General features: G+C 38.4%; 1 protein-coding gene, 1 long non-coding RNA gene and 1 pseudogene across 2 annotated transcripts; all 3 read left to right on the plus strand.

The window, feature by feature from the left end:
- Positions 1–3,714: 3,714 nt before the first annotated feature.
- Positions 3,715–133,986, plus strand: LOC134808104 (uncharacterized). The gene is made up of 4 exons (XR_010150337.1): positions 3,715–3,815; positions 9,026–9,143; positions 132,546–132,583; positions 133,653–133,986. It is a non-coding gene; the product is annotated as an uncharacterized LOC134808104 (long non-coding RNA).
- A 101,069-nt stretch (positions 133,987–235,055) lies between these two features.
- Positions 235,056–235,956, plus strand: LOC134808241 (ankyrin repeat domain-containing protein SOWAHC-like; the record flags this gene model as incomplete). Its single annotated transcript, XM_063792651.1, has 1 exon — positions 235,056–235,956. A coding segment is annotated over one exon (798 nt), but the record flags the coding sequence as incomplete, so codon positions are not given.
- Positions 235,957–245,277: 9,321 nt separating this feature from the next.
- LOC134808103 (tektin-4-like) lies at positions 245,278–249,241 on the plus strand (annotated as a pseudogene).
- Positions 249,242–288,358: the final 39,117 nt, after the last annotated feature.

The raw sequence follows: 288,358 nt of genomic DNA on the forward strand, positions 1-288,358 counted from the left end.
TCTGTATAAATATATAAATTTTATTTATATAGATATCTGTACAAATATATAAATATTTATATAGTTATCTGTATAAATATATAAAACTTATTTATATATATATCTGCATAAATATATAAATATTTATATAGTTATCTGTATACATATATAAATATTTATGTATATGTGTATAAATATATAAACATTATTTTTATTGATATCTGTATGAATATATAAATATTTATATAGATATCTGTATGAACATATAAATATTTTATAGATATCTGTATAAATATATAAATATTTACATAGATATCTGTAGAAATATATAACTATTTATATAGATATCTGTATAATATAAAAATAGTATTTATATATATATCTGTACAAATATATAAATATTTACATAGATATCTGTAGAAGTATATAACTATTTTTATAGATATCTGTATAATATAAAAATAGTATTTATATAGATATCTGTATAAATATAAAAATATTATTTATATAGACACCTGTATGAATATATAAATATTTTTATAGATATCTGTATAAATATATAAATATTTATGCAGATATCTGTATAAATATGTAAATATTATTTATATAGATATCTGTATAAATATATAAATATTTCTATAGATATCTCTATAAATATATAAATATTTACATAGATGTATTTCTAAATATATAAATATTTATATAGATATCTGTATAAATATTTAAATGCTTATATAGATATCTGTCTAAATATATAAATATTTTATAGATATCTTTATAAATATATAAATATTCATGTAGATATCTGTCTAAATATAAAAAGATTATTCATATAGATATCTAAATATACAAATATTATTTATATAGATATCTGAATAAATATATAAATATTATTTACAGAGATATCTGTATAAATATACAAATATTCATAGAGATATCTGTATTAATATATAGATATTATTTATATTGTTATCTGTATTGTATATAAATATTTATATACATATCTGTCTAAATATATAAATATTATTTATATAGATATCTGTGTAAATATATAAATATTTATTTAGATATCTTTATAAATATATAAATATTTATATATGTGTATAAATATATAAATAATATTTATATAGATATCTGTATAATTATATAAATCTTTATATACATATCTGCATAAATATATAAATATTTATATAAATATCTGTATAAATATAGAAATATTTATATAGATATCTGTATATATACAAATATTTATATAGATATCTACATAAATATATAAATATTTTTATCGTTATCTGTAGAAATATATATATTTATATATGTATCTATATAAACATATAAACATTTATATAGATATCTGTATAAATATATATATATTTATTTGTGTATCTGTCTAAATATATAAATAATTATATAGATATCTGTATAAACATATAAATATGTACGTATCTTTATAAATATATAAATATTTATATAGTTATCTGTATAAATATGTAAATATTTATATAGATATATGTACAAATATAAAATTATTTATATAGATACCTGTATAAATATATAAATATTCATATATATTATATATATAATCATATAATAATATTTCTCATGTTGAATGTGTGTTGCTGCATTCAAGGTATGTTCATACTGGCCTTTCAATTGCAAACTCTTCAAATTATTAGTTAGTGCTTTCCAAATTTGTTATTTAAAACATTATCCTCTGTATATTTCATATGCAGTTATCAATATTTTTCATGGTTATGTTTTATTCCTCAATTTATATATTTGATTATTGGACCAAGCAGAGTACCTTTGAAATTTTTCTTCATTTAAAAAATATGTATCTTGACTCAGGCTTCTTATCCCAGCACTTTGGGAGACCAAGGCAAGAAGATCACAACGTGAAGAATTCAAGACCATCCTGGCCAATACAGTATAATCCTGTCTCTACTAAAACTAAAGAAAATAAGCCAGGCATGGTGGCAGATGGAGGAGTCCCAGTATGGTGTATTCCCAGCTACCTGGGAGTCTGAGGCAAGACAATCGCTTGAACCCATGAGGCAGAAGTTGCAGTGAGCCAAGATGGTGCCATTGCACCACAGTCTGTGCAACAGAACAAGACTCTATCTAAAAACAATTACACATATAATATATATTATATATATGCATTATATATCATATAATATATTATATCTGTATTATATAATATATAATATATAATATCTCATAATATACATAAAAAACATTATGTCATATTATATATTATGTATATTATAGGTATTATATATTACAAATAACATATAATATATAATATGTATTATATGACATTATATATTACATATATTATATAATATTTAAATAATATATTATATGATATGTAAATAATATATTATAGGTAATATATACCGTCTATAATAAATAAAATATATGACATATATTACATAACATATCATATAATGTGTGATGTATATTATATTATATATGGTATATAATATGTTATATGATATATATTAAGTAATATATGTTATATATTATAAAATATTTTATACATATTTTACAACATATGCTACATATTATATAATGTGTGATATATATTATATTGAAAATATGACAAATATTATTGCTAATATTTGATATATAACATATAAAAAATTATATATAACATATAATATATGATATATATTCCATGTAATGCATGATATATGTAATATATGATACATATTATATATGATATACAATACATAATATATGATATGTATTATATATGATATATGAAATATATTATATACGTTATATATTATATATAATATATAATCTTATATTATATATGATTATATTATATATCATTTATAAAATATCTTAATATATAATATAAATTATATCATAATATATGATATATAATATATCATAATATATTATATATTATATTATATCATTATGCATAAAGTAATATATCATATGTATAGTATTATAATATGTATTATATTATGATTTTATATAGTATGTTATATAATATATAATATCTAATATATGATATATTATATATTTGATAATATCTAATATATATTATGTATAGTATATTACATATTATATGTAGCATAATACATTTTATATTATATTATATAGTAAATATTTTATATTATATAATATGTTATACATATGATATTCAATATTATATAATATATCTTATATATTATATATTATATTATATATAATTATATATATAATTGCATAAATATATATATTATTATATATTTGTTATATGTAATAATTATATATTATTACATGTATTATATTGTATATAGTATTATCTTATCATTATATATTAAATTATACATAATATATTATATATAATATAAGGATGCAGGGTGTAAAAGAAAATTATATATATGTTATACATATTAATTAAGTTTTATGTATTCCATTATATAAATTATATATATATACACATTTATATATATATGCACACATATATATATATATATTTGTAGGTGCCCTGTTTCCCATTTCATATCTTATTTTAACATGTACAGCATAGTAATGTGTGGGCTTGGGCTTCAGTTTTTGAAAGAAAACACCGAGCCTTCAATCACATTCCTGTACTTGTAAAAGCACTCCTGACTGCCTGGCAGCACTTGGACCTCACAGTGTGGATTGTGCCTTCACCTTGGAATGTGTATGCCCTATCGCCATGGTGATGGGATTAGGGATCTCCTGCCCTTGGTCCTAAGTGCCACTTCCTGTGCTGAGTTTTTCAAAGCTCAGAGCAGGTTGAACATTTGTGGTTTCATTTTCCCTGATTTTGATTTTTCTCATGTGGAACCTGTGTTGCTGCATTCAAGGTATGTTCATACTGGCCTGTCAAATGCAAACTCTTCAAATTCTTAGTTAGTGCTTTCCAAATATGTTATTTAAAACTTTTTCCTCTATATTTTCCCTATGCAGTTATAAATATGTTTCATGGTTACGTTTTATTCCTCAATTTATATATTTGATTACTCTACCAAGTAGAGTACCTTTAAAATTTTTCTTCATTTGAAAAATATGTATCTTGGTTCAGGCCTCCAATCCCAGCACTTTGGGAGGCAAATGCAAGAGGATCACAACGTGAGGAGATCAAGACCATCCTGGCCAATACAGTGAAACCCTGTATCTACTAAAACTAAAAGAAATTAGCCAGGCATGGTGGCAGCTGGAATAGTCCCAGTATGGTGTAGTCCCAGCTACCAGGGAGGGTGAGGCAGGTCAATCTCTTGAACCCGTGAGGCAGAGGTTGCACTGAGCCAAGATGGTGCCATTGCACCGCAGTCTGTGCAAAAGAACAAGACTCTGTCTAAAAACAATTTTATATATAATATATAAAATATATATGCATTATATATTATAGAATATATCTGTAATATAAATATATATAATATAATATCTGATAATATACATAAAAATATTATGTATTATTATATATAAAATGTATTACATGTTTTACATATTATATACAATATATAATACATGATATATGACATTATATATTACATATAATTTATATTATTTATATTATATATAATATATATGATATGTATTATGTATTTTAATTAATATTTAATATGTGTATTATATACTGATCCATAATATATATTATATTTTATGACATGTATATAATATATGTTATATAATATATAAAATATTATATATTATATATCATATATTAAATATATCTTATGTAAAATATATAATATATACCTTATATATTATACTTTAAACAAAACTTATAATATATTATATAATATTTAAGTTATAAATTATATGATATGTAAATAATACATTATAGGTAATATATACCATCTATAATAAATATAATATACGACATATATTATGTAACTTATGATATATATAACATAATATATGATGTATATTATACGATATATGGTATATAATATGATATATGCTATATATTATATAATATATTATATATATTTTATAAACTATGTTACATATTATATAATGTATGATATATATTACATTGAACATATGACATATATTATTGATAATATATGATATATGACTATAATATATGATATATAACATATAATATACGATATTTATTACATAAAATGTATGATATATGTAATATATGATACATATTATATATAATATATGATATACAAATCATGATATATATTATATATGATATATGATATACATTATATATGTTATATATGATATATAATATATAATATTATATAATATATGATAATATTATATATTGTGAAAAATATCTTAATACCTAGTATATATTACATCATAATTTATTATATATAATATATCATAATATATTATATAACTTATAATATATTTTATAATATATAATATTATTTACATAATTTAATATATTACATAATCTAATACATATCATATATAATATTATAATATATATTATATTATGATATTATTTATAATATGTCTTATAATATATAATATTGAATACATAATATAGTATACATTTTATGATATCTAATACATTATATATTATGTATAATATATTACATATTATATGTAATATATAGTGCATTATATATTATATTATGTAGTAAATATTATATATTATATAATATGTTATATATATGATATTCTATATTATATCATATATTCTATATTATATATATTCTATATTATTACATTATATATTATTATATATAATTGTATAATTATATATATAATTATATAAGATGTTATATGTAAAAATTATATATTATTACTTGTATTATATTGTATATAATAATAACATAACATTATATATTGTATTATACATAATATATTATATATAATATAAGGATGCAGGATGTAAAAGAAAATTATATGTCTGCTATATATATTATAAATTTTATATATATTACATTTTATAAATTATATATTTATATATATACACACATATATATATATTTGTGGGTGCCCTATTTCCCATCTCAAAACTTATTTTAAGAAGTACAGAGTAGTAATATGTGGGCTTGGGATTAGTCTTTTAAACAAAACACAGACTTCAGTGACATTCCTGTACATGTAAAAGCACTGCTGACTGCCTGGCAGCAGTTGGACCTGACAATGTGGATTGTGCCTTCACCCTGGAATGTGTATGCACTATCACCGTGGTGATTTGATTAGGGATCTCCTGCCCTCGGTCCTAAGTGCCACTGTCTTTGATGAGTTTTACAAAGCTTAGAGCAAATTGAACATTTGTGGTTTCATTTTCCATGATTTTGATTTTTCTCTTGTTGAACCTGTGTTGCTGCATTCAAGTTATTTTCATATTGACCTGTCAAATGCAAACTCTTCAGATTATTAGTTAGTGCTTTGCAAATATGTTATTTAAAATATTATCCTCTGTATTTTACATATAATGTTATCAATAGGTTTCATGGTTATGTTTTATTCCTCAACTTATATATTTGATTATTGGACCAAGCAGAGTAACTTTGAAATTTTTCTTCATTTAAAATATATGTATCTTGGCTCAGGCCTCTAATCCCAGCAATTTGGGAGGCCAAGGCAAGAGGATCACATCGTGAGGAGATCAAGACCATCCTGGCCAATACAGTGGAATCCTGTCTCTACTAAAACTAAAAAAAATTAGCCAGGCATGGTGGCAGCTGGAGTAGTCCCAGAATGGTATAGTCCCAGCTACCTGGGAGGCTGAGGCAGGACAATCGCTTGAACCCATGAGGCAGAGTTACCAGTGAGCCAAGATGGTGCCATAACACCCTAGTCTGTGCAAAAGAAGAAGACTCTGTCTAAAAACAATTATATATATAATATAAATTAAATATGTAATATATATTATATAATATATTATATATGTTATATATAATATATTATATTTGTTATATATATTATACTATATATGTTATATATGATATATATAATATATAATATGTCATAATTCATAATGTATATATTATATATTATGTCATATTGTATACAGTACAAATTATATGTAATATATATCACATATAATATATAATATATAATGTGACATAATATATTACATATAACACATAAAATATATTTTATATATAATATATATAACATATATTGTATGTTATATAATATATATAACATATATTGTATGTTATATAATATATGTAACATATATATTATATAATATATAATATGATGTACATTACATAATGAAATATAATATGTATTACATTTTATGACATTTAAAAAATATATATTACATATTATATATATTATATATTATATATTATATATTATATATATTATAAATTAATTATATAATATAGAAAATATATGATAAATATATTTTATATAATATGTATTAAATAAAATTTGTAATATATTGTATAATATGGATATTTGTATACTATATGATATGTAAAGAATATATTTTAGGTAACATATACCATATATAATAAATATAAAATATGAAATATATTATGTAATATACGATATATATAATATTATGTATGAAGTATATGATATGATATATGGTATATAATATGATATATGCTATATGTCATATGATATATGCTATATATTATATAATATAAGTTATAGATTATATATTATATTGTATATATTATACAATATGTGATTTATTATATATAACATATGATATGTACTATTGACAATAAATGATATATAATTTATAATATATGGTACATATTATTTATAACATATAATATATATAATTTCTGATACATATTATATATAATATATGATATATAATATATGACATATATTATATGAAATATATGTCATATATTATATATAATAGATGATATATATTATATATTTTATCAATTATATATAATTATATAATATTCTATTATATATGATTATATTGTATTTTATATATGCTATATCTTAATATATAATATGTATGGTAACATGATATATCATATATTATATTATATTATTACTATTGATAATATATGTTTTATAGAATCTAATATATTTCATATATAATATTCTAATATATATTATATTAAGCTATAATATAAAATATGATCTAAAATATCTAGTATATAATATATTATATAATATATAACATCAAATATAATGTATAATATGTATAATATATTACATATTATATGTAATATGTAATACATTATATATTACATTGTATATTAGATATATATTATATAATATACTTATAACATCATATATTATATAATATACTATATATTATACATCATATATTATATATTATTATGTTATATATAAGTATATAATTATATGTATAATTACATATTATGTTCTATATAATTATATAATGTTATATGTATTATATTTTATATCATAATTTTATATTATTTTACATTATATTATACATAATATATTATATATAATGTGAGGATGAAGTATGTAAAAGAAATTATATATATGTTATAGTTATTACATATGTTATATATATTACATTATAGATAATTGTATATGCATATACACATATGTATGTATATGTATATTTGGGGTCCCCTATTTCCCATCTCATAACTTATTTTAAGAAATACAGCAAGGTAATGTGTGGGCTCGGGATTCAGTTTTTGAAACAAACAATGAGCCTTCAATGATCTTCCTGTACATGTAAAACACTCCTCTCTGCCTGGCGGTAGTTTGACCTCACAATGTGGATTGTGCCTTCACCCTGGAATATTTATGCCCTATCGCCATTGTGGTGGGATTAGGGAGCTCCTGTCCTTGGTCCTAAGAGCCACTGTCTGTGCTGAGTTTTTCAAAGGTAAGAGCAGACTGAACTTTTGTGTTTTCATTTTCCCTTATTTTGATTTTTCTTATGGGGAACCTGTGTTTCTTCATTCCAGCTATGTTCATACTGGCCTGTCTAATGCAAACTCTCCAAATTACTAGTTAGTGCTTTCTAAATATGTTATTTAAAAAATTATCCTCTGTATTTTCCATATTCAGTTATCGATATGTTTCATGGTCATTTTTTATTCCTCAATTTATACATTTGATTATTGTACCAAGCAGAGTACCTTTGAAATTTTTCTTCATTTAAAAAATATGTATCTTTCTTCAGGCCTCTAATACCACCATTTTGGGAGACCAAGGCAAGAGGATCACAAGGTGAGCAGATCAAGACCTACCTGGCCAACAGAATGAAAACCTGTCTCTACTAAACAAAAAAACTTAGCCAGGTATGCTGGCAGCTGCTGTACTCCCAGTGTGGTGTAGTCCTAGCTACCCGGGAGACTGAGGCAGGGCAATCGCTTGAACCCGTGAGGCAGAGTTTGCACTGAGCCATGCTGGCGTCATTGCACTCCAGCCAGTGCAACAGAACAAAACTCCGTCTAAAAACTGTCATTATTACTAATAATTATTACATAAAATATATAATATGTAATATATCTAATATGACATAATATATATTACAGATTATATATTATTTATAAAATATATATAATATGTTATATATATTACATATATTATATAAAATATATTATATGTATTATATAGAATATAGTATAAAATATATGTATTATATATTATAGAGAATATATTATACACATTATACATATTATATAAAATATAGTATATATATTATATATATTATATAATATATATGATCTATTATATATATCATATAATATATATGATATATTATATATATCATATAATATATATTTTATATATTATATGATATATATAATATATCATATATATTATATAATATATAATATATAATATTATGTATATTATATAATGAACAATAATATATATTATATTTTGTGACATGTATATAATATACATTATATACTATCTAGTATATATAACATCTTATATATGTTACTAAATAAATACATAATTTATGAAATATATGATAAATATATTATATATAATATATTTTAAATAAAATATATAATACAGAATACAGTCAATAAATCATATATTATATGATATGTAAATAATATCTTATAGGTAATATATACCAAATATAATAAATATACCATATGACATATATTATATAATATATGATAAATATAATATAATGTATGATGTATGATATATGACATACGGTATATAATAGGATATATGATATATATTATGTAAGATATGTTATATATTATGTAATATATGCCATTTAGTATATAACATATGCTATACATTTTATAATGTATGATATATATTATATATAACTTATGATATATATTATTGATAATATATTACATATAACATATAATAAATGAAATGTAACATAAAATATATGATGTATATTACATACAATATATGATATATATAATATATGTTACATATTTAATATATGATATATTATATACTGTACATGAAATATCAAAATATACCAAATATGTAATATATACTGCACATAAAGTATGAAAGAATGCAAAATATGTATTATATGCTTTACATAAAATATCAAAATATATGCAAAATGTGTATCACATACAGTACATAAAATATCAAAGTACATAACATATGTATTATATACTGTACATAAAATATGAAAAACTATGGAAAACATGTATTATATACTGTATATGAAATACCAAAAACTATGAAAATATGTATTATATACAGTATATAAAATATCAAAGTACCCAAAATATGTATTATAGACTGTACATAAAACATCAAAGTATGCAAAATATGTATTACACACTGTAGATGAAATATCAAAGTACGCAAAATATGTATTTTACACTGTACATAAAATATGAAAGTACGCAAAATATGTATTATAGACTGTAGATATAATACCAAAGTAAGCAAAATATGTATTTTACTCTGTAGATAAAATATCAAACTATGCAAAATATGTATTATACACTCTAGATAAAATATCATATTTCACAAAATATGTATTATATACTGTAGATAACATATCAAACTACACAAAATATGTATTATAGTCTGTAGATAAAATATCAAAGCACCTAAAATATGTACTATACACAGTACATAAAATATCAAACTAAGCAAAAAATGTATTTTACACTGCACATAAAATATCAAACTATGAAAACATGTACTATACACAGTACATAAAATATCAAATTATGCAAAATATGTATTATACACTGTACATAAAATATCAAAGTATGCAAAACATGTATTATACACTGTACATAAAATATCAAAGTGCCCCCAATATGGATTATGTACTCTACATATAATATTAAAATATCCCAAATATATATTATATACTGTACATAAAATATCAAAGAATACTAAAGATATATTATATCCTGTACATGAAATAGCAAAGTACCCCAAACATGTATTATATACTGTACATAAAATATCAAAGTACCCCAAATATGGATTATATACTGTAGATAAAATATCAAAATAGTCCAAATACTTATTATATACAGTACAGGAAATATCAAAGAACCACTAATATGTCTTATATAATGAACAGAATATATCAAAGTATCCCAAATATCTCTTACATACTGTACAAAAGTATAAAAGTGAACCAAATATGTATTATATACTGTACATAAAATATCAAAGTGAAAGAAATATGTATTATAAACCATACATAAAATATCAAAAAACACCAAATATGTTTTAAATACTGTTCATAAAATATCAAACTACACCAAATAAGTATTATATACTGTTAACAAAATATCACAGTACACGAAATATGTATTATAGACTGTACATAAAATATCAAAGTACACCAAATATATATTTTATTCTGTACATAAAATATCAAAGTACCCAAAATATATATTAAATAATGTACATGAATTATAAAAGTACCCCAAATATGTATTATATACCATACATACAATATCAAAGTACCAAAAATATATATTATAAACTGTATAAAATATATTAAACTACACGAAATATATATTATATAATTTACATAAAAAAAGTACCAGAATTATGTGTTATATAACGTTCATAAAATATCAAAGCACCCCAAATATGTATTATACACTGTACATAAATCCTCAATGGGAAAAAAATATGTATTTTATACTGCACATACAATATCAAAGTACACCAAGTATGTATTATATACTGTACATAAAACATCAAACTACACCAAATATGAATTATATACTGTACATAAAATATAAAAGTACACCAAATATGTATAATATACTGTTCATAAAATATCAAAGTACACCAAATATGTATTATATACTGTACATAAAATATTAAAATACCCCTAAAATGTATTATATACTGTTCATAAAATACTAAGTACAGAAAAGATGTATTCTATACTGTACACAAAATATCAAAGTACACCAAATATCTATTATATACTGTGCATAAAATAAAAAGGACACCAAATATGTATTACATATTGTAAATAAAATTTGAAAGTACACTGAATATGTATTATATACTAAACATAAAATATCAAAGTACACAGAATATGTGTTATTTACAGTACATAAAATATCAAATCACACCAAATATATATTATATACCGTACATAAATTATCAAATTACACTAAATATATATTATATACTGTACATAAAATGTCAAAGTACACCTAATATATATTACATACTTACATAAAATATCAAATACACCAAATATATATTATATAGTGTACATAAAATATCAAATGACACCAAATGTATATTATATACTGTACACAATATATAAAAGTACACCAAATATAAAATATACTTTACATAAAATATCAAAGTACAGCACTATATAATATATACTGTACATAAAATACCGAAATACATCAAATATATATAATATACAGTACATAAGCTATCAAACTGCACCAAATATAGATTATATCCTGTATATAAAATATCAAAGTCCACTAAATATATATTATATACTGTGCATAAAATGTCAAATTGCACCAAATATATAATATACTGTACATAAAATATCAAAATACAGCATATATATTATATACTTTACATAAAATATAAAAGTACACCAAATGTACATTATATACTGTACATAATAAATCAAACTACAACAAATATAAATTATAAACTGTACATAAAATATCAAAGTACAAAAAATATATACTATATTCTGTTCTTAAAACATCAAAATACATCAAATATATATTATAAACGGTTCAGAAAATATAAACTAACACCAAATATTGATTATATACTGTACATAAAATATGAAAGTACAATAAATATAGATTATATACTGTATATTATATATCAAAGTACACCAAATACGTATTATATACTGTACATAAACTATCAAACTACATGAAATATATATTATATATGGTACATAAAATATCACAGTACACCAAATATATATTTTATACTTTATGTAAAATATCAAAGTACACCAAATATATATTATATACTGTACATGAAATATCAAAGTACAAAAAATATATATTACATACTGTACATAAAATTTCAGTGTACACTAAATATATACAATATACTGTACATAAAATTTCAAAATACACGAAATATATATAATATACTGTGGAAAAATATCAAACTTCACCAAATATATATTATATACTGTACATAAAACGTCAAATTACACCAAATATATATAATATACAGTATATAAAATATCAAAGTACACCAAATATATATTACATACTTACATAAAATATCAAAGCACACCAAATATATGTTATATACTGTATATAAAATATCAAAATATACCAAATGTATATTATATACTGTACATAGTATATCAAAGTACAAGAAATATAAATTATATACTGTACACAAAATATCAAATTACATCAAATATATACTATGTAATGTACAAAAAATATCAAAGTACATCAAATATTTATTATATACAGTACTTAAATTATCAAAGTACACCAACTATAGATTATATACTGTATATAAAATATCAAAGTACACCTTATATAATATATACTGTACATAAAATATCAAAGTACAACAAATATATAATATACAGTATATAAAATATCAAAATACAACATATATATTATAGAATGTACATAAAATATCAAAGTACACCAAATATATATGATATACTGCACATCAAATATCAAAATACACCAAATATATTTTATATACTGTACATCAAATATCAATGTACACCAAATATATAATATACTGAACATAAAATATCAAAGTAAAGAAAGTATATATTACATACTGTATGTAAAATATCAAACTACACCATATACAGACTACATAATACACATAAAATATAAAAGTACACCAAATATATGTTATATACTGTACATATAATATCAAATACACCAAATATATATTGTATACTGTTCATAAAATACCAAACTTCACCAAATATATATTATATACCGCACATAAAATATCAAAGCATAGCAAATGAATATTATATACTGTACATAAAATATGAAAGTATACCAAACATAAAATATACTGTACATAAAATATCAAAGTATGCCTAATATATTATATACTGTAAATAAAATATCTAACCCACATATGTACTATATACTGTACAGAAAATATCAAAGTATCCCAAGTATGTATAATATACTGTACATAAAATATAAAATACCCCAAAAATGTATTATATACAGCAGATACAATATCAAAGTACCCAAATGTGTATTACACACTGTACATAAAATATCAATGTACCCCAAATATGTATTATATACTGTACGTAAAATATCAAAGTACCCCAAATATGGTTTATATAGTGTACATAAAATTTCAAAGTACCCCACATATTTATTATATCCTGCAGAAAAATTATTAAGGAGAAACAAACATGTATTTTATACTGTACTTAAAATATCAAATTGAAAAATATATGCATTTTATATTGTAGATAAAATACCAACGTACACCAAATATGTATTATATACTGTACACTAAATATTAAACTAAATCTAATATGTATTATATGCTGTACAAAAAATATCAAAGTACTCCAAATATATATTAAATACTGTATGTGAAATATCAAAGTACACCAAATATGTATTATATACTGTTCATACAATATCAAAGTAATGCAAATACATATTATATACTGTACAAAAAATATCAAATTACCCCAAATATGTATAATATACAGTATATAAAATAACGAAGTAACAAAAGGAAATATTACATACTGTACATAAGAAATCAAAGTACCCCAAATATGTATTATATACTGTACATAAAATATCAAAGTACCTCAAGTATGTTTTATATACTGTACATAAAACATCAAAGTACACCAAAATTTATTATATGCAGTAGATACAATATCAGAGTACCCAAATGTGTATTATATTCTGTATATAAAATATCAAAATACCCCAAATATGTATTACAAACTGTACATAAAATATCAAAGTACCACAAATATATATTATATTCAGTAGATACAATATCAAAGTACCCAAATGTGTATTATATACTGTACATAAAATATCAAAGTAACTGAAATATATATTATATACTGTTCATAAAGTATCAAAGTACCCCAAGTATGTATTATAAACTGTACATAAAATATCATAGTACCCCAAATATGTATTATATACAGTAGATACAATATCAAAGTACACAAATGTGTATTATATGCTGTACATAAAATATCAAAGTACCTCAAATATATATTATATACAGTAGTTACAATATCAAAGTACCCAAATGTGTATTATATACTGTACATAAAATATAAAAGTAACCCAAATATGTATTATATACTGTACATAAAATATAAAAGTACCCCAAGTATGTATGATATACTGTACATAACATATCAAAGAACCCCAAATTTGTATTATATACAGTAGATACAATATCAAAGTACCCAAGTGGGTATTGTATACTGTACATAAAATATCAAAGTATGCCAAATATATATTATGTACTGTACATAAAATATCAAACTAATGGAAATATTTATTATATACTGTACATAAAATATCCAAGTACCCCAAATATGCATTAATGTACATAAAATATCAAAGTACCCAAAATATGTATTATATGCTGTAGATAAATTATCAAGGAGAAACAGATATGTATTTTATACTATACGAAAAATACCAAAGTGAAACCACTATGCATTTTATACGGTAGATAAAATATCAAAGTACACAAAATTTGTATTATATACTGTACATAATATATTAAAGTAAACCTAATATGTATTATATGCTGTATATAAAATATCAAGGTACACCAAATATTATATATTCTACTTAAAATATCATAATACCACAAATATGTATTATATACTATACATAAAATATCAAGGAACCCAAATATGCATTATATAGTGTATACAAAATATCAAACTACCTCATACATGCTTTATATACTGTAGATAAATTATCAAAGAGAAACAGATATGTATTTTATACTGTACATAAAATATCAAATTGAAACAAATATGCATCTTATACTGTAGATAAAATATCAAAGTACACCAAATATGCATTATATACAGTACATAAAATATTAAAATAAACCTAATATGTATTATATGCTGTACATAAAATATCAAAGTACAACAAATATGCATTATATACTGTACATGAATTATCAAGGTACACCAAATATGTATTATATATTGTACATAAACTATCAAAGTACCCTAACCATATATACTGTACATAAATTATCAAAGTAACCCAAATATATGTTAAATACTGTATATGAAATATCAAACCACCCCAAATATATATTATATGCTGTTCATAACATATCAAAGTAACCCAAATATATATTATATACTGTACATAAAATATCAAAGTACAACAAATATATATGAAATACAGTACATGAAATTTCAAATTACCCAAAATATATATTATGTACTGTACATAACATATCAAAGTACCCCTAATATATATTATATACTGTACAAAAAATGTCAAAGTATCCCAAATATGTATTATATACTGTATATGAAATATCAAAGTAACCCAAATATATATTAAATAATGTACATAAAGTATCAAAGTACATCTATTATATATGAAACACTGTATATGAAATATCAAAGTACACCAAATATGTATTATACACTGTACATAAAATATCAAAGTACCCCAAACATATATTACATACTGTTCATAAAATATCAAAGTACCCCAAACATATATTAAATACTGTATATGAAATATCAAAGTACATGAAATATATATTATATACTGTTCATAAAATATCAAAGTAACCCAAATATATATTATACACTGTACATAAAATATCAAAGTGCACCAAATATATATGAAATACTGTTTATGAAATATAAAAGAACCCCAATTATGTATTATATACTGTGCATAATATATCAAAGTACCCCAAATATGTATTATATACTGTACATAAAATACCAACGTATCCCAAATATGTATTTTATACAGTACATAAAATATCAAATTAACCCAAATATATAGTATATACTGTACAAAAAATATGAAAATACATCAAATATATATGAAATACTGTATATGAAATATCAAAGTACATGAAATATGTATTATATACTGTACATAAAATATCAAAGTACCCCAAACATATATTATGTACTGTACATAAGATATCAAAGTACCCCAAATATATATTAAATACTGTATATGAAATATCAAAGTACCCCAAATATATATTATATACTGTTCATAAAATTTCAAAGTAACCCAAATATATATTATATACTGTACATAAAATTTCAAAGTACACGAAATGTATATGAAATACTGTTTATGAAATATAAAAGAACCCCAAATATGTATTATATACTGTACATAATATATCAAAGTACCCCAAATATGTATTATATAATGTACATAAAATATGAAAGTACCCCAAATATGTATTATATACTGTACATAAAATAACAAAATAACCAAAATAAATGTTACATACTGTAAATAAGAAATCAAAGTACCCCAAATATGTATTATATACAGTACATAAAATATCAAAGCAACCAAAATATATATTATATACTGTATGTAAAATATCAAAGTACACCAAATATATATAAAATGCTTATATGAAATATCAAAGCACCCCAAATATGTATCATATACTACATAATATATCAAACTACCCCAAATATGTATTATACACTCTACATAAAATATCAAAGTACCCCAAATATATATTAACTACTGTATATGAAATATCAAACTACCCCAAATATGTATTATATACTGTTCATAAAATATCAAAGTAACCCAACTATATATTATATACTGTACGTAAAATATCTAAGTACACCAAATATATATGAAATTCTGCATATGAAATATCAAAGTACCCCAAATATGCAATATATACTGTATATAAAATATCAATGTACCCCAGAAATCTATTATATACTGTACATAAAATATCAAAGTACACAAAATATGTATTATATACAGTAGATATAATATCAAAGTTGCCAAATGTGTATTATATACTGTACATAAAATATAAATTACCCCAAATATGTATTATTTACATTAGATACAATATCAAAGTAACAAAATATGTATTATATACCGTACATAAAATATCAAAGTAACCCAAATATGTATTATATACTGAACATAAAATATCAAAGTACAACAAGTACGTATTATATACTGTACATAAAATATCAAAGTACCCCAAATATGTATTATATACAGTAGATACAATATCAAAGTTCCCAAATGTGTATTATATACTGTACATAAAATATAAAAGTACCCAAAATATGTATTATGTACTGTACATACAATATCAAAGTACCCAAAATATGTATTATATACTTTACATAAAATATCAAAGTACCCCAAGAAAGGATTATATAGTGTACATATAATATCAAAGTACCCCAAATGTGTATTATATACTGTAGATAAATTTTCAAAGAGAAACAGAGATGTATTTTGGACTGTACATAAAATATCAAGTGAAACAAATATGCATTTTATACTGTAGATAAAATATCAAAAACATCAAATATGTTTTATATACTGTACAGAAAATATTAAAGTAAACCTAATATGTATTATATGCTGTACATAATGTATCAAAGTACACCAAATATGTATTATATACTGTACGTAAAACATCAAAATACCCCAAACCTATATAACATACAGTACATAAAATATCAAAGTATCCCAAATATATATTAAACACTGTATATGAAATTTCAAAGTACCCCAAATATGTATTATATACAGTTCATAAAATATCAAAGTGACCCAAATACATATTATATACTATACATAAAATATAAAAGTACGCCAAATATATATGAAATTCTGTATATGAAATATCAAAGTACCCCAAATATGTATTATATACTGTATATAATATATCAAAGTACCCCAAATATATATTATATAATGTACATAAAATATCAATGTACCCCAAATATGTATTATATACTGTACATAAAATATCAAACTACCACAAATATGTATTATATACTGTACATAAAATACCAAAGTACCCCAAATATGCATTATTTAGTGTATATATAATAACAAAGTACAACAAATATGTATTATATACTGTAGATAAATTATCAAAGAGAAACACATATATATTTCTTACTGTACATAAAATATCAAAGTAAAACAAATATGCATTCTATACTGTAGATAAAACATCAAAGAACACCACATTTGTATAATATACTGTACATAAAATATTAAAGTAAAAATAATATGTATCATATGCTGTACATAAAATATCAAAGTACACCAATTATATATTACATACTGTGTATGAAATATCCAGGTAGCCCAAATATGTATTATATACTGCTCATAAAATATCAAAGTAACCCAAATATATATTATATACTGTACATAAAATATCAAAGTACACCAAATATATATGAAATACTGCATACAAATCATCAAAGGACCCCAAACATGTATTATATACTGTACATAGTATATCAAAGTACCCCAAATATGTATTATATACTGTACATAAAATATCAAAGTACCACAAAATATGAATTATATACTGTACATAAAATATCAAAGTAACCCAATTATATATTATATACTGTATTTCAAATATCAAAGTACACAAAATATATATGAAATACTGTATATGACATATCAAAGTAACCAAAATATGTAATATATAGCGTACATAATATACAAAATTAATCGAAATATGTATTATAACATATAAATGTAACCCAAATATGCATTATATAATGTACATAAAATATAAAAGTACCCCAAGTATGTATTATATACTGTACATAAAATATCACAGTACCTCAAATATCTATTATATACAGAAGATACAATACAAAGTACCCAAATGTGTATTATATACTGTACATAAAATATCAAATTACCCCAAATATGTATTATATACTGTACATAAAATATCAAAGTATCCCAAATATGCATTACATAGTGTACATAAAATATCATATTACCCCAAATATATTTTATATACTGTACATAAAATATCAAAGTACACCAAATATACATGTAATACTGTATATGAAATATCAAAGTACCCCAAATATGTATTATATACTGTACTTAATATATCAAAGTACCCCAAATATGTATTACATACTGTTCATAAAATATCAAAGTACCCCAAATATGAATTATGTACTCTATATAAAATAACAATTAACCCAAAGTTATATTACATACTCTACATAAGAAATCAAAGTACCCCAAATATGTATTATATACTGTACATAAAATTACAAAGTACCCCCTATATATTATATACAGGAGATACAATATCAATGTACCCAAATGTGTCTTAAATACACTACATAACATATCAAAGTAACCCAAATATGCATTATATACTGTACATAAAATATCAAAGTATCCCAAACACATATTAAATACTGTACACAAAATATCAAAGAACACCAAATATATATGAAATACTGTATATGAAATATAAAATCCTCCAAAATATGTATTATATACTGTACATAAAATATCAAAGTACCCCAAACATATATTGTATACTGTACATAAAATATAATAGTACCCCAAATATATATTAAATACTGTATATGAAATATCAAAGTACCCCAAATCTGTATTATATACTGTACATAAGATATCAAAGTACCCCAAATATGTGTTGTATACTGTATATGAAATAACAAAGCAACCAAAATAAATATTACATACTGTACATAAGAAATCAAAGTACCCCAAATATGTATTATATACCATATATAAAATATCAAAGTACCACAAAAATATATTATATACAGTAGATACAATATCAAAGTACCCAAATGTGTACTATATACAGTACATAACATATGAAAGTACCCCAAATATGTATTATAGACTGTACATAAAATATCAAGGTACCCCAAGTATGTATTATATACTGCACATAACATATCAAAGTACCACAAATATGTATTATATACTGTACATAAAATATCAAAGTACACCAAATATGCATTATATAGTGTACATAAAATATCAAAGTATCCAAAATATATATGATATACTATAGATAAATTATCAAAATAAACACATATGTATTTTATACTGTACATAAAATATCAAAGTGAAACAAATATGCATTTTATACTATAGATAAAATATCAAAGTACACCAAATATGTTTTATATACTGTACATAAAATATTAAAGTAAACCTAATATGTACTATATGCTCTATATAAGATATCAAAGTACACCAAATATGTATTATGTACTGTACATGAATTATCAAATTACACCAAATATGTACTATATAGTGTACATAAAATATCAAAATACCCCAAACAGGTAATACATACTGTACATAAAATATCAAAGTACCCCAAATATATACTAAATACTGTATATGAAACCTCAAAGTCCCCAAATATGTATTATATACTGTACATAAAATATCAAAGTAACCCAAATATATATTATATACTGTACCTAAAATATCAAAGTACACCAAATATATCTGACATACTCTATATGAAATATCAAAGGAGCTGAAATATGTATTATATACTGTACATAATATATCAAAGTACCCCAAATATCTATTATATACTGTACATAAAATATCAAAGTAACCCGAATACATATTATATATTGTACATAAAATATCAAATTAACCCAAATATATATTATATAATGTACATAAAATATCAAAGTACACCAAATATATATGAAATACTGTATATGAAATATCAAAGTACCACAAATATGAATTATATACTGTACATAATATATCAAAATTCCCCAAATATGTATTATATACTGGTCATAAAATATTAAAGTAATGTAAATACATATTATATACTGTACATAAAATAGCTAACTACACCAAATATGTTTTATACACTTTATAAAAAATAACAAATTAACCCAAATAAATATTACATACTGTACATAAGAAACAAAAATACCCCAAATATGTATTATATAATGTACATAAAATATTACAGTACCCAAAGCATATATTATATACAGTAGATACAATATCAGAGTACCCAAATGTGTATTATATACAGTACATAACATATAAAAGTAACCCAAATATATATTATGTACTGTAGATAAAATATCGAACTACCACTAGTATGTATTATATACTGTACATAAAATATCAATGTACCCCAAATATGTATTATATACAGTAGATACAATATCAAAGTACCCAAATATGCATTATACACTGTACATAAAACATCAAAGTACCCCAAATATGAATTATATACTGTACATAAAGTAACAAAGTACTCCAAAAATGTATTATATACTGTACATAAACTATCAAAGTACCCCAAATATGCGTTATATAGTGTACATAAAATATCAAAGTACCGCAAATATGTATTATATTCTGTGGATAAACTATCAAAGAGGAACACATATATATTTTATACTGTACATAAAATATCAAAGTGAAACAAATATGCATTTTATACTGTAGATAAAATATCAAAGTACACCAAATATGTATTATATACAGTACGTGAATAATCAAAGTGCACAAAATATGTATTATATACTGTACATAAAATATCAAAGTACCCCAAGCATCTATTATATACTGTACATAAAATATGAAAGTACCCCAAATATTTATTATATACTGTACTTAATATATCAAAGTACCCCAAATATGTATTATATACTGTACATAAGATACCAAAGTACCCTAAATATGTGTTATATACTGTATATGAAATAACAAAGTTACGCAAATAAATATTACATACTGTACATAAGAAATCAAGGTACCCCAAATATGTATTATATACCATACATAAAATATCAAAGTACCACAAATATATATTATTTACAGTAGATACAATATCAAAGTACCCAAATGTGTATTATATACAGTACATAAAATATCAAATACCCCAAATATGTATTATATACCCTACGTAAAATAACAAAGTACCCCAAATATATATTATAAACAGGAGATACAATACCAAAGTACCCAAATGTGTATTATATACTGTACATAAAATATCAAAGTAACCCAAATATATATTATATATTGTACATAAAATATCAAAGTACCCCATGTATGTATTATATACTGTACACAAAATATCAAAGTACCCCAAATATGTATTATATACAGTAGATACAATATCAAAGTACACAAATGTGTACTATATACTGTACATAAAATATCAAACTACTCCAAAGATGTATTATATACTGTACATAAAATATCAAAGTACCCCAAATATATATTATATAGAGTCGATACAATATCAAAGTACCCAAATGTGAATTATATAGTGTACATAACATATCAAAGTAACCCAAATATGTATTACATACTGTACATAAAATATCAAACTACTCCAAATATGTATTATATACTCTATATGAAATATCAAACTACCCAAATATGTATTATATACTGTACTTAATAGATCACAGTAACCAAAATATGTATTATGTACTCTACATAAAATATCAAATTACCCCATATATGTGTTATATACTGTATATAAAATAACAAAGTAACCCAAATAAATATTTCATACTGTATATAAGAAATCAAAGAAACCGAAATATGTATCATATAATGTACATATAATATCAAAGTACCCCAAATATATATTTTATACATTGGATACAATATCAAAGTACCCAAACGAGTGCTGTAAACAGTACATAACATATCAAATTAACCCAAAACTGCATTATATACTGTACATAAAATATCAAAGTACCCCAAGTATGTATTATATACTGTGCATAAAATATCAAATTACCCCAAATATGTATTATATATAGTAGATACAATATCAAAGTTCCCAAATGTTTATTATATACTCTACATAAAATATCAAAGTACCCCAAATATGTATTATATAGTGTACAGAAAATAACAAAGTACACCAAATATGTATTATGTACTGGTCATAAAATACCAAAGTACCCCAAATATTTAGTATATATTGTAGATAAGTTATCAAAGACTAACAGATATGTATTTTATACTGTACATAAAATATCAAAGTGAAACAAATATGCATTTTATACTGTAGATAAAATATAAAACTACACCAAATACGTATTTTATACAGTACATAAAATATTACAGAAAACCTAATATATATTATATACTGTACATAAAATACCAAAGTACACAAAATATGTATTACATACTGTAAATGAATTATCAAAGTACACCAAATATGTATTATATACTATACATAAAATATCAAAGTACCCCAAACATATATACTGTACATAAAATATCAAAGTACCCCAAGTATATATTAAATACTGTATATGAAATATAAAGGACCCCAAATATGTATTATATACTGCCCATAAAATATCAAAGTAACCCAAATATATATGAAATACTGTATCTGAAACATCAAAGTACCCCAAATATGTATTATATACTGTACATAATATATCAAAGTACCCCAAATATGTATTATATACTGTATATAAAATATCATAGTACCCCAAATATGTATTATATGCTGTACATAAAATATCAAAGTAACCAAAATATATATTATATACTGCACATAAAATATCAAAGTACACCAAATATATATGAAACACTGCATATGAAATATCAAAGTATCCCAAATATGTATTATATACTGTACATAAAATATCAAAGTACCCCAAGTATGTATTACATACTGTACCTAAAGTATCAAAGTACCACAATCATGTATTATGTACAGTAGATACAATATCAAAATACACAAATGTGTACTATATACAGTACATAACATATCAAAGTAACACAAATATGTATTACATACTGTACATAAGACATCAAAGTACCCCAAACATGCATTAAATAGTGTACTTAAAACATCAAAGTACCCCAAATATGTATTATATACTGTAGATAAATTATCAAAGAGAAACAGATATGTATTTTATACTGTACATAAAATATCAAAGTGAAATAAATATGCATTTTATACTGTAGATAAAATATCAAAGTACTCCAAATATGTATTATATACTGTACATAAAATATTAAAGTAAACCTAATATTTATTATATGCTGTACATAAAATATCAAAATAGAGCAAATATGTATTATATAGTGTACATGAATCATCAAAGTACACCAAAGATGTATTATATAATGTACTTAAAATATCAAAGTACCCAAAACATATATTATACACGGTACATAAAATATCAAAGTACCCCAAATATATATTAAATACTCTATATGACATATCAAAGTACCTCAAATATGTATTATATACTGTTCATAAAATATCAATGTAACCCATTATATATTATATACTGTACATAAAATATCAAAGTACACCAAATATATATCAAATACTGTACATGAAATATCAAAGTACCACAAATATGAATTGTATACTGTTCATAAAATATCAAAGTAACCCAAATATATATTACATACTGTACATAAAATATCAAAGTACACCAAATATATATGAAATAGTGTATATGAAATATCAAAGTACCCGAAATATGTATTATATACTGCACATAATATATAAAGTACCCCAATATGTATAATATACTGTGCATAAAATATCAAAGTACCCCAAATATGTATTATATACTGTACTTAATATATCAAACGATCCCAAATATGTATTATATACTGAACATAAAATATCAACCTACTCCAAATATGTATTATATACTGAATATAAAATATCAAAGTACCCCAAGTATGTATTATGTACTGTACATAAAATATCAAAGTACCCCAAATATGGATTATATACAGTAGATACAATGCAAAGTACCGAAATGTGTATTATGTACTGTACATAAAATATCAAATTACCCCAAATATGTATTATATACTGTACATAAAATATCAAAGTACCACAAATATGCTTTATATAGTGTACATTAGATATCAAAGTATCCCAAATATGTATTATGTACTGTAGATAAATTATCAAAGAGAAACAGATATGTACTTTATACTGTACATAAAATATGAAAGTGAAATAAATATGCATTTTATAGTGTAGATAAAATATCAAAGTACACCAAATACGTATTATATACTGTACATAAAATATTAAAATAAGCCTAATATATTATATACTGTAAATAAAATATCAAAGTACCCCAATTATGTATTATATACTGTACATAAAATATCATTATACCCCAAATATGTATTATATACTGTACATAAAATATCAAAGTACTCCAAATATATATTAAATACTGTATATGAAATATAAAAGTACCCCAAATATGTATTATATACTGTACTTAATGTATCAAAGTACCCCAAATATGTATTATATACATTACGTAAAATATCAAATTACCCCAAATATGTAGTATATACTCTATATAAAATAAAAAAGTAACCCAAATAAATATTACATACTGTACATAAGAAATCAAATTACCCAAAATATATATTATATACTGTACATAAAATATCAAAGTACCCCAAATATATATTATATACAGGAAATACAATATCAAAGTATGCAAATGTGTATTATATACAGTACATAACATATCAAAGTAACCCAAATATGTATTATACACTGTACCTAAAATATCAAGGTACCCCAAATATGTATTATATAGTGCTCATAAAAATATCAAAGAAACCCGAATACATATTATATACTGTACATGAAATATCAAAGTACACCAAATATATATGAAATACTGTATATGAAATATCAAAGCACCCCAAGTATGTATAATATACTGTACTTAATATATCAAAGAACCCCAAACATGTATTACATACTGTAAATAAAATATCAATGCACCCCAAATATGAATTATATAGTGTAGAGAAATTATTAAAGAGAAAAACATATGTATTTTATACTGTACATAAAATATCAAAGTGAAAGAAATATGCATTCTATACTATGGATAAAATATCAAAGTACACCAAATATGTATTCTGTACTGTACATAAAATATTAAAGTAAACCTAGTATGTATTATATGCTGTACATAAAATATCAAAGTACACCAAATATGTATAAGAAACGGTACATGAATTATCAAAGTGCACCAAATATGTATTACATACTGTACATAAAATATCAAAGAACCCCAAACATATATGATATACTGTACGTAAAATATCAAAGTACCCCAAATATATATTAAATACTGTATATGAAATATCAAAGTACCCCAAATATGTACTATATACTATTCATAAAATAACAAAGTAAACCAAATATATATTATATGCTGTATATAAAATATCAAAGTACAACAAATATATATGAAATACTGTATATGAAATACCGAAGTACCCGAAATATGTATTATATACTGTACATTATATGTAAAAGTACCTCAAATATGTATTATATACTGTACATAAAATATCAAAGTACCCCAAATATGTATTATTTACTGAACATAAAAAATCAAAGTAACCCAAATATGTATTATATACTGTTCTGAAATATCAAAGTACACCAAATATATATGAAATACTGTATATGAAATATCTAAATACCCCTAATATGTAGTCTATACTGTACATAATATATCAAAGTACCCCAAATATGTATTATATACTCTACATAAAATGTCAAAGTACCCCAAATATATATTAAATACTGTATATGAAATCTCAAACTACCCCAAATATGTATTATATACTGTTCATAGAATATCAAAGTAACCCAAACACATATTAAATACTGTACATAAAATATCAAAGAACACCAAATATATATGAAATAGTTTATATGAAATATCAAAGCACCCCAAATATGTATTCTATACTGTACATAAAATATCAAAGTACCCCAAGTATATATTATATACTTTACATAAAATATCAGAGTACACCAAATATATATGAAATACTGTATATGAAATATCAAAGAACAGAAATATGTATTATATAATGCACGTAATATATCAAAGTACCCAAAATATGTAGTATATACTGTGCATAAAATATCAAAGTACACCCAATATGTATTATATACTGTATATAAAATAACAAAGTAACCCAAATAAATATTACATACTGTACATAAGAAATAAAAGTAACCAAAATATGTATTATATAGAGTACATAAAATATCAAAGTACCACAAATATATATTATATTCTGTACGGAAAACATCAAAGTACCCCAAATATATATTATATACAGTAGATACAATATCAAAGTACCAAATTGTGTATTATATACTTTACATAAAATAGCAAAGTAACCCAAATATGTACTATATACTGTACATAATATATCAAAGTACCCGAAGTATGTATTATAAACTGTACATAAAATATCAAAGTACCCCAAATATGTATTATATACAGTAGATACAATATCAAATTACCCTAATGTGTATTATATACTGTACATAATATATCAAACTACCACAAAGATATATTATATACTGTACATAAAATATCAAAGTACCCCACATATATATTATATACAGTAGATACAATGTCAATGTACCGAAATGTGTATTATATATTGTACATAACATATCAAAGTAACCCAAATACGTATTATATACAGAAGATACAATATCAAAGTAGCCAAATGTGTGTTATATACTGTACATAAAATATCAAATTACACCAAATATATATGAAATACTGTATATGAAATATCAAAGAACCCCAAGTATGTATTCTATAATGTACATAAAATATCAAAGTACACCAAATATGTATTATATACCACATATAAAATAACAAAGTAACCCAAATAAATATTGCAAACTGTACATAAGAAATCAAAGTACCCAAAATATGTATTACATAGTGTACACAAAATATCAAAGTAAAACAAGTATGTATTATATACCATACATAAAATAGCAAAGTACCCCAAATATGTATTATATACAGTATATACAATATCAAAGTACACAAATGTGTATTATATACTGTGCATAAAAAATCAACGTACCCCAAATTTCTATTATATACTGTATGTAAAATATCAAAGTACCCCAAATATATATTATATACAGTAGATACAATATCAAAGTACCCAAATGTGTATTATATAGAGTACATAAAATATAAAAGTACCCCAAATATATATTATATACAGTAGATACAATATCAAAGTACCCAAATGTGTATTATATAGTGTACATAAAATATCAAAGTCCCCAAATATATATTATATACTGTACTTAATATATCAAAGTACCCCAAATGTGTATTATATACTGTACATAAAATATCAAAGTACCCCAAATATGTATTATATACAGTAGATACAATATCAAAGTACCCAAATGTGTATTATATACTGTACATAAAATACCAAAATACCCCAAATATGTATTGTATAATGTACATAAAATATCAAAGTACCCCAATTATGTATTTTATAATGTACATAAAATATCAAAGTACCACAAATATTCATGATATAGTGTACATAAAATAGCAAAGTACCCCAAATATTTATTATATACTGTGGAGAAATTATCAAACAGAAAGAGATATGTATTTTATACTGTACATAAAATATCAAAGTGAAACAAATATGCGTTTTATACTGTAGATCAAATATCAAAATACACCAAATATATATTATATACTGTACATAAAATATTAAAGTAAACTTAATATGTATTATATGCTGTACATAAAATACCAAAGTACACCAAATATGTATTGTATACTGTACATGAATTATCAAAGTACACCAAATATATAATACATAGTGTACATAAAATATCAAAGTACCCCAAAGTTATATTATATACTGTACATAAAATATCATAGTACTGCAAATATGTATTAGATACTGTATATGAAATATCAAAGTACCTCAAATATGTATTATATACTGTTCATAAAACATCTAAGTACCCCAAATATATATTATATACAATAGATACAATATCAAAGTAAACAAATGTGTATTATATACTGTACAGAACATAACAAAGTAACCCAAATATGTATTATATACTGTACATAAAATATCAAAGTACCCAAGTATGTATTACATACTGCACATAAAGTAGCAAAGTACCCCAAATATGTATTATATTCAGTAGATACAATATGAAAGTACCCAAATGTGTACTATATACTGTACATAAAATATCAAAGAACCCCAAATATATATTACATACTGTACATAAAATATCAAAGTACCCCAAATACATATTATATACAGTAGATACAATATCAAAGTACACAACTGTGTATTATATACTGTACATAACATATCAAAGTAACACAAATATGTATTATATACTGTACATAAAATATCAAATTTCCCAAAGTATGTATTATATACTGTTCACATAATAACGAAGCAACCCAAATATATATTATATACTGTACATAAAATATTAAAGTACACCAAATATATATGAAATACAGTATATGAAATATCAAAGTACCCCAAATATGTATTATATACTGTGCTTAATATATCAAAGTACCCCAAATGTGTATTACATACTGTACAGAAAATGTCAAAGTACCCCAAATATGTGTTATATACTCTATATAAAATAACAAAGTAACCCAAATAAATATTACATACTGTACATAAGAAATCAAATTACCCCAAATATGTAGCATATACTGTATATATAATATCAAAGTTCCACAAATATATATTATATGCAGTAGATACAATATAAAAGTACCCAAATGTGTATTATATACAGTACATAATATATAAAGTAACACAAATATGCATTATATACTGTACATAAAATATCAAAGTACCCCAAGTATGTATTATATACTGTACATAAAATATCAAATTACCCCAAATATGTATTATATACAGTAGATACAATATCAAAGTTCACAAATGTGTATTATATACTGTACATGACATATCAAAGTACCACAAAAATGGATTATATACTGTACATAAATTATCAAATTACCCCAAATATGCATCATATACTATACATAAAATATGAAAGTACACCAAATATTTATTATATACTGTAGATAAATTATCAAAGAGAATCAGATATGTATTTTATACTGTACATAAATTATGAAAGTGAAACAAATATGCATTTTATACTGTAGATCAAATATCAAAGTACAACAAATATGTATTTTATACTGTACATAAAATATCAAAGTACCCCAAACATACATTATATACTGTACATAAAATATCAAAGTACCCCAAATATATATTAAATACTGTATATGAACTATAAAGGACCCTAAATATGTCTTATATTCTGTTAAAAAATATACAAGTAACCCAAATATATATTATATACTGTACATAAAATATCTAAGTACACCAAATATATATGAAATACTCCATATGAAATATCAAAGTACCCCAAATATGTATTATATACTGTACATAATATATCAAGGTACCCAAAATATGTGTTATATACTGTACATAAAATATCAAAGTACTCCCAATATTTATTATATACTGTACATTAAATATCAAAGTATCACAAATATGTATTATATACTGTTCATAAAATATCAAAGTAACCCAAATACATATTATATACTGTATATATAATATCAAAGTAAAATAATTATATATGAAATAATTTATATGAAATATCAAAGTACCCCAAAGATGTATTATATACCGAACTTAATATATCAAAGTACCCCAAATATGTATTATATACTGAACATAAAATATCAAAATACCCCAAATATGTTTTATATACTGTATGTAAAATAACAAAGTAACCCAAATAAATATTACATACTGCACATAAGAAATCAAAGTACCCCCAATATGTATTATATACTGTACATAAAATATCAAAGTACCCCAAATATATATTATATACAGTAGATACAATATGAAAGTACCCAAATGTGTATTATATACTGTACATAACATATCAAAGTAACGCAAATATGTATTATATACTGTACATAAAATATCAAAGTACCCCAAATATGTATTATATACAGTAGATACAATATCAAAGTACCCTCATGTGTATTATATACTGTACATAATATATCAAAGTACCCCAAACATGTACTATATACTGTACATAAAATATCAAATTTACACAAACCTAGATTTTATACTGTACATAAAATATCAAAGTACCCCAAATATATCTGAAATACTGTATATGAAATAGCAAAGTACCGTAAATATGTGTTATATACTGTATATAATATGTCAATGTACCCAAAATATGTATTATATACTGTGCATAAAATATGAAAATATCCCAAATATATATTATATACAGTATATAGGATATCAAAGTACCCAAATGTATATTATGTACTGTACATAAAATATCAAAGTAACCCAAATATGTTTTATATACTGTACATAAAATATCAAAGTACTCCAAGTATGCATTATATACTGAACATAAAATATCAAAGTACCCAAAATATGTGTTACATACTGTATATGAAATAACAAAGTAACCCAAATATATATATATATATATTTTTATTATACTTTAAGTTTTAGGGTACATGTGCACATTGTGCAGGTTAGTTACATATGTATACATGTGCCATGCTGGTGCGCTGCACCCACCAACTCGTCATCTAGCATTAGGTATATCTCCCAATGCTATCCCTCCCCCCTCCCCCCTCCCCACCACAGTCCCCAGAGTATGATATTCCCCTTCCTGTGTCCATGGGATCTCATTGTTCAATTCCCACCTATGAGTGAGAATATGCGGTGTTTGGTTTTTTGTTCTTCTGATAGTTTACTGAGAATGATGGTTTCCAATTTCATCCATGTCCCTACAAAGGATATGAACTCATCATTTTTTATGGCTGCATAGTATTCCATGGTGTATATGTGCCACATTTTCTTAATCCAGTCTATCATTGTTGGACATTTGGGTTGGTTCCAAGTCTTTGCTATTGTGAATAATGCCGCAATAAACATACGTGTGCATGTGTCTTTATAGCAGCATGATTTATAGTCCTTTGGGTATATACCCAGTAATGGGATGGCTGGGTCAAATGGTATTTCTAGTTCTAGATCCCTGAGGAATCGCCACACTGACTTCCACAATGGTTGAACTAGTTTACAGTCCCACCAACAGTGTAAAAGTGTTCCTATTTCTCCACATCCTCTCCAGCACCTGTTGTTTCCTGACTTTTTAATGATTGCCATTCTAACTGGTGTGAGATGATATCTCATAGTGGTTTTGATTTGCATTTCTCTGATGGCCAGTGATGATGAGCATTTTTTCATGTGTTTTTTGGCCTCATAAATGTCTTCTTTTGAGAAGTATCTGTTCATGTCCTTCGCCCACTTTTTGATGGGGTTGTTTGTTTTTTTCTTGTAAATTTGTTTGAGTTCACTGTAGATTCTGGATATTAGCCCTTTGTCAGATGAGTAGGTTGCAAAAATTTTCTCCCATGTTGTAGGTTGCCTATTCACTCTGATGGTAGTTTCTTTTGCTGTGCAGAAGCTCTTTAGTTTAATTAGATCCCATTTGTCAATTTTGGCTTTTGTTGCCATTGCTTTTGGTGTTTTGGACATGAAGTCCTTGCCCACGCCTATGTCCTGAATGGTAATGCCTAGGTTTTCTTCTAGGGTTTTTATGGTTTTAGGTCTAACGTTTAAATCTTTAATCCATCTTGAATTGATTTTTGTATAAGGTGTAAGGAAGGGATCCAGTTTCAGCTTTCTACATATGGCTAGCCAGTTTTCCCAGCACCATTTATTAAATAGGGAATCCTTTCCCCATTGCTTGTTTTTCTCAGGTTTGTCAAAGATCAGATAGTTGTAGGTAAGCGGCGTTATTTCTGAGGGCTCTGTTCTGTTCCATTGATCTATATTTCTGTTTTGGTACCAGTACCATGCTGTTTTGGTTACTGTAGCCTTGTAGTATAGTTTGAAGTCAGGTAGTGTGATGCCTCCAGCTTTGTTCTTTTGGCTTAGGATTGACTTGGCGATGCGGGCTCTCTTTTGGTTCCATATGAACTTTGAAGTAGTTTTTTCCAATTCTGTGAAGAAAATAAATATTACATACTGCACATAAGAAATCAAAGTACCCCAAATATGTATTATATACTGCACAAAAAATATCAAAGTACTCCAAATATATATTATATACAGTAGATACAATATCAAAGTACCCAAATGTGTATTATATACCGTACATAACATATCAAAGTAACCCAAATATGTATTATATACTTTACATAAAATATCAAAGTACCCCAAGTATGTATTACATACTGTACATAAAATATCAAAGTACCCCAAATATGTATTATATACAGTAGATACAATACCAAGTACCCTCATGTGTATTATATACTGTACATAATATATCAAAGTACCCCAAATATGTATTATATACTGTACATAAAATATCAAATTTACCCAAACATATATTATATACTGTACATAAAATATCAAATTACCCCAAATATATATGAAACACTGTATATGAAATATCAAAGTACCACAAATATGTGTTATATACTGTATATAATATGTCAAAGTACCCAAAATATGTATTATATACCGAGAATAAAATATCAAAATATCCCAAATATATATTATATACAGTATAAAGGATACCAAAGTACCCAAATGTGTAGTATGTACTGTACATAAAATATCAAAGTAACCCAAATATGTATTATATACTGTACATAAAATATCAAAGTACCCCAGGTATGTATTATATACTGTAGATAAAACATCAGAGTACCCCAATTATGTATTATATACAGTAGATACAATATCAAAGTACCCAAATGTGTATTATATACTGTACATAAAATATCAAAGTAACCCACATATGTATTGTATACTGTTCATTAAATATCAAAATACACCACGTATGAATTATATACTGTATATAAACTATCAAAGTACCCGAAATATGCATTATATATAGTAGATACAACCTCAAAGTGCACAAATGTGTATTATATACAGTAAATACAATGTGAATATACCCAAAGGTGTTTTATATATTGTACATAAAATATCAAAGTACCCCAAATATGTATTATATACTGTACATAAAATATCAAAGTTCCCCAAATATATGTTGAATACTTTATATGAAATATCAAAGTACCCCAAATATGTATTATATACTGTTAATAAAAATATCAAAGTAACCCAAATACATATTATATACTGTACATAAAATATCAAAGTACACCAAATATATATGAAATACTGTATATGAAATATCAAAGCACCCCAAATATGTATTATATACTGTACATAAAATATCAAAGTACACCAAACATATATTATATACTGTACATAAAATATCAAAATACCCCAAATATATGTTAAATCCTTTTTTTGAAATATCAAAGTACCCCAAATATGTATTATATACTGTTCATAAAATATCAAAGCAACCTAAATATATATTAAATACTGTACATAAAATATCAAAGTACACCAAATATATATGAAATACTGTATATGAAATATCAAAGGTCCCCAAATATGTATTATATAATGTACATAATATATTAAAGTATCCCAAATATGAATTATATTCTGTATGTAAAATATCAAAGAACACCAAATATGTATTATATACTGTATATAAAATAGCAAAGTAACCCAAGTAAATATTACATACTGCACATAAGAAATCAAAGTACCCCATATATGTATTATATAGTGTACATAAAATATGAAAGTACCCCAAGTATGTATTATATACTCTACAGAAAATGTCAAAGTACTCCAAATAAGTATTATATGTAGTAGATACAATATCAAAGTGCCCAAATGTGTATTATACACTGTACATAAAATATAAATGTACCACAAATATGTATTATATACTGTATGTAAAATATTAAAGTACCCCAAACATATATTATATAAAGTAGATACAATATCAAAGTACCCAAATATGTATTATATACTGTACATAAAATATCAAAGTAACCCAAATATGTATTATATACTGTACATAAAATATCAAAGTACTCCAAGTATGCATTATGTACTGTACATAAAATATCAAAGTACCCAAAATATGTATTATGTACAGTAGATATATTATCAAAGTACCCAAATGTGTATTATATACTGTACATAAAATATCAAAGAACCCCAAATATATATTATATACAGTAGATACAATATCAAGTACCCAAATGTTTATTGTATACTGTACATAACATATCAAAGTAACCCAAGTATGTATTATATACTGTACATAAAATATCAAAGTACCCCAAGTACGTATTACACACTGTACATAAAATATCAATGTACCCCAAATATATATTATATACAGTAGATACAATATCAAAGTAACCACATGTGTATTATATACTGTTCATAACATATCAACATAACCCAAATATGTATTATAGAATGTACATAAAATATCAAATTACCCCAAATATATATTATGTACTGTACATAAAATATCAAAGTACCCAAAATATATTTGAAGTACTGTATATGAAATATCAAAGTATCCCAAATATATGTTATATACTGTGTATAATATATGAAAGTACCCAAAATATGTATAATATACTGTACATAAAATATCAAAGTACCCCGAATACATATTATATAAAGTATATACAATATCAAAGTACGCAAATGTGTATTATGTACTGTACATAAAATATCAAAGTAACCCAAATATGTATTATATATTATACATAAAATATCAAAGTACCCAAATGTGTATTATATACAGTAGATACAGTATCAAAGTAACCAAATGTGTATTATATACTGTAAATAAAATATCAATGTACACCAAATATATATGAAATACTGTATATGAAATATCAAAGTACCGCAAATATGTATTATATACTATAGATAATATATCAAAATACTCCAAATATGTATTATATACTGTACAAAAAATATCAAAGTAACCCAAATATGTATTATATACTGTATATAAAATAACAAACTATCCTAAATAAATATTACATTCTGTATATAAGAAATCAAAGTACCCCAAATATGTATTGTATACTGTACATAGAATATCAAAATACACCAAATATATATTATATACTGTACATAAAATATCAAAGTACACCAAATATATATTAAATACTGTATAGGAAATGTCAAAGTACCCAAAATAAGTATTATATATTGTACTTAATATATCAAAGTACCCCAAATATGAATTATATAGTGTAGATAAATTATCAAAGGGAAAGCGATATGTATTTTATACTGTACATAAAATATCAAAGTGAAATAAATATGGATTTTATACTATAGATAAAATATCAAAGTACACCAAATATGTATTATAAACTGCACATAAAATATTAAAGCAAACTTAATATGTATTATATGCTGTACATAAAATATGAAAGTACATGAAATAAGTATTATATACTGTACGTGAATTATCAAAGTACCCCAAATATGTATTATATATGTACATGAAATATCAAAGTACCCCAAACATATATTATATACTGTACATAATATATCACAATACCCCAAATAAATATTAAATACTGTATATGGAATATCAAAGTACCAAAAATATGTACAATATACTGTTCATAAAATACCAAAATAACCCAAATATATATTATATACTGTACATAAAATATCAAAGTACACCAAATATATATGAAATACCGTATTTGAAATATAAAAGTACACCAAATATGTATTATATACTGTACATAAAATATCAACATACCCCAAATAAGTATTATATACTGTACATAAAATATCAAAGAACCCCAAATATGTATTATATGCTGTATATAAAATAACAAGCTAACCCATTTAAAAAGCACATACTGTACATAAGAAATCAAAGTACCCCAAATATGTATTGTATACTGTACATAAAATATCAAATTACCCCAAGTATGTATTACATACCGTACATAAAATGTCAAAGTACCACAAATGTGTATTATATAGAGTACATACAATATCAAAGTACCCATATGTGTATTATATACTCTATATAAAATATGAAAGTATGCCAAATATGTATTATATACTGTACATTATATATTAAAGTAAACCTAATATATATTATATGCTATACATAAAATATGAAAGTACACCAAATATGTATTATATACTGTACATAATTTATCAAAGTACCACAAACATATATTATATACTGTACATAAAATAACAAAGTACCCAAATATCTATGAAATACTGTATATGAAATATCAAAGTACCCTAAATATGTATTTTATACTGTACATAATATATCAAAGTACACCAAATATGTAGTATATACTGTACATAAAATAGCAAAGTACCCCAAGCATGTACTGTATACGGTGTATAATATCACAAAGTAACCAAAATAAATATTACCTTCTGTACATAAGAAATCAAAGTACCCCAAATTTGTATTACATACTGTACATAAAATATCAAAGTAACCCAAATATATATTATATACTGTACATAAAATATCAAAGTACACCAAATATATATGAAATACTGGATATGAAATATCAAAGTACCCTAAATATGTATAATATACTATACGTAAAATAACAAAGTACCCCAAATTGATATTAAATACTGTATATGAAATATCAAAGTACCCCAAATATGTATTATATACCGTTCATAAAATATAAAAGTAAAACAAATATATACACTATACTGTACATAAAATATCAAAATACACCGAATATATATGAAATACTGTATATGAAATACAAAGTACCCCAAATATGTATTATATACTGTACATAATATAACAAATTACCCCAAATATGTATTATATACTGTACCTAAAATACCAAAGTAACCCAAATGTGTATATATACTGTATAGAAAATAAAAAAGTAACCCAAATAAATATTACATACTGTACATAAGAAATCAAAGTACCCCAAATATGAATCATATACTGTACAAAAAATTTCAAAGTACCCCAAGTATGTATTATATACTGTACATAAAATATCAAAGCACTCCAAATATGTGTTATATACAGTAGATAAAATATCAAAGTACCCAAATGTGTATTATATACTGTACAGAAAAAATCAAAGTACACCAAATATGTATTACATATTGTACATAAAATATCAAAGTACCTCAAATATGTATTACATACTGTATATTAAATATCAAAGTAACAAAAATATATATTATATACAGTAGATACAATATCAAACTACCAAAATGTGTATTATATACTGTACATAAAATATCAAAGTAACCCAAATATGTATTATATAAAGCAGATACAATGTAAAAGTACCCAAATGTCTATTATAAACAGTAGATAAAATATCAAACTACCCATATGTGTATTATATACTGTACATAAAATGTCAAAATACCCCGAATATGTATTATATACTGTACACAAAATATCAAGGTACACCACATATGTATTATATACTGTACATGAATTATCAAAGTACACCAAATATGTATTTATACTGTACATAAAATATCAAAGTACCCCAAATATATATTATATACTGTATATAAAATATCAAAGTGCCCCAAATATATATTAAGTACTGTATATGAAATATCAAAGTACCCCAAATATGTATTATATACTGTTCATAAAATATCAAAATAACCCAAATATATATTATATACTGTACATAAAATATCAAAGTACACCAAATATATATGAAATACTGTATATGAAATATCAAAGTACCCCAAATATGTATTATATACTGTCCATAAAATATCAAAGTACCCCAAACATATATTAAATACTGTATATAAAATAACTAATCCAAATAAATATTACATACTGTACATAAGAAATCAAAGTACCCCAAATATGTATTATATACTGTACATAACATATCAAAGTACCCCAAGTATGTATTACATACTGTTCATAAAATATCAAAGTACCCCAAATATGTATTATATAGATTACATACAATATGAAAGTACCCAAATGTGTATTGTATACTGTACATAAAATATCAAAGTATCCCGAATATATATTATATGCTGTACATAAAATATCAAAGTAGCTCAAACACATATAATATACTGTACGTAAAATATCAAATTACCCCAAATATGTAGTATATACTCTATATAAAATAAAAAAGTAACCCAAATAAATATTACATACTGTACATAAGAAATCAAATTACCCAAAATATATATTATATACTGTACATAAAATATCAAAGTACCCCAAATATATATTATATACAGGAAATACAATATCAAAGTACGCAAATGTGTATTATATACAGTGCATAACATATCAAAGTAACCCAAATATGTATTATACACTGTACCTAAAATATCAAAGTACCCCAAATATGTATTATATAGATTACATACAATATGAAAGTACCCAAATGTGTATTGTATACTGTACATAAAATATCAAAGTATACCGAATATATATTATATGCTGTACATAAAATATCAAAGTAGCTCAAACACATATAATATACTGTACATAAAATAAAAAAGTACCCAAATATATATGAAATACTGTATATGAAATATCAAAGTACCCCAAATATATATTATATACTGTATATAATATATCAAATCACCCCAAATATGTATTATATACAGTACATAAAATATCAAAGTACACCAAATATATATTATATACTGTATATAAAATAACAAAGTAACCCAAATAAACATTACTGTACATAAGAAATCAAAGTACCCCAAATATGTATTATATACTGTACATAAATTATCAAAGTACCCCAAGTATGTATTACATACTGTACATAAAATATCAAAGTACCCCAAATGTGTATTATATTCAGTAGATAAAATATCGAAGTACCCAAATGTGTATTATATACTGTACATAAAATATCAAAGTACCTCAAATATGTATTATATGCTGTACATAAAATATCAAATGTCCCCAAATATGTATTATATACATTAGATACAATATCAAAGTACCCAAATATTTATTATATACTGTACACAAAATATAAAAGTAACCAAAATATGTTTTATATACTGTACATACAATATCAAAGTATCGCAAGTATGTATTACTTACAGTACATAAAATATCAAGGTACCCCAAATAAGCAGTTTATACTGTAGATAAAATATCAAAGTACCCCAAATATGTATTATATACTGTAGATAAATTATCAAAGAGAAACAGATATGTATTTTATACTGTAAATAAAATATCAAAATGAAACAAATATGCAGTATATACAGAAGATAAAATATCAAAGTACACTAAATAAGAATTATATACTGTACATAAAATTTTAAATAAACCTAATATGTATTATATGCTGTACATAAAACATCAAAGTACACCAAATATGTATTATACACTGTATATGAATTATCAAAGTATACCAAATATGTATTATATACTGTACATAAAATATCAAAGTACCCCAAACATATATTATATACTGTATATAAAATGACAAAGTAACTCAAATAAACACTACATACTGTACATAAGAAATCAAAATACCCCAAATATATATTATATACTGTACATAAAATTTCAAAGTACCCCAAGTATGTATTATATACTGTTCATAAAATATCAAAAAACCACAAATATGTATTATGTTCAGTAGATACAATGTCAAAGTACCCAAATGTGTATCCTATACTGTACATATAATATCAAAATACCCCAAATATGTATTATATACAGTACATAAAATATCAAAGTACCCCAAATATATATTAAATACTGTATATGAAATATCAAATACACCAAATATATTTTATATACTGTATATAAAATATAGAAGTACACCAAATATATGGATTATACTGTTCAAAGAATATCAAAGTACACCAAAAATATATTATACACTGCAGATAAAATATCAAAGTACACCAAACATTTATTTAATACTGTACATAAAATATCAAAGTACAGCACCTATATATTATATATTATACATAAAATGTCACAGTACACCAAATATATATTACATACTGTACATAAAATGTCAAATGACACCAAATATATACCATAGGGTATATATAAAATATCTATGTATACCAAAAATATTATATATTGAAGATAAAATATCAAAGTACTGCATATATAATATACTATACATAAAATATCATAGAACACCAAATATATTATATGCTGTACATCAAATATCAAAGCACACGAAAAATATATTATATACTGTACATAAAATATCAAAGAACACCAAATGAATATTTTATTCTGTAAAGAAAACAACAAAGTACACCAAATATATATTATATACAGTGCATAAAATATCACAGTACACCAAATACATTTTATATACTGCACATAAAATATAAAAGTATACAAAATATATATTATACACTGCACATAAAATGTCAAATTACACCAAATATACATTACCTACTGTACGTAAAATATCAACGTACACCAGATATATATTATATACTGTATATAAAATATAAAATTACAGCAAATATATATTATATACTGTATATAAACTCTCAAATTACACCATATATATTATATACTGTACATAAAATATGAAACTACACCAAATATATTGTACACTGTACATAATATTTCAAAGTTCACCAAATATATATTATGTACTGTACATAAAATATCAAAGTACATCAAATAAATATTATATACTATACCTAAAATATCAAAGTACACCAACTATATTTATATACTCTACATAAAATATCAAAGTGCACCAAATATATATTATATACTTTACATAAAATATCACACTACACCAAATATATGTTATATATTGCACATAAAATATCAAAATACACCAAATGTATATTATACATTGCACATAAAATATCAAAGTACAACAATTATATATTTCACACTCTACATAAAATATCAAAGTACACGGAATATATATTACATACTGTACATAAAATATCAAATAACATCAAACATATACTATTTTCTGTGTACAAAATATCAAAGTACATCAAATATATAGTATATAGTATACATAAAATGTCAAAGAATAACAAATATATACTATATACTGCACATAAAATATCAAAATACACAATATATATATTATATACTGCACATAAAATATTCAAATACACTAAATATTACACACTGTAGATAAAATATCAATGTGCACCAAATATATATTATGAACTATACATAAGATATCAAAGTACCACAAATATATATTATATTATCTACATAAAATATCAAAGTATGCCAAATGTACATTATATACTGTACATTATATATCAAAGTACAGCAAATATATATTATATACTCTACATAAAATAATGAAGAACACCATATATTTTATAGTGTAAATAAAATATGAAAGTACACCAAATATATTATACACTGTACATAAAATTTCAAAGTACACTAAAAATATGTTTTATACTGTACATAAAATATCAAAGTACACCCAATATATATTATATACTCTACCTAAAATATCAATGTACACCAACTATGTATTATATGCTTTTCTTAAAATATCAAAATACACCAATGATATATACTGTAGATAAAATATCACAGTACACCAAATATATTTTATATACTGCAAATAAAGTATCAAAATACACCAAATATATATTATACACTGCACATAATATATCAAAGTACACCTAATGAGCATTTTATACTGTACATAAAATATTAAAGTACACCAAATATATATTATATAGTGTACACAAAGTATAAAAGTACACCAATTATATATTATACACTGTAAATAAAATATGAAAGCACAGCAAATTTATATTATACACTGTACATAAAATATGAAAGTACACCATATTTTATATACTGTACATAAAAGATCAAAATGCACAAAATATATTATATACTGTACATAATATTTCAAAGTACACCAAACATATATATACTGTACATAAAGTATCAAAGGAAACCAAATATATTGTATACTGTATGTAAAATCTCAATGTACTCCAAATATGTGTTATATAATGTACATAAAATACCACAGTACACGAAATATATTTTATATACTTCACATAAAATATCTAAGTACACCAAATATATATTATATACTGTACATAAGATATCAAAGTACTCCAAATATATGTTATATACTCTAAATAAAATATCAAAGTACACCAAATATATATTACATACTGTACATAAAATATCAAAGTATATTAAATATATATTATATACTGTACATAAAATATCAAATTTTGCCAGATATATATTATATACTCTAAATAAAATATCAAACTACACAAAACATATATTATGTACTGTACATAAAATATCAATGTACTCAAAATATATTATATACTGTACATAAAATATAAAAGTACACCAAATGTATTATATACAGTACATAAAATTTCAATGTATACCAAATATATGTTATATACTGCACATAAAATATAAAAGTACACAAAATATATATTATATACTGTACATAAAACATCAAAGTACACCAAATATATATTATGCACTGTACATCAAATATGAAAGTACACCAAATATATATTACATGCTGTACATAAAATATCACAGTATACCATATATATATTATACAAAGTACATAAAATATCACAGTACTCCAAATATATGTTATATACTGTACATAAAATATCAAAGTACCCCAAATATATATTGTATGCTGTACATAAATTATCAAAGGAAACCAATTATATATTATATACTGTACATAAAATATCAAAGTACACCATATATAATATATACTGTACATAAAATATCATAGTACCCCCAATATATTATGTGCTATAAATAAAATACCAAAGTACACGAAATATGTACTATATACTGTACATAAAATATCAAGTTACACCAAATGAATATTATATACTGTACATAAAATATCAAAGTACAACAAATATATATTATATACCCTACTTAAAACATCACAGTACACCAAATATGTTTTATATAATGTACATAAAATATCAAAGTACACCAAAAATATATTATACACTGCACATAAAATATCAAAGTACACCAAATGTACATTATATACTGTACAGAAAATATCAATGTACACCAAATATATGTTATATACTGCAGTTAAAATATCAATGAACACCAAATACATATTGTATACTGTACATAAAATATCAAAGTACCCCAAATATATACTATATTCTATACATATAATATCAAACTTCAACAAATCTACATTATATACTGTGCATAAAACATCAAAGTACAACAAATATATTTTATATACTGTACATAATATATCACAGTATACCAAAGACATATTATATACTTTACATAAAATATCTCTGTACACCATATATATCTTATATGCGGTACATAATATATCAAAGTACACCAAATATATATTATATACTGTACATAAAATATCAAATTATAGCTAATATATATTTCATACTGTAAATAAAATATCAAAGTTAACCAAATATGTATCATATATGGTACATAAAATATCAAAGTAAACCAAATATATATTATATACTGTACATAAAATATCAAAGAACACCAAATATATATTATATACTGCACATAAAATATGAAAGTACACCATATATATTATATACTGAACATAAAATATCAAAGTTCACCAAATATATATTATGTATTGTCCATAAAATATCAAAGTACACCAAATATATATTATGTACTGTGCAAACAATATCAAAGTACACCAAATACATATTTTGCAGTGTACATAAAATATAAGAGTACACCAAATATGTATTATATGCTGTACATAAAATATCAAAGTACACAAAATATATGTTATATATTGCACATAAAATATGAAAGTACACAAAATATATATTATAGAATACATAAAAAACAGAGTACACAAAATATATATTATATATTGTACATAAAATTTCAAAGTAAAGTACACAAAATATGTATTATATATTGTACATAAAATATCAAAGTACACAAAATATATATTATATATTGTAATTAAAATATCAAAAATAACAGGAAATATATGTTATATGTTGTACATAAAATATCAAAGTATATAAAATATATATTATATATTGAACATAAAATGTCAAAGAACACATAATATATATCATAATTTTTACATAAAATATCAAATTTCACAAAATATATATCTTATTTTGCACATAAAATATCAAAGTACACAAAATATATATTATATATTTTCCATAAAATGCCAAAATACACAAAATATGTACGATATATTGCACATAAAATATCAAAGTACACAAAATATATATTATATATTTTACATAAAATGCCAAAGTACACAAAATATGTATGATATATTGCACATAAAATATCAACCTACACAATATATATATTATATATTGTACATAACATATCAAAGTACACAAAATACATATATACTGTACATAAAATATCAATGTACAAAAAATATATATTACATATTGTACATAAAATATCAAAGTTCTCAAAATATATATCATATATTGTACATTTAATATCAAAGTACACAAAATATATATTATATATTGTCCATAAAATATCAAAGTACACTAAGTATATGTTATATATTGTACATAAAATATGAAAGAACACAAAATATATATCATATATTGTACATAAAATATCAAATTACACAAATATATATTATTTAATGTTCATAAAATATCAATTACACAAAATATATACTATATATTGCACATAAAATATCAAAGTACACAAAATGTGTATAATATATTGCACATAAAATATCAAAAAAAATTACACAAAATATATATTATATATTGTACATAAAACATGAAATTACACAAAATATATATTATATATTGTACATAATATATCAAATTAACTTTCACAAAATATATATAATATATTGTACAGAAAATATCAAACTTCACAAAATACATGATATATAATGTACATAAAATATTAAAAAGTACACAAAATATATGTCATATATTGTACATAAAATACCAAAATACACAAAATATATGTTATATATTGTACGTAAAATATCAAAGCACATAAAATATATATTACGTATTGTACATAAAATTTCAAAGTATACCAAATATGTATTATGTATTGTACATAAAATATCAGAGTGCACAAAATATATATTATATACGGTACATAAAATATGAAAGTACACAAAATATGCATATGTGTTGTCCATAAAATATCAAAATACACAAAATATATGTCACATATTGTACATAAAATATCAAAGTGCACAAAATATATATCATATATTGTACATAAAGTATCAATGTACACAAAATATATATGATATATTGCACATAAGGTATCAAATTTCACAAAATATAATTCATATATTCTACAAATAATATCAAACTACACAAAATATATATGATACATTGTACATAATATATCAAAGTATACAAAATATATGGCATATATTGTATATAAAATATCAAAGTACACAAAATATATGTCACTTATTGTACATAAAATACCAAATTACACAAAATATATACCATATATTGTCCATAAAATATCAAAGTACACAAAATATATATTATATATTGTATATAAAATATCAAAGTACACTAAGTATATGTCATATATTCTACATAAAATATGAGAGTACATAAAATATATATCATAAAATGTATATAAAATATCAAACTACACAAAATATATTTTATATATTGTACATAAATTGTGAAAGTACACAAAATATATATTATATATTGTACATAAAATATCAAGGTACACAAATTATGTATTATATATTGTACAAAAAATATCAAAGTTCACAAAATATATATTATATATTGTACATAAAATATCAAAATATGCAAAATATATATTACATATTGGACGTAAAGTATCAAAGGAATCAAAATATATATTATATATTCTACATTAAATAGCAAATTACACATAATATATATTATATATTGCACATAAAATATCCAAGTACACAAAATATTACATGTTGTAAATAAAAAATCAAACTACACAAAATATATATCATATATTGTACACAAAAAGTCAAACTAAACAAAATATGTGTCACATATTGTATATAAAATATCAAAGTACACAAAATATATGTTATATATTGTACATATAATATCAAAGCAAAGTACAAAAAATACATATTATATATTGTGCATAACAAACTAAAGAAAATGTATATTATATATTGCACATAAAATATCAACCTACACAATATACATATTATATATTGTACATAAAATATCAAAGAATAGAAAATATATATCGTATATTGTACATAAAACATCAAATTACACAAAATATATGTTATATATTGTATATAAAATATGAAAGTACACAAAGTATATATCATATATGGTACATTAAATATCAAAGTGCACAAAATATATATTATATATTGTACATAAAATATCAAAGAACACAAATTATATATATATTTTACATAAAATATGAAACTACAGAAAATATATATCATATATTGTACACAAAATATCAAAATACACAAAATATGTATCATATATTGTAGATAAAATATCAAAGTACACAAAATATATATTAAATATTCCACATAAAATATCAAATTACACAAAATATATATTATATATTGCACATACAATATCAAAGTACACAAAATATATATTATGTATTGTACAAAAAAATCAAAGAACACAAAATATATTATATTGTACATAAAATATGAAAGTACACAAAACATGCAGTATATATTCTACATAAAATATCTATGTACACAAAATATATCTAATATATTGCACATAAAATTTCAAAGTACACTATATATATTATATGTTTTACATAAAAAATCAAAGTACAAATAATCTATAATAAATAGCACTTAAAATATCAAAAAGTACAGAAAATATATGTTATATATTGTACATAAAATATCTAATTTCACAAAATGTATATCATATATTGTCCATAAAATACCAAAATACACAAAATATATATTATGTATTGTACATAAAATTTCAAAGTATAGAAATAATATATTATGTATTGTGCATAAAATAACAAAGAACACAAAATATATACCATATATTGTACATAGAATATCGAATTACAGAAAGTATATGTAATTTAATCTACATAAAATATCAAAGTACACAAAATATATGTTATATATTGCACATAAAATATCAAAATACAGAAGATATATGTTATATATTGTACATAAAATACAAAAGTAAACAAAATATTTATGTATTGGACATAAAATATCAAAGTAAACAAAATATATATTATGTATTGTACATAAAATATCAAAGTACACAAAAGATATATTATATATTGCACATAATAAATGGACAAAAAATATATATTCTGTATTGTACATAATATTTCAAAGTACACAAAATATATATTATGTATTGTACATAAAATATCAAAGTACACAAAATATATATCATATATTGTAGAAAAAATACCAAAGTACACAGTATATATTTCATATATTGCACATAAGATATCAAAGTTCACAAAATATATTTCATATATTCTAGAAAAAATATCATAGTACACAAAATATACATCATACATTGTACATAAAATATCAATGTACAGAAAATATATGGCATATATTGTATATAAAATATCAAAGTACAGAAAATATATATCATATATTGTACATAAAATATCAAAGTACAAAAATATATATCATATATTGTACATAAAATATCAAAGTACACAAAATATATATTATATATGGTACATAAAATATCAAAATACACAAAATATATATCATATATTGTACATAAAATATCAAAGCATACAAAATATATATCATATAATGTACATAAAATATCAAACTACACAAAATATATATTATATTTTGTACATAAATTGTCAAACACAAAATATATAGTATATATTGTATGTAAAATATCAAAGTACACATAACATGTATTATATATTGTACATAAAATATCAAAGTACACAAAATATATATTATATATTGTACATAAAATATCAAATTACACAAAATATATATTATATGTTGGACATAAAATATCAAAGCACACAAACTATATATTATATATTTGACATAAAATATCAAAGGACACAAAATATATACGATATATTGTACATAAAAGAGGATATTACACAAAGTATATATTATATATTGCACATAAAATAGCAAAGTACACAGAATATATATTATATATGGTACATAAAATATGAAACTACACAAAATATATATGATATATTGACACAAAATATCAAAGTACACAAAATATGTATCATATATTGTACAAAAAATATCAAAGTACACAAAATATATATAATATAGTACATAAAATATCAAAGTACAAAAAATATATATTATATATTAAACATAAAATACCAAATTACATAGAATATGTATCATATATTACACATGAAATATCAACCTACAAAACATATATATATTATATATTGTACATAAAATATCAAAGAACACAAAATATATATCATATATTGTACATAAAATATCAAAGTACACAAAATACATATTATATATTGTAAATAAAATATCAAAGTACACAAAGTATACATTATATATTATACATAAAATATCAAAGAAAACAAAATATATATCATGTATTGTACATAAAATATCAAATTACACAAAATATATATCATATATTGTACATAAAATATCAAAGTAAGCAAAATATATATTATATATTGCACATAAAATATCAAATTACACAAAATATATATTGCATATTGCAAATAAAATATCAAAGTACACAAAATATATATTATGTATTGTACATAAAATATCAAAGAACACAAATATATGTTATGTATTGTACATAAAATATGAACGTTCAGAAAATATGTATTATATATTGTACCCAAAATAACGTACACATAATTTATGTTATATATTGCACATAAAATATCAAAGTACACAAAAGAAATATTATATATTGTACATAAAATATCAAAGTACACAAAATATATATTATATAGTACATAAAATATCAAAGTACACAAAATATATATTAAATATTGTACAAAAAATATCAAAATATACAAAATATATATTATATGTTGTACATAAAATATCAAAAATTACACGAAATATTTGTTATATATTCCACATAAAATATCAAATTACACAAAACATATGTTATATATTGTACATAAAATAACAAATTACACAAAATATGTTATATATTGCACATAAAATATCAAAGTACAGAAAATATATGTTATATATTGTACATAAAATATCAAACTACACAAAATACATACCATGTATTGTACATAAAATATCAAAGTACAAAAATATATATTATGTATTGTACATAAAATATCAATGTACACAAAATATATAGTAAATAAAAAATCTAAGTACAAAAAATATCCATTATGTATTGTACATAAAATATCAAAGTACACAATATATATCATATATTGTACATAAAATATCAAACTCCACAAAATATATTTCATATATTGTACATAAAATATCAAAGTACACAAAATATATATCATATGTTGTAAATAAGATATCATGGTACATAAAATATATTTCATATGTTCTACATAAAATATCAAAGTACACAAAATATACATCATATATTGAACATAAATTGTCAAAGTACACAAAATATATGGCATATACAGTATATAAATTATCAAAGTGCACAAAATATATATCATCTATTGTACATAAAACATCAAAGTACACAAAATATATGTCACATATTGTACATAAAATATCATAGTACACAAAATATATATCATATATTTTACATAAACTATTCAAAAAGTATGGAGAATTTATGTTGTATATTGTTCATAAAATGTCTAAGTACACAAAATGCATATCATTCATTCTCCAAAAAATATCAAAGCACACAAAATATACGGTTTATAAGTTACATAAAATATCAAAGTATACAAAATATATACTATATATTGTACATAAAATATGAAACTACACAAAATATATATGATATATTGTACACAATATATCAAAGTACACAAAATATGTACCATATATTGTACATAAAATATCAAACTACACAAAATATATATTATATATTCTACATAAAATATCAAATAAAGTACAAAAAATATATATTATTTATTGTACAAAAAATACAAAATTACACAAAGGTGTATTATATATTGCACATAAAATATCAACGTACACAATATATATATAATATATTGTACATAAAATATGAAAGAACACAAATTATATATCACATATTGTACAAAAAATATCAACGTACACAAAATATATATTATATATTTTACATAAAATATCAAAGTACACAAAATATATATCATATATTGTACATAAAATATCAAAGTACACAAAATATATATCATATATTGTACATAAAATATCAAAGTACACAAAATATATATCATATATTGTACATAAAATATCAAATTATAAAAATTATATATTATACTTTGTACATAAAATATCAAAGTACATAAAATATATATTATATATTGTAAATAAAATATGAAACTACACAAAATATATATCATCTATTGTACATAAAACATCAAAGTACACAAAATATATATTATAAATTGTACATAAAATATCAAAGTACACAAAATATAAATTATTTATTGTACATAAAATATCAAACACAAAATATATATCATATATTGTACATGAAATATCAAATTACCCAAAATATATATCATATATTGTACATAAAATATCAAAGTACACAAAATATATATTATATATTGTACATATATCAAAGAAGACACAAAATATACCATATATTGTACATAGAATATCAAATTACATGAAATATATGTCATTTATTGTACATAAAATATCAAAATACACAAAATATATACCATATATTGTATATAAAGTATCAAATTACACAAAATATATGTCACATATTTTACATAAACTATCAAAGTACACAAAGAGTACATTACATATTGTATATATAGTATCAAATTACACAAAATATATATTCTATATTGTACATAAAATAAAGTCTGCAAAATATATATTATATATTTGCCATAAAATATCAAAGTACACAAAATATGTATTATATATTGTACATAAAATATGAAAGTACACAATATAAGCATTATATATTATACATAAAATATCAAAGTATACAAAATATGTGTTATATATTGCACATAAAATATCAAAGCAAAGTACACAACGTATATATTATATACTGTACATTACATATAAAGTACACAAACTATATATTCTATATTGCACATAAAATGTCAAAGTAAAGTTCACAAAATATATATTATGTATTGTACATGAACTATCAAAAAGTACAGAAAATATATATTAGGTATAGTACATAAAATATCTAAGTACACAAAATGTATATCATATATTCTCCAAAAAATATCAAAGTACACAAAATATACGGTTTATATGGTACACAAAATATCAAAGTACACAAAACATATGTTATATATTGTACATAAAATATGAAACTACGCAAAATATATATCATATATTGTACACAAAATAAGGTACACAAAATATGTATCATATGTTGTACATAAAATATCAAAGTACACAAAATATATATTATATATTGAACATAAAATATCAAAGCACAAAAAATATATATTATATATTGTACAAAAAATACGAAAGTACACAAAATAAGTATTATATATTGCACATAAAATATCAACCTACACAATATATATATTATATATTGTACATAAAATATCAAAGAACACAAATTATATATCATACATTGTACAAAAAATATGAAAGTACACAAAATATATATTATATATTCTACATAAAATATCAAAGAAGATAAAATATATATCATATATTGTACATTAAATATCAAAGTACACAAAATATATGTCATATATGGTACATAAAATATAAAAGTACAAAAACTACATATTTTATATTGTACATAACATATCAAATTCCAGAAAATATATTATACACTGTACATGAAATATGAAACTACACAAATTATATATCATATATTGTACATAAAATATCAACGTACAGAAAATATATATTATATATTGTACATAAATTATGAAACTACACCAAATACATATCATATAATTTACATAAAATATCAAACTACACAAAATATATATTATATACCATACATAAAATATGAAATCACACAAAATATATACAATATATTGCACATAAAATATCAAAATAAAGTACACAAAATATTTATTAGGTATTGTACATAAAATATGAAATTACACAAAATAAATATATATTTTATATAAAATATCAAAATACACAAAATATGTATGATATATTCTACATAAAATATCAAAGTACACAAAATATATACTATATTCTATAATTAAAATGTCAAAGTACACAAAACATATATTATATATTGTACATAAAATATCAAATTACACAAAATAAATATAATAAATTGTACATAAAATATCAAAGTTTACAAAATATATATTATGTATTGTACATAAAATATCAAAGAACACAAAATATATATAGTACATAAAATATCAAGTACACAATGTTTGTATTATATATTGTACTTAAAATATGAAAGTACACAAATTATATATCATGTATTGTACATAAAATATCAAAGTACACAAAATATATATCATATATTGAACATTAAACCTCAAAGTACACACAATATATATCATATATTGTACATACAATATGAAAATACACAAAATATATCACATATTGTATGTAAAATATCAAAGTACAGCAAATATATATCATATATTGTACATAATATATCAAACTACACAAAATGTTTATCATATATTGTACATAAAATATCAAAGTACACAAAATATATATTATATATTGTTAATAAAATATCAAAGAACACAAAATATGAACTACATATTGGCCATAAAATATCAAAGTACACAAAATATACTTTATATATTATTCATAAAAAATCAAAATAAACAAAATATATATTATATATTGTACATAAAACATCAAAGTACACAAAATATATATTATACATTGTACATAAATTATAAAACTACAGGAAATATATATTATATATTTTATATAAAATATCAAAGTACACAAAATATATATCACATATTGTACATAAAATATCAAAGTACACAAAATATATATTATATAGTACACAGATTATCAAAAAGTACACATAATATATGTTTTATATTGTACATACGATATCAAAGTACCCAAAATATATCTTATATATTGTACATAAAATATCAACGTACACAAATTATATATTTTATATTTTACATGAAATATCAAAGTTCACAAAATATATATCATATATTGTACACAAAATATCAAAGTACACAAAACATATACCACATATTGTAGATAAAATATCAAAGTACACACAATATGTATCATATATTGTACATAATATTTGAAACTACACAAAATATATATCATATATTGTACATAAAATATCAAATTGCACGAAATACACATTTTATATTGTACCTAAAATATCAAAGTACACAAAATATATATCACATAATTTACATAAAATAACAAAGTACACAAAATATATTTTATATATTGTACATAAATTATCAAAAAGTACGCAGAATTTATGTTTTATATTGTACATAAAATATCAAAGTACCCAAAATACATGTTATATATTGTACACAAAATATCAAAGTACACAAAATATACGTGATATATTGCACATAAAATATCAAAGTACACAAAATATATACTATATTTTGTAAATAAAAAAGTACACAAAATATGTATTATATATTGTACAAAAATATCAAAGTACACAAAATAAATATAAATTGTACATAAAATATAAAAGTTCACAAAATATATATTACGTATTGTACATAAAATATCAAATTACAGAAAATATATATAGTATATAAAATATCAAGTTCACAAAATATATATTACATATAGAACTTAAAATATCAAAGTACACAAATTATATATCACATATTTTACATGAAATATCAAAGTACGCAAAGCATATATTATATACTCTACATAAAATATCAAACTACACAAAATATATATTATATATTGTACACAAAATATCAAAATTCACAAAATATATATGATACATTGTTCATAAAATATCAAAGTACAGAAAATATATATCCTATATTTCAAATAAAATATCAAAGTACACAAAATATATATTATATATTGTACATAAAATATCAAGTTACAAAAAATATTACATATTGTACATATACTATCAAAAACTACACAAAATATATGGCATATATTGTACATAAAATATCAAAGTACACAAAATATATCCTATTTATTGCACATAAAATATCAATGTACACAAAATATATCTTATATATTGTACAAAAATACCAAAGTATACAAAATATGTCTTGTATATTGTACATAAAACATCAAACTTCGCAAAATATATCTTACAGATTGTACATAAAATATCAAAGAAAACAAAATATATCTTTTATATTGTACATAAAATACCAAAGTACACAAAATATATCCTATATATAGTACATAAAGTATCAAAGGGCCCAAAATATATCTTATATATTGCACATAAAATATCAGAGTACACAAAATGTATCTTATATATTGTACATAAAATATCAAAGTACACAAAACATATATCATATATTGCACATAAAATATAAAATAACACAAAATATATATCATAATTTGCACATAAAATATCAAAGTACACAATATATGTATTATATATTGTACAAAAAATATAAAATATGCAAAATATATATCTTATATTGTACATGAAATATCAAAATACACAAAATATGCATTATATATTCGCCATAAAATATCAAATCACACGAAATTAACATTATATATTGTACATAATATATCAAATTACACAAAATATATATTATATATTGTACATAAAATATCAAAGTAAACAAAATTTATATTATGTATTGGCCATAAAATATGAAACTACACAAAATATATATTATATATTGTACGTAAAACATCAAAGTACACAAAACATGTATTATGTATTGCACGTAAAATATCAAAGTACACAAAATATATATTATATATTGTACATCAAATATGAAAGTAAACAAAATAAATATCGTATATTGTCAATAAAATATCAAAGTACACAAAATATGTATCATATATTGTACATAAAATATCAAAGTTCACAAAATATATATTATATATTGTACATAAAATATCAAAGCAAAGTACACAAAATATATCTTATATATTGTACATAAAATATCAAAATACACAAAATATATATCATATATTGTACATAAAATATCAAAGTACACAAAATATATATCATATATTGTACATTAAATATCAAAGGACACAAAATATGTATTATATATCGTACATAAAATATCAAAATACACATAATATATATCAAATATTGTATATAAAATATCAAAGTACACAAAATATATGACATATCCTGTACATAATATATCAAACTACACAAAATATATATCATATATATCATATATTGTGCATAAAATATCAAGGTACACAAAATATATATTATATATGGTACATAAAATATCAAAGTACACAAAATACTTATATATTGGCCATAAAGTATCAAAGTACACAAAATATGTATTATATATTATACATAATATATCAAAGTACACAAAATATATGTGATATATTGTACATACAATATCAATGTACACAAAACATATATATTGTACATAAAATATCAAAGTACTCAAAATATACATATTGTTCATAAAATATCAAAGTAAACAAAATATATAATATATACAGTACATAAATATCAACGTACACTAAATATATATCATATATTGTACAGAAAATATCAAAGTACACAAAATACATGTCATATATAGTACATAAATATCAAAATACACAAAATTTGTATCATATATTGTAGATAAAATATCAAATTATACAAAATGTATATTGTATAATTTACATAAAATATCAAAGTACACAAAATATGTATTATATATTGTACACGAAATACCAAAATACACAAAATATAGGTTATATATTGTACATAAAATATCAAAGTACACAAAATATATATAATATATTGCATATAAAATATGAAAGTACACAAAATATATATCATATATTGTGCATAAAATATGAAAATACACAAAATATATGTCATCTATTGAACATAAAATATAAAAGTACAAAAAATATGTATCATATATTGTTCATACAATATCAAAGTACAAAAAATATATATTATATATTCTACATAAAATATGAAAGTAAAGCACACAAACTATATATGATATATTGTACATAATATATCAAAGTACACAAAATATACATTATAAATATATATACATGGAATGGAATGAAATGGAATGGAATGGAATGGAATACAATGGAAGGGAATCAACATAAGAGAAATGGAATGGAAACAAACTTAAAGGAATGGAATGGAACGGAATTTAATCAACTGGAAGGGAATGGAATGGAATGGAATAGAATCAAATGGAATGGAAATGAATGAAATGGAATGGAAAGGAATGGAACGCAATGGATTGGAATGGAATGGAATGGAATGAAATGGATTGGAATGGAATAAAAAGTAATAGGATGGAATGAAATGGAATGGAACAGAATGAAATGGAATGGAATCAAATCATCCCGAGGGGAATGAAATGGAATGGAATTGAATGGAATGGAATCAACTCGAGTGGAATGGAATGGAATGGAAACAACCCGAGTGGAATAAAATGGAATGCAAAGGAATGGAATGGAATGGAATGGAATGGAATGGAATGGAATAAACCGGAGTGGAATAGAATGGAATGGAATGGAATAGAGTGGAATGGTATGGAATCAACACGAGTGGAAAGGAATGGAAGAAACTGAATGGAATGGAATGGAATCAAATGGAATGGAACAGAATCAACTGGAATGAAATGGAATGGAATGGAATGAAATTAATCCGAGTGGAATGGAATGGATTGGAATGGAATGGATTGGAATGGAATCAACCAGAGTAGAATGGAATGAAATGCAATGGAATGGAAGGGAATCAACCCGAGTTGAATGGAATGAAATCCAGTGGAATGGAATGGAGTGGAATGGAATGGAATGGAATCAAATGGAATGGAACAGAATGGAATGGAATGGAATGGAGTGGAAACGAATGCAATCAACTGGAATGTAATGAAATGGAATGGCACGGAATAGAATGAAATGGAATGGAATGGAATCAACCCGAGTGGAATGGAATGGAATGGAGTGGAATGGAATGGAATGGAATGGAACGGAATGGAATGGAAAAGAATGGAATGGAATGGAATGGAAAAGAATGGAATTGAATCAACTGGAATGGAATGGAATGGAATGAAATGTAATGTAATGTAATGTAATGTAATGGAATGGAATGGAATGGAATAGAACGGAATACAATGAACTGCAATGGAATGGAGTGGTATACAATGGAATTGAATCAACCAGAGTGTAATGCAATGGAATGGAATATAACGGAACCGAATGGAATGCAATTGAATCAACCCGAATGGAATGGAATGGAATAGATGGAATGAAATGGAATGGAATAAAATGGAATAGAATGGAATGGAATTGAATCAATCCGAGTGAAATGGAATGGAATGGAATGGAATGGAATGGAATCAGCATGAGTTGAATGGAATGGAATGGAATGGATTGAATTGGAGTGGAATGGAGAGGATTGGAATGGAATGGAATAGAATGGAATAGAATGCAATTGAATCAAACCGAGTGGAATGGATTGGAATGGAAAGGAGAGGAATGGAATGTAATGGAATGTAATGGAATACAATGGAATGAATCAACACCAGTGGAAAGGAAAGGAATGGAATGGAATGGGATGGAATGGAATGGAATGGATTAGAATGGTATTGAATCAACTGGAATGGAATGGAATGGAATGGAATGGAATGGAATGGAATCAACCCGAGCGTAATGGAATGCAACGGAATGCAATGGAATGGAATTCAATGGAATAGAATGATATTGAATCAAACTGAGTGGAATGGAATGCAATGAAATGGAATGGAATGGAATGGTATGGAATGGAATGGAATAGAATGAAATTGAATCAAGCCGAGTGGAATGGAATGGAATGGAATGGAAAGGAGTGGAACTGAATGGAACGGAATAGAAACGAATAGAATGGAATTGAATCAACCCGATGGAATGGAATGGAATGGAATAGAATGGAATGGAATGGAATGGAGGGGAATGGAATGGAATGGAATGGAATGTAGTAAAATGAAATTGAACCAACTGAATGGAATGGAATGGTAGGGAATGGCATAGAATGGAAATGAATAAACACGAGCGGAGTTGATTGGAATGGAATGGAATGGAATGGAATGGGATGGAATTGAATCAATCCAAGGGCAATGGAATGGAATGGAAGGGAGTTGAGTGGAAAGAAATGGAATGGAATGGAGTGGAATGGAATGGAATGGAGTTGAGTGGAATACAATGGAATTGAATCAACTGGAATGGAACGGAATGGAATGGAATGGAAGGGAATGGAATGGAATGGAGTGGAATGGAATGGAATTGAATCAAACAGAGTGGTATGGATTGGAATGGAATGGAATGCAATGGAATCGAATGGAATAGAATTGAATTGACTGGAAAGGAATGGTATGAAATGGAAAAGAATTGAATTGAATCAATACTAGTGGAATGGAATGGAATGGAATGGAATGGAATAGAATGGAATGGAATAGAATGGAATTGAATGAACCCGAATGGAATGGAATGGAATGGAAAGGAATGGAATGGAATGGAATAGAATGGAATTGAATGAACCCGAATGGAATGGAATGGAATAGAGTGGAATGGAATGGAATGGAGTGGAATGGAATGGAGTGGAATGGAATGGAATGGAATTGAATGGAATTGAATCAACCCGAGTGGAATGCAATGGAATGGAATGGAATGGAATGAAATGGAATGGAACGGAATGGAATGGAATGGAATGGAATGGAATCAAACAGAGTGGTATGGATTGGAATGGAATGGAATGCAATGGAATGGAATGGAATGGAATGGAATCGACTGGAAAGGAATGGTATGAAATGGAATGGAATTGAATTGAATCAACACTAGTTGAATGGAATGGAATGGAATAGAATGGAATTGAATGAACCCGAATGGAATGGAATGGAATGGAATAGAATGGAATTGAATGAACCCGAATGGAATGGAATGGAATGGAAGGGAATGGAAATGAATCAACCCTACTGGAATGGAATGGAATGGAATGAAATGGAATGGAATGGAATGGAATGAAATGCAATGGAATGGAATGGAATGAAATGGAATGGAATGGAATGGAATGGAATGGAATGGAATGGAATGGAAAGGAATGCAATAGAATTCAGTCAACCCAATTGGAATGGAAAGGAATGGAATAGAATGTAATGTAATGGAATGGAATCAACCCGAGGGGAATGTAATGGTATGGCATGGAATGGAATGGAATTGAATGAAATGGAATAGAATGGAATGGAAAGGAATGGAATGGAATGGAATGAAAAGGAACTTAAAGCAATGGAATGAAATGAAATGGAATGAAATGGAATGGAATGGAATGGAATGGAATGGAATGAAATGGAATGGGATGGAATGGAATGAAATGGAATGGGATGGAATGCAATGGAATGGAATGGAATGGAATGAAATGAAATGGAATGGAATTAAATGGAGTGGAATGGAATGGAATGGAATGCAATGGAATTAAATGGAATGAAATGGAATGGTATGGAATGGAATGGAATGGAATGGAATGAAATGAAATGGAATGGAATGGAATAGTATAGAATAGAATCAACCGAAGTGGAATGGAATGGAATCAAACGTAATGGAATGGAATGGAATGGAATAGAATGGAATGGAATCATCCCAAGTGGAATGGATTGGAATGGAATGGAGTGGAATGGAATGGAATAGAATGTAATTGAATCCACTGGAATGGACTGTAATGGAATGGAATGGAATTGAACCAACCCGAGCGGAATGGAATGGAATGGAATGTAATGGAATAGAACGGAATGGAATGGAATAGAATGGTATTGAAGCAACCGGAGTGGAATGGAACAGAATGTAATGGAATGGAATGGAAAGGAATAGAATGGAATGGAATGAAATGGAATAAACCCGAGTGGAATGGAAAGGAAAGGAATGGAAAAGAACGGAATGGAATGGAATGGAAAGGAATGAACCCGAGTGGAGTGGAATGGACTGCAATGGTATGGAATGGAATGGAATGGAATAAACCCGAGTGGAATGCAATTGAATGGAATAGAATGGAATGGAACAGAATGTAATTGAATCAACCCGAGTTGAATGGAATGGAATGGAATGGAATGGGAGTAGAATGGAAATGAATGAACTGGAATGGAATTGAATGGTATGGAATAGAATGGAATTGAATGAATTGGAATGGAATGGAATGGAACGGAATGGAATGGAATGGAGGGGAATGGAATGGAATGGAATGGAATGTAGTAGAATGAAATTGAACCAACTGAATGGAATGGAATGGTAGGGAATGGCATAGAATGGAAATGAATAAACACGAGCGGAGTTGATTGGAATGGAATGGAATGGAATGGAATGGGATGGAATTGAATCAATCCAAGGGCAATGGAATGGAATGGAATGGAGTTGAGTGGAAAGAAATGGAATGGAATGGAGTGGAACGGAATGGAATGGAGTTGAGTGGAATACAATGGAATTGAATCAACTGGAATGGAACGGAATGGAATGGAATGGAAGGGAATGGAATGGAATGGAATGGAGTGGAGTGGAATGGAATGGAATTGAATCAAACAGAGTGGTATGGATTGGAATGGAATGGAATGCAATGGAATCGAATGGAATAGAATTGAATTGACTGGAAAGGAATGGTATGAAATGGAATAGAATTGAATTGAATCAACACTAGTGGAATGGAATGGAATGGAATGGAATGGAATGGAATAGAATGGAATTGAATGAACCCGAATGGAATGGAATGGAATGGAAACGAATGGAATGGAATGGAATAGAATGGAATTGAATGAACCCGAATGGAATGGAATGGAATAGAGTGGAATGGAATGGAATGGAGTGGAATGGAATGGAGTGGAATGGAATGGAATGGAATTGAATGGAATTGAATCAACCCCAGTGGAATGCAATGGAATGGAATGGAATGGAATGAAATGGAATGGAACGGAATGGAATGGAATGGAATGGAATTGAATCAAACAGAGTGGTATGGATTGGAATGGAATGGAATGCAATGGAATGGAATGGAATGGAATTGAATCGACTGGAAAGGAATGGTATGAAATGGAATGGAATTGAATTGAATCAACACTAGTTGAATGGAATGGAATGGAATGGAATGGAATGGAATAGAATGGAATTGAATGAACCCGAATGGAATGGAATGGAATGGAATGGAATGGAATAGAATGGAATTGAATGAACCCGAATGGAATGGAATGGAATGGAATGGAAATGAATCAACCCTAGTGGAATGGAATGGAATGGAATGGAATGGAATGGAATGAAATGGAATGGAATGGAATGGAATGCAATGGAATGGAATGAAATGGAATGGAATGGAATGAAATGGAATGGAATGGAATGGAAAGGAGTGCAATAGAATTCAGTCCACCCAAGTGGAATGGAAAGGAATGGAATGGAATGGATTAGAATGGTATTGAATCAACTGGAATGGAATGGAATGGTATGGAATGGAATGGAATGGAATGGAATCAACCCGAGCGTAATGGAATGCAACGGAATGCAATGGAATGGAATTCAATGGAATAGAATGATATTGAATCAAACTGAGTGGAATGGAATGCAATGAAATGGAATGGAAAGGAATGGAATGGAATGGAATGGAATCAACCCGAGAGGAATGGAATAGAAAGGAATGGAGTAGAATGGAGTAGAATGGAATGGAATGGAATGGAACTGTACCGAACGGAATGGAATGGGATGGAAATGAATGGAATGGAATGGAATAGAATTGAATTGAATCAACCCTAGTGAAATGCAAAGGAATGGAATGGAATCAACTTGAGAGGAATGGAATGGAATGGAAAGGAATGGAATGGAATCGAATGGAATAGAATGGAATTTAATCACCCCGAGTGGAATGGAATGTAATGTAATGGAATGAAAAGGAATGGAATGGAATGGAATCAACCCGAATGGAATGGAATGGAATGGAATGAATGAAACGCAATAGAATGGAATTGAATGTACCCGAGTGGAATGGATTGGAATGGAATGGAATGCAATGGAATCGAATGGAATTGAATGGAATGGAGTAAAACGGAATTGAATCAATCTGAGTGAAATGGAATGGAATGGAATAGAATGTAATGTAATGGAATGGAATGGAATTGAATAGAAGGGAATTAAATCTACCCCAGTGGAATGGAATGGAATGGATTGGAATGGAAAAAATAGAATGGAATTGAACCAATCCAGGTGCAAAGGAATGGAAGGGAATGGAATGGAATGCTAAGGAATGGAATAGAATGGAATTTAATCAACACGAGTTCAATGAAAAGGAATGGAATGAAATGGAATGGCATCGAATTGAATAGAATGGAATAGAATTAACCCGAGTGGAATGGAATGGAATGGAATGGATTGGAAAGGAATGGAATGGAATTGAATAAACCCTAGTGGAATGGAATGGAATGGAATGGAATGGAATGGAATGGAATGGAATGGAATGAAATGGAATGGAATGGAATGGAATAGAATGGAATTGAATCAACCCGAGTAGAATGGAAAGGAATGGAATGGAATGGAATGGAATAGAATGGAATGGAATGGAGTGGAATGGAATAGAATGGAATGGAACGCAATGGAATGGAATTGAATTGAACCAACACGAGTGGAATGGAATGGAATGGAAGGGAAGAGAATGGAATTGAATCAACCCGAGTGGAATGGAATGGAATAGAAAGAATTGAATCAACGCGAGTGGAAAGGAATGGAATGGAATGGAATAGAATGGAATAGAATCATCCCGAGTGGAATGGAATGGAATGGAATGGAATTGAATGGAATAGAATGGAATGGAATGGAATGGAATAGAAAGGAATTGAAACAAACCGAGTGGAATGGAATGGAAAGGAATGGAGTGAAGTGAAATGGAATGCAATGGAATGGAACGGAACGGAATGGAAAGGAATGGAATGGAACGGAATGGAATGGAGTAGAATGGAATGGAATACATTAGAATGAAATTCAATCAAACCGAGTGGAATGGTATGGAAAGGAATGGAATGGAATGGAATGGAATGGAATGGAATCAACCCGAGTGGAATGTAATGGAATGGAATGGAAAAGAATGGAAGGGGATCTAATGGAATGGAATGGAATGCAATAGAATGGAAACAAATCAAACCGAGTTGAATGGAATGGAATGGAATAGAATGGAATGGAATGGAAAGGAATGGAATAGAATGGAATTGAATCAACCCGAGTGGAATGGAATGGAATGAACTGGCATAGCATGGCAATGGAATGGAATGGAATGAAATGGAATGGAATGGAATGGAATGGAATGGAATGGAATCAACCCAAGTGGAATGGAATGGAATGGATTGGAATCGAATGGAAAGGAAAGGAATGGCATGGAATGGAATGGAATGGAATGGTATGGAATGGAATGGAATAGAATGGAATTCAATGGAAGGGAATTGAATGCAATGGAATGCAATTGAATGGAATTGAATTAACTGGAATGGAATGGAAAGGAATGGAATGGAATAGAATCAACTCGAGTGGAATGGAATGGGATGGAATGGAATGGAATGGAATGGTATAGAATGGAATCGAATCAACGTGAGTGTAATAGAATGGAATGGAGTGGAATGGAATCGAATGGAACGGAATGGAATGCAATTGAATCAACCCGAATGGAATGGAATGGAATGGAATGGAATGGAATGGAATAGAATAGAATACAATGGAATTGAATCAACCCGAGTGAAATTGAAATGAATGGAATGGAATGGAATGGAACGCCATCAGCACGAGTGGAATGGAATGGAATGGAATGGATTGAATTGGAGAGTAATGGAAAGGAACGTAATGGAATGCAATGGAATAGAATCCAATTGAATCAAACCTACTGGAATGGAATGGGATGGAAAAGCGTGGAATGGAATGGAATGGAATGAAATGGAATCGAATAGAATGGAATTGAATCAACCCCAGTGGAAGGGAATGGAATGGAATGGAATAGAATGGAATTGAATCAACTAGAATGGAATGCAATGGAATGGAATGGAATGGAATCATCCCGAACGGAATGGAATGGAATGGAATGCAATGGAATGGAATGGAATGGAATAGAATGGAATTGAATCAAATGGAATGGAATGGAATGGAATGGAATGGAACCGAATCAACCCGAGCGGAATGTAATGTAAAGGTATGGAATGGAATGGAATAGAATGGTATTGAATCAACCCAAGTGGAAATGAATGGAATGGAATGGAATGGAAAGGAATGGAATGGAATGGAATGGAATGGAATAAACCCGAGTGGAATGGAATGGAAAGGAATGGAATAGAACGGAATGGAATGGAATGGAATCAACCCGAGTGTAGTGGAATAGAATGGATGGTATGGAATGGAATGGAAAAATCCCGAGTAGAATGGATTGGAATGGAATGGAATGGAATGGAATAGAACAGAATGTAATTGAATTAATCGGAATGGAATGGAATGGAGTGGAGTGGAATGGAATGGAACGGAATGGAATGGAATGGAATCGAATGGAATAGAATGGAATTGAATGAACTGGAATGGAATGGAATGGAAGAGAATGGAATTGAATCAAGTGGAATGGAATGGAGTGGAAGGGAATGGACTTCAATGGAATCATCCCAAGTAGAATGGAATGGAATGGAATAGAATCGAATGGAATGGAATGGAAAAGAATGGAATGGAATGGAATGGAAAAGAATGGAATTGAACGAACTGGAATGGAATGGAATGTAATGAAATGGAACGGAATGGAATGGAATGGAATGGAATGTATTGAAATGGAACGGAATGTAATGGAATGGAAGGGAATGAAATAGAACGGAATACAATGAAGTGGAATGGAATGGAATGGTATACAATGGAATTAAATTTACCCGAGTGTAATGCAATGGAATGGAATATAACGGAACCGAAAGGAATAGAATTGAATCAACCCGAATGGAATGGAATGGAATGGAACGGAATGGAATGGAATAAACCCGAGTGGAATGGAATGGAAAGGAATGGAATAGAACAGAATGGAATGGAATGGAATCAACCCGAGTGTAGTGGAATAGAATGGAATGCTATGGAAAGGAATGGAAAATCCCGAGTAGAATGGATTGTAATGGATTGGAATGGAATGGAATGGAATGGAACAGAAAGCAATTGAATTAATCCGAATGGAATGGAATGGAATGGAATGGAATAGAATGGAATGGAAAAGAATGGAATTGAATCAACTGGAATGGAATGGAAAGGAATGTAATGTAATGTAATGTAATGTAACGGAATGGAACGGAATGGAATAGAACGGAATACAACGAACTGCAATGGAATGGAGTGGTATACAATGGAATTGAATCAACCAGAGTGTAATGCAATGGAATGGAATATAACTGAACCGAATGGAATGCAATTGAATCAACCCGAATGGAATGGAATGGAATAGAATGGAATGAAATGGAATGGAATAAAATGGAATAGAATGGAATGGAACTGAATCAATCCGAGTGAAATTGAAGGGAATGGAATGGAATGGAATGGTATCAGCAAGAGTTGAATGGAATGGATTGAATTGGAGTGGAATGGAAATAATTGGAATGGAATGGAATAGAATGGAATAGAATGCAATTGAATCAAACCGAGTGGAATGGATTGGAATGGAAAGGAGAGGAATGGAATGTAATGGAATACAATGGAATTGAATCAACCCCAGTGGAAAGGAAAGGAATGGAATGGAATGGGATGGAATGGAATGGAATGGAATGGATTAGAATGGTATTGAATCAAATGGAATGGAATGGAATGGAATCAACCCGAGCGTAATGGAATGGAACGGAATGCAATGGAATGGAATGAAATGGAATAGAATGATATTGAATCAAACCGAGTGGAATGGAATGGAATGGAATGGAATGGAATGAAATGGAATGGAAAGGAATGGAATGGAATGGAATGGAATGGAATCAACCCAAGAGGAATGGAATAGAAAGGAATGCAGTAGAAAGGAATGGAAAGGAATGGAATGGAATGGAATCAACCCGACTGGAAAGGACTGGAATGGAATGGAATAAAATGGAATGGAACAGAATGTAATTTAATCAACCAGAATGGAATGGAATGGAACGGAAAAGAATGGAATTGAATGAACTGGAATGGAATGGAATGGAATGGAACAGAATGGCATTGAATCATGTGGAATGGAAGGGAATGGAATGGAATGGAATCAACTCGAGTAGAATGGAATGGAATGCAGTGGAATTGACTGGAATGGAATGGAATGGATTGGAATGGAATGGAATGGAAAAGATTGGAACTGAATCAACTGGAATGGAAAGGAATGCAATGGAATGGAATAGAACGGAATAGAATCAACTGGAAAGGAATGGAATGGAATGGAATGGAATAGAGTCAACTGGAACAGAAGGGAATGGAAGGGATAGGAAAGGAATGTAATGGAAACAACTGGAATGGAATGGAATTTAATCAATAAGAATGGAAGGGAATGGAATGCAATGGAATGGAAAGGAACAGAATCAACTCGATTGGAATGGAATGGGATGGAATGGAATGGAATGGGAATGAATGGAATGGAATGGAATGGAAAGGAATGGAATGGAATGGAACGGAATTGAATCAACCTGAGTGGAATGGAATGGAATGGAATGGAATAGAATGGAAGTGAATAAACTTGAGAGGAATGGAATGCAATGAAATGGAATGAAATGGAATGGAATGGAATGGGATAGAATGAAATTGAACCAATTGGAATTCAATGGAATTAAATGGAATGGAATGGAATGGAATGGAATGGAATGGTATGGAATGCAATAGAATGGAATTGAATCACCACGAGTGGAGTGGAATGGAATGGAATGGAATCGGACGGAATTGAATCAATCCGACTGGAATGGAATGGAATGGAGTGGAGTGGAATGAAATGGAATGGAATGGTGTGTAGTGGAATGAAATGGAATGGAATGGAGTGGAGTGCAATGGAATGCAATGCAATGGAATGGAATGGAATGGAATACAATGGAATTGAATCAACTGGAATGGAACAGAATTGAATGGAATGGAGTGGAATGGAATGGAATTGAATCAGTCAGAGTGGTATGGAATGGAACTGAATGGAATGGAATGGAATGGAATCAACTGGAAAAGAATGGAATGGAATGGAATGGAATTGAATCAACACTAGTGGAATGGAATGGAATAGAATGGTATTGAATGAACCCGAAAGGAATGGAACGGAATGGAGTGGAGTGGAGTGGAATGGAATTGAATGGAATAGAATGGAATTGAATCAACCCCAGTGGAATGGAATGGAATGGAATGGAATGGAATGGAATGGAATGGAATGGAATGGAATGGAATGAAATGGAATGGAAAGGAATGGAATGGAATTGAATGAACCCGAAAGGAATGGAATGGAATTGAGTGGAGTGGAGTGGAATGGAATTGAATGGAATAGAATGGAATTGAATCAACCCCAGTGGAATGGAATGGAATGGAATGAAATGGAATGGAATGGAATGGAATGGAATGGAATGGAATGAAATGGAATGGAACGGAATGGAATGGAATGGAATGGAATTGAATCAAACAGAGTGGTATGGATTGGAATGGAATGGAATGCAATGGAATGGAATGGAATGGAATTGAATCGACTGGAAAGGAATGGTATGAAATGGAATGGAATTGAATTGAATCAACACTAGTTGAATGGAATGGAATGGAATGGAATGGAATAGAATGGAATGGAATAGAATGGAATTGAATGAACCCGAATGAAATGGAATGGAATGGAGTGGAATGGAATGCAATGGATTGGAATGGAATGGAATGGAATGGAATGGAATGGAATGGAAATGAATCAATCCTAGTGGAATGGAATGGAATGGAATGGAATGGAATGGAATGGAATGGAATGAAATGGAATGGAATGGAATGGAAAGGAATGCAATAGAATTCAGTGAACCCAAGTGGAATGGAAAGGAATGGAATAGAATGGAATGGAATGGAATGGAATCAAACCGAGGGGAATGTAATGGTATGGTATGGAATGGAATGGAATTGAATGGAATGGAATGGAATGGAATGGAAAGGAATGGAATGGAATGGAATAAACCCGAGTGGAATGGAATGGAAAGGAATGGAATAGAACAGAATGGAATGGAATGGAATCAACCCGAGTGTAGTGGAATAGAACGGAATGGTATGGAATGGAATGGAAAATCCCGAGTAGAATGGATTGTAATGTAATGTAATGGAATGGAATGGAACAGAAAGCAATTGAATTAATCCGAATGGAATGGAATGGAATGGAATGGAATGGAATGGAAAAGAATGGAATAGAATGGAATGGAAAAGAATGGAATTGAATCAACTGGAATGGAATGGAATGGAATGGAATGGAATCGAACGGAATACAATGAACTGCAATGGAATGGAGTGGTATACAATGGAATTGAATCAACCAGAGTGTAATGCAGTGGAATGGAATATAACGGAACCGAATGGAATGCAATTGAATCAACCCGAATGGAATGGAATGGAATAGAATGGAATGAAATGGAATGGAATAAAATGGAATAGAAAGGAATGGAATTGAATCAATCCGAGTGAAATTGAAGGGAATGGAATGGAATGGAATGGTATCAGCACGAGTAGAATGGAATGGATTGAATTGGAGTGGAATGGAAATAATTGGAATGGAATGGAATAGAATGGAATAGAATGCAATTGAATCAAACCGAGTGGAATGGATTGGAATGGAAAGGAGAGGAATGGAATGTAATGGAATGTAATGGAATACAATGGAATTGAATCAACCCCAGTGGAAAGGAAAGGAATGGAATGGAATGGGATGGAATGGAATGGAATGGATTAGAATGGTATTGAATCAACTGGAATGGAATGGAATGGCATGGAATGGAATGGAATCAACCCGAGCGTAATGGAATGGAACAGAATGCAATGGAATGGAATGAAATGGAATAGAATGATATTGAATCAAACCGAGTGGAATGGAATGGAATGGAATGGAATGGAATGAAATGGAATGGAAAGGAATGGAATGGAATGGAATGGAATGGAAAGGAATGGAATCAACCCGAGAGGAATGGAATAGAAAGGAATGGAGTGGAAAGGAATGGAAAGGAATGGAATGGAATGGAATCAACCCGATTGGAAAGGATTGGAATGGAATGGAATAAAATGGAATGGAACAGAATGTAATTTAATCAACCAGAATGGAATGGAATGGAATGGAAAAGAATGGAATTGAATGAACTGGAATGGAATGGAATGGAATGGAACAGAATGGCATTGAATCAAGTGGAATGGAACGGAATGGTATGGAATGGAAGGGAATGGAATGGAATGGAATCAACTCGAGTAGAATGGAATGGAATGCAGTGGAATTGACTGGAATGGAATGGAATGGATTGGAATGGAATGGAATGGAAAAGTTTGGAACTGAATCAACTGGAATGGAATGGAATGCAATGGCATGGAATAGAACGGAATAGAATCAACTGGAATGGAATGGAATGGAATGGAATGGAATGGAATGGAATGGAATAGAGTCAACTGGAACAGAAGGGAATGGAAGGGATAGGAAAGGGATGTAATGGAAACAACTGGAATGGAATGGAATTTAATCAATAAGAATGGAAGGGAATGGAATGCAATGGAATGGAAAGGAACAGAATCAACTCGATTGGAATGGAATGGGATGGAATGGAATGGAATGGGAATGAATGGAATGGAATGGAATGGAAAGGAATGGAATGGAATGGAATGGAATGGAATCAACCTGAGTGGAATGGAATGGAATGGAATGGAATGTAATGGAATAGAATGGAAGTGAATAAACTCGAGAGGAATGGAATGCAATGGAATGGAATGAAATGGAATGGAATGCAATGGGATAGAATGAAATTGAACCAATTGGAATTCAATGGAATGAAATGGAATGGAATGGAATGGTATGGAATGCAATAGAATGGAATTGAATCAACACGAGTGGAGTGGAATGGAATGGAATGGAATGGGACGGAATTGAATCAATCCAACTGGAATGGAATGGAATGGAGTGGAGTGGAATGAAATGGAATGGAATGGTGTGTAATGGAATGAAATGGAATGGAATGGTGTGTAATGGAATGAAATGGAATGGAATGGAGTGGAGTGGAATGGAATGCAATGGAATGGAATGGAATGGAATGGAATGGAATGGAATGGAATGGAATACAATGGAATTGAATCAACTGGAATGGAACAGAATTGAATGGAATGGAGTGGAATGGAATGGAATTGAATCAGTCAGAGTGGTATGGAATGGAATTGAATGGAATGGAATGGAATGGAATCAACTGGAAAAGAATGGAATGGAATGGAATGGAATTGAATCAACACTAGTGGAATGGAATGGAATGGAATAGAATGGAATTGAATGAACCCGTAAGGAATGGAATGGAATGGAGTGGAGTGGAGTGGAATGGAATTGAATGGAATAGAATGGAATTGAATCAACCCCAGTGGAATGGAATGGAATGGAATGAAATGCAATGTAATGTAATGTAATGGAATGGAATGGAATGCATGGAATTCAATCAACCCGAGTGGAATGGAAAGGAATGGAATAGAATGCAATGGAATGGAATGGAATCAACACGAGGGAAATGGAATGGAATGGAATGGAATGGAAGGAAATGGAATGGAATGGAATGGAATGGAATTGAAGGAAATGGAATGGAATGGAATGGAATGAAATGGAATTGAATGGAATAGAATGGAATGGAAAGAAATGAATGGAATGGAAAGGAATGGAATGGAATGGAATGGAATAGTATAGAATTGAGTCAACCCAAGTGGAATTGAATGGAATGGAAAGGAATGGAATGGAGTGGAATCGCACGTAATGTAATGTTGTGGAATGGAATGGAATGGAATGGAATCATCCCAAGTGAAATGGACTGGAATGCAATGGAATGCAATGGAATGGAATGAAATGGAATAGAATGGAATTGAATCAACTTGAATGGACAGGAATGGAATGGAATGGAAGAGAATGCAATTGAATCAAACAGAGTGGAATGGAATGGAATGGAAAAGAGCGGAAAGGAATGGAATGGAATAGAATGGAATTGAATCAACCCCAGTGGAATGGCATGGAATGGAATGGAATGGGATGGAATGGAATGGAAAGGAATGGAATGGAATTGAATAGAATGGAAATGAATCAACTAGAATGGAATGGAATGCAATGGATTGGAATTGAATCAACCCGAGAGGAATGCAATGTAATGGAATGCAATGGAATGGAATGGAATGGAATAAAGTGTAATTGAGTCAACTGGAATGGAATGCAACGGAAGGGAATGGAATTGAATCAACCTGAGTGGAATGGAATGTAATGCAATGGAATAGAATGGTATTGAATCAACCCGAGTGGAAAGGAATGGAATGTAATGAAATGGAAAGGAATGGAATGGAATGGAATGGAGTGGAAAAGAATGGAATGGAATGGAATGGAATGGAATCAACCGCAGTGGAAAGGAATGGAAAAGAATGGAATAGAATGGAATGGAATGGAATGGAATCAAACCGAGTGGAGTGGAATGGAATGGAATGGAATGGAATGGATTGGAATGGAAGGGAATGGAATAGAATGGAATGGAATAAACCCGAGTGGAATGGATTGTAATGGAATGGAATAGAATGGAATGGAACAGAATGTAACTGAATTAACACGAATGGAATGGAATGGAATGGAATGGAATAGAATGGAATTGAATGAACTCGAATGGAATGGAATAAAATGGAATTGAATCAAGTGGAAAGGAATGGAATGGAATGGCATGCAATGGAATGAACCCGAGTAGAATGGAATGGAATGTAGTGAAATGGAATGGAATGTAGTGGAATGGAATGGAATGGAATGGAATGGAAAAGAATGTAATTGAAACAACTGGAATGGAATGGAAAGGAATGAAATGGAATGGAATGTTATGGAATGGAATGGAATGGAATAGAACGGAGTAGAATAAACTGCAATGGAAGGGAATGGTATAGAATGGAATTGAATCAAATCGAGTGTAATGCAATGGAATGGAATGGAACGGAATGGAATGGAATGCAATTGAATCAACCCGAATGGAATGGAATGGAATGGAATGGAATGGAATGGAATGGAATGGAATGAAATGGAATGGAATGGAATGAAATGGAATAGAATAGAATAGAATTGAATCAACCCGAGTGAAATTGAAGGGAATGGAATGGAATGGAATGGAATGGTATCAGCACGAGTGGAATGGAATGGAAAGGAATGGATTGAATACAAGTGAAATGGAAAGGATTGGAATGGAATGGAATGGAATGGAATAGTATGCAGTTGAATCAAATTGAGTGGAATGGATTGGAATGGAAACCAGTGGAATGGAATGTAATGGAATAGTATGCAGCTGAATCAAACTGAGTGGAATGGATTGGAATGGAAACGAGTGGAATGGAATGTAATGGAATGTAATGGAATAGAATGGAATTGAATCAACCCCTGTGGAATGGAATGGAATTGAATGGAATGGAATTGAATTGAATCAACTGGAATGGAATGGAATTTAATGGAATGCAATTGAATCAATCTGAGCGTAATGGAATGGAACGAAATGCAATGGAACGGAATGTAATTGAATTGAATCAACTGGAATGGAATGGAATTTAATGGAATGGAATTGAATCAACCTGAGCGTAATGGAATGGAACGGAATGCAATGGAATGGAATGAAATAGAATGGTATTGAATGAAACCGAGTGAAATGGAATGGAATGGAATTTAAATGAATGAAATGGAATGGAAAGGAATAGATTGGAATGGAATGGAATGGAATGGAATCAACCCGAGTGGAATGAAATGGAAAGGAATGCAATGGAATGGAATGGAATGGAACAGAATGTAATTGAATCAACCCGAATGGAATGGAATGGAAAGGAATAAAATGGAATTGAATAAATTGGAATGGAATGAAATGGAATGGAATAGAATGTAATTGATTCAAGTGGAATGGAATGGAATGGAATGGAATGGAATGGAATGGAATCAACTCGAGTAGAATGGAATGGAAAGGAGTGGAATTGATTGCAATGTAATGAAATGGAATGAAAAAGATTGGAATTGAATAAACTGGAATGGAATGGAATGGAATGGAAAGAAATGGAATAGAACGGAATAGAATCAAGTGGAACGGAAGGGAATGGAATGGAATGGAAAGGAATGTAATGGAAACAACTGGAATGGAATGGAATAGAATGGAATTTAATCAATAACAATGGAATGGAATGGAATGCAATGGAATGGAAAGGAAGAGAATCAACCCGAGAGAATGGATTGGGATGGAATGGAATGGAATGGAATGGAATCAACCTGAGTGGAATGGAATGGAATGGAAGGGAACGGAATGGAATGGAATAGAACGAAACTGAATAAACCCGAGAGGAATGGAATGGAATGGAATGGAATGAAATGGAATGGAATGGAATGGAATAGAATACAATGAAATTGACCCAATTGGAATGGAATGGAATGAAATGGAATGGAATGGTAAGATATGAAATGGAATAGAATGGAAATCAATCAAGAAGAGTGGCGTGGATTGGAATGGTATAGAATGGGATGGAAATGAATCAATCCGAGTGGGATTGAATGGAATGGAATAGAGTGGAGTTTAATGCAATGGAATGGAATGGTGTGGTGTGGAATGAAATGGAATGGAACGGAGTGGAGTGGATAGGAATGGAATGGAATGGAATGGAATGCTATGGAATTGAATCAACTGGAATGGAACGGAATGGAATGGAATGGAGTGGAATGGAATGGAATTGAATTAGCCAGAGTGGTATGGAATGGAATGGAATGGAATGGATTGGAATGGAATGGAATGGAATGCAATGGAATTGAATCAAACGGAAAAGAATGCAATGGAATGGAATGAAATGAAATGGAATGGAATGGAATCAACACTAGTGGAATGGAATGGAATGGAATGGAATGGAATGGAACGGGATGGAATGGAATGGAATAGAATGCAATTGAATGAACCCGAATGGAATGCAATGGAATGGAGTGGAGTGGAAAGGAATGGAATTGAAAGGAATAGAATGCAATTGAATCAACCACAGTGGAATGGAATGGAATGGAATGGAATGGAATGGAATGGCAGGAAATGGAATGCATGCCATTAAATCAACCTGAGTGGAATGGAAAGGAATGAAATAGAATGGAATGGAATGGAATGGAATCAAAACGAGGGGAATGTAATGGAATGGAATGGAATGAAAGGGAATGGAATGAAATGGAATGGAGTAGAATGTAAATGAATGAACTGGAATGGAATTGAATGGAATGGAATAGAATGGAATTGAATCAAGTGGAATGGAATGGAATGCAATGGAATGGAAGGAAATAAACCATAGTAGAATGGAATGGAATGGAGTGGAATTGATTGGAATGGAATGGAATGGAATGGAATGGAATGGAATGGAAAAGAATGGAATTGAGTAAACTGGAATGGAATGGAATTGCATGAAATGGAATGGAAAGAAATGGAATGGAATGGAATGGAATGGAATAGAAGAGAAAAGAATCAACTTGAATGGAATGGAATGGAATGGAATAGAATGGAAAGGAATGTAATGGAAAAAACTGGAATGGAATGGAATGGAATGGAATGGAATAGAATGGAATTTAATCAATAGGAATGGAATGGAATGGAATGGAATTTAATGGAATAGAATGGAAAGGAACTGAATCAACCCGGGTGGAATAGAAAGGGATGGAATGGAATGGAATGGGAATGAATGGAATGGAATGGAATGGGAATGAATGGAATGGAATAGAATGGAGTGGAATGGAATAGAATGGAATTGAATCAACCCGACTGGAATGGAATGGAATTGAATGGAGTAGAATGGAATTGAATGAACCCGAGTCCAATGGAATGGAATGAAATGGAATGGAATGGAATGGAATTGAAAAAACTGGAATGGAATGGAATAGAATGGAATGGAGTGGAATCGAATGGATTGGAATGAAATGGAATGGAATTGAATCAACATGAGTGGAATGGAATGGAATAGAATGGAATGGAATGGAATGGAATGGAATTGAGTAGAATGCAATTGAATAAACCTGTGTGGAATGGAATGGAATGGAATGGAAAGAAATGGAATGGAATGGAACGGAATGGAATGGTATGGAATGGAATCAAATGGAATTGAATCAACCCAAGTGGAGTGGATTGGAATGGAATGTAATGGAATGGAATGGGATGGAGTTGAATCAATCCAAGTGGAGTGGAATGGAATGGAATGGAGTGGAGTGGAATGAAATGGAATGGAAAGGACTGGAGTGGAGTGCAATGGAATGGAATGGAATGGAATGGAATGGAATGGAATAGAATGGAATTGAATCATTTGGAATGGAACAGAATGGAATGGAATGGCATGGAATGGAATGAAATGGAATGGAGTGGAATGGAATGGAATTGAATCAACCAGAGTGGTGTGGAATGGAATGGAATGGAATGGAATGGAATTGAATGGAATATAATTGAATCAACATTAGTGGAATGGAATGGAATGAAATGGCATGGAATGTAATGGCATGGAATGGAATGAAATCGAATAGAGTAGAATTGAATCAATCCAAGAGGAATGGAATGGAACGGAATGGAATGGAATGGAATGGAATAAAATGGAACTGAATCAATTGGAATGGAATGGAATGGAATGTAAAGGAATGGTATGAAATGGTATGGAATCAACGGGAGTGGAATGGAATGGAATGGAATGGAATGGAACACAATGGAATTAAATAAACCCGAGTGTAAGAAATGGAATGGAACAGAATGTAATTTAATCAACCAGAATGGAATGGAATGGAATGGAAAAGAATGGAATTGAATGAACTGGAATGGAATGGAATGGAATGGAACAGAATGGCATTGAATCAAGTGGAATGGAACGGAATGGTATGGAATGGAAGGGAATGGAATGGAATGGAATCAACTCGAGTAGAATGGAATGGAATGCAGTGGAATTGACTGGAATGGAATGGAATGGATTGGAATGGAATGGAATGGAAAAGTTTGGAACTGAATCAACTGGAATGGAATGCAATGCAACGGCATGGAATAGAACGGAATAGAATCAACTGGAATGGAATGGAATGGAATGGAATGGAATGGAATGGAATAGAGTCAACTGGAACAGAAGGGAATGGAAGGGATAGGAAAGGAATGTAATGGAAACAACTGGAATGGAATGGAATTTAATCAATAAGAATGGAAGGGAATGGAATGCAATGGAATGGAAAGGAACAGAATCAACTCGATTGGAATGGAATGGGATGGAATGGAATGGAATGGGAATGAATGGAATGGAATGGAATGGAAAGGAATGGAATGGAAGGTAATGGAATTGAATCAACCTGAGTGGAATGGAATGGAATGGAATGGAATGGAAGTGAATAAACTCGAGAGGAATGGAATGCAATGGAATGGAATGGAATGGAATGGTATGGAATGGAATGGAATACAATGAAATTGAATCAAGCCGAATGGGATGGAACGGAATGGAACGGAGTGGAAATGAATGGAACGGAATAGAAATGAATAGAATGGAATTGAATCAACCCGATGGAATGGAATGGAATGGAACAGAATGGAATGGAATGAAATGGAGGGGAATGGAATGGAATGCAATGGAGTAGAATGAAATTGAACCAACTGAATGGAATGGAATGGAATGGAATGGTACGGAATGGCATAGAATGGAAATGAATCAACACGAGCGGAGTGGATTGGAATGGAATGCAATGGAATGGAATGGAATGGGATGGAATTGAATGAATCCAAGGGCAATGGAATGGAATGGAATGGAGTGGAGTGGAATAAAATGGAATGGAATGGAGTGGAATGGAATGGAATGCAATGGAATGGAATACAATGGAATTGAATCAACTGGAATGGAACAGAATGGAATGGAATGGAATTGAAACAAACAGAGTGGTATGAATTGGAATGGAATGGAATGCAATGGAATGGAATTGAATCGACTGGAAAGGAATGGTATGAAATGTAATGGAATTGAATTGAATCAACACTAGTTGAATGGAATGGAATGGAATGGAATGGAATGGAATAGAATGGAATGGAATAGAATGGAATTGTATGAACCCGAATGGAATGGAATGGAATGGAATGGAATGGAATAGAATGGAATTGAATGAACCCGAATGGAATGGAATGGAATGGAGTGGAATGGAATGCAATGGAATGGAATGGAATGGAATGGAATGGAAATGAATCTACCCTAGTGGAATGGAATGGAATGGAATGAAATGGAATAGAATGGAATGGAATGGAATGGAATGGAATGAAATGGAATGGAATGGAATGAAATGGAATGGAATGGAATGGAAAGGAATGCAATAGAATTCAATCAACCCAAGTGGAATGGAAAGGAATGGAATAGAATGGAATGGAATGGAATGGAATCAACCTGAGGGGAATGTAAAGGTATGGTATGGAATGGAATGGAATTGAATGGAATGGAATAGAATGGAATGGAAAGGAATGGAATGGAATGGAATGAAATGGACTGAAATGGAATGGAATGGAATGGAATGAAATGGAATGGGATGGAATGGAATGAAATGGAATGGTATGGAATGCAATGGAATGGAATGGAATGGAATGGAATGAAATGAAATGGAATGCAATTAAATGGAGTGGAATGGAATGGAATGGAATGCAATGGGATTAAATGAAATGAAATGGAATGGTATGGAATGGAATGGAATGGAATGAAATGGAATGGAATGGAATGTAATAGTATAGAATAGAATCAACCCAAGTGGAATGGAATGGAATCGAACGTAATGGAATGGAATGGAATAGAATGGAACGGAATCATCCCAAGTGGAATGGATTGGAATGGAATGGAATGGAATGGAGTGGAATGGAATGGAATGGAATAGAATGTAACTGAATCCACTGGAATGGACTGTAATGGAATGGAATGGAATTGAACCAACCCGAGCGGAATGGAATGGAATGGAATGCAATGGAATGGAATGGAATGGAATAGAATGGTATTGAAGCACCCGCAGTGGAATGGAACAGAATGTAATGGAATGGAATGGAAAGGAATAGAATGGAATGGAATGGAATGGAATAAACCCGAGTGGAATGGAAAGGAAAGGAATGGAAAAGAACGGAATGGAATGGAATGGAAAGGAATGAACCCGATTGGAGTGGAATGGACTGCAATGGTATGGAATGGAATGGAATGGAATAAACCCGAGTGGAATGCAATTGAATGGAATAGAATGGAACGGAACAGAATGTAATTGAATCAACCCGAGTTGAATGGAATGGAATGGAATGGGAGTAGAATGGAAATGAATGAACTGGAATGGAATTGAATGGTATAGAATAGAATGGAATTGAATGAAGTGGAATGGAATGGAATGGAACGGAATGGAATGGAATGGAATGGAATTGAATAAACCCGAGTAGAATGGAATCGAATGGAGTAGAATGGATTGGAATGCAATGGAATGGAAGGCAATGGGATGGAATGGAAAAGAATGGCATAGAATGGAATTGAATGAACCCGAGTGGAATGGAATGAAATGGAATGGAATGGAATGAAATGGAATAGGATGGAATTGAATCAACTGGAATGCAATGGAAAGGAATGGAATGGAATGGAATAGAACAGAATTGAATCAACTGAAATGGAATGGAATGGAATGGAATAGAATGAACCTGAGTGGAATGGAATGGAATTGAAAGAACCCGAGTGGAATGGAGAGGAATGGAATGGGATTGAATGGAATAGAATGGAATGGAATGGAATCAACCTGAGTGGAATGGATTGGAATGGAATGGAATGGAGTGATGTGGAGTGGAATGGAATGGATTGGAATGGAATGGAAGGGAATGGAATGGAATGGAATGGTATGGAATGGAATGGAATAGAATGAAATTGAATCAAGCCGAGTGGAATGGAATGGAATGGAATGGAACGGAGTGGAACTGAATGGAACGGAATAGAAACAAATAGAATGGAATTGAATCAACCCGATGGAATGGAATGGAATGGAATAGAATGGAATGGAATGAAATGGAGGGGAATGGAATGGAATGGAATGGAGTAGAATGAAATTGAACCAACTGAATGGAATGGAATGGAATGGTATGGAATGGCATAGAATGGAAATGAATCAACACGAGCGGAGTTGATTGGAATGGAATGGAATGGAATGGAATGGGATGGAATTGAATCAATCCAAGGGCAATGGAATGGAATGGAATGGAGTTGAGTGGAAAGAAATGGAATGGAAAGGAGTGGAATGGAATGGAATGGAATGGAGTGGAATACAATGGAATTGAATCAACTGGAATGGAACGGAATGGAATGGAATGGAAGGGAATGGAATGGAATGGAGTGGAATGGAATGGAATTGAATCAAACAGAGTGGTATGGATTGGAATGGAATGGAATGCAATGGAATCGAATGGAATAGAATTGAATTGACTGGAAAGGAATGATATGAAATGGAATAGAATTGAATTGAATCAACACTAGTGGAATGGAATGGAATGGAATGGAATGGAATGGAATGGAATAGAATGGAATTGAATGAACACGAATGGAATGGAATGGAATGGAAAGGAATGGAATGGAATGGAATAGAATGGAATTGAATGAACCCGAATGGAATGGAATGGAATAGAGTGGAATGGAATGGAACGGAGTGGAATGGAATGGAGTGGAATGGAATGGAATGGAATTGAATGGAATTGAATCAACCCCAGTGGAATGGAATGGAATGGAATGAAATGGAATGGAATGGAATGGAATGGAATGAAATGGAATGAAATGGAATGGAATGAAATGGAATGGAATGGAATGGAATGAAATGGAATGGAATGGAATGGAATGGAATGGAATGGAATGGAATGCAATAGAATTCAATCAACGCAAGTGGAATGGAAAGGAATGGAATAGAATGGAATGGAATCAACCCGAGGGGAATGTAGTGGTATGGTATGGAACGGAATGGAATGGAATGGAATGGAATGGAATGGAATGGAATGAAAAGGAATTTAAAGGAATGGAATGGAATGAAATGGAATGGAATGGAATGGAATGAAATGGAATGAAATGGAATGGAATGGAATGGAATGAATTGGAATGGAACGGAATGGAATGAAATGGAATGGGATGGAATGCAATGGAATGGAATCTAATGGAATGGAATGGAATGGATTGGCATGAAATCAAATGGAATGGAATTAAATGGAGTGGAATGGAATGGAATGGAATGCAATGGAATTAAATGGAATGAAATGGAATGGTATGGAATGGAATGGAATGGAATGAAATGAAATGGAATGGAATGGAATAGTATAGAATAGAATCAACACAAGTGTAATGGAATGGAATAAAACGTAAGGTAATGTAATGGAATAGAATGGAATGGAATGGAATGGAATGGAATAGAAAGGAATGGAGTCATCCCAAGTGGAAATACTTGGAATGGAATGGAATCGAATGGAATTGAGTGGAATGGAATGGAATAGAATGTATTTGAATCAACTGGAATGGACTGTAATGGAATGGAATGGAATTGAATCAACCCGAGCGGAATGGAGTGGAATGGAATGCAATGGAATGGAGTGGAATGGAATTGAATGGTATTGAAGCAACTGGAGTGGAATGGAACTGAATGTAATGGAATGGAATGGAAAGGAATAGAATGGAATGGAATGGAATGGAATTAACCCGAGTGGAATGGAAAGGAAAGGAATGGAAAAGAACGGAATGGAATGGAATGGAAAGGAATGAACACGAGTGGAGTGGAATGGACTGCAATGGTATGGAATGGAAGGGAATGGAATATACCTGAGTGGAATGCAGTGGAATGGAATAGAATGGAATGGAACAGAATGTAATTGAATCAACCCGAGTTGAATGGAATGGAATGGAATGGAATGGGAGTAGAATGGAAATGAATGAATTGGAATGGAATTGAATGGTATGGAATAGAATGGAATTGAATGAAGTGGAATGGAATGGAATGGAATGGAATGCAATGGAATGGAATAAACCCGAGTAGAATGGAATCGAATGGAGTGGAATTGATTGGAATGGAATGGAATGGAATGGAATGGAGTGGGATGAAAATGAATGGAATGGAATGGAATGGAATGGAATGGAATGGAATTGAATGAACCCGAGTGGAATGGAATGGAATTCAATGAACCCGAGTGGAATGGAGTGGAATGGAATGGGATTGAATGGAATAGAATGGAAAGGAATGGAATGGAATTAACCTGAGTGGAATGGATTGGAATGGAATGGAATGGAGTGATGTGGAGTGGAATGGAATGGATTGGAATGGAATGGAATGGAATGGTATGGAATGGAATGGAATAGAATGAAATTGAATCAAGCCGAATGGAATGGAATGGAACGCAGTGGAACTTAATGGAACGGAATAGAAAAGAATAGAATGGAATTGAATCAAGCCGATGGAATGGAATGGAATAGAATGGAATGGAATGACATGGAGGGGAATGGAATGGAATGGAATGGAGTAGAATGAAATTTATCCAACTGAATGGAATGGAATGGTATGGAATGACATAGAATGGAAATGAATTAACACGAGCGGAGTGGATTGGAATGGAATGGAATGGAATGCAATGGAATGGGATGGAATTGTATCAATCCAAGGGCAATGGAATGGAATGGACTGGAATGGAATGGAATAGAATGTAATTGAATCCACTGGAATGGACTGTAAAGGAATGGAATGGAATTCAATCAACCCGAGTGGAATGGAATGCAATGGATGGCAATGGAATGGAATGGAATGGAATAGAATGGTATTGAAGCAACTGGAGTGGAATGGAACCCAATGTAATGGAATGGAATGGAAAGGAATAGAATGGAATGGAATGGAACGGAATAAACCCGAGTGGAATGGAAAGGAAAGGAATGGAAAAGAACGGAATGGAATGGAATGGAAAAGAATGAACCCGAGTGGAGTGGAATGGACTGCAATGGTATGGAATGGAATGGAATGGAATAAACCCGAGTGGAATGCAAGGGAATGGAATAGAATGGAATGGAACAGAATGTAATTGAATCAACCCGAGTTGAATGGAATGGAATGGAATGGAATGGAATGGAATGGGAGTAGAATGGAAATGAATGAACTGGAATGGAATTCAATGGTATGGAATAGAATGGAATTGAATGAAGTGGGATGGAATGGAATGGAACGGAATGGAATGGAATGGAATGGAATTGAATAAACCCGAGTAGAATGGAATCGAATGGAGTGGAATTGATTGGAATGGAATGGAAAGGAAGGGAATGGGATGGAATGGAAAAGAATGGCATAGAATGGAATTGAATGAACCCAAGTGGAATGGAATGAAATGGAATGGAATGGAATGAAATGGAATAGGATGGAATTGAATCAACTGGAATGCAATGGAAAGGAATGGAATGGAATGGAATGGAATAGAACAGAATTGAATCAACTGAAATGGAATGGAATGGAATGGAATAGAATGAACCCGAGTGGAATGGAATTGAATTCAATGAACCCGAGTGGAATGGAGTGGAATGGAATGGGATTGAATGGAATAGAATGAAATGGAATGGAATGGAATCAACCTGAGAGGAATGGATTGGAATGGAATGGAATGGAGTGATGTGGAGTGGAATGGAATGGATTGGAATGGAATGGAAGGGAATGGAATGGAATAGAATGGTATGGAATGGAATGGAATAGAATGAAATTGAATCAAGCCGAGTGGAATGGAATGGAATGGAATGGAGTGGAACTGAATGGAACGGAATAGAAACGAATAGAATGGAAATGAATCAACCCAATGGAATGGAATGGAATGGAATAGAATGGAATGGAATGAAATGGAGGGGAATGGAATGGAATCGAATGGAATGGAATGGAGTAGAATGAAATTGAACCAACTGAATGGAATGGAATGGAATGGAATGGTATGGAACGGTATGGCATAGAATGGAAATGAATCAACACGAGCGGAGTTGATTGGAATGGAATGGAATGGAATGGAATGGGATGGAATTCAATCAATCCAAGGGCAATGGAATGGAATGGAATGGAGTGGAGTGGAATGAAATGGAGTGGAATGGAGTGGAATGGAATGGAATGGAATGGAATGGAATGGAATGGAATACAATGGAATTCAATCAACTGCAATGGAATGGAATGGAATGGAATGGAATGGAATGGATTGGCATGAAATCAAATGGAATGGAATTAAATGGAGTGGAATGGAATGGAATGGAATGCAATGGAATTAAATGGAATGAAATGGAATGGTATGGAATGGAATGGAATGGAATGAAATGAAATGGAATGGAATGGAATAGTATAGAATAGAATCAACACAAGTGTAATGGAATGGAATAAAACGTAAGGTAATGTAATGGAATAGAATGGAATGGAATGGAACGGAATGGAATAGAATAGAATGGAATGGAATGAAATGGAGGGGAATGGAATGGAATCGAATGGAATGGAATGGAGTAGAATGAAATTGAACCAACTGAATGGAATGGAATGGAATGGAATGTTATGGAACGGTATGGCATAGAATGGAAATGAATCAACACGAGCGGAGTTGATTGGAATGGAATGGAATGGAATGGAATGGAATGGGATGGAATTCAATCGATCCAAGGGCAATGGAATGGAATGGAATGGAGTGGAGTGGAATGAAATGGAGTGGAATGGAATGGAATGGAATGGAATGGAATGGAATGGAATACAATGGAATTCAATCAACTGCAATGGAATGGAATGGAATGGAATGGAATGGAACTGAATGGAATGGAATGGAGTGGAATGGAATGGAGTTGAATTAAACAGAGTGGTATGGATTGGAATGGAATGGAATGCAATGGAATGGAATGGAATGGAATTGAATCGACTGGAAAGGAATGGTATGAAATGGAATGGAATTGAATTGAATGAAAACTAGTTGAATGGAATGGAATGGAATTGAATCGACTGGAAAGGAATGGTATGAAATGGAATGGAATTGAATTGAATGAAAACTAGTTGAATGGAATGGAATGGAATGGAATGGAATGGAATGGAATAGAATGGAATTGAATGAACCCGAATGGAATGGAATGGAATGGAATGGAATGGAATGGAATGGAATGGAATAGAATGGAATTGAATGAACCCGAATGGAATAGAATGGAATGGAGTGGAATGGGATCGAATGGAGTGGAATGGAATGGAATGGAATGGAATTGAATCAACCACAGAGGAATGGAATGGAATGGAATGGAATGAAATGGAATGGAATGGAATGGAATGGAATGGAAAGGAATGCAATAGAATTCAATCAACCCAAGTGGAATGGAAAGGAATGGAATAGAATGGAATGGAATCAACCCATGGGGAATGTATTGGTATGCTATGGAATGGAATGGAATGGAATGGAATGGAATGGAATGGAAAGGAATGGAATGGAATGGAATGAAAAGGAATTTAAAGCAATGGAATGGAATGAAATGGATTGAAATGGAATGGAATGGAATGAAATGGAATGGGATGGAATGCAATGGAATGGAATGGAATGAAATGAAATGGAATGGAATTAAATGGAATGGAATGGAATGGAATGCAATGGAATTAAATGGAATGAAATGGAATGGTATGGAATGGAATGTAATGGAATGAAATGAAATGGAATGGAATAGAATAGTATAGAATAGAATCAACCCAAGTGGAATGGAATGGAATCGAACGTAATGCAATGTAATGAAATAGAATGAAATGGAATGGGATGGAATGGATTGTAATGTAATGGAATAGAATGGAATGGAATCATCCCAAGTGGAATGGATTGGAACGGAATCGAATGGAATGGAGTGGAATGGAATGGAATAGAATGTAAATGAATCCACTGGAATGGACTGTAATGGAATGGAATGGAATTGAATCAACCTGAGCGGAATGGAATGCAATGGAATGCAATGGAATGGAATGGAATGGAATAGAATGGTATTGAAGCAACCGCAGTGGAATGGAACAGAATGTAATGGAATGGAATGGAAAGGAATAGAATGGAATGGAATGAAATGGAATTAACCCGAGTGGAATGGAAAGGAAAGGAATGGAAAAGAACGGAATGGAATGGAATGGAAAGGAATGAAGACGAGTGGAGTGGAATGGACTGCAATGGTATGGAATGGAATGGAATGGAATAAACCCGAGTGGAATGCAATGGAATGGAATAGAATGGAATGGAAAAGAATGAAATTGAATCAACCCGAGTTGAATGGAATGGAATGGAATGGAATGGAATGGGAGTAGAATGGAAATGAATGAACTGGAATGGAATTGAATGGTATGGAATAGAATGGAATTGAATGAAGTGGAATGGAATGGAACGGAACGGAATGGAATGGAATGGAATGGAATAAACCCGAGTAGGAGGGATTCGAATGGATTGGAATTGATTGGAATGGAATGGAATGGAATGGAGTCGGATGAAAAGGAATGGAATGGAATGGAATGGAATGGAATGGAATGGAATTGAATGAACCCGAGTGGAATGGAATGGAATTCAATGAACCCCAGTGGAATGGAGTGGAATGGAATGGGATTGAATGGAATAGAATGAAATGGAATGGAATGGAATCAACCTGAGAGGAATGGATTGGAATGGAATGGAATGGAGTGATGTGGAGTGGAATGGAATGGATTGGAATGGAATGGAAGGGAATGGAATGGAATGGAATGGTATGGAATGCAATGGAATAGAATGAAATTGAATCAAGCCGAGTGGAATGGAATGGAATGGAATGGAGTGGAACTGAATGGAACGGAATAGAAACAAATAGAATGGAAATGAATCAACCCAATGGAATGGAATGGAATGGAATGGAATGGAATGGAATGAAATGGAGGGGAATGGAATGGAATCGAATGGAATGGAATGGAGTAGAATGAAATTGAACCAACTGAATGGAATGGAATGGAATGGAATGGTATGGAACGGTATGGCATAGAATGGAAATGAATCAACACGAGCGGAGTTGATTGGAATGGAATGGAATGGAATGGAATGGAATGGGATGGAATTCAATCAATCCAAGGGCAATGGAATGGAATGGAATGGAGTGGAGTGGAATGAAATGGAGTGGAATGGAGTGGAATGGAATGGAATGGAATGGAATGGAATACAATGGAATTCAATCAACTGCAATGGAATGGAACTGAATGGAATGGAACTGAATGGAATGGAATGGAATGGAATGGAGTGGAATGGAATGGAATTGAATCGACTGGAAAGGAATGGTATGAAATGGAATGGAATTGAATTGAATGAAAACTAGTTGAATGGAATGGAATGGAATGGAATGGAATGGAATGGAATGGAATAGAATGGAATTGAATGAACCGGAATGGAATGGAATGGAATGGAATGGAATGGAATGGAATGGAATAGAATGGAATGGAATGAACCCGAATGGAATAGAATGGAATGGAGTGGAATGGAATGGAATGGAGTGGAATGGAATGGAATGGAATGGAATTGAATCAACCACAGTGGAATGGAATGGAATGGAATGAAATGGAATGGAATGGAATGGAATGGAAAGGAATGCAATAGAATTCAATCAACCCAAGTGGAATGGAAAGGAATGGAATAGAATGGAATGGAATCAACCCAAGGGGAATGTAATGGTATGGTATGGAATGGAATGGAATGGAATGGAATGGAATGGAATGGAATGGAAAGGAATGGAATGGAATGGAATGAAAAGGAATTTAAAGCAATGGAATGGAATGAAATGGATTGAAATGGAATGGAATGGAATGGAATGAAATGGAATGGGATGGAATGCAATGGAATGGAATGGAATGGAATGGAATGAAATGAAATGGAATGGAATTAAATGGAATGGAATGGAATGGAATGCAATGGAATTAAATGGAATGAAATGGAATGGTATGGAATGGAATGTAATGGAATGAAATGAAATGGAATGGAATAGAATAGTATAGAATAGAATCAACCCAAGTGGAATGGAATGGAATCGAACGTAATGCAATGTAATGAAATAGAATGAAATGGAATGGAATGTAATGTAATGGAATAGAATGGAATGGAATCATCCCAAGTGGAATGGATTGGAATGGAATCGAATGGAATGGAGTGGAATGGAATGGAATAGAATGTAATTGAATCCACTGGAATGGACTGTAATGGAATGGAATGGAATTGAATCAACCTGAGCGGAATGGAATGCAATGGAATGCAATGGAATGGAATGGAATGGAATAGAATGGTATTGAAGCAACCGGAGGGGAATGGAACAGAATGTAATGGAATGGAATGGAAAGGAATAGAATGGAATGGAATGGAATGGAATTAACCCGAGTGGAATGGAAAGGAAAGGAATGGAAAAGAACGGAATGGAATGGAATGGAAATGAATGAACCCGAGTGGAGTGGAATGGACTGCAATGGTATGGAATGGAATGGAATGGAATAAACCCGAGTGGAATGCAATGGAATGGAATAGAATGGAATGGAAAAGAATGTAATTGAATCAACCCGAGTTGAATGGAATGGAATGGAATGGGAGTAGAATGGAAATGAATGAACTGGAATGGAATTGAATGGTATGGAATAGAATGGAATTGAATGAAGTGGAATGGAATGGAACGGAACGGAATGGAATGAAATGGAATGGAAAAAACCCGAGTAGGATGGATTCGAATGGATTGGAATTGATTGGAATGGAATGGAATGGAATGGAGTGGGATGAAAAGGAATGGAATGGAATGGAATGGAATGGAATGGAATGGAATTGAATGAACCCGAGTGGAATGGCATGGAATTCAATGAACCCGAGTGGAATGGTATGGGATTGAATGGAATAGAATGGAATGGAATGGAATGGAATCAACCTGAGTGGAATGGATTGGAATGGAATGGAATGGAGCGATGTGCAGTGGAATGGAATGGACTGGAATGGAATGGAAGGGAATGGAATGGAATGGAATGGTATGGAATGGAATGGAATAGAATGAAATTGAATCAAGCCGAGTGGAATGGAATGGAATGGAAAGGAGTGGAACTGAATGGAATGGAATAGAAACGAATAGAATCGAATTGAATCAACCCGATGGAATGGAATGGAATAGAATGGAATGGAATGAAATGGAGGGAATGGAATGGAATGGAATGGAATGGAGTAGAATGAAATTTAACCAACTGAATGGAATGGAATGGGATGGTATGGAATGGCATAGAATGGAAATGAATCAACACGAGCGGAGTGGATTGGAATGGAATGGAATGGGATGCAATTGAATCAATCCAAGAGCAATGGAATGGAATGGAATGGAATGGAGTGGAATGAAATGGAATGGAATGGAATGGAATACAATGGAATTGAATCAACTGGAATGGAACAGAATGGAATGGAAAGGAAGGGAATGGAATGGAATGGAGTGGAGTGGAATGGAATGGAATTGAATCAAACAGAGTGGTATGGATTGGAATGGAATGCAATGCAATGGAATGGAATGGAATGGAATGGAATCGACTGGAAAGGAATGGTATGAAATGGAATGGAATTGAATTGAATCAACACTAGTGGAATGGAATGGAATGGAATGGAATGGAATGGAATGGAATGGAATAGAATGGAATTCAATGAAACCGAATGGAATGGAATGGAATGGAATGGAATGGAATAGAATGGAATTGATTGAACCCGAATGGAATGGAATGGAATGGAGTGGAATGGAATGGAATGGAGTGGAATGGAATGGAATGGAATAGAATGAAATTGAATCAACCCCAGTGGAATGGAATGGAATGGAATGAAATGGAATGAAATTGAATGGAATGGAATGGAACGGAATGGAATGGAATGGAATGGAATGGAATGGAAAGGAATGCAATGGAATTCAATCAACCCAAGTGGAATGGAAAGGAATGGAATAGAATGGAATGGAATGGAATGGAATCAACCCGAGGGGAATGTAATGGTATGGAATGGAATGGAATGGAATGGAATGGAATGGAATGAAATGGAATGGAATGGAAGGGAATGGAATGGAATGGAATGAAAAGGAATTTAAAGCAATGGAATGGAATGAAATGGAATTGAATGGAATGGAATGAAACGGAATGTGATGGAATGCAAGGGAATGGAATGGAACGGAATGAAATGAAATGGAATGGAATTAAATGGAGTGGAATGGAATGGAATGGAATGCAATGGAATTAAATGGAATGAAATGGAATGGTATGGAATGGAAAGGAATGGAATGAAATGAAATGGAATGGAATGGAATAGTATAGAATGGAATCAACCCAAGTGGAATGGAATGGAATCGAACGTAATGTAGTGTAATGGAATAGAATGGAATGGAATGGAATGGAATTGAATGATGTGGAATGGAATGGAATGGAACGGAATGGAATGGAATGGAATGGAATGGAATAAACCCGAGTAGAATGGAATCGAATGGAGTGGAATTGATTGGAATGGAATGGAATGGGATGAAAAGGAATGGAATGGAATGGAATGGAATGCAATGGAATGGAATAGAACGGAATAGAATCAAGTGGAATTGAACGGAATTGAATGGAAGGCAATGGAAAGGAATTTCATGGAAACAAGCGGAATGGAATGGAATGGAATAGAATGGAATGCAATGGAATGGAAAGGAATTGAATCAACCAGAGTGGAATAGAATGGGATGGAATGGAATGGAATGGGAATGAATGGAATGGAATGGAATGGAAAGGAATTGAACCAACCCGAGTGGAGTAGGATGGGATGGAATGGAATGGAATGGGAATGAATGGAATGGAATGGAATGCAATGCAATGCAATGTAATTGAAACAACTGGAATGGAATGGAATTGAATCGAATGTAATGCAATGGAAAGGAATGGTTTGGAATGGAATGGAATGGAATGGATTGGACTGGAATTGAATCAACCTGATTGGAAAGGAATGGAATGGAATGGAATGGAATGGAATGCAATGGAATGGAATGGAATAGAATGGAATTGAAGAAACCCAAGTGGAATGGAATGGAATGAAATGGAATGGAATGCAATGGAATGGAATGAAATTGAACCAACTGGAATGGAATGGAATGGAATGGAATGAAATGGAATGGTATGGAAAGGAATCGAATGGAATTGAATGGAATGGAATCAAACCGAGTGGAATGGAATGGAACGGAATGGAATCAACTGGAGTGGAATGGAATGGAATGGAATGGGACGGAACACCATGGAATTGAATCAACCCGAGTGTAATGGAATAGAAGGGAATGGAATGGAATGGAATGGAATTTAATCTACCCGAGTGGAATGGAATGGAATGGAATGGAATGGAATGGAACAGAATGGAATTGAATCAATTGGAATGGAACGGAATGGAATGGAATGGCTTGGAATGGAATGGAATGGAACAGAATGGACTGTAATGGAATGGAATTGAATCAAACAGAGTGGTATCGAATGGAATGGGATAGAATAGAGTGGAATGGAAAGGAATGGAATTGAATTGAATGGAATTGAATTGAATCAACACTAGTGGAATGGAATGGAGTGAAATGGCATGGAATGGAATGGAATTGAATAGAATGGAATTGAATCAATCCAAGAGAAATGGAATGAAATGGAATGGAATGGAATGAAATGGAATGGAATGCAATGGAATAGAATGGAATTGAATCAATTGGAATGGAATAGAATGGAATGGAATGGAATGGAAAGGAATGGTATGGAATGGAATGGAATCAACCGGAGTGGAATGGAATGGAATGGAATGGAACGGAATGGAACACAATGGAATTGAATCAACCCTACTGTAATGGAATGGAACAGAACGGAACGGAACGGAACGGAATGGAATAGAGTGAAATGCAGTAGAATGTAATTGAATCAACCCGAGTGTACTGGAATGGAAGAGAAGAAAATGGAATTGAATGGAATGGAAAGGAATGGAGTAGAATGGAAAGGAATGCAATAGAATGGTATGGAATCCACTCTTGCAAAATGGAGTGGAATTGAATGGAATGCAATAGAATAGAATGGAATCCACTCGAGTGGAATGGAATGGAATGGAGTGAAATTCAATAGAATGGAATTGAATCAACCCGAGTGGAAATGAATGGAATGGAATGGAATGGAATGGAATGGAAAGGAATGGAGTGGAATGGAGTGAAACCCAATAGAATGGGAATGAATCAACCCGAGAGGAACGGAATGGAATGGAATGGAATGAAATGGAAAAGAATGGAATTGAATCAACCAGAGAGGAATGGAATGGAATGGAATGGAAAGGAATGGCATAGAATGGAATTGAATCAACTCGAGTGTAATGGAATGAAATGGAATGGAATGGAATGAAATGGAATAGGATGGAATTGAATCAACTGGAATGCAATGGAAAGGAATGGAATGGAATGGAATGGAATGGAATCAACCAGAGTGGAATGGAATGGAATGGAATTGAATGGAATGGAATGGAATAGAACGGAATTGAATCAACTGAAATGGAATGGAACGGAATGGAAGGGGATGGAATTGAATCAACCCGAGTGGAATGGAGTGGAATGGAATGGGATTGAATGGAATTCGATGGAATGGAATGGAATGGAATCAACCTGAGTGGAATGGATTGGAATGGAATGGAATGGAGTGATGTGGAGTGGAATGGAATGGATTGGAATGGAATGGAAGGGAATGGAATAGAATGAAATTGAATCAACCCGAGTGGAATGGAATGGAATGGAACGGTATGGAACTCGATGGAACGGAATTTAAACGAATAGAATGGAATCGAGTCAACCCGATGGAATGCAATGGAATGGAAGGGAATGGTATGGAATGGCATAGAATGGAATTGAATCAACAAGAGCGGAGTGGATTGGAATGGAATGGAATGGAATGGGATGGGATGGGATGGAATTGAATCAATCCGAGGGCAATGGAATGGAATTGAGTGGAGTGGAGTGGAATGAAATGGAATGGAATGGAGTGGAGTGGAATGAAATGCATTGGAATGTAGTGGAGTGGAATGGAATGGAATGGAATGGAATGGAATGTAGTGGAGTGGAATGGAATGGAATGGAATGGATTGGAATGGAATGGAATGGCATACAATGGAATTGAATCAACTGGAATGGAACGGAATGGAACTGAATGGAATGGAAAGGAATGGAATGGAATGGAGTGGAATGGAATATAATTGAATCAACCAGAGTAGTATGGATTGGAATGGAATGGAATGGAACAGAATGGAATGGGACAGAATTGAATCGATTGGAAAGGAATTGAATGGAACGGAATAGAATTGAACTGAATCAACACTAGTTGAATGGAATGGACTGGAATGTAATGGAATGGAATGGAACGGAATGGAGTGCAATGGAATGGAATGGAATGGAATGGAATGGAATGGAATGAAATGGAACGGAATGAAATAGAATGGAATGCAATACAATGGAATGAAATGGAATGGAATGCAATGAAATGGAATCTAATGGAATGGAATGGAATGGAATGGAATGGAATGAAATGGAATGGAATGGAATGGAATGGAATGGAATGGAATGAAATGGAATGGAATGGAATGGAATGGAATGGAATGGAATGGAATGAAATGGAATGGAATGGAATGGAATGGAATGGAATGGAATGAAATGGAATGGAATGGAATGAAATGGAATGAAATGGAATGAAATGGAATGAAATGGAATGGAATGGAATGAAATGGAATGAAATGGAATGGAATGGAATTGAATGAAACAGAATGGAATGGAATAGTACAGAATTGAATCAACTCAAGTGGAATGGAATGGAATCGAACGGAATGGAATGGAATGGAATGGAATGGAATAGAATGGAATGGAATCATCCCAATTGGAATGGATTGGAATGGAATGGAATGAAGTGGAAAGGAATGGAATGGAATAGAAAGGAATTGAATCAACTGGAATGGACTGGAATGGAATGCAATGGAATTGAATCAACCCGAGCAGAATAGAATGGAATGGAATGAAATGGAATGGAATGAAATGGAATGGAATAGAATGGTATTGAAGCAACTGGAGTGGAATGGAACGGAATGTAATGGAATGGAACGGAAAGGAATAGAACGGAATGGAATCAACCCGATTGCAATGGAAAGGAAAGGAATGGAATAGAATGGAATGGAATGGAATGGAAAGGAATCAACCCGAGTGGAGTGGAACGTACTGCAATGGTATGGAATGGAATGGAATGGAATAGAATGTAATGGAATGGAATAAACCCGAGTGGAATGGAATGGAATGGAATAGAATGGAATGGAAAGGAATGGAACACAATGTATTTGAATGAACCCGAATGGAATGGAATGGAATGGAATGAAATGGAATGGAATGGAGAAGAATGGAAACAATGAACTGGAATGGAATTGAATGGAATGGAATAGAAAGGAATTGAATCAAGTGGAATGGAATGGAATGGAATGGAATGGAATGGAATGGAATGGAATGGAATGGGATGGAATGGAATTGAATAAACCCGAGTAGAATGGAATCGAATGGAGTGGAATTGATTGGAATGGAATGTAATGGAGTGGAATGGAATGGAATGGAAAAGAATGGAATTAAATCAACTGGAATGGAATGGAATGGGATGAAATGGAATGGAATAGAACAGAATAGAATCAATTGGAATGGAATGGAATGGAATGGAAAGGAATGTCATGGAAACAACTGGAATGGAATGGAATGGAATAGAATGGAATGGAACAGAATGGCAATTAATCCATAGGAATGAAATGGAATGGAATGGAATGGAATGTAAAGGAATTGAATCAACCCGACTGGAATAGAATGGGATGGAATAGAATGAAATGGGAATGAATAGAATGGAATGGAATGGAATGGAATGGGATGGAATATAATGAAATGGGAATGAATGGAATGGAATGGAATGGAATGGAATAGAATGCAATTGAATCAACCCGACAGGATTGGAATGGAATTGAATGGAGTAGAATGGACTTGAATGAAACCGAGTTGAATGGAATGGATGGGAATGGAATGCAATGGAATTGAAACAACTGGAATGGAATGGAATGGATTGGAATGAAATGGAATGGAATTGAATCAACCTGAGTTGAATGGAATGGAATGGAATGGAATGGAATGGAATGGAATAGAATGGAATTGAAAAAACCCCAGTGGAATGTAATGAAATGGAATGGAATGGAATGAAATGGAATGGAATGGAATGGAATGAAATGGAATGGAATGGAATGGAATCGATAGAATGAAATTGAACCAAATGGAAAGGAATGGAATGGAATTTAATGGAAAGGAACAGAATGGAATGGTATGGAATGGAATCGAATGGAATTGAATCAACCCGAGTGGAGTGGATTGGAATGGAATGTAATGGAATGGAATGGGATGGAATTGTGTCAATCCGAGTGGAATGGAATGGAATGGAATGGAGTGGAGTCGAATGAAATGCAATGGAATGGAGTGGAGTGAAATGGAATGGAATGGAATGGAACGTAGTTGAATGAAATGGAATGGAATCGAATGGAATTGAATCAATTGGAATGGAACGGAATGGAATGGAATGTCATGGAATGGAATGAAATGGAATGGAGTGGAATGGAATGGAATTGAATCAACCAGAGTGGAATGGAATGGAATGGAATTGAATGGAATGGAACGGAATGGAACGGAATGTAATGGAATGGAATGCAATTGAATGGAATTGAATTGAATCAACACTATTGGAATGGAATGGAATAGAATGGCCTGGAATGGAATGGAATTGAATGGAATTGAATAGAATGGAATTGAATCAATCCAAGAGGATTGGAATGGAATGGAATGGAATGAAATGGAATGGAATGGAATGGAATAGAATGGAATTGAATCAATTGGAATGGAATGGAATGGAATGGAATGGAATGGAATGGAATGGAATGGAATCAACCGGAGTGGAATGGAATGGAATGGAATGGAATGGAATGGAACACAATGGAATTGAATCACCCCGAGTGTAAGGGAGTGGAATGGAATGCAATGGAATGGAATGCAATGGAATGGAGTGGAAGAAAGTGAAATACAGTAGAATGTAATTTAATCAACCCGAGTGTAATGGAATGGAAGAGAAGGGAATGGAATGGAATGGAGTAGAATGGAAAGGAATGCAATAGAATAGTATGGAATCCACTCTTGCAAAATGGAATGTAATTGAATGGAATGCAATAGAATGGAACGGAACCCACTCGAGTGGAATGGAATGGAATGGAATGGAATGGAATGGAATGAAGTGAAATGCAACGGAATGGAATTGAATCAACCCGAGTGGAAATGAATGGAATGGAATGGAATGGAACGGAATGGAATGGAGAGAAACCGAATAGAATGGGAATGAATCAACCCGAGTGGAATGGAATGGAATGGAATGAAATGGAATAGAATGGAATTGAATCAATCAGAGTGGAATGGAATGGAATGGAATGGAATGAAATGGAATGGTATAGAATGGAATGAAATGGAATTGAATGGAATGGAATCAACCCTAGTGGAATGGAATTTAATGGAATGGAGTCAACCGGAGTGGAATGGAATGGAATGGAATGGAACACAATGGAATTGAATCATCCCGAGTGGAATGGAATGGAATGGAATGGAATGGAATGGAATGGAATGAAATGAAATGAAATGGAATGGAATGGAATGGAATGGAATAGAGTGAAATGCAGTAGAATGTAATTGAATCAACCCGAGTGGAATGGAATGGAATGGAATGGATTGGAATGGAAAAGAATGCATTAGAATGGCATGGAATCCACTCTTGCAAAATGGAATGGAATTAAATGGAATGCAATAGAATGGAATGGAATCCAATCGAGTGGAATAGAATGGAATGGAATGGAGTGAAATGCAATAGAATGGAATTGAATCAGCACGAGTGGAAATGAATGGAATGGAATGGAATGGAATGGAGTGAAACCCGATAGAATGGAAATGAATCAACCCGAGTGGAATGGAATGGAATGGAATGGAAAGGAATGGAATGGAATAGAATGGAAGTGAATCAACCCAAGTGGAATGGAATGGAATGGAATGGATTGGAATGAAATAGAAGGGAATTGAATCAACCCGAGTGGAATGGAATGGAATGGAATGGAATGGAATCAACACGAGGGGAAGGTAATGGAATGGAATAGAACGGAATGGAATGGAATGGAATGGAATGGAATGGAATGGAATTAAATGGAATGGAATGGAATGGAATGGAATGGAATGGAATGGAAGGGAATGGAATGGAATGGAATCAACCCGAGTGGAATGGAACAGAATGTAATGGAATGGAATGGAAAGGAATAGAATGGACTGGAATGGAATGGAATCAACCCGAGTGGAAGGCAATGGAAAGGAATGAAAAAGAACAGAATGCAATGGAATGGAAAGGAATCAACCCGAGTGGAGTGGAACGGAATGGAATGGTATGGAATGAAATGAAATGGAGTAAACCCGAGTGGAATGGAATGGAATGGAACAGAATGTAATTGAATCAACCAGAATGGAATGGAATAGAATGGAATGGAATGGAATGGAGTAGCATGTAAATGAATGAACTGGAATGGAATTGAATGGAATCGAATAGAAGGGAATTGAATCAAGTGGAATGGAATGGAATGGAATGGAATGGAATGGAATGGAATAAACCCTAGTAGAATGGAATGCAATGGAGTGGAATTGATTGGAATGGAATGAAATGAAATGGAATGGAAGGGCATGGAAAAGAATGGAATTGAATCAACTGGAATGGAATGAATTGGCATGAAATGTAATGGAATGGAATGGATTGGAATGGAAAGGAATGGAATAGAATGGAAAAGAATCAACTGGAGTGGAATGGAATGGAATGGAAAGGAATGTAATGAAAACAACTGGAATGAAATAGAGAGGGAATGGAATAGAAAGGAATGTAATGAAAACAACTGGAATGGAATAGAGTGGAATGGAATAGAATGGAATTTAATCAATAGCAATGGAATAGAATGGAATAGAATTTAATGGAATGGAATGGAAAGGAATTGAATCAACCTGAGTGGAATAGAATGGGACTGAATGGAATTGAATGGGAATGAATGGAATGGAATGGAATGGAATGGAATGGAATAGAATGCAATTGAATCAAACCGACTGGAATGGAATGGAATTGAATGGAGTAGAATGGACTTGAATGAACCCGAGTCGAATGGAATGAAATGGAATGGAATGCAATGGAATGGAAACAACTGGAAAGGAATGGAATGGAACCGAATGTAATGGAATGGATTGGAATGGAATGGAATTGAATCAACCTGAGTTGAATGGAATGGAATGGAATGGAATGGAATAGAATGGAATTGAATAAAACTGAGTGGAATGTAATGTTTTGGAATGGAATGGAATGGAATGGAAAGGAATGGAATGGAATAGAATGAAATTGAACCAAATAGAAAGGAATGGATTGGAAAAGAATGGAATGTAATGGAATGGAATGGAATGGAATGGAATCGAATGGAATTGAAGCAACCCGATTGGAGTGGATTGGAATGGAATGGAATGGAATGGAATGAGATGGAATTGAATCAATCCGAGTGGATTGGAATGGAATGGAATGGAGTGGAGTGGAATGAAATGGAATGGAATGTAGTGGAGTGGAATGGAATGGAATGGAATGGAACGTAATTGAATGAAATGGAATGGAATAGAATGGAATTGAATCAATTGGAATGGAACAGAACGGAATGGAATGGCATGGAATGGAATGAAATGGAATGGAGGGAATGGAATGGAATTGAATCAAGCAGAGTGGAATGGAATGGAATGGAATTGAATGGAATGGAATGGAATGGAATTGAATTGAATCAACACTAGTGGAATGGAATGGAATGGAATGGAATTGAGTGGAATTGAAAAGAATGGCATTGAATCAATCCAAGAGGAATGGAATGGAATGGAATGGAATAGAATGGAATTGAATCAATTGGAATGGAATGGAATGGAATGGAATGGAATGGAATGGAATGGAAAGGAATGGTATGGAATGGAATGGAATCAATCGGAGTGGAATGGAATGGAATGGAGTGAAATGCAACAGAATGGAATTGAATCAACCCGAGTGGAAATGAATGGAATGGAATGGAATGGAATGGAATGGAGTGAAATGGAATGGAATGGAATGGAATGGAATGGAATGGAATGAAATGGAATGGAATGGAGAGAAACCCAATAGAATGGGAATGAATCAACCTGAGTGGAATGGAATGGAATGGAATGGAATGAAATGGAATAGAATGGAATTGAATCAACCAGAGTGGAATGAAATTGAATGGAATGGAATGGAATGGAATGAAATCAAACGCTATGGAATGGAATTGAATGGAATTGAATGGAATGGAATCAACCCTAGTGGAATGGAATTTAACGGAATGGAATCAACCGGAGTGGAATGGAATGGAATGAAAGGGAATGGAATGGAATGGAACACAAGGGAATTGAATCAACCCGAGTGTAATGGAATGGAAGGGAATGTAATGGAATGGAATGGAATAGAGTGAAATGCAGTAGAATGTAATTGAATCAACCCGAGTTTAATGGAATGGAATAGAAGGGAATGGAATGGTTTGGAATGGAAAGGAATGCATTAGAATGGTATGGAATGCACTCTTGCAAAATGGAATGGAATTAAATGGAATGCAATAGAATGGAATGGAATCCACTCGAGTGGAATAGAATGGAATGGAATGGAGTGAAATGCAATAGACTGGAATTGAATCAGCACGAGTGGAAATGAATGGAATGGAATGGAATGGAATGGAATGGAGTGAAACCCAACAGAATGGAAATGAATCAACCCGAGTGGAATGGAATGGAATGGAATGGAATCGAATGGAATAGAATGGAATGGAAGTGAATCAACCCGAGGGGAATGGAATGGAATGGAATGGATTGGAATGAAATAGAATGGAATTGAATCAACCCGAGTGGAATGGAATGAAATGGAATGGAATGGAATGGTATGGAATGGAATGGAATGGAATGCAGGGAATTCAATCAAACCAAGTGGAATGGAAAGGAATGGAATAGAATGGAATAGAATGGAACGGAATCAACGGGAGTGGAATGTAATGGAATGGAATAGAACGGAATGGAATGGAATGGAATGGAATGGAATGGAATGGAATGGAATGAAATGGAGTGAAACCCAATAGAATGGAAAGGAATCAACCCGAGTGGAATGGAATGGAATGGAATGGAATAGAATGGAAGTGAATCATCCCGAGTGGAATGGAATGGAATGGAATGGATTGGAATGCAATAGAATGGAATTGAATCAACCCGAGTGGAATGGAATGAAATGGAATGGAATGGAATGGAATGGAATGGAACGGAATGGAATGGAATGGAATGCAGGGAATTCAGTCAACCCGAGTGGAATGGAAAGGAATGGAATAGAATGCAATGGAATAGAATGCAATGGAATGGAATGGAATCAACACGAGTGGAATGTAATGGAATGAAATAGAACGGAATGAAATGGAATGGAATGGAATGGAATGGAATGGAATGGAATGGAATGGAATGGAATGGAATGGATTGGAATGGAATGGAATGAACCCGAGTGGAAGGGAACAGAATGTAATGGAAAGGAATAGAATGGAATGGAATCAACCTGAGTGGAATGGAATGGAAAGGAATGAAAAAGAACGGAATGCAATGGAATGGAAAGGAATCAACCCGAGTGGAGTGGAATGGAATGGAACGGTATGGAATGGAATGAAATGGAGTGAACCAGAGTGCAATGGAATGGAATGGAATGGAATGGAATCTACCATAGTGGAATGGAATGGAAAGGAATGGAATGGAATGGAATAGAATGGTATTGAATCAACTGAAATGGAATGGAATGGAATGGAATTGAATCAACCCGAGTGGAATGGAGTGGAATGGAATGGGATTGAATGGAATTGAATGGAATGGAATGGAATCAACCTGAGTGGAATGGATTGGAATGGAATGGAATGGAGTGATGTGGAGTGGAATGGAATGGATTGTAATGGAATGGAAGGAAATGGAATGGAATGGTATGGAATGGAATGGAAGAGAATGAAATTGAATCAACCCAAGTCGAATGGAATGGAATGGAATGGAGTGGAACTGAATGGAACGGAATGGAAAGGAATAGAATGGAATTGAATCAACCCGATGGAATGTAATGGAATGGAATAGAATAGAATGGAATGGAATGGAGGGGAATGGAATTGAATGGAATGGAATGGAATTGAATCTACCTGAGTGGAATGGAATGAAATGGAATGGAATGGAATGGAAAAAATGGAAGGGAATGGAATAGAATGGAATTGAATAAACCCGAGTAGAATGGCATGGAATGAAATGGAAAGAAATGGAATGGAATGGAATGGAATAGAATGAAATTGAACTAATTGAATGGAATGGAATGGTATGGTATGGTATGGAATGGAATAGAATGGAATTGAATCAATATGAGCGGAGTGGTTTGGAATGGAATGGAAAGGAATGTAATGGAATGGGATGGAATTGAATCAATCCAAGTGCAATGGAATGGAGTGGACGGGAATGAAATGGAATGGAATGGAATGGAGTGGAGTGGAATGGAATGGAACGGAATGGAATGGAATGGAATAGAATACAATGGAATTGAAGCAACTGGAATGGAACGGAATGGAGTGGAATGGAATGGAATGGAATGGAGTGGAATGGAATGGAATTGAATCAACCAGAGTGGTATGGAATGGAATGGAATGGAATGGAATGGAATTGACTGGAAAGGAATGGAGTGGAATGGAATGGAATCGAATTGAATCAACACTAGTTGAATGGAATGGAATGGAATGGAATGGAATGGAATGGAATGGAATTCAATGAACCCGAATGGAATGGAATGGAATGGAGTAGAATGGAATGGAATGCAATGGAATGGAATAGAATGGAATTGAATCAACCGCAGTGGAATGGAATGGAATGGAATGGAATGGAATGGAATGGAATGGAATGGCATGGATTGGAATGGAATGGAAAGGAATGCAATAGAATTCAATCAACCGAAGTGCAATGGAAAGGAATGGAATAGAATGGAATGGAATGGAATGGAATCAACCCGAGGAGAATGTTTGGAACGCAGTGGAATGGAATGGAATGGAATGAAATGGAATGGAATGGAATGGAATGCAACGGAATGGAATGAAATGGAATGGAATGAAATGGAATGGGATGGAATGCAATGGAATGGAATGAAATGGAATGAAATGGAATGGAATGGAATGAAATGGAATGGGATGGAATGAAATGGAATGAAATGGAATGGAATGAAATGGAATGAAATGGAATGAAATGGAATGGAATGGAATGGAATAGAATGGAATTGAATAAACCCGAGTGGAATGGCATGGAATGAAATGGAATGAAATGAAATGGAATGGAATGGAATAGAATGAAATTGAACCAATTGAATGGAATGGAATGGAATGGTATTGTATGGAATGGAATAGAATGGAATTGAATCAATACGAGCGGAGTGGAATGGAATGCAAAGTAATGTAATGGAATGGGATGGAATTGAATCAATCTGAGTTCAATGGAATGGAGTGGACGGGAATGAAATGGAATGGAATGGATTGGAGTGGAGTGGAATGGAATGGAATAGAATCGAATGGAATAGAATACAATGGAATTGAATCAACTGGAATGGAATGGAATAGAACGGAATGGAATGGAATGGAGTGGAATGGAATGGAATTTAATCAACCAGAATGGAATGGAATGGAATGGAATTGAATCGACTGGAAAGGAATGGAATGGAATTGAATCAACACTAGTTGAATGGAATGGAATGGAATGGAATGGAATGGAATGAACCCGAATGGAATGGAATGGAATGGAGTGGAATGGAATGGAATGGAATGGAATGGAATGGAATGGAACAGAATGGCATTGAATCAACCCCCGTGGAATGGAATGGAATGGAATGGAATGGAATGGATTGGAATGGAATGGAAATTAATGCAATAGAATTCAATCAACTGAAGTGGAATGGAAAGGAATGGAATAGAATGGAATGTAATGGAATGGAATCAACCCGAGGAGAATGTTTGGAATGGAATGGAATGGAATGGAAAGAATGGAATGCAATGGAATGGAATGGAATGGAATTGAATGGAATGGAATGGAATGGAATGAAATGGAATGGAATGGAATGCAATGGAATGGAATGAAATGGAATGAAATGGAATGGAATGGAATGGAATGAAATGGAATGGAATGGAATGGAATGAAATGGAATGGAATGGAATGCAATGGAATGGAATGGAATGGAATGGAATGAAATGGAATGAAATGGAATGGAATGGAATGAAATGGAATGGGATGGAATGCAATGGAATGGAATGGAATGGAATGGAATGGAATGGAATGAAATGGATTGGAATGGAATGGAATGGAATGGAATGAAATGGAATGGAATGAAACGGAGTGGAATGGAATGGAATGGAATGGAATTGAATGGAATAGAATGGAATGTACTGAAATGGAATGGAATGGAATAGTATAGAATTGAATCAACCCAAGTGGAATGGAATGGAATCGAACGTAATGTAATGGAATGGAATGAAATGGAATGGAATGGAATAGAATGGAATGGAATCATCCCAAGTGGAATAGATTGGAATGGAATGGATTGGAATGGAATGGAGTGGAATGGAATGGAATGGAATGGAATAAAATAGAATTGAATCCACTGTAATGGACTGGAATGGAATTGAATCAACCCGAGCGGAATGGAATGGAATGGAATGGAATGGAATGGAATGAAATGGAATGGAATGGAATAGAAAGGTATTGAAGCAACCCGAGTGAAATGGAATGGAATGTAATGGAATGGAATGGAAAGGAATAGAATGGAATGGAATGGAAAGGAATCAACCCGAGTGGAATGGAATGGAAAGGGATGGAATAGAACGGAATGGAATAGAATGGAAAGGAATCAACCTGAATGGAGTGGAATGGACTGCAATGGTATGGAATGGAATGGAATGGAATGGAATGGAATGGAATGGAATAAACCCGAGTGGAATGGAATGGAATGGAATAGAATGGAATGGAATGGAATGGAACAGAATGTAATTGAATCAACTAGAATGGAATGGAATGGAATGGGACGGAATGGAGTAGAATGAAAATGAATGAACTGGAATGGAATTGAATGGAATGGAATAGAATGGAATTGAATGAAGTGGAATGGAATGGAATGGAATGGATTGGAATGGAATGGAATGGAATCGAATAAACTCGAGTAGAATGGAATGGAATGGAGTGGAATTGATTGGAATGGAATGGCATGGAATGGAATGGAAAAGAATGGAATTGAATCAACTGGAATGGAATGGAATGGGATGAGATGGAATGGCATGGAATGGAATGGAATGGAATGGAATAGAACGGAATAGATTCAACTGGCATGGAATGGAATGGAATGGAATGCAATGGAAAGAAATGTAATGGAAACGAATGGAATGGAATGGAATGGAATTTAATCAATAAGAATGGAATGGAATGAAATGGAATGGAATGGAAAGTAATTGAAGCAACCGGAGTGGAATAGAATGGGATGGAATGGAATGGAATGGTAATGAATGGAATGGAATGGAATAGAATGGAATTGAGTCAACCTGACTGGAATGGAATGGAGTTGAATCGAGTAGAATGGAATTGAATCAACCCGAGTGGAATGGAATGGAATGGAATGGAATGCAATGGAATTGAAACAACTGGAATGAAATGGAATGGAATCGAATGTAATGTAATGGAAAGGAATGGATTGGAATGGAATGGAATGGAATGAAATGGAATGGAATGAAACGGAGTGGAATGGAATGGAATGGAATGGAATTGAATGGAATAGAATGGAATGTACTGAAATGGAATGGAATGGAATAGTATAGAATTGAATCAACCCAAGTGGAATGGAATGGAATCGAACGTAATGTAATGGAATGGAATGAAATGGAATGGAATGGAATAGAATGGAATGGAATCATCCCAAGTGGAATAGATTGGAATGGAATGGATTGGAATGCAATGGAGTGGAAAGGAATGGAATGGAATGGAATAAAATAGAATTGAATCCACTGTAATGGACTGGAATGGAATTGAATCAACCCGAGCGGAATGGAATGGAATGGAATGGAATGGAATGGAATAGAAAGGTATTGAAGCAACCCGAGTGAAATGGAATGGAATGTAATGGAATGGAATGGAAAGGAATAGAATGGAATGGAATGGAAAGGAATCAACCCGAGTGGAATGGAATGGAAAGGAATGGAATAGAACGGAATGGAATGGAATGGAAAGGAATCAACCCGAGTGGAGTGGAATGGACTGCAATGGTATGGAATGGAATGGAATGCAATGGAATGGAATGGAATGGAATAAACCCGAGTGGAATGCAATGGAATGGAATAGAATGGAATGGAATGGAATGGAACAGAATGTAATTGAATCAACCCGAATGGAATGGAATGGAATGGGACGGAATGGAGTAGAATGGAAATGAATGAACTGGAATGGAATTGAATGGAATGGAATAGAATGGAATTGAATGAAGTGGAATGGAATGGAATGGATTGGAATGGAATGGAATGGAATCGAATAAACGAGTAGAATGGAATGGAATGGAGTGGAATTGATTGGAATGGAATGGCATGGAATGGAATGAAAAAGAATGGAATTGAATCAACTGGAATGGAATGAAATGGGATGAGATGGAATGGCATGGAATGGAATGGAATGGAATGGAATGGAATAGAACGGAATAGATTCAACTGGCATGGAATGGAATGGAATGGAATGCAATGGAAAGAAATGTAATGGAAACAAATGGAATGGAATGGAATGGAATTTAATCAATAAGAATGGAATGGAATGAAATGGAATGGAATGGAAAGTAATTGAAGCAACCGGAGTGGAATAGAATGGGATGGAATGGAATGGAATGGTAATGAATGGAATGGAATGGAATAGAATGGAATTGAGTCAACCTGACTGGAATGGAATGGAATTGAATGGAGTAGAATTGAATTGAATCAACCCGAGTGGAATGGAATGGAATGGAATGGAATGCAATGGAATTGAAACAACTGGAATGAAATGGAATGGAATCGAATGTAATGTAATGGAAAGGAATGGATTGGAATGGAATGGAATGGAATGGAATTGAATCAACCTGAGTGGAACACAATGGAATGGAATGGAATGGAATAGAATGGAATTGAATAAACCCAAGTGGAATGGAATGGAATGAAATGGTTGGAATGCAATGGAATAGAATGAAATTGTACCAATTGGAATGGAATGGAATGGAATGGAATGGAATGAAATGGAATGAAATGGAATGGAATGGAATGGAATGAAATGGAATGGAATGGAATGGAATGGAATGAAATGGAATGGAATGGAATGGAATGGAATGAAATGGAATGGAATGGAATGGAATGAAACGGAATTGAATGGAATGCAATCGAATGTAATTGAATGGAATGGAATCAACCCTAGTGGAATGGAATGGAACGGAATGGAATTAACCGGAATGGAATGGAATGGAATGGAATGGAACACAATGGAATTGAATCAACCCGAGTGTAATGGAATGGAAGGGAATGGAATGGAATGGAATGGGAGTGAAATGCTGTAGAATGTAATTGAATTAACCGGAGTGTAATGGAATGGAATAGAAGGGAATGGAATGGAATGGAATGGAATGGAATGGAATGGAAAGCAAAGCATTAGAATGTTATGGAATCCACTCTTTCAAAATGGAATGGAATTGAATGGAATGCAATAGAATGGAATGGAATCCACTCGAGTGGAGTGGAATGGAATGGAATGGAGTGAAATGCAATAGAATAGAATTGAATCAACCCGAGTGGAAATGAATAGAATGGAATGGAGTGAAACCCAATAGAATGGAAATGAATCAACCCGAGCGGAATGAAAGGGAATGGAATGGAATGGAATGGATTGGAATGGAAAGGAATAGAATGGAATTGAATCAACCCGAGTGGAATGGAATGAAATGGAATGGAATGGAATGAAATGGAAAAGGATGGAATTGAATCAACTGAAATGGAATGGAATGGAATCACCCAGAGTGGAATGGAATTGAATGGAATTTAAATGGAATGGAATGGAATGGAATAGAACAGAATTGAATCAACTGAAATGGAATGGAATGGAATGCAATGGAATTGAATTAACCCGAGTCGAATGGAGTGGAATGGAATAGGATGGAATGGAATGGAATGGAATGGAATGGAATGGAATCAACCTGAGTGGAATGGATTGGAATGGAATGGAATGGAGTGATGTGGAGTTGAATGAAATGGAGTGGAGAAGAATGGATTGGTTTGGAGTGGTTTGGAGTGGACTACATTGGAATGGAGTGGAGAGGAGTGTAATGGAGTGGAGAGGAGTTGAGTGGATTGGAGTGGAATGGAGTGTCATGGAGTGGAGTGGATTGGAGTGGATTGGAGTGGAGTGGAATAGAGTGGAGAGGAGTGTAATGGAGTGGAGTCGAGTGGAATAGAGTGGAAAGGAATGGAGTGGAACGGAATGGAATGGAGTGGAACGGAATGGAATGGAGTGGAATCAAATGGAATGGAAGGAAATGGAGTGAAATGGAGTGGAGTGTAGTGGAATGGGATGGAATGGAGTAGAATAGAATGGAATGCAGTGGTGTGAAGCAGTGGAATTGAGTGGAGAGTAGTGGAATGGAATGGAGAGGAGAGGAGTGGAGTGGAGTGGAATATAGTGTAATGGAGGAGAAAGGAATGGAATGGAGTGCAGTGGAATGGAATGGAGTGGAATGGAATGGAATGGAGTGCAATCGAGTTGAATGGAGTGCAATGGAGTGGAGTGTAGTGGAATATAATATAAAGTAGTGGAAAGGAGTGTAATGGAGTGGAGAAGAATGGAATGGAATGGGGTGCAATGGAGTGGAAAGGAATGGAGTGAAGTGGAGTGGAATGGAATTGAATGGAGTGGAATAGAATGGAATGGAATGGAGTGGACTGGAGTGGAATGGTGTGGAGTGGTGTGGAATGGAGTGGAGTGGAATGGAGTGGAATTGGGTGGAGTGGAATGGAATGGGTTAGAGTGGAATGGAATGGACAGGAATGGAATGGAATGTTGTGGAGTTGAATGGAGTGGAGTGGAATGGAATGCAGTGGATTGGAATGGAATGGAACTGAAAGGAATGGAATGGAGTGGAATGGAATGGGAAGGAGTGGAGTAGAATGGAATGGAGTGGAGTGGAATGAAATGGAATGGAGTGGAATGGAACGCTGTTGAATAGAATTGAATTGAGTGGCATGGAGTGGAATGGGGCGTAGTGGTGTGGAATGTAATGGAGTGTATTGGAATACAATAGAATTGATTGGACTGGAATGCAGTGGAATGGCGTGGAGTGGAGTGGAGTTGAGTGGATTGGAATGGAATGCAGTGGGATGGAATGGAATGGATTGGAATGGAATGGAGTGGAGTGGCATGGAGTAGAATGGTTTGTAGTGGACTGGAGTGGAATGGAGTGGGATGGAAAGGAATGGAGTGGATTCGAATTGACTGGAGTGGAGTGGAGCACAGTGGAATGGAGTGTAGTGGAATGTAGTGGAGTGCAGTGGAATGGAGTGGAGTGGAGTGGAATGGAATTGACTGGCGTGGAGTTGAAAGGAGTGGAGTGGAATGGAATGAAATGGAGTGGAGTGGAATGCAGTGGATTGGAGTGGAATGGATTTCAGTGGAGTGTAATGGAGTGGAGAGGAGTGGAATGGAGTGTAGTGTAGTGGAGTGCAGGAGAAGTAAGTGGACTGGAATGGAGTGGAGTGGAATGGAAAGAAGTAGAGTGGAGTTTAATGGAGTGGAGTGTAGTGAAAAAGAATGGAGTGGACTGGAATGGAGTAGATTGGAGTGGAATGGAGTGGAGTGAGAGTAATGGAGTGGAGAGTAATGGAGTGGAGAGGAGTGGAATGGAGTGGAGTCGAGTGGAGTGGAGTGGAATGGATTGGAGTGGAATAGAATGGAATAGAATAGACTGAAGTGGAGTGAAAGGAATGGAATGGAATGCCAGGGAATGGAATGGAATGCCATGGAATGGAATGGAATGCCATGGAATGGAATGGAATGCCATGGAATGGAATGGAATGCCATGGAATGGAATGGAATGGAGTTCAATGGACTGGAGTGGAATGGAATGGAAAGAAATGGCAGGGAATGGAATGGAATGGAGTGTAGGGCAGTGGAGTGGATTAGAATGGAGAGGAATGAAATGGAGTGGAAAGGAGTAGAAAGTAGAGGAGTGGAATAGAATGTAGTGGAGTGTAATAGAAAGCAGTGGGACGAAATGGAATGGAATGGAGTGGAGTGGAATGGAGGTCAGTGGAATGGAGTGGAGTGGAGTGTAATGGATTGGAGTGGAATGGATTGGAATGGAATAGAGTAGAATGAAATTGAGTGGAGAGGAATGGAGTGGAGTGGAATGGAAAGCAGTTAAGTGGAGTGGAATGGAGTGGAGTGGAATGGAGTGGAGTGCAGTGGAGTGGTGTGGAATTGAAAGGAGTGGAGTAGAGTGCAATGGAATTTAATGGAGTGGAATGGAATAGAGTGGGGTGGATTGGAATGGTGTGGAATGGAATGGATTGGAATGGAATGGACTAGAGTGGAGTGCAGTGGAGTGGAGATGAGTGGAATATGGTCGAGGGGAGTGGAGTGGACTGGAGTGGAATGGAATGTAGTGGAATGGAGTGGAGTGAAGTGGAGTGGAATGGAATGGAAAGCAGTGGAATGGAATGGAATGGAGTGGAATGGAGTGGAATTGAGTGGAGTGGAATTAAATGGGTTAGAGTGGAATGGAATGAACAGGAATGTAATGGAATGTTGTGGAGTTGAATGAAGTGGAGTGGAATGGAGTGGAGTGTAATGGAACGGAATGGAGTGGAATGGAATGGATTGTTATGGAGTGGAGTGGAATGGAAAGGAATGGAATGGAATGGATTGGAGTGGACTGGAGTGGATTGGAGTATAATGGAATGCAATGGAGTGGACTGGAGTAGATTGGAGAGGCATGGTGTGGAATGGAATAGAGTGGAATGGAATGGCCTGAGATGGAATGGAATGGAGTGGAGTGAAGTGGAGTGGAATGGAGTGGAATAGAGTGGAGGGGAATAGAATGGAGAGGAGTGGAGTGGAAAGGAGTGGAGTGGAGTGGGCTGCTGTGGAATGGAGTGGAGTGGAGTGAAATGGAATAGAATGTAGTGGAATGGAATGGAGTGGATTGGATTGGAATAGAGTGGAATGGAATGGATTAGAATGGAATGCAATAGAGTGGTGTGTAGTGGAGTGGAGAGGAGTGGAATGGAGTTGAGTGGAGTGGACTGCAGTGGAATGGAATGGATTGGAATGGAGTGGATTGGAATGGATTGGAATCAAATGGAAAGGAGTGGAGTGCAGTGGTGTGGAGTGGATTGGAGTGGAGTGGTGGGGAATGGAGTGGAGTGGAGTGGAATGGATTGGAATGGAATGGAGTTGAATGGATTGGAATGGAGTTGAGTGGAATAGAATGCAGTGGAATGGAATGGAATGGAATGGAAGGGAGTGGAATGGAGTGGAGTGGAATGGAATGCAGTGGAATGGAATTGAATGGAGTGACATCGAGTGGAATGGAGTGTAGTGGTTTGGAATGTAATGGAGTTGATTGGAATGCAATGGAATTGACAGGAGTGAAATGGAGTGGAATGGGGTGGAGTGGAGTTGAGTGGATTGGAATGGAATGGAATGCAGTGAGATGGAATGGAATGGATTGGGATCAAATGGAGTGGAGGGGCATGGAGTAGAATGGTGTGTATTGGAATGGAGTGGAGTGGAGGTAGACGCAAAGGAATGGATTGGATTGGAATTGACTGGAGTGGAATGAAGCAGAGTGGAATGGAGTGTAGTGGTATGGAGTGGAGTGCAGTGGAATGGAGTGGAGTGGAGTGGAATGGAATGGAGTGGATTGGGGTTGAAAGGAGTGGAGTGGAGTTGAAAGTAATGGAGTGGAGTGGAATGGAGTGGATTGGAGTGGAATGGGTTTTAGTGGAGTGGAATGGAGTGCAGTAGAAAGAAGTGGAGTGGAATGGAGTGGAATGGAAAGTAGTAGAGTGGAGTTGAATGGAGTGGAGTGGAGTAAAATGGAATGGAGTGGAGTGGAATGGAGTAGATTTGAGTGGAATGGAGTGGAGTGGGAGGAATGGAGTGGACAGGAGTGGAATGGAGTGGAGTCGAATGGAGTGGAGCTGAATGGAGTGGAGTTATTGGAGCAGAATGGATTGGAGTGGAGTGGAATGGAATGGAAAGGAATGCAGTGGAATGGAAAGGAAAGGAATAGAAAGGAATGGAGTGGTGTGGAATGGAGTAGAATTGAATGGAGTGGAGTGGAATGCAGTAGAGTGGAGACGACTGGAATTGAATGGAGTTTAATGGAGTGGAGCGAAATGGAATAGAGTTGAGTGGAATGTAATGTCCTGGAGTGGAATGGAGTGGAGTTGAGTGGAGTGGAATGAAATGAAATGGAGTTGAATGGAATTGAATGGAATGGAGTGGAGTGGAGTGGAGAGTAGTGGAGTGTTGTGGAGTGGGGTTAAATAGAATGGAGTGGAACAGAGTGGAATGGAGTGGAGGGGAATGGAATGGATTAGTGTGGGCTGGAATGGACTAGAAAGGAATGGAATTTAATGGAATGGAGTGGAGTGTAGTGGAGTGGAGAGTAGTGGAGTGTTGTGGAGTGGGGTTAAATAGAATGGAGTGGAATAGAGTGGAAAGGAGTCGAGGGGAATGGAATTTATTAGAGTGGGCTGGAATGGACTAGAAAGGAATGGAATGGAATGGAATGGATTTGAATGGATTGAAATGGAATGGAATGGAATGGAATGGAACGGAACGGAGTAGAGTTGAATGGAGTGGAGTGTAATGAAATTGAGTGGAGTGGAATGGAGTGGAGTGGAATGGAGGGGATTGGAGTGGTTTGGAGTGCAGTGGAGTGGAATGGAGTGGAGAGGAGTGGAGTGGAATGGAGTGTCATGGAGTGGAGTGGATTGGAGTGGATTGGAGTGAAGTGGAATGGAGTAGAGAGGACTGTAATGGAGTGGAATGGAGTGGAGAGGAGTGTAATGGAGTGGTATGGAACGCAATAAAGTGGAAAGGATTGGAGTGGAATGGAATGGAATGGAGTGGAATCAAATGGAATGGAAGGGAATGGAGTGGAATGGAATGGAATGGAATGGAATGCAGTGGTGTGTAATAGTGGAATTGAGTGGAGAGTAGTGGAAAGCAATGGAGTGGAGTGGAGAGGAGTGGAGTGGAATATAACATAATTGAGTAGAAAGGAGTGGAATGGAGTGGAGTGGAATGGAATGGAGTGGAATGGAATGGAGTGGAATCAAATGGAATGGAAGGGAATGGAGTGGAATGGAATGGAATGCACTGGTGTGTAATAGTGGAATTGAGTGGAGAGTAGTGGAAAGCAATGGAGTGGAGTGGAGAGGAGTGGAGTGGAATATAACATAATTGAGAGGAAAGGAGTGGAATGGAGTGGAGTGGAATGGAATGGAGTGGAATGGAATGGAATGGAGTGCAATGGAGTGGAATGGAGTGGAATGGAGTGGAGTGGAGTGGAATATAATATAATGCAGTGGAAAGGAGTGGAATGGAGTGGAGTGGAATGGAATGGAATGGAATGCAGTGGAATGGAGTGTAATGGAGTGGAATGGAATGGAATGGAATGGAATGGAGTGGACAGGAGTGGAATGGTGTGATGTGGAGTGGAACTTAATCGAGTGGAATGGAGTGTAATTGAGTGGAGTGGAATGGAATGGAGTAGTGTGGAATGGAATGGACAGGAATGGAATGGAATGGAATGTCGTGGAGTTGAATGGAGTGGAGTGGAATGGAGTGGCATGGGGTGAAGTTTAATGGTATGGAATGGAATGGAATGGAATGGAATGCAGTGGAATGGAATGGAATGGAATCGAATTTAATGGAATGGAGTGGAGTGGACTGGAGTGGAGTGGAGTGGAGCGGAATGCAATGGAGTGGAGTAGAGTGCATTGGAGTGGCATGGAGTGGAATGGAAAGGAGTTGAGAGGAATGGAGTGGAATGGAATAGAGTGGAATGGCATGGAATGGCCTGGGTTGAAATAGATAGGAGTGGAGAGGAGTGGAATGGAGTGGAGTGGAGTGGATTGGAGTGGAGTGGAGTGGAGTGGTGTGGAATGGAGTGGAGTGGAGTGGAGTGAAATGGAATTGAATGGAGTGGAATGGAATGGAGTGGAGTGTATTGGAATAGAGTGGAATGGAACGGATTGAAATGGAATGGAATGGAGTGGTGTGTGTTGGAGTGGCGAGGAGTGGAATGGAGTTGAGTGGAGTGGAGTTGACTGGAGTGGAATGGAATGGAGTGGAATAGAATGGAATGGAATAATTTGGAGTGGAGTGGAATGGAATGAAGTGGAGTGGAACGGAATGGAGCGGAATGGAAGGGAATGTAATGGAATTTTGTCTAGTGGATTGGAATGGAATTGAAAGGAATGGAATGGAGTGGAATGAAATGGAATGCCATGGAATTCAATGGCGTGGAATGAAGTGGAGTGGAATGGAATGGAAAGCAATGACATGGAATAGAATGGAATGGAATGGACTGCAGTGGAGTGGAGTGGAATGAAAGGAGTGGAATGGATTGGAAAAAAGGGTAGTGGAATAGAATGTAGTGGAGTGCAATGGAATGCAGTGGAACGTAAAGGAATGGAATGGAATGGGGTGGAATGGATTGTAGTGAAATGGAGTGCAGTGGAGTGGAATGGAATGGAGTGAAAGGGAGTGGAATGGAATGGAGGGGAATGGAGTGGAATGGAGTGAAGTGGAGTGGAATGGAATGGTGTGGAATGGAATGGAATGGAATGGAGTGGAATGGAATGCAGTGGTGTGTAATGGAGTGGAATTGAGTGGAGTGTAGTGGAATGGAATGGAGTGGAGTGGAGTGGAATGGAATATATTGGAGTGGGAAGGAGTGGAATGGATTGGAGTGGAATTGAATGGAGTGGAATGGAATGGAATGGAGTGGAATAGAGTGTAATGGAGGGGAGTGGAATGGAATGGAATGGAATGGAATGGAGTGGAGTGGTGTGGTGTGGATTGGAACTGAATCGAGTGGAATGGAGTGTAATTGAGTGTAGTGGAATGGAATGGAGTAGTGTGGAATGGAGTGGACAGTAATGGAATGGAATGGAATGTCGTGGAGTTGAATGGAGTGGAGTGGAATGGAGTGGCATGGGGTGAAAATTAATGGTATGGAATGGAGTGGGATGGAATGTAATGGAATGGAATGGAATGGAATGGAGTGGAATGGAATGGAATGGAATGGAGTGGAATGGAATCAAATGGAATGGAGTGGAGTGGATTGGAGTGGAGTGGAGTGGAGCGGAATGCAATGGAATGGAGTAGAGTGGATTGGAGTGGCGTGGAGTGGAATGCAATGGAGTCGAGAGGAATGGAGTGGAATGGAATAGGGTGGAATAGAATGGAATGGCCTGGGTTGGAATGGATTGGAGTGGAGTGCAGTGGAGTGGAATGGAGTAGAGTGGAGTGTATTGGAGTGGAGCGGAATGGAATGGAGTGGAGTGGTGTGGAATGGAGTGGAGTGGAGTGGAGTGGTGTGGAATGGAGTGGAGTGGAGTGAAATGGAATTGAATGGAGTGGAATGGAATGGAATGGAGTGGAATAGAGTGTAATGGAGGGGAGTGGAATGGAATGGAATGGAGTGGAGTGGTGTGGTGTGGATTGGAACGGAATCGAGTGGAACGGAGTGTAATTGAGTGTAGTGGAATGGAATGGAGTAGTGTGGAATGGAGTGGACAGTAATGGAATGGAATGGAATGTCGTGGAGTTGAATGGAGTGGAGTGGAATGGAGTGGCATGGGGTGAAAAGTAATGGTATGGAATGGAGTGGAATGGAATGTAATGGAATGGAGTGGAATGTAATGGAATGGAATGGAATGGAGTGGAATGGAATCAAATGGAATGGAGTGGAGTGGATTGGAGTGGAGTGGAGTGGAGCGGAATGCAATAGAATGGAGTAGAGTGGATTCGAGTGGCGTGGAGTGGAATGCAATGGAGTCGAGAGGAATGGAGTGGAATGGAATAGAGTGGAATAGAATGGAATGGCCTGGGTTGGAATGGATTGGAGTGGAGTGCAGTGGAGTGGAATGGAGTAGAGTGGAGTGGATTGGAGTGGAGTGGAATGGAATGGAGTGGAGTGGAGTGGTGTGGAATGGAGTGGAGTGGAGTGGTGTGGAATGGAGTGGAGTGGAGTGAAATGGAATTGAATGGAGTGGAATGGAATGGAGTGGAGTGTATTGGAATAGAATGGAATGGATTGGAATGGAATGGAATGGATTGGAATGGAATGGAATGGAGTGGTGTGTATTGGAGTGTAGAGTAGTGGAATGGAGTGGAGTGGAGTGGAGTGGACTGGAGTGGAACGGAATGTAGTGGAATTGATTGTAATGGAGTAGAATGGAATGGATTGGAATGGAATGGAATGCAGTGGAATGCAGTGGAGTGGAGTGGAGTGGAGTGGAGTGGAGTGGAGTGGAGTGGAATGGAGTGGAATGGAATGGAGTGGAATGGAGTGGACTGGAATGGAATGGAGTGGAATGGAGAGGTGTGGAATGGCATGGAGTGGAATGGAGTGGAGTGGATTGGAGTTGAGACGAGTGGAGTGGAATGGAATGGAATGGAATAGAATGGAATGGAATGGGATATAATGGTGAAATGAAATGTGAGCTGAGATTGTGCCACTGCACTCCGTCCTGGGTGACAGAGTGAGATCCTGTCTAAGGAAAGGAATTGAAGGGATTAGAGTGGAATGGAATGGAATGGAATGAAAATGAATGGAATGGAATGGAGTGTAGTGGTTTGGAGAGGAGTGGATTGGAGTGGAATGAAGAGGAATGGAATGAAATGTAATGGAAAGGAATGCAGTGGAGTAGAGTGGAGTAGAGTGGTTTGGAATAGAATGAAATGGAATTGAATTTAATGAAATGGAATGGAATGGAATGGAGTGGAATGGAAGGAAACGGTCAAATGAAATGTGGGCTGAGATTGTGCCACTGCACTCCAGCCTGGGTGATGGAGTGAGATCCTGACGAAATAAAATGGAATGGAATGGATTGGAAAGAAATGGAATGGAATGGAATGGAGTGTATTGGACTGGAGTGGAGCGGAATGGAGTGAAGTAGAATGGAAGGGAGTGGAATGGAATGGAATGGAATGGAGTGGAATGGAATGGAATGCAGTGGAGTGGAGTGAAGTGGAGTGCAGAATTCCTCAATAAAATACTATCAAACCGAATCCAGCAGCAAATCAAAAAGCTTATCCACCATGATCAAATCTGCTGCATCCCTGGGATGCAAGGCTGGCTCAACATACACAAATCAATAAATATAATCCATCATATAAACAGAACCAACGACAAAAAATATATGATTATCTCAATAGATGCAGAAAAGGCCTTTGACAATATTCAACAACTTTCATGCTAAAAACTCTCAATAAATTAGATATTGATGGGACGTATCTCAAAATAATAAGAGCTATTTATGACAAACCCACAGCCAATATCATACTTAATGGGCAAAACCTGGAAGCATTCCCTTTGAAAATCTCAGTTACGTTTCTTTTGGATATGTGTGTGAGGAAAGGGTACCTACAAACTACCCTTTTAGTTAAATGCCAAATACAATAAATATTAATACCTACAGTCCTCATGTTGTACATTATATCCCTCAACGTGTTAATTCTACATATCTACAACTTTGCATCCTTTGAATTCTGTATCTCCATTTTCTCTTCTCACCCCCAGCCCCTGGTAACCACTGTTTTATACTCTATCTCTGTGTATTTAAGTTTTTGTTGTTTTTGTCCTGAGAAGTTTGTTGGGACTTTCAACTAGGAGATAATATGTTCTGAGTCTTGGGTATCTCAAATGATAGCAGGTAAGAAGTTTTACTTGTCTGGAGAGCAGAGTGCCAGTGCATAATTTTATGCAGAAGAGGGAATAAGGAGAATTCTCTACAATTTGAATCAGAAATATGGCTCATATTTTTATGTACAACAATCTCTAAGGCTTCTTGGAAAGGAACTAGCTGCCTGATTTTTTTTTCATTTGAATCCACTAATACATGAAGAGGATGATTCTCCCATACCAATCACGAGAATGATATCTGCAGAATCAAAAGTTGAAATCCTATTATCCTAGAACTTTTTTCAGAAAACTTGAACATGTATTAAAATGTCATGCTGGTCATATATTTTATAGCAATGAGGAATTTACTTATTATATACTTTAGCTTTTTAGCCCTTTCCCTGCCACCAGAAATGTTTCTTTTGAATCCAATATGGTCCTCAGGGTTTAAGAATGTTAAGGAATGTATAGGGGTTTCTTTTTTCTTCTTCTTTTTTTTTTGTCAAGCTATTGTATATTTTTACTTTACCTGTTTGGGTATGTAGTTACTATTTGTTTGGACTCTCATACCAGAAAAAAAATCATAGTGAATTTTACATGTACGGAGTCTACATTAATCTGTACAAACTGACAAGTTTAGAATATCAAAGTCAACACTGTAAAAAATAAAGTGATATTTTGTCTGGTCTATCTCCTTGCAAATAAAACAACAATAAATTCTGTATTATTATGAAATATAAGAGCTTGAAAATTTTTCAAGTGCCTTGTATAGAATGGCCTTCGAATTCAAGGTATAAACTACAACAAAACACTTTCGAGATCTAGCTTGATTGAAGAGTGCATTCTTACTCATTTATATATTCTCTGCAATTTCTGATTCAAGATATTTCACAATTCTAAAGGAAAGCCAAAATAGGATAATAATTACAAAACAAAATAAAAAGTAATTGAGGAAGATAACTGAGCAACTTATTCTTGACAACTAGCTTTTTAACACACAGAAAAGTGCACTAAAAATACTGCCTAGTTGTTTAAGGTAGGCTGAGATCTGACTGTATCCCCTAAGTGAGTGTAATAAAGAAAAAAATTACCTTTGAGGGAGCACAGTGGTTAAATTTAAAAGATTTATTGTTTAACCTCAGGAAGACTTTCAGTAACTTTTTAGAAAATGTATACATTTAATGGAAGACATGCTATGCTTCTTGTAAGAATTTGTTCCAAGTCACTGTGTATGATTAATGGCTTGTCTACATATTTTTTCAATAAAACTGTTCATGCAGAACTTTAAGTAGGCACTTTCAGTACCAGAATGAATGCATCTTTGTGAAGATACCATTTATGTACCATAACATCCAAAGCATAATGAGGAGATTTTGATACACTGAAGATTTAGAACTGAGTTGGAAAACAAAACTTCAACATACTGTCTTGTCAGCACAAAGCAAATAAATTCATCACTGTAAGTTGAGATTTAAATTCACAAACTTATAAGCAATAAAATCAAAGTAATTTTATTATAAGTGTTTTGACACCAGATTATATGGGGTAAATAATTTACTTTCTAATCAAGCAATTGATATATATAAACCTGAAATAGAGAGTTTTGCCTTTTAATTAGATACATTGTTAAACAAAGAATGGTTGAAGCAGCAGTTGAGAATTATCTTTTTCTCTTTTTGCTGTTCTTACAAGGACAGTTTCTAGAATTGTTTTCAAAACAATAGAACAGAAAATTTCACTTACTCAATTTAACTTTTGTTAAAGTACTTTGCCAAAATTAGCAAACTATGAAAGGAAAGTTTGCCTTTTCAATATATATGTAAGTGGCAAGTAAAAGTTGTTCTTAAATCACGTGATCTCATAGAAATAACATGGGATAAAAAGAGTTCTGAAGGTGTTCAGGAAATGCCAGTCCTAAATGGATTGCTTTAGTGTACTGATTACATCGAACTGAAAATATTTGAAAAACAACAAACGCGGGACATGCTTTCGCTGCACTCCCTTTACGTTCCTCAAGAGAGATCCTCCAAAAGGAACTTTCAATACCAGAATGAATGTATTTTTGTAAAGATACCATTTATCTGCCATAACATCCAAAGCATGATGAGGAGATTTTTATATACTGCAGATTTAGAACTGAATTGGAAAACGAAGCTTCAAGATACTGTCTTGTCAGCACAAAGACATTCATCTCCTTCCTAGGAGTTTCATCAGCCAGGGAAAATTGACTCCTTATATCACAGGAGACAAGACTAAGGGTCCATACCACACCAAGACAGACTGCCACAAACTATCATCTATTGTCCTAAGGGTCTGGTCATCTTTCCCAAAAGTCATTTGCTCCCCCCTAAGTTTCCTACATTCTTCCTCCTGCCTTCCCTATAAGCTCCCAAATCTCACTGGGGTTTTTTCTTGCTGGTGTTTTGTTTGTTTGTTTTTTGTTTTGTTTTTGATTCCACTTTTCTTTCCTGTGATTCCCCCATGCGCGTAATAAATGTGTATACCTTTTCTTCTTTTGACATGCCTGTTATCCATTTATTTCATAGACTCAGTTATCATACCTTCACAGGGTAGAGGGAAAGTTCTCCAAGTCCTACAGTTCCAAAAGAAAATAGCTAGTAACTGCAAATTCAAAAGTCATATAAACTTAGAGACAAAGTTAACTTCTTATACGATATGTTCAGAAAGAAGAGGTGTGTTGCACACCAAGGGATATTTCCCTGGTCTTAGCTCCTAAGTTTCTCAGAGAAGAAGCAGTTACTACTACAGAAGTTAAACACCTGACTCCCAAATTATAAAAGCCTAAGTGTTGATTTTAAATCATTAATTGTCACCTGTGAATCATAAAGTCTGAACTCTTTAAATTGCAAACACACATATAAAAGGGATTCTTATACAAGGATCCATGAGTGGAACTGCAAAGTTTTGTCAAAATCTGTATATATGTTTTCTTTTTAAGGATCGTAGATTTCAATATATGTTAAAAGATATCTGGAGCTAGTAAAGATTAATAACCATTTTCAGTTTCGTGCTGAAATTGGCAAATCATGGCTTTTCTCCCTCCAACACACCCCTCCCGCCCCAGCACACCACTGGTTAATCTTTATTTTCATGAGAGAAAAAGATGTTTCATACTAATAAAGGTAAATTATACACTTGTTTGTTTTATACTTTTCCACCTCTTAAGCTTCATATAAGTTTTAATAATATATAATTGAATACATTAACATTTAGATGTTAGTAAACTAATAACAAATGTTCATTATTTCTCTTGAGTAGAGGAATACAAATTTTGCACCCATTGTTGTATAGAATGATTTTAAAATGTCATTCAATCCCTTAGAAGTTTAAGATTTTTTTTTCAAGAATTTATATATAAAATTTTTACTTAGAAACAGATAGCTCACAAAAAGTATGGGTTTTTTTTTTCTATTATAACTAAACTATTCCACTCACCAAGATGCTGAGACATCCTACTTTCTGGTATTTTGAAATGAAAACAAAACACAAGAATGTGATGATGAAGCAAGTGAAAATTAAAAGGGTACAGACTTTAGAAGTATCATAAGCTAAAAATAAAGTGAAACAAATCTGTAAAGGAACCAAAAGCCCAGGCAGATATAATACAGTAAATTATGAGAAGCTAAAAAAAGAGGGGGTGACAAACAATAAAGTGAGAGTCTCTGATAAAGCCAAAACTATTTGAATGGCAGTCAACAAAACAGAAGAAAAAAATGACACTCATAACAAGGCAGAACTATGGAAATGCATCCCTGGGGGTAAGATAATAGAGTTGTGAATTAGTGGAGGCGAATCACCAATACTGGCCAACTAAAGCCCGCTAACATAATTCAAAGGATGGAGAAATTCTGTAGCTGAAGATAAAAAGTCTGAAATATATTATGGTATAGTCAAATGAGTGTCATTTCTAATATACACACTTATTTTTCAAGAGTTGATAATATGAAGTAAAAATTTAGTATGCAAAGTTCAAATTTTCCACTTGTTGAGTAATTCATTTTTATTAAATATTTTCCAACAATTAAACTAAAGTGGTACCAGAACAGAGTAGACATTCTGAGCTTTCACTTTACAAAAGCTACACATAAATCTACATACTTTTTAAGGGTATAAACAAAGTCAGAGCCTGTGTGATATTTCAATAAACAATTGGAGAAAAATTTTATTTAAGAATAGATTATATACATATTGACCTCTTTGAGATCCTTATTTTTTTCTTGTTTGTGTGTGTGTGGACATATGTTTTCATTTCTTTTTTTAAATTATTATTATTATACATTAAGTTTTAGGGTACATGTGCAGAACGTGCAGGTTTCTTACATACATATACATGTGCCATGCTGTTGTGCTGCACCCATTAACTCGTCATTTAACATTAGGTATATCTTCTAATGCTATCCCTCCCCCCTCTCCCCACCCCACAACAGTCCCCAGTGTGTGATGTTCCCCTTCCTGTGTCCATGTGTTCTCATTGTTCAATTCCCACCTATGAGTGAGAACATGTGCTGTTTGGTTTTTTGTCCTTGTGATAGTTTGCTGAGAATGATGGTTTCCAGCTTCATCCATGTCCCTACAAAGGACATGAACTCATCATTTTTTATGGCTGCATAGTATTCCATGGTGTATATGTGCCACATTTTCTCAGTCCAGTCTATCATTGTTGGACATTTGGGTTGGTTCCAAGTCTTTGCTACTGTGAATAGTGCCACAATAAACATACGTGTGCATGTGTCTTTAGAGCAGCATGATTTATAATCCTTTGGGTATATACCCAGTAATGGAATGGCTGGGTCAAATGGTATTTATAGTTCTAGATCCCTGAGGAATCGCCACACCGACTTCCACAATGTTTGAACTAGTTTACAGTCCCATCAACAGTGTAAAAGTGTTCCTATTTCTCCACATCCTCTCCAGCACCTGTTGTTTCCTGACTTTTTAATGATCGCCATTCTAACTGGTGTGAGATGGTATCTCATTGTGGTTTTGGTTTGCATTTCTCTGATGGCCAGTGATGGTGAGCAGTTTTTCATGTGTTTTTTGGCTGCATAAATGTCTTCTTTTGAGAAGTGTCTGTTCATATCCTTTGCCCACTTTTTGATGGGGTTGCTTTTATCTTGTAAATTTGTTGGAGTTTATTGTAGATTCTGGATATTTGCCCTTTGTCAGATGAGTAGATTGCAAAACTTTTCTCCCATTCTGTAGGTTGCCTGTTCACTCTGATGGTGCTTTCTTTTGCTGTGCACAAGCTCTTTCGTTTAATTAGATCCCATTTATCAATTTTGTCTTTTGTTGCCATTGCTTTTGGTGTTTTAGACATGAAGTCCCTGCCCATGCCTATGTCCCGAATGGTATTGCCTAGTTTTTTTCTAGGGTTTTTTATGGTTTTAGGCCTAACATGTAAGTCTTTAATCCATCTTGAATTAATTTTTGTATAAGGTGTAAGGAAGGGATCCAGTTTCAGCTTTCTACATATGGCTAGCCAGTTTTCCCAGAACCATTTATTAAATAGGGAATCCTTTCCCTAGTTCTTGTTTTTGTCAGGTTTGTCAAAGATCAGATAGTTGTAGACACGTGGCATTATTTCTGAGGGCTCTGTTCTGTTCCATTGGCCTCTATCTCTCTTTTGGTACAAGTACCATGCTGTTTTGGTCACTGTAGCCTTGTAGTATAGTTTGAAGTCAGGCAGCGTGGTTCCTCCAGCTTTGTTCTTTTGGCTTAGGATTGACTTGGCAATGCAGGCTCTTTTTTCATTCCATATGAACTTTAAAGTAGTTTTCTTCCAATTCTGTGAAGAAAGTCATTGGTAGCTTGATGGGGATGGCATTGAATCTATAAATTACCTTGGGCAGTATGGCCATTTTCACAATATTGATTCTTGCTACCCATGAGCATGGAAGGTTCTTACATTTGTTTGTATCTTATTTCATTGAGCAGTGGTTTGTAGTTCTCCTTGAAGAGGTCTTTCACATCCCTTGTAAGTTGGATTTCTAGGTATTTTATTCTCTTTGAAGCAATTGAGATCCTTATTGTGAGAGTCAGTTCAGAATCTGGGGTTTTGTTTTGTGTTTTTGTTTTGTTTTGTTTTGTTCTGAGATGGAGTCTCTCTCTGTTACCAGGCTGAAGTACAGTGGCACAGTCGCGGCTCATGCAACCTCTGCCTCCCAGGTCCAAGTGATTCTCCTGCCTCAGCCTCCCAAGTAGCTGGGACTACAGGCACGTGCCACAATGCCCAGCTAACTTTTGTATTTTTTTTATTAGAGATGGGGTTTCGCCATGTTGGCCAGGATGGTCCCGATCTGTTGACCTTGTCATTTGCCTGCCTCAGCCTCTCAATGTGCTGGGATCACAGACGTGAGCCACTGTGCCCAGCCCAGAATCTGGGTTTTAACTAGATTTGCCATTATAAAATGAAATGAAATGAAAACCACCTGTCAATATCTGTAGCAGTGTTATTGTTGGGGAGCATGCACGTTTGTTTGAGCTTATTTATACATACAGAGCTGTTTAGCTTAATATTTAAATTGAAAATTTTTAGTATTTTTAGAATGTTTTAGATATTTTGATGAATAAATTTTGTGTTAACAAACTACTATTAAAAAAATTATATGTTATATATTTCTGAACACATTGGCAGATGTAAATGACAGTTATATTCACACAATCAGTTTTTCTTGCACAGAATTGACATTTTGTCAAAAAGTTAAAATCTTTGAAGTGTATTTTCTGTCCTCATCTTTCCCCTTTTGAGCATTTTTCCCCCTGGGTTGGTTATAAAATGTTCCCTAACTTCAGGCATCTGATTAAATTTTGGGTTTTCTCCCTTCCTACCAACTCATATGGATTGGTAATGATCTGATAGAAGACAATTGCCAAAAATCAATCAAATATATTTTAAATTAAACTTCTCCAAGATAATATTCATTTTATTCTTTCTTTAATTGCTGAGTGAGGAATAATTGTTCACTGACCCTTAAAATCCTAAAACTTAATCAGCTCACTGGAGTGGATGAATGTATATTTGTCCAGATGAGAATGCTTAAGGTCTACTTCAAGGAGTTCATAATAGTAAACATGTCCTTTTCTTCCATCAGAAGCTTCATCCTGGATCTTTTCATCCTTATTTATCTACTAGCTCTCCTTCTCCAAATACACTGACTTGGAACCCCAGTTTCAGTGGTGGACTGCATGGATTTGATTCTAAGCTATGCTATAATGAGAAAGTAGCTGTAACCCTATTCTCATTTTCTTCACATGTAATATAGAAATCATCATCAGACAATATACAGATAGGGGCAAGTTATTTCACAGATAATAATAGGTGAAAATGGAGAGTATGTGGGTGTAGACATGGCAAAGTGAGTTTAAATGGTTTCAGGAGTCTGTGGAAGTTGTCTTTGGATGATTCAATGTTCTCAGGGAAGCACAACCAAAAAGACATTGAGGATTTCTGGGGAAGTGTTAGGGATTAGAGACAGAATAAGATACAAAATTAGGTAAATTAGAGAGTGAATAGATTGGAGCATATGTAGTATGATTGATTGATAGGCAGCACTGAGATTCTCATTTTCAAGTGGGATATTTTTCAATTTGATCCATGTAGCTAGTTGCTCAAATATATGTGGGGATTTGGTGGAAATTTGGATCTAACCAGGGTTATTTTCCTGGTTAGGTTCAGCAAAGTGAAAGAGAAACAAGGAAGTTGAAGTTTCCTGGGAATGGTTGGCCATGGAATTTAGGCAGGAGAACAGGAAATAGAGTACATCAAGTTGGTAAGGGTCATTGTGAATATGATAAAATAATAGTTTGGAGGTCTCAGAGAGATTGAAAAATTTTATGTCAGCGTATGAAAGGGAATGATTAAAGGAGGAGCTCAGAGAATGGGATGAATGAAATTGTGACTACAGAGAAGTTGCTATTATAAGTAACGACGATGCTTCACTCAGTCCCTCTGGAAGTGTGGTCCCGGTGCTAGCAGCAACAGCATCACCTGGGAACTTACTAGAAATGCATATTCTCAGGTTACCCCCCCAGATCTACCAAATCTGAAATTCCAATAGCAGGCCTCAGCAATCTCTTATTGTAACACAACTGTAGGCAATTTTGAGGCACACAGTAGTTAGCACAACTGGTCTAGGGTATGTCCTATTTGGTCTTCCTCCTCAGTTCACAGTACAGAGCTCCTAAAACTTGAAATTTCCTGATAGAGATGAGAGGACCATCCTTTACTAGTCATAAGTCCCTCTTAGCCATACCTGAGTTTATGCTATTGACATGACATGAGTGGTGGCTGGAGACCCGTATAGCTTCAGGGTGGGTGCTGGACATCAGAAACATGAAGGCATAACTAGATGGTTGAAACTGTCAGCCCTCTCCTCCATCACCTCTGAGGTGCTGGGAGGGTGATACAGTGACATACTTAGAGGTCATAAGGCAGCTTTGTGCCCCTTTTCACCATACCTGGCCCTATGTCTCTCTTCTATTTGACAGTTCCTGATTTGTATCAGACAGTAACTGTAAGCAAAGTGCTTTCTTGGGTTCTGTGCGCCATCTTAGCAAATTATAGAACCTGGGGAAGGAATCCATGGAAGTCCTAATTTATAGAGAGTTGGTCAGGAGTATGGGAGGCCCACAACTCCTCTCTAATGGTGGGGGCGCAGTCTTGTGGGCCTGAACCCTGAACTTTTGGGATCTGATGCTATCTCCAGATAGATAGTCTCAGGATTGAATTGAATTGTAGGACACCATTTGGTGTCCTGAGAGTTGAAGAATTGATTGGGGTGAGACTAAATCCACAAATTTGATCTCAGAAGTTTGAGTAGAAATATTTCTGTTGGAAAACATTATCATTAGATCAAAGGTGTTCATAGAACTGAGAGATCAAAATGGCAAAGGGTCATCTATGATTACACATTGTTGACATAAACTAGAATTAAGACAAGAGTATGTAAAAGAGAGTTACATTGAGCCAGGGATAAAAATAGTCAATCAATTGATTGATTAGAATTTAGTAAATGCCATTTTTTAAAAAATTAATCTTTACTTAATTAATGGAGATACTTATCTCCATTTTGACTTTAAATTTATAATTAAAAAATTGCAATTTTATCTACTTTCCATAAAAGGAAACTGAAAAGCAATAGTAAAATGCTTCGACAGAAAATCTAACCTTCTTATTCCCAAGACGAAGAATGGCCAACTACCTTAAGCACAAAGTTAGAAAAACTTTCATAATTTTTTAAGTTGCCATATTTTATAGCTTTGAACAAGTTGAATTGTTAACTAGACCGCCCAGAGAATGGAGCCATCTAATATAATTTCCTTACTATTTAGATAAGATTTTGTTGTTGAAAATCTTAATCATTTTTAATGACCCTGTTTTCAGAGCCTGATATTAATGATTCGTGAAACTCATTAAATGTAGTTATGCATCTGATTTGAAAATCATGAGGGAGATTTTTGGTCAGATATGCATAGCAAATCTATGTCACTAGACATATGTCCCTGCTACCTATGTCACAACCTTTATGTCTACTCTTGAATTGAGGTTTTGCTACGTTTTATTTTTGAGGTTTAAGAATTATTCGTTTAGGTATCTGGGTGCAGTACACCAGCATGGCACATGTATACATGTGTAACTAATCTGCACAATGTGCACATGTACCCTAAAACTTAAAGTATAATGATAAAAATAAAATAAAATAAAATAAAAAAAGAATTATTCATTTAACTGATGGAAAATTGTATTTCTCTTGTTAGAATAGAGCCCAATTTATCTTTTCTATTTTTCATGGAGACATGAAAGGATGTGAATTTGGAATCAGAGAAACCTGAGTTCCACCATGCTTTCTTCCTCTTGCAATCCATGAAATCCACAGTGGGTTAGTGGATATTACAAAACCTCTGGTCCCACCTTATTAAGATGGAAAAAAATAATACTAATTGAAAGAATGAATGTGATAATGAGAAGAAATGGCATCAATAAAGTTTCTGGAACACAGTAAGTTCTAACAAATGCTAGTTCTTTTCTTTCATTATTCAAAATCTAAATAGAAGCCAGTTGGTAATTCCAAGATAATAGTATGAAGACAAAAAAAAAAAAGTTTGTTAACTGACCTTCAACCATTGAGGCCTTATCTTATAGAAAGCAAAATTAACAAATATTTTCTCCCTTCTACAAATGTACACCCTCTGAGAAAGAGAGACAGTGTTCCAATCAAGATGATGAAAGTATTCTGGGCACACATAGGAAGGGAAGAAGAATAAGAGAGAACCTTTAAAAAGACAATTTTAGATAGGCACCCTATTTTTACCGGCAATAACATTTTTTAGAACTTACGGCATACAAAATAGACCTTAAATGGACTCAGTGCCGAAAAATTTTTATAAGGGTGCTATATTTTCTTCTATGGTAAATCTAGGAACCAATAAAATAGCTTTGGTAATTCACTCATTACATTCTTTCCTAACTAATCTATTTACATTATAAATTTTGTTGATATGCTGTGCTTTTGCATTAATAATTCTCATGTGTCTCATTTGTGAATACATGAAAACTAGTTGTAAAATAAGGAAAATGTAATTTGAAACATCTTCAAAAACAGTTGCATAATTTAACAAATGTTTATAAATTTTCATCCTTACTCTAAAACCATAGATATCCTAAAAGTGATTGAAGGTAAAATGATTTCTTTAAATAACTGGATTTCTCACCTTGAGTTATTTTATCTCCGTACAAACTGTAGCAGTGTTATACAATGGTTAAGAAGAAATTACTTCCAAGTGAGAATAAAGATACAGCTTATTAACACTTAGTTTTGTGGATGAGACCTGAAAAATTAAACTTTTCTTCTAGAGACAAGTTGGAGTTAGTTGTGTATATAGAGTGTGAATACATAGTGTCTATATTTTACTGTCATTATTTAAACAGAAACATGTAATTTGCACTTCAAAAACCTACTACAAATTAGCTGTGTCATTTGGAAGTGTCAAAATTATCTCATTAATGATCAGATAGGCTTTTTGCTCATTGTAATGAGATATTCCTATAAACCAAATTTGAAAGACAAAGACAGAGTTTGGAGTCTTTAGTACTTGGTAAAATCAGTAGCTCTATTTAGGGCTATATTTGCAAAATACTATTCCTACTCAAGCATATTATTATTTGCAAGGCTCTTCACAAATGTTGACCACAAAGATGTTTCTACCTAACAGAAATAATTATAGTTACATATAGTTGTCTAGGAATATCTTAAACATGGGATACTAAAATAACTTTCAAGAACAAGAAGAAATGTTATACCAGGCATTTTTGCAACTAGTGCTCTATTTCAGTGCAATATTTGTGGCAATTAAAAACATAAATGACTTGGATTTACAGCTAAGATATCAAAGGAAAAATATGCAAAGGCATGATTATTTTATAAATGTGCCACATATGTGACTTGAGGTACAAAACCTCTAAGTTTAAAATTGTCTTTTTAAAAAAGAAATCAAAGCAGACAAGTGGGCAATAAGTTATGGATACTATTATAGGGTACCCTGGTAAACTAGTAGGAAGAAGACTTTTGGTACTGAAAATTCCAATTAACCACATGCCTCCATTAAGGCCATGATCACTGCCAATTTTTACTCACAAAGGCTGGAGCTAAAGTTATGTGGAATTCCATATGTGTCTAAACCATAGATTTATCAATTATCACTTAAACACAACTTGGAGGACACTATCCAGAATTTGTAGGGCTTGGCCTTATTCTAGAGAAACATACACTGGAATAGGCAGTTGGATTTTAAATTCAGCCTTAAATCTGTTGAAAATAATGCATTTTTTTCTCAGAGATGAGATATTGTCCAACTCTCTTGACTTATTTTAGATTTGATATTATACAGTTCGAACACCATGGAGATTTACTAATCTGAATGAACACATACCAAATTAGTCTTTGCTCCAGTCTCAAAATCTGAGATTAATTCTGGCTGTTGAAGAAATTTTCCAGGGTTAGGAGTACGCTTCAATGCTGGTGACCGGTACTACTTTCTGGTAAACTATAGACGACATGTGCCCTTTCACTGCCTAAACTCACTTTGTAGAACACCATTAAATGAAACTTATCACCAGTAATTTGGGAGGCTACGGTGGGCAGATCATTTGAGGTCAGGAGTTTGAGACCAGCCTGGCCAACATGATGAAACCCTGTCTCTACTGAAAATACAAAAACTTATCCAGGCATGACGGGATGTCCCTGGAATCCGAGCTACTTGGGAGGCTGAGGCAGGAAAATCGCCTGAACCCAGGATGTGAAGCTTGCAGTGAACAGAGATGTTGCCATTGCACTCCAGCCTGGGTGACAGAGTGAGACTTCATCTCCAAAAAAAGGAAAAAAAAAGAGAGAGAGAGAGAAAGAAAATTATCAGTGTTCAGTGACTGTTTTTTTTTTCATGCTGATAAACTATTACACAGAAAAGGAAAATTTTCGTGCTGATAAACTATTACACAGAAAAAGAAATGTATCCATAATGGACAATTAAAAGGGCTATACAATCTCTCTCACTGTATGATTCTGGTTTTTTTCTTTTTCTTTTCTTTTTTTCTTTTTTTTAAGACAGGATCTCACTCTGTCACCAAGGCTGGAATGCAGTGGCTCTATCTTGGCACACTGCAACCTCAGCCTCCTGGGTTCAAGCTATTCTCCTGCCTTAGCCTCCTGAGTAGCTAGGACTAGACGCATTCACCACCACGCCCAGCTAATTTGTGCATTTTTAAAATACAGGTGGGGTTTTGCCATGTTGCCCAGGCTGGTCTTGAACTCCTGACCTCAAATGATCCTCCCACCTCGGCCTCCCTAAGTGTTGGCATTACAGGCATAAGCCACCAGGCTTGGCCTGATTCTGTTTTTTAACACAATTCCTATTACTTCTGTTTTAATTTTACAAAGCCATAGGTTTTTAATGTGAGAAACCTTTGAGAAAGCATCCAGATAAATTTATAAATAGAAAAATAAATTCAGATACATAGAATTAAGTTTATTATCTAATTAGTGGGTGGCAACTGAAAAATTTTCAAGTTCCATAAACTGAAGTGAAAGGATCACTTTCCTGAAAATATTACAAAGGCTTGATAATTACCTGGATTGTACTAAAACCTACACAATCTAGTATAATCTATAGCAGCAATTCATAAAGACAGCTTCACTTACCATGTAGAATTTATACGTACACTAAATTTAAGGAATGCATTACTTGTTATTGGAGAAGGATAATAACTCCCAGCAGAACTGATTTGCATGAATGCCTATTAAACTATCATCGATGTAGAAATTAAAAGTTAAGCTATTCAGCCCCAGATGTGTGAGAGACAGAGAAAATCTTCAAAAGAGTTCAGCTACCAAATCCCTTCCTCAATAGCTCTTTGAGTCTCAAGACAGTTTCAACCACACACAGCCTCAGAGTCTTATGGTCCAAACAACAATTGACTGCAGCTCTAAAGTAAGAAAACATTTGAAAAGAAACAATCAAAGATCTATGCCAAGTTATGGTCAAGGAGGTCCACCTACTGGTGGGTGAGCATGGCAAGGATAGGGACTAAGCCAAATGATGGGTTTACCAAAACAGAAACAAGAGAAGCCAATGGAAACAGAGTCCAGGTTATAACAGGAGCCCAGGCACTTGATGTGGGAACCCTATTTGTCTCATTTAGCAGCTAGAGTTTTAACGTCCTATGAGGCACAGCTAATGCCCTTCATTATTATTTTTTGTAATTGACTGCATAGTTTAGAACTATGCCTTGAATTTAATATCTGTCTGTTGAAGAAGAGAATAATGATGAAAATCTGTCCACAGGTTCTGTGCAGTACTGAAGAGCAACTTCAGCTCTTGAGGTATCTATCAGAAGTCTTACTCTCTAAAAAGCCTCTGGTTAATTACTGATATAGGTTGCTGACAATTTCACTCTCACAATGTAGGGGAAGCAGGAATGTTATCTGGCCTCTTGGCTCCTCTTCCTTTGCTTTCCACAGATCTCTCTGCTGGTTCACAGAGGAATAGTTTCGTGGCTCTCAGTTCATTTTGCAATTCTGCTAGAATCTCATTCCATCCTCAATTGTAACTAGCTTGTCCTTCACCCAACGCTTATTTATGGAGGGACAGATAGCAAGAAGAAATCGCACTCTGGATTACAAAGTGGGAAGACGCACCCCTTGGCCAGAATGCCTGCCTCCTATGTTCATGATGGATATTTCGAATTGATCTCAGTACTCTTTTCCATTGAGCCCATGTCCCAAATTGGCCGTGAGTTAGGGAGAGGGCTCTAGAGTGGGAAAGATGTACCCAAAACTTCCCTAATCTATCAAGCCTAAAAAATTAAACTTTCAATTCAACATCCCTTGTTTCTCCAACTTGGAGTGCCTGATGGTGTGGGAAGCCCCTACTCATAAAAATTCATAGTTGAAGATTGTTGGTAATTTTGCCCAACCCCTTCTTTTTTTGTTATACTTTAAGTTCTAGGGTACATGTGCACAACGTGCAGGTTTGTTTCATATGTATACATGTGACATGTTGGTGTGCTGCACCCATTAATTCGTCATTTACATTAGGTATATATCCTAATGCTTTCCCTCCCCTAGCCCCTCACCCCACAACAGGCCCCAGTGTGTGCTGTTCCCCTTCCTGTGTCCATGTGTTCTCATTGTTTAATTCCCACCTATGAGTGAGAACACGCAGTGTTTGGTTTTTTGTCCTTGTGATAATTTGCTGAGAATGATGGTTTCCAGCTTCATCCATGTCCCTACAAATGACATGAACTCATCATTTTTATGGCTGCATAGTATTCCATGGTGTATATGTGCCACATTTTCTTAATCCAGTCTATCATTGTTGGACATTTGGGTTGGTTCCAAGTCTTTGCTATTGTCAGTAGTGCCTCAATAAACTCCTTCTTTCTTTGCCTAGTTACAGCTCAATGCAACCTCCTGGCAGGCCAGCCTTAAGCCCAGCAGTCCAACCATGCATCTAAGCTGAGTTCTCATCAGAGCCAACTTCAATTATAAACAACTGAGATGATGCCAGAGGCCAGAATCCCTGAGAACCCAATTTGCTGTCATCACGATGGCTGAAACAAGGTGTTTGGCATCTAGAAAAGCTGATCTGTAGGAAATTTCCAATAGAGTTCAATTTTTCTAAGTTTAAAGTGTACAATATCATCAAGGTCAGACACTCGAGATAAAACTGGGCTTGCATTTAAATATAATAAAAATATTTGAAGAATAGTAAGAGTGGTGACTACTTTTACACAGGAATGTTTTAAATAAATTGTTTTTTTCTTCTGCCTTTAAAATTTTGTGATTTGTCAATGAGATGTTGACATATTTTTAATGAAGCATGCCTTGTAAAATAATAAATGAATGAAAAATACACAGTAATATTCACATCAACAAAGCTAGAAGACTGTATGTCTCAAGAGGCTCCATCATCTACCCAGTGGCCACTTGACCAAATTAAGATCCAAATACCAAAAAGAAAAGTAATTAAAATTTGTGTTGCATGCCTTATAAGACCAAACCTATAAAATGAGGGGAAACTTCACAATTACTTGTAATTTGCTCTGTGGAATTGTAACAGATGGATTATAAAGACGATTCCATGATAAACATCTAAATGTGGTTACTACCTTCTGTGCTTTCTTGGTTCATATTTTTATTGTTTTTTTTTCTTTATAAACAGATAATTCATTCCTATCTATGGCAATGCAAACTTTTCAGATCATGTGTGATAAATAGTTATCCAACTTTCTAGATGTCCACCCAGAGCTGCTTCCATGTGAAGAGGTGGAAACGGATTCTGTGCATGATACTGGTTAGGATTGGGAACTGTTTTTTTAAAGGAGATTTTAAAAATTAGTTTTCCTTGTACACATAGCCATAATATTGTGTTGCTAATTGCCCTCTGGGAACAAAGTCATACCAATCACAAATATATTGCCTAAAGTGGGAGGCTTATTACTCTGCTGTGAATTCCATCTCCTATTATGTTTTAAAGATGCTACAAACTTGAGACATTACTATGTAGATGACATTCCCAGCAAATCCCCAAACAACACTTAATGAGATTTCAAATACCAGGATCATGCAACAGTAAAAGATATAAGGAAATAAAGAAAAGCACAGTATATGTGTAGAAGGCATTAAAACACAAATTTTATAATTATGAATGCATATAATAAGGAACAAGTTTTACTCTAAATAGCAATTAAATCAGAACTACGATACAGGGAATAAAAGTGAATATTAAACCATTGTACTGACAATAACAGAGCCCTTTTTCTGCTGCGTGATGGAATTTAGTGTTTACTAAGGAAGAAAAAAATGCAAGATATCTTAAATTTGGTACTTTCCAACAAATTTAAGAAATGTGTACACACTTGAGGAGACTTAAGAAGTCTCTGACTAAAACACTAGAAAAGAAAAGCAGTGAAAAGCCAAATAACTATTACTCAACAATAACGACATTGGTTACTATTATATTAATATTAAACACACTATTAAGCAACAACTATTAAGCTCATTTCAGTTACTCACTGAGCCCAAAGTCATTTTTCATGAACCATTCACAACACTGATAACCTATTGAAAAATGATTGAAAACAAAAAACTTATTGCTTTCCAAGTCCTTTTAAAGCCTTCTCATGTGTCATTTCATATAATCCTTATAACGAATCTATGGAGTATATACTGACTTTATCTCTGTACAGAAAAGAAAACTGAGTCATATTCAGAATAAGTTGCAAAGTTCCCCAGATAATCAGTGTCATAGGTGAAATTTGTTGTCACAGTGTACTCAAGTTTAATTTAGGGAAGCAGTACAAATGATGGTTGAAAGCACAGGTTCTGGGGTAAATAGCCTGAAGTCAAAATCTAGTTCATATCCTCAGTGGCTGTGTGATCTTGGGAAATTTCCCTTAACTCTCTGTGTCTTGGTTTTATAGTTTCATCCATTTTTGCCTCTCATATGAGGTGGTGAGCATTACACTAGTTTATGCTTCTAGGACACTGAAAACGGTACCTGGCTCTTGATAAATATTACAAATTTTGTTTCATTTTCTTCACCTTGAGTATTTCATGGCCAGATGGAAATCAATGTCAATATGAAAAAATGTTCATAATTCAACAGGAAGAAATACAAAACCATATAAACAACTTTGTTTTACTGGCAAGTGTATTTGGAAGCTATGTCAAATTGAGAAGGGAAAGGGAAAGCCTCTAAGGGCATCGATTAATCAATGACCGAAAGCTGATGAGATTTGTCTGGAATTTTTTTTGGAGACTCTGAGACTTAAAATTTTCACAAAAGAAGGAGATGAATTGAGTAGTGTGGAAGAGACATTTTCTGAAGTCAGCTGAGAAAGGAGAGACAAATATGGTAAGGGGAAAATGGTATGAAGTAATAATATCTATGAAGTGCTTTCTAAAGTATAACACATGTAAATTATGTTAAATGTAAACTATCATGATTATATCATTACTGTCTGACTGATACAACTATATCCACCTCAGTTAGCCACATAAGATCAATTTTCCTATACCTTAGCGAATACCAGTGACCTCCAGTTCAGAAACAGCATAAATATCTATCCACAGCTGAGCAGACACATACAGCTAGCTACCAGATGAAATAGGCTATATCATAAAATACTATTGTTTTCCATTTTTTAATTGTGGCAAAACACACTCAACAATTTGCATCTTAACCACTGTTAAGTATACAATTCAGTGTTATTAAATGTATTCACAATGTTGTGCAAGCATCACCACCACCCATCTCCATAATTCTTTTTGTCTTGTAAAATTGAAATCCTGTACCCACTAAAAAGTGACTCCCCATTCCCTGCCCTCCCAGGGCAACTACAGCTTTACTTTCTGTCTTGATGAATCATACAATATCAAATGCAATCTTTAAAATATTTAAAATCTTTTGTCTGGAAGCAAAGTGGAAGTTAATATCAATGGCTATGCCTTCAGTGAGTTCTGAGACCACATTACAATGTAGTTAACCATTTATCTTTTATTATGTTCTAGACCTATTATTTCTTCCTGGCACAAAAATATCTTCTTTGTAGATTATGGCATTTACCTCTATCTCCACACCATTTTGGTCTCTCATCCACAGATCATCAGCCTCTTGCTTAGTCTTCCATTTAATGACAATTTCTATTTAGTATACAACAGTCCTTCCCCCTGCAATGCAATTTCTTCACTCTTTAAAGCTCTGACTCTGGCTACTGGTCTCTGTTTTGTACTCATCCCTAGAGCCATGTATTCAAATATTTCTCAGAACTTCTTCACATCTAAAAATCAAGGATTAGTTTATTGCTCTCTGATTATATTCTTCTGGTATTTCAAGTATCCTCTATAACTTCTTCATCTGCCCTTGCTTTTATTCTACATCAAGATGTCAAGTTCATGGACTTCCCAATTAATCATTTAAAAAATTTATTTCAAGCCTTTATGAGTCACTACAATATACATATGTTCTCAGGAATTATGGCCCTACAATTTGTATGTGAGAATAGTTCCTGTGTCAGGCATTACAGACATAAGAGTAAATAAACTCTAGCCCCTGCCTACAAGGAGCTAATTCCCAGCCTAAGACAGATTATAAGCCAATAATATGCAGAGTTGTAAGACTAAGGAAACTGATTGGGATATACGTAATTCGAGCTGGGAATATCAGAAGAAAAACTTTTTGAAAGTCATGAGACATGAGCTGTGCCTAAAAGAATAAAAAATAGAGAGAGAAATAAGAAGAAATAAATTAGGGAATGAGATGGGTATAATAGTAGAAAAAGGAAATCTCTTTAGATAAAACAGGGTATGAGAGTATATAGGAGGCGTATTAACTCAGTGTGGTTGGAGAAAACAGGTTGAAAGGAGAAATAGGGGAGAAAGTTACAAAGGGAATCAAACGTGTTAGTAGTTGGGGGAAAAGCAAATATTGAATACGACCCATAGATCTTGTATAACCCAATGTTTGGTAGTAGCTTACATAAAAAGTTGTGACAAAATAACCAGAGATATACAGAGAAAATAATAACTGAGTATTATATTTCCTCTCAGTAGAAACCTAAAAAAAATGTAATCACACACTGATCTTTTAACTGACCTCCACTTATCTTGCTGCCTGGATTGGCATACATATTCCTCTGCCTGAAAAATTGCTCAATACTTTTGAAATGTTGTTTCTCACTGTTACACCCAGGCATTTCTGCTAACACCAGCTGAGTTGTAAGGGGCCCTCCAGGAGACCTAGGTTGTTCTCCTTATCACATACATTATTTTCATTTATCAATTTAACCAGAATATCTAATGAAATATTATGGACACCAATAGCATGAATACAAATATAGCTATAGACTCTAAAAAGTAAATTGATGTCTCCTGAAAGGCTGTCATGTCTTAGATGCTAAATTTGGAGTATGTGTTTCTAATAAATAAATAGCTTGCTTTAATCATTCTGACTTATGAATGTAATATAGGGGAGCAGCTTTGATTTTGCCCTTAATCATAAAAAAAAATTAGCCGGGTGTGGTGGTGGGCACCTGTAGTCCCAGCTACTCAGGAGGCTGAAGCAGGAGAATGGTGTGCCCCTGGGAGGCGGAGCTTGCAGTAAGCCAAAATTGTGCCACTGCTCTCCAGCCTGAGTGACAGTGCCAGACTCTGTCTCAAAAAAAAAAAAAATCATACAAGAAGTAAATGATGATTTAGCATAAAACACAACTTTAGCCTAAAACACAGTTCATAGGGCTCAAACTTTGTTATTTTATGGGATTATACTAACCAGTTAATATTCAAAATTTACCATTTCAAAAGAAGAAATATTGGTCTGGGAAAATTCCCATTGCTTATACAGAAGAATGGGGGAATCTTTTTGAGCACAACAATTCTAATGATCTTCCTCATCACCGGTTCCAAAACCAAGCCCATGGAAGGCCTGCATAGGGATAATGTGGAGAACATGCACAAGAAATACACATCACCAGCTCCTCAACTCAGAGCTCCAAGGGAATGGCCAAGGAAGCTGTATTGTCCTAGGAAATTTGAGACAGTTTTGACTTACATTAAATCCTGCTCAATCATATGTATGTACACACACACACACACACACACACACACACACACACACACACACAGACGGTGTTGTCAGTGAAGCCTCTAACAATGCATCTTGACTGGACAGATTTGACAATTAAAATGGCTGGAAGAAAATAGGGCTTCATAAGTGGCACTTACTATTCACATTACACATTAAAAGGACATCTCCTATATTAAATCTTGTCTATGATAAAAAGGCAGAAAATCATGACCCAAGGCTAGTTTATAACTGCAGAAATGTTCAAGATAGACCAATGCTTTCTATGTTTAGGAACTGACAATAAAGTACAGGTCTTTATAATCTACCATTTTGCCTCATTTGATACCAGGTGACCTTCATAATGCAGGCAATAGAGAATTGCAAGATTTGTCAGAGATTTCAGGTCTTTGGAAAGCTATGCTCTTTCACAAGAACAGCCATGGAAACAGGAAGAAAGTCAATTCCCACTTAAGGTAATCAGAATTTACAAATATTCCTTTCTTCATTGAAATCTCAATAGGCACTTCAATATTATCTTTAATTAATTCTTTTGTTACAATCATGCATCACATAACAACATTTTGGTCAAGGATAGTGCAGATGTATGACAGTGGTACAATAAAATCATAACACTGTATTTTTACTGTACCTCTAGTATGTTTAGAAATGTATAGATACACTTACTGTATAGATATAAGTAAGTATAGATATACTTAACTGTTGTGTTACAATTGCCTACAGTATTCAGTACAGTAACATGCTGCACAGGTTTGTAGCCTAGAAGGAATAGGCTATACCACCTAACCTAGGTATGTAATCAGCTATAGCATCTAGGTTTATGTAAGTAAACTCTGTGATATTCATACAATAATAATATTGTCCAGCAATGCATTTCTCAGACACACCCCTGTCATTAAGTGACACATGACTGCATTAGTTAACACTATGGAAACTTCATGGGAAATGGACACTGCAGCTCCACCATAAATAGAAACTGTTTATGTCAAAAAACATGTAAAAGCATAGTTGCAAGATTACAATTCCTTCCAGATATTTCATTTAGTATCTCCACAGATCACTTACTGCCTGAATAGCATTCTTGGGTCTCCACCGCCTCACATTTTATTTCAGGTCATTCAATCAATTGTCAAAGACGCATCCAACATTAACTTTCCAACTACTGGTTTGGATTGTGTCAACATTGTCATCCTGGGCCACAAGAACACAAAAGGCTAACTCAGTGAGGCAACATAGACACTGATCAGTGAGATTTTGCTGAAGGGTGGTACCGTTTTTTACTAAGATCAAGGGTATTCATAACTTCAGGCATCTAGACAACATTGAAAAGGGCAGGTTCATAGATAAAAAGGAAAAGAGGAAGGGTTTTTGCAGTATATATGAGCTACCATGTCTCCTGTTTAACCTGAGTCTGAAGAGATTCAAAGTGCAGGTGCCATGAAGGCCTCTTTAATAGTTTAATGTCGATTGATTTTCTGGGCTACACTTCCCAGCATTCAAATTGCTAAATGCATATAAACTACTACTGAATATTTATAACCTGGATTTGTGCTTTTGAGTGACCTTATCTACAGTTACGTGCTTCAGTGATCCAACTTGGGGTGGACTCCAAACTTTGATAAATTAAAGACCCTGCTTATTCCTTGAGTATTGCTACACTGACAACTGATTTAGTGAATGCCACTGTGAAAATAATAAACCTCTCGGTGAATATATTTAGACATGTCTTGTAACCTGTACACATCTTAACCAGAGATGTCACTTGGTCTTTCTATGTTCAGGAGCGGGTGGAGATAGAAAAACATACAGGATTTTAATTGTTTCCTGTGAGACTAACAGAAAATTCAAGCTAGTGAAGTATGTTTATGCATGGCACACTTCTCACGAGCAATTTTAGGAAGTTCTACCCACAACCCCGTATGTCTTTTGATATGTGGGTTACCTTGGAGAGAGAAAAAGAAACTCTGAACACAAGCATGAAATACTTTAGAATTTTATCTAGAGTTGGACTTGTCCAAAAGCTTTTGTATAAACTTGCTTGATGAGCAACTGTTGTCCACTGGTACCTTCACTGTACAATCCACACACAACCAAACTTCACAACTGGACACCTAAATTTGCACTTTGTTTGGTAAAGCTGAATGAAAAATGTTGTCTTTTAAGCTTATGCTCTCTTATGAAAACTGTTATTAGATTAATTTTACTCCAAGATATGCCAGTTAGGAAATAACTTCCAATTTAATTTCACCAGCTCCCTGTGGGTGGACTAATTACTCATACATCACACTTACTCTGGTGGTGAAATGCCTCAAAAGAAGGTCTCCAGAGTGTTGCTTTACCTAGAAGGACAAGAATGAAGAGACATAAAAATCATTCATTAAGAAGGAAGATTTTCCTTGCCTAGATTTTCACTTGTAGGATCCAATTAATTTTATCACTTAATATTTTGTCCTGGTGGGCATTCATTTTACAAATTTGTAAGGTCAGTAGAAATGGAAACTTTTGGAAATCAAACTGTAAATGTTCTGTAGACGTTGACAGAAATAGCAATTTGGAGCTGTGCTTTTGCCAACTAGACACTCTGAGAAAATCTGTGAGAGGATATTTTCAGGAAGTCATTGAACCCCCTAAAAATCAAGTTTATTCCTTTTACCATAAATATAAATAATTAAATTATTATCAACCACTTTCAATATTCCAATAAGTAACCTTTATTGTTTATTTCATTGACATGATCTACATAGACACACGATTTATCTTCTTTTGTGATACATTCAGAAAATTTGCTGCCTGGAAAAGCCATGTTTTAAAATTACCACCTGTTTGATGACTTTTTTTTGTACTTTAAGTTTTAGGGCATATGTGCACAACGTGCAGTTTAGTTACATATGTATACATGTGCCATGTTGGTGTGCTGCACCCATTAACTCGTCATTTAGCATTAGGTATATGTCCTAATGCTATCCCTCCCCCCTCCCCCACCCCACAACAGGCCCTGGTGTGTGATGTTCCCCTTCCTGTATCCATGTGTTCTCATTGTTCAATTCCCACCTATGAGTGAGAACATGCAGTGTTTCATTTCCACTTAAGTATCTATCTCTATTTGTCCTTTATTTTCACTTCCATCCTAGCTCTATCCCTTGTCTCCTTCGTGTGTCTCAGGATAGGTGCCCTATAACATTTTGTATTTCTGGAAACCCTTCAATATAAATTTATTACATGTAAAAATAAAAAGTCTGTTTTAGCGAACTTTTTCTTCACAAATTATATTTTCCTACTTCCCTATTAGACAATTTTTGTAGGCTCCATATGCTATTAATTTATATTCACTTTTAGAAGAATTTTCATCAAAAGCAAAAGTCTTATGTAAATTGATTATATGCTATTTCTACTTCTATGTATATATACACACATAGCCACATACATATATGTAACTCCAGAGGCCTGCCTGGACTGTTTAATAACTGTATTGAACAACAGCAAGAAAAAGCTGTTCAAATTTCAAACAACAATTTGAACTGAAGACCTCACATCTTTGAATTAAATAGACACTAGTAGCCTTTAAAAATTAAACATTTCTACGGTTTTAAAAATTATAGCCATCATAGTATGAGGAAAAATGTAATAATCTTTTTTAATTCTTGCCATTTTATTAACCACGGACTCCTTATGCCCTAACTTCATTGGTACCCCTTTGAGATTAAACAGAACATTTAATTTAAAATTCTGATAAATAAATTAATTACACCATTTACTTGAGGTACTCTTTCACCTTTCAAGAAATATTTTGAGAATTCATTAGCTAAATATTGCTATAATGCAGGTTAGTAATAAATGGAAAGAATGAATTCATTGTAAACTTTAAACTAATGATGGTATGATCCGGAATTTTTGTTAACTTAGAAGACATAATTAGCTTTAGAGGTGAAATGAAAGACAAAATCACTTCACATATTAGTAAAAAACAAATAATATAACTTTATAAGCTACTGCTGTTCTTTTGCTCTTAAGAACCAATGACATCTGTAATTAGGGAAGATTATGGAAAGGTTAAAGATGAGAATACATGCAGTCTATCTACAGGAAACCTAAACTGTTTAGGTTAAGGAAATGTCTGAGAAAGTCATATTAATTAGCAGGTTCACAGGAAACTAACATTTATTGTATAAATTCCATGGTAAAATGTATTAGGGCTCCACGCACACAACTATGTGCCATCTACCTTACCACACAGTGTTTACTTCTTTCAGTCTTTATTCATTTCTCTCCTAATGGTCTTTATGGTATTATTACATAGTTCTAAAAACCTTCCATGAGGCAGAAATTTCATTTAATCATATAGCTTCAAAAATAATGAAAAACAGTGGAAACTTTCTATTTTTTTATGAAGCAGAATTGTTGAATTTTCAGTTTCATTTATTTAATATTACAAGATGACAAACATATTTCTTTAATTCCCTCTTTTTATTTTTGTCTAACATCAACCAAAGCCATTTCTTTCATTTGAAGTTGAAAACTGCTCATCAAAATCCAGTTTAAGCTGAGAAACAAAGAACTAAATTTTGCATGAGAGATTATACACTGCATAAGTATAAAACAGGACCAGAAACAATGGTGGATTAGCAATTTTTAAAAAGACAAAAGCAGGTTATCATCAAATCAATTGTTACCAACACACCAATTCCACCTCTAGGCCAGAAAATTAGCCACTTACCCACAGGAAAACAATGATTGAAGACAAAGTTCACCAGTGAAAGTTGGTTATTTTCTTCCATCCTTGCATCAACTAAAATGATATCTACAGTTCCTCTTAACACTTTTCTGAGTTTCAAATATGTGGGTATGCTTCATTAGCTGAGGCCATTTTCCATATGTACATCTGGCTACAAGGGAAACTGGGAATGTGAGCCCTGATCCTAATGTTTGTAGAGTATTTAGAAATTTGAGAATTCCCTCCAAATAAAGAGTTTTTTTAAAACATTGTTAGACAAAAAGTTTGAATTACAAAATATGGTAGTAGCTCAGGTCTAACTGAAATGCAGGGAAAAAACTATTAACTCTAAAAAAAATTAAATACACATTTGATGGCAATGAGAAACAGAAAACAGGCAGAAATAGTAGACTATTCAACCACTGATGAAGTATTTGACCATTGAATAAAGAAAATTGCAATGATTTAAATTTGCATCAGTGCAACTTCACACCTGATGACGCTTCCCAGTCTGTGCAAAATTAGATGTCTATGAGTAAAGCGGTGAGTTTTACTAGCTTGAGGAATAAGAGCACAGAGTTCCAGGCTGACAGAAAAGAAGAACTGGGAAATTTGAATGACATGGGAGGAAATCTCACACAATTGAAAGTCACAGAGGAGAATGTCACAGAGTAAAAATCTAAAATCAGCACTTCAACTTCATTCAGATATATGATGGCTGCTACATTTCACATTCATAAAAAGAGGCTCCATAGAATCCAGCAGAAAACAACAGCTAAATTGCTAGTACAGAGCAGAGATTTCAACCATTGCATATAGCTCAGGAGTGAAATTTTGGTGTTTGACTACAGAAAAAGGACTAATGTTAGAAAAGAGTCACTCTTCAAAGGAAAATAGAAGGACCTATCTCTACAAAATATCATACACATAATCTAACATATAATTTAACCTGCCTAGACATAAAACCAGGAAAATATGACGCATAACAAAAAAAGTAAACAATGGATTAAGACAGTGAAATGGCCAACATGCTGGGATTAGAAGATAAGAAATTTAAAATAAGCTATTATAAGCATATTCAAGGATTTAAGGAATAGATGGTCATAAGAGGGAATATATGGAGAATCTCAACAGAGAAGTAAAAACGATAAAGAGATAATAGGACAAATTTTAGAACTGAGAGACTGAATATCTTATATAAAAGTGTCATTGTATGCACATACTAGTAAATTAAAGATGGCAGAAAAACTATCAGTGCACTTAAAAACAGATCAAGAACAATTTCCCAATACAGATAATACAAAGGAAGAAAAATAATAAAAATAGGGCCAGTCTAGTGCTATTATAATTGGAGTCCTAGAAAGAGTAGAGAAGAAAATGAGACAGAAAAAGCTATTTGAAAAAGTAAAGACCAAAAGTTTTCCTAATTGTCAGCATATATCAACTTACAGGTTTAAGAAACTCAAAGAACAAAATAAAAATAAACAGAACCAAATGTAGACACACCATAGTCAAACCACTGGGCAAAAAAAGAGTAAATCTTGAAAGTAGCTAAAGGGAGGGAGAAAATAATTTACATACGTGGAAACAAATAGACAGATGACCTGTCATCAGAAATGGCACTTTAAAAAGCAATGAAACTACATCTTCAAAATAAAAGAAAACTGTCAACTCCAAATTCTATAACTAGAAAAAGTAATTCTTGAGAAAAGAAAGATTTATTCAGATAAAAGAAAGCTTCGAACAATTGTCATTAGCAGACCTAGATACAAGAAATGCAAACGGAAATTTTTTAGGCTAAAGAAAAATAACAACAGATGGAAATTCTGACCTACAGGAAGCAAGGAGAAGCTCTAGGAATGGCATGTGCATAAACATGAAAAACTAAGGCTTTTTTCTTTTAGTTTTATAACAAACAACTGATGGTTTGAATAAAAACTTAAGTGTACTATTGATAATGTATGTAAAATATTCTAAATTAATAGCTCTGACAGGAGACTAAATGCAAAAATTTTGCCGCAACTTTTCTTTATGTTACATGAAAACGCTGACTATTAACACTAAGTGGACTGCGATAAGCCCAGGATGTTTATTATAATCCCTAGAGAACCACCACATTATATGAAGATATTCTTCTAAAATGCCAATAAAGGAATTAAAATGGAACCCTGAATATTGTTCAGTTAATATAAAAAGGCATGAAAGAAAGAACAGAGGAGCAAAAAATGATGGAACAAATAGAACATAAGAGCAAAATAGGCTGGGTGCAGTGGCTCAGCCTGTAATCCCAGCACTTTGGGAGGCCGAGGTGGGTGGATCACGAGGTCAGGAGATCGAGACCATCCTGGCTAACACGGTGAAACCCCGTCTCTACTAAAAATACAAAAATTAGCCGGTCATTGGGGCGGGCGCCTGTAGTACCAGCTACTCCAGATGCTGAGGCAGGAAAATGGCGTGAACCCGGGAGGCAGAGCTTGCAGTGAGCTGAGATCCCGCCACTGCACTCCAGCCTGGGTGACAGGGCCAGACTCCGTCTCAAAAAAAAAAAAAAAAAAAAAAAAAAAAAGCAAAAATAGAATGCTTAAATCCAACCTTATCAATAATTATTTCAAATGTAATTTAAATACTCCAAATAAAACACAGATTGTCCAACTGGATAAGAAAAGTACCTATAAGAGATGCATGCCAAATATTATGGTATAGATAAGTTGAGAGTAAAATAATTTCCAAGTATACCAAGGAAACAACAAGCACAAGAAATCTTATGTGGCTATATTAATATAAGAAAAAGTAGACCTCCAAACAAGCAATATTACAACAGAAAGCTATTTCATAATGATAAAATGTCAAGTAATTATGAAGACATAATGCTGTATTGCTGACAGAATAACTAAAGAAAGTTAAGATAAAATAATTTTGACAACAGCTTGACCTAATCGATATTGACCAAGACAATAGAATATATGTTCTATTATGCTACACGTGAAACATTTATCAATAGGCTATAGACCACAAAATATCTCTCAAGAAGTTTCAAAACACTGTAAACATAGAAAGTATGCTTTCTGACCATAATGAAAATGAGTTGAAATGGGTAAAAACAAGCTACCCAGGAAAGTCTACATTATTGGAAGATTTAAATACATCTTAAAATGCCCTTTAGCTCAAGGAAGAAATCATAAGAAACACCTTTAAATACATTGAACTGAATACAAATAAAAATATACTATATCAAAATGTATGGGACAAAGTTAAGCAGACCCAGAGTAAATTTTTTGTATAAATGCTTATTCTAAAAAAGAGAAGTTCAAAACAAGTGAACTGATTTTCTACCTTAAAAAGAAAATCTAAAACAAGAGAGCAAATTAAGTCCAAAACAAGTAGAAGAAAAGAAATAAAACAGAAATTAGAAATCAATGAGACAGAAAAGAGAAACAGGAGAAAATCATCATGGCCAAAAGTTAGTTCTGTGAGAAAGAAAGAAAACACAAATTATAAATATCATGGATTAATGAGACTGTACAGTTGTAGACACAAGAGACATTAACAAGATAATGGAATATTGTGAAACATTTTATACTAATTTTCATTACTTGGATGAAAGGGTGAATTCCTTGAAAAAAACTTATAAAAAAAATTCACAAGATTAAATGGAACATATGAAGTAATTGACATTTATTAAAATAATTAAATTAATTGTCAAATACCTGCACATAAAAACATAAAACTAAAGAAATAAAAAGATAAGCAAACTCCAGATCCAAAGAGTTTTGCTGGTGAATTCTTTCAAACGTTTAAAAAAAATAAAATTTTTAAATTATTTCAGAAATAAAGAAGGGGGAAATTCCAAACTTTTTTTATGTGTCAGAATCCTGATAGCAAAACTACAAAGCCCAGGAATGCAAAATTGATTTCAACTTAATGAGCTATCACCATTCTAATCTGTGATTCTAATGAATTTTGCTATCTTAGATACTTTATACAAGTGGAATCATACAGTTTGTCCTTCTGTGACTGATTTACTTTACTTAGCATTAATGTCCTCTAGGTTCATCCATGTTGCATATTGCCAGGCTTTCTTGTTTTAAAGCTGAATAATATTCCGTTGTATGAATATACCACATTTTCTTTATCTATTCATCTGCCAATAGACATTAACCTCATTTCCACATTTTGATTAGTGTAAATAATGCTGCAATGAGCCTGAGAATCATCCCAATCTCAATTCTTTCAGATAAATAACCTGAAGTGGATTGCTAGATCATATGGTAGTTCTAGTTTTTTAATTTTTTTGAGGAACCACCGTACTGTTTTCCATAGAGGCTGCACAGTTTTACTTTCCCAGAAACACTGTAGAAGTGTTCCAATTTCTCCCCATTGTTAACACTCGTTATCTTTTTCTTTTAATAAGACAATTCTAAAGGGCTTGAGGCAATATCTCTTTGTGGTTTTGATTTGCATTTCCCTGATTAGTGATGCTGAGCATTTTTTTCATGTATCTGTTGGTCATTTGGATATTTTCTTTGGAGAAATATCTATTGCTGATTTTAAAAAAAACTCTCAGCAAGCTAGAAAAGGAAATTTTCTCGAAGTGATGGAAAGCATCCACAACAAATCATATAAACAATACTATATTTAATGGTGAAAGCGTAAATGTTTAAACCACATAGATTAGGACAATAAAGGGATGTGTGTGTTCATCACTGCTATTCAACATTGTACTGGTGATCCTAGATTTTGAGTATAAATATTTAGGGGACAACTATTGTCACTGAAGCCCAAATCTAGGTCATCTTCAGAAAAAAAAAAAGTTGATTAGGTTGTATATAATCTAATTCCACTTGCTAATTTAATTTCTCTAAAATTACGGCTTGTATCAACTCTAGAATTTATTGGGCACCTCCTAGGTCATAAACACTGGAATTTGGTGAGAGACGTCAAATAGGAAAGAACCTGGCTCTGACATAAATTCAACACACGGAGGGGGACACATGTTATGAGACTGATATGGCCTCTTCATCTCATAAAAGGGGTTCTTGTTGCTGGTAACACAGATTAAAACTATTTCAATTACATTCAAGATAAAAAGATTAGCAATGGTATGTAAGATGAAAAAATCACCCCGCAGGAAGACAAAAGTCTCACAAAAGGATATTTAAGCTAGCCAACACTTTGAAATTCAGGCAGAGATCGTGCTTTCTGGGTGAACTAAAGTAGCAAGAACAAAGTAGAGGCTCCAATTCTAGGAAAAATGGGCCCTAATAAGGTTTACAATCCAGAAACTCAAGATATCCAGACAGAAGGATTCAGTCTCCGCTTTCAAGGCAGCAGCAGTACCTGGATTACTAAGCCAATCCCCAACACAATCATAAACACAAATTTGATTGAGGAAGAAGCTTGCCCACCAGAAGATTTAGGTTATTACAAGGTAGAATGTGATAGAGAAAATGAGCATGGGACTGGAAACAAAAGGAGGTAGCCCCATGATTACAACTGGAATATATCTGTCAGCGATGGTGCGGAAATAAGACTGAAGAGAGAGATCCTTAAACCCCACGTGGCTTACATCAGGACTAATCCTGGACACAGGCTGGAAAGCATAGCCTACAGGTGGTGAGGGAGGAGGAGTGGGCTCAGCTGTGAGAAGGAGAAGGAAATATGGCTGAAAACCAGATAGGGGTCTTGAAATCACACAGAGGATTTGGGCCTTTGCTGCTGTCTGCCAGCAGCTGCCAGTAGTTCTCACACTTTGGCTGGCAACAAAATCACCTGGGGCAGTGGTGTGGAAGCGGGGGGAGTGTTGTAAAACCACAAGTGACCAGGCAAAAAACACCTGTATGTTTTCCAATTCAGTAAGTACAGAAATATTAATTGGAAAAAGGTGGAAGTCAGACATTGATAGTGCTGTGGACTGCTCCAGGGACATAAGCATGATCTTTAGAGAGGCGACTCTAATCAGTTGAGGGCAACCACTGGACAGAAAGAGGTCCAGACCAACCGTACACAGAGACATCATACAACTACACTTTAGCAACCTCTCCAAATAACATGTCTCTTAGTGAAACTTGGGAGGTTGAAAGTCAAAAACATAAAATCCAGTGGCATTTATGTATCCTAGGCACTTACATTTGTCTGATTCTTCCAACTTGCCTTTGCTTGGTTAGAGTTTTGGGTAGATAAGAGGTGGATTTACATGTGCTAGCGTGAGAACTTTGATACACTCATTTAGACATTGACCTACTATCTTGATGTTTGAAAGCTAAAACCCAAAGAAATTTGTCTTTTTACGTAAAACAAATTCAGCCCTTGCCTTCCTTGTAGATTACATCTTCCACTAGCAGTAATAAAAAAGTAACAATATGCATAAGTCAAAGTGTCTTCTTAGATTCTCTGTAGTGTTTTATTATTTAGTTGTGTTAATTAAGGTAACTGTCTCAAAATTTCAAGGAATGCCAGAGAAGCAATTCATGTTCAAAGGCTGCCCTCTTGTGACAATGTGTTGTATGCTTTACTGTAAAGTAACCTTATTTTACCTTATAACCTCTACAATCCAATTCATAACAGCATAAAAAGGAAACAAAACCTTACATAATTTTGAATTTTAAAAAGTACCTTGTTTATATGGCTCCTTTAGCTAATGAATAGTCAATTTGGTAAATATTCCAGTGAGTTGAAGGTTTTTGTCTATCTCACTTAACTAGCTTGATGAATGTATTTCTAAACCTATACAACCCACTCCTCTGCTTTTAAAAAATTAAAGTTAGCTGTAGATTGAGATGTCAGTGACACAGTTTATAGAACATAACTTAGATTGTCATCTACATTACTGTAACTACACATACCACCCTCAGATGGAAGAAAAAGTTTTATCAGTGAACATCTGTAATTGAACTATAAATGGTGTATGTCTTCTGGCATTTACATGCTCTTGGTCTAACACAGGGGACATATGATGTAAAAATTACAAAGCAAGGTCACTCACGGTGGCTCATGCCTGTAATCCCAGCACTTTGGGAGGCCAAGGCGGGCGGATCACAAGGTCAGGAGATCGAGATCATCCTGGCTAACATGGTGAAACCCCATCTCTACTAAAAATACAAAAATTAGCTGGGTGTGGTGGCACACACCTGTAGTCCCAGCTACTCAGTAGGCTGAGGCAGGAGAATCGCTTGAACCCAGGATGCGGAGGTTGCAGTGAGCCGAGATCGCACCACTGCACTCCAGCCTGGTGGCAGAACAAGACTCCATCTCAAAAATAAATAAATAAATAAATAAATAAATAAATAATAAAATAGCAGTGACTATAATGTTTTGTGATGTCAAACTTTGAGAGCTTTTTTTTTCTGTCTTTTCCCAAGTGCCTTTCCCAGTTCCAGGAGCAGAGTTATTCTAAGCCCACTGATGTAAAGGAATAGAAAGAAAAGGTTTGGTGGAAAACCTAATAACCTGCTATCTTTCTGTCTTTTGTTTTTTAAATGCTTGAGCATTTGGGAGAATTTGGAAAGATTGTGGAGTAAGTGCAAAGAAGGAATTTGCTAACAAAATTTATACAGGGTAAAATGAGTTTTTTCCAGGTTAGAAAATATCCACTCCCTACCCTCCTACATTCCTTTCCCATGGTTAAGAAGAGGAAAAAACAAAGGCCTCTTGGTGAGCAATGGTGACTTACGCAGTTTCTTAGAAATATTCTAGAAGGCGTAGTCATCTTTTAAAAAAATAGCTACAAGGATATGTCTAAGCAGAAGGGTCCATGGGCCAAATTACGTGTAGATTTTTGCATTCCAAATATGGTAAAGAAGAAGCAGGAAGCTGGGGCTCCTAAACAGGTCACACAGAAATGGACAAGGAAGAGGCCAGCAGCAGCTTGTGGGGACAAGATGTCAAACCCCAAATGTTAAACCCACCAACCATCCTCCAAATTCTGGCTCTGTTTAACAAGGCTGTGGTCTGACACTACATGCCGCCTCAGTGACTAAAGCATAATTTCCCGTCTCCTGGGAGTGTTGACAGCTGACTCCTGGCAACAATACTCACAGCACAGTAAAGTTCCTTCATCCAAGTTCATGTCCCTTCTCAAGGCATCCCACATCCGAGAACTGCTTGGTACAGAAATATAAAGGCCTGGTTTTCTTGCTCGAATTCGAAGTCATTAGGTAAACTCACCAAGATCCCTGTAGAGTGGACTGCGGCCATGATAGTGATTGCATTCCAGCCGACTTCCTGCTCTGCCCAATCCTATTGCTTTCACTCTTCCACAGGTGTTGGGAATATCATTTCAGCCTCCTTGCATGCAATTCTCCAACTCGGAGTCGGCTTCCTAGGACACCTGACTGGTGATATCTCTATCACTATCACAGTACTTAGAGGGGAGCATCTTAAAATGATTGAAGGCTAACTGCCCTAACAGCACAGGCAGATGATGGCTTAAAATAGAATTTAAGTGGATTTAAAAAAAACATGAAAAAAGTTGACATTGCACGCTCATATGAGCTTATGGATCAAACCATGTGTATGATTTCTAAGATCCCTCGTGCAGTATATATTTGCACTGTTTATAAATGACATCCCCTTGAATTGAATTCAGTGCAATTCAAAACAGTAATTTGTGGGAAAAATTAGATATGCAGATAACCTGGACTCTAGAGAAGCACACATCATTTGGAGAATAATAGTGAACTGGATGGTCTATGAGGGAAGAAAACAGAGTGAATATAGGCTATTAGTGAACAACGATATTTTCCCATGTATATTCAAATTAAGGTGAACTTCTTTAGAGAATTGTGCCTTAGAAAGAAAAAGTATTTCCCTATATTTGAGTCCTCACAAGTTTTCCTACGATGAGTGCTTTTGTGATTATTTTGAATAACAAAGTAATATTTAAAGAAACTCTCTTGCCCTGAATGTACTTTACGTCAATTGATGTTGCATATAGAGAGCATCAGAGTCAAGCCACAAGAAAAGGAGGAACATAACTTAGCAAAGACTTAGAGGATTAGTCCTAATAGTGTGAAATCAAAAGTTCAAGTGAGGGAATAAATGCAGCTTTTAATGATTACTTAAATGAAGTTTAACTCTGGCAGGATCTACAAGAAATTGGCAACCTTTGGCTTCAGTAACAGAAACTCAGGATATATGTCCTTCAGTGCTTTTGGATTCCGCATCATATTGAGAGCGACTCCTTTAAACAAGCAATAAGAAACTTCCTGTGACAACATAATAAATTCAAAAAGTTCTGTAACTCAGACAATTTAGATAGAAGTGAGGACTTTGGCCTAGACAGCCCTGTTCACTCTAAAGATGGATTAAACAAGGAAAAAGATATTGATATCAAAAATTCAATCAGGAATTTGATTAAAGCATTTCATTAAATGTGATAATTTCTTAGTATATTATCTTACATATGCAATATTCATGTGTAACAAATTAAATACAAGCAAACATTTGAGCATATTATCTGCAGCATAATTCACATATCAATTTACATATTCAGTTTTGCTCACATGAAAACTTCGATCTTCTCAATAAGAAAATTTGTGAAATCTTTAATTCCTCATCCCCAGGAATGTAAATAAATAAATATAAATATTGTAAGTCAGTGATTTTTTCCTAGGAAGACAGTAAAATTACTTTACACACCTTCTCATTGTAAACCTAAATAACAAACAGAGAAAGGTTCTCTAAAGGAAAAAGACACATCTTAGGGAGGAGGGCACTGCAATGGGAATATGCATGACAAAGCAAACTGTGTAGATTCAAATGGTAAAGGAAGACAAGGTATTTAAAAGAAAAGCGATCAACCTGGAATTATGGGGGAGTAGAAAAAAAATAAAGGAAAAATGAAGAGGCTTATATAATTGTTTTGTTATAGTTATCTTTGACTATAAAGATCAACAACAAGGTCGATGTCAGTTGAAGTTTGGGCAGGTGGTTGCTGGATAGATGTCCTCACAGAAGTGTATTTTGTGTAAGGTTGCTCTGGCCTTTGTGCAAGGTTGTGGATTTTGTGGTATTTTGTGATAGTTTGTATCAGGCCTAGAAGCATGAGAACCCTCTCTTCAAGGCCTTCTCTGAATCTATTTGTCCAGGTTTTTTCTTTTCTTTTTAAAGATTACTGACAGTTTTGATTCTGATAACTTTTATATCATGATCCCTAATTTCAAAAAAAAATTAAACGTGTAACTTTTTTATGATGTATTTGGTAGGCTTGGATTTATGAATCACCTCTACTATCTATAGTGGTAGATATATCTGAGCCTACTTACACAGTACTTCCATCAGATTTTCTCTTCAGTGGAATTGGAAGAGGGGGGTTTTGGAGACGGGGATGAAGGAATTGTGCTGCATCAGAGGTCCCCACCTAACAGCACAGGGCCTTTTTCTGTGCTCTTGCCAGGCCGTTGTATTAGGCTGATACAAAAGTAATTTTGGTTTTGTCATTGAAAGTAATGAGACCATCTGACTTACAATGTCTGTGCCGTAACCAACTCCTAATAGCCTCCTAGGACAGCTTTGCTCTGACATACACTGTCCTGGAACCATGTCTGCTTTGTAACTCCTGAGGTAGCTGCCACCATGACCAATGCCTTCTCATCTTTACTCTACATGCAGGTAACAGTTATAATTATATCTCTGTGTATTCACAGAACATTTAGTACATCTGGGACTTCTACAAAATTTCCCTAGCTGATTTTGGTGTTCTAGTGTCCTGGCAGCTCTAGCCATGAAGGGATGATGCTTTATCAGCATTTCTGTTAAGTTTTTTACTTTTTCTCACAAACTGATTCCACTTTTCCCACATACGTTTGACAATTCATTTGAACTCATTTATTCTAAACCCATTATTTTTTGTCTATTATTTAATAGGGTGGGGGACGAGGGATAAAAGATAACAAATAAGGTGCAGTGTACACTGTTCGGGTGATAGGTGCACCCAAATCTCACAAATAACCAGTAAAGAAGTTATTCATGGAACCAAATACCACCGTACCCCAATAACCTATGGGAAAAAAAATAAAAAATACAATAAAAAAGAGTCAGAAAAAAAGAAAATAATCACTGTACTTACCACGACACTTAGAAATGGTGGCTAGCATTAGTTGTGTCACCTAATAATATTATTATTTTTTCTTTATGCTACAAACTAGCTCTGTAATTTAATCACTACTATTTGAAGTGTTACTAAATTAAATTAAATTTATTGTATCCTTCTGGACTCAAAAATGGGGGTAAATGCTAAGACAATTTCAGAATATTATCACATATTAAAAGCATATTATATGGGGAAAATGTGATTTTAAAAAAATAGAAATTGGTAGAGAAACAGTTTTGGGGTCTCTTTAATTTCCGCACATTTTGCAAGTATGGACGCTGACTTTCTTGTTCCAAATGATTGTTTTCAAGCATGTTTGTATAGAAAACAGCCTTGGAATAGAAAACCAGCACCTCCTTCTGGAACAAAGAAAAGTTTATTTACTGTTTAGTATAATGCAGATAATTTCTCCCTCTTGGGAAGGGTACAGCCAAGTGAACTTCCCATAATACAAGTTGGGGTTTCTTGAGCTTGGGTTTTTCTTCCACAGTGTAATGTGCAGGTGCCACTTGGCTCTCTTTGTGTTATCCTGGGAAAGCTGATGGCTGTAGGTGCATGTTTATTTTGGGGTTCTCTATTCTGTTTCATTGGTCTTTGTGTCTGTTTTCATATCGCTACCATGCTATTTTGTCTATTGTGGCCTTAGGGTATAGTATGAAGTCAAGTAATGTGATGTCTCCAGCTTTGTTCTTCTTGCTTAGGTTTCCTTTGGTTGTCTGGGCTCTTTAAAAATCCATATGAAATTTAGAATTTCTTTTTTCTAATTCTGTGAAAAACGATATTGGTTGTTTCATAGGAATAGTGTTGAATGTGTAGGTTGCTTTTGGCAGTATAGCCATTTTAACAATATTGATCTTTCTAATCCATGAGCATGGAATAGTTTTCCATTTGCTTTGTCATCTATGATTTCTTTCTGCAGTGTTTTGTAGTTCTCCTTTTAGATATCCTTTACCTCCTTGCTTAGACATATTCTTCTTTTCTTTTATTTTATTTTGGGGGTTGCTGTTGTAAACAGCATTGCACTCTTGATTTACCTCTCAGTTTAAACATTTTTGGTGTACAGAAATGATACTTCTTTCTATATATTGATTTTTTTAATCCTGAAAGTTTGCTGAAGTTTTTTTTATCAGTTCTAGGAGCCTTTTGGCACAGTCTTTAGGGATTTCTAGGTGTAGAATCATATCATCAGTGAAGAGAGATAATTTGACTTCATTTCCTATTTGGATGCCTTTTATCGCTTTCTCTTGCCTGATTGCTCTGGCTAGGACTTGTTAAACAGGAGTGGTGAGAACAGGCATCCCTATTTTATTCCTGTTCATAAGGGGAATGTGTTGGGAGAAAAGCTGAGTGTTGGAAGAGAAGCTGAGGCAGGGCCATATGTTTCTCATTCACTTGATACACCGTTTCCTTTCAACCCCTAAATCCTCACCACCTGTTTGTTTGAGCACCAATAAATAGCGTGGGCTCCCAGAGCTTGGGGACTTTGCAGACTCCACACTCGTGATGGTCTCCTGGTCCCACTTTCTCTCTCAAGCTGTCTTTTTCTCATTCCTTTGACTCTGCTCGACTTCATCACCCCCATGACCTAGTGTTGGGTCTGATCACCCCAACATTCCTGGCGCCCAACATGGGGTGACAAAGACCCGGTGAAGGAAGGCTGGAGCATGTGAAAGCAGAGGACACGACATCAAAAGACACCCGAAGACATACAAAGATGGGGAATGAAATTTATTACTTAGAATTTGTTATCACTCTTTAGTACAGTAAAGCAGTTTTGCCCATGGTTTCCAGAACAAAGGACTATGAAGTTGGATGAATGGGAGAGAATTGGAAGAGATTTTTTAAAAGGCATATAAAGATGGAGCAGAAATTCCAGTCTCTATATGGTCAGTGTGGGCACTAATAAAGGCAGCCCTTGAGCCATTTCAAACAGATGATGACGCAGACTCAGATGAGGAAGAGGAGGATGAGTGTAAAAAACTAACTTCAAATTCTGAGTGTGGGGAGCAGCTACCAGAGGAGATTAAAGAAAAGAAAGAAAAACTTTAAAAAGTATGTTTTACTAGCCCGTTGGCTCCACCTGCTGAATTAAGTGAATGGCCACCTCCTCTCTCTCCTCTAAATGGGCGAAAAAATAAATTAGCTGAAAAACTTACTGCTCCTGTAGTTACAACATTAAAACCTGGAGCAATTGGTGGTGGTAGACAAAATTCTATTCAAAAAGCTAAAGCCAAGGGAGACCTTGAAGCATGGCAATTTCCCGTTACTATAATCCAGCAAGTAGGACAGAATATAGCTAATTAGGCTGCTTTCTCTTTTAAGTTACTAAAGAATTTAAGCAAGCCATTAGTCAATATGGACTGAACTCTCTTTTTGTGCAAACTTTATTTAAAAATATGGCTCTTGATAATAGATTACTACCATATAATTAGGATACTTTGACAAATCCTGTTCTCACTCCATCTCAGTACTTGCAGTTTAAAACTTGGTAGGCTGATGAAGCTCAAACTCAGGCAAAAGAAAACACACAAGTGCAGCCACCTGTGCCTGTTTTCTTTGATCAGTTAATATGAGTTGGCCCTAACTGGGGTTGATTAGAGAATCAAGCACTAATGGAAGATGTTGCCATTGTTCAGCTGTGCTTCATGCGCTTACATGCATAGAAAAGGATAAATGTTACAGGGGAAAAGTATCCTTATTTCAGTTCTGTCTGACAAGGACCTAAAGAACCATATATTAATTTTATTGCTCAGCTCCAAGAGGCTGTGTATAAAGCCATAAATGATCAAAACAGCTCAGCATGTTGTAATACAGCTTCTTGCATACAATAATGCTAATGCAGAGTGTCAAACTGCTATTAGATCCCAGACAGAGAGGGCCCATTTAACTAAATATATTAAGGCTTGCGATGGCATTGGAGATAACTTACATAAGGTTATTCTTTTAGCTCAGGCTGTGGCTAGATTAAGAGTAAGAAAAAATATGCTTCATTTCTCAGGCTCTTGCCTTATTGTGGGCAAATTGGACACAAGAAAGGAATGTAGAAAGGAATTCAAAAGACGAAAACTACTACCATCAATCAACAGAAAAGTCCCAATGTACGTCCCTGGTGTAAGAAAGGCAATCACTGGGCAAGTCCGTGTCATTCTAAATTTAGCAAAGAAGGACAACCTCTTTCAGGAAATAGGAAGAGGGACCCGCCTCAAGCCCCTCAACAAACTGAGGCATACCCAGCACAGCCACTGCCCTTACAAATGTACAGCAATTGTCCCACGCCTCAGCAAGCAGTGCTGCTGTAGACCTCTACAGCACAATTCCCATCTCCTTACTTCCTGGGGAGCCACCAAAGAAGGTCCCCACAGGAGTTAGGGCACCCTTACCCTGAGGAACTGTTGGGAACAAGCCTCCCCAAATCCGGCCATAAACTGGCCCCCAAACTGGCCATAAACAAAATCTCTGCAGCACTGTGACATGTTCATGATGGCCATAACACCCACGCTGGAAGGTTGTGGGTTTACTGGAATGAGAACAAGGAATACCTGGCCCGTCCAGGGTGGAAAACCACTTAAAGGCATTCTTAAGCCACAAACAATAGCATGAGTGATCTGTGCCTTAAGAATAAGGGATACTTTTAGTTAATCTAATATCTATAGAAACAATGCTAATGACTGGCTTGCTGTTAATAAATACCTGGGTAAATCTCTGTTCAGGGCTCTGCTCTGAAGGCTATAAGACCCCCCCTCCCCGATTTCCCACTTCACACCTCTATATTTCTGTGTGTGTGTCTTTAATTCCTCTAGTGCTGCTGGGTTAGGGTCTCTACAACCGACCTGGTCTCAGCAAGTGGTGCCCATTCATGGGGGCTCAAATACAGGTCAAAGGATCGCTGGAGCAACGATTGGAGAATGTGGAACTAGCTGGAGGACACCCGAGTACTCTTAAAGCAATCCCCGTGGTGAGTCAGAATGGGAGCTCGGAAGCATCAGGGTAGCAATAGGACAAGTGTGGGCTGTGGTTCATTCTACCTTGGAACTTTTTCACACTGATGATGAGGAGGAAGGAGAGTATAACCAAGTAACAGTAGAGGTTACAGACCAGGTTTATTTGTCACCTAAAGCTAAAGCAGAAAAGGAGGGAGAGGTTCATCCCTATCCTTCTGCACCCCCTCATTATTATTTTCAAGAAAACGACCCTCCAGATCTTTCTTTTCTGGAGGACACTGGGTGAAAAGTAGTTGCCCTGGTGACTGTTCGAGCAGCGCCTTGAGCGACTGCTCTTAGTTCTATTCAGGCAGGAATACAGCAAGCTAGACAAAAGTGGGATTTAGAGGCTTGGCAGTTCCCTGTTTGAATACACCCCCAAGATCAACAGGGAAACATTATAGCTACATTTGAGCCTTTTCCTTTTACATTACTCAAAAAAATTAAACAAGCTATAAATCAGTATGGACCAGGTTCTCCTTTTGAAATGGGACTGTTAAAGAATGTTGCTGTTTCCAGTCGGATGATTCCTACTGACTGGGACACTCTTACTCTAGCTTGTCTAACTCCTGCTCAGTTCTTACAATTTAAAACTTAGTAGGCAGATGAAGCTTCCATTCAGGCTGCTCGCAATGCCTGGGCCCAACCTCAAATTAATATAACTACAGACCAACTTTTGGGGGTTGGTGGCTGGGCAGGTTTACAAGCACAAGTGGTCATGCAGGATGATGCCATAGAACAGCTTAGAGGAGTGTGCATTAGAGCTTGGAAAAAATCACTTCATGTGGAGAACAATACCCTTCCTTTAGTGCTATAAAACAGGGACCAGGAGAACCATATGTGGATTTTATAGCTTGGTTACAGGAGTCTCTTAAAAAGATGATTGAAGATTTGGCTGCTTAGGATATAGTGTTGCAGTTATTGGTTTTGACAATGCTAATCCTTATTGCCAGGCTGCTCTGCGACCTATCAGAGGGAAAGCACATTTAGTTGATTATAACAAGGCCTGTGATGATATCAGAGATAATCTACATAAAGCTACTTTGTTGGCACAGGCGATGGCAGGACTGAGAGTGGATAAAGGAAATACTCTATTTCCTGGAGCTTGTTTTAACTGTGGGAAACGTGGTGATACTAAAAAGAATGTAAAAGAAAATCACCGAGTCAGGCCACCAGATAGGGGAAAAAACAAAACTGCTGATCCTGAAATATGTCCAAAATGTAAAAAAGGAAAACTTTGGGCTAATCAGTGTCACTCTAAGTTTGATAAAGAAGGGAACCCGATTTTGGGAAACTCCCCGAGGGGCCCATCCCAGGCCCTGTTCTAAACCAGGGCATTTCCAACTCAGGCCATTCCCTCACCCCCATACGTTATCTGTCCCCCACCACAGCCCATAGTGCTGCAGTAGATTTATGCTGCACAAAAGCTGTGAGCCTTCTGCCTGGGAAACCCCCGCAAAAGGTCCCAACAGGAGTCTGTGGACCGTTGCCAGCAGGGGCAATGGGATTACTTTTAGGAACGTCTAGTTTAAGTTTAAAAGGGGTGCAAATACACACTGGAGTCATTGATTCAGATTACAATGAGGAAATTCAAATTGTGATATTTAGTTCTGTTCCCTGGAAAGCACAGCCAGGAGTGCGTATAGCACAGCTCCTGAGTGAGCCGTACGTGGGAATGGGAAAAAGTGAAATTAAATGAACTGGAGGATTTGGAAGCACAAATAAAAAAGGCAAGGCAGCTTATTGGGTAAATCAAATTACTGATAAACATCCTACCTGTGAAATAACTATGCAAGGAAAGAACTTTAAAGGTTTGGTAGATACTATTTTTTTTTTTTTTTTGGTAGGAGTGGACATTTCAATTATTTCTCTACAGCACTGGCCGTCCATGTGGCCAATTCAGCTCACTCAATTTAACACAGTGGAAACTGCTAAAGCTCTAGAAGTGTATCAAAGTAGCTATACTTTGCATTGTGAAGGGCCCGATGGACAACCTGGGACTCTTCAACCAACTGCAACTTCTGTACCTATAAATTTATGGGGGAGAGATTTATTATGACAATGGGGAACACAAGTTCTCATTCCATAACAATTATACAGCCCTCAAAGTCAACATATGATGCACGAAATGGGGCATGTCCCTGGTATAGGAGTAGAAAAAAAATTGCAAGATTTGAAAGAACTGCTTCAAACGGAAAGACAAAGTTCCTGCCAAAGATTAGGATACCATTTTTGATGGTGGCCATAGTTAAGCCTCCAGAACTTATACCTTTAAAATGGTTAACAGATAAGCCAATTTGGATAGAATAATGGCTGTTAAGCAAAGAGAAACTGGATGCTTTAGAGAAATTAGTTACTGAACAATTAGAAAATGGGCACATAGCTCCAACATTTTCCCCTTGGAATTTTCCAGTTTTCATAATTAAGAAAAAATCAGGTAAATGGAGAATGTTAACTGACTTAAGAGCCATCAATTCAGTTATACAACCAATGGAAATATAACAGCCAGGATTGCCTTCTCCTACTATAATTCCAAAAAATTGGCCTTTAATAGTCACAGATTTAAAAGACTGTTTCTTTACTACCCTTTTAGCTGAGCAAGACTGTGAACAGTTTGCATTTACAATTCCTGCAGTAAACAACCTGCAGCCTGCTAAGCGTTTTCATTGTTTCACAGATGGGTCTAGTAATGGTAAAGCTTCTTATTGTGGATCAAAAGGTAAAGTTTTCCAGACACCCTATACTTCAGCTCAAAAGGCGGAGCTTGTAGCTGTAATTGAGGTGTTGACTGCTTTTGATATGCCTGTTAATGTGATTTCTGATTCTTCATACATGGGTCATTCCACACAGTTAATTGAAAATGCTCAGTTAAGATTCCATACAGATGAACAACTGATAATAAAAACAAAAAAGGGGGAGAAACAGGGATTACGGGATAGCCCATACACAATTGAATCTTGCATTATTAACTTTCAAATTTTTGAGCCTGCCCAAAGGCCAGATGTGACCAGCAGCTGAACAGCATCTACAGAAACCAGCTGCAAAGACAGAAGCAGAACAACTGGTTTGGTGGAGAGATCCAATAACAAAAAGTTGGGAAATAGGTAAAATTATAACTTGGCATAGAGGTTATGCTTGTGTTTCTCCAGGACCGAATCAACAACTGATTTAGATACCATCAAGACACCTGAAATTTTATCATGAGCCAGATGCTGAGGAAGAGAGAAAAAGCACAATCATCATTGAAATTAGAGCTTCTGGCTGGGCGCGGTGGCTCACGCCTGTAATCCCAGCACTCTGGGAGGCCGACGTGGGCGGATCACAAGGTCAGGAGATCGAGACCATCCTGGCTAACACGGTGAAACCCCGTCTCTACTAAAAATACAAAAAATTAGCTGGGAGAGGTGGCGGGCGCCTATAGTCCCAGCTACTCAGGAGGCTGAGGCAGGAGAATGGCGTTAACCCGGGAGGCAAAACTTCAGGTTTTGCCAAGAATGACACTGTAAATGTAACAAAGCTTCTGTGCTTGTTAGTGAACACCAAATCAGCTACTCTCCTGTATTCGGAGATCAGGATGAAATGAAAAGAACAAGCAGGCCTGGCGCAGTGGCTCATGCCTGTAATGCCAACACTTTGGGAGGCTTAGATGTGCGGATCACCCGAGGTTGGGAGTTCGAGACCAGCCTGACCAACATGGAGAAACCCCGTCTCTACTAAAAGGGCAAAATGAGCTGGGCGTGGTGGCACAAGCCTGTAATCCCAGCTTGGGAGGCTGAGGCAGGATAAGTGCTTAAATCTGAGAGGCGGAGGTTGCAGTGAGGCAATATTGCACCATTGCACTCCAGCCTGGGCAACAAGAGTGAAACTCCATCTCAAAAAAAAATAAAAAATAAAAAATTACCCCCAACCTTGTCTAGACTGTGGGGTTTCAGTTTCACCCCAGGGGGGTCCTGTTTGGGTTAGAACCCTGAATCTGGTTTGAGTTCATATCCTAAAGAATAAAGGGAATAAAGGCTGTAGCCACTGAGCTACTCAATCTGGTCTCGTTCTGGCTTTTGTGTGTCTGTCTGTATTTTTGGTCTAAATATTTGGCCCAATAGAGGTTAAAGGCTTTGATGTTCTCAGCAAAAGCCTTGTGAGATCTCTAGTTTATCTGTGTGCTCAACTGGAACAAACAGACTCCATAAACTAGAAAAACCTAAAGAAAATGGCACGCGTGAAAAAATGAGAGCCAACTCCTGTTTCTTGTTCTGTCCACCTCCCTCTCTCACTCCTCCTTCTGCCTTTGCTGTGGTCCCATGTTGTTTCTGTCTTTCTGGGGACCTGAGATTCAGTGTAGGAGTGAAGTCCATGATTTTAAAGCCTTCATGTCTCTGCTTTTTAACTCTGCCTGCTTTGCTGAGCTCTTATAATGAGAAATAAACCATTCAGAACAGAAACAACAGGGCATCAGAAAACCAACTTCAGGCAGCGCTCTGGCAAGTACCTCCCTAGAAGGGAAGGGCCTACTAAAGGAGATTTAATCTTGAAAAGGCCAAAATGAGAAGCTCTAACCTTAAGCTTGCTAGGTTTTCTGGTACTCGAGCTGGTTATATATTATGGACCATTCTAGCCACACACATACACACACACACACACACACACACTTTTTTGAGACAGAGTCTTGCTCTGTTGCCCATGCTGGAGTGCAGTGGTGTGATCTTGGCTCACTGCAACCTCCACTTCCCAGGTTCGAGCAATTCTCCTGTCTCAGCCTCCTGAGTAGCTGTGATTACAGGTGTGTGCCACCATACCCGGCTAATTTTTGTGGTTTTAGTAGAGATGAGGTTTCACCATGTTGGCCAGTCTGGTCTCAAACTCCTGATCTCAACTGATCCACCTGCCTTGGCCTCCCAAACTGCTGGGATTACAGGCATGAGCCACTGTGCCCAGCCTATACATATATATATATATACTTTTTTTCTTTTTCTTTTTGACACAGTGTCTTGCTCTGTTGCCCAGGATGGAGTATGGTGGTACAATCGCGGCTCACTGCAACCTCCGCCTCCCAGGTTTGAGCGGTTATCCTGCCTCAGCCTCCTGAATAGCTGGGACTACAGGTGCACACCACCACACCCAGTTAATTTTTGTATTTTCAGTAGAGATGGGGTTTTGTCACGTTGGCCAGGCTGGTCTCAAACTCCTGGCCTCAAGTGATCCACCTGCCTCAGCCTCCCATAGTGTTGGGATTACACGCACACTTTAAACCTGATGGCCAAATTACATGAAAGAAAATTCAGAACTCAAATAGTTACTATTTTTAAAAACCGTAAAATGAAAAATTCTCAGTTCTTTTGCCTATCTATTTTTTTTCCCTGCCTACTTTGAATCTGCTGATTTGTCTACTGGTGTTGAGATAAGACTTACTGTCTGTGGTGTTACCAATTCAAGGTTACTTGGCTGAAGAAAAACAAAAGAATGAAACAATTCTTTATTTTTTTTTCTCTTTTCAAAACAAGGTCTCACTCTAAGGTCTCACTCTGTTCCCCAGACTGGAGTGCAGTAGTGGGATCATAGCTCACTCTTATCTCAACCTCCCAGGCTCAAGCAATCCTCCTGCCTCATCCTCTCTAGTAGCTGGGACAATAAGCATGCACTACCATGCCTGGCAATTTTTTATCTTATTCTTAGTAGAGATTGGGTCTCACTATGTTGCCCAGGCTGGTCTCAAACTCCTGAGCTCAAGTGATCCTCTTGCCTCAGCCTCTCAAAGTGCTGGGATACAGGCATGAACCACTGTGCCCAGATAAAAGAGAGTTCTTTTATAAATACAAATAATTTAAAAAGTATTGATAAAATAGAAACAGAAATGTCTTCAGAATTGTCAGCATACATTTTTGGCTGTGTTTTATATTTACATTTGCTAGATATTTTAAGGTGCTAGGGTTTGGCATGAAGGTTATAAAACTATAAGCACAGGAAAAAAAGAATATTTGTTTATGTGATTTTTTAAATACATAAGACCAATTTAATACGGTTTGTTGAACAAAAATAATGGAATTTTCTGAGTTATTGGTAAAATACCCATGTATTTAACTTTGAAGTCCTCACTTACGTGAACACCTGATATTCACAGGCTATAACATGGTTAACAAGAGAAAAACCTAGAAATGATGACTAGCTTTGTCTAATACCTCAGTTCTCACAAATACTCTAGATAAACTGTCAAAAATAAGTAAATGTAAATGGATAAATGTCTATACGAGACATCTTAATGTATTTTTGAAAATTTTTTGAGACAGTGTCTCTGTCTGTCACCCAGGCTGAAGTGCAGTGGCATGATCACAGCTCACTGCAACCTTGACCTCCTGCGCTCAAGGGATCCTCCCACCTCAGCCTCCCAAGTAGCTGATAATTACAGGTATGCACCACTATGGTCAGCTAACTTTTATTTTTTTTTTGTAGAGTCAGCATCTCACTATTTTGCTCAGGCTGGTCTCATGATACTCCTGCCTTGGCCTCCTAAAGTGTTGGGATTACAGGTGTGAGCCACCATGCCCAGCCTATTTCTGAAATTTTAGTTATGTTAAATTAAATAATAGATATTCATTAAATATCTGGGTTATTTCCAATTTAAAACTTATGTTTTAGCCCAGGCACTGTGGCTCATGCCTGTAATCCCTGCACTTTGGGAGGCCAAGGCGGGCGGCTCACCCGAGGTCAGGAGCTCAAGATTAGCCTGATCAACATAGTGAAACCCCATCTCTACTAAAAAATACAAAAAATTAGCCAGGTGTGGTGATGGGTTCCTGTAATCCCAGCTACTTGGGAGGCTGAGGCAGGAGAATTGCCTGAACCTGGGGGACGGAGGTTGCAGTGAGATGAGATCACACCATTGCACTCCAGCCTGGGCAACAAGAGTGAAAATCCATCTTAAAAAATATGTTTTAGGAACACATAATTCTAAATTATAAAATTATTCTCATATGTAAGATATTGCTATATGACAATTCAAGATTTCTTGCTTCCTAGGTTTTTTATTAAAATAAGGGTTACTAAGTGTTAATATCTTGGTAGATATATGTGATTAAGACTACTAGATACAAGAGAAACAATTCTGTATGCAAAATGTATACCGGTTTTTGTTTCAGAAAAAGTAAATTCGCTTAGAGATTTTTAAGGATTATTTTAAATTGAAGGAATAAAAAAGATAGATAAAACTAAATGTGTATAAAAAGTTGGGAAAGATGAAAAAATTATACAAGGTTATTAAAAGTTTATGTAAATCTTACATCGAGGTCAAAACTGATTGAGATCAGATAGATTGTTTATAAAGTTTATTTAAATTAGCTGTAATATTAAAAACATAGTGATAAAAAACTAAAAATTTTGGTTAAAACAACAAGGTTTTCTTAAGGTATTAATTTGCTCATAATAAGAGGTAAAAAATATTGACTTTTAATCCTGAAAACTGTTACTATAAAAACTTTTCAGATTTGTATATCAGAAGTTCAACTTTTCCTGTACTTTCATGTTACACATGACTCACAGATCACATCATTGTCTCCTGTTCCTTCTTGAGAAGGAATAAAAGGCTTGGGTTTCCTGCTTGGCTGCGATGATAACTCCTTCAGGTTTTTCATCAGGTCTAATTTTGTACTCTTGGCTTTTAAATATGTCTTAATTACTTCATGTAACCAGGAAACTTCCATGCTATCATGGTGAGCTATGGATCCCCACTGCTCTATGCTCTGGTTTTCCTGTTTACATTCCTTTGTAATATTATGCTCACTCATGACCCTGGACACACTCTTTCTATGTCGAATTAAATTCAAGTCTCCTTATCATCGGAATTGACTTCCAAGTGATTTAAATTAGCTTCCTGTAAGAAGACACAGTTATGCCACAGGAGTTTTACCCTTTAAATGACTGGCCTGTAATAAAGGTTTTAGGTTTTATCAAGATAATCCATGTGTTGCCTTTATTTTTTTTTTAATTACTTGGGAAAACTGAGGTTTTTCAGTTTTCACGTCCATGTAACCTTCTATGTTGCTTTTGATGTCTTTTGGTTGTCATGCTAATTAAATGAATGACTGTTACTTAAAAATGACTTGTGGCTGTGTGCAGCGGCTCATGTCTGTAATTCCAGCCCTTTGGGAGGCCAAGGTGGGTGGATCACTTGAGTCCAGGAGTTCAAGTCCAGCCTGGGCAAAATGGCAAAACCCCATCTCTACTAAAAATACAAAAGCTAGCTAGGTGTGGTAGCAAGTGCTCATAGTCCTGGCTACTTGGGAGACTAAGGTGGAGGACCACCTGAGCCTGGGAGGTTGAGGCTGCAGTGAGCCATGATTTCACCACTGCACTCCAGCCTGGGCAACAGGGTGAGACACTGTCTCAACAAAATAATAAAATAAAAAACAATAAACTGTCATTCTGTTTTGGTCAAATGTTTTCAATTTTTTTACATCTTTGCTAAAACTTAGTTGATAACATTGTACGGGAAGCATTGCCAAAAGATAAGTCTAAATCTTCTTTTTTTTTTCTCTGAGACAGAATCTTGCTTTGTCACCCAGGCTGGAGTGCAGTGGCGTGATCTAGGTTCACTGCAACCTCTGCCCCAAGGTTCAAGCGATTCTCCTGGCTCAACCTCCCAAGTAGCTGGGACTACAGACACATGCCACCACGCCCAGCTAATTTTGTATTTTTAGTAGAGACAAGATTTCTCCATGTTGGCCAGGCTGGTGTCGAAGTCCTGACCTCTGATGATCTGTCGAACTTGGCCTCCCAAAGTGTTGGGATTACAGGCATGAGCCACTGTGCCTGGTCTAAATCTTCTTTTGGTTACATTTATAGGTATATTATTAATATAAATATTTTAAATGTTATATAAATTATAAAAATCTAATACGGTATCAGTCATAATTTTGATGATGTTAAATATTCTCTAAAGTTGTATATGTATAGATATATTATTAATATAAATATTCTACAGATTATATAAAATTTGTGGAAGTCTGATGGATCTGATGTGTTGCCATCAGTCATGATTCTGGCCGTTATCTTAAAATGCTACATATAATAGAAATAACTAAATTTTCTCTCCAGTTGAGAACTTCCACTGGATTTTAACCAAAGGATATTCTAAGTTTTTGTCATCCACGGTGATTGTTTAAAGTTCTTCTCTAAAACCCTTTACAGGCCGGGCACGCTGCTGGAGGCTGTGCAGGGCACGGTGCTGGGCATGGTGCAGGGCATGGTGGCTCACGCGTGTAAAAATCCCAGCACTTTGCAAGGCCAAGGTGGGTGAATTGCTTGAACTCAGAAGTTTGAAAGCATCCTGGGCAACATGGTAAAACCCTGTCTCTACAAAAATACAGAAATTAGCCAGCATGATGGTGTATGCCTATGGTCCCAGCTACTTTGGAGGCTGAGGTAGGAGGATGACTTGAGTTTACGAGGGAGAGATTGCGGTGAGCCAAGATCATGCCACTGCACTCCATCCTGAGTGATAGAGCCAGACAATGTCTCAAAAAAAAAAAGCATTTACAATCAGCTATCATCTAAATTACTTTTAATGGAAAGGACTCTGACAAGTTCTCTTAAATATGGTTTCAGATAACTTTGGGGATCATACTGTTGGACTAGGAAAATCTTCCAGGACTCTAAAAAGCTGAATGAGAATTTCCAATTGAAATCAAGCAAAACACAAAAAACTGAATGAGAATTGCTATTTGAAATCAAGCAGAACAAGATTTAGTTACATGGGACTGAACTTATAAAAGAAGGAAAAGATTTTATTCATGGCCCTTCCATTGGAAACATTGTTGATTCTCTTTATGTTTTGTTTTCCAAAGTCAAGAATTTTTTTCTTTTCAGCTATTTTTAACTTACAATACATTAGATAAACTACATTGTGAACAAAAATTTGAGCCATTTTTCTGTCTCTCTAGCTGATTTCTCCAGAATTCAGAAGCCATTCGTGAGCATTCTTAAATTATGGCAATATAATTATTTGCATAATTTCAATAAGAATCTGTTTTTGGTAACAGGATTCAATTGGAGACACTGTTTGTTTTATCAAGGCTTTAACTCGAATGGCAGATACAACCAGACCACTTTAAGGAATTGAGGTTGACTTTATAGCACCAATACAAAGCCCCTTAGAATGACTGGCTTGATGTCCTGTCTACAAGGGTCCTTTACAAAGTTGCTGTCCTTGTGGTAAGAAGTAAAGAATGTCAGTTTCTGACGGGCCCAGGAACGTCAAGATATTTGGGGACCTTGAGAAGAGAGGACTACACCCACTCATTAAAGTATTACGGGAGAGCTGGCAAGATGTCTGAATAGGAAGAGCTCCGGCCTGCAGCACCCAGTGAGATCAACACAGAAGGCAGGTGGTTCATGCATTTCCAACTAAGCCTCCACTGGTGATACCCATGCAAACAGGGTCTGGAGTGGACCTCCAGCAAACTCGAGCAAACCTGCAGCAGAGAGACCTGACTGTTAGAAGGAAAACTAACAAAGAGAAAGGAATAGTATCAACATCACCAACATCAAAGACCAAAGGTAAATAAATCCACAAAGATGGGGAGAAACCAGTGCAAAAATGCTGAAAACTCCAAAAGCCAGAATGCCTCTTCTCCTCCAGAAGATCACAACTCCCCGCCAGCAAGGGAACAATACTGGACAGACAATGAGTTTGACGAATTGACAGAAGTAGGCTTCAGAAGGAGGGTAATAACAAACTCCTCCGAGCTAAAGGAGCATGTTCTAACCCAATGCAAGGAAGCTAAGAGCCTGAAAAAAAAGGTTAGACGAATTGTTAACTAGAATAACCAGTTTAGAGAAGAATATAAATGACCTGATGGAGCTGAAAAACCCAGCACAAGCACTTCATGAAGCATACACAAGTATCAATAGCTGAATCAATCAAGCAGGAGAAAGGATATCAGAGATTGAAGATCAACTCAATGAAATAAAGCAAGAAGACAAGATTAGAGAAAAAAGAGTGAAAAGAAATGAAGAAAGCCTCCAAGAAATAGAGGACTATGTTAAAAGACTGAATCTACGTTTGATTGGTGTACCTGAAAGTGACAGAGAGAATGGAACCAAGTTGGAAAACACTCTTAAGGATATTATCCAGGAGAACTTCCCCAAACTAGCAAGACAGGCCAACATTCAACTTCAGGAAATACAGAGAACACCACTAAGATTCTCCTCAACCCCAAGGCACACCAAGAGCAACCCAAAGACACAAAATCATCAGATTCACCAAGGTTGAAATGAAGGAGAAAATATTAACGGCAGCCAGAGAGAAAGGTTGAGTTACCCACAAAGGGAAGCCCACCAGACTAACAGTGGATCTCTTGGCAGAAAGCCTACAAGCCAGAAGAGAGTGGGGGCCAATATACAACATTCCTAAAGAAAAGAATTTTCAAGCCAGAATTTCATATCCAGCCAAACTAAGCTTCATAGTTGAAGGAGAAATAAAATCCTTTACAAGCAAATGCTGAGAGATATTGTCACCACCAGGACTGCCTTACAAGAGCTCCTGAAGGAAGCACTAAACATGGAAAGGAACAACTGGTAACAGCCACTGCAAAAGCATACCAAATTATAAAGACTATTGACACTATGGAAAAACTGCCTCAACTAATGAGCAAAATAACCAGCTAGTATCATAATGACAGGATCAAATTCACACATAACAATATTAACCTTAAATGTAAATGAGCTAAATGCCCCCAATTGAAAGACACAGACTGGCAAATTGGATAAAGAGTCAAGACCCATCAATGTGCTGTATTAAGGAGACCCATCTCATACACATAGGCTCAAAATAAAGGGATGAAGAAACACTTAACAAGCAAGTGGAAAGCAACAAAAAGCAGGGGTTGCAATCCTAGTTTCTGATAAAAGAGATCTTAAGCCAACAAAGATAAAAAGAGACAAAGAAGGGCATTACATAATGGTAAAGGGATCAGTGCAACAAGAAGAGCTAACTATCTTAGACATATATGCACCCAATACAGGAGCACTCAGATTCATAAAGCAAGTTCTTAAAGACCCACAAGGAGACTTAGACTCCCACACAGTAATAGTGGGAGACTTTAACACTCCACTGTCAATATTAGATAGATGAGACAGAAAATTAACAAGAATATCCACGACTTGAACTCAGCTCTGGACCAAGTGGACCTAAAAGATATCTACAGAACTCTCCACCCCAAATCAACAGAATGTACCTTCTTCTCAGCACCACATTGCACTTATTCGAAAATTGACCACATAATTGGAAGTAAAACACTCCTCAGGAAATGCAAAATAATGGAAATCATAACAAACAGTCTCTCAGACCACAATGCATTCAAATTAGTATACAGGATTAAGAAACTCACTCAAAACCTCACAACTACATGGAAACTGGGCAACCTGCTCCTGAATGACTGCTGGGTAAATAACGAAATGAAGGCAGAAATAAAGATGTTCTTCAAAACCAATGAGAACAAAGACACAACATACCAGAATCGCTGGGACACTTTTAAAGCAGTGTGTAGAGGGAAATTTATAGCACTAAATGCCCACAAGAGAAAGCAGGAAAGATCTAAAATTGACACCTTAACATCAAAATTAAAAGAACTAGAGAAGCAAGAACAAGCAAATTCAAAAGCTAGCAGAAGACAAGACATAAATAAGATCAGAGCAGAATTGAAGGAGATAGAGACACGAAAAACTCTTCAAAAAATCAATGAATCCAGGAGCCAGTTTTTTGAAAAGATCAACAAAACAGACCACTAGCCAGACTAATAAAGAAGAAAAGAGAGAAGAATCAAATAGATGCAATAAAAAATGATTAGGGGGATATCACCACTGATCCCACAGAAATACAAATTATCATCAGAGAATACTACCAAGACTAAACCAGGAAGAAGTCAAATTCCTGAATAGACCAATAACAAGTTCTGAAATTGAGGCATTAATCAATAGCCTACCAACCAAAAAAAGTCCAGTACCAGACGGATTCACAGCCAAATTCTACCAGAGGTACAAAGAGCAGCTGGTACCATTCCTTCTGAAACTATTCCAAACAATAGAAAAAGAGAGAATCCTCCCTAATTCATTTTATGAGGCCAGGATCATCTTGATACCAAAACCTGGCAGGGACACAACAAAAAAAGAAAATTTTAGGCCAATATCCCTGATGAACATCGATGCAGAAATCCTGTATAAAATACTGGAAAACTGAATCCAGCAGCACATCAAAAATCTTGTCCACCATGACCAAGTTGACTTCATCCTTGGGATGCAAGGCTGGTTCAACATGCAAATCAATAAATGTAATCCCATCACATAAACGGAATCAATGACAAAAACTACATGATTATCTCAATAGAGGCAGAAAAGGCCTTTGAAAAAATTCAACAGCCCTTCATGCTAAAAACTCTCAATAAACTGGTATTGATGGAACATATCTCAAAATATTAAGTGTTATTTATGACAAACCCACAGCCAATAACATACTGAATGTGCAAAAACTGGAAGCATTCCCTTTGAAAATCAGCACAAGACAAGGATGCCCTCTCTCACTACTCCTATTCCACATAGTGTTGGAAGTTCTGGCCAGGGTAGTCAGGCAAGAGAAAGAAATAAAGCGTATTCAATTAGGAAAAGAAGAAGTCAAATTGTCTCTGTTTGCAGATGACATGATTATATATTTAGAAAACCCCATCATCTCAGCCCAAAATCTCCTTAAGCTGATAAGCAACTTCAGCAAAGTTTCAGGATACAAAATCAATGTGCAAAAATCACAAGCTTTCTTATTCACCAATAACAGACAAACAGAGAGCCAAACTATGAGTGAACTCCCATTCACCATTGCTACAACAAGAATGAAATACCTAGGAATACAACTTACAAGGATGTGAAGGACCTCTTCAAGGAGAACTACAAACCACTCCTCAGGGAAAAAGAGAGGACACAAACAAATGGAAAAACATTCCATGCTCATCGATAGGAAGAATCAATATCATGAAAATGGCCATACTACCCAAAGTAATTTATAGATTCACTGCTATCCCCATTAAACTACCATTGACTTTCTCCACGGAATTGGAAAAATATATTTTAAATTTCATATGGAATCAAAAAAGAGCCCGAATAGCCAAGACAATCCTAAGCAAAAAGAACAAAGCTGGAAGCATCATGCTACCTGACTTCAAACTATACTACAAGGCAATGGTAACCAAAACAGCATGGTACTGGTACCAAAACAGATATATAGATCAAAGGAACAGAACAGAACCCTCAGAAATAACACCACATATCTACAACCATCTGATCTTTGACAAACCTGAGAAAAACAAGCACTGGGGAAAGGATTCCCTATTTAATAAATGGTGTTGGGAAAACTGGCTAGCCTTAGGCAGAAAGCTGAAACTGGATCCCTTCCTTACACCTTATATAAAAATTAACTCAAGATGGATTAAAGACTTAAACTTAATACCTAAAGCCATAAAACCCTAGAGGAAAACCTAGGCAATACCATTCAGGACATAGGCATGGGCAAAGACTTCATGACTAAAACACCAAAAACAATGGCAAAAAAACCAGAATTGACAAATAGGACCTAATTAAACTAAAGAGCTTCTGGACAGCAAAAGAAACTATGAGAGTGAGCGGGCAACCTACAAAATGGGAGAAAATTTTTGCAATCTATCCATCTGACAAAGGGCTAATATCCAGAATCTACAAAGAACTTAAACAAATTTACAAGAAAGAACAATCCCATCAAAAAGTGGGCAAAGGATGTGAACAGACACTTCTTAAAAGAGGACAATTATGCAACCAACAAACATATGAAAAAAAGCTCATCATCACTAGTCATTAGAGAAATGCAAATCAAAACCACAATGAGGTACCATCTCATGCCAGTTAGAATGGTGATCATTAAAAAGTCAGGAAACAACAGATACTGGAGAGGGTGTGGAGAAATAGGAATGCTTTTACACTGTTGGTGGGAGTGTAAATTAGTTCAAGCATTGTGGGAGACAGTGTGGCTATTCCTCAAGGATCTAGAACTAGAAATACCATTTGGCCCAGCAATCCCATTACTGGGTATATACCCAAAGGATTATAAATCATTCTACCATAAAGACACATGCACACGTATGTTTATTGCAGGACTGTTCACAATAACAAAGACTTGGAACCAACCCAAATGCCCATCAATTATAGACTGGATAAAGAAAATGTGGCACATATACACCATGGAATACTATGCAGCCATAAAAAAGGATGAGTTCATGTCCTTTGTAGGGACATGGATGAAGCTGGAAACTGTCATTCTCAGCAAACTAACACAAGAACAGCAAATGAAACACCACGTGTTCTCACTCATAAGTGGGAGTTGAACAACGAGAACACAAGGACACAGGGAGGGGAACATCACACACTGGGGCGTGTTGGAGGGTGGGGGCGGGGGGAGGGAAAGCATTAGGACAAATACCTAATATAGGTGATGGGTTGATGGGTGCAGCAAACCACCACAGCACATGTATACCTATGTAACAAACCTGTGCATTCTGCACGTGTACCCCACAACTTAAAGTATAATAAAAAAAAAGTAGGTTAAAAAAAAGTATTACAGACACAGTCTGATGCAAATCTTTGACTTGGCTAGCCTCAAGGCTTTTAAAAGTCTAAGATTCCTTATTAAAAAGTTCCAACAAAGCCAATTTTAAGAAGCCTATATGGTCTATAAATATTCTTGCTGCACTTTATGCAAATAATCAGGCCAGGTATGATAAGACTAAAACTTATTTTGCACAGAAATTTGTCCTACTATGATTTGTCTTTGATAAAATGATGGACTAGAGAGAGAAAATTTATGTTCCAAAAGAAAACTGTGACATATGCTATTAGATTCCAGCCCTGATCATTTTTTCCGAGTTTTTATCATTTGCCTATAATTTGGGCTGAATCCTGAATTATTTCCTGGCTCCAAGTGTTCCCTAGTGAACCCAGATATAATATATTTTATAAAACTTGTTTTATCCTGTCAGGAATGAGATGTATTTTTGAAGGACTACTTAAATTAGCAATTACAATTCGATTATTATGATTATAGAATCTCGGGATTTCTCTTCCTTCTTGTCAAGGTCTTTACCTGATGTTTGTCTCATTAAAAAAAAAGAAGAAATCAGACTGATTACACTCTACTCAAGACTGAAGACATGTACTTTAACCTGTCTCTGTTACCAGTAAACCAAAGCCTTAAATTTCAGAATCCGTCAGGGACCCTGTGTGGTCCCTGGATCAAGCACACATGGGCTTATGAATGTGTTGACCACTGACATATGAGAGGTAATTGTCTATTAGGTTATGTGGCTCTTTCTTTTTCTATTTATAACTCCAATGTTTCTGAACGCTGAAGTAGTTCATCGAAATTATTTTCCAGGATTAGACAAACCGTACCTGCAAACCAAGGAGATGAATTTTGGCCTATGTTTGGCAGAAGTCTCTTGCAATGGTGGGGAGTAACCTCTCATGAACGTATAATTAGAAATCTGTCAACCACTCTAGGTAACTTAGCAAGTGAACTAGCTGAAGCCATAGCTACCAAATAAAGATCTTCAGACTCTTTAGCCAGGATAGTCATGGATGACGGAATAACTTTAGGCTACATAGTGGTGAAACAGGGAGAAACTCATATGGCAGCTAGCTAACACATCATGTTGTGTTTAGATCCATACATCTTCTGAAGTTGAAACACATGTAAAAAAATAAGACGATATGGGAATTAATTATGACAAATCCTAGGGAAGAGGTTGAAAGAGCTGTAACACAAACAGGGCTGATACATGCCGCTTGCTCACCACATTGTGGGCAAAGAGAAGGAAAGAAGAGCTGTGGCCCTTTGGGGAGCCCAGACCTGGGAGCTCCCCAAGCCAGGGCTGTGATTCCTTCTTTGTGGCCCTTTGGTTCCTGATATCTCCAAGATTCTGGGTGCCACTGTGTTCCCAGTGTGCCAGCTATGGCAGCTGCTTGAGGTGCCCGTGGTCCAGCCACAGCCTTGTTTAGAGCTGGCTCCCGTGTTGGCACCTGGAGCCACCTGCCCCACTGCAGCAGCCAGCAGATCTGACTGCATAGTGGCCAGACCCCATGCTCACTCACACACCCCTTGCCACTCCATGCAGTCTCCCCTGGCAGGCATGGGATCCAACGTGGTAGCATGAGCTGAGCACAGCCTGCCAGGCTGAGTGTGCAGGGCCCGGCAAAACTCGGGCAAAGGTGCCACCAGCCATAGAGGTTTCTGTCCAGAAAAGTAACACCCCAAAGATCCCGTAACACCGCTACTCTTCCCAGCCTTTGGAAACTCTCAGTCTACTCTCTATCTTGATGAGTTCGGTTGTTTTAATTTTTAGCTCCCACAAATGAGTGAGAACATGCAAAGTCTGTCTTTCTGTGCCTGGCTCATTGTACTTAACATAATGTCCTCTAGTTCCATCCATGTTGTTGCAAATGACAGAATCTTATTCTTTGTCATGGCTGAAGAGTACTCCATTGTGTATATGTACTACATTTTCTTTATCCCTTCATCTGTTGCTGCACACTTAGGTTGCTTCCAAATCTTGGCTATTATGAATAATGCTGAAATAAATATGGGAATGCAGATATCCCTTTGATATACTAATTTTCCCTCTCTTGGATATATACTCAGCAGTGGATCATATGATAGTTCTATTTTTAATTTTTTGAGGGACCTCCATATTGTTCTCCATAGTGAATATACTAATTTACATTCCCACCAACAGAGTAAGAGTGTTCCCTTTTCCCCACATTCTTGCAAGCATTTGTTATTGCCTGTCTTTTGCATAAAAGCCATTTTAATGGGGTAAGATGATATCTTATTGTAGTTTTGATTTCAATGCCTCTGATGATCAATGATATTGAGCTTCTTTTCATATACCTATTTGACATTTATATATCTTCTTTTTTGTTTTTGCTCATTTTTTGAGACAGCGTCTCACTCTGTCACCCAGGCTGGAGTGCAGTGGTATGATCATGGCTTAATGTAGTGTTGACTGCCAGGGTTCAAGCAATCCTCCCACCTCAGCCCCCTGAGTAGCTGGGACCACAGGCAGGCATCACCATGCCCAGGTAGTTTTTAAAATTATTTGCTATGTTGTTCAGGTTGGTCTTGAATTCCTGGGCTCAAGTGGCCCACCCGTCTTGGCTCCCCAAAGTGCTGGAATTACAGGTGTGAGCCACTGCGCCTGACCTGTGTGCCTTCTTTTGAGAAATGTCTGTTCAGATCTTTTGCCCATTTAAATAATTGGATTGTTAGTTTTTTTCTTATAGAGTTGTTTGAGCTCCTTATATATTCTGGTTATTAATCCCTTGTCAGATATATAGTTTGCAAATATTTTCTTCCACTCTGTGTATTGTCTTTTCACTTTGCCCATTGTTTTCTTTACTATGCAGTAACTTTTGACCTTGATGTGATACCACTTGTTCATTTTAGCTTTGTTTGCCTGAGCTTTTGGAGTATTACTCAAGAAATCTGTGCCAAGACCAATTTCCTGGAGAGTTTCCCTAATGTTTTCTTTCAGTAGTTTCATGTCTTTGATTTAAGTCTTTAACCCATTTGGATTTGATTTTTGTATATAGTGCAAGAGAGGGTTCTAGTTTAATTATTCTGCCAATGACTTTGGGAGGCCAAGGTGGTCAGATCATGGGGGCAGGAGATCAAGACCATCCTGGCTAACATGGTGAAACTCCGTCTCTACTAAAAATACAAAAAAAAAAAAAATTAGTCAGGCATGGTGGCGGGCGCCTGTACTCCCAGCTACTTGGGAGGCTGAGGAGGAGAATGGTGTGAACCTGGGAGGTGGAGCTTGCAGTGAGCCCAGATCGCGCCACTGCACTCCAGCCTGGGCAACAGAGCTAGACTCCATCTCAAAAAAAAAAAAAATCTGCCAATGAATATCTAGTTTTCCCAGCACAATTTGTTGAAGAGACTGTCCTCTCCCTCATGTATATTCTTGGCACCTTCATTGAAAATGAGTTAATTGTAAATGTATGGATTTATTTCTGGGTTCTCTATTCTGCTCCATTGGTCTACGTGTCTGTTTTATGCCAGTACCATGCTGTTTTGTTTACAATTGCTCTGTACTATAATTTAAAGTCAGGTAATGTGATTCTTCCAGTATTGTTCTTTTTGCTCAGGATGGCTTTTGGTATTCTGCGTCTTTTATGGTTTCATATAAATTTTAGGATTTTTTTTCTATTTCAGTGAAGAGTGTTATTAGTATTTCAATAGGGATTGCATTGAATCTGTAGATTGCTTTGTGAAGTATGGGTATTTTAACAATATTTACTCTTCCAATCAATGAACATGAACTATCTTTCCTTTTTTTTTCCTTTTGGTGTCCTCTTTAATTTTTTTGCATCGATGTTTTATAGTTTTCATTGTAGAGATCTTTCACTTCTTCTGTTATGTTTATTCCTAGATATTTTATTTTATTTGTAGTTATTGTAAATGGTATTACATTCTTGATTTTCTTCTTTAGATTGTTCATTTTTGTCATTTAGAAATGCTACTGACTTTTGTAGTTTGATTTTGTATCCTGTGACTCTGAATTTGTTGATCAGTTCTAATAGTTTTTTGGTGCAGTCCTTAGGTTTTTCCAAATATAAGATCAAATCATCTGCAAACAAGAAAACAGTAATAATTTTCCTTCTTTCCAATTTGGATCCCTTTTATTGTTTTTCTCTTGTCTGAATTGCTCTAGCTAGGACTTCCAGTACTATGTTGAGTAACAGTGTTGGAAGTGGACATTCCTGTCTTGTTCCAGATCTTAGAAGAAAGGCTTTCAGCTTTTCCCTGTTCAGGATGATACTGGCTGTGGGTCTGTTGCATATGGTTTTTATTGAGTTGTGGTATGTTCCTTCTATATCTAGTTTTTTTTTAGGGTTTCTTTTTATCACAGGGATGTTGAATTTTATTAAATGCTTTTCAGCATCAATTGAAATTATCATAAGGTTTTTGGCCTTCATTCTGTTGATATGATGTGTCACATTCATTGATTTGCATATGTTGAACCATGTTGGCATCCTCGGTATAAATCCCCCTTAGACATGATGAATGGTCTTTTTCATAGGATGAGTTTGGAAATACTACAGTCTTCTCTGTTTTTTGGAATAGTTTGAGTAGGATTGATAGTAATTCTGCCTTCAGTGTTTGGTAAAATTAATCAGTGAAGCCAGTGAAGCCATTGAATCCAGGCTTTTCTTTGCTAGGAGATGTTTTATTATGGCTTCAATTTCATTTATCCATTTCTTCTAGGTTTTTTTTTTTTTTGGAGATGGAGTCTTGCTCTGTCACCCAGGCTGCAGCGTGGTACAATCTCAGCTCACTGCAACCTCTGCCTCCCAGGTTCAAGTGATTTTCCTGCCTCAGCCTCTGGAGTAGCTGGGAGTACAGGTGCATGCCACCATGCCTGGCTAATTTTTGTATTTTCAGTAGAGATGGGGTTTCACCATGTTGGCCAGGCTGGTCTTGAACTCCTGACCTCAGGTGATCAACTGCCTTGGCTTCCCAAAGTGTTGGGATTACAGGCATGAGCCACGGTGCCCAGCCATTTCTTCCAGGTTTTTCAATTTATTGGAATATAGTCGGTCATAATAGTTTCTAATGAGTCTTTGAATTTTCGCAGTATCAGTTATAGTGTCTCCTTTTTAATCTCTGGTTTTATGTATTTGAGTCTTCTCTCTTTTTTCTTAGTCTGGTTAAATGTTTGTTGACTTTGTTGGTCTTTTAAAAAATATTAACTTTTCATTTCATTGATATTTTATATTTTTAAATTTCAATTTCATTTATTTCTGCTCTGATATTTGCTATGTTTCCTTCTACTAATTTTGGTTTTGGATTGCTCTTGCTTTTCTAATTATTTAAGATGTATTATTACGTTGTTTATTTGAAGCTTTTCTACTTTTTTTGATGTAGATGCTTTTTTCTAGAAACTTACCTCTTAGCACTGTAGTACTGTTTTTACTGTATCCCATAGCTTTTTTTTTTTTTTTTTTGAGACGGAGTCTAGCTCTGTTGCCCAGGCTGGAGTGCAGTGATGCGATCTCGGCTCACTGCAAGCTCCGCCTCCCGGGTTCACGCCATTCTCCCGCCTCAGCCTCCCGAGTATCTGGGACTACAGGCACCCGCCTTCACGTCTGGCTAATTTTTGTTTTTTGTATTTTTAGTAGAGACGGGGTTTCACCGTGTTAGCCAAGATGGTCTCAATCTCCTGACCCTGTGATCCGCCCGCCTCGGCCTTCCAAAGTGCTGGGATTACAGGCTTGAGCCACTGCGCCCGGCCTGTACCCCATAGGTTTTGGTTTGACTTTAAACTTTTTCTTTTCTCGAAAACTCAGTGTCATGGTACCGGCTTCTTGTGCTTTGGGCAGTGAGACCCTTTTAGTTGATAACAGTAGTAGCTGGGACAACTTGGCAACGTAAATAAATAAACGGCATCTATATTGGAAAGGAAGAAGTACAGTTGTCTTTATGTACAGATGACATGATCTTGCATTTAGAAAATCGTAAGAAATTTACTAAAAAGTATTAGGACTCATGAACAAATTTAAGAATGTAACACTATATAAGATTGGTATACAAAAATAACTGTATTTATTTATCAAGAAATCAAGAATCCAAAAATGGAATTACAAAAATAAATCTTGTTACAATAAAATTAAAGCTGGGGAAGCTTAAACTTGAACACTAAAAACCACAATACATGGTTAGCGTTGGAAACACCCAGATACCATCCCTGAGCCTTCTCTCCTTGGCTCTGAGGGCTTTACCTTCACGGGGTGAGGAAAGGGGTTGCATTCTTGGCTTTTACATTATATTAGGTGGGTACGGGTTGAGGTATCTGCAATTCAAATGAGTATTACAATCTCTACTTTTATGGATAAGAGACTGAGGCCCACCAAGAGAGGGAATGACAGTCCATATCCTGGAAGGCGAATTGTCAGGCACTGATTTCCGCTATGTAACCCCTGCCAATCACCGTGTATTTAAAGGATCCCCAGATACCATACCAATAGTTGTTCAAGAGAGAGGCCTGTAATCTAGGCGTCTGAGAAAACAAGGCTAGAGATTCCAATATTGGAGACAACAGGGCTCTGGGAAGATTAAGGTTGAGTTTTCTGGATCTGCAGAATAGAGTCACTGAGGAGCAATTGCAAGGTCAGAGGAGATGAAAGAACAAGTCAGGGCATGCTTAGGAAAAGAGAATACCAGGGATAGGTTTTACGCAAGAGTCACACTGAGGAAGGGCAGGTTCTTGGCATCGCTCAGGAAGGAATCCAAAAGCAAGCCTGTGGTGGAAGAAAGCAGCTCTACGGAGGCATTGGCGTTGTTACAGCCCTGCGTCCACTCCGGCAGGGCAGGGAGCCCTCCGTGGGTTGTGCTCCCAGAGCAGCAGCCTAGGGGTGGCTTGTAGTCATTTTTATAATTCACTTTTAATGGCATGCTAATTAAGGGGCGGATTATTCGGAAATAGCTAGAAATGGGCAGCAACTTCCAGCTGTTTCTATGGCAAGGGTTGGGGACTTCCCGTGGTGCCATGGCATTGGCAAACTGTCATGGCACTGGTGGGAGCGTCTTCTGGTGATCTGAGGCGTGAGGTGCTTTCGCTGCCTCTCCGTTTCCTGTGTGCCTCTTACCTGAAAGCCCTTCACACCCCCATCTGCCCACCTACAAACGTCACTGCCCTTTCACCCCACCCCCGTTTCACACGCATTCTCACATCAACCCTGAGCATTCAAGCCTGAGTTTCCCTGTTAGGAACCTCAGTGATAGCTGGAGCTCTGAGAAACCCCTAGGCAGAATTCCTTGCCTAGTTTGTGGCAGAAATCAGGGAAGGAAAGGCAGATTTCAGCTCTTTCTCACAATAAATAAATAAAGATAGGTAGATTTGATTGATTGATGGATGGATGAAACGTGGGAGTCTGCAGGCAAATATTTATCAGACACTGGAAGTGTAAGTTGTCACAAAGATTATGGAGTGCACCTGTCTTATGACCCTGTTATTTTATCCTAGTATATGGACTAGAGCATATTTTCTAACTGTGTAAATTGAAGGCTCACAAATTAGTTTAGTGAGAGAAAAGATAACGGATTGGAAGAGAATTACCATATTCATTAGTTGTGTTTTTAAAATTTTAAAGTAAAATAGAGACATGATTTTTTTCATGCTTTCGAATGCATCTATAAAAAATAGACTTGAGGGCTGGGAGCAGTGGCTCACGCCTGTAATCCCAGCACTTTGGGAGGCCGAAGAGGGCGGCTTGCGAGGTCAGGAGTTGGAGACCAGCCTGACCAACATGGTGAAAACCCGTCTCTACTAAAAATACAAAAATTAGGCGAGTGTGGTGGCGTGCGCCTGTAATCCCAGCTACTCAGGAGGCTGAGGCAGGAGAATCGCTTGAACCCGGGAAGCGGAGGTTGCAGTGAGCAGAGATTGCACCATTGCACTCCAGCCTGGGCGACAGAGTGAGACTCCGTCTCCAAAAAAAAAAAAAAAAAGTTACTCATTAATAGCATAGACCAATTGGCCTCTATTGAAATTTCTCCATTATTTTCACAATGTCCCAGGCTGTGAAACCAGGATTTAATAAAGAACCAGAATGCCACATCTGTGTCACCTGGGTTGGGACCAGTCCTGATCCATTAAGTCCGGGTGTCTGGGTAACTGACCTCAACTGCTGGGCAAAACAGAATGTCCTGCGTAGGTTCCTAACGGGGGACCGCAGAGCCCCATGGGAAATGTAGTGTCACCTTCCAATGATGTTACCATCAAGGACCTTGGGAACCAGCTTTTCTCTCTGCGCTTGCGCCGCCCGGCCCACTCCGCCATTTTCCTCCGGAAGTGCGGCACCCAGAGGCGGTCCTGTAGCTGGGCCGGCTTGGGGCTTGGTTCTATGTCCCTGCGGGTCGGTGCGAGGGCGAAGAGGAACCTGTGGTCCTCAGGGGATCCCGGGGGGCCAGACCAGTGTTCCCTAGTTGTGGGAGCAGACGCGTGGGCGCATCGCGGGCGGGCAGGGCCTGAAGTGCAGGTGTGGGCCGCGGACCCTGGCGGGGGCTGGGAGGACAGGCGTGGGGTCCTGGCAGTGAAGCGGGTTCTAGAGGTGCAGGAGCGGGTAGGCGAGGCCGGTGGCCCTGGGCCTGGAATCTGCAGGCCAAGCTCCTGTCCTGCCGCCGAGGGACCCGGTTACCAACCCGCAAGTCGCTCAGTTTGCCCATGTGTCCTGGTGCTAACACACAGTTCTCGGGAGACGTTCCCCATTCCCAGAGGAGTAGTGCGAAACGCGTGCGCCTCTAGTCTTAAACTTGCCGTTTGTATTAGTTGGGTTTCCTAGTGTCTCTTTAGCAAGTGAAGTTTCTGGTTCCCTCCTTCACTGTGTGACCTGCCTAGTCCTCCTGGGTCGCATTTACAGAAGTTTATATGAGACCTAGTTTCCAGGGAAGAACTCACTGATTCCGCGAGGGAGATGGTGTAATGGATGATGGTCGTCAGCCTTAAGGGTACTTCAGTCTTAACTTTGTGTTACAAAGTTTGAAAGGGAGGGTTCCCTATGAATAAGAAGCGCACTTGAAAGAACAGCCCTCTGGTCTAACCTCTCACTGGTGCTTCAGAGGAGGAAAAAAGGTCACAGGTGAAGATCCCAGTTTTCCTCGCTCAGGAAATATTAATTCTACTCCCTAGAATGCACAAGATTTTCAAAGACTAGGTGATAGTAGAAGGTTTGGAAGAACTTTCAGAAGGTTGAGGTGAATTCAGCTGAGAAGAACAGGCAAGGACTTAGGAAATACTCCTTATTGGAATGGGACTGAAAGTGTGGTCTGGGGTACAGGAGTGACCTGTCATACTTGAGAAGATTAAAATACTCTCCAAACACAGTCCCATTCCTTCAACCTTAGCTCAATTTTTCCAGCGTCTGAGATATATTAAACCTAGTCCATCACCAAATTTAGCATTAGATTGCGAAGTTCTATTGATTGTATTTGATTTGTAATTTAAGATTTTCTCCCCCTACGTAATTTTGTTAAAAACACAGAAATGAATTCTGTTCACTTAGGTGTAACAGTTAATACTTGCTGTTTAAGGAACTAATTAAACCTTACTGGCTTATAAAAAACAACCACCATTTTATTTGTTTGAAGTTCTGTGGATCTGCATTTTGGTGTGGTGGGTTCAGCTGGGTAGTTGATATATTTGTGTTGCCTGGATCACAAAAAGGCCTTAGTCACCTGGTGACTTGACTGAGTCTTGTTGGTTTAAGATAGTTTCCTTCACAATCTGGTGGTTTGTGGTGACTCTTGGCTAGGCCCTGTGTCTCCAACATGGTAGCTCCAGACCTCTTCACAATTTGACTGTGTCCAAAAAGGGAAGAACCAATGGATATTTGCATCACATTTTCCATTGTCCATTCACTGGACAAGTCAGATGGAAAAGCCCAATTTATTGTCAGAGCGTAATATGAGGGCTTGGGTAGAAGGAAAGGTGTTATTGGGAAACATGAGTAGAATGGTGTACTGCAGGAAGTACATATTATGTACATTTTAAAAAACGTAACTGTAGGTCAAAATTGCTGGTTTGCAAGATGCACTTTCCATGATGTTCAGGTATAGAAAAGCAAGATGTACTGTCATGGGAACACTCATATGAAGTTATTTGTGGAATCTACATACTAATAGGAAAATAGTTAATACAGCCCAGTATATTTCTATAACATTTATTTTAGTGAACTTATAATGTTTCTTTGCATTAAATTATTAGATTATATCTTTAGATAATATTGTTACTAAATTAGTAGGTAATACATATTTTTATTCAAAAATAAATTGTGCATCTAATGTCTACCAATTAATGTACTTGTAGAGGTATCTTATCTTAACTTGAGTCTTTGCTGCCCCTAATGAGGCATGAAGGACTCTTCTCCCATGGCGAAGTTTTTCTTTTTCAGGAGGGAGGCGGGCTTTCCCAGGTAATGCGTCTAGAGTGTTGGGCAGAAGAATCTGGGAGCACACCACACCAGTTCTCTCCTTAATCCACGCCATTTGCCTTCTATCCCAGCTATGTTTCCAGTGTCCTCTGGGTGTTGCCAAGAGCAACAGGAAACGAATAAATCTCTGGTGAGTTGTTTATTTGTTCTTCAGTTTGTTTTACACTGTATTTTCTGAGTTTATGGGTGTCTGTGAATTAAAAAGGAAAAGTAGAAATAAGTAAAACTCAGGTTGAAGGAAATATACATAAATAAGATAAAGCTGACCTGTAGATATAGGCAGGTTATAAGAGCTTAGAGTTGTCTAAGTTGAGTGCAAATTTTCCTCTGATCTTTCTGATGCCGAGACAAAAAAGGCAGTCATATTTGTTACGTGATTGGAATGGAATCCGAGAAGAGAGCATGCTGTGTTCTTGTGGGACAGGAAAGCTTGTGTGCACCAAGTCTGAACCACCACCTTCATTGGTGACATAGATTATGTGCTGGAACATATTTCACACCGGCCTGGCAGTAAGCACTTGTAGTGTTGTGCAGTGGAAATGGTCATCTGCCACTAAAGCACAGCTTCCATCGTAAGGTATGCTCCTTGCTCAAAGAGTGTGGTCCCAAACAGCTTTTGGGAGGTGCTCCTTGATTCATGGATGAAACCTGGAACATCTTGAGGACTGAGTTAACCATAGGTCCTTAAATAACTCTCTACACCTTTTTCTTAGTTTATCTGTACATGCAGGGTGTGCAGCAGCCTGTTCAAAGTCATATTTTCTGGGAAATATTTCCAGTGTTTATTTGCACTTTAGCCCACTCTGTGTAGTCTTAACTTATTTCTTCTAAACTCACCATTAACCTAAATAATAGTCAAATTTAGGGGGACTGTATTTGCCTTACTCGAGTCTTCTACCATAGTGGAAACTGTCATACCTGAGTGAGTTAGAGAGAAACGCCACACTTTGAGATGAATTCGGGAGTCCTTTATTAGCCGGTGACTGAGAGATGGCTAATGCACAAAATTCTCTTGGCCCCGAAGAAGGGAATAGATTTTCTTTTATACTTTGGTTTAGAGAGGGGAGGGGGGATTCTAGCTGCAGCAACTTTACAGAAGAAAAAAGCGACAAAAAAGTTAAAAAGACTTATGGTTCCAGGAAAACAAACTGTTCCAGGTGCAGGGGCTTTAAATTCACCACAAAGTGATAGATGAGGGGGCTCTGGGCATTATCTGCCGGAAAAATGTGGGGACTTTATGATACTCTCTCTGAGTAATTTGCTGGGAACTGAGGACATCGCTTGTCTCAGCACTTTATCAGTTAATTGCACTCTTTGATATGTTGAAAATCAGCTTGCACAAGTTAAAGTACTTGAGGAAAGGGGGTGGGTAAGGAGCCCTTGATGTCTTGTAAATGAAGGAGCCAAATGGAGTTTGTCTGGTTTTCTCAGCTAAGGAAGAGTCTATTCATGTTAATACAAGGTTGGATATTACAAAACGTCTGGTCATGATCTGGAAATTCTTCTGTGTTAGTTCTGTTAAAAGAAAAACTTTAAAGGAGTTAATTGAGCAATAAACGATTCACGAATCAGACAGTCCCCAGACTCACAGCAGATTCACAGAGACTCCAGCGCAGTCATGTGGTGGAAGAAGATTTACAGACAAAAGGGAAATGGCATACCGAAATCGGAAGTGAGGTACAGAAACAACTCAGCATTTGCCTTGTTTGAACACAGTTTGAACATTTGGCAGTGCCTGAGTGGTTGAAGTTTGGCCATTGGGATTGGCCAAGATGTAGCTGTTGTTCCAGGTGCATACTCTCAAGTTAGTTTTTCATTCTTGTATACCTATTAAAGTAGGTTGCAGTTCATCCACAAGGACTCATATATATAATTATGGAGTCCTTCTCAGGCCATACTTAGTTCACTTTAACAATGCCTTCCCTTTGGTTATTTTCTCAATTTTGAGAGATTGGCCAAAACTTCAGTCACTGGTGTCACTATTACCATTGCAAATGTACTTACTTGGTTTAGAAACCCATGGGGAAATAGACCAGTGAGATTTGAAAAGGTGGAACAAGGACTTGAGGAGAAGATATCTTCTTATGCTGGAACATCCTGTTTACAGGAGAAAAATAAAACCTGGTTTGTTCTAGGATTTATGTGTTTCCTTAAAGTCTTAGTTTGATTATGTTACATTTAGCATGAGTGACTCCATTTTGGTTTGGTTTGGTTTGGTCTGTTGGGACCTATTGCATGAGCTTAGTTCAAAACAATAGCCTCCCATAATTTTGCTTAAAAAATTCCTCCTTTTGGCTGGGTGCGGTGGCTCACACCTGTAATCCCAGCACTTTGTGGGGCTGAGGTGGGCAGATCACGAGGTCAGGAGATTGAGACCATCCTTGCTCATACGGTGAAACCTCATCTCTACTAAAAATACAAAAAATTAGCCAAGCGTGATGGCGGGTGCCTGTAGTCACAGCTACTCAGGAGGCTGAGGCAGGAGAATGGCCTGAACTCAGGAGGTGGAGCTTGCAGTGAGCCGAGATCATGCCACTGCACTCCACTCTGGGGGACAGACCAAGACTCTGTCTTAGAAAAAAAAATCCTCCTTTTCAGTCAAGTTCTCACTTAGTTGAGAGTGTGACCAAAATGTAGGGCCTTAGCATCACTCTTAGTTACCATTGTTTTGGGTTCTGATTTTAGCACGTCATTCCCATTGTTTTGGGTTTCTGGTTTAGCACATCACTCCCATTGTTTTGGGTTCCGGTTTTAGCACGTCACTCCCATTGTTTTGGGTTTCTGGTTTAGCACGTCACTCCCATTGTTTTGGGTTCCGGTTTTAGCACGTCATTCCCATTGTTTTGGGTTTCTGGTTTAGCACGTCACTCTCATTGTTTTGGGTTCCTGTTTTAGCACATCACTCCCATTGTTTTGGGTTCTGGTTTAGCAGGTCACTCCCATTGTTTTGGGTTCTGGTTTTAGCACGTCACTCCCATTGTTTTGTGAATCTGGTTTTGGCACCTCACTCCCATTGTTTTGGGTTTCCAGGTTTTAGCATATCACTCCCATTGTTTTGGGTTTCTGGTTTAGCACGTCACCCCCATTGTTTTGGGTTTCTGGTTTTATCACGTGACTCCCATTGTTTTGGGTTTCTGGTTTAGCAGGACGCTCCCATTGTTTTGGGTTTCTGGTTTTAGTGCGTCACTCCCATTGTTTTGGGTTTCTGGCTTAGCATGTCACTCCCATTGTTTTGGGTTTCTGGTTTAGCATATCACTCCCATTGTTTTGGGTTTCTGGTTTAGCAGGATGCTCCCATTGTTTTGGGTTTCTGGTTTTACACGTCACTCCCATTGTTTTGGGTTTCCGGTTTAGCAGGTCACTCCCATTGTTTTCAGTTTCTGGTTTAGCAGGATGCTCCCATTGTTTTGGGTTTCTGGTTTAGCAGGTCACTCCCATTGTTTTGGGTTCCAGTTTAAGCACATCACTCCCATTGTTTTGGTTTCTGGTTTTACAAGTCACTCCCATTGTTTTGGGTTTCTGGTTTAGCAGGTCACTCCCATTGTTTTGGGTTCCAGTTTAAGCACATCACTCCCATTGTTTTCATTTCTGGTATTAGCACGTCACTCCTATTGTTTTGGGTTCCAGTTTTAGCAAGTCACTCCCATTGTTTTGGGTTTCTGGTTTAGCAGGTCACTCCCATTGTTTTGGGTTCTGGTTTAAGCACATCACTCCCATTGTTTTCATTTCCGGTTTTAGCACGTCACTCCCATTGTTTTGGGTTCCAGTTTTAGCAAGTCACTCCCATTGTTTTGGGTTTCTGGTTTAGCACGTCACTCCCATTGTTTTGGGTTCTGGTTTCAGTGCGCGTCACTCCCATTGTTTTGGGTTCCAGTTTTAGTACATCACTCCCATTGTTTTGGGTTTCTGGTTTAGCATGTCACTCTCATTGTTTTGGGTTTCTGGTTTAGCATGTCACTCTCATTGTTTTGGGTTTCTGGTTTAGCATGTCACTCATAGGTTATGGTGTCCTTATGGTTGCACTTGTTTTTTAATCTCTTGTCATTCCAGTTGAAGAGGTACCATTTGATATTTTAGAGATGCCTGCATGCAAACTCTTAAAACATTTGAGTAAGTACAGTGCACCAGGGAGACTCTTATGACTATTGGGATAACACCAAGAATTTGGTATATGCTCCTAACTCAGGGTCCCCATAAATCAAACCACCTAAAATCAAATAGATTAAAGAATGAATTAGATAAAGAGTTTACTTGCTTAACTAAGTGGGTTTTTCTGTTAATTCCCTACAACCAAATCTTTATAATACCCCATGTTTTCTCCACATGTTATAAGTGTTAGCAGCTGCACAGATACTTCAGATAAGTGTCTCATGATAGTAGAGAAGTCTTGATCTGTGATCTTGGGAAAAGCTGCTCACACTAAGGATGCCATCTTCTTCTGGGGGGGAACTGTCCTTGTTAGCTTTACCTTAAGGGTTCCAGTGGGTATATGGTTCCAAGTGTGGAAGGACCCTTCTGAGTTGTGAGACTATGAACCCAAAGTTTAAGGTTTTAAAGTTTTGCTGTCATGTGGATGGCAAGGGCAGTCCTTCTCTGATGTTCTCAGAAGATCCAGTCATCAGATTCTAGATTTTGCAGGGGTTGACTGTCCTCAGTGAACCATAAAAGGCTTTCTTTACCTGGTGAAAATACACTTCAGGGTAATAATCTACTATTTTAACATCAACTCTCTCGCATGGAAGAGCTTTTATACAATCAGAAAACATACACTGAAAATGACAACTGAATGAAATCCCTTTATAAAATGTTTAAATGGCCCATCAGGTAACCAAATGTACCTGAAGTTTTGATTGTTTTCCTAGGAATATAGGTTTGACAAACCAAACATTCGTTATAAACTATTTTAGCAGTTTAGAAATCACCACACCAATATATTTAATTTGGATCATTGTCTCTTTCCATGATGAGTTATGGAATGCAGAACTTTTAATAACAAAAGTTTTAAGGACTTAAGAAGGATAAGGTGGCCATCCTGGTTCTTCATAAGTCTGTGCTTAATTAACATTAGACTTACATCCTCTTGAATACCAGCTGTTTCTCCAAATTAGGTGCATGGCACTGGTAACTGATGAGTAGTTATAGGTGATTTGACTTAGACCATGGAGTTTATTTAAATTATATATCTAAACAATTTCAATATTGGTGATTTAGCTTGCAAATGTGGCAAAATATTTCCTTGGTATACAATTTTTGTTTTACTTAGGTTAGCAGTTTTATAAACCAGTTGGTCTTTTTATTAAACTTTTGGAATTTTTTTTTTTTTTGAGACAGAGTCTCACTCTGTTACCTAGGTTGGAGTGCAGTGTCACAATCTTGGCTCACTGCAACCTCCGCCTCCTGGGTTCAAGCAATTCTCTTGCCTCAGCCTCCAGAGTAGCTGGGATTACAGGCACATACCACCACACCCGGCTAATTTTTATATTTTTAGTAGAGGTGAGGTTTCACCGTTGGCCAGGCTGGTCTCAAACTCCTGACCTCAAGTGATCCACTGGCCTTGGCCTCCCAAAGTGCTGGGATTGCCGACATGAGCAGCTGCACCCAGCCTAACTTTTGAGAATTCTTAACCAGTCCAATTCTTGGGGTATCAGGGAACTTACGGGGAATTTTTACCCATGATATTAAAGTTATTAGAAATCTGTGTTCACGAGTGTTTTTCAGGATCCTTTTCATTCTTTCATGAATCTTCTAAGAGATACCATATTCTAGAATTTTGCATGCTTGTGAAGTTTTTAGAAACTGCATCACCATTAAGCAATTAACTGTGGAAATGACTTTAAATAGTTACAGTTAAAGACAATTGACAAGGAAGTTTGGTTATTTCTGTGGTCTACAATGACTTAATAACCATAATTAGGGTGGATGTGGTGGCTCATGCCTGTAATCCCAGCACTTTGGAAGGCCGAGGTGGAAGGATCACGAGGTCAGGAAATCGAGACCATCCTGGCTAACATGGTGAAATGCGTCTTTACTAAAAATACAAAAATTAGCCTGGCATGGTGGTGGGTGCCTGTAGTCCCAGATACTCAGGAGGCTGAGGCAGGAGAATGGCATGAACCCAGGAGGTGGAGGTTGCAGTGAGCCGAGATTGCACCACTGTACTCCAGCCTGGATGACAGAGCAAGACTCCATCTCAGAAAAAAAAAAAATACAAGAATTTTAGAAATCCTATACAATTTTAGAATGGATTGATGACATACACTGAATATAACCTAAAGAAGGTTCAACATTATTTTTTATTTTGACAGTGCTAGCCATGTGACTTAACATGTTAAATAGTCCTATTTACCTCTCCTTTGGGTGCTTCAGGGGCCTCTGTAGTATCCCAAAGTTATAGGCCAGAAAAGAAAATTTTGAAGTTGAAATTTGATTTTGGGAAGCCTATTAAATATATTAAACGTTTAAACACTTGATGTTGTGAAATAGAATTCCACGTCAACGTAAGTCATTCATTTACCTAAAATCATGACTTAAAAAATTTTTAAAGGGCAAAAATCTTTACTCATTGATGGGGGAAGACTTATCTCCACAAATAATCTGCCTCTTGTTTTTCCTTTTTTTTTCGTAGTTTATTTACAAGGCAAACAAATTTTTCATTTTTTCATTTTATTTTACTTTATTATTATTATTATTATTATTATTATTATTATTATTATTATACTTTAGGTTTTAGGGTTTATGTGCACAATGTGCCGGTTAGTTACATATGTATACATGTGCCAGTCTGGTGTGCTGCACCCATTAACTTGTCATTTAGCATTAGGTATATCTCCTAATGCTATCCCTCCCCCCTCCCCCTACCTCACAACAGTCCCCAGAGTGTGATGTTCCCCTTCCTGTGTCCATGTGTTATCATTGTTCAATTCCCATCTATGAATGAGAACTTGCAGTGTTTGGTTTTTTGTCCTTGCAATAGTTTACTGAGAATGATGATTTCCAATTTCATCCATATCCCTACAAAGGGCATGAACTCATCATTTTTTATGGCTGCATAGTATTCCATGGTGTATATGTGCCACAATTTCTCAATCCAGTCTATCGTTGTTGGACATTTGGGTTGGTTCCAAGTCTTTGCTATTGTGAATAGTGCCACAATAAACATACGTGTGCACGTGTCTTTATAGCAGCATGATTTATAGTCCTTTGGTTATATACCCACTAATGGGATGGCTGGGTCAAATGGTATTTCTAGTTCCAGATACTTGAGGAATCACCACATTGACTACCACAATCATTGAACTAGTTTACAGTCTCACCAACAGTGTAAAAGTGTTCCTATTTCTCCACATCCTCTCCAGCACCTGTTGTTTCCTGACTTTTTAATGATTGCGATTCTAACTGGTGTGAGATGGTATCTCATTGTGGTTTTGATTTGCATTTCTCTGATGGCCAGTGATGATGAGCATTTTTTCATGTGTCTTTTGGCTGCATAAAGGTCTTCTTTTGAGAAGTGTCTGTTCATATCCTTTGCCCACTTTTTGATGGGGTTGTTTGTTTTTTTCTTGTAAATTTGTTTAAGTTCATTGTAGATTCTGGATATTAGCCCTTTGTCAGATGAGTAGGTTGCAAAAATTTTCTCCCATTTTGTAGGTTGCCTGTTCACTCTGATGGTAGTTTCTTTTGCTGTGCAGAAGCTCTTTAGTTTAATTAGATCCCATTTGTCAATTTTTGCTTTTGTTGCCATTGCTTCTGGTGTTTGAGACATGAAGTCCTTGCCCATGCCTATATCCTGAATGGTAATGCCTGGTTTTTCTTCTAGGGTTTTTATGGTTTCAGGTCTAACATTTAAGTCTTTAATCCATCTTGAATTAATTTTTGTATAAGGTGTAACGAAGGGATCCAGTTTCAGCTTTCTACATATGGCTAGCAAGTTTTCCCAGCACCATTTATTAAATATGGAATCCACTCCTTGTTTTTGTCAGGTTTGTCAAAGATCAGATAGTTGTAGGTATGCAGCATTATTTCTGAGGGCTCTGTGCTGTTCCATTGGTCTATATCTCTGTTTTGGTACCAGTACCATGCTGTTTTGGTTACTGTAGCCTTGTAGTATACTTTGAAGTCAAGTAGGGTGATGCCTCCAGCTTTGTTGTTTTGGCTTAGGATTGACTTGGTGATGCAGGCTCTTCTTTGGTTCCATATGAACTTTAAAGTAGTTTTTTCCAACTCTGTGAAGAAAGTCATTGGTAGCTTGATGGGGATGGCATTGAATCTATAAATTACCTTGGGCAGTATAGCTATTTTCATGATATTGATTCTTCCTATCCATGAGCATGGAATATTCTTCCATTTGTTTGTATCCTCTTTTATTTCATTGAGCAGTGGTTTGTAGTTCTCCTTGAAGAGGTCCTTCATGTCCCTTGTAAATTGGATTCCTAAGTATTTTATTCTCTTTGAAGCAATTTTGAATGGGAGTTCACTCATGATTTGGCTCTCTGTTTGTCTGTTATTGGTGTATAAGAATGCTTGTGATTTTTGTACATTGATTTTGTATCCTGAGACTTTGCTGAGGTTACTTATCAGCTTAAGGAGATTTTGGGCTGAGACGGTGGGGTTTTCTAGATATACAATCATGTCATCTGCAAAGAGGGACAATTTGACTTCCTCTTTTCCTAATTGAATACCCTTTATTTCCTTCTCCTGCCTAATTGCCCTGGCCAGAACTTCCAACACTATGTTGAATAGGAGTGGTGAGAGAGGGCATCCCTGTCTTGTGCCCGTTTTCAAAGGGCATGATTCTAGTTTTTGCCCATTCAGTATGATATTGACTGTGGGTTTGTCATAGATATCTCTAATTATTTTGAGATACGTCCCATCAATACCTAATTTATTGAGAGTTTTTAGCATGAAGCATTGTTGAATTTTGTCAAAGGTCTTTTCTGCATCTATTGAGATAATCATGTGGTTTTTGTCTTTGGTTCTGTTTATATGCTGGATTACATTTATTGATTTGCTTATAATGAACCAGCCTTGCATCCCAGGGATGAAACCCACTTGATCATGGTGGATAAACTTTTTTATGTGCTGCTGGATTTGGTTTGCCAGTATTTTATTGAGGATTTTTGCATCAATGTTCGTCAAGGATATTGGTCTAAATTTCTCTTTTTAGGTTGTGTCTCTTCCTGGCTTTGATATCGGGATGATGCTGGCTTCATAAAATGAGTTAGGGAGGACTCCTTCTTTTTCTATTGATTGGAATAGTTTCAGAAGGAATGGTACCAGTTCCTCCTTGTACCTCTGGTAGAATTTGGCTGTGAATTCATCTGGTCCTGGACTCTTTTTGGTTGGTAAGCTATTGATTATTGCCACAATTTCAGCTCCTGTTATTGGTCTATTCAGAGATTCAACTTCTTCCTGGTTTAGTCTTGGGAGAGTGTATGTGTGGAGGAATTTATCCATTTCTTCTAGATTTTCTAGTTTATTTGCACAGAGGTGTTTGTAGTATTCTCTGATGGTAGTTTGTATTTCTGAGGGATCGGTGGTGATATCCCCTTTATCATTTTTTATTGTGTCTACTTGATTCTTCTCTCTTTTTTCTTTATTAGTCCTGCTAGCAGTGTATCAATTTTGATCCTTTCAAAAAACCAGCTCCTGGATTCATTAATTTTTTGAAGTTTTTTTTGTTGCTATTTCCTTCAGTTCTGCTCTGATTTTAGTTACTTCTTGCCTTCTGCTAGCTTTTGACTGTGTTTGCTCTTGCTTTTCTAGTTCTTTTAATTGTGATGTTAGGGTGTCAATTTCGGATCTTTCCTGCTTTCCCTTGTGGGCATTTAGTGCTATAAATTTCCCTCTACACACTGCTTTGAATGTGTCCCAGAGATTCTGGTATGTTGTGTCTTTGTTCTCGTTGGTTTCAAAGAACATCTTTATTTCTGCCTTCATTTCGTTATGTACCCAGTAGTCATTCAGGAGCAGGTTGTTCAGTTTCCATGTAGTTGAGCAGTTTTGAGTGAGTTTCTTAATGCCGTGTTCTAGTTTGATTGCACTGTGGTCTGAGAGACAGTTTAATTTCTGTTCTTTTACATTTGCTGAAGAGGGCTTTACTTCCAAGTATGTGGTCAATTTTGGAAGAGGTGTGGTGTGGTGCTGAAAAAAATGTATATTCTGTTGATTTGGGGTGGAGAGTTCTGTAGATGTCTATTAGGTCCGCTTGGTGCAGAGCTGAGTTCAATTCCTTGGTATCCTTGTGAACTTTTTGTCTCATTGATCTGTCTAATGTTGACAGTGGGGTGTTAAAGTCTCCCATTATTATTGTGTGGGAGTCTAAGTCTCTTTGTAGGTCACTCAGGACTTGCTTTATGAATCTGGGTGCTCCTGTATTGGGTGCATATATATTTAGGATAGTTAGCTCCTCTTGTTTAATTGATCCCTTTACCATTATGTAATGGTCTTCTTTGTCTCTTTTGATCTTTGTTGGTTTACAGTCTGTTTTATCAGAGTCTAGGATTGCAACCCCTGCCTTTTTTTGTCTTCCATTTGCTTTGTAGATCTTCCTCCATCCTTTTATTTTGAGCCTATGTGTGTCTCTGCACATGAGATGGGTTTCCTGAATACAGCACACTGATGGGTCTTGACTCTTTCTTTATCCAATTAGCCAGTCTGTGTCTTTTAATTGGAGCATTTAGTCCATTTACATTTAAAGTTAATATTGTTATGTGTGAATTTGATCCCGTCATTATGATGTTAGCTGGTTATTTTGCTCGTTAGTTGATGCAGTTTCTTCCTAGTCTTGATGGTCTTTACAATTTGGCATGTTTTTGCAGTGGCTGGTATCGATTGTGCCTTTCCATGTTTAGTGCTTCCTTCAGGAGCTCTTTCAGGGCAGGCCTGGTGGTGACAAAATCTCTCAGCATTTGCTTGTCTGTAAAGTATTTTATTTCTCCTTCACTTATGAAGCTTAGTTTGGCTGGATATGAAATTCTGGGTTGAAAATTCTTTTCAGTAAGAATGTTGAATATGGGCCCCCACTCTCTTCTGGCTTGTAGAGTTTCTGCTGAGAGATCAGCAGTTAGTCTGATGGGCTTACCTTTGTGGGTAACCTGACCTTTCTCTCTGGCTGCCCTTAACATTTTTTCCTTCATTTCAACTTTGGTGAATCTGACAATTATGTGTCTTGCAGTTGCTGTTCTCGAGGAGTATCTCTGTGGCGTTCTCTGTATTTCCTGAATCTGAATGTCGGCCTGCTTTGCTGGATTGGGGAAGTTCTCCTGGATAATATCCTGCAGAGTGTTTTCCAACTTGGTTCCATTCTTCCTGTCACTTTCAGGTACACCAATCAGACGCAGATTTGGTCTTTTCACATAGTCCCATATTTCTTGGAGGGTTTGTTCATTGCTTTTTATTCTTTTTTCTCTAAACTTCCCTTCTTGCTTCATTTCTTTCATTTCTTCTTTCATCACTGATACACTTTCTTCCAGTTGATCTCATCATCTCCTGAGGCTTCTGCATTCTTCACACATAGTTCTCAAGCCTTGGCTTTCAGCTCCATCAGCTCCTTTAAGCACTTCTCTATATTGGTTATTCTAGTTATACATTCATCTAAAGTTTTTTCAAAGTTTTCAACTTCTTTGCCTTTGGTTTGTATTTCCTCCTGTAGCTCGGATTAGTTTGATCATCTGAAGCCTTCTTCTCTCAACTCGTCAAAGTCATTCTCTGTCCAGCTTTGTTCCATTGCTGGTGAGGAACTGCATTCCTTTGGCGGAGGAGAGGTGTTCTGCTTTTTAGAGTTTCCAGTTTTTCTGCTCTGTTTTTTCCCCATCTTTGTGGTTTTATCAACTTTTGGTCTTTGATGATGGTGATGTGCAGATGGGTTTTTGGTGTGGATGTCCTTTCTATTTGTTAATTTTCCTTCTAACAGACAGGACCCTCAGTTTCAGGTGTGTTGGAGATTGCTAGAGGCCCATTCCAGACCCTGTTTGCCTGGGTATCAGCAGTGGTGTCTGCAAAACCGTGGATTTTCGTGATCCGCTAATGCTGCTGTCTGATCGTTTCTCTGGAAGTTTTGTCTCAGAGGAGTACCTGGTCGTGTGAGGTGTCAGTCTGCCCCTACTGGGGGGTGCCTCCCAGTTAGGCTGCTTGGGGGTCAGGGGTCAGGGACCCACTTGAGGATGCAGTCTGCCCATTCTCAGATCTCCGGCTGCATGCTGGGAGAACCACTGCTCTCCTCAAAGCTGTCAGACAGGGACATTTAAGTCTGCAGAGGTTACTGCTGTCTTTTTGTTTGTCTGTGCCCTGCCCCCAGAGGTGGAGCCTGCAGAGGCAGGAAGGCCTCCTTGAGCTGTGGTGGGCTCCACCCAGTTCGAGCTTCCCGGCTGCTTTGTTTACCTAAGAGAGCCTGGGCAATAGCCAGTGCCCCTCCCCCAGCCTGGCTGCTGCCTTGCAGTTTGATCTGAGACTGCTGTGTTAGCAATCAGTGAGACTCCGTGGGCTTAGGACCCTCTGAGCCAGGTGCCGGATATAATCTCCTGGTGTGCCGTTTCCTAAGCCCATCAGAAAAGTGCAGTGTTAGGGTGGGAGTGGCCCGATATTCCAGGTGCCGTCTGTCACCCCTTTCCTTGACCAGGAAAGGTAACTAACTCCCTGACCCCTTGCGCTTCCCAAGTGAGGCAATGCCTCGCCCTGCTTCAGCTAGTGCACAGTGCACTTCACCCACTGTCCTGTGCCCACTGTCTGGCACTCCCTAGTGAGATGAACCCAGTACCTCAAATGGAAATGCAGAAATCACCCGTCTTCTGCGTCGCTCATGCTGGGAGCTGTAGACTCGAGCTGTTCCTATTCAGCCATCTTGGCTCCTTCTCCCATTATTTTTTAATATTTTCTGAAAATCTTCTTTAAAGAGAGAAAGCCAAATGTCACCCACTTTTTCATAAAGCCTTATAGGCAAATCTATTATTCTTTTCTTTTTTTTGAGGTGGATTTTCCCTCTTGTTGCCCAGGCTGGAGTGCAATGGTGCGATCTCGGTTTACTGCAACCCCCTGCCTCCCAGGTTCAAGCAATTCTCCCACCCCAGCCTCCTGAGTAGCTGTGATTAGAGGCATGCCCCACCATGCCCAACTAATTTTGTGTTTTTAGTAGAGACAGGGTTTTTCCTTGGTGGTCAGGCTGGCCCTGAACTCCTGACCTCAGGTGATCCACCTGCCTCGGCCTCCCCATGTGTTGGGATTACAGGCATGAGCCACTGCCCCTGGCCATTTTTTTTTAAAGATAACGTCATGCTCTGTCACCCTCCTCACCACATTATAGCTCTGGGGCCAAGCTGCATCACAATGGAAATCATGGAGCCACAGGAAGAATCCACTCAGCTTTGCAAGATGCTGCCCAAGGGGTTGCTTGGAGTAACCAAATTAACATTTTTCATTCTGCTCAGAGCAAAATACATGTGACAAAACATAGACATGAGCCACTTTGCTTAGCACTCAGTGTCAAACTGGTAAGACTTAAACTTGCTCCCAGATAGGCCGTGCCATCTCTAAATCTTTTTAGAAGCTTCTGCATATTAATAGGCACCCCTAGATGAGACTAATTTGGGAGCCCTCATTTTTAAATGCACTTCAGGGCATTATTCATTTGGAATGTTCCACTGTAAGTTATCTTTAGTAAGATTTTGCCATTTCTGTAAGACTTTGCTGCTTCCCAGGCCTAATGAATTAGCCAGAAGGAACTAAGTTTTCCAGAAATTAAGGATCCTATTTTTACCTAATATATTGGCTTTACTCCAAGGTTCCCTTGATTGACTTAGCCAATGATTTTTTTTTCCTACCTAAGCATGTGAGGAAAATGAAACAAAGGGGTAGAACACAAAAATCCCTGTGAATTTTCAAAAGCCAAATTTTACAACCCTCCAATATTATCATTTACTACCACTTTCCTTCTGACCCATTCAGATGTAGGAGATCTCTAACTGGAACTGGATTCAAGCCAGTTAACTACTGGATCAAATCTGATCCTGGACCCGGTCCCGTTTCTGTAATAACTTCTAAAACATCTAGCCAGTCATGGCTGGATAGCAGTTTGGAACACAAATTTGCTCAAAGAAACTCAGAGCTCAAAACACAAATCCATGGAGCTCTGAAATCCGAGAGAGAATTTACCATAATCCCCAGCTGCTCTGAGAGGTCAAAGGGCACAAGTGTTACAGAATCCTGAGACATCACTTTTCTGCCTGAAACCTCTGGCTGGTGGTGTCTTTACCTGTGTTTTGCTCGGGCCCACTGGGTTCGTTCTGTCCACTCGGCTCATGCTAGTGGTGTGGACCCCACACCTGCCAAGGGTGAGCTGGGTACAGAGCAGTGAAGGGTGTGTGAGCAAGCAAGCATGGGATCTGGCCACTGCACACAGCCAAGCATGCCAGCTGCAGTGGGGTGGGCAGCTCCAGGCACCGGCACAGGTGCCAGCTCCCTGTGAGGCTGCAGCTGGACCAGGCCAACTGCAAACAGCTTCCACTGTGGTTATCAGGGAATGCAGTGGCGCCCGGAAACTTGGAGATGCAGGAACTGCAGAGCCCCAAAGAAGGTGTCACAGCCCTGGCTTGGGGAGCTCCTAGGTCTGGGCTCCCTGAAGAGCCACAGCTCTTGTCTCCTTCTCTCTTCTCTTCTTCTTGCCTGCAATTTGGCAAGCAAGGGGTGCGTTTCAGCCCTGTTTATGTTACACCTCTTTCAGCCCTGCTAGTTGGCAGGTCCCGAGTTCTTGTCCTGTGTCCAGGAAGAATGAGATATGTGGGCAAGTAGAAGGTGAGCAAGGTGAAGAGGTGCTTTATTGAGCAACAGTACAGCTCAGAGGAAACCTGCAGTGGGTAGCTCCTTTCTGCAGGCAGGTCATCCCAACGTCTGTTCAGCTCTCAGCAGCTGAGAGAGACGCACTGTGGTTAGCTGTGCCCACATTGCCGAGGCTGTTCGAGCTGAGGAGTGCCTTCAGGCCAGTGCTGAGCCACTCTTAGCCCCACCTCAACCTCCCTCTTGTGCTCGTCAGTGCCCAAAGTCTGGAGGGGGCCGAGGTGGCAGGGGGCTGGCATGTCAGCACTGCCCTGAGCTTGCAGAAACCGGGCCGGGTTGTGACTGTGCCTGGGTTCAGCCTCAACTTGGATCCGAAGTTGGAGTGGGCTCTGGGAGCGGAGAGACGCCAGGTGGTGGGACCAGGTACGACTGAGCCTGCAGGGGCAGGGGGGCTTGCTGGGCCTCTGAGAGTGCAAAGATGCCCGGGTTTGCAGTCATGGCTGGATGGCTGCAGCTGTGCCTGGGAGGGCGGGGCTCCTGCCTGCCAATTTAGAAGGGGTGGGTCTCCCACCCATTCCAGGCTCCCACCAGCTTCGAGGAGCGCACAGCCCCAGCCACTCCTCCCCACTGCAGCCAGTGTCTCCATAGCAACTGCTCCACGTGGGCCACTGCTGCCATCACAGAGCAGTCCTTGCAGGTGCCTTTCTTGTACCTCAGCACTCCTGGGGGTCATTAGAAGCCCTAGCAACACTGCTCACCACACTATAGCTCCGGAGGCCCTAGCAGTCCTGCTCCCACAGATCCCACTTCTGACACTATCTATTAAAAGAAAATCTTCAGCTAAATTAAATTTAAAGGAACTTAATTGAGAAATGAATGATTCACGAATCAGGCAGCCCCCAGAATCAGAGCAGATTTGGTGAGACTCCAGCACAGCTACATGGTGGAAGATTTATAGACAATAAAGCGAACGTGATGTACAGAAATCTGAAGTGAGGAGTGAGGTCCAGAAGCAACTGGGTCCCTTACCGTTCTCAGAAGTGAGGTCCAGAAACAACTGGACTGGTTACAGTGCTCAGCATTTGCCTTATTTGAGCACAGCTGAACACTCAGCAGTGTGTGAGTGGCAGAAGTTTCGCTGTTGGGATTGGCCAGGACTCAGCTATAGTTACAGGCACATACTCCTAAGTTGGGTTTTCAGTCTTTCTACCTATTAAGTTAGGTTGCAGTTTGTCCACAGGGACTCAAATCTAGAAGTACAGAGTCCTTCCCAGGCCATATTTAGTTCACCGTAACAGTTCCTATTATGACCTCACTGACAGTTCTTTTTCTCTGAATTCTCCTTTCTTCTCAACAGCTTATCCAAATGTTCCATTGGTCCCTGTTCATCCCTCCCTGCAGTTCTCCATGACTGATTCAGCCCTTTGTGGTTTGCAGTCCTGTTTCTCTACAGCTTGGACCCCTTCAGTCTTTCCATCATAGGTTTAACTCTCTGTTGAATGCTTCTTTGTAGCTATGCAAAAGTTACCTTAAGATCAAAAAATTCAAAGTGAAAGCCACATCCTCCTCTCTTCCCTTATGTGTATGGTATTACTACCATGCAGCCAGTGACCCAAAATAGGATTTCTTCTGGCCTTTTCTTGCTTAGATTCAGGCTCATCTGGTGTCAAGCCTTGTTACTTTTGTTTCCTTGTTCTTTTATTTTTAATTTTTTTTCTTTTGAGACAGAGTTTCACTCTTGTTGCCCAGGCTAGAGTGCAGTGTTGTGATCTCGGCTCACTGTAGCCTCCACCTCCCGGGTTCAAGCAATTCTCCTGCCTCAGCTCCTGAGTAACTGGTATTACAGGCACTTGCCACCATGCCTGGCTAATTATGTATTTTTAGTAGAGATGGGGTTTCTCTGTTTTGATCAGGGTGGTCTCAAACTCCCGACCTCAGGTGATCCACCTGCCTCGTCCTCCCAAAGTGCTGGGATTACAGGCGTGAGCCACCGTGCCTGGCCTGCTTATTGTTTTAATCTCATCCTGATTTCTGAATACAGGAGAGGAGCTGAGTTGGTGTTCACTAACAAGCACGGAAGCTTTGTTACATTTACAGTGTCATTCTTGGCAAAACCTGAATGGTATGTTTGTGGGGTGATGAGATTCAGTCCCCTGTGACCTGTGCATCTGGCCAACACTGTGGTGACATCCTTAGGAATCCATGGGGAGAGAGGAATCATTCAGGAGTTAGTGGGTCACGTTTGACAAGGGCCAATAAAGAAATATGCAAAGACAAAAATCAAGAAGAACATTGTCATATTTTCTACCTTTTGTTTATATAAATTTATGTCAATGATTCTAGCTTATGTTAATATGCAATGTATACAATATGCTAACATATACAATATATGTTTATAGTTTAAACATTTCTGTCATGTTTTCAGATTCTTTAAAGATTATATTACGCTTCCTATTTCAGATAGCTGTTTAAAATGAGTAAGGAAAAACGGATGTGTGCATCAGTTCTAACTGTTTATGGACTAAAACTAGTTGATTTCTTGGTTAAGAACAAAAAGTGACAACCTAATTAACTGAAAATTTTAAGGAGGCATTATAGTTTTAGCTTTAACATAAAATATTAACTATGCTCCATTCTTGCATTTTTAACATAATACTCAATATAAATCGCCACATACCATGTTTCAGATCAAGGTTCTACTTGTGATCTCTCATGAGTTTTTCAAGGTTTTAATTATCTGAGATGTAACAATGTACCAGTAATCTTACTGGCATAAACCAGGAATTTATTCTTTTTACATGTCACAATTTTCTGGGTCAAGACACTGGACAGGCGATGTGGGTTCATTGCTTCATGATGTCCTTGGTCTCATCTGGAAGGACTCTAGTGGCTGGGGACATGGAGCAGGCACCCAGCCCTCTCTTTGTGGCCAGCACGGACTTCCTCCCAGTCTGGCAGCGTCAGGTAGTCAGGTTTGTCTGGCTTCTCCCAGGGTGTGTGTCCAAGAGGCCCAGGCAGAAGCTGTAAGGCCTTTCATGATCACCCCTCAGAAGTCCCAGAGCATCTCTCCTGCCACACTGCCAAGTCACACTCATCACTGAGACCAGCCATGATTCAAGGGGGTTGGTGATTAGATTCCACCTCTTGATGAGAAGCATAGTAGGAACCTGCAGCAGTCTTTAATAAACCACAGCTTGTCCTCTGGCCACAAACTATTAACATTTCTCCCACATGCAAATTATGCTTTGCCTCTCTCAAGAGCCCCAGAACGGTTTTCCTTATGGCACTGGTTGGTAGCCCAACTGAATCCTGAATCAGGTTGTGGTGGCCTGTCATCTGCACCCACACACACTCAGCCGCAGTGAGGACTGAATCAGGTTGTGGTGACCTGTCATCTGCCCCCCCCGACACAGCAACAGTGGGGACTGAATCAGGTTGTGGTGGCCTGTCATCTGACGCCCCACACACAGCCACAGTGGGGACTGAATCAGGTTGTGGTGGCCTGTCATCTGACCCCCCACACACAGCCACAGTGGGGACTGAATCAGGTTGTTGTGACCTATCATCTGAGCCCACAAACTCAGCTGCAGTGAGGGGACTGGTGTGAAAACAGTCGACATTTCCCTTTAGAAGCTGTTGGTGGGAGGCAAGAGGGAAGTGCTGCCCTGCAGGCCCCGTCTAACAGTTGGTCATTCCCATGGGGTGCCTGTTACAGTTCTGTGATTAGTGCCCAGTCCTGGTCCCTGAGAACGGCGCCCAGTCCTGGTCCCTGAGAATGGTGTTTGTGTCCTTTTACTCCTCCCTCTGGGCTTTTGTCATTCTCCATGTTCTTTTTCCTTCAGTGCCTGGGTTGCCGTTGACCAATTTTCCCTGCCTTTTTCTTATGGTCAATAGGGTATTCAGTGGCTTCTTTTTCATTTTTTTTTTCCTTTTCTTTTCTTCTTTTTTTTTTTTTTTTTTTTTTTACTTTGGCCTTTTGAGACAAGAATTTATTTCTTTATTTTATTTTTTTTTATTATACTTTAAGTTTTAGGGTACATGTGCACATTGTGCAGGTTAGTTACATATGTATACATGTGCCATGCTGGTGCGCTGCACCCACTAACTCGTCATCTAGCATTAGGTATATCTCCCAATGCTATCCCTCCCCCCTCCCCCCTCCCCACCACAGTCCCCAGAGTATGATATTCCCCTTCCTGTGTCCATGTGATCTCATTGTTCAATTCCCACCTATGAGTGAGAATATGCGGTGTTTGGTTTTTTGTTCTTGTGATAGTTTACTGAGAATGATGGTTTCCAATTTCATCCATGTCCCTACAAAGGATATGAACTCTCTTTACATTTTCTCTAAATTCTGTTTGAAAACTGAACCTCCTTCTTTAGATCATGTCCCTCTCCTGTCATATTTATTCAGTGACAGTTAGGGGAGGCTGGTAGCACTTTCCATGTTCTTCCCAGATGTCTCCTTAGGCAGATCCCTGAGATGGTGCAGTGCCCTTTCAGTTTCCATGTTGTGGCCGTAGTTTTCCCACAGTCCCTCAGCACGTAACTCTCAGGCCTTTTCTCCAGTTTCCAATGACATTTTCTCACCGTTCTTCAGGCCCTGACCAAGAGTCTTGATGCCCTTCCAGGCTGCATGAATGGTCTCCTTGAGGCCCAGTTACAGGTCAGCCTCACAGTCGTGGCACATACTGTAGCTTCTGACTACCACAGCAGCTCATTTCCAGCTGCCATATTCTGTTCCAGTTATCTATTCTGAAGAAACCATCCCCATAACTTGGCAGCTTAAAACAACTCATTATTACTTGTTGTTTGGCTTAGAGAGTCTTGGTGGCCAGCTCATCTCACACACAGTTGCAGCCAAGCTGGATTGTGTGAAAGCACAGTGGTTTGCAGTGTGGCTCACTAGTGGTTGGGAGTGGATGTTGCTGGAGGCTCACTAGTGGTTGGGAGTCGGTGTTGCTGGAGGCTCAGTGGGGGATGTCAATGCGTGTAGCTAGTCATGGACTGGCCGTGTGGTTTCCATCATGAGGTCTCAGGGGAGTGGGATTTCCTGCCTGGTGACTGGCTTTCTCCTAGATAAGTGTTCTGTTTTCTCATCCTGGCTTCTGAAGTCCCCAAATACCACCTTTGTCACCTTCTGTTGGCCAAATAAGTCAGTAGTCTGGGCAAGGTTTAAGGGGAATTGGTTCTCACAGAGAGAGGAGCAGGAAATAAGTTGTCACCTTTAGTCTACCAGAAATGAGATTTTTATAACAAGTTTGTTCCAAATACATTCCAGTTCCCCTTGTGAATACTTTTTGACTCACAGGGTATTTCAAAGTTTATTACTTGGTTTTCAGACATTTGAGGCTTTTCTGGATATCAATTTGTTTTTGGTTTCTAATTTAATTTCAAGTGTTCAGACAACGTACTTTGTATACTATTTCAGGCTTGAACCTTTTCTCAATCGATCGACATACAGTCTATCTTGGTACTGCCAAGTACCATTTGGGTCAGGATTTTGTCATTTAGATCCGTATTTTTCCTATATTTTTATCTGGTTGTTCCATCAGTTACTGAGAGAGTGGTATTAATTCACCAGCTATAATTTTGGATTGTCAATTTCCTGCTTTTGTTCTGTTGTTTTTGATTCACATACTTTGAGGCTCTGTGTGTGTGTACTTTGCGTGCACTTTGAGGCACAATTTATAATTGTAACATCATCCTCTCTGATTCTTTTATTTTTATTAAATTACCCTGTTTATTTCTGGTGATATATTTTGTTCTGAAGCCTCTTTCATCTAGTGTTAACATCTCTGTTGAAGCTTTTTATGATTAGTGTCTGGATAGCATATTTTTATGATTAGTGTCTGCATAACATATTTTTTCTCATACTTTGTTTGTGTCTTTGTGTTTAAATTGTGTCTCTGTGGATGCCATATTGTTGGGTCTTGCCTTCCTCTCAGGTCTGGCAGTCTCTGTCTTACGTAGAGTATTTGTCCAGTTACATTGTAACTAATCATTGCTAAGGTTGGATTTAGGTCTGCCATTTTTCTACTTATTTTCTATTTGTTTGTTTATTTTTTTTTAAGACAGGGTCTTGCTCTGTCACCCAGACTGGAGTGCAATGGTGCAATCTTGGCTCACTGCAACCTCTGCCTCCCAGGCCCAACCAATCCTCACTTGAGCCCCTGAGTAGCTGGGACTACAGGTGCATGGCACCACACCTGGCTAATTTTTATACTTTTTGTAGAGATAGGGTTTTGCCATGTTGCACAGGCTGGTCTTGAACTCCTGAGATCAAGCAATCTACCCACCTTGGCCTCCCAAACTGTTCAGATTATAGGCATGAGCCACCATGCCTGGCCTTCATCTGTCTTTTGATCTATATATTCTTTCCTAACATCTTTTGGGTTAAATATTTCTAAATATTCTAGTTTGATTAATCTTTTGGTTTTTTGAAATAATTTTTTATAGGCTGGGCATGTTGGCTTATGCTCGTAATCTCAGCTCTGCGGGAGTCCAAGGGAGGTGGATTGCTTGAGCCCAGGAGTTTGAGACCAGTCTGGGCAACATGGCAAAACCCTCTCTACAAAAAAACCAAACCAAAATTTAGCCTGACATCTTGGTGTGCACCTGTAGTCCCAACTATTCGGAAGGCTGAGGTGGGAGGGTTGCTTGAGCCTGGGAGGCTGAGGCTGCAATGAGCTGTGATCATGCCATTGCACTCCTGCCAGGGCAACAGAGTAAGACCCTGTGTCAAAAAAGATCATTTTTTATAAATAATTTATTATTTCAAATTTTGGTAACAAACACATACCTTAAAATTTACCATCATAACCAGTTGTAGGTATACAGTTTTGTAGAGTTAAGAATATTTACAGTGTTGTGAAGCAGATGTCTAGATTTTTTTTCTATCTTGGAAAACTCTATACCCATTCAACAACTATTAATTTCCCCTTCATTCCACCTCCTGGCAAGTACTATTCTACTTTGTGCTTCTAAAAATTTGGCTTATATACCTAGGGTTATATAATATTTGTTGTTTTGTAAGTAGGTTCCATGTTATGTGTCAGATGTGTCAGGATTTTCTTCCTTTCTATGGCTGAATAATATTTCTTCATATATATATATTTCATCTCTCTCTCTATATATATATATATCCTTTTGTTTATCCATCTATTCCTGGATGGACGTTTTGGTTTCTTCCACCTTGTGGCTATGTAATGCTCCTGTGAACATAGGTGTGCACATATCTGTTTGAGGTCCTGCTACTAGTTATTCTGTCTCTGTAGAAGTTGGATGGCTGGACCATATGGTCATTTTATTTTTATTTTTTTTTGAGGAGCCAGTTCATATTTCCACCAACAGTGTTCAAGGGTTTCAGTTTCACCTGCACTTGTTACTTTCTGTTGGGTTTGAAGTGATGTCCCATTGTGGTTTCTATTTGCATTTCTCTAATGACTAGTGATGTTACACATCTTCTCATATATCTCATGTATCTGTTGGCTATTTGTATATCATCTTTGCATCTTTGGATAAATGTTCTTTGTCCATTTTTTAATCACTTTATTTTGTTGTTGTGTTGTAGCGGGGTTTTCTGGTCATGATCATTCATTTATCTCACAGTTCATTCTCGTTACTTGGGCCAGGGTCATGATCATTCATTATCTCTCAGTTCATCCTCATTACGTTGGGCAAACAGTCATGCTGCAGAGTATAGATTATGTTATTCTGTTACTTTCGGGTAGAATTTGGGTCTAGGTTCTAATTGTTTCTAAGTTTAGATTCTGAATGAGAATCAGCAGAGGTAGACCACTGCTGCTGAGGCCTGGGGATTGCTGGGAAAAAGGCAGGAAACAGATACGGACCTGACCATGGAGGGTTTGTGTTTCACGGCTCCCATCTGGGTACCCAAGGAACCTACATATAGCTCGTGTGTGGAGAGCCTACATTGCCCACTCAAAGCAATTGAGGATGGAACAGTCTTGGGGCTGGAGCTCACTATTTGGAATGATAACCACATCTGCACAGGGAGGACCTGATAAGATGTTGTCCTTCCATGTATATCTGGGAATCCTGTGTAGGGTCTCTCTGTAAGGACAGGGGCAGTGTTGGCTCCTTGGCCTCTAGTTAGCCTCACGAGTAGTCTAGTAAAGGCTTTGCCAACTTGTCACCATCTGTGGATATTCTGGCCAGCTCTTGTTTTCACCCTACTGACTTCTTCAGACACTAGGCTTTTGCTTTAGACCATTCATGGTTTTTCTTCCTCTTCAAATCAGTAATTAATAAATCCTCTTCAAATCAATAAATTTCCACTCCTTTAGGAAACTCTGATCTTCTGGTCATGCCAAGGTTTAATTAACTGGTTTGATTGTTTTTCTGTTTTCTTGGGTTTTTTTTTTCCTTCTTCCTGGGGGTTTCTAGTAATTCTAGTTTGATGTCTCACTTTCTCCATTTTTTATTTCTTAGTTTTCTTCTGTGATTATTTTCACTGCAGCTGCAGGGCCTAATCCTGGGTTGGCAGAGAACTAGCACTTACTCTGCCCTAATTGGAATCCAGGAGAGATAGGAGGTGCCCTACTGTGAAAATGTGTTTGCTCCTCTCTGCTTCTGGTAGTCTCTCTGTAGGAGTTCTTTACGTATTCTGAATGTTCACTTCTTATGAGATAAATGATGAGCAACTATAGGTTGAATGTCTCTGATCCAAAAATCTGAAATCCCAAATGCTCCAAAGTCTGAAACTTTTTGAGTGCCAACATGACACTCAAAGGAAATGCTTATTGGAGCATCTCAGACTCAGGGGATTGAATTCGAGATGCTCAACCAGTAAGAATAATGCAAATATTACAAAATCTGAAACACATACCAAGCATTTCAAATAAGGGACACTCAACTGGTATTTTCTTTTATTCTACAGTTTGCCTTTTACCCTGTTGGTTGTGACCTTTGAGGTACAGAAGTTTTTAGGTTTGATATATTTTTGCTTTTACTACCTGAGCTTTTAATGTCATATCCTAAAAATTATTGACAAATTCATCGTCATAAAGCATTTTCCAAATTTGTTTTCCCTAGGAGTTTGATAGTTCTAGTTTTACATTTAGGTTTATAATTCACTTTGAATTAATTTTAACGTGGTGTAAGGTAAGAGTCCAACTTCATTGTTTTGCATGTAGATGTACAATTTTCCCAACACCATTTGTTGAAGAAAGTGTCCTTCGCCTTTGAGTGGTCTTGGCATCCTTGTGGAAGATCATCAGACCATATATGCCAGGGTTGGTTTCTGAGGTCTCTGTTGTGTTGGTCCATAAGTGTGTCAAGTATGTCTTTATGCCATGACCACATTTTTTTTTGGCTTATTGCAGTTTTGTAATTGTTTTGAGACCTTTAATTTTGTGCTGTTTCAAGATTGATTTGCCTATTCATGGGCCCTGGAGATTCAATATGAATTTTAGGATAGGTTTTTCTGTTTATCAAAAATGTCATTGGAATCTTTATAAGGATTGTATTGAATCTAGGTCACTTAAGTAGTGTTGACATCATTCCAAGATGAAATCATCTAATCTGCAAACCCAGCTTTTCTTTTCATTTATTTGTGTTTAATTTCTTTCAACAGTGTTTTGTAGTTTTCTGTGTTCAAATCTTTTGCCCTTTTGGTTAAGCTTATTTTTAATTTTTATAATGCTGTTGTAAATGTAATACTTTTTTTTTTTCGAGATGGAGTCTTGCTCTGTCTCCCAGGCTGGAGTGCAGTGGCACTATCTCAGCTCACTGCAACCTGCGCCTTCTTTATTCAAGCGATTCTCCAACCTCAGCCTCTCGAGTACCTGGGATCACAGGTGCACGCCAGCACGCCCAGCTAATTTTTTGGTATTTTTAGTAGAGACAGGGTTTCTCCATGTTGACCAGGCAAGTCTTGAACTTGTGACCTCAGGTGATCTGCCCACCTCGGCCTCCCAAACTGCTGGGATTGCAGGCATGAACCACTGCACCCGGCCAAATGTCATTCTTTTTAAAAATTTCTTTTCTTTTGTTTTACCTTTCTTTTCTTTCTCTCTCTTTCTTTCCTTTCTTTCTTTTCTTTGAGATGGCGTCTCACTCAGTTTCCTAAGCTGGAGCGCAGTGGCACAATCTCAGCTGACTGCAACCTCCACCTTCCAAGTTCAAGCAATTCTCCTGCCTCAGCCTCCCAAGTAGCTGGGACTACAGGTGTCTGCCACTACGCCCAGCTAATTTTTGTAGTTTTAATAGAGACAGAGTTTTACTATTTATTTTAGAGATGGGTTTGGCCCAGCTGGTCACGAACTCCTGACCTCAGGTGGTCTACCCGCCTTGGCCTCCCAAAGTGCTGGGATTATAAGTGTGAGCCACTGCACCTGGCCTCTCTTTTTAAAATTTTATTTGCAGATTGTTCATTGTTAGTTTATGGAAATGCAGCTGACTTGTGTGTGTTACTGTATCCTGAAACTTTGTTGAATTTCATTATTTTACCAGTATTTTGGGAATTTCAGGATTTTTACCCATTACATCCTGTTGTCTGTGAACAAAATTTTATACTTTTTCCTTTCCCATTTGCATCCTTTTTATTACTTTCTCTTGACTAATTATTCTGAGTAGAAATTCCAGTACTGTGATGAATAGAAGTGACAGGAAGAGATGTTGCTATCTTATTCCTGATCTTAGAGGAAAAGATTTTAGTTTTTCACCATTGAGTATGATGTTAGCTGCGAGCTTTTCATGTATAATCTTTATTTACTGAGGAGTTTCCATATATTACTAATTCTTTGAGTGTTTTTATTACAAAAGGTGTTCATCTGGCTCTGGAACCAGATAAATGTTGACCTGATAGAATGGATTGGAATGTCCCCTTCTGGTTTTTGAACACTTTTGGAATATTTTGCAGAGGATTGGCATTAATTCTTCTTGAAATGTTTGGTAAAATTTTCCAGTGAAGTTATGTGGAACTGGAATTTTCTTTTTGGTGGGGTTTTTGATTACTGGTTGAATCTTCTTACTAGTTACAGGTCTCTTTGGATTTTTTATTTCTCCATGATGCAGTATGGTGGTTTGTGTTTCTAGGAATTTACAAATTTATTCTAGGTTGCCCAGTTTTGTTGCCTATGCTTGCTCACATTAGTCTCTTGTAATCTTTTTCATTTCTGTGGCATCTGTTGTACTGTCACCTCTTTTATTTATGATTTTAGTATTTGAGATTTCTCTTTTTTTCTTAATATAGCTGTGAGTTTTAAAATTTTTATTGATCTTTAAAAAAACAAACTCAGTGTTTTTTTTCCTTTTCTTTCTGGTCTTATTCTGCTTATCTCTGTTCTAATCTGTTATTTTCTTCCTTTTGCTTGGTTTGTCATTAGTTTTTTTTCCCCCTTTTGGTGTAATGTTAGGTTATTGATTTGAGATCTTTCTTCTTTTTAATTTAAGCACCTGCAGCTATAAGCTTCACTTTAGCATGGGTTTGAGATCTTTCTTCTTTTTAATTTAAGCATCTGCAGCTGTAAGCTTCCCTTTAGCATGGGTTTGAGATCTTTCTTCTTTTTAATTTAAGGATCTGCAGCTGTAAGCTTCCCTTTAGCGTGGGTTTGAGATCTTTCTTCTTTTTAATTTAAGCATCTGCAGCTGTAAGCTTCTCTTTAGCACTGCCTTTGTTGCCTCCTCCTGAGTTTGGGTATGTCATGGTTTCGTTTTCATTTGCTTAAACATTTTTTGTCCTATTGTAATATAATTGTGTTGTTTTTAATAAAGATAATTAATGAAACACGTAATGAATTGTGCTTCTGTTTTTATAATATTTTAAGCATTCTTAACTCAGAAATGTAAATTTTAGAAAAAAATTCCAGGCCAGGCACAGTAGCTCACACCTGTAATCCCAGCACTTGAGGAGGCCGAGGCGGGAGGATCATCTGAGGTCAGGAGTTGGAGACCACCCTGGCCAACATGGTGAAACCCTGTCTTTACTAAAAATAGAAAAAAATATATAAAAGTTAGCTGGGTGTCATGGTGGGTGCCTGTAATCCCAGCTACTCTGGAGGCTGAGGCAGGAGAATCACTTGAATCTGGGCGGCGGAGGTTGCAGTGAGCTGAGATGGCACCACTGCACTCCAGCCTGGGTGACAGAATGAGAGTCCATCTCAAAAAAAAAGAAAAAAGAAAAAATTTCAAACATATTTATTTGTATTTCAATTTAGAAACTATGATCTCCTAAGTGTATTGACACAGCAACCTGACATAAAGATAAAGAATAATATGCATATAACAAAACAGAAACTTGCAAATACCTGTTTTTTATTAATTTTTAATTATATATATTTAAAAATTGCCGGGTGCAGTGGCTTACACCTGTAATCCCAGCACTTTGGGAGGCTGAGGTGGGCAGATCACATGAGGTCAGGAGTTTGAGACCAGCCTGGCCAACATGGTGAAACCTCATCTCTATTAAAAATCAAAAAATTAGCCAGGCGTGATAGCATGCATCTGTAGTCCCAGCTACTGGGGAGACTGAGGCAGGAGAATTGCTTGAACATGGGAGGCAGAGGATGCAGTGAGCCAAGATAGTGCCACTGCACTCCAGCCTGGGTGACAGAGTCAGGCTCTGTCTCAAAAAAATAAAAATTGTCTGGGCGCGGTGGCTCACACCTGTAATCGCAGCATTTTGGGAAGCTGAGGCAGACAGATCACGTCAGGAGATTGAGACCATCCGGGCTAACACTGTGAAACGCCATCTCTACTAAAAATACAAAAAATTAGCCGGGCATGGTGGCGGGTGTCTGCAGTTCCAGCTACTCCGGAGGCTGAGGCAGGAGAATGGTGTGAACCTGGGAGGTGGAGCTTGCAGTGAGCCAAGATTGCACCACTGGATTCCAGCCTGGGTGACAGAGCGAGACTCTGTCTCAAAAAAATAAAATAAAATAAAACTAAGGTGTGGTTGACATACAAAAATTACACATATTAAATATATACCGTGTGTGTGTGTGTGTGTGTGTGTGTGTGTGTGTGTGTGTGTGTGTGTGTTATGGAGGTTTTACTCTTGTTGCCCAGGCTGGAGTACAGTGACACGATCTCAGCTAACTGCAACCTCCGCCTCCCAGGTTCAAGCAATTCTCCTGCCTCAGCCTCCTGAGTAGCTGGGATCACAGGCGTGCGCCCCCACGCCCGGCTAATTTTCATATTTTTTTAGTAGAGACAGGGTTTCACCATGTTGGCCAGGCTGGTCTCGAACGCCTGACCTCAGATGATCCACCTGCCTCGGCCTCCCAAAGTGCTGGGATTACAGGCGTGTGACACCGAATATATACATCTTAATGAGTATAGAGATAAATATTCGCCCCAGGACTCATCACAACAAATAATGCCGTAAACTTGACCATCACCCCCCATATATTTCTCATTCTCACCCTTTTTAAGAAATGAGACCGGGAGTGGTGGCTCACGCCTGTAATCCCAGCACTTTGGGAGGCCAAGGCAGGTGGATCACGAGGTCAGGAGATCAAGACCATCCTGGCTAACACAGTGAAACCCCGTTTCTACTAAAAATACAGAAAATTAGCCAGGCGTGATGGCGGGCACCTGTAGTCCCAACTACTCGGGAGACTGAGGCAGGATAATGGTGTGAACTCGGGAGGCAGGGCTTGCAGTGAGCCGAGATCGTGCCACTGCACTCCAGCCTGGGCAACAGAGTGTGACTCCGTCTCAAAAAAAAAAAAAATGAGATGACCATTTCACCTAAAATATACCCTCTTAAGTATTTTTTTAAGTGTACAATACAGGACGGCCATGCATCAGAGATATATGTGGGTTTGGTTCCAGACCACTGCAATAAAGTGTTATACAATTTCTTTTGGTTTCCCAGTGCATGTAAAAGTATGTTTATACTGTGCTGTATAAAGTGTGCAATAGCATATGTCTACAAAGTATGCACACTGTAATTTACAAATACTTTATTGTTAACAAGTGCTAACAGTCATCTGAGCCTTCAGAAAGCTGCAATCTTTTTGTGTGTGTGTGACAGGGTTTTACTCTGTGGCTCAGGCTGGAGTAATTGCAGCCTCAACCTCATGCTCAATCAAACCCCCACCTCAGACTCCTGACTAGCTGGGACTACAGGTGCATGCCACCGTGTCCAGCTAATTTTTGTATTTTTTTTTTTTGTAGAGATGGGGTTTTGCCATGTTCCCTTGACGTCCTGGGCTCAAGCAATCCACCCACCTTGGCCTCCCAAGGTGTTGGGATGACAGGTGTAGCCACTGCACCTGGCCAAGTTTCAGTCTTCTTGCTGATGGAGGGTCTTACCTTAATGTAAGGTGGTGGTTGCTGAGCGTTGGGGTGGCTGTGGCAATTTCTTAAAATAAGACAACATTGAAGTTTGCTGTGTCAATTGACTCTCCCTTTCACAAAAGAATTAACTGTAGCATACGATGATAGCTTTTTACCCACAGTAGAACTTTCAAAATTGGTTTCAATGCTGTCAAACCTTCATACTGCTGTACCAACTAAGTTTATGTATTATTGTAAATCATTGGGTTCAATCCTGTCAAGCCTTCCTTCTGCTGTACCAAGTTTATTCTAAATCTGTTGTCATCTCAACATTGTTTACACTGTCTTCACCACGAGTAGATTTCATCTCATGAAACCACTTTCTTTGCTCATCCGTGGGAGTAACTCATCCTCTCACGTTTTCTCCAGAGGCTGCTGCAGTCTCGCCAGATCTTCAGGCCCTTTCTCTGATTCTAGTGCTCTTGTTATTTCCACCATATCTGCAGTTACTTCCTCCACAGAAGTCGTGAACCCCTGTGTCATCTGTGAGGGTTGGAATAATCTTCCCAACTTCTCTCTCTCTCTATTTTTTTTTTTTTTTGAGATGAAGTCTTGCCTGGGCTGGAGTGCGGTGATGTGATCTCAGCTCACTGCAACCTCCACCTCTCCTGTTCAAGCAATTCTCCTGCCTCAGCCTCCCAAGTGTTTGGGATTACAGTCACCCCCGACCAGGCCCAGCTAATTTTTTTTGTGTTTTTAGTACAGACAGGATTTCACTATGTTGGCCAGGCTGGTCTCAAATTCCTGACCTCGTGATCCACGTGCCTTGGCCTCCCAAAGTGCTGGGATTACAGGCGTGAGCCACCAAGCTCAGCCCCAACTTCTCCTAATGTTGCTATTTTGATCTTCTTTTTTAAATCATGAATGTTCTCAATGGCATCTAGAATGGTGAATCCTTTCCAGTAGGTTTTCAATTATTTTGCCCAGATCCATCAAAGGAATCACTTTCTAGAGAAGCTATAGCTTTATGAAATATATTTCTTAAGTGATAAGACTTGAAAGTTGAAATTATTCTTTGATCCAAGGGCACCAGAATGAATGTTGGGTTAGTAGGCATGAAAACAATATTCAGCTCTTTATACATCTCTGTAAAAGCCCTTGAGTATCAGCGGCATTGTCAGTGAGCGGTAATACTTTGAAAGGAATCTTATTTCTTGAGCAGTAGTTGTCGACAGCGGGCTTAAGATATTCAGTAAACCATATTTGTAAACCGATAGTCTGTCATCCAGGCTTTGTTCCCATTTGTAGAGTACAGGCAGAGCTGTGTTTTATCATAATTCTTCAGGGCCCTTGGATTTTCAGAATAGTAAATCGTCATTGGTTTCAAGTTAACATCACCAACTGCATTAGGCCTTAACAAAAGAGTCAGCATGTCCTTTGAAGCCTTAAAGCCAGGCATCAACTCCTCTCTAGCTGGGAACATCCTGGATGGCATCTCCTTCTAGTAGAAGGCTGTTTTGTCTCCATTGCAAATCTGTTTAGTGTAGCCATCTTAATCAATTATCTTCTAGATAGCTTTCTGCAGCTTTTCCATCAGTACTTGCTGCTTTATCTTGCGCTTTTATGTTATGGAGATGACTTTTTTCCTTAAACCTCAAGAAACAAGCTCTTCTAGCTTCAGACTTTTCTTCTGCAGCTGCCTCACCTCTCTAAGTCTTCATAGAATTGAAGGGAGGCCGGGTGCGGTGGCTGTCACACCTGTAATCCTAGCACTTTGGGGGGCCGAGGTGGGCAGATCACCTGAGGTCGGGAGTTCGACACCAGTCTGACCAACGTGGAGAAACCCCGTGTCTACTAAAAATACAAAAAATTAGCCAGGCGTGGTGGTGCATGCCTGTAATCCCAGCTACTCGGGATGCTGAGGCAGGAGAATGGCTTGAACTTGGGAGGCAGAAGTTGCGATGAGCCAAGATCACACCATTGTACTCCAGCTTGGGCAAGAAGAAAGAAACTCTGTCTCAAAAACAAAGAAAAAAAGTAAAAAGAGAGTTAGGCTTAGGCTTAATGGAATTTTTTTTGTTTTTTTTATCTTCTATCTAGACCAATTGAACTTTCTTCATAACAGCAGCAAGATTGTTTAGCTTTTTATCATTCATGTATTCACTGGAGTAGTACTTTAAATTTCTTTCCAGAACACTTCCTTTGCATTCACAACTCGGCTAATGTTTGTTGCATGAGGTCTAGCTACTGGCCTGTCTTGCTTACAGCATGCCTTCCTCACTAAGCTTAATTATTTCTTCCTTTTGGTTTAAAGTGACAGACATGCAACTCTTCTTTCACTTGAACATATAGAGGCTATTGTAGGGTTATTAATTGGCCACATTTTAATATTAATAAAAAGAAGCCTGAGAAAAAGAGAGAGAAAGAGAAATGGCCCATTGGTGGGGCAGTCAGAACAAACGCATTTGTCAATTGTTTGCTGTCTTATCCTGGTGTGATTTGTGGTTCCCAAAACAATGACAACAGTAGCATTAAAGATCACTGATTACAGATCACTATAACAGATTCAATAATAAAAAGCTTAAAATACTGTGAGAATGACCAAAATGTGACACAGAGACGTGAAGTGAGCACGTGCTGTAGGAACAATGGTGCCAGTGAGACCTGCTTATTGCAGGGTGGCCACAAACCTTCAATATGTAAAACACATGGTCACAAAACACAATAAAGCAAAGTGCAGTGAAAGAAGATGTGTCTGTCTTTTGATAGACTCTGACAATCTCTATCTTTGAATTGGTACATTCATACCATTAGCATTCAAAGTGATTATTGATATCATTGGATTAATATCTACTATATTTGTTACTGTTTTCTATTCATTCTCCTCAGTCTCCATTCTTTTGTCTACCACTCTTTTTCTGCCTTTTGCAGTTTTCATTGATGATTTTAGATGACTACATTTTCCCTGTCTTTCTTAGCATGTACTTCTCTTTTTAAAACTTTTTTTTAACTAGTTGCCACAGAATTTGCAATATACATTTACAACCAATTCAAGTCCACTTTCAAATAACACTATCCCACTATCCCACAAATAAGAATACCTGCTTAACAAACAAAACACCCAATTCCTCAGTAACATTTACAACAAATTCAAGTCCACTTTCAAATAACACTATCCCACTATCCCACAAATAAGACTACCTGCTTAACAAAGAACACACCTAATTCCTCAATATACATTTACAACCAATTCAAGTCCACTTTCAGATAACACTATCCCACTTCACGGGTGACTACCTGCTTAACAAAGAAAACACCTGATTCCTCCCTCCCATCCTTCCATTCCATTCCTTGTATTATTGTTCCTTATTTCACTTGTGTATAAGCATACATAATCTATCTGTGTGTATTTATTATTATCTACAAACTTATTGGTCAGATCAATTATGAATAAATACATGTTTTTATTGTACCACAATTCCTCCCTCCCATCCTTCCATTCCATTCCTTGTGTTAGTGTTACTCATTTCACTTGTGTATACGCATACATAATCTATCTGTGTGTATTTGTTATTGTCTATGAACTTCTTGGTCAGATCAATTAAGAATAAATACATAGGTTTTTATTGTACCACAATTCTTTAATGCTCTTTTTTAAAAAATGTTGATCCAGGTTTCAGTTATATATCTTTTGTTTCCCTCTAAAGAATTTCATTTAACATTTCTTGCAAGACAGGTCTCCTGGTAACAAGTTTCTTGAATTTTTATTTTTCTGAGGAAGGCCTTAATTCTCCTTCACTTTTGAAGGGTGGTTTCAGTGGGTACAGAAACTTAGGCTGGTGGGTTTTTTTCTGTCAACAGTTTGAATTTTTCATTTCACTGTCTTCTTGCTTTCACAGTTTCTGCAATGTTGAATGCAGTTCTTATCTTTGTGTCTCTGTAGGTAAGGTGTTTTCTGCCCCACCTCTGGTTTCTTTCAGAGTTTTCCTTTATCTTTTATTTCATATAGTTTGAAAATTATATGTCCAAGTGTAGGTTGTTGGCATTTATTCTGCCTGGTGTTCTCGGAGCTTCCTGGATCTTTGGTTTGGTGTCTGACATTAATACTGGAAGTTCTCAGACATGGTTGTTGCAGAACTTTCTTCTATTTCTTCTCCTCCTGGTATTCTCATTACTCTGTTTCACCTTTTGTAGTTGTCCCACAGTCTTGGATATCATCTTCTGTTATTTTCAGTGTTTCTTTTCTTTAGTTTTCGAAGTTTCTGATGATAAATCCTCAAGCTCAGAGATTCTTTATTCAGCTGAGTCCAGTCTACTAATAAGCCATCAGAGGTTTTCTTCAGTTATTTACCACATTTTTTTACCACTACATTATGTTGAAGGTTCTTACGATGTCTGTCTTTCTGATTACATTACCCATCTACACTTGAATGCTGTCTACTTCATTCATTAGGCCCTTAGCATATTCTCCAGAGGTTTAAAAAAAATTCCAAAATCATATCTTTGTCTGCTTCTGAAGCTTGCTCTGTTGACACAAATTGTATTTTTTTCTTTTTTTTGGATTTTAGTATGCCTTGCAATTTTTTCCCTTTATTCTCATGCATGAAGCACCCATTAAAGGTGACTGCTGTTAGTATAGCTTTAGTAATGCGGTGATGAGGTGACACGGCAGGTGATGCTCTCTTAGTCTCTTTAGGCTACTATAACAAAATACTTTAGACTGAGTAATTCATATGCAACAGAGATTATTGCTCACAGATCTGGAGGCTGGAAAGTCCAAGACTAAAGGGGCAGGATATTTAGTGTTTGGTGAAGGTCAAACATTCAGACACTCTCAACGACTATAGTGACAGCAGCAGTCTTCAGGAATCATATGTGAGGGAAAAAACATTCAGACCACAGCAGGAGTGCTCAGGAATCCTATGTGAGGGACAAACATTCAGACCCCAGCAGTAGTGTTGTGGAATCCTATGTGAGGGAAAAACTTTCAAACCCTTGTAGCAGTGTTCTGCAATCCTATGTGAGGGACAAAAATTCAGAACCTCATAACAGTGTTCTGGAATCCTATGTGAGGAACAATCACACCACAGCAGGAATGTTCTGGAATCCTATGTGAGGGACAAACATTCAGACCACAGCAGGAGTGCTCTGTAATCCTATGTGAGGGACAAACATTTCAAAACCTCGTAGCAGTGTGCTGGAATGTTATGTCAGGGACAGACATTTAGACCCTTGCAGCAGTGTTCTAGAATCCCATCTGCGGGACAAACATTCAGACACTTGCAGCAGTGTTCTGGAATTCTATGTGAGGGACAGACATTCAAACCCCAACAGCAGTGTTCTAGAATCCTATGTGAGGGACAGACGTTCAGACTCCAGCAGCAGTGTTCTGGAATCCTATGTGAGGTACAAACATTCAGACACCAGCAGAAGTGTTCTGGAATCCTATTTGCGGGACAAACATTCAGACCCTCATAGCACTCTTCTGGAATCTTATGTGAGGGACAACATTCAAACCACAGCAGCAGTGTTCTGGAATCCTACGTGAAGGACAAACTTTCAGACCACAGCAGGAGAGTTCTGGAATCCTATATGAAGGACAAACATTCAGACCCTAGGAGCACTGTTCTGAAATCCTATGATAAGGGCAAACATTCAGACCCCAACATGAATGTTCTGGAATCCTATGTGAGGGACAAGCATTAAGACCATAGCAGGAGTATTCTGGAATCCTATGTGAGGGACAAACATTCAGACCCTTGTAGAAGTGTTCTGGAATCCTATGTGATTAACAAACATTGAGACCACAGCAGGAGTGCTCTGGAATCCTATGTGAGGGACAAACATTCAGACCCCAGGAGGAGTGTTCTGGAATCCTATGTAAAGGACAAACATTCAGACCCTCGTAGCAGTGTTCTGGAATCCTATGTGAGGGAAAAACATTCAGACCACAGCAGGAGTGCTCGGGAATCCTATGTGAGGGACAAACATTCAGAACCTCGTAGCAGTGTTCTGGAATCCTATGTGAGGGACAAACATTCAGACCCTCCCAGCAGTCTTCTGGAATTCTATGTGAGGGACAGACATTCAAACCCCAGCAGCAGTGTTCTGGAATCCGATGTGAGGGACAAACTTTCAGACCCTCATAGCAGTGTTCTGGAATCCTATGTGAGGTACAAACATTCAGAGCCTCATAGCAGTGTTCTAGAATACTATGTGAGGGACAACCAGTCAGACCATGGCAGTTCTGAAATGCTATGTGAAGGACAAACATTCAGACCCTCGTAGCAGTGTTCTGGAATCCTATGTGAAGGACAGACATTTAGACCCTCGAAGCAGTGTTCTGCAGTCTTAAGTGAGGAACAAAAATTCAGACCCTCGTAACAGTGTTCTGGAATCCTTTTTTGAGGGACAGACATTGAGACCCCAGCAGCAGTGGTCTGGAATCCCATGTGAGGGACAAACATTCACACCCCAGCAACAGTGTTCTGTAATCGTATGTGAGGGACAAGCATTCAGACCCCAGCAGCAGTGTTCTGAAATCTTATATGAGGGACAAACATTGAGACCCTCGTAGCAGTGTTCTGGAATCCTATGTGAGACACAAACATTCGTACCACAGCAGAAGTGTTCCGGAATCTTATGTGAGGGACAACCATTCAGATCACAGCAGGAGTGTTCTGGAATCCTTTGTGAGGGACAACCATTCAGACCACAGCAGGAGTGTTCTGGAATCCTATGTGAGGGACAAATATTCAGACCCTCATAGCAGTGTTCTGGAATCCTTTGTGAGGGACAAACATTCAGACCACAGCAGGAGGGTTCTGGAATCCTGTGTGAGGGACCAACATTCAGACCCTCGTAGCAGTGTTCTGAAATCCTATGTGAGGGACAAACATTCAGAACCCAGCTGCAGTGTTCTGCAATCCTATGTGCGGTACAAACTTTCAGACCACAGCAGGGGAGTTCTGGAATCCTATGTGAGGGACAAACTTTCAGACCCCAGGAGCAGTGTTCTGAAATCCTATGTTAAGGGCAAGCATTTATATCCCAGCGTGAATGTTCTCGAATCCTAGGTAAGGGACAAATATTCAGACCACAGCAGGAGTGTTCTCGAATCCTATATGAGGAACAAACATTCAGACCACAGAAGGAGTGTTCTGGAATACAATGTGAGGGACATTCAGACCCTCTTAGCACTGTTCTGGAGTCCTATGTGATGAACAAACTTTCAGACCACAGCAGGAGTGTTCTGGAATCCTATGTGAGGGTCAAACATTCAGACCACAGCAGGAGTGTTCTGGAATCCTATGTGAGGGTCAAACATTCAGACCCCAGCAGTAGTGTTCTGGAATCCTATGTGAGGGCAAACATTCAGACCCACGTGGCAGTGTTCTGGAATCCTATGTGAGGGACAAACATTCAGAACCTCGTAGCAGTGTCCTGAAATCTTATGTGAGGGAGAGACATTTAGACCCTCGCAGCAGTGTTCTGGTATCCCATGTGAGGGACAAACATTCAGACCCTCCCAGCTATGTTCTGGAATTCTATGTGAGGGAAAGACATTCAAACCCCAGCAGCAGTGTTCTGGAATCTGATTTGAGGGGCAGACATTCAGACCCCAGCAGCAGTGTTCCGGAATGCTATGTGAAGGACAAACATTCAGACCACGGGAGCAGTGTTCTAGAATCCTATGTGAAGGACAAACATTAAGACTCTCGTAGCAGTGTCCTGGAATCATATGTGAGGAACAACCATTCAGACACCAGCAGAAGTGTTCTGGAATCCTAGGTGTGGGAAAAACATTCCGAACCTAGTAGCAGTGTTCTGGAATCCTATGTGAGGGACAAACATTCAGACCACAGCATCAGTGTTCTGGAATCCTATATGACGGACCAACATTCAGACCCTTGCAACAGTGTTCTGGAATACTAGGTGAGGGAGAAATATTCACACCCTTGTAGCAGTGTTCTGGAATTCTATGTGACTGACAAACATTCAGACTCCAGCAGCAGTGTTCTGTAATCCTATGTGAGTGACAAACATTCAGACCCCAAGAGCAGTGTTCTGAAATCCTATGTTAAGGGAAACATTGAGACCCCAGCATGAATGTTCTGGAATCCTAGGTGAGGGACAAACATTCAGACCACGGCAGGAGTATTCTGGAATCCTATGTGAGGAACAAACATTCAGAACACAGCAGGAGTGTTCTGGAATCCTATATGAGGGATAAGCATTCAGACCCTTGTAGCAGTGTTCTGGAATCCTATGTGAGGGAGAAGCATTCAGAGCACAGCAGGAGTGCTCTGGAATCCTATGTGAAGGACAAACATTCAGAACCTCGTAACATTGTTCGGGAAACCTATGTGAGGGACAGACATTTAGACCCTCGCAGCAGTGTTCTGGAATCCCATGTGAGGGTCAAACATTCAGATCCTCACAGCAGTGTTCTGGAATTCTATGTGAGTGACAAACTTTCAGATTCCAGCAGCAGTGTTCTGTATTCCTATGTGAAGGACAAACATTCAGAATCCAGGAGCAGTGTTTTGAAATCATATGTTAAGGGCAAACATACAGACCCTAGCATCAATGTTCTAGAATCATATGTGAGGGACATACATTCAGACCCTCGCAGCAGTGTTCTGGAATCCTAGATGAGGGACAAACATTCAGACCCCAGCAGCAGGCTTCTGGAATCCTATGTGGGGGACAAACATTCAGACAATGGCAGCAATGTTCTGGAATCCTATGTGAGGGACAAACACTCAGAGCCTTGTAGCAGTGTTCTGGAATCCTATGTGAGTGAGAGTGCCTGAAGCCTACCCAACCTGACGCCCCCAAAGCCCTCACAGGGTCTGACCTCCCAGCATGCACCTGCCTCTCCCTGAACCCCAACTGCCCACCCTGCCTGTTCCCTGGCCTCCTTCATCCTGTGCAGCCCATAGACTGTGACCATCTCTGCAGCCACTCTGGCCCTTCCTTTACCTTTGTCCTGTCAGAATCTCTGAGCAGGATCTCCCAGGTCCATCCAAACACGTGCTTTGTCCACTTTTGACTAGGCCCTTGGGCATCACTGGGCTATCCCAGCTGTCCACAGGGCCTTCAATAATGCACATTGCACCTGGCCTATCCAAGCAGTGCTCAGCAGCCCACATTGACCAGGTCCCTGCTGACCAGACCCCGCACATCAGGTCCTCCCTGATGACACCCTCACTGATTAGACCCTCATGACCAGGCCCCACTAACAAGGCCCCCACTGCCAGGCACACAATGACAAGGACCCCACTGACCAGGACCTTACTGACAAGGCCTCACTGACAAGGCCTCACGGACCAAGTCCTTACTGACAAGTCCTCACTGACTAGGTCATTATTGACAAGGCCTCACTGATCAGGTTCCACTGATCATGACCTCATTCCCTGGCCCCCAAGATGAGGCCCCACTGACCAGGCCTCCAGGGAACAGGTTGCCAATGATCAGGCCCCTAATAACCAGGCCTAAGGTCACCAGATGCCCCTGACTGGGACCCTAGTGAGTAGACCCCACTGAACTGGCACCAAATGCTGAGATCCCCGCTGACCAGGTCACCCTGTAGACCAGTGCTACAAAAGTCACCACTGACCAAGTCCTCTCTGACAAGGACACTACAGATTAGGTCCCGCTGACAAGGTGCCCTGACCAGGGCCCCACTGACAAGGGCCTCACTGATGAGGACACGCCCACCAGGGTCTGCTGACTAGGTCCCATGTGCCCAGTCCTCCACTGAATAGCACCCCTTGACCTGGTCACCAGTGCCCCAGCCCATGCTGACCAGGCCAGCACTAAGCCCCAGCTGACCAGGTCTCCACTGATCAAGCCCCACAACCCAGGTTTGCACTGACCAGACACCAAACAACTGGCAGCCAATAGGTCCCCACTCACCAAAACCCCCACTACTAGACCCCACTAATGAGACCCTCTCTAAGCAGACCCCTGCTGACCACGATCCCACTAAATAGTCCTCACTGACCTAGGTCCACTGACCAGGCCCACACTGATCAGGCCCCTCCTAACCACACCGGAAATCCAAGCAGCAATGACATGTTTCATATGCCAGAAGTTGGAACAAGACAGAGAGGAAAGAGGTTCCACAGCCTTTTAAACTACTAGATCTCATGAGAACTCACTCACTATCAGGAGGATGGCATTAAGGGCTTGGTGCTTTGCCATTTGTGAAGGATCCACTCCCACCCCTTTAAGATTAAAGCTTTTTCCACCTAGGCCCCGACTCTAACATTAGGGAGTGTACTTTCACATGAGTTTTGGAAGGAGCATAGAGAAAAACCGTATTATTCTGTCCCTGACCTCACACATCTCATGTCCTTCTCACATTGCAAAATACAGTCATGCCTTGCCAGCAGTCTCCCAAAGTCTTAACTCATTTCAGCATTAACTCAAAGATACAAAGTCCAAAGTCTCATCTGGGTCAAGGCTACATTGCCTACGAGTCTCTGAAATAAAAAAGCAAGTTTACTGCGTCTAAGGTACAATGATGGTACAGGCATTGTGTAAGCTTTCCATATCCAAAAGGGAGACATTTTCCAGAAACCTTCTTATTTTTATCTGAGGCCCCCTCAGCCTGGCCTTCACTGTCCATGTTTTTGTCAGCATTCTTGTCACAGCCATTTAACCAGTCTCTAAGATGGTCCAAAAATGTTCTCATCTGTCTGTCTTCTTTGGAGCCCTCCAAACTCTTCCAACCTCTACCCATTACCCAGTTCCGAAGTTGCTTCCACATTTTCAGGTATCTTTATAGCAATGCTCCAGTCCTCATTTGCCATTTTTGGTAAGATTTATTTTGAAAAAGAGGTTTAATTGGCTTATGGTTCTGCAGAGTGGACAGGAAGCTTAGTGCTTCTGCTTCTGGGGGGCCTCAGAAATCTTTCAATCATTGTGCAAGATAATGAAAGAGTGAATTGTCTCACATGGCAAGAGGAAATCACGGACAGTAGGGAGTGATATAGACTTTTCAGTGGCCAGATCTCACGAGAATTCACTCATGATTGTGAGGACAGTACCAAGGGGATAGTGCTGAACCACTCATGAGAAATTTGCCTTCATGATTCAATCACCTTATACCAGGATCCACCTCCAACATTAGGAAGCATAACTCAACATGAGATTTGGTGGGGACACATATTCGAATTGCCTCATCAGTCTTTGAGTATAAAGACATCCATAGCAGGCTTTATCCAGCCAGCTTCTTTGGGATTCTTTCTAGGGTTTCAGGTCTATAGCATATCCACTAAAATATTCCTACTTCAAAAGGCAATAAAGTAAGTGGTATTATCATTCTTCAAAAAGTTATAATGGTAGTATAGGCATTCATAGTATGATTTAGTTCATTTGCTACTGTTTCTATTCTATCACCATATTAACACTTTCCTACACAATTCTATATTCAGCTGGGTTTCAGTTGAGCACAAAGTCATCCTTGTACTACCACTGATAGCTGGCACTAGCTCTTTGATACTGTTATCATTCTGCTGTAGAAAGTACCCGTGAACAGGAAAAAGTCCACAATAGAATAGCTAGTCATTCAACACTATCAAATTTTAGGTGACTTTTTGAAAAAATAGTATCTCTTGTTGCAAGAAATGGTCCATTTGTGATTTCAAGTCTCTCGCTTGAGTGAATTGGATGGAAGTGGTGAATTTCAGCCAAAGTGGCCAAAGAAATCCTGTTCCTGTGATAATGACGCCATCAGCCTCTGCACCTCTGTCTTCCCTTCTGCCACATGTTGCCTGTTCTCCGTGACTTTGGTAAGAGCTTCCTTGTGTATGAGGATGATGTCCAGGATGTTGGTCTGGTGTCCCTGAGACAGCACTAACAGGTCCATGGCTGGGTCCAGATCCTTCCTGGACTCATTGGCAAGGAGCTTACTGATGTTCTTGAAGGCATCTCTGGTGAAGTGGATGGCCTAGTCAAGTTCCAAGGCCTGGCTGAGGCTGAAGAAAAACTGGCCACCTTCTGATGCTCTTTCTAAAAGCCTGTCACTGTCATCTGCTTGCTTGTCAACTCATTGGCTGTGAGGATGAGCTGAGTGGCCTGTGTCCATCTTCTTGGGGAAGCATTTGAAGCCATCAGTCTTGCTCTCCCACCCCTAAAGGTTGATGGTCACCACCTGGGGGTGTGCTGAGGGTCAGAAAGAAGCCAGCACTCACTATCTCATCCTTCTCAGCCTTCCTCTTGCACTCTGTCCAGGCTGTCCCTTCAGTGTTGGTGGGATACATCAGAAAGCGATGGAAGATGTGGCACTGTGTCCACACCCAGAAGCTGGTCATGTGGTTGGCTCATCCACTAGAATGGATGCTCTGGGTGCTCTTTAAGCCAGCTTGGCCTTGCCTGGCATGCACAGGCCCCAGGTTCCGACATGTTGCTCCGAGTGAGCTTGTCCTGCCTTGGGCCAAATTCTGTCAGGCCAGGGCCACAAAAGGCCGAGTCCCACGGGTGGTAATCCTGGCTGCTTTCTGCACTTCCATATGAAGACCTCCTGAAGCTGGCCTGTGGTCTACCTCTTTGCAACCAAGAAGCCCACAGTGCCATATGAACCCTTAGGCATGGACTGGAGCCCCTGAGGAAGCACACACCCTGCTCCTGAGCCTGCTGCCCATTTTCTCTGGGTGGCTCCATTTGTGTCACAGTTGTTGCACAGACTTGTGCATGCCAGGCAAGGCCAAGCTGGCTCAAAAAGCAACCGGCCACCTCTGCAAGGTTGTGCCAGGAGCCGGTGGACCGGCCACCAACCTCACTTGCTGCCGATCAGGTTACATCAGTTCTTCTACCGTAGAGGTAGGGCCCCAGTGTCATATGCTTTTCCTCAGGCCTCTGCTCTATCAGTCATCGGGCGGCAACCACTCAGGCTGTGGGAACCTGGCCATCCCTCCTTCCTTGAGTAGCTGAGGTTGCTGGCTTGTCTGCCTGCTACAGGTGCAGCCTTGCAGATGTGGCTAGTTGCTCTGAGCCAGCTTGGCCTTGCCTGGCATGCATAGGCCCCAGGTACTGACACTCTGCTCCGAGTCAGCTTGTCCTGCCTTGGGTCAAATTCTAAGTCTGGCCAGGGCCACAGAAGGCCCAGTCCCCTGGGTGCTAATCTTGGCTGCTTTCTGCACTTGAACATAAAGTCCTCCTCAAGAAAGCCTGTGGTCTGCCTGTTGGCGACCAAGAAACCTACAGTGCCATACGAGCCCTGAGGCATGGACTGGAGCCACAAAGGCAGTGCACGCCCCGTTCCTGAGCCTGCTGATCATTTCCTCTATATGGCTCCATTTGTAGCACACTTGTTGCAGCGAGGCTTGTGTATGCCAGGCAAGGCCGAGCTGGCTCAAAGAGCAAGCAGCCACCTCTGCAAGGGTGTGCCAGGAGCAGATGGACCAGCTGCCAACCTCACTCACTGCCAGATGTGGTACATCAGTTCTTCTACCCTAAAGGTGGGGCCAAGAGGCAGACCACAGGCCATCTTGAGGAGGACTTTATGTTCAAGTGCAGAAAGCAGGCAGGATTACCACCCTGGGGACTCACCCTTCTGTGGCCCACAGTGCCATATGAGCCCTGAGGCATGGACTGGTGCCATCTGCTTTATACAAAAATTAACTTAAGATGGATTAAAGAGTTAAATATGCCACCTGCTTTTCCTCAGGCCTCTGCTCCATCAGCCATCAGGAGGCAGCCACTCAGGCTGTGGAAACCTGGCCATCCTGGCTTCCTTCAGTGGGTGAGGTTGGTGGCTGGTCCACCTGCTCCAGGCACACCCTTGCAGAGGTGGCTGCTTGCTCTTTGAGCCAGCTTGGCCTTGCCTCGCATACACAGGCCCCACCTACTGACACACTGCTCTGAGTGACCTTGTCCTGCCTTGGGCTAAATTCTGTCAGGCCAGGGCCACAGAAGGCTGAGTCCCCTGGGTGGTAATCCTGGCTGCTTTCTGCACTTGTACATAAAGTCTTCCTCAAGATGGCCTGTGGTCTGCCTCTTGGCAACAAAGAAGTCTGCAGTGCCATAGGAGCCCTGAGGCATGCACTGGAGCCCCAAAGGCAGTGCACACCCTGCTCCTGAGCCTCCTGCTCCTTTCCTATATATGGCTCCATTTGTAGCACCGTTGTTGCACCGAGGCTTGTGCATGCCAGGCAAGCCCAAGCTGGCTCAAAGAGCAACCAGCCACCTCTGCAAGGGTGTGCCAGGAACAGGTGGGCCAATCACCAACCTCACATGCTGCCAGTCACAGTACATCAGTTCTTCTGCCCTAGAGTTAGGGCCCCAGTGCCATCTGCTTTTCCTCAGGACTCTGCTCCATCAGCCATCAGGTGGCAGCTACTCATGCTGTTGGAACCTGGCCATCTGGGCTTCCTTGAGTGGGTGAGGTTGCTGGCTTGTCTGCCTGCTTAAAGGTACTATGGGGATAGAACACTGAAATAATAATGCATTTTTCAAACAAATTAATTCCTTGATTTTCAAACAAATTGAAGACAAAGGAAACTCATGATTCAAATGAATACATATGGCTCATTTTATTCAATATTTATGCTTACAGAATATATGCAAATAAGACATTTCCATGATTAATATTAGTATTTAAGACTGATAAACTTTTGAGTGGGCAGTTAAAGCTTATCTTCTACATTTTCTAACTTCAGAAATGCTTTTGTTTGAAAGTTGGGTGACAAAGTTTCAAGGAGATTAAGTCCCAATATTCCTATTTTAAATCTCTCAGCTTGTGCAGGCAGGGCAGGTAAACATGAAGTTTTTAAGGATAGAAGGGTCCTGAGAGATAGCAGAATATGTCTGCTACATAACAGGCACTCAGGTTATGTTTGATGAATAAATGGAATGAAAGAATGGATAAATACAGTTGGGGAGTTCAATATTTTTAAATAAACTCCTATAAAGCAATATTTTTGCAATAGTAATATTTATATGTTATTTTTATTTAAGAATACAATTAAAATGAAATGATTAATCTATCATTGTTTGCATAAATTGAATGAATACATAAGAAAAACATATGTACATAATAAAATATATAGATAATAAAATCTGGAAACAGATAAAAATATTCCCTTTTTACTTCTGAAGAGGTTAAAAGTTCAAAGAAGATAACAATACACTCAATAATGATAAAAAATAGAAAGTGAGAAATTATTTTTAATATTGTAAGATTCATATTCCTGTCTTCCCAAGGATTATTCCTTTATTAATAAACTTTACTAGAAGTTTTGTACATGCTCACTGCAGCAATCACAGATAAGAAAAAGGAAAAGAACTTTACTTAAAATACATATGCTCAGAAATTACAAATTTTATATTTTGTACATATTTTTTGATAAAACAAGACCATAGTATATTTGTATGTATAACTTAATTGATTTTTTTCTCACTAGCTATAACAAAATACATCTTCGCACATCAATATACTTCTGTATCTATTGCCACCTTCAATGGTCACATATTATTCCATCCTGTGGATGCAACTGAAGTTTATTTATAGGATCCATTCTTTGGGTTCTTTTTAAAATAAGTGAGGTGAAAAATAAAGTGCATGTATCTTTATTTCCTAAGGGTGTTTTAGTATAATGGAATTGATGGGTAAAGGGCATACATATTTTTTAATTGTTGTACTTACCACCAAATTATCTATTTGAAAAGTAATCAGCAACTTAAACTTTAAGCAGGAGTATAAAACATCCTCACAAATATTGTGGATAGAAAACTGTTTCATTCCTCTTTTAATTTAAATTCTTATACCAGAAATGCGAAGGCCTTTTTCCTATGTACACAAGTAACTTGCAGATCTGGAAAAGTGTACTTTGCCCAATTTTAGAGTGTTTGATGATTTGATTTGAAACAATTCCCTGTCAAATGAAAATGTACTTTACATCTAATGTGTATATATAACTGATATATATGACATATTATATCTGGTATATATGTATACGTATCAGTAATACATATATATATATATATATATATATATATATATATATATATATATAACTTATGATATATAATAAACAACATAGGCCGGGCGCGGTGGCTCACGCCTGTAATCCCAGCACTTTGGGAGGCAGAGGCGGGCAGATCACTTGAGGTCAGGAGTTTGAGACCTGCCTGGTCAACGTGGTGAAACCCCCTCTCTACTAAATATACAAAAATTAGCCAGGCACGCTGGCACCTGCCTGTAATCCAAGCTACTTGGGAGGCTGAGGTAGGAGAATTGCTTGAACCCGGCAGGCAGAGGTTGCAGTGAGCCAAGATTGTGCCATTGGACACCAGCCTGGGCAAAGAAGCAAGACTCCGACTCAAAAACAAAAACAAAAGAATATAATGAATTCCCTATAAAATGAAAACATACTTTTCATCTGAGAATACATATATATATATTTATATATATATAAAATATAGTAAATATTTTTCAAGTAAGCTCTCTTATCTGAGAACTTTTTGCCTACTGAAATAACTCACGGTATTTTTGATAGGGGAACGAGTTCTCTCATTAGGCACCTCCTATAATGTATATAAACCATGTTTTCAACGTGTACGTTAAAAATAACAACACTGTGTACGCTTAACTTTGTGAGTTAAATCACTCAAATTCTCCAACTGCTCCAGCCATGGAATTATGAGGGATGGAAAACAGCCGAGAGTCCGTTTGGCTCCGCCGCTCTGAGGGTGCCCGGAGCCCTGAAAGGCCCCATCCCAGGGGCTGCGGGGAAGCCGGGCCTGGGGACCCCCTCCTACCCCGGGCTGAGCCCCCGCTACCTGTGCTGCTTGTCCAGGGCGTCCAGGTCTCCGCTCCTGTGCGCCAGGCAGCGCTCCACCCCCGCGGCGTCGCCCTTGACAGCTGCCCTGTGGATCTTCTGCAGTTCGGTGTCCCGGATTCGGTATCCGGAACCCGTGTAGACATGTTCTATGGAGCCGTGGGCCGTCTGGCCCCTGCGGCTCCCGAAGCCGAATAACTTCATAGTGGTGACTTCTCAGACCCCCAACCTCCGGCTCTTGAGCAGGGGCAGCTCCCTGTCACCTTTTCACCCACCCCATCCCCCGACCCCGGCCGACCCAGCCCCAAATCCCCTATCCAACCCCAAATCCCTGATCCAACCCCAAATCCTCGATCAACCCCCAATCCGCGATCCCAAATCTGTGATCTACTCCACAGTCCGCGATCCAGCTGGGTCCACCACAGCCTTCAGCAGCGACACTCGCAGCCTCCGACCTCTCAGACCGAGTGAGCCTCGCAAAGCCGTTGGGCGCGCGCCTGCACCGCGGTTGCTGCCCGGCTCCTGGAAGCCGCTCCCCGGCAGCGTGCGCCGGCAGGTGGGGCTGCAGCTCTGGGCGGGCGCCGATGGGCTCGCAGGTCCTCTTGGGATCGCCCGGGCGGCCCCAGGATCGCAGGAGCGCCGCCAGCCCGGCCTGAGAAGGAGGGCCTGTCTGGCCTTGCAGCCCGCCCCACTCCTCCTCGGAAGGGAGATAGGGTGCTGGCAAGGGCACTCCGCGGCCACCTGGGTGGCTTCGCAGATGGCCCGGCTTCACGCTGAGGCTCTGGCCCTGGAGTCTGTGTGGCTAGTGTCAGGTAGCTGGAGAGGCATGGAGGGAGAGTCAGGGGCTGCTCCTTCCCCCACCAGCCCTCACTGCTGCCAGTGCCCCACGCGCAGTTTGCAGCGGCAGATCTGGCACTGGCGTGGGACAGCGGAGCTTCCCTTGGATGGCCTCAGGGTCGCAGAGCGCACAGCCCACCTGGCCTCAAGTTCCGCTCCTCTTGGGCATCTCTCTGGATCCTGGGCCCGGGAGCTGGGCACTCTGTATCCACATGGATGAAACTGAGCGGCTGCTGGCGGGGCCCATCGCCTGATTTTGCCGCCTGGGGGTCTGGCCTCAAGATCCACGCTACTGGGGGGCGGGCCTGGTCTGGGGTGTCCAGTCACTTACTGCCGGTGCACCACGTCTGGACTGCAGCTGCGGCTCCGATGCCGGCGTCAGCTGGCGGGCCTGGTACCTGATGTCCTCAGGGTCAAGTGCATCGCCCGCCCACTTGAGGGGTTGCTGTGACTTGGCCTCCTCCAAGAACTCAGGGGCCACCAGGGCTGGCTCTTCGTGGTAACTGGGATGGTATTGAGCAGCAGGTTTTCACCCTGGTGCCACTGCTGTGCGGACTGCCTGACTTGGGCGCCCAGACACTGGCCTCAGGGTCCGCGTGGCAGGTGTGTGTGCGGGTAGGGTGAGTGGCACGGAGGGTCAGGGGTTGCTCCGTCATCTCTGCCTGTGTGCAACTTGCAGTTTTGCAGTTTTCTGCAGCAGCTGAGGCGCTGGCGTGGGAAGGCGGAGCTCCCCTGGAAGGCATCAGGTTTGCAGGCACAGAGCACAGCCCAGGCCTGAGGGTCCGCTCAGGGGCCATGGTGGTTGAGTTCTCCGTGGAAACTGGGATGGGGTGAACGGCCAGTTCCCGTCCTTTGGCCGCCTGGCCAACTACCAGACTTAGCCGTTGCCGCCCAAGCATCTGTCTCTGGGGTTGCCACTACTTGGGTAGAAGTGAGGGTCGGGGTGGGGCATGGAGCATCACCAGTTGCCAGGCCAGCACTGTCTTTGCAACATATTCAGATGGCGGCAGGCAGCTCGGGCACCGGCATGGGCTGGCGAGGCTCCCCTGGATGGCCCTCAGATCGCTCACAGCATTGTCCCAGGGCTTCCTCGGCCTGTGCCAGGTGAGCAAGGTAGGGGGGAGCTTCCAAGGCTTCTATCCCAACTCTACCTATTTCTAGCTATTTTCTCTTGAGTTATTTTGCGTCTATCTCAGTTTTATTTGCAAAAATAGTATATGCAAAATACATCGAGTGAATGTACCTCAGGCATATAGAAGATCTGGCAGAAACACGTTTTCTCATGCCCATTTCCATTCAATATTTGAACACAGAGGCTTCCATGGTTTTGATTCTTTCCACAAAATGATAGTTTTGTCTGTTTTCACCATTTACATAAGTGAAACTATAAATTATATAATTTTTATGTTCATTCACTAAACATGCTTGTGACATCATTTTGTTCCTATTGATTATTCATTAACTTTATTTTGTAATACTCAATTTTATGACTATACCACAGGTTTGAGGCCTTTGCTTGTTTTGTTTATAATCCACTCCACTATTGATAGACACAAAAGCAGTTTCTGATTTGAGGCTATCATGAATAAACCTGCTACGAACAAATCAGATATACACATTTTTCTGTAATAATATTTTCACTTTTCTTGAGTTTAAGTACATAAGAGTGGATTTTCTGGGTTATAAAATAAGTATACATTTGGCATTGTATGAAATAGGGAGACATTTTCCTAAGTGGTTGTGCCATCTTAAACTACAATGAAAATGTTTGAGAGAATCAGTTCCACTTTCTAACCAATACTTGATGCTGTCAGTTGTTTTAGTGTTATCCATTCTTATGGGATATAACTGCTGAGTAGCTGTCTGCCTTCCCAATAACACGGAAAATTGAGGGCCCAGAGGACAGTTTTATTTTCATATTTGACATCTTCTATTATTTTTTATAGAAGGGTGATTTGGGTAGTAAAATTGTCTTTCAATTTTCTAGGTTGTCTCTGAATCTTACTGGGGTTCCTTCTCCTAAACCACATTCAGAAATTTTCACGACCAACTTCTTTTTATCTTTGTCATACCAGGCCAATGAGGGACTGCATTCCTGAGACTTTTTAAGTACTTTTTGTGTGTATGATGGTCTAATAATCATAGCCTTAAAACTTTCTGGCTGGGCATGGTGGCTCATGGCTGTAATACCAGCACTTCGAGAGGCCAAGGCGGGTGGATCACCTGAGGTCAGGAGTTCGAGACGAGCCTGATCAACGTGGAGAAACCCCAACTCTACTAAAAATAAAAAATTAGCTGCGCATGGTGGCACATGCCTGTAATCCCAGCTACTTGGGAGGCAGGAGCTACTTGGGCTGAGGCAGGAGAATCGCTTGAACCCAGGAAGGGTTGTAGTTAGCCGAGATCACACCATTGCACTCCAGCCTGGGCAACAAGAGTGAAATTCCTTCTCAAAAAAACAAAGAAAGAAAGAAAGAAAGAATCTCAGACTTCTGGGAGACGCTGAATTTGTGAATGTGCACAGCATGTGTACAGCATGTCACAATAACTTTTTTTTTTTGAGACCAAGTCTCACTCTGCTGCCCAAGCTGGAGTGCAGTGGTCCATCTCAGCTCACTGCAAATTCTGTCTCCTGGATTCAAGCAATTCTCCTGTCTTGGCCTCCCGAGTAGCTGGGATTACAGGTGCTGCAACCATGCCTGGCTAATTTTTGTATTTTTAGTAGAGACAGAGTTTCACATATTGGCCAGGCTGGTCTCGAACTCTTCACCTCAGATGATCCACCTGCCTCAGCCAATGGGTGGAGTGTTAACTCAAAATGCGCACATTGAATACTGAGGAAAATGTATAGCCATCATCACCAGCAGCTGAGATGCCAGTTGAGATACCAGGAATACCCCAGCATGTAACTCCTCTTTTAATTCACACACACACACACACACACACACACACACACACACTCATGGTAACCAGTTCAGGATACACACAGAAACAGTCACAGTCTTTTTTGGGAACACACTCCCCTGTGACACTTAGATCCTAATGCTGACTCCAATTCCCCCCTGGGACCTCCCCTCTCCTTGCAGAATGCTGGGCTTTCCCTTAGAAAACCCCATGTCATTTCCTTCAATGGAACATGAATCAGCTTCACCCACAGTGTCTGCAGGTCTCTGTCCATAGCAAACGTTTTTATTACCTTAAAATATAGATTTTTACCTTAACTAGCCAAGACCTAGGACCCTTTTTCCAGGCTCTTTTAGATGAAGTAATAAATGCAAATATTAGAGATGTGTATATGTGTATAAATATAAGGAGAAAAGATGTTGCCTAGTTGTACAAATTAGCTTTAATAAAACTCCTGATTTAAATTATTTAATTGTGAGAAGGGCGATTCTAACTCAACACACCAACGAAATAAAAGCCTTATCCCTCTGCTCCGCCAAAATATCCCATTTAGGGCCTGTGTGTGTGTGTACACACACGTGTGCACTCATCCCCACCTGACCGTATCAAATTATTATTTAAACTAGATATTTTTACTTCGTTGCATAGTAGTAATGGTTTCTGGAATGAAAAAATAAAAAACAGGAGAATAAAACTGTTTAAATGTATCTCCGGGTGAACGCTGTGGCCACTGCACGGACCCCGCCGATGGCGCCCAGTACCTGCGTCTCAGGAAGAGGTTCTGGCGGGTCCTCCGCCTGAGGCCGCGCCCCTGGTACCTGTCCCGCGTCCACGTGAACGCGGAGCGCAGCATTCACCATCCCCTCCCTGAAACAGCGGTCCCCGAAGTGCTCCACAGGCAGGGCCGAGCTGGGCAAGGGGGAGCCCAGCCCCTGCACGGGCCGCCCTGAGCGGCGGAGACGCAGGAAGAGCTCGCCGGCTCCACCAGCCCCTACCCCAGATGCGGGACCTCAGACCAGCGAGGACCTGGAGCCCCCGCCCCACGGTTGCCAGGAGGCGGACAGGGGCAGCTCCTGGGGGGCTACCGCCCCGAGGCCATTCCGCCAGAACTTGAGCGACCTGGGAAGGCGCAGTGCCCTGCCCTTGAAGAGGAACCTGTGTCCTGGAGGCAGCAGCCTGGGAGCTCCTCCTCCGAGGACACGGCAGAGGCGAGTGACTCTGGCGGCGCAGGGCTGGCTTTCCCGTCCACGGAGGAGAGCTGTGGGGCTGGGTGAGCTGGACCAGGAAGCACGGCTGGCTGCTCTCGGCCTCCGATGGGGAGTGGACAGCTTAGGGGGTTGCCGCCGTGCCAGCCGGCCTGCTGGCCACTCTGGGCTTCATCACAGCCTCACCTGCCTGCGCAGGCACCTAGCACTGCAGGCTGGAGCTTCTGGCCATGCTGGTCAACTTCCCCAACGAGCCTCTGCTGCCTGGGAACAGCAAGGCCAGAGCTACACCACCCTGCACTTGGCAGCCATGTACCTTGGAGATGGTGAAGCTGCTAGTGGGGACATAGGACGCCGATGTGGATATCAGGGACTACATTGGGAAAAGGGCCTCCCAGCATGTGAGTCAGAGCATCACAGAAGAGATTGAGACCCTGATGGGAGTCCTGGACAAGGACGATGGGGAGAGCACCGCCAGCAGCGGGGGTGGGTACTGGAAGATTTAAAAGCTGCCCCCTCCATCTCACCACCTACAAACTCTGACACGTCCTGGAAGATGGGTGGACCCTCTCCACCATCACCACTTGGCTGAAGGTGGTCCAGACGTGAAGCCAAGGATTCCAGGGCGCACAGCCTCGGGCAGGACTAATGGACTTAAAAAACACAGGCTCAACAAAATCCACTTCACAACCCAGATGGTTCACATCACACCCTCTTTCAGGGACCCAGAGCAACCACTGGAAGAGAAGGAGTAGGAACACTCTCTTAAAGGCCACTTATCCTATTCCTTCAAATTAAGACCAAAGTCCAATGTATTTAGGTAAAAAATAATTTCTTTTAGAAAATGCTAAGGTTTGTCTTCTGAAATTTAATAACAGAAACAAAAAAAGAACATTAGACGTCAGGAAGTGAGACCAGAAAAGACAAACTAAACTATCCTTACTAGGTTGGAATGGATGGGGTGGAGTTCCCATCAGGCTAGCATTCCGGGGAAAGTGTTTTTTTTTGTTTGTTTGTTTGTTTGTTTTTGTTTTTTTTTTTTTTTTTTTTTTTTTTTGGCGGTGGGGGGAAGGAGTCTCGCTCTGTCACCCAGGCTGGAATGCAGTGGCGCCATCTCCGCTCACTGCAAGCTCCTCCCCTCGGGTTTATGCCATTCTCCAGCCCCAGCCTCCCAGTAGCTGGGACTACAGGCGTCCGACACCACACACGGCTAATTTTTTTGTATTTTTAGTAGAGACAGGGTGTCACCGTGTTCTCCAGGATGGTCTCTATTCCTGACCTCGTGATCCGCCCGCCTCGGCCTGCCAAAGTGCTGGGATTAGAGGCATGAGCCACTGCGCCTGGCCGGATTTCTTTGTAAGAGATTCATCATACTTTGACCTGTGCCCCATTTCCCTCCTCCACCTGTCTGACCTGGCATTCCTATTTCCGGAGACCAGAAGTGGGGGGAAGAGAAGGGATGACTGTTTCTTTGCTTTCACCATTCCTGCATGCCATGCAAAGGAAGGAACATTGCGCTTTTAATTATCTGTTTTATTAAGTGGTTACTCTTTCAAGGACAAAAAAAATGCAAATTTGTACAAAACTGGTAGTATTTGTAAGTGCAAGTACTACATGCTGTCTTGTTCTTTTACCAATTGCATTTGCATTTTAAGGTACTACTGGTACAGCCACGGTGGAGAACAGTTTGGAGGTTCCTCTAAACACTGAAAATAGAGGTGCCACATGATCCAGCAATCCCACTGTTGGATATATACCCCCAAAATAAGAAATGAGTATATCGAAGAAATTATCTGCACTCCCATGTTGGTTGCACCACTGTTGACAATAGCTAAGATTTGGAAGCAACCTAAGTGTCCATCAACAGATTAATGTATTAAAGAAAATGTGGTAGATACACAGAGTGGAGTATTATTCAGCCCTAAAAAAGAATGAGATTCAATCATTTGCAACAAGATGGAAGGAACTGGATATCATTATGTTAAGGGAAATAAGCCAAGCATGGAAAGGCAGACATTGCATGTTCTCACTTATTTGTGGGATCTAAAAATCAAAACAATTAAGTTCATGGACATACTAAGTACTAGGGGGCTGGTGGGGGACACAGGGCACGGGTAATGGGTACAAAAACAGGCAGAAGGAATGAATAAGACATACTGTTTGATAGCACAAGAGGGGGACTCTAGTCAATAATTGTACATTTTAAAATAACTAAAAGAATCTAATTGGATTGTAACACAAAAGATACATGCTTAAAGGGATGGATACCCACTCTCCATGATGTGATTAGTTCATGTTGCATTGCCTGTATCAAAATATCTCATGCACCCCATAAATATATATGCCTATTATATACTCATAAAAATGCTTGAAAATAAAAATAAAGGAACTACTGAAGGTCAGGTCAGAGTGGAAATGCAAAAATACTAATTAGAGAAGAATGTGAATACAACAGGAAACCTGTTGGTATTCTATTTATATTGTAAGCAGCAGTTCAATTGTTTTGTAAAAGCAATTTCAATTTTAATCACTGAACTAAAGAAATGGGCAACGCTGACTTCCGTAATATAGGTTCTACCTAACCATCTCTAACACCGCTGTCAAGGAGGACCAGTGTTAAGGCACATTACTAACAACCACACAAATTTTTAAAAGAAAAGAACACTCTAAGCAGCCTATGGTACTTTGAAATGAAATATTGCCTCTCATTCTCACTTGTGTTGCCATTCCAAAAGTTTGAATTTGCTGAGGTTTATATTCTGGGTATTACATAACCATTGGTTCTATTTGGCATAACCTTATTAAATGGTGCTCAGAGCTGAATTACCTACAGAAACTTTCTGGTTTAATTAGCATAAATTGTTATAAATATTAGTGAGCCCATACTTGTGCGATATAATTAAACCAACTTAATGATTCTCACATCAGGTGTCAATTTATTTTACTAATGCATTCATAATCGATGCTTTGTAGCAACATTTTTCAAATGTTTAAAATGCTAAATTTTCTCAATTTTCCAATCTTTTCTTGAGTCTATTAGATACCTATAGTGTAGTTACTGAATAGCTGGGAAACAAATACACCTAGTTAGAAATGGCACTGCTTTATAAAAGGCACTAGAGAAAAGACGAGACTATTTCTATATTTAAATGCTGCTGGCAAGTGAATTCCTTTGTATATAAATGAAAGATACCATTCATTAAAATGAAAGACTTGTTTCAAGTGTGATTCTTACATTTCATTCATTTATGATAGAGTAAATGGCTTTATAATTACTTTAAAATTTAACTCACTAGTACATTAAATCTGTTCATTGCAAGATTAGAATCAACTGTGAGGGGAACTAACTTAAACAAGCCCTTCCTTAGTCTTATTGAGTCTCATATTTGCTGAAACTACCTACAGCTTGCAGGATAAGGGAGTTCACGGACCATAGGGTGAGTGAACCCATGCACAGATTGCCAACTGCCCAGTGTTACAACATTCAGGATTTTTAGACCTTTAATTTTCCAAGTCATAGAAATTTGTTACAGGTTCATCACATCTTTGTCTAAATGGCAACTGAATTTCTTTAAAGATATGTTTTTAAAAAAAGGCATAAAGCTATGAATTATTATCCATTTGTGTGCCTCTATTTTTGCTTTAGAATTATGGAAGTGGACCCTGTGAATTTGGGAAACACTGTTATGTATACACATAGGTGAAAAACAATCTAACATTGTGTAAATAAAAATACTTTTTTTAAGTTGAAAAACATCCATTTGTTCTAAATCTATATGTATTTTCTGTATCTAGTACAGAATAAGCTGTAACTTCTCATTGAGTAATCTTAGGTTTTACAGATATGTAAAGCTGAAGCAACTCTAAAGAGTAGACACTTCAGAACAGGAAGGGTCTGGTCAATGTTGAGAGTAGACACTTTCACTGAAGGTTCTGGTGAAATGTGGGTAACTAATTGCTTGAAATCTATAATTTGCTATATAGTTAACTATTAAGTTAAAATGTCATTTACCATGCTTTTTACACTAAAAGCTTTAACTTTTCTGAGAAAATAATATTTTAAATGTTCAATTATTACTTCTGAGGAAAGCTACTTCTAGCATTCTTTGTCATGATGTGCTTGTGTGCAGTAAGCAGAGCATTTTCAGCCACTTACCTCTACATTCTTCCTGTTTTTCAATTTCTGATTTAGATTATAAAAGGCAAATGGTTAATTTAATTTGATACTCAGAGTTGTGTTTACCTTTAATGGACAAATATGTGTCAGATACTTTGATGTTTATTGATATGACACCGTGTGGTTAAACAACGCAAGTATGTCCATGTGTTTCTTATAGGGTACACTTGATACTAGTGGTGTTTATGCAGTTCACTTATGTAACTTGAAAATCTGGTACTATTGCATTCAGGACTGAAATCTTGGAGTTTAGGTGTCTTGTCTCTCATTTTGAAAATAAGTGAAAGTTGAGAATGTAAAATCTATAAAGTTCATTTTTTTAACTAGGAAAAAAACACAAATTAATGACAGACACCAAATTACAAATCCAAAAAGCTCAGAGAACACCAAGCAGGATGAATATTTTAAAAATATACCTAGGAATATCATATTCAAACTGTAGAAAACCTGTAACAAAGATAAAAGATTAAAATAAGGCAGAGGAAGAAACACAGTGTCTACAGAGAAACAGACATAAGAATTACATTGGACTCCTGTTTAGAATCCATGCAAGTAAGAAGTGTTGAAAAAATTAGATTACAGTGGGTATTTATTATCCAAGTATTCATTATCTAAAACTGCAAAGCAAAAATAATTGTAACAAGAACACATTCACTAGCAATCTGAGCACTCATGATATTAGTGTCTGTTCTGGAGAGAATTATGTCCCCCCAGAATTCCTAACCTGAAGCCCTATCTCCCAGTGTGACTGTATTTGGAGAAGGAGCTTTTAAGAAGGTAAAGGTTAAATACGGGCAAAAGGGTAAGGCCCTAATCTGTTAGGACTGGGGTCATCATCCAAAAAGGTAGAGACACAAGAGATATCTCTCTCTCTCTTCTCTCTCTCTCTGCCCCCCTCCTTCTCTCTCCCTCCGTCTCTCCCTCTCTCTCTCCCTCTCTCTCTCCCTCCCTCCTTCTCTCTCCCTCCCTCTCTCCCTCTCTCTCTCCCTCTCTCTCTCCCTCTCCCCACATACATTTGTTAAATTGAGGTTTTTTGTTAGAACATCTATAGTGGCATTTTAATATAGTGTTACTCTACTTAAAACACACACACACACACACACACACACACACATTTTTGATAAATTCTTTTTTGAGGATAAGGCCGGGCATGGTGGCTCACACCTGTAATCTCAGCACTTGGCGGGATTATCATCTGAGGTGGGTGGATCATCTGAGGTCAGGGGTTCAAGACCAGCCTGGCCAACATGGTGAAACCCGTCTCTATTAAAAATACAAAAAATTAGCTGGGTGTGGGGGCAGGCACCTGTAATTCCATTTACTCAGAATGCTGAAGCAGGAGAGTCCCTTGAACCCAGGAGGCGGAGGTTGTGGTGAGCCGAGATTGCACCATTGCACTCCAGCCTGGGCAGCAAGAGCAAAAATCCGTCTCAAGAAAAATACAATAAAATAAAAATAAAAAAACACAAAACTGGGATGTGTCCCTGTCTTTTAGGCAGATATACTTTACCATTACTAAAATTGAGCTTCAGAAACATTAAGCATGCTACACAAACTTAGCTGGAAATGAATACTGAAATGGAAGTTTGAATCCAAGATGATTTCTTTTCAATCCCATGCTAATGCCGTTAACTCCTATAGACCCTTCTCAGGTGCAGCCAGAGAGACACTAGCCCACTGATGGACGGACAGACGTGGGCAGGGTCCGTGTCACTAAACCACCCACCACTGCCACAGCTGCCTACAACAGACACATCAGATGACACTCCAGGCAAATAAATGATTTTCACTGAGGACTTACTGGTTTTAATAATAGGTCCTGGTGTAGAGAAGTCCCTCAACCTATTGTGCAATGAGTTTTGAGAAGCGGGTAAGCTGTATGTTTTGTGGTTTTGTTTCATAAATGCATCTACAGGAAGACCAATATTGACTGAATGAAGCTTTCATTTAAAGGCCTAAAATATGCTTTGTGTTTTTATATGTGGATACTACTTTAAACCTAATGACTATTTATTGTATCATAGCTTGTGATGTATTCTGCTCATGGCTTTTAAGGTAAATTGTGCCATGATCCACTGCCATTCTAATTGCTTTAACAAGTCATTACCACACTACTGTTACATCTTAATTATGCATACAGACAGGTAGACTTATTTTACATATGTGAACTAACTAGTTGTCAAAGCAAATGCAGATTGTATTCTGCAAGTAAAATCTTTTTCTCTCTGAAATTTCTAGCGATGTTCTTTAAGTGAAATTCATATTCAAACTGAAGATTTTAGTTACAAGAACTGAGTGCAGATTAAAGTCTTTTTGTGATTCAAACATAGTCAAGAGTACAACTGTGATATTTCATGGAAGTTATGCAATAAAATGTCTCTAACCTGCGAACAAATCTATCAAGCAGACGGCACAGTACTGAATTTGAAACCAGAAATACTGGGTTTTTATATAAATGCTTCATAGATTCGTTTTATGATAAAGGGCACATAACTCTCCTAAACCTCACACCACCTCTTGAATAGGGATAATAAGTCCACATCAATGCTGATGCCTTAGCTATTATTAAACTCTTACAGTATGATGTAAAGTGAAAGTACAATGTAAGATCATTCCTAGGCCAACTTTGACCAGTTTTATACAGAAACATGTGCCAACTTTTCTGTTTGCAAGGATAATATCAAAGAAAACACCAGAAAGTTATATCTTTGATGCATTTTTTCAAAATCATACACATAATACACAAACCAAAGACAAATGATAAATATTATGTCAGAAAATATAAAGTCTTCCCCTTTCTTCTTTTGCCAAGAAAGTCCAATATTTTCACCATTTTTATGCACACAATCAACTTTATTTAAGCTGGAAGTTAATGTCTCATTGTTTTCATTGTTCTAAATAAACACCTTTTCCCTTGAGTATTGTTCTAAAAATTTTGAAGTTGTGTGAAAAATTTTGTTCTGATTTTTCACATTTGTGCTAATCATATGTGAAAAGGAATACAGATGGTATTTAATTATGAACATGAAAAGATGTTAAATGTCATTAGTCATTAGAAATTTGCAAATTAAGACCACAATGACTAACACATATATACCAGAATAGCTAAAATAAAAATAAAACATCAAATGCTGGGGAGCATGAGTAAAAACTGGAGCTTTCACACATGACTGGTTGGAATGTAAAATCGTACAGCTATGCCAAAAAGGAGTATAGTAGTTTCTTAAGAAACTAAAGGAACCTGAGTCCCCAGGCCTGCAGTCTGGGCCAAGGTCACTGGCCGTGGATCAATCAGGATGGGGTTCAGGGGCCTTCCTGGGGCCATCCACTGTCCAAGTTGCCCTTTGGTGGTCTCGTCTGCCCCTCAGCCCTGAGCACGTCCATCTGTCCCTCCAATCCTCCCTGTCACGGGACATCTGTCACAGAGCCATGCGCTATCTCCTGCTTTCTGGAGATGCCAACTGCCTGGGGTGCTCTTAGCCGTGCCCTCCCCATCTCTGGGTCCTGACCACGGTGCTCTAATGGACACCCCCAACCCAGGTCTCAGAGAGCTGACAGCACCCTGGGTCCCTGAAGCTGAGATCCAGCAAGACACACGTGGCCTGAGAGTCCCACTCTCTGGCTGGCAGAACCCAGAGGTGGGAGCACACTGGAGTGTCCTTCAGGGTGTCTTCACCCCATGAGAGGGCTGGGGGCTTTGGGAGTTTGCAGCTGGCAGGAGTCAGGGCCCAGTCCCCTAACTCTGATGCGTCCTTGGTCAGATCCTGTGCCTCAGCCTGCAGGGCCTATTGCGGTCACCAGGTGAATGTGTTCCCTTAGTCTGGGAGCCCCAAGTAGGCAGCACCCCCTGCCAATGACTTCAGGGCACCTGGAAGTGGAGGCTGAGAGGTCTCCCACTTCGCAGAGCTGGGCTCTGGCCCAGAGGCCTTCTCCTTGGCTTAGGTGGTCTCTCGGGCTCCTGGGGCTGCAGATCAGGGACAGAAACAGGCAGCTCTGCTCTGCTATGCCTACAGAGAGGTGCCCAGTGAATGCAGGTTCCAGACAAAAGGTGGAGCCTGGCATCCTGCCCTGTGTGGGCTCCAGCCTGCTGCCATCTGGGGAAACTGAGTCATGGCGAGGCTCAAGGATGTTTCTCAGACCACACCAGTCCCTGAAGGTCCCCTGACCTCCCAATCTTGACGGACAGTGAGAAGAGGTTCCCAGGCCACCTGCAATAGGTTCTGGCTCGGCCTGGGTTGGGGTAAGTCTCCCGGCTGCTGTCCTCAAAGCCCCATCAGGAGGCTGTGTCAGGCCAGGCACACCGTGGTGACAGCAGCATGGACTGAGGGTTCTGGCCGCGGGAGAGGTCAGGACCGGGGGAGGTCAGGTCCAGGAGGAGGGCACTGGCCGGCACATGGTGGTGCTGGAGAGACCTGGGCGGGGTGGTGGGAATGGCCCAGGAGGAGCCCCGGCTCCTGTGGCTGGAGTGAGGGTGCGGGCTGTGGTGGGAGAGGAGGTGAAGGTGGAAGGAACAGGGGCCCAGTGGCCTGTGCTGTAGGAAAGGCATGGACTTCCTAGCGAGGACTTTCTGGTGCGGGGTTCTCAGGGAAGAGGAGGCTGGAGGGGCTGGGGTCCCCAGGAGTGCATGCACCAGGCAGGCGGAGGGGAGGCCGAGCCAGGAGCCACAGGCTTCTCACCGCCAGACCAAAGCCGCCCTCCGCTGGCTGCGTGGGGAATCGCGCCTAGGCTGGGGCTCCCCTCGCCCCAGGTTTGGGGGAGGCCGATGTGTCCTGGGGCGCTTACTGCCCATCCAGTCTCCGCCAGGCAGCATGGCCCTGGGTGGCTTTCAGGGCAGCCTCCGCAGCACAGAGCCTGCCTCCGCCCTGTGGGGCAGATTTGGGCATCTGACTCTGGACACTTACCCAGAGGCTGAATTCAACTCCCCAGGGAAAAGCACACTCAGACTCCCTCCCTCCCCACTGTGCCCAGCCTGAGGGGACCCTGGCTGGGACTTGGGAGGAGAAGGCCAGAGGCCAGGGCCTGGCTCTCAGGCACTAGGTCCAGGAGAAAATGGAGCGGAGTCCCTGCAGGAACTGCCTCAGACTGCCCCTGAGGGGGCCTGGCCTGGGACCCTCCCTGTGCTACCAGGCTGCTGTTGGGGCCAGGAGGGCAGGGAGAGCAGCCACCTGTACGGCATCAAGTAACACTATCACTCAGCACACCCAACACCCACACAACAACCACAGCCCTCTGCCCTGAGGGGGCAGGTGGGCAGAGCCTCCTCTGTCTTGTTCACCCTGAGCGCGGAGCTCCGCACAGGACAGGATCAGAGAGCAAACCAGGAACAAATGGATGAATCAACGAAGGGGCCAGGGCAGTAGGTCCCCACCCACACCCTGAACCCTAAGGGTGGGACACAGAGGCTGGAGACGGGCTGGCCCTGGGATCCTCTAAGTGACAGGAACCCTTGGCCACTGTTGATTGCCCCGAGGTGGGGCTGGGGCTGCCTGGCCCTTTAAGAGGGCAATTCTGCCCACCGCCCTGAATGACCCCTCCCCTAGCCACTGGAGAAGAGATCCCGCTTCTTGGCAACAGGAAGCTCTTGGTTTACTGCGTCACCCAAGCGACTGGGAGCCGCGTCCTGCTCTGGGACTGAGCCGTTGGAGCCGACCGATGACTGCACTGGGCTGACCGCAGCAAGCTGACCACACACACTCCTCACTCCCCTGGTCCTGGTGGGCGGCAGACACCATGGTGCAGACGGATGTGCTCCTACCAGAGCCGGCCCCGCAGAAAGTGCCGCCCTGCGAGCTGCCCTGCAAAGAGTATGACGTGGCCCGCAACACGGGCGCCTACACGTCCTCCGGCCTGGCCACCGCCGGCTGGAGGTGTGGTTCCAGAACTGCTATGCTCGCTACCACCAGGCCTTCGCCGACTGCAACCAGCAGAGCGGGAGCTGCAGGGGCATGAGAGCCATCAGCTGGCCGCAGAGACCCAGGCGCTGGCGCAGCCGACACAGCAAGACTCCACGTGCAGAGTGGGCGAGCGACTGCAGGACACGCACAGCTGGAAGTCGGAGCTGCAGCGCGAGGTGGAGGCGCTGGCTGCGGAGACCGACCTGCTGCTGGCCCAGAAGAAACGGCTGGAGCGCGCCCTGGATGCCATGGAGGTGCCCTTCTCCATCGCCACTGACAACATGCAGTGCAGCCAGCGCCACCAGCACGCCAACCTCGTGCGTGACCATGTGGAGACGGAGCTGCTGAAGGTGCCAGCAGCCTTGGGTGGCCAGGACTTGTGGGCACAGAGAGGAGGAGCCCCCGGCAGTTCATGTGGACAAGCCACGTGCTGCTGCAAGCACACGGGAGACCAGCCCTCTGTGCGTGAGACCCCTGAGTCCCGAAATCTGGCCCCTTAGTGACAGGAGGCAGTTTTGCCCCAGAAGGCCCCTGACTTCCAAGCAGCTGTTTCTCCTCTCGTCCTCCAATCCCTTTGAGTCCTGGCATAGTCATCCTGACCCTGGGCTCCCCAGAGATGCTCCCTGGTTGGGACAGTTGCTCCCGAGGTGGAAACCCAGGTCTGGGCCAGCACTGCAGGTGTGGACAGGTAGGGTGGGATAGGCTGGGATCTACTGCTCCCATTCATCCTATACAGAGCCGGGGACACGAAGATCTGCACCCACAGGTCCCCTTCTCCATGTCACCTGTAACTTCCCAATCCAGCCCAGCTTGTCTATGGGGCAACCCCATAGGGTGAGAGAGTAACTCAGTCCTGGCCCTGATGCTGGCTCTGGAGAATTCCCTGAGCTCTCAGAGCCTGGGGCCTCCATGAGAACCACTAAAGGCCTGTAGACATTTGTGAAAGATGTGGGGTGGAGGAAGCTGGTCTCCTGCCATACCCCCAAACTCAGGCAAGAACCCTTGAGTCCCTCCCTCCCCTCATGCCTTCCCTCCTCCCTCCCTTCCCCTTCTGCAGGCTTATGCCCCTGCACCCTCTCAGTGCCTCAAGAACTGCTGCAGCTCCCACAAACCCTCTGCCTGCAACAAGGGTGCCTGCGAAGTGACGGAGACACTGACAGTGCAGGAAGAGGAAAACCCAGGGACAGAGGGGTGCAGGACTCGGGCCCTGGCACACAAGGAGGTAGCTGGTGGTCCAGGCAAAGACCCCAATCACAGGGAAAAAAGGCTTGTTCCTACACACAGAAAATTAAACTGGCCAGGCAGTAAGAAGAAACACAGGGTCTTCCTCCTGTTCTTGGTGTGAGGATGGTCTTTCCCAACACAGAACCCTGAGGGGCAGCCTGGGCGGGCATCTGGGCCCCCAGAGTTAGGGTCCTCAGGGGCTGTCCAGAGGCCAGGGGCAGGCCAACGTTCCTGGGTGCAGTGAGTGAGCCGCAGTGATGACTCTTGAGGCCTGGGGCGTGGGAACTGCCGCTGAGGGACCTTCCCAGCAGCCCATAGAAGGCCCTGGAGGAAAACACCCCACTTACAATGCACCAAGGAGAATGCCCAAAAGCCCAGGATAAACCCAGTGAGAGAGCAGAACTTGCACAGTCAGAGCTCAGGCCCGGCATTCAACTCCTTCTGGTTGCTCAGGTGTAGACCAAGGCCTGCAGCAGCTGGGCCTCCTGGGATCCTCACCAAGGACCGGCTCTGGTGCTCAGGGCGTCTCCTCCCTCAGGAAGCTGAGCTCATCCGGAACATTCAGAAGCTGCTGAAGAGAGCCATCGTGCAAGCAGTGAGCCAGATCCGGTGGGTCGAGGGCTGCCCAAGGGATGACTCCTGACCCCACCCACGGCTGGTCCTGGGGCAAGGCATTGAACGACAGGACCCTGAAGCTCAGAGCCGGCAGGGGCTGTCCCAGGTCACAGTGGGAGCACAGGGCTGGGTGGGGGAGGTTCCGGCCCAGCCTGAGTTTGAGTGGCCAAAGCCCAGTGCCACAACTGATCTGCAGCCCCCCAGCATGGGCGGCAGCTCTTGGTCACTGCTGAGCACGAGGACAGCCGGCCCAGAGCTCCCTCCTGAAGCGGGCATGAAGGCCTAGCCTGCAGCATGGAGGGTCCCCGGCGGGGCCCTCCCTGGCCACACACCAATGCCCTGCCCCACCCCGCCCCAGACTGAACCGGGAGCACACGGAGATCTGCAAGATGCACTGGTCGGACAAGGTGGAGGCCTACAACCTCGACAAGACCTGCGGGCGCCACCACAGCCAGAGCACCGAGGTGTAGACTCATCTGGCACTCCACCACCTTCCAAGAGAGGGGGGGCCAGCTCTGCCCCCGCGCTTGCCCTGGCTGTGGTCTCGCCTCCCTCTGCCTGGGGGCCCCAGCGGGGCTCCTTCCCCCAGCCTGGCCCAGAGGCCCTCGCCCCCGAGGGCACTTGGGCAACTGTCTGCCCTTGGCATGAGTAAGCGAGCAAGACCTCCTCAAGTGCCCAGCGCGTGCACAGCCTGGTTGCCCGTAGACAGGACAGGGTGGGGTGGGGTCAGCCCCAGGCGCCGGCAGGATTGCATTTCCACCCAAGGCCAGCAGAGGGAGCGCGACCACCGCCCACTTGAGCGCGGCAAACTCCTGGGTGCGAGAAGCGGACGCGGGCGCTGGGTACTAGGGAAGGGAGGCTGCGGGGGACGGAGGTGCTGCAGAGGGGGCCTCGGGGGCAGCGGTGCTGGGAACGGGGTTGCGGGGGCAGGAGGGGACTAAGTGCCCGGGGTGGGTAGGGTGTGGGAGGACTCAGGGGAGTTGTGGGCGGGGGGCACTCGGAGGCAGGCAGCTTGGGGGACTGGGCTTCGTGGGTCTGCACGGGGTGCATTGGAGTCCATGCAGTTCCTCCAGGAGCATGGGGCACAGACAGGGAATGGGGGCGTGGCAGGGACCCCAGCATTTGGCAGAGCCTCCCGACCCTCCCCTGGCTGTCTCCCACCCGCAGCGCCTCCACCCCGGAGACCTGGACGAAGTTCACGCAGGACAATCTGTGCCGCGCCCAGCGCGAGCGCCTGGACTCGGCCAACCTGTGGGTGCTGGTGGACTGCAGCCTTCGCAAAACCTCCGAGGACCTGGGACTCCAGTGTGAGGCCGTGAACCTGGCCTTCGGGCGCCGCTGTGAGGAGCTGGAGGACGCGCGGCACAAGCTGCAGCACCACCTGCACAAAATGGGGCACCCTCAACCCCGAAGATGGCTCCCGCTCCTGCAAACCACTGTGCCCCCTCTCATCACCTGACCTGGGCCCTCAACACCTTTCTCCTCTGTCCCACTTATCCCAAAGGACCCCAGAAGCAAGTGTCACCTCTCCGTAAACCTATGTAAAACCAGGTGACACTGGGTATGATCGCAGGGTGTTGCAACACCCATGACTGAGCAGGAGGAGCTGTGGGGATGATGGAGGCAGGAGGTGGTCTGGGGAGCATTGACCGCCCGGGAGGTCCCCAAGAGCCCTGGCCTGGCAGGCAGGGCTCTGACTCTAGGGCCTCAGCGTGGCCTTTACCACCATTGAGTCCCCAGTCCTTGAGCAGGATTTGGGTACTGGTGACCACCAAGGATGGGGGTTCTTGGATCAGAGCTCAGACAAAACAGGCAGCATGACTCTCCAGAGCGCACTGGGGGCCCCGGACTCTCTCATGTCTTCACCCCCAGCCCTCAGGGACTCTCCTGTGTGTCCCAGCTACTCTCCAGCCATGCACAGATTTCAGCGGGAGTCAGTTCCAGGCACCCAGGTATCACCACCAAACTCAGCAGTTTCGCTGAGTTACTCCCCTGTCTCTCTCATGTCTTCACCCCCAGCCCCCTGGGACTCTCCTGTCTGTCCCAGCTACTCTCCCACCACGCCCAGATTTCAGCAGGAGTCAGCCTCCCACACTCCGGAATCACCTACAGAGTCACAGACTTCACTGAGGTCCTCCCTGGTCTCTCTCAGGTCTTTGCCCTCAGCCCACAGGGACTCTTGTGTCTCTTTCAGCTACTCTGAAAACTTCTCTAGATTCCAGCTGGAGTCAGTTCCAGGCACCCACGATACACCACCGAACTCACGAGTTTCACTGACTTACTCCCCAGTCTCCCTCATGTTCTCACCCCCAGCCCTCAGGGACTCTTCTGTCTCTCTCAGCTACTCTCCAACCATCTCCAGATTTCACCTGGAGTCAGCTTCCCGCACCCAGGAATCACCTACAAACTCACGGAACTTACTGCAACCCCCCCCCCCATTTCTTTCACCTCTTCACCCCCTGCCTTCAGGGACTCTCCAGGGTCTCCCAGCTTCTCTCCAGCCTTTCCCAGATTTCTGCCACAGTCAGCCCCAGGCACCCAGGACAACCCTGGACACTCACAGGCCTCACGAGACTATCCCGCAATGACCTGTACCTACACAGGGATGGCTCCAACGCATCCCTCAGTGACCCCAAACCCATCTCCACTTACACTCAGACACTCCCAGGGCCTGACAGCTACTCCCCGTTATTGTCCTTCAGTTCGAAGCCCTGGCCAATCTACTAGCCCACATGACGCAGTTACCTGGCCATTTCTCCACGGTTCCCGTGAGGGCCCCACGCCCAGCCGCACAAGAGCCCCTCCTGCATTCCGTCCTCACACGCAGGCCTGTCCATCTACTTGCTACTGTCACACTCTTGCCAGCAGAAGAGGCCCCTGTAATGGCCGATATCACCACCCAGTCTATCCTCACCCCACAGCTGTGCAGCGGGTCCCTCCTGCTGGCCCACGTGGCTGCCAGAGCCCATGCTGGCACGACGCTCCAGCAGGTCGGCGTCCCTGCGGGCCACACTACCGGTGACATGGCTAGCATGACCCTCCTTCCTGGCAGTGACACTTTTGATGTGAACCCCAGTTTCACATCTGTCATTTCCAAATAGGACCATTTTCCCTTTTCGCTCTCCCTACCATTCAGAGGGCTTTTCCTTCTCTCTGTTTCTGCCTCCGTTTCAGATATTTACTCACATTTTTCTCTCTCACTACGTCTGCCGCGGTCTCCAAGAGAGTGCGCCACATAAGATTCCCCCATTAAAAGTCATGAATTGAGTGGCTTTTAGTATACCTGTGGTTGTGCACATTCAATTGTAATTCGCAATCCATTGTAGAACGTCTTATCACCCCCGACCAGAGAAAAACCCTGTAGACATTAGTCACTCCTCATTCTGTCTCAAACCCTCTCCCTGACCCTCAGCCCTAGGTAGCAACTACCTAGTGCGATCAATCCCATATGCATAGATTTCCATATTGTGGACATTTCCTATAAACGGAATTGCACAATAGGTGAGCTGTTATGACAGAAATAACACGTAGCACAATATTTTCAAGATTCATCCACATTGTAGGCTTACCCACAGGGGGAAACCATTTTTTTGGGGGGTTTTAGTAACACCGGGTGTTTTCTCCTTCCTTTCGTCCTTCTTTCCTTCCTTCCTTCCCTCCTTCCTTCCTTCTTTCCTACCTTCCTTCTTTCCTTCATTCCTTCCTTCCTTCCTTCCTTCCTTCCTTGCTTCCTTCCTTCCTCCTACTTCTCTCTTACTCCTTCTGCCCTCTCTCTTTCATATGCCTTAGGTGCATCCCACATTCTGCATTTTTTGGGGAAATCCACGACAGGTGCAGGAAGATTGTGTTATTGTAACTATTTACCGCTATCTCTCTTTCACGGCTCTCCATCAGTTGTGAACATCTGTTGGTTTATCCCAAGTCACTAAGCATATGTTTATTAGGTACACCTGTTTTTCCTTATACAGCTGATTCTGGAGTCTAGGGTCGCATACTCATAAACCCAGTGTAACTCAGAAACGCATCTAATAGTCCAATAAACCCATCATAACGTTGAAAAATCATAAATCAAACCATCATAAGTCACGGTTTGTCCGTGGATATGGGCGTCGTCATTTCCATTGTATTCAGTCATGCTGTACACCATTAACCACGGCAGACTGACTGGGAGTGGATATTGATACCATTATAAAAGTCAGTTATTAGAGGGATAATTCTTTAACCTGACTGAAGGACTGATCTAATGGCTTTAGTCGAGTGCATGATTATGTGAGATGTTTTGAGACAGAGTAGTACATTTGTGAATGAAATTTTCTGGCTTTTTTTCACTTAGTAGGAACCATTGTGTGTGGAAAAGTGAGAAAGTTGCTTTCTGCTGTAGAGTCTGGCATTCATTGTAGATTTAAGCTTATTTTTCTGGGAGCAAATCTTATTCAATAAAATACTACTCTTTATACTAAAAAAACAAAAACAGTGGTGATGTGTGGTCATTATCCTCAGCAAACTAATCCAGGGAAAGAAAACCAAACGCCACATTCTCACTTATAATGGGAGCTGAAAAAGGAGATCACATGGACACAGGAAGGGGAACAACACACACTGGGGCCTTTCGGGGGGCAGAGCGTTAAGAAGAACAGCTACTGCATGCTGGGCTTAATGCCTAGGTGATGGGTTGACAGGTGCAGCAAACCACCATGGCACACGTTTACCTTAGTAACAAATCTGCACATCCTGCACATATACCCCAGAACTTAGAAACGAAACGAAACAAAAGAAAACGAAAAAGCAATAGCAAAACGCTAAAGGCAAACTAAAGTTTCAAACTCAGAACGTGACAGACCAATGTTTGGTTCAAATCATGGTTCTCAACCCAGGTGCCATAAGGTCAGGATAAAGAATTTGATTACATATTGTAAATAAGACATGCAGCAAATGACCAGAAAGATTATTCTCAACATATGTGTGTCTTCTAATTCAATGGTGACGCTACCTACCGGGACATAGCATTAGATTCCAAAGGGCCGGGTCCCGCCACACAGGCCTCCCACACTAATAACAATGGGAAGCCCTACGTGGTTTTACCTGTGCTTCTCAGCAACTGGCTATAAATCAGGTTGCCACCACTCCCAGATTTAGTTGCATTCATTTGCTGGAAGAGCTCACAGCACGCAGGGAAGCACTTACATTTGCCGTTGTATTTTAGCGGACATTGCAAAAAGTTCAGAAATTAATGTGGGGCCCGGCATGTGGGGAGGGGCGCACTACCTTCCAGGAAGTGTTATCCAGAAGCTCTCTGATCCCAGTCCTTTTGGGTTTTTATGGAGACCTCATTCTATAGGCATGATGGGTTAAACCATAGGCTATTGGTGATCAACTCCACCTGAGGCTCTCAACCCTCCCTGGAAATTGGGGTTGAGGCTTTGCCATTCTCAGTCTGACTAAAAGAATTTACCCAAACGGAATTTTGAAACAGATGAGCATAACTGGAATCTTAATTAGATGATTGGATTATCTGGAGCCACACCTTGATATTCCTAACCCGAGCACCCTCATCCAACGAATGCTCCACCCAACTGGCTCCCAAGTCTCTACGTGGTTCCAGAGCAAAAGAACGTTTCTACAACGCATATCTCCACCTTTTCTTCAAAGTCTTTTCGCTTACACGGAAAGACTTCTTAAACTGCCATGCATCAGGGTCAGGGGGAGGTCTTGTTACAACGCAGATCTGTGGATCTCCGGGTTTTGATTGTGGCAAGGATGCTGCTGGTGTCAAAACCACAACGTGGGAACCACAGAACCACTAGTTGGTTTTCAGTGTTTCAGTGCATACAATTCCTAACATATCTGGCCAAGAAAACTTGTAAGTTCTTAGATTGTCCCAAAGGTGGCGCATGAAATCAAAGCAGGAGAACAGTTTCCCACGAGGTGTAGCCTGGGAAAGTTGGGGGTGACTGATGGAAAGGAGGAGTGAAGCTCCGCCCTTTCCGCTGCTAGGCTGCGCCCGAGGCTATTTAAACCCACCCTGGCTGGCCTGTACTCAGATCTTCGCGGAGCGGATCAGCGGCCGGAGCGTTTGGCGGACTCTGCGTGGACTTGGAGCTCACAGCGTCTTGCGACTTGCAAGCGGATTCAGAGGACAGGACAGAACACTTGGGCAAGTGAATCTCTGTCTGTCTGTCTGTCTGTCTGTCTGTCTCATTGGTTGGTTGATTTCCATTTTCTTAAGGGGCACATACCTCACACCGCACACACACACACACACGCACACACACACGCACACACACGCACACACACTCCTTCTTTCTGCGAGTTAGAAAATTAGTAGGGGCCCCTGGGAGCTGCAGGTTCCCTAATCATGTCTGCACCTAAGAACAGTAGGGTCTTGTCTGGCTCTTCTTATGAACGGTCCCCCAGCCCGGACTCCCCAAGGTCCATGCGAGCTTCACCCAGCTTCTCCCTCTCCCCTATCAGAAACTCAGGCTTAAGGGGAAGCTCCTCACCAGGGATCCGGAGCTACCATTCACCATCCCCTAGGGCTTCACCACACTCACCTCTGTCATCACCAGAATCCCACAAGCTCCCATTTCCCTGTCCTCACCGTGATGGGCAATCAATGAAGCCATTGGGCTCTCCCGTGTCCTCCTCTGAGGATTCCTCAGAGCCCCCACGTTCATCAATAATATACCACATGTTCTTACTGCCATCACCCAGCAGCTCACCCCCAGCTCTCGGGGGGTCTCCTGTGTCTCCCAGCTACTCTCCAAACAACCCCAGATTTCAGCTGGAGTCAGCCCCCCACACCCAGGAATCACCTACAAACTCACGAGCCTCACGGTGCTCCACCCCTGTGTCTTTCATCTCTTCACCCCCAGGCCTCAGGGACTCTCCTGTGGCTCCCAGTTACTCTCCAGCCATCCCCAGGTTCCTGCGGGAGTCAGCCCCATGCACCCAGGAGTCCCCCAGAGACTCACACGTCTCGGGAGAATATGAGCGGTCCCCCAGCCCTGACTCCTCAAGATTCATGCCTGCCTCACCCAGCTTCTCCCTCTCCCCTCCCAGAAACTCAGACCCAAGGGGCAGCTCCTCACCAGGGATGTGGAAGTACTCTACATCACCCCGCAGGGCTTCACCACTCTCACATCCATCATCAACAGAACTCCACAACTTTACGTTTCCCTTTCCTAACCAAGCAGGACAGTCACTCATGTCATTGTGTTCTCCCGTGTCCTCCTCTGGAGATTCTCCACAGTCACCTCATTCATCAATAATATACCATATGTTCTTACTGCCATCATCCAGCAGCTCACCCCCAGCCACCCATGACTCGCCTGTCTGTCCCAGCTACTCTCCAACTACGCCCAGATTTCAGCGGCAGTCTCTACCCCACACCCCAGAAACACCTACAAACTCACAGACCTCAGTGGGATCCTCACCAGTCTCTCTCACGTCTTCACCCCCAGCCCTTACGGACCCTCCAGTCTGTCCCAGCTACTCTCCAACCACGCCCACATTTCAGCGCGGGTCAGTTCCAGGAACCCAGGGATCACCACCAAGCCCACCACTTTCACTGAGTTACTCCCCAGTCTCCAGCACGTCTTTATCTCCAACCCTCAGGGACTCGCCTGTCTGTCCCAGCTACTCTCCAAACACGCCCACACTTCAGCGGGAGTTCGTTGCAGGCACCCAGAAATCACCACCAAACTCACCAATTTCACTGCGTTACTCCCCAGTCTCTCTCATGTCTTCACCATCCCTCAGGGACTCTCCCGTCTGTCCCAGCTACTCTCCAACCACGCCCACATTTCAGCTGGAGTCAGTTCCAGTCACCCCGGACTCACCACCAAACTCACCAATTTCACTCAGTTACTCCTCAGTCTCTAGCACGTCTTTATCTCCAACCCTCAGGGACTCTCCTGTGTGTCCCAGCTACTCTCCAACCACGCCCACACTTCAGCGAGAGTCAGTTCCAGGCACCCAGGAATCACCATCAAACTCACCAATTTCACTGCGTTACTCCCTAGTCTCTCTCATGTCTTCACCATCCCTCAGGGACTCTCCCGTCTGTCCCAGCTACTCTCCAACCACGCCCACATTTCAGCTGGGGTCAGTTCCAGGCACCCCGGAGTCACCACCAAACTCACCAGTTTCACTGAGGTACTCCCCGGTCTCTCTCATGTCTTCACCCCCAGCCCTCAGGGACTCTCCTGTGTGTCCCAGCTACTCTCCATCCATGCCCAGATTTCAGCGGGAGTCCGTTCCAGGCACCCAGGTATCACCACCAAACTCAGCAGTTTCGCTGAGTTACTCCCCAGTCTCTCTCATGTCTTCACCCCCAGCCCCCTGGGACTCTCCTGTCTGTCCCAGCTACTCTCCCACCACGCCCAGATTTCAGCGGGAGTCAGCCTCCCACACTCCGGAATCACCTACAGACTCACAGACTTCACTGAGGTCCTCCCTGGTCTCTCTCAGGTCTTTGCCCTCAGCCCACAGGGACTCTTGTGTCTCTTTCAGCTACTCTCAAAACTTCTCTAGATTCCAGCTGCAGTCAGTTCCAGGCACCCACGATACACCACCGAACTCACGAATTTCACTGACTTACTCCCCAGTCTCCCTCATGTTCTCACCCCCAGCCCTCAGGGACTCTTCTGTCTCTCTCAGCTACTCTCCAACCATCTCCAGATTGCACCTGGAGTCAGCTTCCCGCACCCAGGAATCATCTACAAACTCACGGACCTTACTGCCACCCTCCCCCATTTCTTTCACCTCTTCACCCCCTGCCTTAAGGGACTCTCCTGGGCCTCCCAGCTTCTCTCCAGCCTTCCCCAGATTTCTGCCACAGTCAGCCCCAGGCACCCAGGGCAACCATAGACACTCACAGGCCTCACGAGACTATCTCCCTATGACCTGTACCTACACAGGGATGGCTCTCACGCATCCCTCAGTGACCCCAAACCCATCTCCACTTACACTCAGACACTCCCAGGGCCTGACAGCTACTCCCCGTTATTGTCCTTCAGTTCGAAGCCCTGGCCAATCTACTAGCCCACATGACGCAGTTACCTGGCCATTTCTCCACGGTTCCCGTGAGGGCCCCACGCCCAGCCGCACAAGAGCCCCTCCTGCATTCCGTCCTCACACGCAGGCCTGTCCATCTACTTGCTACTGTCACACTCTTGCCAGCAGAAGAGGCCCCTGTAATGGCCGATATCACCACCCAGTCTATCCTCACCCCACAGCTGTGCAGCGGGTCCCTCCTGCTGGCCCACGTGGCTGCCAGAGCCCATGCTGGCACGACGCTCCAGCAGGTCGGCGTCCCTGCGGGCCACACTACCGGTGACATGGCTGGCATGACCCTCCTTCCTGGCAGTGACAGTGTTGATGTGAACCACAGTTTCACATCTGTCATTTGTAAATAGGACCATTTTCCCTTTTCGCTCTCCCTTCCATGCACAGGGCTTTTCGTTCTCTCTGTTTCTGCCTCCGTTTCAGATATTTACTCACCTTTTTCTCTCTCACTATGTCTGCTGTGGTCTCCATGAGAGTGCGCCACTTAAGATTCCCCCATTAAAAGTCATGAATTGAGTGGCTTTTAGTATACCTGTGGTTGTGCACATTCAATTGTAATTCGCAATCCATTGTAGAACGTCTTATCACCCCCGACCAGAGAAAAACCCTGTAGACATTAGTCACTCCTCATTCTGTCTCAAACCCTCTCCCTGACCCTCAGCCCTAGGTAGCAACTACCTAGTGCCATCAATCCCATATGCATAGATTTCCATATTGTAGACATTTCCTATAAACGGAATTGCACAATAGGTGAGCTGTTATGACTGACATAACACGTAGCACAATATTTTCAAGATTCATCCACATTGTAGGCTTACCCACAGGGGGAAACCATTTTTTTGGGGGGTTTTAGTAACACCGGGTGTTTTCTCCTTCCTTTCGTCCTTCTTTCCTTCCTTCCTTCCCTCCTTCCTTCCTTCTTTCCTACCTTCCTTCTTTCCTTCCTTCCTTCCTTCCTTCCTTCCTTCCTTCCTTGCTTCCTTCCTTCCTCCTACTTCTCTCTTACTCCTTCTGCCCTCTCTCTTTCATATGCCTTAGGTGCATCCCACATTCTGCATTTTTTTGGAGAAATCCACGACAGGTGCAGGAAAATTGTGTTATTGTAACTATTTACCGCTATCTCTCTTTCACGGCTCTCCATCAGTTGTGAACATCTATTGGTTTATCCCAAGTCACTAAGCATATGTTTATTAGGTACACCTGTTTTTCCTTATACAGCTGTTTCTGGAGTCTAGGGTCGCATGCTCATAAACCCAGTGTAACTCAGAAACGCATCTAATAGTCCAATAAACCCATCATAACGTTGAAAAATCATAAATCAAACCATCATAAGTCACGGTTTGTCCGTGGATATGGGCGTCATCAATTCCATTGTATTCAGTCATGCTGTACACCATTAACCACGGCAGACTGACTGGGAGTGGATATTGATACCATTATAAAAGTCAGTTATTAGAGGGATACTTCTTTAACCTGACTGAAGAACTGATCTAATGGCTTTAGTCGAGTGCATGATTATGTGAGATGTTTTGAGACAGAGTAGTACATTTGTGAATGAAATTTTCTGGCTTTTTTTCACTTAGTAGGAACCATTGTGTGTGGAAAAGTGAGAAAGTTGCTTTCTGCTGTAGAGTCTGGCATTCATTGTAGATTTAAGCTTATTTTTCTGGGAGCAAATCTTATTCAATAAAATACTACTCTTTATACTAAAAAAACAAAAACAGTGGTGATGTGTGGTCATTATCCTCAGCAAACTAATCCAGGGAAAGAAAACCAAACGCCACATTCTCACTTATAATGGGAGCTGAAAAAGGAGATCACATGGACACAGGAAGGGGAACAACACACACTGGGGCCTTTCGGGGGGCAGAGCGTTAAGAAGAACAGCTACTGCATGCTGGGCTTAATGCCTAGGTGATGGGTTGACAGGTGCAGCAAACCACCATGGCACACGTTTACCTTAGTAACAAATCTGCACATCCTGCACATATACCCCAGAACTTAGAAACGAAACGAAACAAAAGAAAACGAAAAAGCAATAGCAAAACGCTAAAGGCAAACTAAAGTTTCAAACTCAGAACGTGACAGACCAATGTTTGGTTCAAATCATGGTTCTCAACCCAGGTGCCATAAGGTCAGGATAAAGAATTTGATTACATATTGTAAATAAGACATGCAGCAAATGACCAGAAAGATTATTCTCAACATATGTGTGTCTTCTAATTCAATGGTGACGCTACCTACCGGGACATAGCATTAGATTCCAAAGGGCCGGGTCCCGCCACACAGGCCTCCCACACTAATAACAATGGGAAGCCCTACGTGGTTTTACCTGTGCTTCTCAGCAACTGGCTATAAATCAGGTTGCCACCACTCCCAGATTTAGTTGCATTCATTTGCTGGAAGAGCTCACAGCACGCAGGGAAGCACTTACATTTGCCGTTGTATTTTAGCGGACATTGCAAAAAGTTCAGAAATTAATGTGGGGCCCGGCATGTGGGGAGGGGCGCACTACCTTCCAGGAAGTGTTATCCAGAAGCTCTCTGATCCCAGTCCTTTTGGGTTTTTATGGAGACCTCATTCTATAGGCATGATGGGTTAAACCATAGGCTATTGGTGATCAACTCCACCTGAGGCTCTCAACCCTCCCTGGAAATTGGGGTTGAGGCTTTGCCATTCTCAGTCTGACTAAAAGAATTTACCCAAACGGAATTTTGAAACAGATGAGCATAACTGGAATCTTAATTAGATGATTGGATTATCTGGAGCCACACCTTGATATTCCTAACCCGAGCACCCTCATCCAACGAATGCTCCACCCAACTGGCTCCCAAGTCTCTACGTGGTTCCAGAGCAAAAGAATGTTTCTACAACGCATATCTCCACCTTTTCTTCAAAGTCTTTTCGCTTACACGGAAAGACTTCTTAAACTGCCATGCATCAGGGTCAGGGGGAGGTCTTGTTACAACGCAGATCTGTGGATCTCCGGGTTTTGATTGTGGCAAGGATGCTGCTGGTGTCAAAACCACAACGTGGGAACCACAGAACCACTAGTTGGTTTTCAGTGTTTCAGTGCATACAATTCCTAACATATCTGGCCAAGAAAACTTGTAAGTTCTTAGATTGTCCCAAAGGTGGCGCATGAAATCAAAGCAGGAGAACAGTTTCCCACGAGGTGTAGCCTGGGAAAGTTGGGGGTGACTGATGGAAAGGAGGAGTGAAGCTCCGCCCTTTCCGCTGCTAGGCTGCGCCCGAGGCTATTTAAACCCACCCTGGCTGGCCTGTACTCAGATCTTCGCGGAGCGGATCAGCGGCCGGAGCGTTTGGCGGACTCTGCGTGGACTTGGAGCTCACAGCGTCTTGCGACTTGCAAGCGGATTCAGAGGACAGGACAGAACACTTGGGCAAGTGAATCTCTGTCTGTCTGTCTGTCTGTCCGTCAGTCTGTCTGTCTCATTGGTTGGTTGATTTCCATTTTCTTAAGGGGCACATACCTCACACCGCACACACACACACACACACACGCACACACACGCACACACACTCCTTCTTTCTGCGAGTTAGAAAATTAGTAGGGGCCCCTGGGAGCTGCAGGTTTCCTAATCATGTCTGCACCTAAGAACAGTAGGGTCTTGTCTGGCTCTTCTTATGAACGGTCCCCCAGCCCGGACTCCCCAAGGTCCATGCGAGCTTCACCCAGCTTCTCCCTCTCCCCTATCAGAAACTCAGGCTTAAGGGGAAGCTCCTCACCAGGGATCCGGAGCTACCATTCACCATCCCCTAGGGCTTCACCACACTCACCTCTGTCATCACCAGAATCCCACAAGCTCCCATTTCCCTGTCCTCACCGTGATGGGCAATCAATGAAGCCATTGGGCTCTCCCGTGTCCTCCTCTGAGGATTCCTCAGAGTCCCCACGTTCATCAATAATATACCACATGTTCTTACTGCCATCACCCAGCAGCTCACCCCCAGCTCTCGGGGGGTCTCCTGTGTCTCCCAGCTACTCTCCAAACAACCCCAGATTTCAGCTGGAGTCAGCCCCCCACACCCAGGAATCACCTACAAACTCACGAGCCTCACGGTGCTCCACCCCTGTGTCTTTCATCTCTTCACCCCCAGGCCTCAGGGACTCTCCTGTGGCTCCCAGTTACTCTCCAGCCATCCCCAGGTTCCTGCGGGAGTCAGCCCCATGCACCCAGGAGTCCCCCAGAGACTCACACGTCTCGGGAGAATATGAGCGGTCCCCCAGCCCTGACTCCTCAAGATTCATGCCTGCCTCACCCAGCTTCTCCCTCTCCCCTCCCAGAAACTCAGACCCAAGGGGCAGCTCCTCACCAGGGATGTGGAAGTACTCTACATCACCCCGCAGGGCTTCACCACTCTCACATCCATCATCAACAGAACTCCACAACTTTACGTTTCCCTTTCCTAACCAAGCAGGACAGTCACTCATGTCATTGTGTTCTCCCGTGTCCTCCTCTGGAGATTCTCCACAGTCACCTCATTCATCAATAATATACCATATGTTCTTACTGCCATCATCCAGCAGCTCACCCCCAGCCACCCATGACTCGCCTGTCTGTCCCAGCTACTCTCCAACTACGCCCAGATTTCAGCGGCAGTCTCTACCAAACACCCCAGAAACACCTACAAACTCACAGACCTCAGTGGGATCCTCGCCAGTCTCTCTCACGTCTTCACCCCCAGCCCTTACGGACCCTCCAGTCTGTCCCAGCTACTCTCCAACCACGCCCACATTTCAGCGCGGGTCAGTTCCAGGAACCCAGGGATCACCACCAAGCCCACCACTTTCACTGAGTTACTCCCCAGTCTCCAGCACGTCTTTATCTCCAACCCTCAGGGACTCGCCTGTCTGTCCCAGCTACTCTCCAAACACGCCCACACTTCAGCGGGAGTTCGTTGCAGGCACCCAGAAATCACCACCAAACTCACCAATTTCACTGCGTTACTCCCCAGTCTCTCTCATGTCTTCACCATCCCTCAGGGACTCTCCCGTCTGTCCCAGCTACTCTCCAACCACGCCCACATTTCAGCTGGAGTCAGTTCCAGGCACCCCGGACTCACCACCAAACTCACCAATTTCACTCAGTTACTCCTCAGTCTCTAGCACGTCTTTATCTCCAACCCTCAGGGACTCTCCTGTGTGTCCCAGCTACTCTCCAACCACACCCACACTTCAGCGGGAGTCAGTTCCAGGCACCCCGGACTCACCACCAAACTCACCAATTTCACTGCGTTACTCCCCAGTCTCTCTCATGTCTTCACCATCCCTCAGGGACTCTCCCGTCTGTCCCAGCTACTCTCCAACCACGCCCACATTTCAGCTGGGGTCAGTTCCAGGCACCCCGGAGTCACCACCAAACTCACCAGTTTCACTGAGGTACTCCCCGGTCTCTCTCATGTCTTCACCCCCAGCCCTCAGGGACTCTCCTGTGTGTCCCAGCTACTCTCCATCCATGCCCAGATTTCAGCGGGAGTCCGTTCCAGGCACCCAGGTATCACCACCAAACTCAGCAGTTTCGCTGAGTTACTCCCCAGTCTCTCGCATGTCTTCACCCCCAGCCCCCTGGGACTCTCCTGTCTGTCCCAGCTACTCTCCCACCACGCCCAGATTTCAGCGGCACTCAGCCTCCCACACTCCGGAATCACCTACAGACTCACAGACTTCACTGAGGTCCTCCCTGGTCTCTCTCAGGTCTTTGCCCTCAGCCCACAGGGACTCTTGTGTCTCTTTCAGCTACTCTCAAAACTTCTCTAGATTCCAGCTGGAGTCAGTTCCAGGCACCCACGATACACCACCGAACTCACGAATTTCACTGACTTACTCCACAGTCTCCCTCATGTTCTCATCCCCAGCCCTCAGGGACTCTTCTGTCTCTCTCAGCTACTCTCCAACCATCTCCAGATTGCACCTGGAGTCAGCTTCCCGCACCCAGGAATCATCTACAAACTCACGGACCTTACTGCCACCCTCCCCCATTTCTTTCACCTCTTCACCCCCTGCCTTAAGGGACTCTCCTGGGCCTCCCAGCTTCTCTCCAGCCTTCCCCAGATTTCTGCCACAGTCAGCCCCAGGCACCCAGGGCAACCATAGACACTCACAGGCCTCACGAGACTATCTCCCTATGACCTGTACCTACACAGGGATGGCTCTCACGCATCCCTCAGTGACCCCAAACCCATCTCCACTTACACTCAGACACTCCCAGGGCCTGACAGCTACTCCCCGTTATTGTCCTTCAGTTCGAAGCCCTGGCCAATCTACTAGCCCACATGACGCAGTTACCTGGCCATTTCTCCACGGTTCCCGTGAGGGCCCCACGCCCAGCCGCACAAGAGCCCCTCCTGCATTCCGTCCTCACACGCAGGCCTGTCCATCTACTTGCTACTGTCACACTCTTGCCAGCAGAAGAGGCCCCTGTAATGGCCGATATCACCACCCAGTCTATCCTCACCCCACAGCTGTGCAGCGGGTCCCTCCTGCTGGCCCACGTGGCTGCCAGAGCCCATGCTGGCACGACGCTCCAGCAGGTCGGCGTCCCTGCGGGCCACACTACCGGTGACATGGCTAGCATGACCCTCCTTCCTGGCAGTGACACTGTTGATGTGAACCCCAGTTTCACATCTGTCATTTCTAAATAGGACCATTTTCCCTTTTCGCTCTCCCTTCCTTTCACAGGGCTTTTCGTTCTCTCTGTTTCTGCCTCCGTTTCAGATATTTACTCACCTTTTTCTCTCTCACTATGTCTGCCGTGGTCTCCATGAGAGTGCGCCACTTAAGATTCCCCCATTAAAAGTCATGAATTGAGTGGCTTTTAGTATACCTGTGGTTGTGCACATTCAATTATAATTCGCAATCCATTGTAGAACGTCTTATCACCCCCGACCAGAGAAAAACCCTGTAGACATTAGTCACTCCTCATTCTGTCTCAAACCCTCTCCCTGACCCTCAGCCCTAGGTAGCAACTACCTAGTGCCATCAATCCCATATGCATAGATTTCCATATTGTAGACATTTCCTATAAACGGAATTGCACAATAGGTGAGCTGTTATGACTGACATAACACGTAGCACAATATTTTCAAGATTCATCCACATTGTAGGCTTACCCACAGGGGGAAACCATTTTTTTGGGGGGTTTTAGTAACACCGGGTGTTTTCTCCTTCCTTTCGTCCTTCTTTCCTTCCTTCCTTCCCTCCTTCCTTCCTTCTTTCCTACCTTCCTTCTTTCCTTCCTTCCTTCCTTCCTTCCTTCCTCCTACTTCTCTCTTACTCCTTCTGCCCTCTCTCTTTCATATGCCTTAGGTGCATCCCACATTCTGCATTTTTTTGGAGAAATCCACGACAGGTGCAGGAAAATTGTGTTATTGTAACTATTTACCGCTATCTCTCTTTCACGGCTCTCCATCAGTTGTGAACATCTATTGGTTTATCCCAAGTCACTAAGCATATGTTTATTAGGTACACCTGTTTTTCCTTATACAGCTGTTTCTGGAGTCTAGGGTCGCATGCTCATAAACCCAGTGTAACTCAGAAACGCATCTAATAGTCCAATAAACCCATCATAACGTTGAAAAATCATAAATCAAACCATCATAAGTCACGGTTTGTCCGTGGATATGGGCGTCATCAATTCCATTGTATTCAGTCATGCTGTACACCATTAACCACGGCAGACTGACTGGGAGTGGATATTGATACCATTATAAAAGTCAGTTATTAGAGGGATACTTCTTTAACCTGACTGAAGAACTGATCTAATGGCTTTAGTCGAGTGCATGATTATGTGAGATGTTTTGAGACAGAGTAGTACATTTGTGAATGAAATTTTCTGGCTTTTTTTCACTTAGTAGGAACCATTGTGTGTGGAAAAGTGAGAAAGTTGCTTTCTGCTGTAGAGTCTGGCATTCATTGTAGATTTAAGCTTATTTTTCTGGGAGCAAATCTTATTCAATAAAATACTACTCTTTATACTAAAAAAACAAAAACAGTGGTGATGTGTGGTCATTATCCTCAGCAAACTAATCCAGGGAAAGAAAACCAAACGCCACATTCTCACTTATAATGGGAGCTGAAAAAGGAGATCACATGGACACAGGAAGGGGAACAACACACACTGGGGCCTTTCGGGGGGCAGAGCGTTAAGAAGAACAGCTACTGCATGCTGGGCTTAATGCCTAGGTGATGGGTTGACAGGTGCAGCAAACCACCATGGCACACGTTTACCTTAGTAACAAATCTGCACATCCTGCACATATACCCCAGAACTTAGAAACGAAACGAAACAAAAGAAAACGAAAAAGCAATAGCAAAACGCTAAAGGCAAACTAAAGTTTCAAACTCAGAACGTGACAGACCAATGTTTGGTTCAAATCATGGTTCTCAACCCAGGTGCCATAAGGTCAGGATAAAGAATTTGATTACATATTGTAAATAAGACATGCAGCAAATGACCAGAAAGATTATTCTCAACATATGTGTGTCTTCTAATTCAATGGTGACGCTACCTACCGGGACATAGCATTAGATTCCAAAGGGCCGGGTCCCGCCACACAGGCCTCCCACACTAATAACAATGGGAAGCCCTACGTGGTTTTACCTGTGCTTCTCAGCAACTGGCTATAAATCAGGTTGCCACCACTCCCAGATTTAGTTGCATTCATTTGCTGGAAGAGCTCACAGCACGCAGGGAAGCACTTACATTTGCCGTTGTATTTTAGCGGACATTGCAAAAAGTTCAGAAATTAATGTGGGGCCCGGCATGTGGGGAGGGGCGCACTACCTTCCAGGAAGTGTTATCCAGAAGCTCTCTGATCCCAGTCCTTTTGGGTTTTTATGGAGACCTCATTCTATAGGCATGATGGGTTAAACCATAGGCTATTGGTGATCAACTCCACCTGAGGCTCTCAACCCTCCCTGGAAATTGGGGTTGAGGCTTTGCCATTCTCAGTCTGACTAAAAGAATTTACCCAAACGGAATTTTGAAACAGATGAGCATAACTGGAATCTTAATTAGATGATTGGATTATCTGGAGCCACACCTTGATATTCCTAACCCGAGCACCCTCATCCAACGAATGCTCCACCCAACTGGCTCCCAAGTCTCTACGTGGTTCCAGAGCAAAAGAATGTTTCTACAACGCATATCTCCACCTTTTCTTCAAAGTCTTTTCGCTTACACGGAAAGACTTCTTAAACTGCCATGCATCAGGGTCAGGGGGAGGTCTTGTTACAACGCAGATCTGTGGATCTCCGGGTTTTGATTGTGGCAAGGATGCTGCTGGTGTCAAAACCACAACGTGGGAACCACAGAACCACTAGTTGGTTTTCAGTGTTTCAGTGCATACAATTCCTAACATATCTGGCCAAGAAAACTTGTAAGTTCTTAGATTGTCCCAAAGGTGGCGCATGAAATCAAAGCAGGAGAACAGTTTCCCACGAGGTGTAGCCTGGGAAAGTTGGGGGTGACTGATGGAAAGGAGGAGTGAAGCTCCGCCCTTTCCGCTGCTAGGCTGCGCCCGAGGCTATTTAAACCCACCCTGGCTGGCCTGTACTCAGATCTTCGCGGAGCGGATCAGCGGCCGGAGCGTTTGGCGGACTCTGCGTGGACTTGGAGCTCACAGCGTCTTGCGACTTGCAAGCGGATTCAGAGGACAGGACAGAACACTTGGGCAAGTGAATCTCTGTCTGTCTGTCTGTCTGTCTGTCTGTCTGTCTCATTGGTTGGTTGATTTCCATTTTCTTAAGGGGCACATACCTCACACCGCACACACACACACACACGCACACACACACGCACACACACGCACACACACTCCTTCTTTCTGCGAGTTAGAAAATTAGTAGGGGCCCCTGGGAGCTGCAGGTTCCCTAATCATGTCTGCACCTAAGAACAGTAGGGTCTTGTCTGGCTCTTCTTATGAACGGTCCCCCAGCCCGGACTCCCCAAGGTCCATGCGAGCTTCACCCAGCTTCTCCCTCTCCCCTATCAGAAACTCAGGCTTAAGGGGAAGCTCCTCACCAGGGATCCGGAGCTACCATTCACCATCCCCTAGGGCTTCACCACACTCACCTCTGTCATCACCAGAATCCCACAAGCTCCCATTTCCCTGTCCTCACCGTGATGGGCAATCAATGAAGCCATTGGGCTCTCCCGTGTCCTCCTCTGAGGATTCCTCAGAGCCCCCACGTTCATCAATAATATACCACATGTTCTTACTGCCATCACCCAGCAGCTCACCCCCAGCTCTCGGGGGGTCTCCTGTGTCTCCCAGCTACTCTCCAAACAACCCCAGATTTCAGCTGGAGTCAGCCCCCCACACCCAGGAATCACCTACAAACTCACGAGCCTCACGGTGCTCCACCCCTGTGTCTTTCATCTCTTCACCCCCAGGCCTCAGGGACTCTCCTGTGGCTCCCAGTTACTCTCCAGCCATCCCCAGGTTCCTGCGGGAGTCAGCCCCATGCACCCAGGAGTCCCCCAGAGACTCACACGTCTCGGGAGAATATGAGCGGTCCCCCAGCCCTGACTCCTCAAGATTCATGCCTGCCTCACCCAGCTTCTCCCTCTCCCCTCCCAGAAACTCAGACCCAAGGGGCAGCTCCTCACCAGGGATGTGGAAGTACTCTACATCACCCCGCAGGGCTTCACCACTCTCACATCCATCATCAACAGAACTCCACAACTTTACGTTTCCCTTTCCTAACCAAGCAGGACAGTCACTCATGTCATTGTGTTCTCCCGTGTCCTCCTCTGGAGATTCTCCACAGTCACCTCATTCATCAATAATATACCATATGTTCTTACTGCCATCATCCAGCAGCTCACCCCCAGCCACCCATGACTCGCCTGTCTGTCCCAGCTACTCTCCAACTACGCCCAGATTTCAGCGGCAGTCTCTACCCCACACCCCAGAAACACCTACAAACTCACAGACCTCAGTGGGATCCTCGCCAGTCTCTCTCACGTCTTCACCCCCAGCCCTTACGGACCCTCCAGTCTGTCCCAGCTACTCTCCAACCACGCCCACATTTCAGCGCGGGTCAGTTCCAGGAACCCAGGGATCACCACCAAGCCCACCACTTTCACTGAGTTACTCCCCAGTCTCCAGCACGTCTTTATCTCCAACCCTCAGGGACTCGCCTGTCTGTCCCAGCTACTCTCCAAACACGCCCACACTTCAGCGGGAGTTCGTTGCAGGCACCCAGAAATCACCACCAAACTCACCAATTTCACTGCGTTACTCCCCAGTCTCTCTCATGTCTTCACCATCCCTCAGGGACTCTCCCGTCTGTCCCAGCTACTCTCCAACCACGCCCACATTTCAGCTGGAGTCAGTTCCAGGCACCCCGGACTCACCACCAAACTCACCAATTTCACTCAGTTACTCCTCAGTCTCTAGCACGTCTTTATCTCCAACCCTCAGGGACTCTCCTGTGTGTCCCAGCTACTCTCCAACCACACCCACACTTCAGCGGGAGTCAGTTCCAGGCACCCCGGACTCACCACCAAACTCACCAATTTCACTGCGTTACTCCCCAGTCTCTCTCATGTCTTCACCATCCCTCAGGGACTCTCCCGTCTGTCCCAGCTACTCTCCAACCACGCCCACATTTCAGCTGGGGTCAGTTCCAGGCACCCCGGAGTCACCACCAAACTCACCAGTTTCACTGAGGTACTCCCCGGTCTCTCTCATGTCTTCACCCCCAGCCCTCAGGGACTCTCCTGTGTGTCCCAGCTACTCTCCATCCATGCCCAGATTTCAGCGGGAGTCCGTTCCAGGCACCCAGGTATCACCACCAAACTCAGCAGTTTCGCTGAGTTACTCCCCAGTCTCTCTCATGTCTTCACCCCCAGCCCCCTGGGACTCTCCTGTCTGTCCCAGCTACTCTCCCACCACGCCCAGATTTCAGCGGCACTCAGCCTCCCACACTCCGGAATCACCTACAGACTCACAGACTTCACTGAGGTCCTCCCTGGTCTCTCTCAGGTCTTTGCCCTCAGCCCACAGGGACTCTTGTGTCTCTTTCAGCTACTCTCAAAACTTCTCTAGATTCCAGCTGGAGTCAGTTCCAGGCACCCACGATACACCACCGAACTCACGAATTTCACTGACTTACTCCACAGTCTCCCTCATGTTCTCATCCCCAGCCCTCAGGGACTCTTCTGTCTCTCTCAGCTACTCTCCAACCATCTCCAGATTGCACCTGGAGTCAGCTTCCCGCACCCAGGAATCATCTACAAACTCACGGACCTTACTGCCACCCTCCCCCATTTCTTTCACCTCTTCACCCCCTGCCTTAAGGGACTCTCCTGGGCCTCCCAGCTTCTCTCCAGCCTTCCCCAGATTTCTGCCACAGTCAGCCCCAGGCACCCAGGGCAACCATAGACACTCACAGGCCTCACGAGACTATCTCCCTATGACCTGTACCTACACAGGGATGGCTCTCACGCATCCCTCAGTGACCCCAAACCCATCTCCACTTACACTCAGACACTCCCAGGGCCTGACAGCTACTCCCCGTTATTGTCCTTCAGTCCGAAGCCCTGGCCAATCTACTAGCCCACATGACGCAGTTACCTGGCCATTTCTCCACGGTTCCCGTGAGGGCCCCACGCCCAGCCGCACAAGAGCCCCTCCTGCATTCCGTCCTCACACGCAGGCCTGTCCATCTACTTGCTACTGTCACACTCTTGCCAGCAGAAGAGGCCCCTGTAATGGCCGATATCACCACCCAGTCTATCCTCACCCCACAGCTGTGCAGCGGGTCCCTCCTGCTGGCCCACGTGGCTGCCAGAGCCCATGCTGGCACGACGCTCCAGCAGGTCGGCGTCCCTGCGGGCCACACTACCGGTGACATGGCTAGCATGACCCTCCTTCCTGACAGTGACACTGTTGATGTGAACCCCAGTTTCACATCTGTCATTTCTAAATAGGACCATTTTCCCTTTTCGCTCTCCCTTCCTTTCACAGGGCTTTTCGTTCTCTCTGTTTCTGCCTCCGTTTCAGATATTTACTCACCTTTTTCTCTCTCACTATGTCTGCCGTGGTCTCCATGAGAGTGCGCCACTTAAGATTCCCCCATTAAAAGTCATGAATTGAGTGGCTTTTAGTATACCTGTGGTTGTGCACATTCAATTATAATTCGCAATCCATTGTAGAACGTCTTATCACCCCCGACCAGAGAAAAACCCTGTAGACATTAGTCACTCCTCATTCTGTCTCAAACCCTCTCCCTGACCCTCAGCCCTAGGTAGCAACTACCTAGTGCCATCAATCCCATATGCATAGATTTCCATATTGTAGACATTTCCTATAAACGGAATTGCACAATAGGTGAGCTGTTATGACTGACATAACACGTAGCACAATATTTTCAAGATTCATCCACATTGTAGGCTTACCCACAGGGGAAACCATTTTTTTGGGGGGTTTTAGTAACACCGGGTGTTTTCTCCTTCCTTTCGTCCTTCTTTCCTTCCTTCCTTCCTTCCTTCCTTCCTTCCTTCCTTCCTTCTTTCCTACCTTCCTTCTTTCCTTCCTTCCTTTCTTCCTTCCTTCCTTCCTTCCTTCCTTCCTCCTACTTCTCTCTTACTCCTTCTGCCCTCTGTCTTTCATATGCTTTAGGTGCATCCCACATTCTGCATTTTTTTGGAGAAATCCACGACAGGTGCAGGAAAATTGTGTTATTGTAACTATTTACCGCTATCTCTCTTTCACGGCTCTCCATCAGTTGTGCACATCTATTGGTTTATCCCAAGTCACTAAGCATATGTTTATAAGGTACACCTGTTTCTCCTTATACAGCTGTTTCTGGAGTCTAGGGTCGCATGCTCATAAACCCAGTGTAACTCAGAAACGCATCTAATAGTCCAATAAACCCATCATAACGTTGAAAAATCATAAATCAAACCATCATAAGTCACGGTTTGTCCGTGGATATGGGCGTCATCAATTCCATTGTATTCAGTCATGCTGTACACCATTAACCACGGCAGACTGACTGGGAGTGGATATTGATACCATTATAAAAGTCAGTTATTAGAGGGATACTTCTTTAACCTGACTGAAGAACTGATCTAATGGCTTTAGTCGAGTGCATGATTATGTGAGATGTTTTGAGACAGAGTAGTACATTTGTGAATGAAATTTTCTGGCTTTTTTTCACTTAGTAGGAACCATTGTGTGTGGAAAAGTGAGAAAGTTGCTTTCTGCTGTAGAGTCTGGCATTCATTGTAGATTTAAGCTTATTTTTCTGGGAGCAAATCTTATTCAATAAAATACTACTCTTTATACTAAAAAAACAAAAACAGTGGTGATGTGTGGTCATTATCCTCAGCAAACTAATCCAGGGAAAGAAAACCAAACGCCACATTCTCACTTATAATGGGAGCTGAAAAAGGAGATCACATGGACACAGGAAGGGGAACAACACACACTGGGGCCTTTCGGGGGGCAGAGCGTTAAGAAGAACAGCTACTGCATGCTGGGCTTAATGCCTAGGTGATGGGTTGACAGGTGCAGCAAACCACCATGGCACACGTTTACCTTAGTAACAAATCTGCACATCCTGCACATATACCCCAGAACTTAGAAACGAAACGAAACAAAAGAAAACGAAAAAGCAATAGCAAAACGCTAAAGGCAAACTAAAGTTTCAAACTCAGAACGTGACAGACCAATGTTTGGTTCAAATCATGGTTCTCAACCCAGGTGCCATAAGGTCAGGATAAAGAATTTGATTACATATTGTAAATAAGACATGCAGCAAATGACCAGAAAGATTATTCTCAACATATGTGTGTCTTCTAATTCAATGGTGACTCTACCTACCGGGACATAGCATTAGATTCCAAAGGGCCGGGTCCCGCCACACAGGCCTCCCACACTAATAACAATGGGAAGCCCTACGTGGTTTTACCTGTGCTTCTCAGCAACTGGCTATAAATCAGGTTGCCACCACTCCCAGATTTAGTTGCATTCATTTGCTGGAAGAGCTCACAGCACGCAGGGAAGCACTTACAGTTGCCGTTGTATTTTAGCGGACATTGCAAAAAGTTCAGAAATTAATGTGGGGCCCGGCATGTGGGGAGGGGCGCACTACCTTCCAGGAAGTGTTATCCAGAAGCTCTCTGATCCCAGTCCTTTTGGGTTTTTATGGAGACCTCATTCTATAGGCATGATGGGTTAAACCATAGGCTATTGGTGATCAACTCCACCTGAGGCTCTCAACCCTCCCTGGAAATTGGGGTTGAGGCTTTGCCATTCTCAGTCTGACTAAAAGAATTTACCCAAACGGAATTTTGAAACAGATGAGCATAACTGGAATCTTAATTAGATGATTGGATTATCTGGAGCCACACCTTGATATTCCTAACCCGAGCACCCTCATCCAACGAATGCTCCACCCAACTGGCTCCCAAGTCTCTACGTGGTTCCAGAGCAAAAGAATGTTTCTACAACGCATATCTCCACCTTTTCTTCAAAGTCTTTTCGCTTACACGGAAAGACTTCTTAAACTGCCATGCATCAGGGTCAGGGGGAGGTCTTGTTACAACGCAGATCTGTGGATCTCCGGGTTTTGATTGTGGCAAGGATGCTGCTGGTGTCAAAACCACAACGTGGGAACCACAGAACCACTAGTTGGTTTTCAGTGTTTCAGTGCATACAATTCCTAACATATCTGGCCAAGAAAACTTGTAAGTTCTTAGATTGTCCCAAAGGTGGCGCATGAAATCAAAGCAGGAGAACAGTTTCCCACGAGGTGTAGCCTGGGAAAGTTGGGGGTGACTGATGGAAAGGAGGAGTGAAGCTCCGCCCTTTCCGCTGCTAGGCTGCGCCCGAGGCTATTTAAACCCACCCTGGCTGGCCTGTACTCAGATCTTCGCGGAGCGGATCAGCGGCCGGAGCGTTTGGCGGACTCTGCGTGGACTTGGAGCTCACAGCGTCTTGCGACTTGGAAGCGGATTCAGAGGACAGGACAGAACACTTGGGCAAGTGAATCTCTGTCTGTCTGTCTGTCTGTCTGTCTGTCTGTCTCATTGGTTGGTTGATTTCCATTTTCTTAAGGGGCACATACCTCACACCGCACACACACACACACACGCACACACACGCACACACACTCCTTCTTTCTGCGAGTTAGAAAATTACTAGGGGCCCCTGGGAGCTGCAGGTTTCCTAATCATGTCTGCACCTAAGAACAGTAGGGTCTTGTCTGGCTCTTCTTATGAACGGTCCCCCAGCCCGGACTCCCCAAGGTCCATGCGAGCTTCACCCAGCTTCTCCCTCTCCCCTATCAGAAACTCAGGCTTAAGGGAAAGCTCCTCACCAGGGATCCGGAGCTACCATTCACCATCCCCTAGGGCTTCACCACACTCACCTCTGTCATCACCAGAATTCCACAAGCTCCCATTTCCCTGTCCTCACCGTGATGGGCAATCAATGAAGCCATTGGGCTCTCCCGTGTCCTCCTCTGAGGATTCCTCAGAGTCCCCACGTTCATCAATAATATACCACATGTTCTTACTGCCATCACCCAGCAGCTCACCCCCAGCTCTCGGGGGGTCTCCTGTGTCTCCCAGCTACTCTCCAAACAACCCCAGATTTCAGCTGGAGTCAGCCCCCCACACCCAGGAATCACCTACAAACTCACGAGCCTCACGGTGCTCCACCCCTGTGTCTTTCATCTCTTCACCCCCAGGCCTCAGGGACTCTCCTGTGGCTCCCAGTTACTCTCCAGCCATCCCCAGGTTCCTGCGGGAGTCAGCCCCATGCACCCAGGAGTCCCCCAGAGACTCACACGTCTCGGGAGAATATGAGCGGTCCCCCAGCCCTGACTCCTCAAGATTCATGCCTGCCTCACCCAGCTTCTCCCTCTCCCCTCCCAGAAACTCAGACCCAAGGGGCAGCTCCTCACCAGGGATGTGGAAGTACTCTACATCACCCCGCAGGGCTTCACCACTCTCACATCCATCATCAACAGAACTCCACAACTTTACGTTTCCCTTTCCTAACCAAGCAGGACAGTCACTCATGTCATTGTGTTCTCCCGTGTCCTCCTCTGGAGATTCTCCACAGTCACCTCATTCATCAATAATATACCATATGTTCTTACTGCCATCATCCAGCAGCTCACCCCCAGCCACCCATGACTCGCCTGTCTGTCCCAGCTACTCTCCAACTACGCCCAGATTTCAGCGGCAGTCTCTACCCCACACCCCAGAAACACCTACAAACTCACAGACCTCAGTGGGATCCTCGCCAGTCTCTCTCACGTCTTCACCCCCAGCCCTTACGGACCCTCCAGTCTGTCCCAGCTACTCTCCAACCACGCCCACATTTCAGCGCGGGTCAGTTCCAGGAACCCAGGGATCACCACCAAGCCCACCACTTTCACTGAGTTACTCCCCAGTCTCCAGCACGCCTTTATCTCCAACCCTCAGGGACTCGCCTGTCTGTCCCAGCTACTCTCCAAACACGCCCACACTTCAGCGGGAGTTCGTTGCAGGCACCCAGAAATCACCACCAAACTCACCAATTTCACTGCGTTACTCCCCAGTCTCTCTCATGTCTTCACCATCCCTCAGGGACTCTCCCGTCTGTCCCAGCTACTCTCCAACCACGCCCACATTTCAGCTGGAGTCAGTTCCAGGCACCCCGGACTCACCACCAAACTCACCAATTTCACTCAGTTACTCCTCAGTCTCTAGCACGTCTTTATCTCCAACCCTCAGGGACTCTCCTGTGTGTCCCAGCTACTCTCCAACCACGCCCACACTTCAGCGGGAGTCAGCTCCAGGCACCCAGGAATCACCATCAAACTCACCAATTTCACTGCGTTACTCCCCAGTCTCTCTCATGTCTTCACCATCCCTCAGGGACTCTCCCGTCTGTCCCAGCTACTCTCCAACCACGCCCACATTTCAGCTGGGGTCAGTTCCAGGCACCCCGGAGTCACCACCAAACTCACCAGTTTCACTGAGGTACTCCCCGGTCTCTCTCATGTCTTCACCCCCAGCCCTCAGGGACTCTCCTGTGTGTCCCAGCTACTCTCCATCCATGCCCAGATTTCAGCGGGAGTCCGTTCCAGGCACCCAGGTATCACCACCAAACTCAGCAGTTTCGCTGAGTTACTCCCCAGTCTCTCGCATGTCTTCACCCCCAGCCCCCTGGGACTCTCCTGTCTGTCCCAGCTACTCTCCCACCACGCCCAGATTTCAGCGGCACTCAGCCTCCCACACTCCGGAATCACCTACAGACTCACAGACTTCACTGAGGTCCTCCCTGGTCTCTCTCAGGTCTTTGCCCTCAGCCCACAGGGACTCTTGTGTCTCTTTCAGCTACTCTCAAAACTTCTCTAGATTCCAGCTGGAGTCAGTTCCAGGCACCCACGATACACCACCGAACTCACGAATTTCACTGACTTACTCCCCAGTCTCCCTCATGTTCTCACCCCCAGCCCTCAGGGACTCTTCTGTCTCTCTCAGCTACTCTCCAACCATCTCCAGATTGCACCTGGAGTCAGCTTCCCGCACCCAGGAATCATCTACAAACTCACGGACCTTACTGCCACCCTCCCCCATTTCTTTCACCTCTTCACCCCCTGCCTTAAGGGACTCTCCTGGGCCTCCCAGCTTCTCTCCAGCCTTCCCCAGATTTCTGCCACAGTCAGCCCCAGGCACCCAGGGCAACCATAGACACTCACAGGCCTCACGAGACTATCTCCCTATGACCTGTACCTACACAGGGATGGCTCTCACGCATCCCTCAGTGACCCCAAACCCATCTCCACTTACACTCAGACACTCCCAGGGCCTGACAGCTACTCCCCGTTATTGTCCTTCAGTCCGAAGCCCTGGCCAATCTACTAGCCCACATGACGCAGTTACCTGGCCATTTCTCCACGGTTCCCGTGAGGGCCCCACGCCCAGCCGCACAAGAGCCCCTCCTGCATTCCGTCCTCACACGCAGGCCTGTCCATCTACTTGCTACTGTCACACTCTTGCCAGCAGAAGAGGCCCCTGTAATGGCCGATATCACCACCCAGGCTATCCTCACCCCACAGCTGTGCAGCGGGTCCCTCCTGCTGGCCCACGTGGCTGCCAGAGCCCATGCTGGCACGACGCTCCAGCAGGTCGGCGTCCCTGCGGGCCACACTACCGGTGACATGGCTAGCATGACCCTCCTTCCTGGCAGTGACACTGTTGATGTGAACCCCAGTTTCACATCTGTCATTTCTAAATAGGACCATTTTCCCTTTTCGCTCTCCCTTCCTTTCACAGGGCTTTTCGTTCTCTCTGTTTCTGCCTCCGTTTCAGATATTTACTCACCTTTTTCTCTCTCACTATGTCTGCCGTGGTCTCCATGAGAGTGCGCCACTTAAGATTCCCCCATTAAAAGTCATGAATTGAGTGGCTTTTAGTATACCTGTGGTTGTGCACATTCAATTATAATTCGCAATCCATTGTAGAACGTCTTATCACCCCCGACCAGAGAAAAACCCTGTAGACATTAGTCACTCCTCATTCTGTCTCAAACCCTCTCCCTGACCCTCAGCCCTAGGTAGCAACTACCTAGTGCCATCAATCCCATATGCATAGATTTCCATATTGTAGACATTTCCTATAAACGGAATTGCACAATAGGTGAGCTGTTATGACTGACATAACACGTAGCACAATATTTTCAAGATTCATCCACATTGTAGGCTTACCCACAGGGGGAAACCATTTTTTGGGGGTGTTTTAGTAACACCGGGTGTTTTCTCCTTCCTTTCGTCCTTCTTTCCTTCCTTCCTTCCTTCCTTCCTTCCTTCCTTCCTTCCTTCCTTCCTTCCTCCTACTTCTCTCTTACTCCTTCTGCCCTCTCTCTTTCATATGCCTTAGGTGCATCCCACATTCTGCATTTTTTTGGAGAAATCCACGACAGGTGCAGGAAAATTGTGTTATTGTAACTATTTACCGCTATCTCTCTTTCACGGCTCTCCATCAGTTGTGCACATCTATTGGTTTATCCCAAGTCACTAAGCATATGTTTATTAGGTACACCTGTTTTTCCTTATACAGCTGTTTCTGGAGTCTAGGGTCGCATGCTCATAAACCCAGTGTAACTCAGAAACGCATCTAATAGTCCAATAAACCCATCATAACGTTGAAAAATCATAAATCAAACCATCATAAGTCACGGTTTGTCCGTGGATATGGGCGTCATCAATTCCATTGTATTCAGTCATGCTGTACACCATTAACCACGGCAGACTGACTGGGAGTGGATATTGATACCATTATAAAAGTCAGTTATTAGAGGGATACTTCTTTAACCTGACTGAAGAACTGATCTAATGGCTTTAGTCGAGTGCATGATTATGTGAGATGTTTTGAGACAGAGTAGTACATTTGTGAATGAAATTTTCTGGCTTTTTTTCACTTAGTAGAAACGACTGTGTGTGGAAAAGTGAGAAAATTGCTTTCTGCTGTAGAGTCTGGCATTCATTGTAGATTTAAGCTTATTTTTCTGGGAGCAAATCTTATTCAATAAAATACTACTCTTTATACTAAAAAAACAAAAACAGTGGTGATGTGTGGTCATTATCCTCAGCAAACTAATCCAGGGAAAGAAAACCAAACGCCACATTCTCACTTATAATGGGAGCTGAAAAAGGAGATCACATGGACACAGGAAGGGGAACAACACACACTGGGGCCTTTCGGGGGGCAGAGCGTTAAGAAGAACAGCTACTGCATGCTGGGCTTAATGCCTAGGTGATGGGTTGACAGGTGCAGCAAACCACCATGGCACACGTTTACCTTAGTAACAAATCTGCACATCCTGCACATATACCCCAGAACTTAGAAACGAAACGAAACAAAAGAAAACGAAAAAGCAATAGCAAAACGCTAAAGGCAAACTAAAGTTTCAAACTCAGAACGTGACAGACCAATGTTTGGTTCAAATCATGGTTCTCAACCCAGGTGCCATAAGGTCAGGATAAAGAATTTGATTACATATTGTAAATAAGACATGCAGCAAATGACCAGAAAGATTATTCTCAACATATGTGTGTCTTCTAATTCAATGGTGACGCTACCTACCGGGACATAGCATTAGATTCCAAAGGGCCGGGTCCCGCCACACAGGCCTCCCACACTAATAACAATGGGAAGCCCTACGTGGTTTTACCTGTGCTTCTCAGCAACTGGCTATAAATCAGGTTGCCACCACTCCCAGATTTAGTTGCATTCATTTGCTGGAAGAGCTCACAGCACGCAGGGAAGCACTTACAGTTGCCGTTGTATTTTAGCGGACATTGCAAAAAGTTCAGAAATTAATGTGGGGCCCGGCATGTGGGGAGGGGCGCACTACCTTCCAGGAAGTGTTATCCAGAAGCTCTCTGATCCCAGTCCTTTTGGGTTTTTATGGAGACCTCATTCTATAGGCATGATGGGTTAAACCATAGGCTATTGGTGATCAACTCCACCTGAGGCTCTCAACCCTCCCTGGAAATTGGGGTTGAGGCTTTGCCATTCTCAGTCTGACTAAAAGAATTTACCCAAACGGAATTTTGAAACAGATGAGCATAACTGGAATCTTAATTAGATGATTGGATTATCTGGAGCCACACCTTGATATTCCTAACCCGAGCACCCTCATCCAACGAATGCTCCACCCAACTGGCTCCCAAGTCTCTACGTGGTTCCAGAGCAAAAGAACGTTTCTACAACGCATATCTCCACCTTTTCTTCAAAGTCTTTTCGCTTACACGGAAAGACTTCTTAAACTGCCATGCATCAGGGTCAGGGGGAGGTCTTGTTACAACGCAGATCTGTGGATCTCCGGGTTTTGATTGTGGCAAGGATGCTGCTGGTGTCAAAACCACAACGTGGGAACCACAGAACCACTAGTTGGTTTTCAGTGTTTCAGTGCATACAATTCCTAACATATCTGGCCAAGAAAACTTGTAAGTTCTTAGATTGTCCCAAAGGTGGCGCATGAAATCAAAGCAGGAGAACAGTTTCCCACGAGGTGTAGCCTGGGAAAGTTGGGGGTGACTGATGGAAAGGAGGAGTGAAGCTCCGCCCATTCCGCTGCTAGGCTGCGCCCGAGGCTATTTAAACCCACCCTGGCTGGCCTGTACTCAGATCTTCGCGGAGCGGATCAGCGGCCGGAGCGTTTGGCGGACTCTGCGTGGACTTGGAGCTCACAGCGTCTTGCGACTTGCAAGCGGATTCAGAGGACAGGACAGAACACTTGGGCAAGTGAATCTCTGTCTGTCTGTCTGTCTGTCCGTCTGTCTGTCTGTCTCATTGGTTGGTTGATTTCCATTTTCTTAAGGGGCACATACCTCACACCGCACACACACACACACACACACACACACACACACACGCACACACACTCCTTCTTTCTGCGAGTTAGAAAATTAGTAGGGGCCCCTGGGAGCTGCAGGTTTCCTAATCATGTCTGCACCTAAGAACAGTAGGGTCTTGTCTGGCTCTTCTTATGAACGGTCCCCCAGCCCGGACTCCCCAAGGTCCATGCGAGCTTCACCCAGCTTCTCCCTCTCCCCTATCAGAAACTCAGGCTTAAGGGGAAGCTCCTCACCAGGGATCCGGAGCTACCATTCACCATCCCCTAGGGCTTCACCACACTCACCTCTGTCATCACCAGAATCCCACAAGCTCCCATTTCCCTGTCCTCACCGTGATGGGCAATCAATGAAGCCATTGGGCTCTCCCGTGTCCTCCTCTGAGGATTCCTCAGAGTCCCCACGTTCATCAAAAATATACCACATGTTCTTACTGCCATCACCCAGCAGCTCACCCCCAGCTCTCGGGGGGTCTCCTGTGTCTCCCAGCTACTCTCCAAACAACCCCAGATTTCAGCTGGAGTCAGCCCCCCACACCCAGGAATCACCTACAAACTCACGAGCCTCACGGTGCTCCACCCCTGTGTCTTTCATCTCTTCACCCCCAGGCCTCAGGGACTCTCCTGTGGCTCCCAGTTACTCTCCAGCCATCCCCAGGTTCCTGCGGGAGTCAGCCCCATGCACCCAGGAGTCCCCCAGAGACTCACACGTCTCGGGAGAATATGAGCGGTCCCCCAGCCCTGACTCCTCAAGATTCATGCCTGCCTCACCCAGCTTCTCCCTCTCCCCTCCCAGAAACTCAGACCCAAGGGGCAGCTCCTCACCAGGGATGTGGAAGTACTCTACATCACCCCGCAGGGCTTCACCACTCTCACATCCATCATCAACAGAACTCCACAACTTTACGTTTCCCTTTCCTAACCAAGCAGGACAGTCACTCATGTCATTGTGTTCTCCCGTGTCCTCCTCTGGAGATTCTCCACAGTCACCTCATTCATCAATAATATACCATATGTTCTTACTGCCATCATCCAGCAGCTCACCCCCAGCCACCCATGACTCGCCTGTCTGTCCCAGCTACTCTCCAACTACGCCCAGATTTCAGCGGCAGTCTCTACCCCACACCCCAGAAACACCTACAAACTCACAGACCTCAGTGGGATCCTCGCCAGTCTCTCTCACGTCTTCACCCCCAGCCCTTACGGACCCTCCAGTCTGTCCCAGCTACTCTCCAACCACGCCCACATTTCAGCGCGGGTCAGTTCCAGGAACCCAGGGATCACCACCAAGCCCACCACTTTCACTGAGTTACTCCCCAGTCTCCAGCACGCCTTTATCTCCAACCCTCAGGGACTCGCCTGTCTGTCCCAGCTACTCTCCAAACACGCCCACACTTCAGCGGGAGTTCGTTGCAGGCACCCAGAAATCACCACCAAACTCACCAATTTCACTGCGTTACTCCCCAGTCTCTCTCATGTCTTCACCATCCCTCAGGGACTCTCCCGTCTGTCCCAGCTACTCTCCAACCACGCCCACATTTCAGCTGGAGTCAGTTCCAGGCACCCCGGACTCACCACCAAACTCACCAATTTCACTCAGTTACTCCTCAGTCTCTAGCACGTCTTTATCTCCAACCCTCAGGGACTCTCCTGTGTGTCCCAGCTACTCTCCAACCACGCCCACACTTCAGCGGGAGTCAGCTCCAGGCACCCAGGAATCACCATCAAACTCACCAATTTCACTGCGTTACTCCCCAGTCTCTCTCATGTCTTCACCATCCCTCAGGGACTCTCCCGTCTGTCCCAGCTACTCTCCAACCACGCCCACATTTCAGCTGGGGTCAGTTCCAGGCACCCCGGAGTCACCACCAAACTCACCAGTTTCACTGAGGTACTCCCCGGTCTCTCTCATGTCTTCACCCCCAGCCCTCAGGGACTCTCCTGTGTGTCCCAGCTACTCTCCATCCATGCCCAGATTTCAGCGGGAGTCCGTTCCAGGCACCCAGGTATCACCACCAAACTCAGCAGTTTCGCTGAGTTACTCCCCAGTCTCTCGCATGTCTTCACCCCCAGCCCCCTGGGACTCTCCTGTCTGTCCCAGCTACTCTCCCACCACACCCAGATTTCAGCGGCACTCAGCCTCCCACACTCCGGAATCACCTACAGACTCACAGACTTCACTGAGGTCCTCCCTGGTCTCTCTCAGGTCTTTGCCCTCAGCCCACAGGGACTCTTGTGTCTCTTTCAGCTACTCTCAAAACTTCTCTAGATTCCAGCTGGAGTCAGTTCCAGGCACCCACGATACACCACCGAACTCACGAATTTCACTGACTTACTCCCCAGTCTCCCTCATGTTCTCACCCCCAGCCCTCAGGGACTCTTCTGTCTCTCTCAGCTACTCTCCAACCATCTCCAGATTGCACCTGGAGTCAGCTTCCCGCACCCAGGAATCATCTACAAACTCACGGACCTTACTGCCACCCTCCCCCATTTCTTTCACCTCTTCACCCCCTGCCTTAAGGGACTCTCCTGGGCCTCCCAGCTTCTCTCCAGCCTTCCCCAGATTTCTGCCACAGTCAGCCCCAGGCACCCAGGGCAACCATAGACACTCACAGGCCTCACGAGACTATCTCCCTATGACCTGTACCTACACAGGGATGGCTCTCACGCATCCCTCAGTGACCCCAAACCCATCTCCACTTACACTCAGACACTCCCAGGGCCTGACAGCTACTCCCCGTTATTGTCCTTCAGTCCGAAGCCCTGGCCAATCTACTAGCCCACATGACGCAGTTACCTGGCCATTTCTCCACGGTTCCCGTGAGGGCCCCACGCCCAGCCGCACAAGAGCCCCTCCTGCATTCCGTCCTCACACGCAGGCCTGTCCATCTACTTGCTACTGTCACACTCTTGCCAGCAGAAGAGGCCCCTGTAATGGCCGATATCACCACCCAGTCTATCCTCACCCCACAGCTGTGCAGCGGGTCCCTCCTGCTGGCCCACGTGGCTGCCAGAGCCCATGCTGGCACGACGCTCCAGCAGGTCGGCGTCCCTGCGGGCCACACTACCGGTGACATGGCTAGCATGACCCTCCTTCCTGGCAGTGACACTGTTGATGTGAACCCCAGTTTCACATCTGTCATTTCTAAATAGGACCATTTTCCCTTTTCGCTCTCCCTTCCTTTCACAGGGCTTTTCGTTCTCTCTGTTTCTGCCTCCGTTTCAGATATTTACTCACCTTTTTCTCTCTCACTATGTCTGCCGTGGTCTCCATGAGAGTGCGCCACTTAAGATTCCCCCATTAAAAGTCATGAATTGAGTGGCTTTTAGTATACCTGTGGTTGTGCACATTCAATTATAATTCGCAATCCATTGTAGAACGTCTTATCACCCCCGACCAGAGAAAAACCCTGTAGACATTAGTCACTCCTCATTCTGTCTCAAACCCTCTCCCTGACCCTCAGCCCTAGGTAGCAACTACCTAGTGCCATCAATCCCATATGCATAGATTTCCATATTGTAGACATTTCCTATAAACGGAATTGCACAATAGGTGAGCTGTTATGACTGACATAACACGTAGCACAATATTTTCAAGATTCATCCACATTGTAGGCTTACCCACAGGGGGAAACCATTTTTTGGGGGTGTTTTAGTAACACCGGGTGTTTTCTCCTTCCTTTCGTCCTTCTTTCCTTCCTTCCTTCCTTCCTTCCTTCCTTCCTTCCTTCCTTCCTTCCTCCTACTTCTCTCTTACTCCTTCTGCCCTCTCTCTTTCATATGCCTTAGGTGCATCCCACATTCTGCATTTTTTTGGGGAAATCCACGACAGGTGCAGGAAAATTGTGTTATTGTAACTATTTACCGCTATCTCTCTTTCACGGCTCTCCATCAGTTGTGCACATCTATTGGTTTATCCCAAGTCACTAAGCATATGTTTATTAGGTACACCTGTTTTTCCTTATACAGCTGTTTCTGGAGTCTAGGGTCGCATGCTCATAAACCCAGTGTAACTCAGAAACGCATCTAATAGTCCAATAAACCCATCATAACGTTGAAAAATCATAAATCAAACCATCATAAGTCACGGTTTGTCCGTGGATATGGGCGTCATCAATTCCATTGTATTCAGTCATGCTGTACACCATTAACCACGGCAGACTGACTGGGAGTGGATATTGATACCATTATAAAAGTCAGTTATTAGAGGGATACTTCTTTAACCTGACTGAAGAACTGATCTAATGGCTTTAGTCGAGTGCATGATTATGTGAGATGTTTTGAGACAGAGTAGTACATTTGTGAATGAAATTTTCTGGCTTTTTTTCACTTAGTAGAAACGACTGTGTGTGGAAAAGTGAGAAAATTGCTTTCTGCTGTAGAGTCTGGCATTCATTGTAGATTTAAGCTTATTTTTCTGGGAGCAAATCTTATTCAATAAAATACTACTCTTTATACTAAAAAAACAAAAACAGTGGTGATGTGTGGTCATTATCCTCAGCAAACTAATCCAGGGAAAGAAAACCAAACGCCACATTCTCACTTATAATGGGAGCTGAAAAAGGAGATCACATGGACACAGGAAGGGGAACAACACACACTGGGGCCTTTCGGGGGGCAGAGCGTTAAGAAGAACAGCTACTGCATGCTGGGCTTAATGCCTAGGTGATGGGTTGACAGGTGCAGCAAACCACCATGGCACACGTTTACCTTAGTAACAAATCTGCACATCCTGCACATATACCCCAGAACTTAGAAACGAAACGAAACAAAAGAAAACGAAAAAGCAATAGCAAAACGCTAAAGGCAAACTAAAGTTTCAAACTCAGAACGTGACAGACCAATGTTTGGTTCAAATCATGGTTCTCAACCCAGGTGCCATAAGGTCAGGATAAAGAATTTGATTACATATTGTAAATAAGACATGCAGCAAATGACCAGAAAGATTATTCTCAACATATGTGTGTCTTCTAATTCAATGGTGACGCTACCTACCGGGACATAGCATTAGATTCCAAAGGGCCGGGTCCCGCCACACAGGCCTCCCACACTAATAACAATGGGAAGCCCTACGTGGTTTTACCTGTGCTTCTCAGCAACTGGCTATAAATCAGGTTGCCACCACTCCCAGATTTAGTTGCATTCATTTGCTGGAAGAGCTCACAGCACGCAGGGAAGCACTTACAGTTGCCGTTGTATTTTAGCGGACATTGCAAAAAGTTCAGAAATTAATGTGGGGCCCGGCATGTGGGGAGGGGCGCACTACCTTCCAGGAAGTGTTATCCAGAAGCTCTCTGATCCCAGTCCTTTTGGGTTTTTATGGAGACCTCATTCTATAGGCATGATGGGTTAAACCATAGGCTATTGGTGATCAACTCCACCTGAGGCTCTCAACCCTCCCTGGAAATTGGGGTTGAGGCTTTGCCATTCTCAGTCTGACTAAAAGAATTTACCCAAACGGAATTTTGAAACAGATGAGCATAACTGGAATCTTAATTAGATGATTGGATTATCTGGAGCCACACCTTGATATTCCTAACCCGAGCACCCTCATCCAACGAATGCTCCACCCAACTGGCTCCCAAGTCTCTACGTGGTTCCAGAGCAAAAGAACGTTTCTACAACGCATATCTCCACCTTTTCTTCAAAGTCTTTTCGCTTACACGGAAAGACTTCTTAAACTGCCATGCATCAGGGTCAGGGGGAGGTCTTGTTACAACGCAGATCTGTGGATCTCCGGGTTTTGATTGTGGCAAGGATGCTGCTGGTGTCAAAACCACAACGTGGGAACCACAGAACCACTAGTTGGTTTTCAGTGTTTCAGTGCATACAATTCCTAACATATCTGGCCAAGAAAACTTGTAAGTTCTTAGATTGTCCCAAAGGTGGCGCATGAAATCAAAGCAGGAGAACAGTTTCCCACGAGGTGTAGCCTGGGAAAGTTGGGGGTGACTGATGGAAAGGAGGAGTGAAGCTCCGCCCATTCCGCTGCTAGGCTGCGCCCGAGGCTATTTAAACCCACCCTGGCTGGCCTGTACTCAGATCTTCGCGGAGCGGATCAGCGGCCGGAGCGTTTGGCGGACTCTGCGTGGACTTGGAGCTCACAGCGTCTTGCGACTTGCAAGCGGATTCAGAGGACAGGACAGAACACTTGGGCAAGTGAATCTCTGTCTGTCTGTCTGTCTGTCCGTCTGTCTGTCTGTCTCATTGGTTGGTTGATTTCCATTTTCTTAAGGGGCACATACCTCACACCGCACACACACACACACACACACACACACACACACACACGCACACACACTCCTTCTTTCTGCGAGTTAGAAAATTAGTAGGGGCCCCTGGGAGCTGCAGGTTTCCTAATCATGTCTGCACCTAAGAACAGTAGGGTCTTGTCTGGCTCTTCTTATGAACGGTCCCCCAGCCCGGACTCCCCAAGGTCCATGCGAGCTTCACCCAGCTTCTCCCTCTCCCCTATCAGAAACTCAGGCTTAAGGGGAAGCTCCTCACCAGGGATCCGGAGCTACCATTCACCATCCCCTAGGGCTTCACCACACTCACCTCTGTCATCACCAGAATCCCACAAGCTCCCATTTCCCTGTCCTCACCGTGATGGGCAATCAATGAAGCCATTGGGCTCTCCCGTGTCCTCCTCTGAGGATTCCTCAGAGTCCCCACGTTCATCAAAAATATACCACATGTTCTTACTGCCATCACCCAGCAGCTCACCCCCAGCTCTCGGGGGGTCTCCTGTGTCTCCCAGCTACTCTCCAAACAACCCCAGATTTCAGCTGGAGTCAGCCCCCCACACCCAGGAATCACCTACAAACTCACGAGCCTCACGGTGCTCCACCCCTGTGTCTTTCATCTCTTCACCCCCAGGCCTCAGGGACTCTCCTGTGGCTCCCAGTTACTCTCCAGCCATCCCCAGGTTCCTGCGGGAGTCAGCCCCATGCACCCAGGAGTCCCCCAGAGACTCACACGTCTCGGGAGAATATGAGCGGTCCCCCAGCCCTGACTCCTCAAGATTCATGCCTGCCTCACCCAGCTTCTCCCTCTCCCCTCCCAGAAACTCAGACCCAAGGGGCAGCTCCTCACCAGGGATGTGGAAGTACTCTACATCACCCCGCAGGGCTTCACCACTCTCACATCCATCATCAACAGAACTCCACAACTTTACGTTTCCCTTTCCTAACCAAGCAGGACAGTCACTCATGTCATTGTGTTCTCCCGTGTCCTCCTCTGGAGATTCTCCACAGTCACCTCATTCATCAATAATATACCATATGTTCTTACTGCCATCATCCAGCAGCTCACCCCCAGCCACCCATGACTCGCCTGTCTGTCCCAGCTACTCTCCAACTACGCCCAGATTTCAGCGGCAGTCTCTACCAAACACCCCAGAAACACCTACAAACTCACAGACCTCAGTGGGATCCTCGCCAGTCTCTCTCACGTCTTCACCCCCAGCCCTTACGGACCCTCCAGTCTGTCCCAGCTACTCTCCAACCACGCCCACATTTCAGCGCGGGTCAGTTCCAGGAACCCAGGGATCACCACCAAGCCCACCACTTTCACTGAGTTACTCCCCAGTCTCCAGCACGTCTTTATCTCCAACCCTCAGGGACTCGCCTGTCTGTCCCAGCTACTCTCCAAACACGCCCACACTTCAGCGGGAGTTCGTTGCAGGCACCCAGAAATCACCACCAAACTCACCAATTTCACTGCGTTACTCCCCAGTCTCTCTCATGTCTTCACCATCCCTCAGGGACTCTCCCGTCTGTCCCAGCTACTCTCCAACCACGCCCACATTTCAGCTGGAGTCAGTTCCAGGCACCCCGGACTCACCACCAAACTCACCAATTTCACTCAGTTACTCCTCAGTCTCTAGCACGTCTTTATCTCCAACCCTCAGGGACTCTCCTGTGTGTCCCAGCTACTCTCCAACCACGCCCTCACTTCAGCGGGAGTCAGTTCCAGGCACCCAGGAATCACCATCAAACTCACCAATTTCACTGCGTTACTCCCCAGTCTCTCTCATGTCTTCACCATCCATCAGGGACTCTCCCGTCTGTCCCAGCTACTCTCCAACCACGCCCACATTTCAGCTGGGGTCAGTTCCAGGCACCCCGGATTCACCACCAAACTCACCAGTTTCACTGAGGTACTCCCCGGTCTCTCTCATGTCTTCACCCCCAGCCCTCAGGGACTCTCCTGTGTGTCCCAGCTACTCTCCATCCATGCCCAGATTTCAGCGGGAGTCCGTTCCAGGCACCCAGGTATCACCACCAAACTCAGCAGTTTCGCTGAGTTACTCCCCAGTCTCTCTCATGTCTTCACCCCCAGCCCCCTGGGACTCTCCTGTCTGTCCCAGCTACTCTCCCACCACGCCCAGATTTCAGCGGGAGTCAGCCTCCCACACTCCGGAATCACCTACAGACTCACAGACTTCACTGAGGTCCTCCCTGGTCTCTCTCAGGTCTTTGCCCTCAGCCCACAGGGACTCTTGTGTCTCTTTCAGCTACTCTCAAAACTTCTCTAGATTCCAGCTGCAGTCAGTTCCAGGCACCCACGATACACCACCGAACTCACGAATTTCACTGACTTACTCCCCAGTCTCCCTCATGTTCTCACCCCCAGCCCTCAGGGACTCTTCTGCCTCTCTCAGCTACTCTCCAACCATCTCCAGATTGCACCTGGAGTCAGCTTCCCGCACCCAGGAATCATCTACAAACTCACGGACCTTACTGCCACCCTCCCCCATTTCTTTCACCTCTTCACCCCCTGCCTTAAGGGACTCTCCTGGGCCTCCCAGCTTCTCTCCAGCCTTCCCCAGATTTCTGCCACAGTCAGCCCCAGGCACCCAGGGCAACCATAGACACTCACAGGCCTCACGAGACTATCTCCCTATGACCTGTACCTACACAGGGATGGCTCTCACGCATCCCTCAGTGACCCCAAACCCATCTCCACTTACACTCAGACAGTCCCAGGGCCTGACAGCTACTCCCCGTTATTGTCCTTCAGTTCGAAGCCCTGGCCAATCTACTAGCCCACATGACGCAGTTACCTGGCCACTTCTCCACGGTTCCCGTGAGGGCCCCACGCCCAGCCGCACAAGAGCTCCTCCTGCATTCCGTCCTCACACGCAGGCCTGTCCATCTACTTGCTACTGTCACACTCTTGCCAGCAGAAGAGGCCCCTGTAATGGCCGATATCACCACCCAGTCTATCCTCACCCCACAGCTGTGCAGCGGGTCCCTCCTGCTGGCCCACGTGGCTGCCAGAGCCCATGCTGGCACGACGCTCCAGCAGGTCGGCGTCCCTGCGGGCCACACTACCGGTGACGTGGCTAGCATGACCCTCCTTCCTGGCAGTGACACTGTTGATGTGAACCCCAGTTTCACATCTGTCATTTCTAAATAGGACCATTTTCCCTTTTCGCTCTCCCTTCCTTTCACAGGGCTTTTCGTTCTCTCTGTTTCTGCCTCCGTTTCAGATATTTACTCACCTTTTTCTCTCTCACTATGTCTGCTGTGGTCTCCATGAGAGTGCGCCACTTAAGATTCC

The sequence above is a fragment of the Pan troglodytes genome, chromosome 14, assembly GCF_028858775.2.
Source record: "Pan troglodytes isolate AG18354 chromosome 14, NHGRI_mPanTro3-v2.0_pri, whole genome shotgun sequence".
Taxonomy (NCBI): Eukaryota; Metazoa; Chordata; class Mammalia; order Primates; family Hominidae; genus Pan; species Pan troglodytes.